Source organism: Fringilla coelebs (genome assembly GCF_963513975.1).
Source record: "Fringilla coelebs genome assembly, chromosome: 7".
Taxonomy (NCBI): domain Eukaryota; kingdom Metazoa; phylum Chordata; class Aves; order Passeriformes; family Fringillidae; genus Fringilla; species Fringilla coelebs.
In genome coordinates, this window is record NC_140035.1 from 33,363,816 (window position 1) to 33,605,271 (window position 241,456).

Genomic DNA, 241,456 nt, shown 5'->3' on the forward strand with positions numbered 1-241,456 from the left:
GCAAAAAAGGGATATTAATTTAGCATGAATGGATGAAAATTGATGCTTTGTAAGGTGCAGAATGAGGGACAAAGTTGAGGTTGTCTGTGCAGTGAAACTGGTAAAAAAATTAGTGCAACGTGGTCAAAGGAGGACTATGTCCTCCAGGTGTGTTTCCCAGTGTGTCATATAAGCTTAAACTTCAAAAAATTCAAGGCTATTTGAAATAATTTTAGAAAAACTGGGTCTTTGGCCATAGCTTCTCTTAATAACAAATTCTTTTCTCCCTCCAGAGAAAGCTTGAGTGAAAGTGGACCAACAAGGATGATAGGTAGCATTGAAACTGGTAAATTAATATGAGGATTTATTTGGGGACCTGATGGGCATTAAATGGGCATTCTCTAACCAAATGGGCATTCTCTAACAAAATTGGCATTCTCTAACCAAATGGGCATTCTCTAACCAAATGGGCATTCTCTAAGGTGTTTGGGATTGCACTACCACAACTCATACCAACACTGTGCTCCAGGGGATGCAGTTTAAGGTGCATCAAGGCTCACATCACTTAGGTGAGTTTCAGGGTCTAAAGGAACTAAATGAATGCCAGGAGCTCTTAGTATAATCATTGGTTAATAACTGCTCTCTTTAATTTTGAAGTAGTACATCCTAGTGATGTGATAAATACAGTGGCAGGACTGTGATAAAATGTGTTGTTGGAAAAAGTAAAGTGGGTAAGGAGCCAAGCAAAAATGGATGATAATGACTATCTTTGGTAAAAATAACAACCTTTAAGATCACACTTATGTCTATAAGGAGTACAAAAAGCCTCTAGGCAGTCTGTAAGGTCTTTAAAATTCAGAGCAGAGTAGGAAATGATGGTATGAGGTAGTTATAAATGCCATGGGTCATATGGGCCTCAATGGTTTCATAGGCCTTGGTCCTTAGAGCTGAGAATCAAATTTTATCTGTTTAATGCAATAACATCCTTTATTTAATGAAAAAGAGGGGATTACAGAAGGTCTTCAGTTTTATCCAAAGCCACCTTGTTAACTTTTCTCAGAACACCAAATGTCTGTGCTACAGAATGGGAACTACAAGGTAAGTTTCACATGAGCCAAGTAAAATGATGTTTTATAATATCCTGTTAGTGTATATTCTTCCTCTCTCTTCTTGATTACAGTTGTCACTTGTTGATTTTCCTTATATTCTTGGAATAGTGGGGTTGAGTTTTCCAGGATGTTTTTTGCAGTACAAGTGTTTTTAATGCTGTGCCCCATTTGTGTTCTGTGGGGTTTTTCTGTGTGTTTTTGTTTGTTGGTTTGTTTTGTTTTAAATAAAGTGGGTCATACTGGGAATATTATGACTCTTAGATATATAGAAAGGACAAGGGTGTCTCCTTTTTTAACTCCCAGAAACATCCATGGATTTCTCCTTCTCAAAATTTGTCAACAGGATGCATAAAAGCAATGCAACTTTTAAACAAATTGAGTAATAGATTGGTTAAGAATGCATTTAAACTGTTAATTCTGTGTTGTATTATCTTCAGTAGGGGAATTATCATATAAAGCAGAAGTACTTCCCATTTTCCAAGGTGTTATGAGATGCTGTTTATCTTACTTCTTTTAGTAAAATTTTGAAAGATTACCTGGGCCTTGATGTAACTTATGTGGGGGCTCTCCCTGGCTCAAAGTGCTTTAGAAGACAAGCTGGTCTTTGTGGTTACAGCATGTCAGGTGGGTGAGAGAGCTCTTGTTAAAGAAAACACATCTACTTTTTGGCATAGAGATTAAAAATATGCCACCTGTACACTCCCAAACAACCTCATGGAAAGATCTGCCCTTTAGATAGGAGGGGAAGGCTGTGGGTGATGCTGCAAATGAAGGCTTGGTTTGGGAGGCAGTTTGTCAGGGAGAATGCCTGCCTCTGTGTTTCCTTTTCCACACCTGAATGGCTGCCTGCTCCTACATGTGTGATTCATTCTCCAGAGGAGATGTCAGAGCTGCATGATTTGACTGACTCAATGGGAGTACAGCCAGGTCATCTTGCTTGAGTCATCCAGATGATTATATTTCACCAGGCCTGCAGACCTCTGGCTTGTGACATGTGGGCTTGAAAGAGGTAGGGAAGGGAGGAAAGGACCCCATGCTGAATGCTCCTCACCCTGATAGCCCTGCTAGGAGCCCATTCCCAGGGGTTTTCCCTGCCCTGCTCTTTGTCATGGGGAAAAAAGGCTGACAAAGGGATTTGTCCCAACACTGAAAGGGGGAATTTTTGTAGTCTTGAAGAAATTTATTGGCTAGCAGAAGTGTTTCCTACCAAGCTCTAGAATTGCTGATATATTACTGATGGGGACAGAGCAAACCACAAAATATTCTTTCTGAAAGGAATTATGAGCTCAGTAGAGTCAATCAGTGTTTCAGAGAAAAAGTCCTTTTTTAACTTGAAATTAATTTTTAATTTATTGTTGTTTTGTTGTCATTAACTTTGTATAAGAAATAGATTAACTTTTAAAATTTCACTTTCTTGGGTTTGATCACAAAAGCAGGAGTTGACTGGAAGCCAAGGACTTTTAAACAGTTCCATCAATTGGGAAATTCCAAACCCCAAAAGCTTCTCATTCTTCATTCCTTTCATTCTTTCAAAAATAATGCAGATAAAGCAGCTTGTAAAGAATGCAAAAGTCTCACTCTTGAGTACCAAAATAGGATGACTTCAGAAATTTACAAACACCTTGCCATGCAAAGCACCTTATTTTTTTTCCAAGTGCTCTACTAGGTTGGCACAGGAATGTACCCAAAATGACAGTTCTGACCTCTTTCATGCTGAGTTATCCTGTTACTTGGTTTAGTAGAAGGGTTAAGGTGATGGTGTCCAGCCAGAAATGCAGGAACTATCCATCTGTGGGCATGAGGAGACCATAACTTCTTCCAGGCTAAGAGTAACATAGAAAAAGTTTTTTTTGAGTTTCTGACATTTTATGCAAGCCTTGAAGCTTCCATCTCCCCCAAAATATAGGAAACACAAAACTGGATTGATCTTCTAAAGCAGGGATGGGGTTCATCACTATGATTTGATGGAAGTGACCACATCCAATGCACTGGGGAGCTGTGAAAGCAGCACACTTCCCTCCTGCTTTATCCCAAAATACAGCCTGAGACAACGTTGTGATGGCTCAAGGGCAGCAGCATTTAATGGAGATTTACTGGAGTTTTCCCCTTAGTGCTGAGGAATGACATGTGGCAGGAGGAATTTGACACTGAGCAGTTGCTGAAGATCTACTGCTTTCCTCATTTATCCAGGGAAGGAAGTAGTAATTTTTAAAAATATGACTTTTGCTTGGAATTTCAGCTATTTAAATGGAGATAGAATGGGTACACTAATACTTTTAAGATAACTTAAGATGAAATTATGCAGACAAATGACAGGAGCTAAGGAGGATGAGGAAAACCAGTACTTCCAGTCTAAGACTTCCCTCCAGCATTTTTCAGATCAATTCTGCATTGAGCTGCTGCAATAGCTTCACCCTCAAAGCATGATACAGATACACAAAAAAAAAACCCAAAAACAAACCAACCAAAAAAAAAACCCAAACAAACAAACAAACCTGAGCACAGCCTGTTTAGAATTTTGCTTGAAATATTTACTTCTAAAACTCTGATGTTACTGTTTGAAATTTCCTTCACTTGCTTGCCTGTTAACTACATCTACAATTCAGAGTGATGGATCTAAATGAAGAGACATAGGTATGAATATGTTACAAATGCAATTAACAACTTTGGAGTAGCTTTCAATGTGAATATTTCCTGAACCTCCACTAACCAGATTCTCTCTCAAGTGCTGTTTTCACTGGTGTGCTGATGCTCCCAATGCTCTTATTTATGGAACTCCTAAATGTGGTAAAACAGGCTCCTGCCTGCTATGAAAGTGGGAGAAGCAGATTTTTACAGCTGTTTTGTCCTCTTCTGAGATGCCTTCTTTGTCTTTGTAGAGTGCTGTGGATCCTTTCCCCTGGTGTTATTCTCACAACCCAGGAGATGTCCTTGCTTTCCTCTGCAAGGTTATGCTTTCCTGTCACCCAAAAAGATGGTTTAGGGAATCCTCCAGCTCCACTGCAGTTTATCTGCAGCAGAAAAATGCTAAAGTCTGTGTGTATAAGTGGTAATTTTCTTGTTTGCTCTAGTGCAACACTGTTTCATTAAATTGAAACATTGAAATATTTGTTCATTGGGGTTTGGTGAAGTTTGCATGGTTGGTTTTCTGTAAATTTCAACAGGACTCCAAAGGGTGGATGTATAGATCTTCTTAATGTCACTCCCTTAGTCTAATTCCTGTCCTGTGAAGGATGTCAGGTGCTGAATCTGAGGAAGATGCAGCTCAGAACTCTGCATCACCCTAGTGTGAGCATTACCCCACTGGGAATGCAGAGCTGCAAGCTCCATCTCCTAGAGTACTTTTTTCCCACCATGTTTTTAAATGTGGCTTTTGTAAAAAGACCTCTCTAAACTCTTTAACACTTCTCAAAGCCTCTTCAGAACAAAACAAAACAAAAAAAACCAACAACAAAACAACAACAAAAAAAAAATAGAAAGAAAAAAAGAAAGTGAGCTTTGGAAAGTGTTCTTTTCCTCCCCAATACAGTTAGCATTTTAACCCACTTTAATCTTCCCAACAGTTTACTGAGTTTTAGGAAATATCAAACTCTTTTTAGAAGACAGAACAACAGATTTTATTTGACCTGAATAAGGAAAGGCAGAACAGCTCAGGAAGCTACCCTGGGTACTTATTAAATTTTCTAATTACTGTTTAGCCCATATAAACCTCACAGCTAGAGTTTAAATATTTTGAGAGTTGAGCTGATGTGGGAGATTAACTGGAACAAGTGTGTTATTAAATGTGGTTTAGACCCTGCATATTTAATAATACAATTAATGTCATAGAAATCATCCCCAATTGAGTCCTACAAGAAAAGCTCTCTAGGAGCTCTCTCACTTCAGTGTTGAAAGCTGTGAAGAGGTGGGGATGGAGGCTGGACATTGACAGAGAGGAGGAAGAGGAGGAGTGTCCAGCTGGCAGGTGGGGCTGTACCAGCTCTCTCTGCATGATGCTGATCCTGAGGAAAAGCTCAGAGGGAAGCTCTTGGCACTGACCAGAATGAAATGTGCATGAATCCAGTGAGAAGAAGGACAGGGAGACACTGACAGGTTGTTTGGCCAGAGCATGGCTCTGACCTTCCAAGGGTTGTCCTGTGAGCACCTGGCATTGCTGCTTTGATTCCTCTGGGGCTTTTTTAGCCTCATAGACTGAGCTTCCACTCTTCAGGCTGTCTCTGTGTGCTACAGTTTCTCTAAATAACCAGTGCAGAGAAGATGTTTGTATTTGTTTAATCCACACATGTGGAGAATGAAGAGAATCTCTCCTGGTCATAGCTTACATTTTACAAAATCCTGTGGCTTGCATTTTAACATTCTTCTCTTGTTGTGCCTTGTTCTCCCTTTCTCCTGAGCAGGCATTCTCACCAGACACTATCTGAGGATTATAGAGGAGTCCTAAATGTGAAGGTAATCCAGCAGGTCAGAGGCTGGTTTCAGGCAACCACTGATGTTACCAGCCCTAACAGGAAAAAATCAAAATTCATGTGATCACATTTGCGCTTTAAGTATCTGGTGTGAGATACTCAGTAGGTGTGAGAGGTGCAGAGAACCTTACAATGAGTCAGTAGGAACTTTTTTCTTGGCCCGGGTTAGTCATGGAATCACAGAAAGTTTTGGGGTGGAAGGGACCTTAAATGTCATCTCATTCCACAGCCTCTGCCATGGGCAGGCACAACTTCCACTAGACCAGGTTGTTCAAAGCCCCATCCAGCCTGGCTTGAGCACTTCCAATTAGGAGTGAAGAAGGCAAAGATAAAAAAAGACAAAGAAAACACTGAACTTCTTTCTGTCACTGTACAAATTTCACATCATTGTGGGTCTCTGCAAACTTCCCATCAGTGCACTTCTCACTGATACACTTTGAATGCCTTTTTCACTCTGTGCCTTTCATTCCGTTTATGTGGTTCTCCCCCTTCTACCTATTCTTTGAGGATGTTATCTCCTCCAGAGGCTGCCTTGCCAGCTGATCATCCCCTGCTAGGACCAGAGCAGTGCTTGGGTCAAGTGGAAATTTACCACTGCTGTCATTACACTTGCACAGTGCTGTACAAATATTTACTATATTTACTAAAGCTGCTTTACTATTAGAAAAATTCTCTGCAGGTGGTGTTCTGGAAATTAACTGACCAGTGTGTTTCCTTCAACCACCTCCTCCTGCTTCCACCCTTCAGCTGTTAGCTAAAGGTGGGAGCAACTTGCAGCTCTAAGGGGGATTTGCCCAGAGAGCTGTATGTCTATACATCCCTTTTCTGTCTTGTGACACCTCAAGAAATTGTCTTCCTGAGCTTTATTTATATTATTTATGATGTGTAAGAAGTAATTCAAATACTGACGTTGCTCGGGCGCACTTCGTGTGTAAGGAAACGTAATCTTAAATACTTAAAGCAGCTATTTAAAAACCAAATTCACATTCATGTAGCGCCATCTGTCACCCAATCTCTGCAGCTGCACAGGACAAGGGCTTTTTTTTTTAAATTGAACTAACATAACTCTTGGCAGCACTTAAAAATAACTTTTTTAGGGGGAAAGAAAAAGAAAAGAAAAGAAAAACGTTTCTTAGCTCTTACTTTACAGAGTGTTTTGTCAGACTGTGTGAACAGTGAGTTTGGTGAAGCTTATCTGTGCATGTACATGGAACACAGACTCAAACTGGGCTCAGCAAAGAAATCTGAGACTTCTTTTGGCTTGCTCAGGATGTGGGAACCCTTCCCTTTGTCTTAGCAATCTCGGGCTGAGATGGATGGAGATGGACAACACATGCCAAGCAGTCTTCATGACCTCAGTACAGTGCCACTGTATTGTCAGTTTATATTCACTACATTGTCCCCAGTATCCCCAAAACAAAACCCCCTTTGGCATGAGTGCAACAAAGGCTTTGCTGCTCCTTCTGCCTTTCTGATGTACATGTTTACCAGCCTCAGGTTTGTTCTTATTTTCCCAAGTTTTTATCCTGTTGACTGTGTGTCTCTTGTAGCTGGGGAGGTGGCCTCACATGGGAGCACAGCCTGATTCGCAGCACAGCTCTTGCCTGCAGGTTTGTGCCTCCTGACTTTCAGATCAATTCCTAGTGACTTTTCAGCCAGGTTTTCCAAGCAACTACATGGGAGTCTTGTTCTCTGCCAGGTGTTCATAATTGCATGCCTACTAAATGATTGGCATGGAGAGCACATGAGTGAGGTATTAACCCTTTGCTGTCAGTAATTTGGTGAATACAACTAGCAGTTCCAAATATTATATCCCCTGATTCTACAGATGAAAAGTTTTCATCAAAGCCACTGCAGCATAAAAATTTAGTTGTGTTTGTTTTTTGTTTTTTTTTTTTCTGAAAATCTTCAGGTAATTTTGCCTGTGTAATCATTATTTACCAGAAGTCATGTGAAGTTGCAGTTGTATTGTCTTGAACTCAAAATTGGAGCACAATTGGCAATTTTTATCTTTTTATCAGTTGGTGCTGCTGGTGGGCTGGAAGAGCTTCTCCAGTTGCTACTCTTGTAAGTAAAGGCAAGAAAAAGCCAAGAGGCAAAGCCTAGAGAGTGACTCTGCCTGAGGGCCTTGACTTCTAAAGAACCAAGGGCACCTCAGCCCAAAAACAAGTGGGATCAGGGATAGGGAAGAGCTTCCACTCCTTTTACTCCTAGATTTTGGGGTCTCTGGGATGAGGGACAATGCCTGGATTATGGGCTCCCTCATTCCTGAATTTTTGGGATTCAATCCCTGGACTTTGGGGATCCAGTCCCTGAATTTTGGAGATCCCCCCATTCTGTTTTCTGGCCTCAGGGTCTTAAATAGGTTGTGATAGGTTTGGGCACAGACAGGTAGGGAATACAATGAATTTTGGGTTCCCCAGGACAATGCACCATTAAATACAATGAGGAATTTCTTAGCTTTGCTGCTGAGGGATAGTCCTGAGGGGTGACTGGTGGCCCTTGCAGTGGTTTGGGCACCCTGGCTTTGGTCCTGTCCTTGAAGTCCTGTCCTTCAGCAGGAGCTTGCAGGATCTCCTCCCACAGCCTCACAACAGGCTGTGATTTTTCTTTTCCCCCTGGAAAAGGGCTTCTGAACATGTGTGCAGAGATTTATTATGCAGACATCCACAGAATAAGAATAAACTAAATTCCCACATCACCAAGCAATGTACTGTTTGGGGTTTAATGAAGATTTTCCCCCCACCACACACCAAATGGATGCTATATAGTTTAAATAATGTATAGGTCCATTACAGAATAATCAGTGCTAAATACATATGCACACACAGAGCACAATAAATTATGTATCTTGCCTTAATATTTCATGAAGAAGAGCCATGGCATGTATTGATTTCATTTAGACCTGAGTTCAAGAGAGCATTTAAACACATTTCTATTTTTAAATCCATGAATCATCACAACAGGACTGTTCAGGTGCTTTCAGTTAGATGTGTACTTAACAACCATGCTGAATTTGAGCCATAATGATAATCAGATTAATATTTTGAACCAGTTCCCAAAGAAGCCAATGGAAGCCATTTAATTAATTTTACTAAGCTCTTGCAGTGAGATTCATTTTTTAATATATTTGTATGCATATATATATAAAATGAAGGAAATGGAAAGTAGACCTTTATTGAGAAATTGAAGTTTGTCTGAGCCTGGAGTCACATTATATAGTCATGAATTTCTGCAGCAGTCTGGGAAATCAAGGCAAGCTATCTCAAAACGCCACTGGCAGCCACTCACTCATTCATGCAATGCCCAGGACATGCCACACTGAAGGCTGAACACTCCCCTGCCCCTGTGAGTGGTGAGCCAGCACCCTTTGGGCAACAGGAACTCATTTCTACCTAATGAAATTATTGGGATTCATTTTCTGTCCTGAAAGATACAGGGGGGGAAAAAAAACTTTTATGGACAAAATGTTCAAAAGCACTTCCATAGCACAAGAACTTAAATCTCCCTGGTAAACTTGGAGCTCTGATTGAATTTGGGGGAGGGGGAGCTAGCCTGGACCACCTAGGGAGCAAGGCCTTCCAGCTGGTTTTCTGCACATAATGTCCATGCTGCTGGTGAATTAGCTTGTTTTGGGCACTTTTCTTATCTTGGTCTTCTCCAAGACAACTGTTGAAATGCATTAAGTGAGAGGTCAGAAAGGATCAATATACCTGATCAAGTAACAGTGGCATTAAATAGAACATTTGATTTTGGTCCTGATGATAACACTCAGGAAACTGTTCTTGAAACTGTACTTGCTAGAATGAATCTGCCATACAAACATGCTCACACGTTATTTTCTTGTTTTTGTAGAAAAAATCAGGTCACAACACCTGTGGCTCTGCTCTGAGCCTTCCATTTCTTCTTCTGGACTTATCCAAAATTTCTCACTGGACAATGTGGCTACAAGTAATACCATCATCTACAGGAAGACACAAAAGAAGCCCAAGCATAACCTAAAAGCCTAGTGAACTCATTTCCTCTAAATTACCTTTTCCTTTCCCACCCTTTTTTCCTCTTTCTCCTCCCAGGACACAGGCAAAGCTGGTGGTTCTGTGTTTAATATTTGTAAACTACAAGGTGACTGAGCTTTCCTCTTTAGGCTTTTGTCAGCAAGCAGAAATAATCTCTAATGTTTCCCTATGAAAGCATCCTATGTGAGCTAGCTCTTGCAAAAGTAAATTAAATAGCCTGTGTTTTATCACTATTGTTATTGCCAGTATTTATTAATAGTACAGTGCTTTTGTTTATTTTTAAAGCACAGGGTTTGTGGTCAAATCTGTATGTTGGCTCACACATTAATATGGATGCAAATACTGAGCCATTCTGTGTAACTAATATCACCTCTCATGGATCTTTAATGCTGCTGTGCTTTGCTTCCACAAGGTGTTCTTGCAGTGAACTGAGAAAATCACTCTGGACTTTACCTGTGGTATAAAACTCTAGGAGTTGATTGTTTTTTCTGGCTGCTGTAAAAACCAGAAAAAACAAGTTGGGGTGGTTTCTTGAGTGTTAGGAAAAGAATAATTTTCAAATCGTGGCCATCAAATTCTAAACCTCAACATTTTGCCTCAAACTGCCCTCATACTGCTCAGCTATAACTTCTGAATCCAGAATCAAACTACCGAGCCTACAATAAATGCAGTGGGTTTTTTCAGTTGGATAGGCCATATGACTGGAATATAAATGATGATATAGCAATGTTTAATCCATTTCCACTTCCACAGTCTTTTTATTTCTGAGGAAAACTCATATAGTGTTATTTATTGTCTCATCTGAAAATGGCAGAAAGCTGAAATGAATTATTTTTCATTTACCTGGAAGGGTTTAAAATTCGTGGAGTTCACAGAGTAGCAAACATTTAGTAGGTTCCCATATCAAGATACAACTGTCTTCAGTTTGCTTCTGTAGATGACAAGATTTTGGTTTAGATTTTAAGGATTTATTTCATATGTCAGTATCTGTTAAATATCCTGTAGAAGAAAATCTGAGAAGACATCCATTTGTAGATACAGTCTTTTTTATCTGTAGCAAAATACAAAGACCTGCAAGCAAGCCAATATTTAATTGCATTATCTAATGGCATCAAAATTTAGTTATGGCTCTCTTTAATAAAATAAATTTGTAGTCTTAGATGATAATTCTAAAATTAGATCACGTCACACCTTATGGCTGTCAGCTCACTTTGTGAGATGAGCCAAGTCTTCCACACTGCCTGCAAAAATGCCCTTTTGTCTCTGCTCAGAGGCTCTGAGTTGAAAAGACTTTTTGAGAAATGGCTAAACTTGATGCATTGTTTAAATTGCAATATTTTTATAGTCTTCTTCCTAACAAAAGAATTACTATGACTGTTTTAGAACAGCAGATGGATAATACAATGGAAAGTACTGAGTGCTTTGGGAAAGAGCTCCTGCTCATGGCACTCCAGGCTCAGAGATGCCAGGGAGTGAGTGATCTGACCTGTGCCTTCAGCAGGTGCCACTGCCCATGAATTTGTCTTTGCCTTCTTTTAGTCCATGTAAGTTTTTCCCCTTCACAGTCTCCTCTGCTAGTGAGTTCTGCAGGTCAGCTGCATCCTTTCCTATAAAGATGCCTCCAGCCTGAGGCTGGTGTCACTGGTGGAGCCTGTGTAAATCCTGCTGAAAGCAGGGAGAGCTGTCCCCTCCTTGATGGTAACACCAGCTCCTAAATGTGGGCTTAAAAATCAAGGTCTAGCTTCTTTCCTATAATGGGAAGATGCTGTGATTTCCACAGCAAGAATTAACAATGAAATTAATGCTGAGAAGGTGAAAGGAACAAAAATCAACTCTAGAAAGTGGTGAAATCTGGTGTCAGATCAGAATCCTCCCGGTTTCTGCCACCAAGTTTCTGATGTCCCCATCTGAAAAGGAGACAGAAATGTTTTTATTGACCAAGAAGTGACAGAGCTCCCTGCAGGTAGGCACAGGCTGCCTGACACACTTTTGTGTCTTTGGCCTCACAGCAGCTTTGGAGGATAAGATGGTGGCTCAGTGCCCCTTGCTTCCAGCCTGGCATCTCAGTGCTGCTTCTGCCTCTCCAGCCAGCCCTCTCCGAGGGCACTAGTGTGGCATTGATTCATAAATGTCTGCAAGTGCTTTTTAAGAGCAGAGTGAAGATGCTTTAGGAGAGAGGCACACTTGCCTGTTGGGCAGCAGCAGCTCGAATACCTCAGTGCTGCAGTTATTTTTGATGGTGCATGTACTTTGCTTCAGGAAAGCTGCCAAATGGCATTTTATTCCTACCTTAGAGCTCTATGCAATTAAAAAAAAAAAAAAAAAGTGAATTTCCATGCTTTTTTTTTGGCCAACAAAGTGCCTGCTGGTCTTTACACAGATTTACCAGGCTGGGATCAAAGCCTGGCTCAGATCAAAAGGCACCACTGGGACTGCTGATGTTTGTGCTTAGAGTCAGGGCTTTGTCAAGTGGTCAGTGCAGGGTGAAGGCAGCCACCATCCAGCCAATTTCCCCAGAACCAAGTGACAGAATTACAGTCTGATTCTCAGTCCAGGACCCCTGGAAAGAGCAGCTTTCTCCTAAACATTAATGTTAATAGAGAGGTTTTATTAATTCTTTGTCATGATTCCTCTTTAGCTTCCAAACCAGGTGTGGCAGTCCTAGGACCAGCTGTGTTAGCTGTGTTTGAGTTGTAAAAAAACTTACCCAGATAGATTTCTTTAACCTTGCTGATGCTCCTCTGCTTTTCTTTCTGCAGCAAATGAAAGGAAATGAATTTCCTGCCACACAGATAATTTTTCTAGGTTTGTTTCTCAGTCACAATGAGTGTAGGCCTGTAGTCCTAACCTCACCTGCAGATTTTGAGCTCTTTTGGCATTGACCTAAAGCACACTGAGGGCCCTAGAGGTCCTCCCAAGCTCCAAAGTATTACTTTCCTTCCGAATTGCCACATTTCTGCAAGATATTTTGCCCTTGCCACATCATTTGGTCTGCCCATCTGTTGCTTAGCTACAGACTAATAATAAGAGCCCAAATGATAGCAGAGTGGGCACTGGAGCATTTCAAATATGACAAGACCCAAAGGATGCTCATCAGTGTATGTGCAGGAATATTACATGCCCTGAATTCTGAGGTTTTAGTGACCATGACTGCTAGCTTTAACTCACATAGTCCTGGCTGCTAACAGCTTGGCTTTTGCTGGAGCTGGCTTATTTGCAAGCTGTGGCCAGAGACATTGATTTTAAGGAAGGTGTGTGCTTGGGGAGAAATTGCTAGACAAAGGTCCTTGGAAGAGGAGAACAGGATAGGAAAGGAGCTCCTTGGGGGTTTCTGAGAGGGAAAACTGATTGTCAGAGTTAGGTCCCAGTTGCTGGAGTCAGGTTATGCAATGCAGTATCAATGAGAACTGCAGAACTAGCCATAGCTGCTAGGTATTATTACTGATCTGTAGCCACAGCAGCAACACCTTTCAGCTTTTCCCCTGACAGTTTGTGTAAGTTTTGATTCCAGTTTGTTTGTTAATTTATAACTTCACAAACTGGAATTGCATTTTTGCAGCCTCGTGTAAATGAGTGGCACCAATTGCCCAGGACACATCTTTGATTCCCACAGCAGCTGTGTGAAAGACACTCTGCAGTGCTTCCAGCAACATCAATTAATAGTCTGGAGGTGAGTGCTCAGCTTAACAGCTGAATCTAGTAACAGTTCACCTGCCTGCAAGAGAAGGTTTCTCTGAACCTTCAGCAGTATCTGCAGGACTCACACTTCAGCTTTGTGGTGACTGTGGCTGGGGCTTGTATGGAGAGGTAGCTTGGGGAATGATTTTCTCGAGGTTCAGCCACCTTCAGTGTGCCATCAACAGGAAAGAGAGATAAGAGCCATCAGCTGGACAGTGCTGGACCATCCCCAGAGCAGGGTCTCAAGGAGAGGCTGGAATGGCTTTGTGATAAAGAGTTTTGTTGGAGTAACTGGTTGTGTTGGTCCACAGCTCAAAAGCAACCAAATTCCTGCCTACACCTCCAGTTTGATGCCAGTCCAAGGGGACCTGTGGGAAGGGCAAAGATTGCAGTTTTGGTTTTCTTTTCAGCTTGTCTCCAAAGATTGCTCTTGGTGTTTACATTGCAGATGTGAGCTTGAGGAGACCACAGCTGACCACAGGAGTCAACTCCTTTTCCCATGTTTTAAGACACAGAAATGACATGAACAAAGCCTTAAGTTAAGAGGAGAGGAATTCACAAAAAAAATATTGTGTGATGGATTTCTGGTTCATATATGGTGACACAGTGATACTGGGAAAACATGCAGCAAAGGTGATTTCACATTACTATTATTTCTTGTTAACAGCTTGAGCATATATGTAAGTAATGAGGAACAAACCCCTCCTATGGAAGTGTTAGTGCTCTTTGACCCCTAAACTCAAAAGCAAGGAAAGCTCTTGGTGAAATACACGGTGATGTGATCCCTTTAGAACAGCAGGGCAAAACCCCAGAACTTGTAATCAAGTGGGACAACGTTGTCTTGTTGCCTGATAAGATACTGCAATAATGTATGGAAATTCAGCTCACAGGGACTGGTGCCATGTATATGTGCAGTTTATAGGGTTCTTCTAACACCAAGAAAAAGAGTCAAAATTTGGAACACTGCCCAGTTTCTTTTACTTAGTTTCCTGTGTATTTGCTTGCCTGTCGCTTCTAAACCTGTTTTGCCTCTCACTTAGCAGTGGAGTTGTGCCCAGATAAAGGCATTACCAGCTAAATATTAGCTTCATAACTCACACCCATTGCTTAGTCCCAGGGTATCACTCAAAGCAAATTATTCTGCTGTGTTACATTGTCTGTTGATCACTCCTTTTTGCCTTTTATCCTTGTTGTTGTTCTTCCTGTCTTGCAGAAAGCCAAGGTGCCAGGCCATTAGGAAACTGAATTATTAAAACCTGATATTGATTTTTCTTGACCATATAGCTGACATTATCATGCAAGGACCTTGCCTTGAGCTATGCAGGAGGGCTTTGGCTCAACACTTCAGCTCCCCTCGCTCCTTTTCTTCATTACCTCCCATCTCTTTCCTACCCCATCATTTCCAAGAGGAGGAGGTTCTGAAAACCATTATGCAGAGTCATTTCATTTCACTGTCAGGCTCCCTTTGCTAGCAGCCACACAAATGATGGGATTTTTCTTTCTCTTCAATCTGGAGGTACACAAACAGATCAGTCTGTTTGCTAAAAGCCTCGGCACACCACGGTATCCATGGCAACACAGCAGCCTGCGCAAGCATCTGCAGACGCCTCAAAAATCAGAAATACCAAGTGATGACAAGGAGTTGCTTCATACAATGGATGTTTATAGGTGTCACAACCATCTGAAATACTTCCTTTCCCACCCATCAGCTCCTTGATTATAATGTGCTTTACGTTTTTCTTGCAGCTCCTTTGTCAGAATACAAGATTCAAGGTGGAAGTAATCCTTCTTTTAATGTTTATTTGCTTTGGGTTTTTTTTTTGCATTTAGATCACTGGCTGCGGTATCTCATAGGAATGAGCACCCCAAGCAACACTCTTAACTTTCCTCTTTGAACTGAGTTGGAGGCTTTTCAAATAATAAAAATCCACAGTTGTAATCAAAAAAGAAGTGGTCTACGTCAATCCAGCTAACAGAAGTAGTTGTGTGAGTGCTCAGCTGCGTGGTAAAATGACCCATCATGTTGCATGAATTACTGGTTACCTACAGTGATGTCAGATTTCACAAGATCAATCACCCATTTTTTGGAAATATTTTGATTTAAGTTTATCCACCTGCAGGCATAGCAGAGATTATGCTAGTGTGTTTACAGGCACTGGTCTTCACTGAACCTGTGGTTTGTTCAGATCTGCCTTCAGGAGATGATAACATTCAGGTGGTTGCAGAACATGTATCAGTTCAGTAGACCAAGCCTGCAGAAACATCTGGAATTCAGAATGGGTAACCCATGTGGGAACTGATAGACACTGTTCAAAGAGTCTCATGCTGGTCATGGCCCTGGCTAAGGAGCAGTTTTATAATATAGGAAACCAACAGGCAGGCTTCAGGCATTCAGGACCACCTTCCTCAGCTCAGGGAAGTCCTGCTGCCCCATGAAGGTGCTCATCCATCAGGCTAGGACCATCCCAAACCCAAACTGGACAGCTGTGTTTGTTGCTCACACAAGGGCTGAGTACAAGCCTGAGTTGAAGTTTGGTAACAGGAAAGAGCCCAAGTACATACATGTTTAACCTCCAGCCACAATCGTGGTGGGAAAACAGCCCCTCGTTCTGTCTGTAATGTTTCCCTTCTCTTAAGAAGTAATATCAATATTTAATTCATAGAAAGGTGGAAAGACATCAAAGCCCAAACCCAAGATGAATTGTGTTCCCCCATATTGTGGTGTTAACTTGACTAGGCTAATCTGTTTTCAACTGGTGATTTAAGCTTTAGGCTTGGAAAATGCAGTAGCATCTACCTGTTTGAATGTAACAAGAGGATCACATTAAAAGGCCTTATCAAAATTCCACCCCAATAAAACAAGCTATCAGTGCATCAGACCACTGATGAGCTTCCATGTGCAAGCATCTCACAGATCCTTTCTAAGGTCTTTAATCCTCAGTAACTGCTGTTGGAACAATTCAGACTTTCCCCTAGAACAGGAAATTAAATCTGAAAAATAGTATATTCCTTGTATTCTTAACAGTTTGACTATTCAGTAACTTACACATCATATTTATTTTGAAAAGCTAATTTTTCATGTAGTTTTGCTAGAGATTCAATGTGCAAAGAGATTTCACTACATAAAACTTAGTGTGTGTTCTGTTCATCTTCTGTTTGGTCCTGTAAGTAGGCAGTGGGTTTTTTAGCTTTTTTTCATTCAAAGACCTGGTAAGGCTGAAGGGTGCATTAGTTTTATTCCCCCAATTCTCAAGATAGATGAAGAAGGCAACAGTTGTAGTAGTAAGAAGCTGGAGATGGAAAAACAAGTAACCCAACTCAAAACTTCCTTGCAATCATTCTTTAGCTAGAAAATTCCAAGAGCAACAAAATTTATTTTCTTAGAGAGTTTGTTTTTTTTTTTCCTTCTTGTTCATATGGAAATTTAAGAGATGAACTATTGTTCTGTGCCCCAGAAAATGGGTTAAAGCAGTGAAAATTGGTTTAGGTTAAGAACTTGTGCAGGGATCAGTACTCCCCTTGCTTCATTTTGAACACATTTAAAAACATTCTGTGAGATGTCACAACAAGTCTGACACCCAGCTTTCTTCTCTTCAGCAGAGGAATCAGACCCATAACCAAAATTTCACAAAGCTGTAAGAGCTGAGAGGAAAAAGTACCTGGATTGGGTAAATGCACACAACCATGAAGCCTGTAAGGGACCAATTCTGTCCATTTTTCACATTGGTTCATTGGGGACTCTTTCCTTTCAATCCCAGCAGTGAGAAATGAAGGTGTCTGCTGCAATGCATTCTCTACTGCAATTCTTATCTCCTTGCAGCCCTGAGTGCTGGTTGCCCAAGTATTTTGTACCCTCTCTCTGCTTTCAAATTATTCTGTTTCTAATGCAGAGACTGGCTTTTGACATCAAAAGCATTTAGCAAATTAGAGTGCAGCTCCCTGAAGCTAATTCTCCCATCATAATTCACATGGGTACTTAGAGTCCCTTGCACAAAAAGACCAAAGATAACTAAATTGACAAAGGCAGCGTTGCTCTTGAACAAGTCCTTCCACTGGGCTAGATCTCACCTTTGCTTAAAGCTTTCCTGTAGCAACCTGAGATATTTACATTTACAAACAGGTAGTATCTCCAAATAATGTTTGAATGGTAAATGTAATCAAATGGGAGACAGGCAGAAAAAGGAAGGCTTTTACATGGAAATGTTACTATATGAGCTGATGAGATACAGCTGAGTTTCTTGTCAGAAAAAGAAAAAAAAAAGAACATAGTTTGTGATGCAAATACAGGGATAAGTCCATTCTGTTTTCAGTGGAAGTTTTTATTTTGCCTAGTCGTTGATCAGCATTTGAAGGAGCTCTTCAGCTCCCTTTCCCCCCCCATTGCCTCTGTTGGGCACTAGAGGGACCCTAGACTTTTCCAACCCCTGAAAACATCCCAGCAATGCCGAGGCAGGAGCTCTGCCTTTCCCGGTCACCTTAACCGAGGCGTTTACGAGGAGAAAGGTGGGGAAAAAACTGCTCAGCGTGCCCACAGACTGCAAATATGCCACCGAGAGTAATGTGCAAGGGGACCGTAGCCATACTCCTTTGTTTCATTAACCTCAGTGGTGCTCGCAGCTCTTCCCATCATCAATAAAATAAAAGCTGACTTTGTCTTGACTGCTCTGATTGCTCAGCTAATGTGGTGACATTGGCGCCAAGGCTTGAGTCATTGTGTTTTTGAGAAATTAAATGTTTCCTTCCCCCGTCTGAAGTGATGCCAAATACCTAGGCTGCCACTACTGCATCCCAATAAACTCTCAGGAGAGCAGTGGGGAATTGTTACTTAACTATATAGTAAGAGACAAAGTACTGACACAAATTCCTTTTCAAACAGCATTCCCCAGACACAGTTTCAAATTAATCTGTTCTAAAGACAACTATAGGCAATTTCATTCCTTTTTCTTTTAGTAGGCAGGCAAAAAATCCTCTGTATTTGACTTACCAGACTTCCTTACAGGGGTCCATCATTCAGCATCTCAAAGCTCATGGTTTATGAGGTGATGCAAGTTTTTTTTTTTTTCCTTTATACAAAAAATTTTTCCCCACAATCACTTAGTGGAATGATGCTTTCTGATCTCTGCATGAATATTTCTAATAAAAGTATGTGCATGCATTTTTATATTTCTAACATGAATTAAAATATTTTTTCTGTCTTAAAACATCTAGTGTCAACACTGCTGCTGAATATTTCATGTGAAGTATAAGGTAATTTGATTAGGTAATTATCTCAGGGAAAATGGTGACTGCCATTATTTTTCATCATCTTTCATGATTGTTTAAAGGAGAGATGCAACTGAATGACTAACTTCTAAGACTCACCTTCTCTTTCTCTCTGTCTCTCTCTGCAGGCTGCTGCTGAGCTGCATCTGAGCTTGAGGCATGGATTCTGTGTCACACATGGAATATTCTGAGCATGTCTCTGGTTAGTTACACCCCACTCTGATCTCTAGGAATGTTTATGGACACTGCACAGTTTATTGTACATGTGTCTTTCCATTAAGACATCTTTTCATCTTTTCCATGATAGCCACTGCAGTGTTTGCGTCCAATGAAAGGCTGTCATTCCTCCCCCCTTTTTTTTTCAATGTTGTAAGCTTTAAATTAATCTAATTTCCATTTGGATGAAGATTAACTTTTTCTTCTTGGTCAAGTCAACTTCTCATTCCCTCTCAGGGCTGCTTCTGATTAGGCTTTATGTTAAACCTGCATTCACATTCTCTAGGTGGTGAGAGGAAGGGAAAAGTTCCTGTGCTTGTGGGGAGAACTCCATCAAGGTCTTTGCATGGACGCCTAGGCCTCCAAGGAGAGGTACAGAAAAAAAAAAACCCAGCAGGAGAAAGGCACTGAGGCTCTTCAGGGTATTGCAGACACTGGTGCACGTGCCCTGAACCAGTGAATTTCCTCCTGGCAGCCTGGGAGAAAGACTGACTGCAGCTAATCCATTTTCTCTGAAAGCATCTCTGGAAGGATGTACATCACTGATGGTGAGTAACAAGCAGGGAGCATGATGCCTTTGTCACCTTGGCAAAATCCTGCTCCCTTTGCATGGCACTGATTTACAGATGAAATGTGAGAAAACAGCAGCGGTGGGAAGTTCTCTCAAAACAGCTTGAGGAGGGCTCAGGAAAAGTACTGGAAGAAATGTTTGTAGTCCTCACTCTTTTTAAATGAAAATTTCCTGATTTGCAAATACATAAAAATACTTAACAAAGTAACCTGGCCTTCCCAAGTCACTTCATTAGCACTGACATACCCTGAACATGAAATAGACATAGAAGTTGCTGAGGGTATTTCTTTGTGAATGAAGAAACAGACGCAAGGGCGGGACCTAGGCTTTCCTGAGCTGCATTTGGACCCCTCAGTCTAAGACACACATGGCCCAAATTACACATGTGAAATCTTCTAGATAACCTGCTAAAGCCCACAAAAATACCCAAGTGCTCAGTACTCCCAAAAAATCACGCTTGAAAGCAAGCTGGCTACCTAAAATTAGTGACATTTGGGAAAAAATGTGGATAACTTGCTCACAGTGATGCAGCAAAACGCAGCCAAACTGAATTTAATGTTTAAAGTTTTACCACTGCAGTATGGGTAACAGTGTGCACTCTAGGTCCCCAAATATATTTATCTTTACTGAATCCAAATATAGCACCTTCAAAACATTATTACAGGCTAACACATACATGGCGTACTCAGAATTTTTGGTACAAGATTCCAACAGGATGACTTTTGCAGTCATGAATTATTAACAAACTAAAATTTGCTTAGGGAAAGAGAGGAGGTAAGAAAGCAGCATTTTCCTCTTTCATCTCCAGCCCAGGTGGGTTGGGATGGCGCGGTTCTGGCTGTAACAGGTGAGATGAGCTGATGCTGTAGCCCTACCACAGTGACACTGTGGGAGGAATGACTTTGGAGTATAGCGACTGTAATGGACACCCTGAGGGGGACAGTTCCGTGCGAGAATGTGGTAAGTGACATAGTAATAGGATATCTTTTATTGCCAGATTCCAGGAAATGGCTGGAAAGCCCGGCCCTACGAAAGCAGCGTGGAAGTGAGCAGCAGCACGGTGTCTGAGGGTGTTGGAAAGGGGTTTTTTCACCGATCTCACTGTTATTTGCTCTCTTTCTCCAGAGGAAAAGGAGGAATTAGACTGAGCTGGACTGAGCCGGACTCGGCAGATCCAAACGAAACCAGGTGAGGGGCTTCCGGGAAGGTTTTCCACCAGCGGCAGGGCAGGGCAGGGCCGGACGCGGCGGCACCGGGCAGGCCCGTGTCTGGGCGCGGGCTGGCTGTCCCGGAGCCCGGCTCGGAGTCTCTGCAATGCAGGGGCCGGGGCGGGGCGGAGGGGCCGCTCCTCCACCTCCACAGGCGCGGGGGCCCTGCGGGAGCGGCGGCGGGGCCGGGGCGGGGCCGGGGGCGGGTCCCGGGGGCTCGCGGCGCGCAGGCGGCCGCGTCCCGGCGACAGCCCCGAGAGCGGCGGGGCGGGTCGGCTGGAGCCGGGTACCCCGCGTCCTCCGTGTGCCCGTGGGTGCCGGCAGCCGCCGTGGCGCTCAGGTAAGGACCGTGCCGAGCCCCGTCGGAGGAGGAGGAGGAGGATGAGGGCCGGGCGGGGCGGGGGCGCGGGGCCGGCGCCGTTGCGGAGTGCAGGGAAAGGGGGGTGGGTGCGTGTGGGGGGGGGGCAGCCGCGCGCGCTTCCCGCCTTGCGGCTGTCGCGAGCCCGTTTGGGGGGCACCCCGCTCCTGAGGGTCCGTCCGTCCGTCCGTCCGTCCCTTCTTTGGGCCCTTCAGTCCCGGAGCCGGACCGGAGTTCTCCGCGGGTCGCCCCCGCCCCACCTCCCGGAGGTAAAAATGGAGCGGGGCGGCCGCCCGGTAACGCCCGCTTTGCCTTCACGGGGGCGGCTGCGCTGAGGGCTCAGAGCATCTCCGGGCTGTAAACCCCTCCGGGGGATGCCAGCCTCTGTCCTCTGCTGCCCCCACCCCTAAGCTCCTCTAAGGGGATCTGGGCGGCTGAACAAAGAACGTTGTGTGAGGCGAGGGCTGTAAGCGCTGTTAATTTGCATCGGAAGGGGGGGGGGGAACCTCACCACCTAAAAAAATGATTCCCTGTGTTGCATGGATCAGGGAGGGAAACAGCCGTGCACGGGAGCCCAGCGGCGAACAATGCCTTTTTATGTAGGAGAAAGTGATGTAAAATGTGCCTGGCTCAGATGGCTGCAGGTAGGAGCCGTAGGCGTGTGCTGCGCTGCGCTGCCGTGCTGCTGCACCCAGCCACAGATAAACCGTGCTCGCCTTCATCTGTCCCGCACCCATTCAAAGGAGACACTCCGACCTGCCCTTTGGATAAGATGTGCTTTATGGAGCACCTTCGGGAAAGAAGGGGGTGTGCCGCATGCCGGGAGAATTGCTCTCCGTATTGAAAGATACCAACCTGGTCAATTTCCCTGGGTTAATCAGGAACTTTCGGTTTTCCTCCCAATAAACATACTCTCTGGTCGTTTTGGTGGGTTTTCGTGTAGGATTCTTCCTGATACAGAGGTGTAGGTTTTCACTTGTAAATGAGCATTAGCATAGAGAATATCATTTTAACATAGCAATTAACAGAATAGCAATTAACATAGCATTAACATGCGGTAGAATGGGATGTATGCACACGTATGTTGCAAGTCGTACTAATTCTAGGTCTCTAGCATCAATTTTCATAATTTGTCATGTCCCTCTGGTCATGCCAATAAATCATACTCCATCCTTCCTCAACAAATCGCTTGCTGTCCAGCATTTGTGCTGCTTATTGTTCAGAAAACCTGTCCCTTTTGTTTTCAGAAGGGTTCTTCCATGTGAGATTGAATCACATATTCTGTCGGTTCTGTTTCTTCCCATTTTCTCCACAAACCTTTGCTTCCTCTCCATGAAAGAACCTGTTTCTTTTCACCTGTGCTGGTTTAGACCGTCAGGGATGTCTGGACTACAGATCTCATAGCCATAAGACTCAAGAAGAGGCTCAGCTACAGAATGTATTTATTTTCAATAGCTTCTTTCCCTTCCCTCCTGACTGGATGGCGTCAGCATTGCCTGGGAAGAGAATGTGCTGAGAGGGCATGGCATAGTGAAGTTGTCCCTGCCTTACGTCATAGATGATGAAAAAGTGATTAATGAACAGTGAAAGACTGGCCACTTCCCCTGGGTGTGCTACAGGCTCCCTTCAGTTAGGGTGAAGGCAGTCCAGTTAAGTTTGTGGATGGTTGTTCATTTCTCCAGCTGATATGCACAAAGGAGCCCAGACTCACCCGTGTAGCAGCTAGGACTGGGAACCACCAACGCCTCACTGTCTGTTTCATTTGCAAGACACTGAGGGTGCACTCAGCAGTGGGCGAGACCTCAGTCTTCATGTGGTGCCAGTGTCCTGGAGCTCAGGCATTTACAGGTGAGCTAAAGTAACACACTGAAAATAACCCCAGCGGCTTATTGAGGCTGTTCTGCATGGTAATGAAACATGCAGGTGAGCCCTGGCACAGGGCTCTGGGAGGAGGGATGATCTCAGCAGTGGAGCATGGTGCCATAAATTCTATCTCTTCTCATCTTTTCTTATCTCATCAAGGGACAGGATTTGGTTTTTGGAACTTTTCAGTTTGTTGCACCCATATTGCACATTTCCTGTGGGTGTTGAGAGAAGCCAAAGAGCTGTCATCCTGAGAATTAGGAGTTGCTGTTCTTCTGTGGAGAGTTTTAGCACACTGGAGGGCAGGTTATTGTGCTTATAATGCAGTTTGTTACGTAAAGCAGCAAATGCAGCCTTGATTTAGAGGACTGATGTAATTATTATGGTAGGTTATATCATACCCACTTAGCTGTGTTCTTTAATATGTGTGGATGATAAAGGAATTGTTGTAATTTAATGACCCCTGAGGTGCTGTGCCTAGGCAGGAGTGATCTGATCACAACAGTCCCTAAATGAATTGCTGCATTCTGTGGGTTAAGAATTCCCCTGTTGCCAGATGTTTTTTCCAGAAGCATACCTTTCCTTTCAGTCTGTCATGCTCCTTTCTGTACACGTTACCCTTTGCTAAACCATATACCTAAATTCACAGAGGAAGCATTTGCTATGTGTGCTGACAGAGTGGGCTCTGGGCCCTCCAGCACTGGCACTGTGCTCACTTAACAACTGTCTGTGGAAGTTGCTAGAAATGTCTAACCACAGAAACAGGGCTGAGGCCCATTGCAGATTCTGCTGGGCTGTTTCAGCTTCACCTCCCAATGTGGCATGTCACACACATGTGTTGGGGACAGGTTTGTTTTCTTAATGGGGTTGGAAGAAGAAAAAGAAGTAAAAAAGAATTGAGGTTGTGAGGACTTTATGGTGGAGGCTTTCTGAAAGTCACCTTTTGATTACTAATGTCTCTAGAAAGACACAAGGTACAACAGAGCTTGTAACATATCTGCAGCAGATGAAGGATCTGAAATCTGATCTGCCATGGTGGGACAAATGATAATCAGCTTAAGAAAGGAAAATAAAAGCTCTACTGGTGCCTAAAGCCTGAGTTTCTTGCAGATCTTTTGCCTACACTGCAGGCAGTGGCTGTGCTGAGAACTGATCTGGTAAAACTTCTGGCACACAGACAAAAAAAAAAAAATCCACCCCTTGGCTTTATTTGGGTTTCAGAAAAGGCATTTCTGGCTGCAGGACACTGGAAGCTGAACTGAAGCCTTAACTAGGAAGGAATTAGGGAGTGTTGCACTTAACATGCGCACAATAAAGAGCAGAAATTCGGAAAGGTGTAATAGGGGTCCTGAGACAAGGTGACTTCCCAAGGTCCTTTCTAAACTGAGTTTCTGAATATCTAAATATTTTGGGTTTTGTGCTATCTTCATGTGTGCACCTGATGAAGAAATAAAGGTATGTATGAGCTGATATGTAGAATTGTTCCTTAAGACTCATGGATAGTTGTTTTGATCCATCTGTATTTATTCAGTTCAAACACATGCTTAATTGTGCTTGAAAGTCAGCTTTAGGCACGTTTAAAAATTAAGCATGTTTTTACAGAAAAGAGAATGTTTTTTATGAAAGGAGAAAGAGGATAAATTCATAGTGTGTGGGCTCTGTGTTGTAAGCCCCCTGATATTTAGAGATACCAAGTACTTCCAGACAAAGCATGGAGATGTGCAGTGTTCTCTAAGATCATGACATGGCTTATCTCTTCCCAAACACACGTGCACATGCTAAGGCAGAGTATGGGTGGGTCTTGACATATTTAGGGTTGATACTTTTTCTTCCATTCTTCTGCATCATGTACAGGTGTGCTCATCGGCAGCACTTCCATACTGCATCTCAGTTAATAAGAAAAAACAGCATGAGACTTATTTCCATGGGTGGAGCTGATTTAGAGGATTGGTGCTGGAAAACAGAGATGGTTTAAGCTGCCTGCCGCAGTAAAGGGAAAAGCTTTTATTTTGTGGAAGGTTTAATAGCAGGTTATGCTACTAAACTATACAAGGGTGTTTCAGAGGGACGTTCAGTGTGACATTTGTAATTGCTTTCTAGGTATCAGAGGAAAGAACTGATGTATCCATGGGGTTAATTTGGATTGTTGTGGCCACATGGGTTACTGTACTAGCTGTTAAGAGGATTTGAGGTCTTGATTGACCCATTTTACTTTAACACTAATTGTTTGCTGTAGCATTAAGGAGAAAAGATGAGCTAATCCTTATGGTTTTACACTCACTGCTGTTTTTCCCTACAGCAGTCTCACAGATGAAACTGATCTTTGTTCTTTTGTCTTGACTGGGGAGGTGGCAGAAAGGGATAGCAGGCATCAGCTTCGGAGCGCTAGTGTTTGTACTCTGTATCCTGCATCTTTGTTAGGGTGCCGGTTTGAAAGGAATTATGGTGAAAAGGTGTGGCTTGGTCAATTCTCTTTGTTTTCTGCAGTCTGTGAGACAGGTTAGTGCTGGTTGATAGGCTTGACCGGTGTTCTGATACGCTGTTTCTCTTCTAGCATTTTTAAAGTTCACGTTTTTCTAACTTTCTGTGATGTAATGAGACTATTTATTACACCACAGAAACAATTTATTTGTTTTTGCACATGATGCTTCCAGATAAAATATATTTGTGTTCCATATAGTATAAGGGAGACAGTGGCCTTATTACAACCAGCAGGGTTAAGTGGTGAAAATCAGAAAATCAGAAACTGTGATGAGTTCATTGAATCTGTACCTGACTTGCACCATCTGGAAAGAGACAATGCCATTTGCAGCTCTGTTTTCTGATTATTGAAAATCTGGGGTACTTTTTGCCATCAGGGAAATAATCAGTTTACACCTAACAATTCTTAAGTGGTGGATTTGTAGGTAGAATTAAGGTCTTCTAGCAAATTTTCCTCCTTCATTTAGACTTGGCACTCATGGGTACAAGGAATTGAGGAATATTTATTGTCTTGTGTCAAGCCCCCAGCAAGAAGTAGGACGATTTCTTTCTTTTAGTACTTCTAATAGCTCTAAGACAGATTGCCGTAGCTTCCAGTGAGTTGAGTCTGTGAAAAGTTACTTTTCTCTCTGTGAAACTTGTCATTTTATTTTCTGAGAGAGTTTTAAACTAAATTTCAATAGCTGTTTGCGAAATTAGCTCTATTTTAAGCAATGCAACCTCTGGATAAACAAGAAAAAAACCTCTGAACAAACCAAACCCAGTAGTCCAATCATGTCAGCTAACTTGGCAGCATTTAATTATAGGACCTATTGATTCAATTAACCCTATGTTTTCACTTTGTTTTCTGGAGAGGATGATAGGGGCTGGTTTCTGGTTTAGAACTAGGAATGGTCAGTTCTATCTTTAGGAACATAGATTATCTCTGAGGGCAGCTGCTTGGCTATGCAAGACTTGCCACTTTTCCTGAGGTTCTGATCTTGGATGAACAAAGCTAGGAGCTGTCTCAAAATGAAAATATATTGTGAAGGTTCTAAACAGAGTTTGGGATGTGTTTTTGAAATCTCCTACCTTGGTCCAAATTTGATCCAGAGACGAACAGTAGAAAGTGCTGTAGACATTCAAAAGTGGCCTGTGTGCTTCCCTGCTGGGCCAGAATCCTGCATCTGCTGGCTGTGAGCAAGGATGGATTGGCCTCCTTCCCTATGTATCTCAACCACAGCTGTTCCTGGAGGAGCCTCAGCTGAGTTTGAGGTAAAGTTTCTCTCCTTTTGTTCTCCTCACTTCGTGTTGAGGATATCTGAACAACTTGTACAGCAAGGGCAATTGCAAGGTGCCAGACATTAAGTGCAAGGACACCCTTTTCCCTGGGAAGGCTCAGAGTCTTGAGAGGGACTGTGAGGAAAGCATTTTTTCTGTGTCTGCTGTGAAATGGGCTGAAAGTGTGTGTTCAAAACCCTTTGACTTTAAGGAGGGTTCAAGTGTGGATTTGAATTCTGGTTAGCTGGAAATCTGGTCAGCTTGTTTTAGCTAACCAGATCTTCTCATGCCGAGTTACTCTGTTTTCCACAGCAGTCCCTCTGTGACTAGGTCTGAGCAGATAGATCTGATCCCCTCATGGGGACTTTGGCCAGACCCAAGGCCATATGCTGTGCCAGAGCCTACTAATGTTAACATGCTTTTACTGTCCCCTGGCTGATTGTTGGACAAAGAGACACCACAGTCTTCTAATGCCCCTGCCCAATTCTTGCAGCTGATGTGTGATGTCTGAGGTGTGCCTAGGCATCCCTTCCTCTTCTGACCACCTGGTATTGCTCAGACAGCAAAGCTTCTCCTTTTGCTTGAAGTGCTGTGACTGTGGCTTGATGACCAGCAGCTGGATGTTCATGTGTAGGTTTCTGCTGACAGAGGACTCCTGCTGACATATCCCTGGCTGCTGGTTCCTGATGTGCTCTCAGGTGCTGGGCTGCTCCTCCTGCAGGCTGTGTTACAGGGTGTGCCAGGCAGGCAGCCTGCCCTGCCTGTTTGCAGCAAGGCTCTAGTCATGCGTGTAGGCATTTGTCTGCTTCCCTTGAGTATGCTGAAACTCATACTGGCTTTTGTTTCTATCAGCAATTAGAAGATTGTTCAAGGAGGCTGAGGAAAAAAAAAAAAAGCCAAGGGCTCAGAAAGGAGGCATGCAGGGGTGGAGCTGGATGATTTGCAAAGGAGGAGGACAGACCTTGCTGAAGGGGTGGTCTGGATGGTTGGTCGTTCATATCCCATCCCTCTTGTCTACCTGTATCTTGGGGTGGGAGGGCATCAGAGATGAAAGCAGCTGTGATGGCCCTAAGCTGCTTGGATCCTATCCTCCTTCAGTGCTCCTCTGCTACCTGTATTACAAAATACATAGTGCAGGGAGGTAGCCACAAGAATAGAAGGGATATTTCTGAAATAAGAATGTCAGCTCCTCCAGATTTGTATCAGAGTTCTCGATTTGCACTGTTAGGGCAGTGTTTGGGCCAAAGGTTCCTCACAGCATGCTCAGAACATACCTGGAGTCAGTGTCTGTGTTGCCAGGAGTCCAGAGCAGACCCAGGTATTTAGGGTTGTGGCTAAGTGTGTCTGGAAGCCAAAATCTCATCCTGTCTTTGCCCTTCCCAAGAGAAAAAAACCCCAGCTAAGAGTAGCCAGCTGCACCCTGTCCCCCGCCTTGGCCACTTCTTTTTGCCTCTTAGGTACCAATCATTATCATCTCTTAGGCAATAAATAGGACAAAAGTCCCTGAGAGAAAGAAAAAAAAAATAGGGAAAATCCTAACCTCCAACAAGAGTAATTAAAAAAAAAAAAAGCAAAGCAAACAAACCCCTGTGTGTGTGTGTGGAATGCTTAATAACCTGATTCATTCCGTAGAGCAAAGGATAGAGTGTGGTAAATAAGCCTTCATTCCATGTTGTTCTGCAAAGTTAAGCTTTTTAGGCTGTAGAGAGCTGGTTGTGCTTCTGAATAAAACACAGCAGAATACTGAATCTAAGTATTTCTTATTTCTTGTGCTGTCTGTTACAGCATATAATAAATTTATGTTTAAAATTTTAATAAAAGGCATTTTCTATTACTGAAAATTAATATATATATATATAAAACTTTATACTCCACGGGTTGCCAAAAATAGCAGAAGTGATTTATAGAGAATACCTATAGTCTTTTAATTTAGATAATTTTTAATGGTGTGCTACTAGTGTTGCTTAAAACATTAGCAGGATTTTGAATGCAGTATTAAAAATTCTTCTAAATTTACCTTTCAATACAAATGGTTGAGAATGTTTTTTGTGGAATGCATTTGGGGAAAAAAATCCAACTGTATGCACTGAGAATGACCTTTAGTACTCTTCTCTGAGCAAAAAATGCTGAGTTCACTTAGGCTTTTTTTTCCCCCTTCACTTCTTTTGGTCCCTTGTATGCTTTGAGCATCACTCTTAGCAATAAATGGAATTAATAATTTGTTGCAAAGTTCCAATTGATAATTACAGGCACTTGGAAATTAGAAACACATTTCCCATTTTACCATATTTATGATATTGATATTTGAGATGCTGGACTGTGTGTTTAATTTAGATGGCAATGCTGCTATCAGGATGCCAGCAGTGACCTGCATCATTACCTGCAATTACCAACAGGCAAAGTCAGGCCTTTCCTGCCAGCCAGTCCTGCAGACCATGGGTCTGTTCAGACACTGACCTTTGGGTGGGTGCTGACTTGTGAAAGTGCTGCCAGTGTTGCTTGATGTGCACTGAGCAGCTGTAATTATGGGAACTTCTGTCCTTTGATTCCTCTGGACTAAGTCTTTGAACGCTGTATTGTGAGGTCAGGCTTTGTGACACTTATAGTAAGTAAGTAAAATCTGCTGAAACAATGCCTTATTCAGTGCTTTGAAAACTTTTCAGGAAGTGATTCTATTTTTTTTTTTTTTTTTTAGCACACAGAGATTTATACACTGCTATTTATGAGAGACTAGTCCTTGACTGTAATTAATTTATTTTATAAAAGATGCTGCCAATGACAATATTTAATTGCTGGAAAGTGTGTACCACTCTGAGCCAGCAGATAAAAATGCTACTGGCTATTTTAAGGCAGATACTCCTTCTTTTGGGTGGTGTCAAGAATTTTCTGTTTTATTCCAGTGATGGGAACAGAGCAACTTGGTGAATGTGCAAGCTGTACTTAAAGTAACTTGTTTACCCTTTAAATTAAGTGTTTTAGGACTGAATTCTTTTACCACCTCTTACAAGCAGGAGGAGGGAAAAAAAATATTGGGCAAAATGAATGTGTTTCATACTTCAGGGCATGAGTCCATGTTTACTGTCAGGGTCAGAAAGACTTCCCTGCAGGTTTGGCATTATGGAGCTTTCCTCTGAAATACCTCTGTGGTTGGCACCAGGTGATTTCCCCTTACTGCTCTGCCAAACTCATCTGAATTTAAGTACAGACGTATCAGTTGCTTGGAAGATTTATTTTTGTTCCTAATTTGTTTTATATGCTGATAGAAGCTGTAATGTTATTTTTTATGAAGAAGATGGAATTTTCTTCTGCATTTTAAGTTATTCCAAGATTGGTCTCAATGACACTGCTTATTCCAGTGTGGAGTGGAATAAGTGAGTTGTCTATATCCTAGGATGGGGAAAGAATGAATATTTTACCTCTACTGTGTGTTTGTGTTTTCTGTAGCAGTGTTTTTGGTGCCTTTTCCTTGCTTGCCTAAGGGAGAGGGAAGGTAAATGAAAAATGAGCTTTCCTCCAGTGAGAAAGTGATCTGTGGGCACATTAAAAAGGCAGGAAAAAGGACATCAGAGAAATGTGCTATATTTTCACTTGAAACACTAGCTATGGAGATTTGCTTCAGCTGTTAGAGGTAGGTTCTGAGCTGACAGGTCAGTAGGAATAGAATTTGCCTATTCCAGCAGCTGTTGAACAACAGATAAAAAAGAAGTGGCTATCTGCTTATATTCACCTTTTTTACTATCCAAGCATGACATAATTTTCTTTAGGATTCTATTCCTTTCATGCCTTTGCAGTTGGAAAATCTGGTGGATTTATCTGCCCTACTGCTCTTACCTGCAGGCAAAGGTTGATCTAGATTGAAGTGTAATCCTCCTAGATTAATGAATAAGCCCTGCCCCCTGTCTGTGTCACTAAGAAGATGAGTAGCTCTTTGAAGAATGTTTTGAAGCTTGTGAAAACAATTTCTAGCAGAAACTTGCATTTTAAAAGATATTGAAATATACAGATAGTAAAATAAACAAGCAAGTAAGTGTGCCTCAAGAATAAAGGTACTATATCTCTAGTCACTTGTTAATATTTCCCTTTCCGTGATGGATTTACTTTGTAGCTGAACTTGAAAATCCTTCACAGCTGCCACTGGTGCTGGGCAATTTCCCCTTCCAGTGTTGGTCTGTCTGTGTTTATCTCTTTCAGTTTGTTACTTTTCAGTTTAATCACTCATTTTGTATTGAGACATAGCTCTGGGCAGAGCTGCACACAGCTACGAAACCTGCTGCATAGATGAAACTGTGGAAAAGGAGCATGAGATATTCTTCTGCTGGATTTTATTTTGAAATGAGATGTTGCTTGTTTTCTGAGGAGCATGGGATCGTGGCAAGACAGCTGTGGGATGAGCAGTGCATATGAACTTGCTGGGGCTCTGGGATAGTGGTGAGAGCTGCTGGTGTGTCCGTCACAGGTGTGCTGTTGCTTTTGGCTTTAGGTTGTCCTGTGTGCTTAGGTCTTGATCTCCTGTTGAACTGGAGAAGCTCTTTTGGGCTTGGACATGATTTGTGTTGCAATTTTCTGGGCAAATTCTAGCTTTGTCTCTGTATCCACCAATAAGTCAATCGGGGCCTGTCATGTCCCCATAGGCAGTGAAGGCCTAGGGTGGCTACAGACTGTGCTGGGGACTGATGGGACAGTGGCTCTTGGGGGTACTTGGGTGCCCTACACCAGCAAAGCAGATTCCTTGCTGCTGGGCAGAGCAGGCATTTTTGCCCTGTGTGTCTCTGAGCAGCAGCTGTTTCCATTTCGTAACCTGCTAATTCCCAAGCACAGATGGAGCATCCTGACTCTGTAGAGTTCCCCAGCACAGACTGCTTTTCCATACACTGGAAGGAGTCACAAGAGCTTCTGTCTTTGCTGTAAGAATGAGTTTTCCTTGTCATGTTTGAGAAATACTGACACAATTTTTCTATGCATGCCACTGACCCTGTTACTTGTACATAGCCAGTCTGAAACATTCCTGAGAACTGACTACTGCAAGTAAACAAATAAATATTTTCTGGATTTGGCCTGAAGAGAGATAAGGTGGAACTGAGATACAGGCTGTGAGATGTGCCTGCTGAATGCTATGGCAGCAGAGAGAAGCTTGTCTCTGCCTGACCTTGGGGGGAGGAGATGGGAATGTGGCAGGTGCTCTGCGAGAGGAACCTGGTGGAAAAGTGCTGTTGAGTTTCTGCAATTAATTGTCACAAATGGCAGCCAAACAGGGACTTAAATAGGCAACTAGTGGCTGCACCAGTGACAACACTCAGCTGGACTTTACAGGAGGCTGAGATGAAGCCCAGGGGTTGAAATGAAGCCCATGGTGCTAATTGACCTTTCTGCAGGATGGAGGGTAAGCAGCTGAGAACATGGGGAGTGATGTATCCCAGGAGCAAAAGGATGTCCCAAAGACAATGCCACTGATTTTGAAAAAGCACGTCAGGAAAACTGAATCTACAGATTTGAACAGACTTGTTACGGGCTAAAGTCTGTGATCTGACTCTAAATAGCAGCAATGTTTTCGACCCTCAGCCATGGGACACTTCAGGGGACGCTTTGTGGTACCAAGTTATTTGGGCCAACAGAACACTGGCAGAGCTTTTGTGTCCGGGGGCAGTGTTAGCATGGCACATTTGGCACCTGGAGACTGGTAAAGGAGGACGCTTGTACCGCCTTGACAGTCACATTGGCCCCTTCTGCACCACCACCGAGTGAGACACAACGTTCTAATCATAAGCTTGATGGGGCTGTGGAAGGAGAACTGGAGAATGGCCCCTTTGCCCCTGATGCTTTTGATCCTGGGGCAGCCTGATCTTTTCCACCCCAATCTGCATGATCGATGGGCAGCAGTGAGAAAACAAGCTGCTGCAGAAGGGGATGTGGATTTATTGAATGCTTTTCTGGTAGTTTACTAGCCCAATCAACCACCTAGATGGAAAGGCTTGCCTTATGGTATCAGAAAAGAGCCTGCACCAGCAAAGGCAGCACTGCATCCCTGCTCCCTGCACATGGCAGGATTTACCTGGGGAATGGAAGAAGCATGACCAAGATGAACTGTATCCTGCTGACTCCCTGCATTGTTCTCATTGCTTCTTGTGATGGATGCTCCTGTAATAATCCTGATTTGAAAGTTGTCCTCTCAAGCTGAAATTACACAAAACCATTAACTCTCTTCTATATTGCTTATTTTCAGTGTCTGTCTGTAGGCAGAAACATTCCTTTGTAATTTTGTTTCCCAAGGTTCTGTCTGTTAAATCACTATCTCCATTCATGGGAAGGATGGTTACCAGTTATTGGGTGTTTTGATCTGTCTGCCTGTTCATGGGGAAAATAAGCTCTTGTGAAGTCATGTTATCTTGTGGAGAGCCTGGGCAAGCTCCAGTGAATGATGTGAAGGAGATAAATTATAAAATGCTAAGGAGTTGAAATGACACATGGTACATTTTACTTCCTCACTGTAGCTTTTGTGTATTGCTGAAAACAGTGCTGTGTAAACGTTACACGTTAAGCTCTAGAGAGGTGGCAAACCGATGTTACATGTTTTCCTCAATTTGGTAGGTTGAAATATATTTATGTTAGGATTGATACCTTTTCCACATGTATTTTTGCTTCCACCCTGTCCTGGTTTCACCATACAGGTGAACATGTGAAAGACATTCAGGCGTTCAGCACAGATTTTTCTCTGCTTTTGTAGACCTTGGAGTACCTGTCTCCGTAAAGACTGATAATGGGCCAGCCTATACATCCAAACAGATGATTTTTTAATTTGTAGGGAAGTGCTGTGTCATGGGTACTCCACATTCCCCTATGGGACAAGCAGTTGTTGAATGAGCCCATAGGACTCTCAAGTCCATGTTGTTAATATAAAGTCCATTTTGAAAATAAAGTTCACAGGATCTAACCACACTGACAGGTTGTGTTGCTCCCTGAAAGAAATCAAATTACCCTGGTCGCTAGTCTTGCTTAGTACATTTTAAATCACCTGTTTTCTGTATAAATGGTACTATTATAAAAACTGGTCTTACTTTGGAATTTTTTTTTTTTTTTTTTTTGTGAAGGACACAAAGCACAGGGTCACAGTGAAAATGTTGCACTTCCTATTAATAGTCAGAAATAGTCCTGGCACTGTCTATTGGTGATAGTCACAGGGACATATGTGTGGTAATAAACAGCCCTTCTAGGCTTTCTGCTGTGGGCTCTGAACTTTGCTGTGCTCCAGCTGACTTGCTTGCAAAGAAGCCCTTGTCTGTGTCTTTAATGAGGGACTTTCCTGAGGTAGAAATTGCCTTCCTTGGAATTAGGGGAGGAGGAGTGATGTGTATTGTGAAGAAAAGCTAAGCCAGGAAACACCTGGTAACCAGATGGCCCCTAGCATGCTGCATTGTACCCACACCTTCATTAAGGATTACTTTGGCTGTCTCTGGGTAATAGATTTAGAGGTTTGGGGTCACAAAGAATTAGAAAATTGTAGCCAGTTGCAATTAAAGTTATTTTTAGAGGACAAAGAACTGAGCTGAAAGCTGAATTAGAGCTACTTGAAATGTTAGGGCTCAATATTAGGGTGGTATTTTCTAGGTGACTGACAAAGTAGCCCGTGCACTCCAGTCAGAGGCACAAAGCCACCCAGGGTGGTGACAGGTGGGCTAGAGATGGCAGAGCTGTGAGCAATGGCAGTAATGTGCAAGTGACAATGTTCTGCTTCCTTAAGGCAGCTGGCGTTAGCTACTGCCCTCTGAATATTCATGTGTGCAACAGATAAATGTTACTTTGACTATTAGTAGAATAGAACTGTGGTTTTATAAGCCTGGCTCAGTATCTAACACTTATGTTCCACCTACATTTAATTTTGTTTTGTTAATTTTGTTTTGTGCTTCCCCATCAAAGTGCCTGCTGTCCAAAAAAAGCAGACTCAAGCTTATAAACTTTTCAGGTGAGTTATAAGAATATTAGTAGGGAAATAGACATCTGGGCAGAACAGAACACACCACCATTTTTTGTGTTGTTGACCACTTGGCAGCATTGGTGGCGTGTGGGGATCAGGAGTTCAGGCTGATGCTGTGTGGTTGCCCAGAAGTGAGCAAGAGAAAGCTGCTCCCCCTCCTACATCCTCAATACTCATGTGCTTACCCCAGCAGGTAAAAAGAGCATGGCAGTACTGAGGTGTGTGGGTGTGTTTTGGCTGTCTCGCAGCTGCTCTGGGAGATGCTGTTTCTTGAGGGAGCTGCTCTGTGAATAAGTGTAGGCACACGGTTTGTGGTGACTGGGAGTAGGGCTGGGCCAGCCTCATCCCCATTGGGTGCAGCTGTGCAGGACAGGTGAATGCTATTGAAGGTAACGAGCCATGGAGTGCCCAGGGGCACTGACCAACCACCCAAGGGAACAGAGGGCACACAGGTGCACTGCATCAACAGGAGGGCATAAAAGGTTGGGCTAAAGAACGAGGAGGGCAGGTGCCTGAAGCCTTCTGAAGTGGTAAGGTGTTGCTCTTTATTGGCTGAAGCTTTCTGAAATTGTGTGGTGATACTCTGTGGCTGTCTCAACTACTGTATGTGCTGTGACAAATAACCAGATCTCCTGGTGCTTGCTGAATATGGGCCTCACTGATACTGCCTTGCAGCTCATCTGCTCATTGCCCTGCCTTAAAACATCTTTAGCTGTCTTGGGAGAATAACACATGCCAAAGAAACTTTGCTAGTCCAAGGGCTGTGGAAATGTAGGCTGCCTTCCTTATAAACGCTTTGGAGCACCTTTAGGAAGTTGGAAGGTTGTTCATTACTTTCATTCTCATTATATTGGTGCAATAATAAGGAAGTTGGAAGGTTGTTCATTACTTTCATTCTCATGATATTGGTGCAATAATAAGAGCATTGCTGGCTTTTATCCTGTTTATTCTTTTGAGCAGCTTCTTTGCAGAGTGTATCTCTGTCAGTTTCATGTTAAAATGTTTGTAAGCACAACTTAAAAACACTTACCAATGGAACACCAATTTGATTACTTGTTAGTGTTGATATCAAAACTTATTGTGCATTTATTGTAGTGAGTTCTGAGCAACCCACTTAAAAACCTTGCTTTATGTATTGCTTCAGTTTTTAAGTCTGCATCCTGTGGGGTTGGTTCCACAGCTGCAATCCTTGTTAAAGACAATCTTAACTTCCATTACACAACTGAAGTGTTTGTATTTTATTAAAATCAAGCCAATGGTACTCTACCAGATGGTATGGGGCAGCTACATAAATATGGAACAACTATCTTGAAAGGGTGGAGCAAGTTATTGGTAAGACTTTTCATTTTCTTGTCTCTCTGGATCTGAAAGGCTAAAGGCAAAAATATTCTTTTGCTGTGTGTAGATGGTGTCTTCAGCCAGTGACAACCCCACAGCAACAGCTTGGAAAAAAAAGCAGGGGGGGTGTGCCTGAAGGATTTACTGTGCTGCTCTTGGTTTTCCCTTGAGAAGTGCCCAGCTGTCTTGAAGTTGAAATTAAAATGTAAATCCTAAATTAGGCATAATTAGGGTACTTCCTTTAGACCATGTCTGATGCAAGCAGCTTTGGTTTTGGGAGTATGCAGGTTTTTACAGTGTTTGGGCAGTGAATGAGGGAAAGGATGATTAGCAATAAGTTGGGACAAAAACCAGAACATGAGTTCTTTTTCCCCAGGAGTCCTGCTGCTAACAGTGTGTAAATCTGATGAAGATCTGTGTTTCTAAATGCACAGAATTACTGCTCCAGTAATGCATTGGTTTTAAAGTGAGCAGAAGGTTGGGGTATGGGTCTTTCTGTATTTTGTGTGCATTTTGCAGAGTTGGAATGGGGAAGTCCTGGGATGGCTTGCCTTGGTAGAGGCTACCATGGGCCTGCCAAAGGGCTAAAGAGCTCTGTGAATTGGGTTGCAAGGTGGCTTGCCTTAGCTAGGAATATTTACTTTGTCTCTGCTGGGCTTGGATTAGTCTTGGAAGAAGCACATTTTGCAGCAACATTTGAAGTGGTAACACGGGCACAATAACCTCATCTTTGTTAAAGAGCTGGAGTTATTTCTACTGTGTGGAACTTGCTGGAGGCAGGAGCATGTATGAAGCAGTAGAGAGAGTTTTGGTTGGAATGGGCTTGGGGAAGCAGGCTGGGACTCATTCCCATCTGGAAGCTGAGTGGCTGTGGTGTTTGTTATTCTTCGGTGTTGGGGTTTTGGCAGCTGCTTTCACACTAAATCAGCTGTTGAGAATCTTGTAAAGGTCTATAAATGCCTCTGTAAAGGTGCTTAGGGCTCTCTGCTTGTGTCTGACAACTTGAGGCTTCTCTTCTCTCTCCCTCTTTCTCCCTGTCTCTCTCTTTCTTTCTTACCTTTTTTCTCCAGAAGACTTGTGGTGTAGTGTAGGGGATGTTAAAGACAAAACAGTTTCAAGACTTCAGACTTATAACCAATTAATAGTAGTAATTATTGTTTACAACATTACTTTTGGTAGGGAATGTCATGAAGTGCTTACTGAGATGTCTCATACAGACATTCATGGTCTAAAGAGGTCGTAAATTGTCTTGAGTTTTATGGCTAAGACCGACACAATTTTTCAGTCTAGAAAAAGACCTCTTTCAGCCTAGCTTTTAAATAGTGTTATGAAGTGGTCTTGTGTGTGATATAATCGTGGTCCTGTACATTGATGTTTACTTTGATGGGTCAGAGACATAAATAATATTATAGCAGTGCTTTAAAATAGTGCTTTTTCACATTGTTTAGCCTAATATATTAACTAGGGAGGCAGAAAGCAAAGCAGATGTTTGTTTTCCCTTTTCCATACTGAAAAAGCTGTTGTTCAATTTTGGTTTTGCCACGTAGATTTTTTTGTTTTGGTGACAGCTGGTGAAATCATGCTGTTAGTCAGATGGAAAAGTGCATTTTTATAAAATGTCATTTGAGATACTGGAAAATGCCTAGCTGGGCTAATGTTGTCACTTATTCTAAGCTAATAGCTTAGCTACTTCCTGCTATATAGTCATATAATGGTCTACTTTAAGTCCTGTATTTGTGAATCTTGAGCTATGACTCAGGGATTTAATTTTTCTTTTCCATTTGGGACAGAGACTAAAATAAAGATGATTTTCTACAAGTGAATCTGACAATTTTGTAGAGAATTACTGTATTTCTGTGAATGTTTTAACCCAGCTCAGTCCTTTACTGGAGAATCATTCCTGCTTCATAATGCCAACTGTTGCTTAGAAAAATTCTTCAGGAAGTCTTTTTTTCCCCCCAAAGTGCTAAGGATATTAAAAATTTCTTACAGAACTGATTTGCATTGCTGTGACGTTCCCCAAGGTATTCCATACTGATCAGCACTGATCCTTTTACTGATTTGCAGTAAACTTTTAATTGTACATCCTTACTCATAAAACTATTTGTGCATGTGCATCTATGTGTGCACATGTATGATTCCACTGAGCTGAATGGAACTTAATATACAAATACCACTGGAATCTAATACTTGGATTGTGTTAAACAGAAACAGTGTCAACAGTAGGGATATGACTGCCAATACCTGGGAGCTGTCACCTGGACAGTTTTCAAGTGAAATATGTTCTACCTGCAATCAACACTACATCATTCAGCTTTGCACTGATGTGCATGAATCACTAAACCCTTCTGCATGCTACATTCACATGCCATGATAACGGCTCCTGAACATACAGAAAAATTCTGAATAGGAAGCTTTTCCTATGGCATCAAGGACTTATGCAGTAAGAATAATATACTGCTGTATCAAGAAATGTAAAGAATGATAGAATAACCTGTTCATGTCTTTTGAAATATAACAATCTTTATGATCAATTGACAAGAAAAGAACTATTAAATAATCTTATTAGATTCCTAAGTTTTACCCCACTTGCCATGCTGAGATGGTTTCTACAGTATAAATTGATAAGTATGTCCTTAGTCCTTTTCCCTCAGTTACTTGGTTGTATGAATCATAACTGTGAGAATCTTAGATGGAATAAATAGGTTTTGTTTCTTGTTCTGTAAAGGGGAATGTTCTGTGTTCTGCTTCCTGATGCAGGAGAGGCTGGTGTCAGCACTGGTTGTGAGGCTCAGGTTCTTGATTGCCAGCTTTACTCTCCTTAAGGAAGGGAGCTGTCATGCAGAACTTTGCCAAGGGCCCTGGATATCAGATTTGGTCTGCTATTTCACTATGGATTCATCTGGAGAGCAGGAAAACAGGAAAGAAAAGTGATGATATGTAATCTAGAGCCTGTTTCATTCATTGAAAAGAAGTATGTATTATTAATTATCATCTCCCATTGAAAGAGCTTCTGAAGGCAGATTAAATATTGTGGGGAGCTGTTGTCTCCTACTGAGACATTCTTTACCTAGAATCCTCAGAAGAATTAAAGTCTGCTTTATATTCAATTGGTAAAAGTAGTACAGCATCCATTTTATAACAAGCCTATTGCTTTCATCTATTCACTACAAAGCTTGTGGGAGGGACAGTAGTAACTTGGATGAGATTGTTAGTGATTTTTCCATAATTTTCTAAACTGTCCTACAAGTGAGCAGCATGGAAACCTTGCTAAAAATTATGGCAATTACTGATGTATTGGGATTTATGAAGGGATTCCTTGCAGAGCAGGGACAACTTGTAACAAAATTAATGGCCTGCCAGCTGTAGATCTTTTTTTAAAGGGAGAAAGTGCAGATGCTTCAGTGTCACTTGTACATTATCACATGTAATTTGTATGGTGACTTTTGGGAAGGATGAGGGATACTTCCTACCTGTTTAGACCATGAACACAAGCTGGCAAACTAATCTAAAAACACAGGTATGTGAATATGCATGCAGGTGAGCATTCATGTGGGTTTTGTTCTGTACTCTTTGAAGCAGCAGAAAGAGGTTAGTTTGTTCTGGGTCTGAAACTGCAGTGTTTTAAAGGTAAATGAAATTTCTGTTCACTCTTTCTTTATATGGTATTCTACAGTTAAGCCTGGATCATAATCTCTGGAAGTGGTTTTTATGAGAGTTATTTTGCAGTAAATCAACATGCTTTATAAATCTTGATAGTGGAAAGTCACCTGCTCTAACACAGTCAATCAGGATTTACTCTCTAGGTGTAAGTGAAATCTGCACCTGAATTACTAATTGATGGACATTAGGTAATTTTTAGTTACTGTATCAAAGTTTCATTTTGGCATTTTCCAGTCAAAGATAAAATCTGGTTTTGGGTGTTTTTTCCCAGTTGTGATTGAGGTCTTTCTCCTTTAGCAAAAACCAGGTATCTTGTGGCATCAATGCCAGCCTGTTCATTAGGGATAACAAGGAGCCTGTGCTTGTAGTCTGTTGCAGGATTAACACCTTTTCCTGCTCTTCAAACAGTGCACACCCAGCTGTGGCACTGTCCTTGGAGCTGTCAAGCCTTTGGGGCAAAACTCATCCTTTGCTCAGAACAACCTGTGTTAGGAGAAGATCTCTGGGTACAAACTTCAAAATTCTATGTGTATTATAAAAACCACAGGTTTCAGTCTTCTCTGAAACTGACTCCTACATATGCAGGCAGAACTATGTTGATGCCAAGGGATCTAGAGAGGAAAGGTATGCTTGAACTAAGCATTTTGCTTGTGTTCTGTGGTCCTGGACTCCTGTGTTACTGTCTGAGGTAGGTGGTTGTGTGTCTCTGTGGGCAGGCAGGGGACTGCTGCCTTTTAGGAGAAACAGCAGTTCATGGTCCCTGCGTCCTCCAAGGATGTCTGGGTGATTTTGTTATTTCCTTCATGGTTCTCATCTCAAGAGTATTGTTGTGGTGCAGGTTCTTAAAGCCCTAACACTCTTCCCAGACGCACTGGTGATAATACCATGCACTGTCCAGGTACCTGTACAGACTTCCTGATTCATAAATGTTCATTAGTTCCTATCACGGACATTGATCACATAAACCAGCTCCAGTCAGCAGCTGGAGCCAGATTTATGGGGGGAACCAAGTCTCTCTTTGAGCACAGGGCACACAGAGGAGAAAAGGGCAGGTCTTAAATCAGTGTGTGATTTAATTGTTTTGGTTTTCTTGAGGCCTTGAAGCAATGCAATGCAGGTTTTTTGAAGCTGACATAACAAAATACTGGGATATGCTGCCAAGTCCATGTGGGTGGAGAAAAAAAGGAGGTGTTACTGATTTTTATAAACACTTGTGTTCTCAAGAAAGAAAGAAAAAAAGGATCAGACTTTCCCAATGGTTCTTTGAGAATGTAAATGCCATGAGTATTTTGGTTAACGGCAGAAATGGCATTTCCTGTGCTGTCTTTATTGCTCAATTGCCTTGTCCTAGTTACATAAGTTGTAGTTTATCAACTGGAGCAGATGCATAGAAAACCAGTTGGAGAACTCTACGAGTCATACATCACTTTCTCACAATTTCCAGCTGATTTACTCATACTCCCAGTTGCTGTGAGAAGAGAGCTCAGATATTCTGCATCAAAGCCTTGAAGTTGCATCCTTTCACTTGTAAACGAAATATTTTTGCCTTGTATTTGATGATATATAGGTGGAAAACTTGAAAATTAGCACAAACATCTATTGTTTTCTACAGAGACAAATCTCAAAAGTTTTTAGCAATTATGCGGCTCTTTTTCATCCTTGATAAAACCTTATTTCTTGCAGCGGTTGCAAGAGACAAATCAATTGTCACACTTATGTTTACACCTTATGTGGTGAGGGATGCTTGTCACCAGCCTACATAAACCATTTGCTTTACAGTGGTATATTGATCGGCCCAATATAATGTTTTATTTATTTAACCAAATCTAAAGAAGTTACTTTTTATCAAGAGATTCTGTGTGTAGATGATTAGTCATGACAGATGTGTAAATGACCAGTGTTCAGGTAATTTTGAGTTCTTTAAAAGAGGGCAGTGACTTTTAAAATATTTGGCAGGGCAGAGTGTGGCCTGGAAGTGGAGACTCTCCAGTGGATGCTTACTTTGATTTGTAGGAGAAGAGACTTAGAACTGTCTAGACTCATAGCTCTGTTTGCTCTCCATTCTAGGCCTCTTGCTAGGCTGATACAAGATGGCCCTCTAAAGATGCTGAAGTTTTTATTAATCTTATTATTGAGTGCACTCTACATTAAGAGTGCTTTGCTGTTCAGAGCTCTGAGATGCTGCAGAGGTGGGGCAATAATACTTGAAATAGTAATGACCAACTCAGTTCCAGGCAATCAAAGGAAGGAGATGTTGGAAGAAAACAAAGTAAAAAATCTAGCCCCAAATGGAGCAGAGGACACTGTGTTTAGAATGGCAGAAATGTGGGAATCTGTGAGGCTCACTCCATATTGTATGTCTATGTTTGTGAGGGCAGGGATTTAAATTGTGTAGTGACTTTAGTGAATTGGGATGTGAATGGAGAAACATGCTTGGTTTTGCCTGTTTTTGTAAGCTTGACCTGTACCTGCTTGCTGGTGGAAGCTGTTAGCTGTGGAGCTGTTGATCTCAGCAGCAAAACCCCAGATTAGACGTTGTACTAATCACTGGACCAGGTAGTGGGACTGCTAGGTCTTGTTTGCTTAAATTGGCTGGGTAGTGCCTTTCAATCAGTGGCACTAGAGTGAATAATAAACTCAAGATGTGTCCTGGTATCTTCATTGTAGGCCATAGGTCTTACAATGTAAGTTATTAAATTACTATAGATGAAACACCAGAGAGATTGGTCCTTGAGTCCCTTGGGGACTGCGGAATTGCAAATGAACTCCTCACAATTTACTTAATCAGAGCATGTATTTATTTTTTTCAGAAAGCCTTCTCTTGTGACAAAAGTTCATGGAGCGGCTAATTGGAACAAAGGTGCAGCTGGGACTCTCAGCTGCCTTCCCAGAGTAGCAAGATCCTTTTGTGCATTTCTGTGCCAGGTCTCTATGATGTACTGATACATATTTATATATGATATACTGTGAGGAATTTACATTGAACCTCTGTCAGGGGCAGATGGGCCCAAAACTCCTCAGCGCTCACTATGGAGGAAAACTACTGTGCTGACACAGTGCCTCATAGATAATGTGGCTTGCTCCCAGTTTCTAACATGCTCTTCTTTGTTCTTCTCAGAACTCTTCTGTTCTTCTTCTATAAATAATATTTTTGTTACTGTTAACTTGTTTTTCAAAACAAAAATTTTTACTCTTTTGTGATACATCCTAAAGTGATATGTCTCCAAGCTCACCGAATCTGTGGTGTCAACTATAGTTTGTATAGTTTAGATTGTAGGACAGTTTTAGAGCATGAGATCTTTCCTGCTAGTCTGAAAAATCTAGATCCTCAAAGAAAATGAGTACAAATATTTGGCTCTTCTGTGAAGTGATCTGTTGCCTTCCATGGGCTTGCAGGTGTGGATGTAGGGGCCAAAACCTATTAGGCTGCTATTTTCAAAAGGATTTGAGTGAAATGTAGTGGGAATTGGGATGCACACAGATCCTGGATTTCTTTGTACATAGTCCCAATAAATCATGTGCAGCCCATGGGGGCTGGCTGCTGCCCATGTAAGGTGTTCCCTCATGTAATCCAAGTGAAATGTTTTCCTTCTGAGCAGCTCAGTGTCTGGGTGGTGACTGCATGGAGCTGTGTGAGATGGACATTCAGGCCCCCCTGGTTCCACCTGGCTGAGGAACTTGTTGTCCTTCTTCCAGTTGTCCCAGAGGACTTTGGCCCTTATGCTGATGCCCTAATTCCCTCCATGCAGTGTAAGTAGGACCAAAGAAGATAAAAGCTCTTAGGTCTTGAGTACAGGGACAGTGTTTGTCCTCAAAATGTATGTTGTTATTTCAGCTTATGAGATAGAATGAGGGAAAAGACTAGTAGTCTTAATGGTAAAGTTTTTGTTCTGAGAAAGAGAACATGAAGTGAACTTGTGACTCAGTTTACTTTTCCTAATGCTCATTAAATTTATCTTCAGTGTATTTGCATTATGTGCAGGTTATCTAATGAGCTTGCAATTACTACTTCTCTTTTTTCATCCCCAATTCTCATCTCTGCTATCGTCACCATGAAAAAAAGCATTCTATAGCAATAGGCTTGCTGCTCTAAATGAAGGGAGTTCTTTTTAACAAAAGTTGATTTAGTGTCTGGAACCAGAAGAGTCATGGTTTGTCTCCTGGGTCAGGTGGCTGTAGTGGTGAAGACCAGCTGATACAGGAGCTTTTTGTTTTGATCTTGGAGACAAGTAGTCTTCTGATAAAGAAGGATATGCAACTGCAGGAAATCAGGAATTATAACTACTTTAACATCTGGTGTCAACTAAAAAAACTGAGTGTGCTCAAATATCAGAATTTTTTTTTCTGTAGTTAAGACTGTGTTTCCATCATAAAGACTTTTCGTATCTCTAGGGATTACAGGATAATAATAACTTGGCAGTAAAAAAAAGAGAAGAAAAATTTGCCAGTTGAAAGTTGGCTTCAGATATATTCTCCTGAGTATATTTTTTTAACCATATCATAACAAAACCAAATTGTTATATTTAGATTATATCAGATAAAAAAAATTCCTAGCAGTCTGTCATCTGGGGTTGGATCTTTGTGGTGAGAACTGCCATCTCAAAAGGAGAGAGTCCATTCTGGTGTTTAAAATGCCTGGTGGTTTTTTTTTTTTTTTAATTTTTTTTTAATATTTTTTGTTTGGGTTTTTTTAATAAAGCATGCTTAGCTATCCTGTAGTTGCAAGCACTCTGTGTGTCTCCAAGCTCTGCTGGAAGTGAGGTTCCTGGGTGGTGTTGTTAAATCCTGGCATGCATCTGTCTGCCCCTCTAGAGACACAGGTGTGTCTAAAGTTGTGTCCTTGCATGCCATGGCTGTTAGTGAGGGCTAGCTTCTTCATCATGCTGTGACAGTGCCATGTGGGTGCATGTTTATGGGTACAGATCCTGATCCTGTGCTCTGGAAAGAGCCATTCTGGTTCCACTTGAGTGCTTTGAAAAAGAGTGGATTGCTCTGGGAGGCTGTGATTCCACTGTGGCTCTGCCTGCTCCATTCCCCCTTCTTCCTTTGCCTTGAGGAGAACCAATGCCTTGCACAAAACCCAGTGATTTTCAGGAAGTTATTCCAGTCTGCTTTGCAATAATTCTATCTTTGAGTGAATTTGTTTGGTAAATTAGCAATAGTGTCTGGCATACTGAGTGCAGACTTTCCTGAAGGGAAAACAATTATGAATTTAATATGAAGAGTTAATTTACATGTTTCTGTTTTGAAAACGAATTTTTTCACTGTTCTGGAAGCTGGATGAATAGTCCTGGAAGCACAGAGAAACAGGAATGGGAAACATACAGCTTGAGTGCAACATGTGAGATACTGCCCTGTGCAGAGGCCGAGCTGGAGACTCCAGCCTAGCACTTTGGGGTGGACCTGCTGAAACAGTCCTCTCTAAATAACAGATGTTAGAGGTTGTTTTGCTTTTTTTGTAGTAAGTCTGTTGTGAATCCTTGTTTGCATTATTCATCAGGCCTCAAAGATGGAGGAATAGCTTTTAATGAATTCATGCACTGATATTTTTCCATCAATAACTGAGTCAATTCCTGGAAGGCAAGCATCTGTTTCCATTTGAGGTGTGTTACCATTCAGACCGTGGCATCTTTGCTGATGCTGCCACTGAAGAGGCCAGCTGCATGGATAATGGATCTTGGGATCTGCCTTTCTGTCTGTCAGCAGCTGGATTGCACCATCATGGAATTTCATGCAGGCTGTGCATAAGGGTTGGGTGAAGCAGCACAGTGAGTGAGGCCTGGGTAAAGGTAGCTCAGATAGGCACTGCTCTGGTACCTCCCAAAATCATAATTTTTTGATTGTCCCCTTTTTGGAGTGCATATGCTTGTGGCAGCCACTGCTTCAGCCGCTGGTGACCATTCCTGGCTGAGACAACTGTGCTGCAGGCTCTCTCCCCCAGTTTGCTGAACTTAGTAACTGTGCTAACTTGGTTCAGCAAATTCCTGTGAGTAGCTGGATTCACAGCTTGTGGGGAGGCTGCCCCAGAAGGAGATGGTGTTTATGGTGACTGGGGAGTAGTAACTGGAGAGCTACCAATGCATTTTCTTTTGTAGGCAGTAGGGGAAGGCCAGATTTGTTTGTTTTTTAGAAACCTTCCTTGCAGTTTTAAAACCAGCTCTCTGTTTAGAGCAAGTGTTTGCATCTGAGCCTTTGGAAGTGCTAGTGGTCAGAGGCACCAGCAGGACCTGCAAGTGGACACCTAGCTAATGCTTGGTCCCTTTTCAGTTTCATGACATCTTGGGAACAGAGATCAAAAGACTTGGGAAGACTGGTGGAGATGAGTGGGTGATAGAATGGGGGAAAAGACTAGTAGTCTTAATGGTAAAGTTTTTATTCTGAGTGAAAGAGAGCATGAGATGAACTTATTTGGTCCAACTTGTAACTGGAGGAAGATGTGTTCCTCTGTTTTGTAGACAGAATACTTTCAGGGCTTTGCCCTTGCTGGCTAGGATTACATGGGCCATGTGACATTCTCTGCTCTTTTAGGCACACAGTTTGTGGTGATTGGGAGTGGAAGGGCTCAACCTAATGAGCTACAGCTGTGAGAAGCAGGTGACTAGTATTGAAGGTAATGAGCCATGGAGTGCCCAGGGGCACTGACCAACCACCAAAGGGAACAGAGGGCACACAGGTGCCCTGCATCAACAGGAGGGGATAAAAGGTTGGGCTGAAGAGCAGTCAAGAGCTGCAGATGCTTGAAGCCTTTTTTGGTGTCAGCTGTGCCTTCACTGTCGACCTGACAGTAGACCAGTGGCAATTTGTAACTGCGTGGGACATTTAATTTCTTACTGGCAGGTTAGGAGTTTTCCTGTAGTTTGTACCCTCTCTTGTTACTAGGCCTTCTCTGCAGATTTAGCCTTGACTTGCCCCTGTGCAGGGATGAGATGCTTGCTGGCAGCTACTGCATAGTTTGTGTGTGCGGGTTTGAGTGGTTGTCCTGAAAAGGCTGACAGAGTCAGATGGAATTCTTAGGTTTCACTGTCTGATCAAAAGATGATGGTGATTTGTTTAAAGATATTCTGACTGCTTAGTTACATACTTTATTTTTAGAGGGTTCCAGTCACTTCAAGTGAGGGATCATAAATAGCTAAAATGTGTTCCTTTTCCAGACTGTTATATAGCTAAATGTATTGCATGACACTGGACCAACCTCTCCAGCCCCCGAGATGCTATTGCTGCACAGAGACTCAAGTTTGTTTTCAGAAGCTAGTAAGGGTTTTGCCTTTCACTCAGGCTCAGTTTTCTGAGTCACTTAGTGAAGTTTTACTATGTTTTCTTCTTGGTAGGGAGTCCCATCACTGAGAGTTCAAATGCTTACTCCTTTTTGTGTGAGAAATATAGTCTGTCACAGCAAGCAGTGTGGGGTGTGGGTAGACCTGAACTCTGCATTACCACTGCATTTCTGGGAAATTCCATAACAGTGGTATAATGCGTCATTGGGAGCTAGTGTGCTATTTCCTAGTAAGATTTAGCTCTTAGCTGGAGTTGTGTCCATAAAATACTCTTATTCAGACATAATACACTGCCTCAGGGTGTTTCTTGCTCTCAAAACAGAAGTAGAGCATTGAATCTCCAAAATGCAAAGTAAGTTAAGAGCAAAGGTTTGACAAAGTAAATCAGAATTTCTGGTAAGCATCTTATATCTGATTTTGGGAGTGCCACTGCAGAATTGTAGTGCTTTCCTGTCTCAGCTGCCCACAGGTGCATTGTTTTTAGCTGAAACATGCTACAATCCACCCTTCAGACAGGTGAGCTCTGGAATCACAGCTAAGTATCACTAGAGCACGTTATGGTCAGTTTGAGGGTCTCCAGTGTAAAACCAACATTGATATGTACTGGAATGAATCCAATGAGTGATTAAGGGGACAGTGAAGTTTGAGGAGAGACACAGAGGGAAATGTTTTTCTTCCACCTGGCAAGAGGGGAGTTTATTCAGGAGTTTTCAGTGCTGCCTTTAGCTACCTTATGCGTAGGGAGGGTGTAGAACAGGTGCTGCCAAACTTATATTGAAGTGAATGATGAAGGAGCCAGGGCAAAGGGTGCAAGTTGAAACAGGGTATATTCCAGGTAGGTCTTAAAAAACCCTTTTGTATTATGAGGGTAGTCAAACACTGGAACAGAGACACTGAGGGGTTGTACACTCTTTAGTCCCAGAAGTATTTTTATGCTCAGCTGGATGAGGTCTGGGTGAACTGCTTGGGATAGGTGCATAGACAAGAGACCTCAGGAGGCCCTTCCAGCCTGTGTCATTCTGTGATTCTAGATCTGTGTGAAGGCTGTAGCCTCTTAAATAGAAACTGATGGGGAGGATCAGATGTGCTTGAGAGTAGTCAGCTCTTGTGTGACTCATGGGTTGAGTTCTGGTATTGACTGAGTGTTACAGGTACAGTAAAGCAGGTGTGCAAGTCCTCCTCCCATACTGGCTCATGCTCTGTTGCCATTCTGGTTTGGAGGGTTTGCTGTAAGCTGTTAACAATAATTTTGTGTAATTAAATACCTATTATTAGTAGATATTTAGAATAGAGAGCCGACAAGGTAAAGGCCTTGTCAAGCCTCTAAAGGGGAAGAAATGATGCCTTAAGTTTTAGCTTTCATATTTTTCAGATTCTGTGCTGCCTAGGGGTGTAGCTCTGAGCTTCATATTAAGTGTTAGTAGATTCTCTTCACAGGTAGGTAGACAACACAATCCTTTTCCAGCTTAAGACCAAGGACAACCATTACAAGCTTCAGGCCAAAAGGTATAAACAACAGGGAACTGAAGAAGATCAAACAAGGAGAATGGGACTTCATTACCTCAAGCTGTAATTGGACAGTTAATTCCAATGTGCAAGTGGACCAAAACTTATGAAAGTGAGAGACCCCCATGATGGGTCATCCATTTTGTGACTGTTTTGGATCTATTTTCAGTGTAGCCCTGGCCAAGCTCTTGTACTGCCCAAGGTGTATCCTTTAATGTCTTTCAATAAATACCTACTTCATTCCTTCGCTCTGTCCAGTCTCTCTTCCAGGTTCAGCCTCTCAAGGCATCAGATGTGGTGGAGTTGTGAAGAACAGCAAAGAAACATCAGCAGATGAACAAAATTAGCAGAATAGCTTTCTGAAGCAGACTAGGCTTTTTCAACTCCTGTATTTGTATACTCTAGCTGCTTATTAAAAGGGACCCCTCTATGTGATGTTCCTGGCCTGGCAGAGAGTCTGTTTTAAGTGCCAGGGAAAGAAAAGAGCTGTACTGCTTTTCCTCAAGAGAGAGGGCACAGCAGCCCAAATGGGTCATCAGAAAATCATTGCAAAGATAGGAAGAGGGTGGTTTTGTTTACAGCACTTAACAATTTGCCTGCTGAACCACCACATGCTCCATGGGCAATTCATGGCCAAAATAGCTGATTCTACCCAGCAGCTATTCTGTCTAACCAGCAGAATGTGTCCAGTGATTGTAGGTTGCTTTTTTCCTCCTTTGGCTAGTCTGTGGGAAACAAGTGTTTCTACCAAGATCAAGCTGCTGGGTGTTTTTATATCTTGTGCCAAGGTTAAATGTCTTCTGCCTGGTTAAGACTGACTTTTATGAGGTAGGATGTGAAAAGTGAATGAACCTGGGAGAAAAACAGGAGCAATACCAGCTTCTGGTTTGTGTCTCAGTACCATCTTGGCAATCTGCTATGGAAATGTTTAGACTAAAAAATATCTTTCTTTAACAATTGGAAACATCTTTCAGAAGCTCTTAAAAAGTGTTTGAGATAAACAGCACCTTTCATTTGTGGCTAATATCAGACTATTATTGAGATTTATTGCTTTCACAATGATCTCTTCATTCCAGCGCATTACTGTGCTTGGGCTCTCTGCCAGGTCTGAGCCCTGCACAGTATGCCATAGCAAATGAATATGGCATGGGAACATATGAACATGGGTTTATGTGACCATCACTCTAGGAGCAGAGTTTCCCTGACCCCTGAAATTTTATCTGGTAGGTTCAGATCACACAAATTAGTCAGTATAATTTCCCTGGTGCTGAAAGCTTCACATGCACTGCAAAATGGAATGTGAGATAATCTACCATAATGTATTTCCTGAACAAATCTCCTTGCTTCTCTGTCTTGGGGAAGTGTCACAGTGATAATTCTCTAGATATATTTTCTTTCCATCTGTCTTGGTGAGTGAGAAAGGGAGATGGAGTAGGAGATGTAAACTTTGTTTTTGAGGTCTCACAGGCACCACTACCTGTAAGGCAGTATGTTGTTTAACAACTCAGGGGCTGTACCACTTCACCTTTCTCAGTAATAATATATTATTTGGGAGTAAAATGTTTGTTTGTTTCTGCTGTCCTGGTGTTATTATTACACAGTAAAGCTTGATGTATCTTTTGCACTTGTATTTAGTAGATGGATTACACATAGACAAGGAAACCAAACCAAAGCCAGCCAAACCAACAAGAAGAGAAGGAAAACATCTGTGTCTGGGTAGAAAGGTTTAATTAGTTCTCCCCTGTGGTCTCTTTCTTATCCTGCTAACATTGCTTTGGTCAGTATGAGAACAACATACCTTGTAGTTTCCTAAATATGTATTCAGGTATTGGCCCAGCCAGCAGCTCTGGTGTGGGATTTGCTTGTGTGGGAGGTCTGGGAGGTGCTTGTGAGCCTGGATCTCAGCCTTCACCTCCCTGCAGGAGCAGCTGGGAGCTGTGCTGCTCCCTTGAGAGAGCAGGGGTGTGTTTGCTGTCATTAAATCAGAAACTCTTCAGAAGTTCTTACAGTATTTCTGATGCACCATGACTCAGATGAGGTCCTGATTTCATCTGGGGCTCCATGTCATGTCTAGTATGAAAAAAAAATAATTTCATACTTGGTGAGTTGTTGCATACCACTAAGCTTTTCTTAACAGGATGTTAAGTTTATTTCCATTGATGCTTATTATGTTAAGGCACAAAAAGAACAGTGTACTGCAGCCAGTAAAATTGGCCTGTGAATGGTAAACAAAACATAATTTTTTAATGTCCTAATACTAAATTAATTGCATCTGTGTGAAATAATCCTTTATTTCCTGTATTGCTGTTTCTGGTTTGCTATCTCCTGCTATTAAATGCAAAGTCAGGTATGGTAGCTTTGTTTCACTGCCTTTGTACTACAGGTGAGGTTTGTGCAGGAAATAATGAGCAATGAGTGCTCTTTTGCTTTAGCATTTGTGTTTGCTTGCACAATTAAATATGTTCCAAAAGACTGAAATACCTAGTATATTACTGCTGCTGCTACAAAGCAACACATGCTGCTTGCTTGTTTAAAAATCATTATTTAGGGCTGACTGAATGACAAATTTCTTCCCCCATACTGGGTAAATTCTGAAAATATTAGAGTGTTTATTACAAAAATACCCTGTAGAGCTACTGATGGGTTAGATTTATGGTCCTTTAGAATGTTACTGATACCTTAAATAAACTGTGTGACTGCACAGCTAAACATATTCTGCTGATAAACATATTTTTAGATGTGATGTTCTTGACTAGGACTGACAGAACTGTGCCAAATATGCGTTCCAAGTCTGTGAGAAGATTTATTGTCCAAGGAGATAGGTAATTTTCTTTGGGCCACTGTTATTCTGATCTTCTTGGAGCCATAATACATGAAGCCAGTTGGGTTTAAGGGTGTAAATATTGCTGTAAATGAGCCAAAAATACAATTCCTGTGAGAAACCTGACGGATTTTTGATGATCATTAATCAGTACTTTTTTCCTTGTTTCTAAACAGATTGGAGAACAAAGCAGAGTGTCCATCAAATGAGTCCAGAAATTGTTGTTAATCCTTCTGAAATGCCTTCTGGTTGTAATGAAAGCTGCACATGCAATTAAAATGAACAAAAATAAGTATTTGTCCAGATAAGAACTCATGAGGAAGAGATAAACAAGGCAGCATTAATGGGGCTGTCAGAATTGTCTGTAAGCCAAAATAGCAGAGAATAAAATCAGTCTAGATTTCAGCAGCTAATTCAGGACACAACATCACTGAGGGCAGCAAGCCCCAAATTTTATCAGTATTTAGGGTATGTTCTGATGTGTCCCAGGGTATGTATTTATTTACTGTTTTTCTTACTGAACTTGAAGATGTTTAGCTCCTAAAGCAGAGCTTTCTCTCTTTAAATTAACCTATGTGGAAATGTTAGTGTGTGCTGAGAGTTGTCAAGTGGAGTCTATGGAGTTGCAGCAAGGCTGAGACATGTTTCAGTGTGATTCTTGAAATTGGGACTAAGTTTTCCTGTTGTTTAAGGGATGCTGGAACTAAGTATCCTTGCTATAAAACTGTTTAGCAGAAACTCTGTGTGTGTGTGTATGCTGCAAGGTGGGCTGCCTGGGCTAGGCAGCATAATTACTTGTGGCAAGAGTTTGTTCTAGACATCAGAGTAGGACAAGGATGGAGGAGAGCTGAACACTGATTCATCCAGAGTTAGAGCTGTGCCCTGCTGTCCCCACACATCAGTAAAGTATCTGCGCTCTATTGTCCCCAGCCTGCACATGTACTTTCCTTTAAGGAGGACATTTGCCTTTCAAGGGCTGCAGAAGGTGGATTCTCCCCTGAGCTGGTCTTGCTGTCAGAAGGGCTGGAAATGCAGAACTTTGGCTAATGGTACTTATTAAGGAGTGGGCTGGAGCAGCTCCAGTGTTAATAGCAGAACTGTGAACTCTGCTCCAAATGACTGAGGACCAGGTGTGAGGTGTTTGTGTTAGCCTTGGTGGGTAATGAAGTATGATGTACCAGCTGCTCACTGCACTGTACCATACCCATTCTCTCAAATTAACCCTTGTGGTGCATCTTTCTACTGAAATAATTCCTTGTCAGAGGACCTGCAGTAGCTGTTTCCCTTCTGCATTGAAATTTTTCACCTTTTCCTCTATGGACTGTTTTGTTTATTTGGCTGGGTTTTTTTGCTATGTCATCTCTCTATTCCAGCCCCTTCCTTCCCACAGTGTTGGTTTTTTGGTCCCATCCTGTTGAATAGTCCTGGCATTCCACAGGCTGAGAAACATATAGCACATGGCTGGATGCTCCTGAAAAGAGAGGTCAAAGAGTAATAAATTATGTACCGTAGCCTAAATCTGCCAGACAGCTGTGGACACTTTATGATGTCCAAAGAGGACATTTATGATGTTACGATGTGTTAACCTATTGCAGGGTCTGATTAAATTTATGTTAGTCTAAAACAGTTGATGCATTTGAAAGGGGAACACTTTCCCCTTCAAGCACTGCATTGAGTTCCTTGTGATCTTTACATCATGGACTTGCCTGAAATTATTGACATCACCAGACACAGTATATGCTGGCAAACAAGGTTGCTTTTTTAAAAAAAATGTGAATCAGGCCAGCTCGATAGTTACATTTTAAGGGTGGCGGGAGAAAGGCAGTGAGACATCTGTGATTTAATCCCCTTATCGTTGTTTTTGTGCCAGTGGGAGCTAGATAAGGAGTCAGGCTTGCAGGGCCAGCTAGTGAAATGTTGTGTGGGTGACTGGGTTGTTGCTGGGCTTTGCTTTGCACTGCCACAGCTAGTTTTACTTGTGCACATACCACGTGGGTGTGTGCTGGCCAAGATCACCTTCTAATCAAAAACCAGCCCAGTTCCAAAGCTGGCATCAGCAGTGACGGACTCCCTTCCTGCACAGTGGAAGCAGAGCTCCACAGTACGCAGCAGATGTTGCCCACTGGACGGCAGATGCATTTGAAATCAATTGTAAAACTGGATTTGGGATTTTGAAAGTTAAATAGAACAAGAACACATGCTATTTGATGGTCTGTGTGCTTTAAGAGAAGGAACTGTATTTCTCATAGACTGGAGTTTTGTGAAAGAACAAAAGTCTTGGAGCTCTGCTCTCTGAAATAGGACACTGAATTGCACCTGGGTGCTGGAAAGACAGGTTTAGTCCTTGTTTTGTAAATAAACTCCACGTGGGTGATTGATTGTATGTACCTACTTTACTCTGTGATGCAAAGATCCCTGATGTTGTCCAAGACCAAGAAGTGGGCGTGTAAATGGAGAGGTGAAGACAATTAGGTTGTGAACAAACATTGTACTGTTGCAGCTGTAGAGCTGCTGGGATGCCAGATGTGTTTCTGGTCCCTGTGATCAGAGTAGCCACCTTTGGGTTCTGTCACACAGGACTCTGTTCTGGGCTGTTCTGCTGCCAGAGTGACTGGGAGGCAGTGAGGTAGCTGGGTGCAGTTGTGGTAAGGTCTCTAAAGCTGGGAAGTTACTTTGTGTTCCATACCCAACTTTTGAGGTCATATAGGTGACAATGTAGAGACTATGTTGCAGTAGCACTGCTCTGGTGTTTTAAAAATTATTTTTATTTTTCATTTTGTTTTGGAGGTGTATGCTGCATGTATGGGGAGAAGGCCAGGCAAGCGTCAATGTCGGTCATTTTTGGGAATTGAGTGTTGAAACAGTCTGTACTGGTACATTTTGTTGTTTCTCTGAAATAACACCTAAACTGAAATCAAACTTCTTAAAGAGTAATGTGCTGGGAAGAGCAGTTTAAGGTGTAAAGAGTGGCTGAAAACCAGGGCATTTGCAGTACACAGTGCACTTCTCACCAAGGCCTTGAGGTGGAATGGTGATGTGGCATTCTGCCACTGCTTCTGTTTATTTTGTCTTTTCAAGCATCTGTTGTTCCTTTGAAATATTTTAATTGTGTTCTTTTGAAGTATCATTTTGATGATTTGGTGATAGGTGGAAATAAGGATGCTGTAACATACTGTGGCTGCCTGAATGGCTGAGTGGCTGTGCTGATGGGAAAATGATGGAAAGATCAAGAAATGATGACTAAGTAGAATATCCCAGCTGTCCCAAGCACTGAGACTGTAGCATATGATAGAGGCAAAACTGCTATGTGTTGCAGAAAAGCACAGAACATAAAAGAAGTTATCACTTAAATGTATAAAATATAAGATAAATACACTTCTAAGAGGTGTCTTATCGTTCCTTATATTGCTCCTCATTTGAGAATGGGAAGGAAAACTGTGATCAAGTTCCCAGCTCTTCAGTGATTGCTTTGAGGAATATCTGGTTCTTTCTGCTGCATTGTGTGGGTGGAGTGCCCTGCTTTGTCCTCATCTATTGCCAACCTGGTAGAGATGCCATGAGAAAGAAGGTTGAGGAGTGATTATGACCATCTCTGCCACCCTACCATTGTACTGCATGGAGATATTTTCCTTTATATTATGCTACTGTATAATATCCTGAAAATTTTCATAGGAAAAAGAAATCCCAACCAAAGTACTGACATCTTTTATAGTTTCAAAACATTCCTTTGGGATAGAGGGCATGACAGTTGTCAAACATCTCTTTATGGTGAATTCAGTGGCCTCAAAACAAAGTGAAAAGAACAGAAGGAGTGAATAAAATGCCTTTCCCCAGAAGGCTGCTATTTGCAGAGGAAACTCTTGTAATGTATTGAACATGGAGATATTAATCTCCTTTTAATACTTTGATGTCTTTAAGAAAAGAAAGGGAGGGATTTCCATTAGGGAAACTTGAGATCTATGGAATAGTTGCCAGGAATGGAATATAAACTAGAAAACAGAGACCTGCATCTGATCTGCACAAAACTGAAATGGTTGGGAATATTTTCAGAGTTTGTCATGTTATCACAGGAGATAATTTAGAAAATAATTGAAAATATTTGTGTCTGATGGACAAATTTTAGAATTAGTATTTTATTATTTATTTTGTAATATAAATTTTTTTTTCTGCAGCAGCAGGTATTAGTGAATGTCTTCATTAAATGTTACTATATAGCATTGTTGCAGACATTAATCTTAATTTTATGTACTATAATGAGGATGGCTTGAATAGTATAAGCAAATATTGAAAATGATGGGAAGCTTTCACTACCAGAATTTAGAAAAAAATATTTTAATTTTTTTTTTCCTTAGTTTCTCCTGGACTACTTGTACACTGTTTGCAAACAGTTTGAAATTCCAAATGTTTCAGTGTCTGGTCAAGGAAATCAAGAGACCCTGAAGGATAAAGGGGACTTGACTCAAAATGGAAAGCTTTTTGCTGTTTTTATCGAATACATTTTTCCAAGACTTTACCTGTTTTAATCTGCAGGCAAGATATAATTGAAAAAGAGTGTGTTCCCATGGTTGTTTCATTAATCATGATAAAATTAGATTTAGCAAAAAATTAATCCTCTTGTATTTGCCTAAAGGTTTTAAATATGTAAATGGGTAGCAAGCCTATTCTGGACAACACAGAAGAGTGATATTTTTATGAAAACTACCAAGGCAGCTCTATTCATTAGCCCTCTCCATTACAGCAGGAAAATACTGAGATACTGATTTTTGGTTTTCCCATGGCATCTACAAAAGGAGTATATTGTGCATTTTGTCCAAAGGATACTTGCAAGCACAGATGTGGTTTTTAAAATAATAATAAACAGAATTATGCCTTTTTTTGCTGGAAAACAACATTGAAGGTTATGTTATGTCAAACAGAACATAATATGAAAATTCTTTACTTCCCCTTGTAACATGCAGTTTGAGTGATCAACTTTAGTTATTCTGATTATTTTTCCTTAGCTATTGTCTAAATGTTTAATGCTGAATATAATTTGTCTTTTGGAAATTGCATATTGAATTTATAGGCTTTTCTTCTTCCCATTGTAAAGCATAATTCATGTGTGTATGCTTTCCTACAAAATTAGGTAGTTTGCAAGTCTGGTTCCTTGGTGTGGAACTTCCACTTTAGTAGAAGGGTAAGGCTCTGGAAACTCACAGTGAGGTATTTGCAATGAGAGAATGAAATCCCATGACATTTTTTGTTGTGCTAAATGCCTTCATAAGATAAATATCACCAGTACACATTTTTTAAATTGGAAGATTGCTGCTTTAAAATTAATGAAAGTATTGCAAAGATAAACCAAAGTCTTTTTCATTGTGGAGAAAAGAACAGAATTATCCAGAAAATGGCAGAAGAAAGGCAAATTCAACTTAAAATTTTTCATAAAAGCTGCATGATTCATACCAGCAATACATACCACCAGAGTGCTGTTAAAAGTTTGTTTAATTACAGGATTATCTAGGCCACAAATACTTTTTCACTTTTATTTTCCTTCAGAGGCTATTGCTCCAAGAGAGAGCTGCCTTCCTGGGTGGTTTGTGCAGGTAAAAGTTGCTGCTGTGTGTTTAGCTGGACAGTTGTGGTCTCTGCTCTTGTAAAATCCACAAGGATTATCCAGGCATCTGGGAAGGCAGGAGCAGAAAGGATATCTAGCTTGTGGTTCTTGAGAAAAGCAGCCAGTAATATGTTTTGAGATATGTCTACTGTCTATAATATTATATATATAATATCTGTATCTATAGTATCTGTCTTTATCTGTGTGTGTGCATGGTAACTCCTCAGTGGCTCATCCAGACTTGGTACACGCAAGGTAAAGATCCTTCACACAATTTAGCAGCACATTTTAGCTTTTTTTCCTTCTTGGTTGCAGAAATTGCTTCTATTTTGCTTGATGAAAGAATATGGTTTACAAGACCCAGTTCTGGGTCATATTTTATGTGTATCTAGTCCTGTTACCCTCTTCAAAAGTCACAGAATATTAGAAAGTGTACTTTTTTTTTTTGGGAGGCGATTAGGAATTTGTATTCTGTGGTCTGTACATGTTTTCTGTACATTCCTCCCTAAAAGCTAAGAAGTCTAAAGAATTGGTGTAACCTCAGCCATTATCTTGGAAAGCAAGTGTAATTTTATCAATTTATTTTCTAATCTGACAGGAACATAAATTCTTTAATGTATTCCCTATATGTCATGCAAAGCAGGTCTTCTCTAAAGAAAACTTGTTGTAGCAGCTTACTGAATAATTCACATGATTTCAGAGATGGGGATAGAGTATGTAGGTGAGTATTTTAAGTGATGGTTAATAACTAGAACTGGTGTCCTGGACAGGTGTGAATGGTGAAAGCAAAGCTTTCAGTTCATGTCATTAGACTTAACACTGTATAAGATGATGTGAATGGTTTTCTTGTAAAGATAAAACATGGAAATTAAGAAAACCCTGAGCAACCTCTGGGTTTTTTTATTTACCCATCTCTTATCCTTCAGGAAAAGGAGAAGTGAAAGCATTCCCTGATGGGGATGATGAGGTGTGTTCTCTTTGCTTGTCTCATTTACTTTGGTTGATATTTTATTTATGGTCTCAAGTGGGAAGTTGTGCTTTGGTTCTGTGCCTTGCCTTAAGGCAAGTACTTTCTGAGCAAATGGGAGTGACAGAAAGCACACAGGTTGTGGCCACACAACCAGCTCAGGTGTGCTGAGCATCTTACTGATTGTTGTGCTTCCCTGCAGCTCCACTCACTTCTGCTGCAGCCATGTTAGACCTGCCATGCTGTTGTGGTGGCATCTTCTTCTGTGCCTTGGCAGAGTAACTCACCTGTGCTTAACAGGATCTATCCTCAGTGCTCAAGAGGCCTGCACAAGGTAATAGTGGGTGCTGAAGCTTTCTCTTACTAGGGCTATTCTGGCTCTTGCTTCAGCCTTTTCCAGATGTTCTCTCCTTAGGGCAGAATTATCCAGTTCTTTGTTTCAGTTACCATTATTGCTGGCATATTTGCCTTCGAGCTAGGGGCATTGCAAAGGAGGCTCTAGCCCTAAAGACATCATCAACTTAATGTACCCTCGTTTGTAACTCTGAGTGCATTTGACTTGAGTGATTTTTGCCAATTGCTGCATGGTCATTTGCTCTGTTGAATGTTCTTTCTTCCCTGGTCAAGTACAGAAGAGTCCTCTCTGAGGTATTTACAGCCATGTAGGGCTTTAGCACAGACATTCTGCCTCTCTGGTGTGCACATCCCATGTATGCCTGAGGACCATGGATGGCAGGACCATCCATGTCTGCCTGAGGACCAGGATGGCAGTCAGCTGACAGGGAAAGGGATTTTTGTTATTGAGCTATGAGTGCTTATACCTTGAGTTTTGTAAGGTGCAAAGTTGAGATGAGACATTGGGGCAGAGAAATCATGGAGTTCTTGTGCCTTATCTTTGGATGGTGGTGGTATTTCCCCTCAACTGTTGCAGCACTTGGCTTACATCTGCCTTGGGATTTCTTGGGAAGCACTAGGAAAAAAGTGCTGACAAGGACAAAAGTAGCTGGCCTTGAACCAGTGCACTGCTAATGTTTAAGTGGTGTAGAGGAAAGGTACTTGAGGGTTGCAAGAAGATAGTGGGAGATCAGAGGAAAATGGGCTGAGCAATCTGCTCAGAAGGGAATGCTGAGGGAGAAGTCTTGGAATAGTGGAGCTTGTCCAGGTGCATGATGACAGGTACTTAGCACTGACTATCTTGGCCAAAGACAGCTGATTTTAGGCACTGACATAAGGTGGAGCAAACACCCATATCAAGGTTAGCTAATACACATGTGCTTCCTGATGTAATCCATGTTTTTATGCAGGGGTCATTAATTCTACAGTATTTCTGAGATCTGTGTGCCTCGGTAAGGTCTCACACTTAACACATGAAGGGAGGAAGTGGGAAAAATCCTGACACTTGGACAGATGTGCCTAAATTTATTTTCTATGTTTAGTTTTCAAACAATTTGTCACTCTGGATGTTCTTGACTGCATGTCCTAGAGGGTGTCTGCCTCAATTAGTCTTTACCCAAAGTGTCCAGTTCCTCAAAAACACTGCATGTCTCACTGGTGTTACTCAAGAAGACTGGTGAAAGGATGATAGCAGGAATTGATTTGTCTGCTGAGAGATTGCAAAAGGCTGCACAGTAAATTGAGAATGGTGAAGGGGAGGGAAAGTGTAAAGCATAAAGCCAGTACAGTGCTTTCAGATAGAAACTGAAAATTGGATGATGTGACTTAGCATAAGAACAGTGAATTCTTTTCTGAAGAACTGCCAGCTCACTGTATATAGCAGAGAAAAACTAGCTTCAAGTGTAGAAGGGGGCAATGAGACTGCAGTCATTAACTCAAGTTTTCTGCAGTTCCCATGATTTCTGTGCTCTATTCAGCAGGGTGAGCTGCTGGAGGCAGGCTGACCAGCAGAGCTGGGCCCTTGGTGCAAGTGTCCAGATAGTCAGCAGGAGAGTTTTCAGCCCTTGTAGTGTGAGGTGTATGTACCTAACTTCAGGGACTAGTATAGCACCTAGGAAGTGATTTCTGCTTGCAGTGTGCTCTTGCAGCTTGTTGGCTTACCACACCTCTGTGAAGCACATGCTGTTAATTCTGCCTGTGGTTTGACATTGATGCTTCTGAGGAAATTGCAGACACTAGGCTTTGTATAGAAGGATTTGGCATCTGAAGGCCTTTTCTTGTTGTGCTGTCCTCTGCATTGCTCTGTTAATGATCTTACTGGTGCTTTTTGAAACCTGTAATTAGAGTGGGCTTTTTGATTGATGGGAACCAGCATTAAAGGATTAATAGAGTAGAACTGAGAATAATTTTGTGGTCCTTGAAGTGTCAACATCAGCATGCATCGGCACATTGCTGATTAGCTTGACTTAGTCGTTGGCAGCCAGCACAAGGCTTTTTCCTGAGATAGTGTGCACTTCAGCCACTGCAGAGGGACTTGCTGTCAGAGTTACTATGCTTCAGGATTAAAAAAAAAGAGAAATCCATGGCTCCTTGCCTTTCCTGTATCAATTGACACAGCAGAAGGCTCAAATCAGTGGTGCTCTTAGTTTAATCTCAGAGTGGAAGGAGTAATTCTCATTCAGTGGCAGTCTTGTGCTTGTAGAAACCAGGGTTCAGAAAATAATTTTAGAACTTACTATTATTGAATAGGATGTTTAATTTTTAATATGTTTGCTCTTTAGATGTTTGTGTCCTGGTTAAATTTCATTTTCTACCCACTTTCCATTCTTATCTTCTTTAAAAAAACTAGTTTACGTAGTTACTCGGAGTGTGTGTGTATATATATATATATAGACAAATACATGCAAACACATCTATCCATGCACACCCAAATACTGAGGACCTGAACTTGTGCAGCTTTTAAACAGACTGTTCTCCTTCATCCTGAATATAATGACTTCAAGTGGTCTTTGCCTGTGTGGTTAGGTTAACATTGCACTTTCCCCATCTTAAACCAACACCTTGTCTAGAATTTTGACGAGTGTATTCTAATTTATTTAATGCTGCACCTGTACTTGCCTGCTCGCAAGTACTTTCCTTGTATCTTTTGAAATAAACAAACCAAAAAAATAGGCTGTCAAAGAGATTATTCCAGAACCAAAAAGTGTTGGTGGAAATGTTGCATGGGATCCCTTCAGGCCTGTGCTTGGTATGTCTTGATTTTGTGTGGTTATGTGATAAGACCCATGGAGGTTAGCAGGGCTGTTTAAGTGGTGGAAGTACTATTTTCATGAATCACAGCTTGCTGTGCCAGAGCCCAGTTTCCTTTTTTTGCTCATAGAATAGTTGCCACAGTGGCCATCTTAGGGCTATTGGAGCAGTTTTCTGAGTATCTGCTTTGGGTGACCAGTCCCTATTAAATCAAACTCCCCATTTTGAAAGCTCCTTGAATGTTTGAAAATCTCAGTTCTGAAAAAAAAGCTCAAGATGAATTATATATGTAGCATTTTGAAATGTACCTAGACAAGCTCTTTGCTCAGCACCTATAATTACAGTGTTCCAATCCTGAATAGAGGGTTTCAAAAGAAGATAACATTCAAAACTACTCATTAATTGTATTACTGAATGTCAACCCTTTTAATAAAAGAAAAAGTGCATTCTTCCTTCACTGTAATACAAATACAATACAGATAATGTCACTTTTGAAAGAAGGGTGGTTTAGAACTAGAGTGGTGCTTGTGTCTACTAATTAAAAGTTAATAAATCCATAAAAAATGGGGTTTATAAGTCAGATTTAAAGGAGTTTGCCATTGTTACTTGTAATGCAGGTCCCTTTGGTAAGGCACACAGAAAGCCCTTCTATGTGTCCTTGCCTTTCCCTATTAACCTTTTGAGTGGGTAGTGTCATTAACATGCTGTTTCTGTAGTGCCACTCTCTTTCATATATGGTCTAGGAGGCCACCAAGAACTTTGTATTTGTACGTTTTATTCAGAATTTAAACACCCCATTTACTTTAAAAGTTTCAAAATGAATTCTAAGTTCTGTACACTTCCACATGTGTTTCTAGCATGGCTGTAGAAATAGACTGAGTGCTGGTCAGCCCTTGCAGCTCAGACAGTGCCTCTTTTGTCATGTTGCTGCACAAAATGTTACACAGATTCTTAATGCACTCGACCTCAGTCACATCAGATGATGTATCACAGACCAAAAAAGGCTGTTAAAGGAACCTTTTAACATGGCTGAGTTAAATGGCTCATTTCAGGAAACGCTGGAAAAAGGGTGTTTGTGCAGTCGTTGTGGCAGCCTTCTGCATACATATTACAAAGCGGTCTTTAATTATGGGATCGCATTATTACTTGTTTCTGCAGCACTCCTGCCTCATTAATCGCATGTTCCTCCATTTGGGAACAGCTCCTCCATCCTTTTGCTTTTCTCCTGTATTATCAGAACACATCTTAAATCTTTCTGTTTTCTGCAAACTGTGTAAGACTGCCCTGAAAATACTGACTTTTCTGTATCAGTCCTTCTTATATTATCTTGTGTTTAGGAATTAATATTTCTGAGCCCTGCAGTGGATGGGTGGGCACTTCCACTGTAGAGGTGGAAAAAATAATTTGAAGTCTGAGTAACTTTACATGTAGGTAACCAGTGGAAGCTGCTTGGGGTCACTGTGGAGTTGTGATTGGTAGGGCTGAGTGTGGTGATGTGGTTGGAAAGCGGTGGTCAGTGGTGAAGCTCCAAATGGCTTTGTGGCCTCAGAACCACATGTGAGAGTAACAGAAGAAATGCTTAAGGATTTTTTTTTGGGAACATGTAGATTCTCAGCAAAAGAAAGCAAAGATACTTCTCAAGCATGTTTTCATCACTATGGAGAAAAGAATAACTCACTTGTGGTTTCCTGACACAACTGTCCAGGATGGATCCTTAACTCCTGTGAACTGGTGGCATTTCCTGGAATTTTGATAGAGCTATGCTGACCTGTCCTAGCTAGGAGTCAGGCCTTTGACTATAAAATCCAGTGGAAGAAGAAAAAATTTTCAGGCAATTCTTTTCCTCACAGAAAGTTTCTCATCATGTTAACTCTTACAGTGTTGATGCCAATGAATCAAAAAATTAAGAGCATTAAAAAAAAAATGCTGTTTAATGTAACTTGAAGCTGGATAAACTGAAGAAACTCCTGGGAATCAGAACTGCTATGAGGAAGACATTGCCTGTGGATGAGAACGGGGAACAATTAAAAATTTGCAGGCTCTTAATAATAGAAGTACCTTGTCATGAGGATAAAGGAATTACTTGAATAGGAGGAATGATAACAACACCGATCTCTCAAAGTCAGGGTGTTTTGTTCCTTACATGCTGTCTTGCACTGTTGGTACCCTTGCAGTGTTTTGAGTTGCACCCTTGAAAATGTGTTCAAACATTAAAAGAATGGATAACAGGATCATCTAGGAAACCAAACTGAAGCTCTGAGGCTCTTTCACTGCAGAAATACAGACAGCGCTTGGTGTACTTTTTATGTGAATTCCTGTCCCTGAAACTGGCAGATTGAAGTTGAAAAGGGTATGTGCTCCTGGAAAACTAGGCTCTTGGCTTCCATTAAAAGTGTTCAATGTGTATCTACTCCCTTTTTGCACAGCAGGGAAGGTGCCCTGCAGATCTGTTTTGTTACTGCTGCTTCAGTTCTGAGCCACAGATCATTGCTTGTATGTAAACAATCTCATATATTTAGAGGGGTTTTAGAACTCATTAAACTTTCCATTTCGCTACAAGTGGTAAGAGAGGCTATCAAAAAGTAACATTGCAGATGAGGAATGGTCTTAGGTCAGTTAAAGTGAGCATTGAAATTTGTCTTTTCAGGAAATGGAAGATTATTCTGTTCTTTCTTCACATAGACTGCAGTGAGCAGGCTGCTGAACCAGTAGGCTTCAAATGTGAACCCCAGTCCAAAATGCCATTTAGCTGAGCGTACCTTCAGGGCCAGGGCCTTCAGAGTGCAGCCACAGACAGCTCCTGCAGCTCAGCTTCATCGCCTGCAGGCAGGTGAACAGCCAGAGTCTTGAGCTGTCCATTATCCTCAGTGAGCAGAGCAAAGAACGGTAAATGTACAAGGCTGGAAGGAATTGTAAGAGATACAATGCAGATCTTGGTGGTGGCAGCAGGTTCCCATCACAGGATATCTCCATCCTGTTTACCTGGTTCTTTTTGACTGTCCAGTGAAGGCAACTGACAGCTTCAGAGGGTTCCTAATTTAGTTGGATTAGCCTAAATCGCCTTTGCAAGTCTTTCAGACATGTTGAACAACTGCTAGCTTTCTACTTTGTAGGATTATCTCCTGGGCTAAGGCATGTCTGTGTGTCAGACAACACTTAACAGTATGAGGTTGATGGCTCTGACAGAAGAGCTCTGGAGAACCTGTTAGGAGCCACCTCCTCAGTGGAAGCTGAATATTCAATTGTTCACCTTGCTATTACTGTGGGGTGTGACTTGCCTCCACCTAAGAGCCAGCGCAGCAGAGAGGAATGTGGGCTTGCACTGGCTGAGCAGTGCTGTGTACCTGGGCTCAGCCTATTGGGTCTCAAATAAGATGGTGGGTGAAGCTGTATGTGGAAACGTTTCCTTTTTGCTACCTCTGCAGCAGCACTTTGGATCAGTGACCTCCATGGCATTGATTTTGGATGATTTTGAATGTGATGAAATACTTGTGAAACTCTCTCAGCTCAGTTTTTTCCGGCTGCTCACACCAAGCATTGCAAGGAAGTGAGCCTCAGGCTCACTAGCCCTAACCCCCTGAGCACACATTCAACCACCTGCCCTCCCAAGAATATAGGATATATGTGCTGCCCTTTTCCAGTAAATGTACCATATATTTTGTAACAGAAAGCTAGGTCAGACCAGTTCTTTACAGAAGAAGATTTGCTGATGTGGACCATCTGTCTTTCAGATATTTATGACTAATTCACAGTTTGTTTTGGGAGCCTGAATTGAGCTGACGGGTCTGCAATTCCCTGTGTGGTTATCATCCTCTGTCCTTTTTATGGTGGTTGGTGGTTCTGTGCTTTCTTTTAGGCAGTGCTTTAGATCTTCCCTCATTTCCTGCGAGTTCATGGTGTCAGTGGTTTAGTCTATTTGTGTGTGGTTGCTTTCAGTCTGTTGGTTGGGGTTTTTTAATAATAAAAAACTTTTAGTAAGATTTCATCTGCTTCAGTTGGCTTTCCTGCATGAACCCCTTCTTTAAACATATTTCTGTGGTCAGCACTGTAATCAGTTATGTCCCACCTTTGTTTTACCTTAAAACAAGTTTTTCCTGCGTTTTTATTCCACCTCTAGCATTTTTCTGCACTTTTTTGGCCTCCTATGAAGCCTTACTGACCTGTGTGGAGTTGCTTAAAATCTGTGGCTTTTTTCTTTGAGATTCACTGCCCTTGATCTGCTCTACTTGTTCCTTCCTTATATTTGACTAGTTGATGCTATCATTTCATCATCACCATTACCCAATCCATCTTTCACCTTCAGATTTCCAAACAGTTTCTCCCTTTTAGCCAAACCAGCTCCATCTTCTGAACTGAACTGTCCCCAGGGTGTTGGAAGATGTATCCAGTTATGCCAATGAATTTTTTGGATAAGCTCAGCTATCATTACAGTGTGTGTCCATCTCTTGGGGCAGGTGTATGCTGGAAGGTGGAAAACACTGGACAGCTTTAATTTCCTGTGGGATCTTAATAGAAAGCATTTAGTGAAAGACTTTGGTAACCAGAGCTGTCAGTGTGACTCCTTGCAGGAACAGCAGCTTCACATGAAAGCTGACAACATTAGCAAAGGCCACTGTAGTTACAGGAAAGGGCTAGATAGTTTTGTTCTGTGTAGACTTTAAAGACAGCTCCTGATTTTATCATCCAGCAAGTATTCAGAAGTCAAAAATGCCAACATGTTGCAGTGCTAATCTTGTTTTCTCTGAGTCAAGCAGTTGGCATGGTATTTTATTAGTAGTCTTTTCCAGAATATGTCCCCTGCTCACCACAGGCTGCATGAGTCAGGGCTGTGATTTGGAAAATCTTGATGTTTTTAAAGTGGAGTTAACTGAGTGTAACTGTAGCAGGAGTGTAGATAGGTGTCTGATTGGTGTTTCATGGCCATTTTAACACCAAGTATGTTTCCCTTTTATTGTGACTGCAGATCGTAGGATGAGTCTGGAGTCTCTAAGGAGTAAATAATTGTGGACCAAACTGTAAAAAAACTGGAAATTCTGCTTGCTGGATGTGCCGGGGTTGGGTGCTTGTCCATCATTTGCTCATCAGAAGCTTGAGAAAAGGGATCCTGCTGGTACCATTCCTCCTTGTCTCTTGGTTTGGATATGAAATGGGGAGCTTCTCAGAGACTGGAGGGTGCTGAATGGGGTTTTGCTCAAGAGGGGAATATTACGTATGAATTGTTACCTGGTTGTGTTTTGCTGACCATCACTAACAGTGTCTGGATGACTAGCATTTTCCTAAAGAATGAGCATTCTTTGGTTCATGGCTCTGCACCTGTGGGTGGTACGTTAGACAAATGTCATTTAGTGAGTCTAACCAGCTTACAGCTGATTTTCTTCTCAGACATATGGAATTAACAAAAGATAATAAGATCCATGCCTGGCCAGTATATTGTAAGAACTGACTTTTCATTTGCTGGTGTTGACAGCAAAGAAATAGTTGAGCTTGACTTCCCTTCTTCTCTTTTCCTGCTTACACCTCCATCTTCATCCTCAGTTACGACAGCAGTGTGCTGTAGAGACTTAAGTCTTTTTGTGCTTTCAGGAAGTTCCCCCGTGCTTAAAAGAAGGAGGGAGGGATGGGGTCCTTGCTTTCTGCTCATGATTCAGCTGCTGCTTCCTGTTAACTTTGGCAAGACATTGAATCTGTCCTTCTCTACCTTTCTGTGAAAGTAAATATTTTTCTTCTCTACCTTTGTTAGTCAGAGATGAGACTCCCACTACTTTCAATGACAACCCCTATGTTTTTGGGTACAGGGGGACATAGCAAAGTTTGCTAGAAGTACAAGGCTTTTATCCCTGCTGACATTTATCTTCTCCCTATGTTTCCCCTGTGAAGCAATGAGTATCTTAAATAGCTTTGTCCAGCTGTGAGTTTTGTAACCCACATGTTGGCAGAAGTTAGTTCTGCAGGTAGAGCTCATGTTGATTGAAGATGATAACCTGGAAAATGATCAATTTGTTGGTTGTTGACATGAAGCTGGGTAGAGAAGTCTGTGCTTCTTCCTTCTCAGGCAATTCAATGAAATTTGTAAATGCCAAGAAATTTGCAGTTTATAGGTGCTTCTCCCTTGCCTAGCCATTCCCAGGATTTGCAAAGCAGTAATTAGTCCTTGTTTATGCCATTTTGATGATGTTAGATCTATTGTTAGATGTTTAGCAACTCAAGCACAAGCCGGTTAAGGAGATGCCCAGGCTCCTGCAGTAAAGCAGCTGTAGCACCAGAGAATTCTCTGAGACTGATCAACAGCAATTCCTTGCTGCAGATTTTCTGTGGTCCATGACACCACATTACCTGATACTGAATTAATAGGTCCCGTGAGTCTGGTCTGCAGCTTGTAAGCACACTGTTTGTTACTGTGCAGTGTAACTGTGGGATTCCTGTCAACAAGGAAGCTTTTGGCAGATTAGGTTGTATTATCTGCATTGTTTGCTTGCTGACTCCTTGTACTTAGGGCTGTTGCTGTTAGCATCTTTTCTAATTTTTGGCAAATCATCCCCAATGAATCTAGATACATGAAAGGTGTTCTGCCTTCAGAGCATCTTCTTTCTGCAAAGAAGGAAGGGATTTAATTGTTTCTATGAAACTCTGATCCTAACAGACACCATAGTGTAGCCTGTGCTTCAGAGGAATCAGCTTTTCCATGGCTATTCACATCATACAAAAACAGGCACTCTGGAGGACTGGGCTCTTTGGTAAGACATGGTCTGATGCAAATCAAGAGATGTGAGCTATAATGGCAAGAGAGGCTCTAACCACTGAAAAAGAGCATTTGGTGTAACTGGTGTAACTTTGTGCATATTACTAAAAGCAGAGAAGGAAGGCATTTTCTTATTAACATGTTGCAATTCGTGAGTCTTTAATTAATATAATAAAAATAAAGCTTTTCCCTTTAACAGCTGCCACTAACTGAGAGCTTTTGTTTTGTTTCAGATTGTGGAAACCTTAAATAAAATATCCTGTGACTGACAAGGTGACAACAACACCGCAAGGTGGGTTTTCTGTTTTTGTTGGTCTCCTATCAGTCATTCCAGGGCTCTGGAAATGCTGCATCTTGACTTTACTGGGATGGATTGCCTAATGAATCTCTGGGGCTTGTTCAAACAAACCCAAATAGTTTGACAGGACTCCTCCTATGCCTGTATGTACATGAATTATGTATGGTAATGGTGTTTTTAACAAAGAAAATATATACATTTCCTGTGCTGCATGGTGAAGGTGTTTATGGCACAGAGGTGGAAACAAGTGAAAATAAAAACATTGAGATTTTTGCCAATTTTTTCCTGTAGACATCTTTTCTGCAGTAAATGTCCTCTTGTCATTGTGAGTTGAGCTGCTGCAGAGCACAAGCGCTTGAAGTTGAATCTGTGACATGGCATTTTTTTCTTTTCACACTTCAAATTTAGAGTTCACACTTAGCAAAAAAAGTTCCCTACAACATGTGCTGATCACTTGTGTGTTAGTCACCACATGCTCACCTTGTCTGAGGATTCATTGCTCTGTTTTGTTGAAATGTTTTATTGAGGTTGTTTATAGGATATGCACGTTTGCAACACAGCCCAGATGCAGAGAGATGCTGATCCTAGGATTTCCCACTTACACCCCTGGTATTATCTGTTCAGAGGGGAGTTTGTGTAATGGCTTCAGACAGCTTTTAGTTATTTGAATGACTCAAGTGAAAAACAGCAGAGAGAGAGCTGGTAAATACCATTTTCACTTTACGCATTGGTTATGGGAAGAAGAATTACTTGGTCATTCTTCTTTCAAGAGAAGTTAAGTTTTCAAGCACCAGGCTTATTTGGTGACACTTCATAGTCATAAAGAAGTTGGATTTTGTTCTTGGGTTTGGTTTTTATCTTTTCTGTAGTTGGTTCTTTTCTGTCTTTTTTACAGTGTGGAGAATGAAGTAAAAACTGGAGCATGTGTTGCCTGTATCTGTGTGCTGGGGGTACTTTCTGGTGACAATATTGCTGCTCTTACTGCAGCCTCACATTTTTCTCTTGGAGGTCATAGTTTTTTCTTTTGTGTGAAGGTGTGAGTCTTTCTGGGGGATGTGTCCACAGCCAGAGAGCGAGCAGCAGTATTTCAGTGCAGAGCAGCAGTCTCTCTGCTGGGTGTTTCAGAGTGTGTTTCTTGTCACCAGCTCTGAAATACTGCATTATAGCTGTGATGGGCTGCAATGCAGATGTACAACTTGTATTTCTCAAGATGTTTTAAAAAATTGTTGCAGTCGTGTCAGCCTCCTCTCTGGCAGTGGGAGAATCAGGGGAGATGTGAGAATTTATCAGCAAGGCTCCTGTTGTCATTGTTCTTGAGTGGAAACTGCCAGGGGCCCTGCTCATGGTATTAATCCTTATCCAGTGAGAAGTGGTCTTAGCTTTTGTTTCAGCGAGTGCATGAGGTTTCTTTTATCTGCTCCTTGTCAGCTTCTGCGTGTCATTGAACTTGAATCATTAGGCAAAAAGTTAAATGCTAAGGAAGAGATGGGTCTTTTAAAGCTGTAGTAAGGCCAAATCCAAAAAGTTAAATAGGAAGGAGTGATTAAGGATCTGAGCTAAAAGTGTAGACAAAGCTGTTTGGAGGGTGCTCTTTGCAAAGAGCAGCAGGGAAGTTGAGGAGAATTCATTCTGCATTTCACTGTGCTGGTCTGTGCTTCAGTAGTCTTTGTGGCAGGGTTTGAATGTGGTGTCTGTTCTTACCAAAGATTTATCACAGTTGATGTGTGTAACCAGGAAAGTCAGAGCAGGCTGGTGAACTTCAGCTGAGGCGCGTAGGCAAACTCCTGTCTGCTTGTAGAATTGAGCAGTAATCCAATTCTTCCAGTGCCTTGATATTGGTACTTTCAGCTGCATTTGAGCTGCTCACAGTTGATCAATAGAAGCTGTGTTCTTGCATAAATGGAGAGCAAAAGACCTTCTTGCAATTAAATAATCAGTTGTCCAAATCTCATTTTATTAAGCTGAACACACAGTACAGAATAGAGGAGTGGTCCTGCACCAAGGCTGTTTAAACAAATCACACTTTTTCAATTTTATTAGGTTTTCTGTCTTCTCCATGTGAATCTAGAGCACGTGCAGATCATGCTCGGTTCTCTTTTTCTGTCTTGCTAGTCTTCCTTATAACCTTCTCTTAGGTGTGTACACAACCCATATAATGGCACAGAGAAGCTCTTCACCTGTTTATTGGTCTCAGTCTGTTGCATCACTTTCTGAACTGCCCCAGAGCACCTTCTTTGCTCAGCAGACAGCAGTGTATCCTGCACAAAGGAATGAAAACAAGACTGTTTGTCTCAGGCTTGTCTCTGCAATCTCAGTATGTGTTGAACATAAATATTACCTAATTTTTCACACTTGAAGGGCAATAAAACCCCAATCCTCAAAAGAAAATATTAAATGTCAGCAGAACTGTTATGTTTTACGGAGAACCTGGGGAAAACAAAGCAACAAAAAGATCGTTTTGTTTCTTATCAGAATATTTCACAGGAAGAACCTAAGTGTACATAATGGTACCAAAGCCTGTACTTGTTCATGGTGAATTTCTCTGTGGTATGAACAAAAAACAGAAGAGAGTTTTATCAGAAGCCTGAAGATCTGCATTGACTAGCCTAACATTAGGCCCTTGTATGTCATTACTGCTTGCAAGCAATGTGCTTACAACTGCTCACCTCCTGCAGAGAGCAGAGACTGTAGATGAGCATCTCAGGAAGCTGGGAAGGCAGTTGTGGTATTTTTGGGGTCCCCCTGGTGGGGAGGAAATGATGAATCTGACTCCATGTTCTTAGAAGGCTAATTTATTATTTTATGATATTATATTAAAGAATGCTATACTAAAACTATACTTAAGAATAGAGAAAGGATCCTTACAGAAGGCCTAGCAGCATACTAATTAAAAACCCTGACTCTCCAGAGTCCTGACACAGCTGGACCGTGATTGGTCATTAGGTAAAAACAATTCACATGCTGGAAAAACAATCTCCAACCACATTCCAAAGCAGCAAAACACAGGAGAAACAATCAGATGATTATTGTTTTCCTTTTTCTCTGAGGCTTCTCAGCTTCCCAGGAGAAGAAATCCCTGGTGAAGGGATTTTTCCAGAAAATATGACAGTGACAGGCAATGTGGGATTGAGCCATTTTCTGAAGAACCTCTCTCTTTCCACTGACTCTAGAAGAAGATTAAAGAATATGTAGAATGAAAAATGAGTGAGCTGGTGTTCCTAGAAGCCCTATAAACAGAGCTAGCTGAACATTTGCCTTTGTGTTGTTTTTAAAATATACAAGAACTGGCATCACCACTTACACTGTGAAGTCTTTAATATGTCTGTCTTTAAATTGTTGCTGTTCTGGGCTGTTTCTCTTGTACAAGTGATCTGCTGTAGCCCAGCAAATAAAAATTTGTAATAAGTCACCTGATCTCTTGGAGAAATCTAAGTTTCATCCTGCTAGGGTATACAGGCTCTCTAGTTCCCAGTGTAAGATCATGCACCTCAAATTGTTTTGCAGAGCTACTCATCTGTACACACCATTACCATTCTCTCCTGCTAGGAACAGAAAGTGTAAAGGGAGAGGTTCCTGAGGAAAGCAATGTCATGTGTGGCACAGAGGAGTGAAAACAGCCCACGTGGTCAAACCAGCAGGATGTTATCCTTGGGCCCTACTTCTTTCTCTGTGACAGGTTTTCTGTATGATATTCTCCTTGTGCTAAAATTAACAAAAAAACAAACCTCCTTGAAGGCATTGATATTACATCCAATATCCTTTGGAGAGAATTTCTTTGAGAGAGAATCATGTGAGGCAGAAGCTATTTAGGCAAAGCCTTCACTATTTACATTGAAGTTCATAAGCAACTTGATTTTGCCCCAAAAATACCTGCCAGCATTCCAATTGATTGGAAGTGCTCCTTGTCTTGATGTTCCAAGTTCTCCTCTTGTAAAAAGGAGCCCTGCAGTGGGGTGTGGGGCAGAGGGAGAGTTTCTCCACCTAGAGTTCTCCTGTGGTGTTTGCCCCCAGCAGCACTTCGCTGTCTTGCACTCTCAGTGGGCAATCCTGTTAGCCCTGGGCAGTAGGAGAGCTGTGACCCAGCCACTAGGCTGCTGAGTTAGAAAAACACATGACCTGGTCTGCATCCAGCTGTTCAGGATGGAGGCCATCAAACTGTGACATCAGCCAGCCCTAGCTGCAGAACTGTGTGATGCTCCCTGTGTTTGTAGGTGGAAAAGCAGGAGAGATGTTGGTGTATGTCTTCTTCTGCAGAAGCTTTGTGGGTAGGATTGGGACCAGGGGAGGAAAAAAGTGGGAGGTGCTGAATGAAGGTGGTGGCTGTAGAATTTCTGCAGACAAAACAGTTGGCACCCGTATGACTCTGAAGCAGGTGTGCTTGTGGTATGAAGTCTAACAGAGCAGATTTCTCATTGGCATGGCTCTACTGGAATCATTATAATATTTTGCACAGCAGCAGAACTGGGTTGTTGGTTTAGTTCTCTTTCAGGTGCATTTGGGTTGCATGTCCAAAGTCCACCTGTTGAAATAATCCAAAACCTGAGATTAGGAATGTACAGAAATAGGTATTCTTTTAAGGACCACTTTTCTTTTCATCTTCTCTGATTACATATGACATATAAAGATGCAGTTTTGCGAGTAATAACAGGTGCCTGGGTTACCATTCTATCAAACACCAGATGTGAAACCCAAAGGCTAGCAAGCTATTTATTGAAGGAGTATCTGAGCAAGCTGTTCTTATTGATGCCAGCAGCTCCTGAGTGCTAGTTAGTTAACCAAGTAAATGTTTGTGGGTTGTCTTTTAATGGCTAATTCCATTGCCAGACGTGTCTTCAGAAAAAAAAAGAAAAATGGAAGGAACAGGTGGTGCACAACTTTGCTTTTAAAAGGAAACAGCATATTGTAGAACTGCAAGCATCTGCTTCTAGTTAATGCTTAGTCTTCAGTCACTCAGAGATGCCATTCATTTATGTGGAATAAATTGCTATACCAGCTAGTAGGCCCTTACAGTACTTTTTAACATTATTTTATTCAGTGGAGTAAAACCACATTCCTTACTACCTCCTGTATATCATACCAGGAGGCTGGAAGGCAATAGGATAAACAGTTTTGATTAGATCCTTCTACAGAGCAGAAAGTAGGAGTTTTACTTTTCACTTCAATGGGAGTAGGAGCCAGATCTTTTTTGTGATGTGCCGCAATGATGTCTTCTGAGACAATCTTGAAGAAATGTTATGCTCTTAAATTCTAACCTGAAAGGTTTAAATTAAGCAAGATAAGTCTATTTGGAGATAGAGAACATCATCTATGAGATTATTTTATACAGCAGGAAAAATAGGTAGGTTTGCAGGTGAATGGTGAAGACCTGGATAAAAGTTTCTATTCCTGAAAGGTTTTTTGGTATGTGTTTTTTTTCCCTGCCCCCACCAGGTGTGGGAGATAATATCTTTATCTACAAGATTTGCTTCACTTACAGCCTTTCAAAAGAGTGGCTGTAATGCCTTTACATCTTCAGTGTCTTATTACTGGTGGGGAGAGAGCATTTCAGTGTGTGTAGCACTCAGAGGCAGAAGCTCTTCTGTTGCTTAGAGCACCAACTCATGTCCTGTTGGTAGATTTTTATCTCCATTTCTTACATCGTCACAGGTTTCTGGACACATTACCATTTAACAATTGATATGTCAAAAATCTTTCTTCCAAAATGTTACTCATAGTGGTTGTTGTTGTTGTTTTGTTTTTTTTTGGTGTTTTTTTTTTTTCTGAGTGGTACCAGTAATAATAGAACCAGGGTTAAAGATATTCAATCTGATAGGGCTGTATAAAGTGTCTCACTGGAGCTCTTCCTAAAGGCAATGTCAGATTTTCTGGTGTGGCCAGGTCTGCAAGATAAAAGGCTTGACATCCTGAGGAAAAAGAGATTACAGTCATAGGAAGAGTCAGTTATTTTTCTTCCAGTTCTTCAGTGCTGCAGGCGTAAACATGCCTCATCATCTAAAGGTAATACAGTTTTTCCTTTTGTGTTGCTTCTCACCATGGAAGCCTATGGCATTAGTGGGAAGCCATTCACCAAATTCTTGATTTTTCAGGCTTTGAAAGGTGGGCTGTAGAATTCACTTCATTTGTCTGAGCAATGTATCAATACAGGAGTTACTGACTTTAAAACTTTCTTGTGAAACCCAACTGGTTTTGCTTGGAACCGATTTTCCTTTTAGCTATTATAGTACAGTGTGTGTATATACATATATGTAAAAATATATATAAATAATATATAATATCCTGTTGCTTTGTGCTATGAATGAAACATGTAGCACTTTTCAGAATATACAAATCATGTGTCCTGTATTACATCTCTGGATATTTTTGTGTAGCTGAAATAACTTTGTCAAGTTTAGGCTGTTAAGACTAGTGTCTAAAATCCTGATAAAATCAAGTCAACTCTACACTTCTAGGGGATGGGATAGTGTTTTGATTCTCATTAAAAAAGAGAAAAATACTTCTTTAGAAGTCCATGTCTCTATTGTCCATATTTACCCACTGCTGACACACAGGGTGCTTATGCTTTGCTATGTTTCTTCATCACCTAGGTTTGTGATCCAAATGCTATAAAACATGGTGCTTTACATTGCCAGGCATTGATATAAATGCACTTTTCTCACACTTTATTGTTGTGTTTGCTTTGAGCTGAGCTTCCTAAGACCCATCATCTGAATATGAGTCAATGGTGTGGCTGAAAATGTGAAAACCTCAATCCTTAGTTTTTAAGTGCATTCCTAGGAGAGATTTAGTTGTGGTATGGAACTGTAGGAAAGAGTTAAAATGATTCATGTGCTTTTGACAGAGCTACCTCACTCAGACTGGTCTTTCTAAATATTTCAATGAGAATCTCAGAGATAAGGGAAAATCAGTGCTTCACAATGGTGCTGCATTTGAAATCCAGAGCTTTATAAGCTTCTGGTAATTATTTTTTTCCTTGAGGTACCTGCTGAACTAAATAATAATCCTTCTATAGAAAAGATGATGGAAATATGTGTGACAGGGTTAGGAGCCAGGTGGGTGGTGAGGCTCTGTGTGGTTGTTTACATCTGAGAAAGGCGTTTAGAAAGGTGTTTAGAAAACACCACTCAGGGAATAGTGCCTGCACAAAAATTCTTGATGTGGAGATAGGGTGGGAGGTAAAGGTGCAGGAGTCACAAATGAGTTTGAGCTCATCCAAGACTGTGGGTAGAGGAAAGCCCCTGTTCTCCAGCAGTGCACAGTATACATCTCTGTGTCTTTGCACCTTGTGATGAGGAGGCCAAGTTTAGAAGCCAGAAAAATGCCATGTTACTCTTTTGTGCAGGTATTTTTTTCCATAGTTGGGGCAGCGAGGAAGGAGCATTCATAGAGATCCAGTCCTTAAGTACAAAGTGTCTCCATTAGGAGACTCTGTTATTTTTTCCAGCTTGCTTCTCAGGAAATGAGGAACATTAGGATATTAATGTTATTAATTAATGCTGGCAATAAGTAGGCAAGTCTGTGACCCAGCTGGGATCAGATTCCAAGGTCCTGAGCCTCATGCAGTGCTTTTTTGTTTCTTCCACTAAAGTGGCTTTTTCTGCTGTACATCTTAATTAGCAGCTTAGCCTGATCTAACAACTGAGAAATAGCTTCATAGTGCAAACAATAACAGTATGGGCAGATATGTGTATAAAATTGTATTTTGTTTCTAATTAGAGCAGGGATGCGTGCCTCTGAGACACTTCACAATGTGCTCAGAAGGAGAACATGTGGCCTCCAACCCATCAAGTAGGGAACTACTGCTTTGGATGAAAAGCTGATCTTTTTTCAGGCAAATTCAAAGGCAAGCTTCATATGTGGGCCATGGAAGCTGAGCTAGAAAGCTTGGGCTTTTAAATACAATTCTGACTGATTCTGCCAGTGTTATGTAGTGGCAATTATGCATTCTCATAATAAGCAGGAGGATTATTATGAAGCTGAAGCTCAGGATTGCTGTACTCAAGCTCTTCATGTATGAATGAAATGGTGCATGTTGTATTTCTGCTAGAAGCCTTGAAGCAACAGGGCCAGATGCTTTTTTATCTCTGAAATTGCTTATGTCCATTGATTTCAATAGACTTACATCCACATGCAGTTATAGCCAGCAAAACCAGCTCCTGAGTCTCAGAAATACACCATGAAGATACTGAACAACATCTGTAGCATAGCAACAGGAAAGCCTTTATGCCTTCCTCATTTACAGCTGGTCTTGGACCCTGGCAGTAATAGTGAGCATGTGGTGAAGGGTTTGCTTTCTTTTTGATAAAGCTGATCAAATTGTTTGGGAGTGCAGTGCTGACTAAGTTTAAACCAGCCAGATATGGTGCAAGGACTCAGCTTTGAGGAACCTCATCTTTGGTTCAGTGCCAGGGTTTGGGAAGGCATCACACACCAGCATGACTCCATGACTTCTGCTTGCTCTCCATGGCATTAATCCATCCCCTGTGTCAAGTTTGGCCTTCCTGATTCCATTGGTATCTATGCCAACAGAGTCTGGGCAGGTTTCCTCCTGGGCAGTGCTGTTGCATGCTGTATGGGCAGCAGAAGGCCCAGGCTGCCATCCCATGGCAGGCCCTTTCTGGGAATGAAAAAAAAAAGTGTCTTTTGTGCACAGCAGAGAAGGAGGTGCTGGAACTGGGGGAATAGTTGGGGGCTGTGAGCAGGCAATTAGGTGTTCCTTGGGACCAGCATCTCTGCTTCTGATAATCAGCATTGAGACCTGAGCTCAGTGTGGCACCTGCTGATGCAGCTGCTTTTTGCCTGCTGTCAGGTGTCTCAGAGTCTTATGCAAATAAACCATTTAAGAAAATCAATTACTTAAGCCATTCTGGAAAGAATGTCAGCAGATTCTGTACCAGCCAGCCTGACACCTGAAAGATGTCCTATGTTTACACAAATGCAGCATTGTGTTTTCCCCACTATCTTTTGTGGATTTTGTGTTATTTGCCTTTAATTTCTTCAAGTAGCATGAGTGTCATAACTATGTCCTGTAGTTATACAACCAAAAGAAGTAGAAAAAGGCCTTTTGTGTGTCTTCTGCATCTTGGGGTTTATTAGGTGTCCATGTACTGACAAAACAAGATTGGAAATTGCTTTCAGTGTTCATCTGTTACCATGTGAGATGGAAGAAGCAAGTCGCACAAAACTACTGTAGTGCAAGAACTTGACTTTTTTGTTTCTGTTCATCATGGGCAGTTCCCTTCCTTTGTTTCAAATAGTTTTTTGGTGTCTCAGTGAATAGACAAAAGTGATTCTGTTTTCATAAGTGCAGTACCAGGGAGAGTACCTTACATGTAAAGGGTTTTTCAGAACAAAATTTAGGGCTGAGTTTGAAGTGTTTGGTCTGTTCCTACAGCAGTGCTAATCATTAGCTAATAGAATAATTTACAGTTCAGAGAAATGTTGTAATCTATTCATGCCTGTGGGAAAATATTGCTTTCACTATGTTCTTTGGGGCAACTGCAGTCATTTGAAGGAAAAGAGGTTAGGAAAGTGTGCTCTGCTGCATGTCAGCTGAAGCAGCTCTTTGTTTTCTTGGCTGCTCCACTGATGTACATTACAAACCCCTCCATTCAGGAAGATGATAAAACGAAATGTGCAAACAGAAGCAGCTTGCCAGTCATCCTACCCAGTTCTGTGCTAGGACCTGATGGATGAACTCAAACTGCCCAAGTGCTTGGGTTACCCCTGGCTGGAAGGGCCAGAGAGCAGTCAAAAGAGAAACAGGAGTTGCCCAGACCCAGCTCCCTGCTGGTGGGAGGACACACTCCAGGAGCCCCAGCGTCAAACTGTTCTGTGTCATGTGGTGGCAGTGAAGCCAGCAGGTGTAAAGGTGGGTGGGCCTTGCAGCCTGTTTGCTCAGGCAAGAGGGTTCATTTTCTGCTGAGCCATGCATGGAGAGGCTTCTGAGTTGGAGGGGACCTGTGGGTTTCATGGACAATGTGCCATTTAGACCCTGCAGGCTACCTGGACAAGCAGTGTGGTTGGTAATTTCTTTTGAAGTAGGGTCAAAGTCTGATATTTTTTAGCTGGAAGTCAGCAGGATGTTAGTTTCCTTTCTGCTGACTTCACCCACCCTTCCTCTGTGAGTCCTCGTGGCTGAGGAAAGGTCTGACTGGCACAAGGGGGCTGCTCTTGTGTATGGACCCATTTCCTGTATTTCTCATTGAGAAGATGAGTTTTGAAGATGCAAGCACTCCTCTTTGGGAGCAGTATTCATAGGATGCTGGCCACTGATGTAATTGAGACAGTCTTTTTGAAATTGCAATCTCTTTAGGCAGCTAAGGAATGAAGCTGAGGCTGAAGGTTACCCAGATCTCCTCAGAATTGGAGTATATTTGCAGAAGAAGCAATCTGCCCCTCATCTTGAGAATTAGTATCAATGCAAAAGAGAGTAACAAGCCTCAAACAAGTTTATTGTGGTTATGAATCATGTGTCTGGGCACAGCAACTGTGATTTGTGGTTTTAGGGCATTTTTAAAGTGCATGACTCTGTGGATAAAACTTGCTCTTGCAAGGGGAGAAAAAAAAGGAGGACATTTAGATTAAGTGGAATGACTGAGACTTGGACCAGAAGTTTTATGAAAAGCAGTGGGGTTTTTTTCTATATTAAACATCAGTTTAGGGTCTTTGAGCAGGAGAGCCCAAGATTAACTTTACAGGTCTGGAAATTTGCTGTCCTATCCCCAGATCCTGTGGTTTCACTCTTGCACAGAGCCCTTTCTAGCCGTAGTAGGGGATGGCATCTTGCAGAACCTTCTATCAGTGGGCAGCATGACCCAGCCCTGCAGCTGGGTCAGTGCAGGCTGAAGCCTTGCTGTGAGGTGAAGGGGGTGGTCAGTGCAGAGTAGATACTGCCCTGCCTCTACTAGGCTGTGTCTGCCTTCATCAGGAAGCACTAATTGCTCCCTAATTAGCTATATACAGCTATATTAGTTGGAATTCAGGTCTAAGTTCAGTCATGGCATGTGTGGAATCAGAAAGACACAGAGAAATGGGGTGAAAGTCTGAGTTTTGCTTTTGCAGGTGCAGACATAATGAAGGGAGATGTAAGCCCACAGAGTGTTTTTCATACCAACTTTCACAAGAGCAGCACATCTCAGAAGGCTGTTATCTACCCTTTGAGTATGAAAATAGGCTCTTTGGAGCAGGGGATAAGCAAAAATGATGCTGTGTTAATGAAAGGGTTTGGGACCTGGTCTGGTCACGTTGCTCTGGGTCTGTTTTCCAGGCAGATTGAACAAAATATTTTAGCTGTGAAATCCTAAGAAACAGCCTGTAAAATGTCAGTGCTTGCATTTCTAGATAGGCTATTTTCTTCAGCTCTGGTTGATTTCCTCAGCAAGTATGCTAAGTTTTGAAAGTTTATGTGAATTTGGTGTGTCTCAATACACATAGAGTAGGCTCTTTGCATGGGAGCTGTCACATTCATCACTTTCACTGAAAGCTATCTTTAATTTTCCTGTTTAAATCTTGCCCTCCTCTGGAGATGTCTTCTGATTTCCCCTTCATGAACAAGTGTTGCTGCAGACCCTTTTCTCCACCAGTGAGCAGTGGACCAGGGTCTATTGGTGAGTTGTTGGGAAGTGGGCACTGCTTTTGCCCCCATACACATCTTGTGTTTCAGAGACACACAGCCTGTGTCTTTTATGGGGCATTGTGGCTCTCCACAGAGCCCCTCTGGTTGTGTGTCTCCTCTTGGTCTTGTGTAATGTGGTTGTGCTAGGTCATGCTTTTAAACCACAGAATTTCTGAGTGCTGATTGCATATTGCAGAGGAAAGACTGCTTGGATTATCTGCAGGAAAACAGTGGAAGACATGACCTTTCTTCTGCTCCTCAGGGTAAAGCAGAGATCCTTGTAGTGTTCTGCTTTGAAACAAATTAGTAAATAGCAGGGATGTTATGATCTATAACAAGTTGGCTGCTGAGGTTTTTGTATGCTTCCTAGGTGCTGAAGGAGATGGAGTGGAAAAGACATTTCATAGGTAATAGAACTTGGAAAGAAAAGTCATGTAGAAATGTAGAAATAGCTTATTCAGGCAGGAGTAACAAAATGTAGGAAAGTTAGGCCAAATGAAGCGGTGCAGATGAAAATGTTGCCTGAGCTCAGAGAACGGGCTGTGACTATTTACCATGATGAGGTTAGATGGGGATGGTGTGAGCTGCAGGGAGTGCAGCAGCTAGGAAATAAAAAGGGCCAAAAGGTCAGTGCTCAGAGCCAGGTAAATGAGCCATGCCATAGGACAGGGCAGGGGCTGTGCCAGAGCTGCCTGGAGATGAGATTTCAGAGGTGGTGTGTTCTGGTGGAGTCCTTGACAAGGACAGCAGGGCTGGCCGTGACTGGCTGCACCTTGTGTGCTGGTTTGAATTCAGAGGAATTGGGTGTGATGTGGTCTGCACAGAAATGATGCCTTGAGAGGCTGCCTAGAACAGAGGCTAGACAGTGTTAAAGGAATTAAGCAGGAATTTATTAAAAGGCCTTCAAAGGATACACCTTGGGCTGTATGAGAGCCTGGCAGAGGCTACACCCAATATGGGTGACAGGTCACACACTTTCACACTTTTATAAGTTTTGGTCCATTTATATGTTGGGGTTAATTGTCCAATTTACAGCTTCAGGTTATGCAGTCCCCTCCTCCCAGACTGCTCTCCTCAATTTGCTGTTATTTGTACTTCTTGGGCCTGAAGCTGCAATGGGTGTCCTTGGTTCTTGGGCTGCAAAAGGCTTGTTTTGTGTAACTAAACTGTGAGGAGAACTTGCTAACATTTTATATGAAGTTCAGGGTTATTTATTAATGCAGTAGGGAATCTAGAAAATATGAAAGCTATAACTTAAGGCATCATAAAGAGTTGGTGAAAAACTTCAGGGTTCTGCCATGACCCATCTCTTTTTACAGTTTTCATACTTTGCAGTACTTTGTAGCCGTGTATGGTACGGGAGACAACTTTTCTCCTCAGATGAGGGGGAGTCTAGCAGACAGAAGCCTTGTGGGGGTCTGGAGGAGCCCCTGACCTGCCTCTTGACAAGCAGGATGTAAAATAAAATTGTTTTAAAGACTCTTCAGTGGAGAGGGACACTTTGTTCAGCCCCACATTGTCTAAGAACGTGTCTTCATGTTGTGTGAACAGCTTTGATTTCAGGTATTAAATGCTACAGGTGAATAAAGGGAGAGACAGTGTCTTAAACATCTTGAACTTAAATTTGTCTTTCAGTAAACAAAACTTCCAGATCCCCTTTTTTGTTTGCTGGCTGTTGGAAGATGGATTTCTGTTGTCAAACATGAGTATGACCTGAGTATTCTTCCTGAGCTTTCAGTATTGATTTCATGAAGGTACTTAGAAAATACACAGTTCTACATGCTATGGGGTACTTCTTTTGAAGTTTTCCTTTTAAAATAACAAGTGGAACAAGACACTTGTTTGAGTGCAAAAAGAGCAGTTGTTGCATGATTGTATTATGAAGGGTCTAAACTAGGCATAAAAATTACTTTAAAGCCTAACTTCTGAATTAGTGTAATTTTTGACTATTAGATAATTCTGAGAGTGAGCACCAGGAGGTAACAACACCTCCATGTACCTCTGCATTCAGATAGGGAGTCTGACCAACTCACCTGCACTTCCTAGACTGGGTGATTTATGTGTTACATGTTTAAATCTGCAGTTTCATATAACTTCTTCCCCAGACCAGTCCTTGCTTTTGGTCTAAATTTTGGCCTTCACACCCATGTCTGCAGCCCAGCAAACTTCTGTGATTTAGCACTGCTGCAGGTCCCTCACTGTTTTGCTGGCTGCAGGAGAGCCAAACTCTGCTGCAGCATGGGATTTGCAGGACAGCAGTGGGAGTGTTGGGGGAAGAAGGTGCTAATTAGTGTGTGTGTGTGTGGGGAGCAGAATATGGTCCTTAACAAGTACAAAAAAAAAAAGGTGCTGGGGATGGGGGAGTTACTGAGTTCCTAGAAAAGCTGGTGAGTGGCCTTTCTAGGAATGATACTTTAGAGCCACGTAATGGAAACAGTAGAACCAGCCTGAAAACTCTGCTCAGTGAGGTCAGAGAAGCTCAGCAAGTGAAAATAAAAAAGTCCTATGTTTTCTTGTTCTGTGTTAGTGTGGTATCAGGATTGATTCTAAGTTTGCTGTGCATGTGTATGTGTGTCTGTGACCATGACTGGCTTTGGACACGGTGATGCAGAGCACAGTGTGGTATCTCTGTGGATCTTGGTCCTGTGGCCAGCAGAAAGGGTGAGTGGGTTTCAGGCAGGCTGTGCTCCAAGCCCAGTTCTGCTATTGATTTCTTGGGTGACCTCAAGCAATGTAACAATACATTTAGCATGCTGCAGAGCCATGCAGCAAGTCTGCTGTCCTTAGATGTGCATTAGTAGTGTTGCTGTTGGGAAAACTGATTTCATAAAATAAAGCTTTCAGAGAAGAGTTGGCGTGATTTGAGAGAAGCCTACAGTTTACTGCCTGCAGAGCAGTGAGGAGTAAGTAGTAAAAACTGCTTGAAGTCCCAGCCAGATGATACAGCCAAATTGTCATTATCATTGCACATCACAAAAGCTGTTTGGGAGGAGATTTAGCTGTTTTCATTCATGGCTTAGACCAACAACAACACCCTGCAATAGCAGCCACATTTGTGCAAACATTTCCTCGTTGAGACGAAAGCACTCGTTGGCAAGTTAGGAAATTTTTGTATTAAAAGGCTTTGCCTGTAGCTGTGGACCTGGTTAAGTAATATGCTATTAAACTCAATTACAGTGATACAGTGAAAACAGATGCAATATTTCTGCAAGGAAAGAGCATGTAAAGACCTGAGTGAATGAGGTGTTATGAATAATGCCCCCTTATATGAGTAGAGCCATTGAAGTCAGGGGCTCTGTACCTCTGTTTCATGGTGTTTCTGTTACTGTTTTGTTTACTGAAATGTTTTAATGTTTTTATTTTAAAACTCAGTAACTGAAACTTGCTAATGCAAATAAATAAAATGGACAAAGCATCTTCTGGAATCCTTCTTGCTTTGCTGGTATGAACTGGAAAGAGACAGCCTCTCTGTTCCCTTTCTTTCCAACCATATAAGATTGCAAGTTAGGTTATCCTGTGATAATGTGCCTTTTGGAGTGAGTCTAAAACTATCCTGTCCTGCATGATGCATGTAGTATGTGGGAAAAAAATTTCTATCTAGTAACTGATGAGGACAATTTCCTGTAAGCCAGTTATTGTGGTCTCTGGTCTCCAGCCAGATCTATTTTTACTGCCTTTTTATTTTTTTTTTCCCCTCCCCCCTAATTTATTATTTCTTGAGAAGAAAAAAAATGTTACTATCATGATTCTTACGTGCAGACAGGCTGCAGTTCCAAAAGGCGCCAGCAAAGCCCTGAAGGTAACATGTCTTCTGATCACCTTGAATTAAAGCTTTTGAGCCACATTATAAAGTCAGCATCAGTTCATGAGAGCAGAAGAGAGTGAGAGAGCGAGCCCGTGCTGGTTATCATTGTTGAGTTAAAGCCAGGTCCAACTAATCTGGTATTACTGTAGCCAAAAGTCTTGTGTTCCTGACACTGCTGGCACTTAGGCTGATGTCACATAAGGATCAAGGAGCACAGAAGTAGTTGCCTGATAATTCACCTGACGAGTAAATAAAGCTGAGGAGACTTAGATTGAGTGCAAGAAGAGTCCAGCACTTTCCAGCCTGGTGTTAGTGAAGGAAATCTGAATATATGGAGAGAGTGAGCAAATTAAATTGGATCCAAATAAAAGCTTGGAGGGTAGAGATGTGAGAGAGGAGCAATTTAGGATACTCATTTTCCACTAATGTGAATGGAAATCCTGGCTTCAGCTATAGAAATGTTGTGCTGCAAGTCATGTGTGTGTTTAAAACCAATCTCAGTCTGTTTGAACTTTTTTCCCAAGTCTTAGGAATCTGTGAATCTTTTAAAAAACAGTTAACATCAAGCAGGAGGGTGAGATCTGAGTCTATGATGACAGAAATTGGGCTTGAAAGGCATTCTGAGAGCCAGGTTCTTAGGAGTGCCAAAGGAAAAAGGCAGGGCAATGCTGTGGCAGTTACTGTTTCACAGGTGGTAGTGTCAGCTTTGGAGTGTTTTTTCCCCCTCAGCTTTGTAAGTCTCATTTATGGACTGGATCAAGAAAGTTCACATTCTGCAAGCAAAAAGGCAGAAATGTGCAGTGTACACAGTGGATAAAAGGTGGGTTTCCTAATAAAGAGCTGAGAATGTGTAATTTGGTGCTTTCAAACAGGTGCCCTGGTTACTACCCACAGTGAGGTGATTGCATATTTAATTAGGAAGATGAGTGCACTTACCTTCCCATAGGTAGTAAAAGCTGACAAAAGACATGGAGAACTTAGCCTCATTTGGAGTCATTTGGAATCTGAAACACAGTTTGTACAAGTCAGATCTAGCAATAGTTGGATTTTCCTCCCATTACATTCGTGTGTTGAATGGTTGTTGGTTATATTTTAAATGTTGACCTGGTTACTCTAGGATGAGTACATCTGGTCTTCTGATCTTGGAAATGGGAAGTATTTGAAAAATTACCTTTAGGTTTTTCCTGTGGTTTCTGGATACTGATCCTCAGAGCCACTGTGACACTTGTTAGTTTTCAGTGGACAAATGATTTAATGTGTTTTTAAGAAATAGATTATATTCAGAAAAACATGAGTTGAAGTGGCCTTTTTGTAAAATAAGATGTTGGCAAATTTGTTGTGCTGCAATGACAGCAAATCATCATTGGCAGATTCAAGAGGAGGTGTGACTTCTGCCCTCTTGACAAGGTGCCACTATTGCTTTGAAACATTGCTGGGGGGTGGGAAGAGTGTTTCTGGTCTTCATTGGACACAGCTTCAACCTTCACAGCAATAGCATTGGACTGACATTTTGTTGCAGGAAATCATCTGGTTATTACATGTTATTCCTGACTTCAACTAAATACTGTTGGGTAAACTGGCAGTGATGTTTGCTGTGAATCACCCTCACAAATGAACCTATTTGATAGACAAACAATAGTTATTAGCAAGGTGGCATTTCTCTTCTGAATCACTATGCCTTTTTAACTTTATTATCTTCCATGCTCTATTTTGCTAATTACCATTGGGCTGAAGTGCCTCCTTCTCTTCCTTCTGGAAACAAGTAGGTTGGCATGATTGGAAAATACCTTTAATGACAGGAGGGGCTCTTTGTTAATTTTGTGCTCCAAAGGTGTTTGCTTCTGTTGTGTTTTTATTCTGTTTTAATTTCACATTTAAATAGTCATGAATGACTGGCAAACCTTGAATCAGTGGTATTGGAGGTCCTGCAGGTAGAGTGTGTGATGGTATTTTTGAAGTGCCAAACTGAGGAACATGGACATTAAGTGATAACGTTGATACAGTTGTCTTGGAATACTTCTATTTCCCATCACTTTAGCAAATTATAGGCTTCTTCCCTCCAGAAAAATAATGAAATGCAGTCTTAATTTTCAAGTATAGATTCTTGAGGACTATATGTATGATTGAAATTATTCTCTTACATAAGAGATTTTTCCTAGGCTGTGGCCTGAAGTCTGAAATACAAATGTTGCTGGTTGTCTGTCTGCTTAAACATCCTTCTTGTCTTGGCTCCTGGTTGTGCAGAATAGATGTTAGTGAACTCGGCTCCTGTCCTAAGAAGATGAGCCTCATGGTCAGTGAAACTGCTGAGTGAATGGAACAAAATCTGCAAAAAAATATTTAAAATGGAGATGATCTATTACATTGTCTGGAGTCCACTATATCTGAGGGTGGGGTACAAGACTGGAGGAAGCATTGGTTATTCCAACATTGTAATGCTTACATCCCAAATATCATCCACATGGTGCATTGAGAGCATAAGGAAATATGTTACTTTTAGAAAGACATCTCTCTGTGTAACCCAGATTGCATCCCTCTAGAGAAAAAGGGTGCTTATACCACAAGAAAAGGGAGTTTACAGCTGCTCAGTAACACGTCAGATAACAGAAACACTTCCTTTCCAGTTGCAGCTGAAACACTTGGAGCTTTGAGTGGAACATGCTTGGGCTGTGTACACGTTCATCTGTGCAACTTTGTTTTTCCTTCAAAATTGAACTTCACATTATTGTCCCCATCTTTGGAAACACACTGATTCCTTGTTTGACTTTGGAATGATTTAGCTGTAGAATTGTGCCCTGCTCCCCACTCTGATTTTAAATATTCTTGATGAGGCAGAGGAACGAGCGCTCTAGGTGAAGCATGGAGGATCAGTCCAGGAGATGCCTATGGATGCAGGTGTGGACCAGGCAGTGAAAGCAGATTCTTTAGAAAATTGGGAATTAGCAGAGGAATTAAAGAGGGTTTGTGCTTCTGTAAGTGAAAACAAATTTGTGCTAGTACTTCCAGGGCTGTCCTAGTGGTGGTTTAACTCATGAGGAAACATCAAAGGCCTTGAGTAATTGCATTCTCCAAAGCTCCTTTCAAAAGCAGAAAACCATAATGGAAGTGATGCCACAAAGGCTCACCCAAATGGGTGGTTTTATCTACACAGTTTCTGGCCTTTAGGCAGCTGTCCTTCCAGTTTAATAATACTGAGTCATACCTTTTGTTTCTACCCTTTGAGTCACCAAGGTATCTCTCTTGTCCTCTTCTCATGCAAAGCAAGGAGACACTTTGCAAACCGGGAGTAGGGAAAGTTTCAGCAGCAAGGGGACCACTCCAGCTGGTGCCCAGTCTCAGAGCAAGGAACTCAGTGATGAGACCTGTGTGATGAGCTGAGTTTCTCAGCAGCAATGTGAGTCACATCCCTGCTTTCCCTGCTTGGTAAAGGGCTTTGCTGGCCACTTATTTGCTGGAGACTTTTCTGCTAAAGCAGAAGAGCTTAACCCTGGATTTCTAAAAATCACAATCCTGTGTCCTTTTTATTTCATTATCTGCTACTTATCTTAGACTTTGTCTTGTATAATTTTCCATTTTTTTCTGTTTTCTTTAATTTTCTTTTTCTCCTGATCCCTTTAATGGAAGGGATATGTATAGTAGTGTAAGTTTTAACAGTACTTCAGGAAGCAGGTAGGTTTGCATTTGTATGGGAGACTTATATGCCTTTTGTGTGGTGTTCTTGTAGGAGGACAGCAAGTATGGTTTAAGAAATAGGACATGAAACACCCATGTTTTGCTCAGCCTTTAATGACATGCAGGGTTTTATACAAGCTATGAAACTTGATACTGCCTCTTTGATTTAGAAGGCTGTGTGTGCTTTCTTTCTTTGATGTAATTCAGTTGACAGCAGTGGGGTTGTTCCTGATTTACACTTAGAGAAATGAATAGGCAGTCAAGAGCAGCACAAGTTCACACCCAGTTATGTGTTGACTCATTTGCTCATTGTCTTCTTTGTAGCAGAAAATGCTTTTAGGGTACCCCTGAGGAATGTATCCACATAGAGCCGAGTTTGAGATGAGGTATGACTTTAGCTGAGGGCTGTGCAAAGCCAGGGATTATCATATGATTTGTAATGAAGGTGAAAATTGATGTTTTCATGTGGGAAAGGACTGACCACTCACTGACCTGACCAATTAACATGCAGGACTGTGGGTTTTTAAATTGCATTTCTAATTAAACTGAACCAAAGGGTTGTTTTAGCTGTCTTCTGAACAAAGAGTTGCTGCTATGAACCCATGCAACCCTGCTTGTGCAGAGCAGTTGAACAAGGGAAATCTCCAGAGGCCCCTGCCAACCTCAACTATTTGGTGGTTCTGTTCTGGGAATGCACAAGGACTTATGCTTTTATTGGAGTAGCTTCTTTTTGCTCTCCCTAATTTTCTGACCATGTGTTTCATTTGGGACATTTCCAGTCTGTGAAGTTACCTCATCTCAAATTCCTCCTTGCCTTCTCCTTCCCTCTGCTGGACCCTGTTCTCAGATGTTGATGTTTCATCACTGTGGTCTAGGAAACTGTGGCCTTTTAATGGTAGTTCTTGCACCTGTCTTAGCTCTGATTGATTTTGCAGTGTGAAATAAGATGCAGGGTCTGGCACATCAGGCCTCACTGGGGCACAGCAGAGCTTGGCTTTACACCTGGATCAAAGCCTCTGAAGCATGCTTAGGTGGAGCCATCTTCTCCAGTCTGCTGGTGGGCTGTCAGTAGCTTGCTTTACCCTTCCCATGTCAAAGCTGTCTAGATCCCATTAATGGTCAGGGCCTGTGGCCAAGATGCTGAACATTACTAATCCCTTTGTCCAGAGAGCTTGGGCTGAAGCATCCTCTCATCCTCAGCCAGGGGCTTACAGTAAGGATGATGGGTAAATCCAGTCTTGACAGTAGGCTCTTAAATGATGGTGTAGCTGTGTGCTCAATGTCTTCTGTTCTCTGGGACTCCCTGCAGACAGCTTGGTCCTGCCTCCATGTCTTTCTGGCTCAGTTTTCTCTTCAGCCAATGCTTTGTTGTGTCCTAGTTAGCTTTTTCTTCTGTGTAGACAAAAACTGAATGGCTCTGAATGAGAAACATCTTGCTCTCCTGTCTACAGCATTTCTGAGTTAATAAACAGAGGTGTTGCCATTGCTCATCTAGGGGAAGAAGTAGCACTAAAACTGGTGAAGTAAGTTTTTGTCTAGGGCTGTAATTAAACTTCCAGACTTAGGCAATTAAAGGTCAATATACCAGAGGTTTGTGACTGGGAATTCAGAGCCTTTTTTTTTTTCTCCTCTTAATTAAGGACTATTTTGTTTTATGATTAGATGAATGGGACCAGAAGTAACTAAATCAGCCAGCAAACCTGCCAGTGACTGGTGGGTTTGTTGTGAAAACTGTCAAATAGTTGACACACAGCTGAGATTGCATACAGTGCTCAGTGCCAAAGTAAATCATATAGTCTATTACCCCTGGGACCTGTAGAGGGTAAAATACAGAGCCTTGCTGGTTGGATCACCTGTAGTAGCTCAACATATGTGTGGAGGAGGCTTCTAAATAAATGCCAAATGTCAGGTTGGCTGAAAGGGAATGTAAAGGAGAGGGGTAAGTATCTTATAACTTTAGATGTGTTGCCATGGTGACATGAGCCAATAAACTAGAGCAAACCCAGGAGTAATCTATAATTGAGAAGTATAGGAGAGGCAAAGTGGCCTTGCTGTTTGCAGAGATTCAGGTGCATGATGCTGAACCTATTGCTACATTTGTTGTGCTCAGTCCTGCCCTCATTCTGAAGAGTACTTACAGTTTACTTGCTGCTGGTTTTCAAAGGCTCCCTGTCCCTTGAAACACACACATTTGTTTCATTTAACAACAAGTTGTTGACCCCTGCCAACAGCTGATCCCAATCAGGGGTTTTTATGTACAGCACAAATAGGAGATACATGCTGCATCTGGTAACCATACTGTAAAAGCAAAGCAAATTTTGGTCTGTAACTTCTGGAGCTGCTGGTCCTGTATTTCAGTTGCACTTTGGAAGTTCTGTAAAGACACAACAGTAAAGCCTGGAGTCAGCAATGCCACCAAGCGCATGATTTAGTCTAAGTGCTTAAGTGCTCTAAGTGAGGATGGATAGCCCGAGTGCTTAGAGTTATACAGATGCTTAAATGCTTTGTGAACTCAGTGTTTAAGGGTTTTATCCCAAAGGATGCTGCAGAAACTTCCACTGAACTAAGTGAGGATGAAGGAGTCCTTGTGCAGTGCCAGCAGCTATAAGAATTGTGTGAAAGAAAGGAAGCATGTTATTGTTATTGTGTTTTTGCATGCTTTACCATGGAAAAAATAATCACCAAAATTACTTCCAGGTTTGGTTTTAGTTTTGGAGTTTTTTGGGGGGGGCTCAGGGGGGTGCATGGCAGAATGGAGATTTATAGTATGATAGGTATTTGGATAATTTAATCAGCATTAAAACTTATTTTCATTATAAAACCAGTATAGGTGGGAAATGGAACAGAATTCTACAGCCAATGCATCCTTTTGAGGTCATGAATAGCCCTTTTAATTTACATAAGGTGTTATAAAAATGTTAAAACAGGAAGCAAGTATTTTCATTCAAAATCGTGTCTATGATCCATCCTTTACAACAATTTTCAAACTGATGTTAAACAGACTGAGGTACTTGCCTTTATCATTACTTACAAATGTTACTGGAATTGAGCACTTTGTTTTACTTGTTATTTAAACATGAGGAATACTTTACAACGAACAAAACATTCCTGGTATAAAATGTTGACTGTCCACCACATCTAGGGTTTTACTCTCTAGCCCAAGTTTAAAAAATAAAAATAAATGTTTAAAATAATAAAATAATCTGCTGCTTTAATCGGAAGTTGCAATATTTAAAGCAGCAGTCTCTGTCTAGAGAAACTGTGCATTTACACCATGTAAAGGAAGAACTTTGTTGTTTTCCTCCCTCTTTGATATTTAATGATGACTGAGATAGCAGACTCGTTGGGACAGAGATCTTCCACTGTCTTTCAGTAGTACTTGCATTCTCAGATATTTTTTTTGCCACACAAGTTCCCACCAAATGAAAATAAGTGTTTATAGCTTCAGGCAAAGCAGCATTTTTACCCCACTACAAAAGAGTCCTGGAGTTGCTAGAAAATCTGTTTGTGATATGTTTTTACTACTCATTTTCCACAAAAACATCAATTCTGTATAACACCTATGTGTCTACGTAAATATTCTTGCTGTGTGTTTGTGCAGTGCCTGGTACAAGGCAGACCCATTCTCAGCAGTATGCTAAACACTGTTGTGATCAAAATAAGCAGTAATGAGGTCTGTTTGAGGTTTTTTAAATAGGTGTAACCTTTCACAAAACAACGTTGGGGAGAAGCCTGGTCCTGGCAAGAATGGGAAAAGTTGTAATTGCACAGGGATTATAAAGAACATATGAACATAAAATTCTAAGATGCAATCACTTCTGCAGAACAACTGAGCACCAATATGAGCTTATTTGTGGTTGTATAGCTGGGTTTTTAGTAGTGCTGGTGAGACATGTGAGCTGTGCCAAGCCTTGATGTGTAGAAGGCAAATCGAGTAATTCCTCATTGAGCAAATCATAACTCCACACTCCCTACAGGAATGTTTTTCACATTGGTCTGACTGGTTCAATGTGAGACATTTCAGGAAAGAAAAATTCTGTGAATGAGCAAAATGTTTCAGCTTCATTGTAGTTTCTCTTTGATTTGGGGGGCAGGGGTAGCAAAACCCAAATAAATAAACAAGGAAAAGAGCTGAAGGTTTGTGGATGTTTTTATTCTTGCACTTTCTTTTCATGTTTTTCCTGTTCTGATACTATATATCCCTTGAACTCAAGTATTTACCCCAGTATTTTCAAGGCTCAAAGTTATATGCAAGTGGAAGGAAAGGGCCCTGCATTTTCTTTCCCTCCTGCCCACCCCTGTGTGCTCTGCTCAATTATTTTCTGTGTTCATACAGATAAAAAAGATAATTGTTTTCCTCCTAACCTTACTGGAAAACAGCCCTCATTAAACTCCTTAGTGGGAAGAGGGTTGGATAGGATGCCAGTGTGTTAAAGGGCTTCTCTGTCTGTCCGGGAAGTGCCTTATGTAAGGAGCTATCACACGGGGACAGACGGCGCCTCGGAACGTGACCCCAGCTGGGATCCCTCATGGAGATCGTGCAGCTACTTTGGTGGCCCTGGGAAAACAAATTGCTGCTTCTTCCCCACCATCCAAAGAGCATCTGTGCTCTCCCAGCTTGGAACTATGTGTTGGTGTGGCCTTTCTGCTGCCTGCTGGGGTGACATTGGCACAGAGCTGCCTACAGCCCTTTTACTGCAGACAGGCAGTGCAAGGGAGACAAGACTTTATCTGATACCATCCCACTCCTTGAAGAAATGGCATATATAGAGTTTTTCTGATGTTCTCCTAGCTGCTCTTTCCCACCAAACAACCCAGCTAGTGCCTAGAAGATGTTCATGGGATTGCTTCTGAATTAAAACTTTGCAGTGTGCATGAAGTGGTGCACATCTTGCAAAGTGGAAGGTTACCCTCCAGCAGACATGCTCTGTGCTGCCCCTGGAAGCAGGATGTTGGCTTGGAGGGAATGTGGCAGGACAAAATGATGGTGTATTAAATTGAAAATCACAGCAATGGAGGGGAGAAGCAGCTCTGTTGGGAGCTGCCAAAGTTGCAAATAAAATGATTTGGCTGGGGGAAGAAGGTGGTTAGCCAGAAGTTAGAGCTTGTTTCCCAGTCCCTTGGCTGTAATTCAGAGATGCAGTGCATAGAGTGGTGCTGCTGCTGCTTAACTTTTGATTCATTGTCCTTACTGATAGAAAGTTCCTTCAGTGCTATTTAGATTTTTAATGCTTTAATGACCTGTTTTTCATGTCCACTGCATGTGTTCTCTGTTGTGCATATTAATCTTGTGAATATTTGCATATGATACTTTAATCTCTGCCATTATCTGAACTGATGTTAATTTAGTCTTTCTGCATAGGTCTTGCTCTATTGAAGTAGGGCTATTTTTATTGCTGCAGCAAACTGGATAGCCAAAGGGAATGAACTCTAGATAATCCTCCCAGAGAAATGGCTCTTGGTCTGTGGTGGTCATGGAAGGGCTGCACTGGCCTTGGCAGCTGTGCTGAGCAGAGCTGCAGCTGTGGGACACAGGTGAGGAGGGGAAGCTGCTGAAGCACCAGTGAAATCAAGATATGTCTAGTAATGTTCTGAAATCCCATCCTCAGTTGTGCTCGGTTCAGTGGTTCAGCAATTGATTGAAAATCCGAGGGATTTTTCTGCCCTGTCGGCTTTATTCTTGGCCACATCAAGTACTCTGAGCAAGTTGCCTCGGAGAATTCAGCCTTTGGGTGCTTCTAATTCAGAAAACGGATTTTCTGGATTGTGAATAACATGTTTGTGTCCTTGTATTTCCCCGTGGTTCTGTCAAACTGAAGTTTTTATTTTTTGGCTTAGAAAGACAGTGAGAGACAGAAGAAGGGAAGAGCTGCATTCAGTTCAGGAAGAAATGTGGTACTTTGCACCATCCCAGAGTGCTGTGAGCAGTGATGATCCTGCTATTTGTCCTGCAGCCTGATGCAGGCTTTGGTGGGCATGGAAATGAAGGAGCACTTGTTTTGACAAGCATTGAGAGGCTTGTCATTCTCTAAGAGGAGTACAGCCCTTCTGCAATGCAGCAAGCCAGCCTTGACTTGGGCATTAGGAGTTTTGCACCAGGCTGCAATCCTTTTGATATTTATGGTTTTTTTATATATAGGCATGCCTCATTCTACAAGAGACGTACAGCATAGTGATTTAACAGGAACTAGCCTGTGTTACATTGTAGCACTACTCAAGCAAACAAACTACTTTGTACTCCATAGAAGTTTACTTTTTGTATGTGAATTTCACACAGAGTTCTCATGGTCCCATTCAGGGCTCTGGGCAGACAGCAGAGGGAATCACAGGGCCACCTCACTATGCTTCTTACAGTGGTGACTTTTAGGGGTTGAAGGCTGCTGGTGCATGTGTGTATGGCTGTGGCTGCATCACTGTGAGCTCGTGACAGTCTGGGCTTTGAGAGCAAACCTCAAAACCTTCTGTAAGTGAAAGGAAGTGTGTGTGTTCTGGGTGAGCAAGCTGTGGGGGGCTGCTGCATGCTGGTGCAGCTGTCACACCTGAGTGTGAAGTGAAAAAGGCTGCTGCAACCAAGTGATTCACATTTATTCAGCAAGTGCTCCTGAGTAATTTGGTGGGCTGACACCAGATTGTGACAATACGCATTGAAGGGTTACTGGTATCATCAATCAACTTCTGCTTGGCTGCTGCTCTGTTGTGGCTTCTCTTGCCCTATTTCTTGAAGAACTTCACAGCTGTAGGAATTTTAAGTTTTATTTTTATCCTAACCACAGGAGATAAATGAGATATGGTTGATACTATGACACGTCAGATTCCCTTGGTCCGGTCCCTTCACTGACTTCTCATTTTGTTAATAATGGCTATAAATCTGTCAGTTCCTGCTTCCACATGCAGCATACACCTGTGTTTTCTGTCATATAAGGAAACAGGTAGGTGAGGCCAGGCTATCAAAAAGCAATTTAAATGGCTGGTTATCAGAGCTGTGTTTCTGTCATGAATTTATGGTGATGTAAAAGTGAATGACTAATTTTGTTTGGTCCATAAAACATTAGAATAGAGCCAATTAGACGTATAGCCTTGCAAAGCACATAATGCCACCTCTGAAAAAACACTGGTTTCTTAAACAAATGTGCATAACATGTGCTTCTGAAGCAGCTATTTTACAGGGTGTAGAAAAAACTGTTTCAGGTACCTTCCTCAACAAGTTTAGTTCATGTTCCTTACTCCTACGTTATAGTGCTCTTATCTGCTAAAGTCTTACTCAAAATTGCCCTTACTTAACTAAGATTAGTTTTGCATTTAAATTATGGGTGTGTTGGTGCTCTTCTTGAAGGAGGCTGTTTTTTTAGTAATCCAGTGAGTTATGAAATACTCTTTTAGGCAGTGGTGTAAACAGCCATTAGCTTTCAGTAGTAGTTGGAAAGAGAGGAAACAGGCAGGGCAGGCACAGATGAGTGAGTTAAATTGAATGTTGGCTTATATGAAATGATGAGTGGATAGTGCTGGTGTCCCATGCAGACTGAGTCAAAGACACACCAGTACTAGCAGCTGTAGAGACTCTCCATCATTTGAGATGACAGAAGTCCTGTGCCTTGAAGCCAAAGACTTGGAGTCCTGATTTTCCACCAGCATGAGAATGAAACATCCACAGTCACTTTATTTATCTGAATATTTGTTATGTTGATTCACAACATTGGCATCAGGCTGTTGGATTAAAAGTTGTTTTACTCTAGACACGCTTTCTACTCTTGAGAGTACAGAGGTGCTGCTTTGTGTGTGATTGTGCAAATGGGACCCTGGTGTGTCTGGGTGAAACATAAGTGTAGAGCTTATTTCTACCAGTCAGGCTTCTGGAAAAAAACCAACAACTTAACCTGCAGAAATGAAAGAATCTGGTCCTGGGGTTCATGCATGAGAAACACCCAAGTGCTCTTCAATAATATGATGGAGATAGAGCGTTTGGCACGACAGTCTGGTGTGAGGAGGCGCTGCCTCAGGGAGTGTGGTAGGTCTCTAAGCAGTGGCACAGGATTCTTCTGTGGCTACAAACTCTGGAGAGAAGGAATAGAGGCCGTCAGAGTCACATGCCAGTGTTCTGAGGGTCCCTTTAGGTAAAGTTTATTTAGCTTTCTAGGAAGCTGCAGTATTTAATCTGACCTGAAGCAGCAAACAGATGGAGGGATGTCAGAGAAGAGAGCTGTATTTTTGGCTTTCACTTCAAGCAAGAGATTTGTAGATGGCTCGCTTAGTGTTCTATGAATTTGATGCTCTATATATTTCTAAACTGAGCCTATCTTTTGTAAGCAACATAATTTTACAACCTCCTTATGCTTAAGCTACTTCTTTGCCCAGGAGTTAAAAACAGGCTCCTTCCAAATTTGATTTCCTGTTAGACCATACGTTCTGCTGCTGCAGGGAGCAAGTCTTTCATGTCAGTCAGTCAACCCTTGGCTTGACTGGGAGTTACTTATATCCTCCAGTAGGAACCATGTATTTTACTTTACAGATGAGCCAGTGTATTCTGGTTTTGTGTTTACATATCTGAAAGGCAGGATTCTTTTAGGGTTCATTTCTTTATAAGGCTTTTAACTGAACAGAGGCTCTCCCCTGTTAAATTGAACTCAACTTCCACAAGTGCACATGTGTGCAAATTTCCCCCTCCTCCCGAGACCATGCCCAGTTAAGAGGAGGAGAAAAGTGAACATTCTTGGCAATGTTTGTTCTTCTCATATAGTAGCCCCTTATAAAATAGAAACAAAATTAAAATGGTTGCAATGCTGCTTACGTGAGTAACAGTCTAGGCTGGGCCTGAAAATAGTTGGTTCTCCCTTTTTTCAGGGTAAGCTATTCAGCATTCCAAACTGACTTGTGCTGGGAGCAGACATCACCAGCAAGGTATTTCCTGTCTCCTTTTGCCAAATGCTAATAATAATAATAACAACAATAATAAAGATTTAAAAAAATATACTCAAATCAGAACTATGCCACACATGACTTCATTTGGCAGCACAGGGCTTGCTCTACATAACTTCTGGCTTTATTTTTTTACTTACATGCTTGCCAAGAGCTTCTGAATTAATTTGCCCTCTTCCCACTCCCTGTCTTCCCCCTGCTGAAGGGAAGGCATAGTGGATCACACTCTGAGCCAGAGGAACATATGGGATGGGGGAGCTTCACCTGACCAGTTCAAGGGCTCTGCTGTCATGTGAGGGCAGTGCCTTGGTCACTGAAGCTGAGCTGTCTCTCCCCCTGAGCTCCATCTCAGGCATGCTGCCTCTCCCCAGCACTACTGCTTCTTGAAGGTTTAATTCCTTACTGGCTTTTTGTGGTGGTTGTGTCTCAACTTGGGCTTCTTTCCCAGTTGAGTTTGGCCACACTGAGCAAAAGAAATAGGTGCCCACTTCTTCTTTCTGATCTCTTCTGAGGAAGGAATTGTAGAAGCCTGTTTTTCTGTAGAGCATAGGGTCTCTATTCCTTTACATGGTTGCCTAATCTATGACAGATTCTAGTTGTGCTCTAAAATGTTTCAGATCCCTTGATCTACGGTTACATCAGGAAAAAATGAAATAAAATCTCTGGTACTGATGAAGAGAAAAGGGAGTTCGCCTGTAAAGAGTAGAAACCTGATATACAAGAAAGCACAGCCTTGCCAGCAAATTTCCCTGTCACAGGGAAAACCATGAGAACATTTCTGAAGTTTCAGTCCTGCAGAGAGTAGCCAGGAAGAAATGAGTGGGAATTTCTTTTTCATTGAGGGCAAAGGAAGTATGTGAAAGTATTTTAAGTGTGAGAGTCTGAGCTGCCTCTGCGTGTGAAATGGTGGTACCCTGAAGAGGCTGGCTTAGATTTGTGGCACATTAAAATGAGGTAACAGTTTCATGGTAGTTGATAGTAGTTTATGACACATCAGTTCCAGTTTCTGCTTTGTTAAACATTTTTAAAGCTGCTTCAGTGCACCCAGCTTTCATTCCTTAACTACTGGGAACTCTGTGAGTCCCTGGCTTGTTTGTCTCCAGCCACAGCTGGAAATGCTGGATAGGTCCCAGCATCCCATTTTGCCTAGGCAGCACCTGTGTTTTCTGAAGTAAAATCTAATATACAAATATGAATATAATTTCTGGAATCAGTTAGAAACTCTGCATCCACATGATCCTTTGTGTATGTGTGAATTGGTGTTTTTTTTCCTTGTTTTTTTTCCTTGTTCAATTCATTATAGAAGAAAAACTTTCCAGTGGAGCCCAGTTCTGATGTGCCTGTACAGGTTAAAAGGAAAGAAGTAGTTACTGTCCAAAATCACTTTATTTTGGCACGTGTTCCCTCTAGTCCTCTGTGATCTCTCCTGAAGGTTTTTATCTGATATTGGTTTTGGATTGAGTCTGCATTGCTGATGGTGCATTTGGCCAGAAAGATGAGGTTTGATTGATTTTCAAGGGTAGGAGAAAATGGTGTTCTTGATAACCATTGCAATTTAGGGTAATGTATGCTGACACTGATGTGTGAGCTGCTCAGAGCAATAATAACTGGTTGACCTGACCTGCCTTGGCTTTAAAGTGCCTAGTAAAACTTGCTGTGGCCTTGTAAAGAGATTCTTCATTTTTGTGTCTGTCTGCTGATGGATCTCTAATGTACATCTCCCTAGCTTTGCATCAGGATTAATAATCAACACGCAAACAAATCAGGTTGCTCCAATTATTTCTCCTGCTAAGACTTTGACCTTGTTTTTTCAGTTCCTTAGGGTGGAGGTGCTTTCAAGAGTGGATGAAAAAGCTGTATACCTTCCCAGTTTGTACCAGAGGACAATAAAAACCCATCCACCCAAAAAAACCTATCCATTTCCTGGGGCAGCACATGATTTGCATGTCTCCATGACATTTCATGAAAGCTCAGCTCTACATGATTGATTAATAAATGCCTTGGTAGCTTTAACAGGGAAAACTGGGCATCTCATGGCTGCTTCAGAAGGGCAGCTGGCAGAAAAAACTGCAGTGTGCTAACTCTCCCTGACCTGCTCTTCCTGCAAAGCTCTCACCAAAGAACTCTCATGGAAACTGAGTTTTATTTCAGAACACCAAAGAAAAATATGGAAGAGTTTGGAGTGCTGGAAGTGGGGCTTGCCAGAAGTAGTAATAGACCAAACTTGTAAGGCAAACAATGCTGCACCACGGACTGCCAATATCCCCCCATAATCTGTATTAAAAATAGATTTTGCAGGCTCCAATTTTAGCATGATCCATTCAGTAATTCATATGGCATTCCCATATGTTAGGGTGAGAGGAAGGTGGAAATAGTGGGAGTCAGGGAAAAAGACACTGAGTGATCCTTATGCCATTTCAGTTCAGTTAATTGCATGTGTTTAAAATGTTGTAACGTGAGCAGATGGGGTGTTTCACAGTTATGTGCTCTGTGTCTGGATATATATACACACACATATATATGAAGTTCTCTAGTACTTGATTCCTGTGCTGAGGCTTTACCAACAACAATGGCTGAGAGGATGGCATCTGTGCTGGGATGGGATGAGTGATCCAATATTGGTATCCCCAAAACCATGTGAGATGTGCACATGTTCAGTGAGCAGTCCCAGAGCTTGTGGCTGTGTTGCATTTGGTGATAAACTCAAAGGTTGTCTTGTGTCTTCTTGTTTGAAGCCACACAGCTCTGAAATCAGTAAAGAAATTTTTTCAGGAATCTGGGCCTCAAATGTACTTAGTACTTTAACATCAGGGTAGTTTTAATCTGTGAATAAGTTCTAGAAAAGGGAGTGTTGTCCCTGGAAGCAGTGGCTGTGTATCCTGCAAAGGTGCAGGAATGTGGGGTCCCTCCTCTTGCTAAGATTGCTGCACACCAGTCAGCACCACCCAGCTTGGGCAGCACTCTGGTTTCAGCTGGGATAATGGGTGTTCTTCTGCCTATGCTGAAATCCCACTTCAGTCCTGGCCCTGCAGCCTCCCTGCTCCCTTCTGCTGAGCCTGTGATGGGTCACCAAGTCACCTGGCTGCTTTCCTCAGCTCTTTTCTGGTCTCATTGCCTCACTTCTGTCCCTTTTGCCTGCCCTGCAGCCTGGCCCCTTCCACACAGGTTGTTTTGGGGAAGAGGCAGCCTCCTCTGCCCACAGAGCAGCCTCCTTTCCTGTGCTCCTCAGCAGGAGGATGGCAAGCAGGCTCTGTTGCTCCTTGCTGCTACAGCCCTCGAAGGATGGAGTAAAGCAGATGGCGCCAGCATGAATGAACAGCCAGCAGCTGAGTGAGCCTGTTTGGCAGCTTGGGCTTTGCTCTGCCTGTGTATCCCATGTTTGCCAAAGCTGGGCTTTTCAATGGGAGCCTCTGCTCCTGCTGGGATCTCATTGGGAAGATGAGGGGCTCCCCCCCTCTCTCCCCAAACTCTGGTCCCTAAGATTAGCCTTGGCTCAGATTGGATCTTCCCTAAGAGCAGCCAGGCTTGCAGCAGGACCTGTGTGTATGGCTGGGCTTCACTTCCTGTAACATAGTCTCTCTGAATCTTCAGGTAAGACAAATCTTCTATTTAAAACCCATCTTTCTTTTCTAATTTTCTTATCTTAGCAGATTCTTTGGGGTAGTCTTTCGCTTTTAAAAGCTTGAAGACACCTGGCTGAACGCAGGAGTTTTGCTTTCTTTCACTCAGACTGGTAGAAACATTCTTGGTTGATTTCAGCATGAGCTATAAATGATTTGGACCCAGTTTCTCTTTGCTTGTAGGGATTTTGTTTTATTGGGGATTTTTGTGTGTGTGAGTTCTAGGACCAGTCCAAACAGCACTTGCTCTCAATTTTCAAGTTGCATCCTTTTTGTTTTCTTTCCTGCTCCCTCTCCACATGGACTGGGAGGTGTGAGGAAGGATCTTGTGGCAGCCAAACCATGTGCTGTTCTCAGAGATTGCTGTGTCATGCAGTACTAGCTGAAAGTGCCTCAGCAGGTCCCCTCTGAGACCTCACCTGCAGCTGGCAGGTGTTGCCTATCTGTATTTACACATGTGACAGTAAGTTGGTACAGGTGAATGCAGGACCTCAAACTCTGGGTCTGATTTGGAGCTGAGTCCCAAGCTGCTGCTGTGTGGATAAAATGGAAACAATACAGTGTAAGAGTGGCCAGGGCAGAGATGCAGGAGCTGGGCTGAGCTGTTGCCTCTGGTTCCACTGAGCTACTTGGTGCCTTACAGCACAGCCCCTTTCCTCCTCCCACCCATTATTTTGTCTCATGCATTAATTTCTTAGCAGGTGCCTTCACTCTGGGAGAGCTTTCAGTACTGAAGAGTCTTTGTGAGCTTCAGAAGGAAAATAAGAATAATTGACTGGGCAGTATAGGCAAGGATCAGCTGTCACTACCCTTGGTATACCCAGGGGAAATAAGGAGATTCAGTCCAGTGCCACTCAAGAATAAAAGATTAGTTCAGGATGAGAGAATCTTTTGGTCTTTTAAAGGGGCAAAACCTTGAGCCACAGAAATTAAATAGCAACGTGTAGAGTGGTAGTTGAATAAAAATAAAACGAAAGCGCACACAAAAAAAAGCCTTAAGCTCTTTAGTTTATCTCACTCTCCAAGTTTTCTATCAGATGGCAAGCTTCTGGATATTGGGGCATGCAGTCAGGAGATTTTTTATCTTGAGCTGATACCTGCCTTTGCGCTCTGCCTTCCATTCATCTGCTGATCACATGTTGCAGGGTAGAAAGCATTTTCTGGTCACAGTAGCTTGTTTTTCAAGTTACTGAAGTGTAAAATCATTTCTATCAAGGCATTACAAAATAAAATAGTTTCCAGTTATTTCTGTCTTGGCTGCATGTTGGAGTCAATCTGAACCAGTGTCTGTGTTTATACTTATTAATAAAATATAGCTTTATATAGAGAATGTTCCCACTCTTAGTTTCTTCCTTGTTCAAGGGAATGAAAAGAGACAAGGAAAAAGGCTTTAAGGTAAGAGATGGATGAAAGCCAAAGTCAGAGAATTTTATAAATTTTAGCAAACAGGTTGAAGAACAAGGGAAAACAAATGGAAAAAAAATGGAGTGTTAGCAATGTGAGTGTGTATTACACATTTATCTAATTTTAAACTTACTTACATTTGCTTTTATATTTATAGCACAGAAACATTTCAGAATTATCCTAAATCTCTGAGAAGACAATGTTTTCTTGCCTGAAAGCATCAGGCGTAACTCCTAGGAAGGGCCCTCTAGAAACAGACATTAGAGGATAAGCTAAGCTCATGCCTTTTTCTTTTTTCTTCCTCAAAAGGTTTTAATGCTTCTAAATATTCACAGTGTTTAACTGTGTTTAATGGTTGATAGATCCTGTTAAACTCTGGAGTAATACAATATTTTGCATTTTGGGAAAGGTGAGTGTTGTGGTTTGACACTGGCCCAACACCAGACACCCATGAAAGTTGCTCAGTCACCCTCCCTGCCACAGCTGGGCAGAGGAGAGGGAAAAAACTAATGAAGTGTTCATGAGTTGAAATAAGGATTGGGAGAAAATGCTCCAAGGGCAAAACAGGCTCACCTTAAAGGTACAAAGTGAATTTATTACTAAAAAGGTCAGACAAGCATAATGAGAAGTAAAATAAGTTCTTAAAAACACCTTTTCTTCCTCCAGCCCTTCCGTCCTTCCCACCTACAGCTCAGGGAACCAGGGCAGGGGGTTTTGGTCAGTTTGTGCCCTGAGGTTTTCTTCTGCTGCTCTGGGAGAGGAGTCCTTCCCCTGTGAGACCCCTGTGGGTGTCTGTGAACAGGGTTCTCTGTGAACTCCTCCAGCCTGGATCCACTCTGAGGAGCAGCAGTCCTGCCCAAACTGCTGCAGTGTGAGTCCCTCCCACGGGCACACAGTCCTCCCCACACTGCTGGGGCGTGGGTCACTCTGCCCAAAATTCAGAGCTTACAAATGTGAGACTTTATGAGGAAAACATCTCAAACAAGATCCCCAGCAGCTAAAAAATAATACAAAACCATCCCAGTTTCCTCATAAACTGGATTCTGTTTATTGGGCTTTTGTGGCTCCATGTGTGTACCTGCAGACAGACTACAGCAAGAAAAGGCCCTGTGGGGTCCATTTTGCCTCACTCACCTGGGCAGAATCCTGCCAATGGCAGTGGGGGTACTCAGGGGATGGCAGAAGATGATTTAAACAAAGCCAGCAGACCAGAAAATGCAATCTTTGTGTGGAGCTGTGAAGAAGTCCCACCAACATGTGAGGGGTTGCAGGAGGACACTGTCCTGTGCATGGCTTCTGTTCAGGTGGAGCTGCAGCAGGCTTGAGCCATGCTCTCTTGCATTTTCTGTCATACCTTCTTGCTAGCTGCTGCTCATTGAGTTAGCTGTGGTGAGTGATGATGTTACAGTGTAAATCTGAAAAGCCCTTTGTGGTTTGCACTGTCACAAGCCCCCCACTGGGACTTGGGAAGGTTTGCAAGGATAGCTTTAGGGGATCAGTAGTTAATTTGGAGTTGGTTACTCTGGTAATGTGAGCTTTTGGTTCACACTAGGATCCTAGTACTTTCTGTAAATGATGTGGTGTTGTGCATTGCTTTTACAGGGTTTCAGTTGCTAGGATTTGTTTTTTTTTTTTTTTTTAATTTTTGTTTCTTTGTTTTTGACTTTTCTTACTCTTAAGAAATTTATCTAGTCTGATCTCTGTGTTTTAAATTGTAGCTTTTTATTCTGTATGAGGAAAACAATGCATTTCATTCTTAGTGAGTTCCATTAACATCTTTCCCCTTGAATACGGCAGCAAGCCAGTGAAATTAATGTGCTGTTTGTTTGTCTCTTAGCACAGTTCATTTGCTCAGAAACTGTCTGGTGCAAAACTCCAGGCCTTGAGCTAGAGGCTGACATGAGTGCGCCTGTCTCCACTGCTGATGGGCCTTTAAAAGGTGTCAGTGGAAATTGCTCTGTACAAGATTCAGCTCCTAAGAAGGGATAACCCCCTGTGTTTTGCTACTGATGTTGGTCCTGACTTGGTCTGCAGGGCCAGCTTCCAAAAGCAGTGAAAGCTCAAGCTCCCATCACCTATGTGCAGAGAATCATCAGTTAAGAAAGGCACAGAAAACTGGCTGCTTGTTAATATTCATCCTTAAATGATTTATGAAGCTAAAAAGAATAAACAAGTGACACTTTATATTTTGTTACAGCAGTCTCCTATCCTTGTTTAGTATTTAGTGGAGAGCTTGTGTCCAGAAGGGTGTTTGGTGACACCATCAGCTGAATAAGGTCTTTCAGATGTGTCTGTCTGCATTAGTAATGAGAATGCTTGCTCTTGTTTTACAAAGGAACCATTTCTTTAAAATATAACCTCCTCCTTCCCAGTCCCTCCGCAAATGATTCCGTCATCAGAATTCTCATTACAGCCGTCTTTCATCCCTTTAACGTTGGATGAAAATCTCTTTGTCTTCAAGTTCCTTCAATTATTAATGATTCAGTTGTATTCTTTTTGCCAATTGGTGCAGAGAGAACCTTGGAGGAAATGTGTATTAGTTATTCCATTTATTCTCTCATCTTCGTTCTTTCTGTGGTCTTTCTTAATAGTGCTCTTCTGCTGGTTCCTCACTCACAGGTTCTGCATCATTGCATGGGTTTTTTTGCTCAAATATAGGAGCCATTGTGCCCCAAAGATTAGCTTTCTTTTTGAAACCTTCTAAAAAGAGGCAGGGAGCCTTCTTGCAAATGCTGGGAACATCTTTATTTTTCAGTCTTTATGGTGTTGTTAATAAGTGGTCAGACACCTTTATCTGAACCAGTTGCACCCTATAGGTCAGGTAGAAGTCTGGGGGATGGCAGGTCACACACCCAGTAAAATTGTTGGCTCCAGATCCTAAAGTACAATCTGAGTGGCATTGTGGAGAGGCAGGGGCCAGCCTTGCTGCCTTCTCTACCTCAGTGAGGTCCTCCAGCAGCAAAGAGGGAAGGAGTAGGATGGGTTCACATGGAAGAGCCACAGGCCTTGTCCTCTGAGAGGCTGAGCTGATGTAGTGGGAGCCCTATAGGAGCTCCTCTTGGCATCCCTTTTCCACCCCCAGTGCCCCTGAAGCTGTAGGCTTTGCAGCTCTCTGGGTCTTAATGGCAGATTGGGGCTGAGATTCCCAGCACTCCAGCTAGGAATTAGAAAGGTGTGGAGGGAGCAGTGCTGTACTCTGCACCAGCAATTATCATTAAGCTTGGGAAGGATGGAGAGAAGGCAATGTAAGTTAGTCCTGTGGCCAACTGAGTTTTGCTGAGCTGCACCAGTTGCCCAGAGAAACTAGATGCCTGCAGGACAACAGCATCCTTATTCTCTTCAAGGAGGATGCCAGCCTGTCTAGGTACTGCTCTTGGTGCTCTTTGTATAAAAATAAATAGTTTAACCTTCCTCAGTAGCAGGGATTCTAGTTACCACAGACACACGAGATTTGCTTTTAATTAGCCCAGTGAATTACTCATTTATTCCCCCTTCCTTGATCCCTCTCACTCATCTCCCCACTGATTTAGAATGTAATTGTTTTCTTCCTTTATCTTCAAAAATTATATTATCTGAAATATTTTTGTTACTGCTTGGTTTTCTTTGCTTCAGAGAAACCTATCTGAAAACATGTGCTTTACAAGTAAAGATTAGAAGAATGTTTTCCCAAACCCTCCCTTTTGCTTATCTGGACTCTCCCCAGTTTGCCAGTATCTATCTTACTGTGCAAACCCCACAGTTTGGCATTTCTCCAGCTGAGACACCATCACCAAAGAAAATGGAATAATTATCCCAGTGTTTTAGGGATAGCATTCCCATTAGGATAAACAAACCATGGTTTGTCTTTTTTTGCCCACAGTAAGCCTTTTCCTGTTAAACAAGTGCCCAGCTACTTACTCCTGATTTGTCTAGTTATGTGTTTGAGGCTTTGTCTCCCAATATGCTGTTCAGTCCTTTTTTTCCTGCTTTTAGATCTGGGAGCTGCTGTCAACCAATGGTCTTGGAAGATATTTTCCTGTGACAAACTCGTCTTAACTTGGGGTGAAACCCAAATTTATAAAAGCAAAATCAGGAGTGGAGAGATGAGTTTGTTGGCATTTGTTACTGACAAACTGATATTGCCAGAGGTATTTTTTAAGTTGTGCTCTTGCGCTGTAGGTATTTAGGTACTTGTAAACTGCTTGGTTTATTTTTTCCAAAATCTTTGCAAAGATGGCACTTAACTGATTGGTTTGTAATTTTCCACAGCTTCAAGAGACCTTTCAAGAGAGAGTGTGGGGTTTGGGAAGATGTTTGTGAAGATAAAGCAGACTCTTGTCTGGTTTGTTCTGAAGCCTGAAATATTCTTCTTGGGTCAGGGAGGATCCACTCAACTTTCTAAGCTGCATCTGCCTTGTTCTGAGTGTTTCTCAAGTTGCTCTTTTCTATTCTAACATGAAGTTCTGTTTCTTTTTAAAATAATCATATGCAGTATTTGCTCACTGTTGATCTTGTGAAAGTTGAGCAATGTTGAGGTGTAGCCTTCTGTGCATCATCTTTGCTCTGCCTCTCTGCTGAACCATGACTTGTCCTGTCTCATTTCAGATCATACAGATTCTTCTTTTGTTGCCTTTTATGTTATGATTATGGCTAATCATAATTTAGTTTGTTCCTTAGATTTTCTGGTTATATTCACATAGTTTTGCTTTCCCTCATTTATATGGGATTTGTCTCTGTTTTCTGCATGATATTTATTTGACTAATCAGGCTCTTAAAAAGCTTAGCATATTCTTCCTGTGTACTTGTAGAATTTGTTAAAGCTGCTAAACTCTCTTAGTTCTGCCTTTCCTTTCTAGTTATGTGTATCTCTAGAGCCTTGCACAGAGCACAAACCCTTATCTTTTGAGCTGTCCATGCTTCTGTTCCCTCCCAAACTTAATGGAAGTTTTCCAAAGAAACTCAGGTATGATGGTAGAGGAGCCAAGACTGGAAGCTCCTCTCTCCATCCTTTCCTCTACCTTTCCCCCTTTTAAATCTAGATCATTTTTTCCTCAGTGCCATGGAATTGCTGTGGGATCACTTTGCTAAACAGTCCCGTCCTTTGAAAACAGTGTAAATCAGTGTCTGGATGGCTTATGATAGCAAGGAGTCCTGTGTCAGTCATTGAAACAGCAGGAGAAGTTTCCTGACTTAATGGCCACACTGCCATTTGGCCCTGTCATCTAAAATCCCATGGATCCAAGTACCACTTTATCTAAAAGAAGGTCACGTCCCTTGAGGTATATGAGATAAATTCTAAGGTCCTTCATTTATCCAAAAATCCCTTTTGTCTAATGACTTTCACATTTTCTACCCTGTTCTGATAAACTAGATTTGACTATAATCACATTACACTCCCCAAAAATCTCCCTGGTGATGGTGATTGGATCTGACACCCTTCACTCTGTACCCTGAGCTCATGGACAGTGTGAGTGCTGTGAAATAGCTACTGTCTTTCAGGCAACTACCTGGTCCAGATGAGAGAAGTAATTTACATGTACAAACAGTTTAAAAATAATTGTGGACAGTGCTGAGACCAGGGTGAATGAAGGCTGCATTTAAGTTACCTAATCCAAATCTCCAGTCATTAAACCCATTTTAGTCTTGATGTGGTAAGTGCTGTGGGGTCAGTGGAGCAGTGGCTGGCTCAAATGTGTGTAGGCAAAGAGGGAATTGGAATCATTGTGTTAACCACAGGAAGTCTGCTTTTATGATGATGAAAACAAGAATCAATCATAAGTAGTTAATGAATTAGCCTCCAGTATCTGCTATGTTCATGTCACAGTAAATGTGATAGAATCCGTTAAGAAACCCTTGCAAGGGGGTCCTGTGCAAAGGCAGAATCTGTAACATGCAGTGCACACTGCCAGCCCTCCTTACCTCTCTCTGAAATGCTACAGGAGTGTGTATTCTGATCCAAGGAGGATCTGAGTCAAGATTCTAGAGTCAAGGAAGGGTTTCTGGTGGTTTTAGCAGGGCTTTGGCTTGGAGGTTGGCGTGGCTGCTGACTGTCGTTGGTTTTACTGGAAATCTGCAGCCTGTGCAGGGCGGGCATTGGACAGGCTCAGCCCGGCTGCCCATGTCAGGAGGGGATAAGCTGTTACATCATTCTGGCAGTGCCATGTCTGAGCCCATGTGGGTCAGGCTGAGGGCCAGCAGTGTGCTCATAAGGCTGCTTTTGTTGTCTGTCCTCTGAGGTGAGCAGAGAGCTGCTTCCCCTCGGCACGGCTCAGCTGCCGGGAGCTCTTCCATGGGTTTCTGCCTGACTGCCTTCCTTACATAAAGTGTTGCTAAGTGAGAAGCTGTTGAAACCAATTGTGCTACATGTTACTACATGTTTCTGCAATTCCCATTGCCTGTCTGGTTGGTTTTGCTGTCGAGGAACAGCAGTTAGCTGAGCTAACCAAATTAAAAAATATTTCTTGAAGGAAAGTATGGACATAAGAGAAAATAATGATGTGGCAGCTTTTAGGAAGGCAGTACTTAGCTGCTAGAGAACCTATTTCTAGAAAATATTGATCTTTAAGTTGACCTAAATCAAGATCAAGTGGATCAATCTAAAGATTGATCTTTAAGCAAATACTTTTTCACTGCAAGAGGTAAGAGATACCGACCTGTTTCAGGCAAACTTCTGTTTTCATTACTGCATTAACTATATACCAATGTCCTATTGACTGAAAAACCATGTTTTCCTAAATATAAATAGTATTTGAATTGAAATACCATCCAAAACCTATGATTAGACAAACAGCTAAATCTGTGTATTTTGCATTGCAGTTACTGCTTTATATGTCTTTAAAACCATGCCAGCTTTGTTTATATTTTAATTGCATGTTTTACAAAATCTGCTTCAACAAATGATTCATTAGTTTAGAATATTTTATTTATAAATTTATTATAGAATAATAGCTAAGGCTTCTGTTAAAAGTTATGACGTGACATTTAATTTAAAAGCATTAGGTTACCTGATTAAGTGAAGTACAAACTGATACATTAATAAATTCTATTACAGTAGCTGTGATATTTTACAGTAAGCAAGTTTTTTTCTTGACTCATCACCCCACTGGTAGGCCAGGAGAGAAAAAAGGTGAGAACAAGTGGTACAGATTTTATCTGCAGTATTTTCTTAGTCATGAACCATGTGATAGGATGGAGAAACAGTTGGTGTTTCTCTTTGATGCACAGATTGTCACGTGGACACCCATCAGGACAAGGGCTGTGTGTTCACTGGTGTATCTTTGAGCCTCCCACTAATGCAGTGCTGCCTGCACAGCCCTGTCTCTCAGCCTTCAGAACCATCCCTGGATGTGTGCAGTGCAGTCATCTGGTTTTGTGGAAAGTCACTCTCAGGTGGCATTGGTTCTGCAGGAGGGTTCGTGCCATCAACTGCTTCTCATATTGGGGGGAAACACAGGGAATCAGCTGAAAATTTAGGTGGCCTTCCAGGAGCAGTGCTGTCCCAAGGCACTTTTGGGCTGTACCAGTTGGGACACATCAGATGTCTTTACAATGTTTCTGTGATTTTCTGAGCTGGAGGTTTGTTTCTGTGTCAAAACTGGGGGTGTGATTGCTCACTCACCTTTTGCTTTTCCTTTGTGGATGGATTTGGAGGTTGGGGTGTTTGATTTTGCCCAGCTATCAGTGACAATAGCACCCCAGAAACATCAGGCTGATCAAACAGTGAGATGAAGCTGTTGCCTATCCCAGGCAGTACCCAGGACAGAGGGGAGGGTTTATTTTGGGTAACTATACAAAAAAAGCTGGTGTTGCTACTATCTCTGTTACTAGTTACTCTGTAACTACTAAAGCTGTTACTAGTATCTCTGCCACATATACATGCAAGGTTGAGGGACTATCAGTCACATATAATGAATTTTGCTTTCTTATTCTTTTGTTCTCACTGGTCTCAAGCTAGAAATGAAGGATTTCCTCAGAAAGACAAAGAATTTGGTGGCTTCAAAGTGTTAAGTGCAGTATTTGGTTGTTCTGAAAAACAGACCTAGAAGTATTTGAATATCCTTCATCTTCCAGCTTGATTTTAGTGACATGCTGGCACAGAGAGAAGTAGAAATTCCTTTTCTAGATATTCCACATATCAATTATTTAGTTTAGGAGAGTCTGCTAGTATTCACAAAAGAGAGATCATGCCTGAAAGTATTTGTTTGACACGTTTAAAACAAATAAGCTGAAGTAGGAGAAAGAGAGGCCATAATATCCCTGGGATTTGAAGATTTTTTTATAGAATCATGCTGCACAGAACCCCATGTTTCATGTATGCCCAGGTATCAGCTGGGTGTCAGTTGGGTGCAAGTGAGCTGGTCGCAATAGGGGGTGACTTTGCATGAATGCTGGGAAAGGGCAATGTCACCAGTACAGGCCTGTTTTCCTGGGAGCCTGGGAGGAAGGACAGATGAGTTGTTGGGATTGGGATCTGCTGTGGATACAAAGGTGGTGGCACCACCGGTGTAAAGGAAATGGTATGATTGAAGGGCCCTGGGCTGGCTGCATGAGGTGGGCAGATCAGCTCCTGCATGCTTTTACACAGAGGAGAAGACTAAAAAGCAAAGCCAGGGTCCCCCTGCATTCTGAAACTTTCTAACCTGCCTTGAAATTCTTTTTACCCACAGGGGCTGCTAACTCAGCCTGTGGCTTTTCATTACTGCTGCACATTCATCCTCTGTTTTGTCAGTAACCACAGAGAGGAAGACAGTGACTCCAGCCTTACAGCCTTCCTCACTACATAACCCTGGTGAAAGAGCTGCTGTGCTAAACTGCATCTGCTTTTCTTGAATTAATTAATGCTCTTCTATTTTGTTTTCCCCCTGCCTTGGGAAGGGGAAAAACCCCAAGTTTTTCCCCTCAAATGGATGGTAAAATAGATAGTGTGATCTTTCTTTATTACTACTGCAGAAGCTCAGACAATATTTAGAGAGTCTGGTGAAGCATTTGTCTCCTCTCCAGAAGGCAGTCATCCCTGTTTCAAGTGCTAAGACAATAGTGAATAAAAAGAAAATTCCCTGTTCCAGGGCTATTTTTACCAGAGTGGTGCAGTTCCTGTTCAGTAGACCTATGCCTCTTAATCTACATCACTGATGATATTGGAAGCTATTTTAGGCATTGCATAAAATGTTCATCCAGTCTTTGCTAAAAAAGAAGCAACCAACCCACAAGTCCTTTGTTAAACACTGGTTGCAAGGCTTCAGCAGTGATTTGGGTAGAAGGATCTTAGGCTGAGGTTGTGGAAGCATCTCGCTTTGTTTGGGAGCAGAGGTTGTGTGTGACCTTGGGAAAGCCCAAACTGATGATTGTTCTTTCCTCTTCACATCCTCTCATTATCCTGAAAATGTGGAGAACACTACTAATATCTATTTAGGGTTTTTGCTCTCCTAATTTGTAATGGCAGCTGTCTTTTGTTTTGCTCAGCATCTTGCACAGAGGGACTCAGTTTGCAGCTGGGCAGTAATGAAATTGAGTTCATTATCTTGTGTGAATGTGATAATGAAATAAAACCCACCTGAACCAGTAGAATCTTTTAGAGTTCAGATCAGGCCTCAGTCACAGTGGTGAGATTTTCTGAGATGGTAAATGTCTTTACTCCTCTTTGAGAAGTACAATGCTAAAAATGTAATTTAATAACTTCCAGGATTTTCACTTGTCAGCTTCCTTACATTTGTGTTGGGAGGCATTGATTTTATGTGATGAGTTTCTTACTTCTGTGAATAAGCCAGGTAAACATGAGGTTAAATCTTGGACAGGGCTGAGTGTTCTCTGTGTTCCAGCATCTATCTGGATTAGGTTTTTCATTCCTGTCTCCTCTTATGCCTTTTGTCTTTTCAGAAGTATTTTTATAGGTGTGAAAACATATCTCAGGGCAGCCAGAACAAACTTGATGATTAAGCTGCTTTTTATTTGCAGTATCTTAAGATGAAATCATTTGCCATGGGCTGTTTCAGCAGCCACCGTGTCTCTGGAAATGCTGGCATGGGCAGCCTGAAGGTGGCTTGGGTAGCTGGTTGAAGGTCCATCCTCAGGCTTCGGGGGATAGGACACAGGCTGGCAATGTGTATCCATCCCTTGTGAGCCATGGGAGTTCTGTTGGGTTACAGGACAGTTTTCAGGACTTCTTATTCCTCCACCATCCCAACTTCACGATCTTTTTGCTCCCTGAGCTTCTGATTGCTTTGGCCAGTGAAGGGGAGCTGGAAAAGTGAGGGAGAGATGGTAGCAAGGCTGTGAACAGGCACCAACTTGTAAATGGTGGAGCTGAGGAGGACGAGGCAGGATTAGGGTTTCCTTGGTTTCTGCAGAGGATGATCTTTGCAGTGGCAGCAGCAAGCACCCCTTCCCATGAGTCACAGGAAGCTTTTTCAGAGGAAAGGTCGAAGAATTGTGTTAGTGCCACTCTGGCTTTTTTCTGCTCCTTCCAAAAGGCCCTTTTGCTGCTCCCTGTCATCCTTGTCCCATGCAGCCTGCCTTCCTCCATTTCCTCATCCTCCTCACTGCTGTGGTGGTTGAGAGAGTGGGGAAAAACTGTCAGCTCAGAAAAGATGCTCTTAAGTTACTAAGATCTGTTTATAGCAGCGAGGGTGGAATTTCTGTTTGATGCAACGGTTGATGGATGTGTGAAGTCATGCTGTGGTTGCGGGGGAAGGCAGAAGGGAATTGATTCCCTTTGTAGCTCTCTACCACCAAAATTTTGGGAGACAACCCCTGGAAATCAATGGGGAATTTGTTACTCCTTCCTGTAAGGCCCTTGGCGCACTCATGGGTAAATGGGGTTTGTTGGACCTCTCCCAAATTTTGTCGTGGGGAGATGTTTCATTTTCCTGTTGATAGCCTTCCCTGTCAAGTGCTCTGCTGTCACAGGGACTGAGAAACAGCAGGTTACTGCTGGGGAGTGAACCCAGGTGACTTGTGTGTCCTGAGTGCAGGGAAATTTAATCTTCAGTCCTTAAGCATGTGCTGGGTTCATTGGTTACACCTGACTGACTGCTCCTTTGCTGTGTGTGCTGTTAGATTACAAACTAAAAATGCTTGAAAACAAACCAGTTCATCTTTTAATTTTTCTCATACTCTTTTAAAAAATTCATTTATCTATCCCTCCCCAGCTGAGCTGTTCAGCACCCCAGCTCCTCATAGAACGCAGGGTGATTTCCAAATTCACAGGTTCCTTTTCCTACTGAGATTAATGTTGACCTGAGGAAAGCCTTGAAATAAGGAGATAAGATCAAAGCAGACACAGCAACTGAATAGTGGCAGTAAAACTGAAGTCCTCACTTCACAAAGAACTTGTTTCTGAGCTGAACTGTGCAGTGAGCCCTGTTATCCTCTTGTATTAGTCCTGAAGGGTTCTTGCTTGCTCCTGCAGTCCTGCAGCACTTCTGCATTTTCCCTGGTTTTATTTCCCCTCGGTGTGAATAAGCAAATGCAAGGCTCAAATAGCAGCACAGTCAAGCTGGTTACAACACGTAAACAGCGCTAGATAGAAAAATAAAAGGGGGAGAGCCAATTGCCTTCTTGATCTGTAAAGCAGAAAATACTAAATCCTTCCAGACCTCCTTTCTGTCGTGTACCGTCCATAAACCCCGTTTGGGGTTTGGATCGGCATCACGGCAGAACCTGGCTGCGCTGCTGCCTGTGTGCAGTGCAGCCTTGTGTGTGTCTGGCAGCAGCACAAAAGGAACCAGCTGATGATATTCACAGCATTAAAGGCCTGATTCCTGGGGACACACTTGGTTGGATGCAATTAAAATGCCTGTCAGGCATTTGATACCAGCAGCCCCTTGACAAACCGCCTCAGCAGCCGCGAGGTGCAGCATCCTATTGTAAGTGGATGATGGCGGAGCTGGCTGCCTTGGCGTCGTTCTCGAAATTTCTGTGGCCAGTGAACTCCCTCTTCCTCTCCCACTCACCCTCTTTTCCTTTTCACCACTGCGGGGACTTCTGCTAATTTGCAGTTTTCCTTTTCCTGACGTGCACATGGTAGAGACAAGCTGGTGGCTTGCAGACTGCGTCTGGCTGGAGACAGGCAGCGAGCCGATGGATAACAACACTCCGGGAGAATGATTATGCAGCAGTTATTTAAGGATAGGCTTTTGGGGTATGGCAGCATATGAGCTGGTAATGATTTTATTTCAAAAATGTCAGCTTTGTTTGTTTGCTTGTTGAGAATTTGAGAGGGTTGTACCTTTATGCTGAAGCTTTTTTTGGATTTTGTCTGCTGTAGATTAAAATCTGTAGCAGTGCACGCTGGATGAATTCAAATGAATAGGTAATAAACTTCTGTGGATTTGTTTATACATTGATGCATGCATAGTGTGTGTTATATGCAGACACACCTTCATATACTGTATGGATATGTTTATGCTTTTCTTGTCTTTGTATGATAGAAGAAAAACTTTTCTCATAGCTAAAAACTGTTTTTCAGCAAAAATCAAGTGTTTTCAGGGTTTTTTTCCCCCTCCCTTTGTTTTGTATTAGCAGATTCTTCAGTGTGTAGTCTTGGACGCAGCGTGCTGATTGGAATCTTCTTGTTCAAAGATCGGAAAGGTAGGATGCCTCCCTTTGAATGTGGGAATGAATGTGGTGCAGGGTGTGGGCTGCTCTTTGTTATTTTGTTTTTCCTTTTTGATTTAAACAATAGTTGGTGGTTTGGGGGTTTTTTTTGTTTGTTTTTGTCAGCTTTGCAGAGATTTTCAAATTGTCGTGCCAGGCACTGTAAAGTTATTTTTGATGTGTAAATATATACTTGAGGTAACTAATTAGCGCTTTTGGCTGCAGCTACTAAAATGTGAGATACAAACCTGAATGCTTGCCTATTGTCGTGTGTTAGTGCAGGTGCAAGCTGTCCCCTGTCACTTGGGGTTGTCTTAATACTGATTTTAGTATCAGCAAGGACAGGGTTAAATTGGCAGGCTTGTTCCAAGCAGGTACAATCTCTCCCAGGAAAGCAGCTCCTGGTTCCAGCAGCCTGTCAGTGCTGGGTGAGCATCTGTCTGATGGCTTTTTCACATACCACTGGCACTTCAGAAATTATGTCTGTGTATCAAAAGGAGGAAAGCAAGCTGGGTTTTTCTGGCAACGTCCTTGCTAATTCCCAGGAGCAGCAGTTTATTGTCCTCCTCCCTTAGTACCATTTGGCTGTGGTTGCTTTAAGCCTTTGCCTCTGTAAAGGAAAGAGGAGGTAAAATGTTGCAGAATAAAATCTCTAAGTTACTTTGTATTGGATTCCAGGTGAGTCAGGTAGCTAAGGAATACAGATTTCATTGATTTGCAGTGAGGACTGTGGTTAAAAAAAAAAAAAAAAAAGAAAATCCAGGCAGGATTGGAAATCTGCTCCCTTCACCCTGATGCAGAGAGGAAAAGGTATATCCATCTTGAATTAACTTCTCAGGTGCCACTTCTCACCCAACACCTACCAAAGCAGACTTTATGATGTTGTTCTCGGTTATGGTGCCCTACAGGTGATCATATTTCTTAGGTCTGCTTTTAGAGCTGGAGGGAATGTGTGCAATTACAATATGCATGTGGCTTTAGTCTGAAGTTTTAGGGGGCCTTTTAAAAACCTGAAAAAACAGCCACAGAATTTTTTCTGAAAAGGTGGGTATGTTTCACTCTTTGAGAAAGTCTGGGCTTCTGAAATGGCCACTGTGGCTCCCCAGACAGGGAGGCATCCCAACCCAGAACCTGGGCACTGGCAAAGGTGTGGGCCACTGCTAAGAGCAAAGCATGCCTCAGAAAGGTGATGAATTATCAATATCATTGAACCACAGGACTGGTTGATAGATGCTGTTTCCTGAGGGAAAGCATTGTGAATTTTTCCAGATATTCTCTCTCCTGTCTTCTTACATACAGTTCTCTTGTTTATTTCCCCTTTCTACATATCTTTCCATTCTCTTGGCCCTTGTAGTTTTTCTATCTTTGGCAGAAGGCTTTTACCTAATAGATTTTCCTGGCTGAATAAAAATTTTTTGAAAAGAATTCTTTACTTGCTAGTTTATCCTAGCTGCTTTTGATACTGTTTCCTACTGGTATCAGTTATCACTAGACTCATTGAAATGGAAAAGCCTGTAGTAAATAGTGTTTAAAATGCTTTAATTTGTGAGAAATGCATTCAATGATTTGATTTTAGCTGAGAGCAAGTCCCTTCTCTTCCCTCTACTTTTAATTTCACTTCCACTGTCCAAGGCAAGAAGCCAAACTGCAGTCTCATTCTGATTTCATTAATGTTTTGCAAACTCTGTCTCAAGGACTAATATTGCTTGCTGGGCTTGATGTCAGAATCCAAGGTTTTGCTGCAGCATTGGAGAAGGGGAAAGGAAGGCTCTCTCACAAATAGAAATGTTAGCAGACAAGTAGAACTGCCTAGTTTTTATATTATTGGTGGATAAAGAGCCTAATTTTTTGGCAATGTGATCCCTTCAGTTCCAAGCAGGTTTTCATCTGCTATGGAAATGTCTCTTATCTCCTGTGCACAGCATCTTATCAGTCCTCTATGGCATCCTAAAAACAAGAAAGGGCATCAGCTGTTTGCTATTAAATCAGAGTTTGTGTAGACTGGATTTTTTTACTACATATAAAAATATGTATACATTTTTTTGTACTTCTGATTTAGCAGTCATTTTGGCCTCCTCCTTTTATCTGCGTTTTTAAGGTTCATGTTACAAATCATTCCTTTGGGCTACAAAGAAGAAAATGAGTGTTATACTGGAAATATAATTTTCGTGACGAAGAGGTAAGGAGTACTTAGGCTGTAAAAAGATATTTAATTCTAGATTGACAGAAGTTAAAAATCCTGTGGCCACAGGGTTTGCTTGGAATATCAAAAAGAGATCAAAAGAAAAAGAATATCAAAGGAAAAACATTTTGTTAGCTGATACAAAAGGCAACAGAAGCCAGAGTGTGCAGCAGCAATGAGGTGTGCTGGATTAGAGTGTGTGGGCTCCAAGGCATTTGCCCAGGGTGACGTGATGGTTGGCACCCATCTTCCATTAAACATATGACATGGTGACCAAATGAGCCAAAGGCATCCAGAAGGGAGCACGTGGTGCCAGTTCACCCCAGGGCTCTCCTGCAGGGAGCAGCTTCAGGGGTGAATTTGGGCCTCTGTGTCTGCCCCTGCCCTGAGATGGTCATCTGGCTTTTAACCCTGCTCCTAATGACCCTGACAGAGGAGGTAAGGAGGCTTTATGGCTGTTTTGGGTCTAAACATCCTTGGTTTGTTTGCCAGGGTTAGATCACCAGGATTGATGTTGTCTTGTCCTGTGGTTATGTGGAGCAAGTAATGGTTTGAGCATTGGAATGAATGGTGCTGACTTTGATTTATGTCTTGTGCTTGATGGGGAGCAATTGTCAGTGTTGATTTTCCTGCTGTTTTACTGATTAGAAAGACTGTCTCCTAGGCAAATAGTTTGGTGGCCAGTAAGGGTCCTCTATTATGGCTTTTCTTTCAGCTGCAATGTCAGCAGGGTCACTTGCAGGATCTGCTTTTTCTACTTGAATGTCAGTTTTCATGGGACTTGTAGGAAGGCAGCTATCTGTAACAAACCAGGCTGAAACTGGTCAAGGGACTCAAAAGTTACTAGCTGCAGAGAGCATCATCTACATCAAACTTTCAGTGACTAAGACTGGAGCTGATACATCCTGGTGAAAGTTCTTCCATATGCATTTGCATCTTGTGTCCTTTTCTCCCGTGCCAGAGCTTCCACTATTCCAGTTTCTGTGTGGCTGTGTGCTGCCAGCTGGGCAGGGCACAGTGTGCTCTAGAGCTGCTCTGGCCATTGTGTGTGTGCTGCCTGTCTGGAAGGTCAGAGGCACTGAGTGGTGAGGTTATGGCAGTGCTTTCTTCATGTAAAGAAGGAATTCAATTAAATTTTTTCTAGGAAGAAAAGTTTCTGTCCTTAATTCTTTGTCAAGCTACATTTGAATATTAAAAGCTAGGGATAGTTAGACAGCAGAAGTTTGGTTTAGTAATGTTAGAAAGGACCTTGTGTAACCTGTCAAGAAAGTAATCATTAAAGCACAAGAGTTCAATGGAGGATGAACTGGACCAGGAGCTGGGCTGACATGGCCTCAACTGGAGGAAGAAGGTGCCCCTGATTAGGTGTAGGCCTTTGGTTCCTGTGAGTGTCTGTAAAACTGCCAGGTTAATTCCTGAAAGTTTGTGTCTTCTTTCTCTTATTTTCTTTGTCTCTAAAACAGGCAAAGAAATGCCAGTGTATTTGTCAGGAGAAATATTCAGCTTTGCAAAATGGTTGAGACCCTTGGTTACAGGAAGCTGTGAAATTTAGGATGGTGGGTTTTGTCTTGGCTGCAGTACCAAAGGTGTTTGTGGTATTACTGCAGTAGCAGTAACAATAAAAAGGTTAAAATACATTTACTAAGATTTGATTTCTCCCAGCTTCACCCATCAACGTGACTTTTTCTTGTTCTTGACTGTATTGAATTACGTGATGATCACAGAGGTCAGTGATGACATTTAAGATGTTAATGAATAAACAGTAATCAATTAGTCTGTCCCATTTCATACAAAAGAATGTCTGTTTCCTGATGGACACTCAGCTGGCATACCATAGCTGTGAAGGGCAGAGTCAGTGTTGCCAGTAGCATGCTAGCAAAAAACCTCTGTAGCAGCAGCAATGCTGCTGACTCATGCTTTACAACCTGGAACATTCTCTGACAGGCTGGAGGTGCAGATTAACTTCCTTTCCCCATCCTGGTCAGGGGACAATTCATTCCATTATTTGACACCAGGTGAAGCCTCTAGATAGTTATGCACTGCTGCTGTTATCCCTGACCTTTTATGGGGTGCATTAGCACGGAGCTTGCGAGAAATCACGGGCAATTTATTTTAATACTTTGGGTGTCAGTCGCTGCTAAATCACAGAAGCTGTTTGCATTTATTTTCTGAGTCATCCCAGTTCTTGTGATAAGGTGATTTTTTCAGTGTATATGGTTAGTAACCTGGATTTATCTCTACTTTTTCTTATTTGGTCTGTGTATTTTGCTTAAAAAATGCAAATGTATACCTTAATTGGCTAAAAGAAAATGAATCACATGTAAGGAGGTGCCTTTCTTTGTTTTTTCATTGTCAAGGGGAAGGGGTTCATGACTGCTGGAGGCAGGAATAGAGAGCAGTGGGGAAAGGATCAGAGGTGTGTATAAAGTGATAGGATAAAAGTCTCTTTATCATCCAGTTGCCTCTGTGGTCCTCAAGTTGTTTCCTTCCACATGCCCAAAGGGACCTGAGCACTGCTGCTCCTCAGCACAGTAGCATTTGATACTGAGAAGCTTGATCTTATGGTAGAATTCATAGCCCTGAATTTGTCTGGGGAGAAGAAGACACATGGGGCAGCTCTGGGGACTTGCACAGCCTCAAACATTTATTTCAGGTGTTTGAAGTACCGATGTGGAACAAGGTCACGACACATCTCTGTGGAAAGTTCCTTCACAAATCACTGCCGACTGCAAGCACAGGGCAGTACAGTCCAAGCATAGGTAGTACAGCAGAAGGGAGATTGTGCTGAACTGGTGTCTCATTTTTGCCCTGGAGAAGGCCCCTGATTCTTCCTGCTCTGTAGTGCCAGGAGCTCTGCTCACCTGTCCATGCATCCCTGTGCTGCTGAGCTGTGGTGTTGGTCAGGGTACTCTCAGGCCCCATGTGAGCTTTTGGCGGCACTGCACAGGCCTCAGGTTTGAACTTTTATATTTTTCAGATTCTGTACTGCTTTAGTGTGTAGTTCTGAGCTTCATATTAGGGGATGATAAACTCTCTTCACAGAGTAGGGAGACAAAACAATTTCTTTCCTAGTTGAGGACCAAGGACAACTGATCCCAATCTCAGTCCCAAGAGCATAAACAACGTGGACTGAAGAGAGAAAAACAAAGAGGATGGGACTGCATGGGCTAAAGCTATAACTGGACAATTAACTCCAGTATGCAAAAGGACCAGAACTATAAAAGTGAGAGACCCTGTGACCAGTTGTCCATTTTGTGACCATTTTGGTTCATCTTGGGTGCAGCCCTGGCTGGGCTCTTGTGCTGCCCAAGGTGGATCCATGGAGGCCTTTTAATAAATCCCTACTTTATTCTTTAACTCTGTCTGGTCTCTGTTCTAGGTCAGCCTTCATGAGGCATCAAGGGACTGCTGCTCTCTTACAACTATTCTACACCTTCTCTGGGCATTGGAAGGGGCTTTATTGGCATTTCTGACCTGATAATTTGCAAATGTCAGTGGAGTTGATTTGGAGTTTCACAGGCTTAGAAGTCTCTCTTGCCAGGGTGGATTTTCTACACCCACACCCCCCTTGCCCCCCCGTTTTTAAAATACTTGAGGCTGAGGTATCAAGGAGAAAGGGGAGCAGAAGTGGACAGCACAGGGCTGTAAATGACATGGAGATTAATCAGGCTCTGCCTTTGGACAGTCTAAAAACCAGCCTGCCATGTTGGGCTTTAGTACTGCAGTCATAGTCTACCTGAAGTTGTCTCTGGCAGGGGCTAGGGAAGGGAGAAATCCACTAACATTTCATGATTTAGGACAGAACTTTCTGCTTTAGGATTTCCATAGTTGCAACAGTTTAACTGAGATCTGTTGAAGGGTGGATTTACTTGCATTGATCCCCTTCTCAGTGCTTTTTAGTGGGATTGTGGTGGCCTGGTGGATGAATTTCATTAGACTTCTCCATGCTGGCAATGGGGTGTAAACCAAGTTTATGATGACTCAAGATGGCTGATACCTGTATTGATAAATTCATATTAAATCTGGGCTTGGTGGTTGCTGCATTTCAGTGTATGCCAGGCAGTCTGTGTTGCCAGGCCTTATCCTGGAGCTACAGCCAGGTGTTATCCTGGCCACCCACAGAGGTGCTCAGCCCCTCTCATGGTCAGCTATCCAGTGGGGACAGATCTCTGACCCAATGACATTCTGCTCCAGTGGCTTCCCCAGGCTTCTGGCAAAGTCCAGTGTAGTCTGACTGTTGATCCTGTGTCTTTTTAAAATTTATAGGGAAATGCACGTATTTGACTTCTCAGTGGAACAATGTGCAGTTGAATGTGCGGTGAGCTCTTTACTCATAATACATACTCTGCTAGAGCCAGTGTGCAGCTCCTACATGTATCTCTGACTCTCTAAATGACAGGACAACATTTGAGTAATCTTTTCTTGGGTTTAGCAAAATGATGATAAACCTGAAGGAACATTAGAAGCCAAAGAATGAGTCAAGATGGCACTGATTTTTTTTTTTTATTACACATAATAGAAATTAAAGCTACAAATTGAGAACCTCAGTAATGTGCTGAATGCCCTTAGAAAAGATAGGAAGCTAAGATTTAAATTCTGTGATCCCATAGTCCTATGCATGTATGAAAAGGGTCAGCCCCTATTCCAGAACCTACTGGGCTCTACAGAGACTTGTGCTCAGCACCTGTTCCTGTGGCTCAGTGTACTCAGAGCTGCTCTTGATGTCCCCCTGAGCAGAAGTTTGGTTTCTTCTTGGGTGTATGTGCAGTGCCTGGGAGAACTGAGTCCTCTTCTTGGAAAGTTGCCACGAAGTATGGCTGCAGTGCAGCTAAGCATATTAACAATCACTGAAGTCAGAATTGGTGCCATTATTTGTAGTGGTGGTATTACGTAATAAGAACAGCAGTACTTGTAAGGTCAGAGTGAGGCATGGGCAGAACTGCTCACTGCACCAACCTTCCCTGAAAGAAATGCCCTTGGGGGTCTAAATGAATGAGCTCACTCTCAGGTTCCTGGTATTTAGTGTCCATTAGTAAACATGTCTTTCAGCAAACACTTGTGGAAGTCATTATGGAAAGGTAAATTCAAGGCTAATGTATACAACTGCTAAAAGGAGTTTTACATTTTTATGCTAGTCAGTGTGTGTAAAAACTTTAAATACCAATGTGTGTGTAACAAGGGGGAAACTTGAGCACTTAAGTGATTAATTATAGAACAAAAGAGATGGAAACCATGCTCCATGACACAGTAAGGCATCCATGCAGCTCGTAGTTTGCAAACCATAAATAACTCCCTGAAAGAACTCACTAAAGAATAAAAATCCTCAAAGAAACAAAATCAAAAGAGAAGAAAACAAACAAAACAAAGGCAGAGTTGTCTGTGGTTGCCTGGCACTATCATCTGAACTGATGCACATTTCTTGGTTCCCATTAACTCTGCTGTGTCCCCTAAGTGTTGTGGTTTGCAGCTCTTGGAGTGGATGCGTAGGTGTAAGAGCAGAGTAGTCAGCGATTTTGATCTTCAAAAACCAGTTAGTTCAATGTGGTGGGGTGGCCCTTAGTTCATGGAACTGGCTAGGTTGGATTCTTGGGAGTGTCTGAGTGGGCATGTTGTTATTGTGGTAGAGTCCTGTTATTTTCAGTGTTGTTGTCCTGTAACTTTTACCTCAGAATGATATTTACAGATTAAGCAAAGCCTAGAGCCTGCCTTTTTTTCTGGGGTGTCATGTCTCATTTTGTGTGTCTGTAGGAAATGCAACGTTTGATCTTACTTATGCATATTGAATGGAGGGAACCAGAGCAGAAGGGAGTGTTAAATCTAACAGTTCCTGCTCCTGGACATTTGTGCTTGGCAGCCCAGGTGCGGGTCAGAAGGCTCTGCACAGCTGTACTGCTGTGGTTTGCCTGCACAAGTTGGACGTGGATGTCTTCAGGCAGGAGGGTCTGCACATGACCAGAGAAATGCCTCTGATTCTGCTGTGCCTGTGCTGGTGGTGGTGGTGTTCTCCACCACATGTGGAAGTCACATCTGTGTCTTTTGCTGAAGGTCATGTTAATTTTTTCTTCTCTCAGTTGTAGAGAGATCTGTGCAGGAAAATTCCTCTAACTTCTGCTGCTGTGTTTGAAAAAGGTTGCACAGAAGCTTAGGGCTGTTGTGATATTCTTTATGGGCAACTTGGCAGATAATTGTTGCTCTGCTTCGGAGATGTCTCCAGCACCAGAGCCACCTCAGTTACATTTTGGATTGTGATTTGCAACTGTGCTACAAAATACTTCTTGTCTGTGCAACCCAAAACTTTTTTGTTGTTATTGTTCTTCATATATTAAAGGTTAATCCGAGCCCAGCAGGCCAAACATAAATATTCAGCCATGGTGAATGGCTTTGAAAAATGTTTGTGATTTCCCCCCTAAAATACCAATCTCTCATTAACAGTGGAGAAAAGTAGTGAGATGTACAAAAGGGGACACAGTGAAATCATTGAGTCTGTGTCCACATGTTCACCTACATTTTTTTAGTGCTTGTGTTTGCAGTTTCTGGAGCTCTCTTTATTACAGATAGCCCTTGTAATAACACTGTTGTGACCCCCAAAATTCCTTTCTGCAGTATCCAAATGGGCATGAGAAATACCAAAACAAACTCTTCTATCTAATATCAATGAAGGAGTGCTGGACTTAGAAATATTTTTATGAGATCTGTTGCAGTAAAATACCATGGACAGACTAATTCTTGGAACAAATAAGCTTCTTCCTGTTACCAAATGTGTGTGTATATATGTGCATAACCAAATATAATATAGAAATTTTTATAAAATCATGGTGTCAGGAGGGGAAGAAAATAGTGTATCTTCTTTCACTCACCCAGAATTTCACTCAGTTTATAAAACCCCAGTGTTTGGGGTGTTTTAGGGTGGAGTTTTTTAAAACTTTCTATATCTGTCTGAGGGGAGATGATTGTTTCTGTCTTGTCAGGCAGGTTATTTGGGTGTTCTGAAATATTGTTACTGAGCTAAATTTAAAAAAATACTCTAGTTGGGCCTAGAGTAGCAACTATGGAATTGGCTGTTGACTTGAAAAACCTTAGACAAGGCTTGCAGTGAAGGATAATCTCAGATGTGAGCATCTCCTTTCCACGTGTTTCTGTTTGAGTAGTTTACTAAATGTAATGAAAGGCCCAAATTGTTCCTGCATTCTGTCAAAAATATGCTGCCAACTGCTATGAACAGGTTTAAACACAGAAGAGCAAAGAAAGCTAAGTCTATGTGTAAAAAATGGAAAGAACTTTGAAGGTTCAAAATACTCCCAAAATCGAGATTAAAACCAAACAAGATTAAATGTTGATGCCAAAAAATTGATGTATTTTTATTTAATAGTAAGAGAGGTAAAGAGAAAATGAGAGAAAAGTTAGAAAAAAGTCAAGGTTACTTTAAAAAGCATTGGATAGGTCATCACCACACTGTGCTTTGTACCAGTTTTGCCTTCCTTTTGATGGGCCTCAAGGTGGGCTACTCACAATCCAGTCCTGCGTGTAGTTTTCAGGCATTAAAGAGTGATTGTGATAAGCAGACATAATGACAAAACACTTTCTGAAGCCTTTCAGGTGTTAAGCAGTCATAATGACAAAGCACTTTTTGGAGCCTGTGTCTTATTATTAGGCTCTTACACCAGCTTTGGATTCTTGTTATGATGCTAATATGCTTTCTTGCAGTTTAGCTCCTTTCTCCTTAAATCAATAGAAAGAAATAGCTGTATAATAAACTCTGCTGTGAGAAAGTCATATATTATGACAAAGCTTAAAAAGGGTTTTGAGGATTTCCAGCCATGAGTGTTTATGAGAATTGAACTCATTTTGATTTCCCAGCAATCCTATTTGCAGAGATCATCAGGTATCTATAAAGGTGAAGTGGTGCAAGGTGTCAGAAGGGGGGAAGCAGGGACCCTCAGCTCCTGCAGGAAGCTGCTGGCCATGTCTGAAATGCTGACTGGAAGGGCTGTGGCCGATGGGCTGCCTGCCAGCACAAAGACAGTGGCACTGTCTCTGCAGGTTTGCTGTAGGAAGGTTAAGCCTATGGATTGAAGTAATCCTTACAATATTAAAAGCCCCAGTCTTGCAGTGTCTGTAGGGGAAGGGCCTGTCAGACAGCACAGAAACTGGCTGAGATATCTCTGATTGAATTTCTCTCACCAGCCCCTCCAGTGTGTCCCTTGCAGTTTTTTGGTTGTCTCCGGCTGTTGGTTTGTCATCAGCAGCTTTTGCTTTTGGTAAAATGCTCCCCCACAGCAGAAATTTGCCTTGGATCTGAGCTCCTTGGCTGCTTAATGGAATTAAATCTTTCACTGATCCATGCCATTCAATATTCACTGCAGCCCACTGGCTCTGCCTAGCCCAGCTGACTCTGGTTTCCTGGTCTTTTTGCCCTGCATCTGCCACTGATTCTGGATGTGCAGAAAGTTTGCATCTCTGAAGTGAAATGGGCTTTTTTTTGTGGGTTTTTTTGGGGGGGAGGGGCAGGGGTTGGTGGGGTTTTTTTTTGTCACTCTGTTGTCCATGGCAGCTTGTCTCAGAACCCCAATGAAAAACTGAGCTTGCCTGCCCCATTTCCAACACAATGTGGCCCTGCCTTCCCCAGAGCTGGGCTGTTTTGTCCCTGGGTTTGAAGCATGTGTTTGCAAGGCACAGAGGCATAGCTTATCACTGCTGGGCAGGAGCATCTGTCCCAGGCTCTGCTCGTGGAGAGAATGGGTGAATTGCTAAATGAAAGCATGGAAGGAAACCCCATGACCTCTGCACCTGTTTTAGGTTAGAGGGCTGCATGGGACAAGAGCCAGCCTTTGAATCAGCTTGTCTAGAGCTGGGCTGGGCATAGGAAAACTACTTATCTGTTTAAATAGACTTGATGGCTATTGTGTGGCTGCCATCTGTCCTATTTCACACACAGTAACTTTGTTTTATTGTCATCCTTAACCATGTCTTACTAGGTCTCTAAACTGCTGGTCAGTCTGCATTCATTATTGAATAAAGAGACTGGCACTTTTTTTACCAGAAAATAATCTTACTACAATAGTGGTAAATGGCCTTTCCCCCCTGTTTTGGTGTGTGTGCCTTTCTGCACAAGAAATGTGATTGATAGCAGGCACCTCACTGCAGCATTTATAATCCTGATTAATCACAGCACTTAATAGGGTGCTTTGCTTTAAACAGAGGGCAGTGGCCATCTAAACAATAGCATTGAAAGCCAAAATACATGTTATGACTTTTTTTTTTAATATTAGGAGGGGGGAAAAAGAAGCAGGATTTCAAGAAGAACAAGTGTTGGGTGTGGAGGATGCTTCAGGGAACGCTGTAAAAAGTTTGCTAGCAGGAGTTAAGAGGTTTGAAGGAGTTTTCAGGTGGGCTAACAGTAATAAAAATGTAATGGCAAATGTATAATGCACTGTAAACATATGGTTTGTTGTGCCAGTTCAAATCATCTAATCTTGCCATAAACTTCTGTGTGTGTTTGGGTGCAGTCAGCTCTTAAAGGCTTGTCTGCATGCAACACCTGTACCATTCCACCCATAGGTGTATTAAGGGGCTGTGGATAATTAAACAAGTGTGCACTTTCTTTGTTGTATGCCCAAAAAAGACTGTAGTTTTCTTCACTCTGGGACCACATCCCTTCTCAGTCAGTCTGGCCCTTAGGTCTGTAGAGATTTTGGTGTTATGTGACACCTGTGTGTTATCACTTGGGTACGATGGTTTATGTGGTTTCAGGTTTGACACATGAGTTCCCTTTTGGGAGAGAACTCGCTCCCTGGCAAAGAGGTAGGGATTGGAGGTGGTGTTCAAATACTCAGCTGCAGCTGCCTCTTCATGACAGCATCCAGGGTGGAAGCAGGTGCTTTCTGTGAGGATATATCCCACGTTGCCATTGTGTCTCTTCAGTTGGTAGCTGTCATTGCACTGTGGCCAGCTGTAAACCAGCCTGGGATGGGCTTCTGAAACCACCTTTGGGGTCCTAAACAATCCTGATGTAACAGAATGATCCTTCTGACCACCCTTTTCTGAAACCACCTCTGGGGTCCTAAACACTCCTGATGTAACAGAATGATCCTTCTGACCACCCTTTTCTTAAGGGTAGGGGAACCCAGGATTACATAAAGCAGATTCTCCCCCTTTTCTCTCTGTTACTTGTGAGGAGTGTGTGATACTGCCAAGAGAACATGGTTCAAAGCCTGCTGACACTCAGGTGAAAACTTTCATCAGCTTTAAAGGGTTTTGGATTGGTCCCCTAAGGACCTGCTTTGATCAGTAAAGAGAATGCACGGGGCAAATTTAGGTACTGGCATGAGAAGGGCTGCTCTTGCAGTGGGGCTGTTTTCTGCTGAGGTTTGCAGGTGAAGACAATGGCCCTTAGGGGTCCCTCCCCTGCTGAGGGAAGGAGAAAGGAGAGGCAGGCTGTCTGCAGGGCACAAGGCAGCTGGGGAGGAAGGCATGTCAGATGCCAGCTCAAACAACATGCAGAGTGACTTGTACAAAGTGGAGCTTAGATGGCGTGACCTGCTTGACTTAGAACGCCACTTCACCTCAGCTACAGTCAGTCTTCTTCAGGGAGAAGATGGAGTAAACATGCATTTTTTAACAGGTGACAGGTGAGATAAAGATGAGCAAAGTTAATTGGAATTGTCACTGCAGAGCCTTTTGCCAGAGGCTGGCATTATGCTGAAAAGTGACATTAATAATGTTGGCAGGATGGGACAATATATTGTTTAATATTAACGACTAAAATTCACCTTCTAATTATTCACTTAAATTGAGGTGGGAGAGCTTTGGCTTGCTTTAGTTTCCAAACTGCCATTTCCTCTAAAGTGCTCATGGGTGCCAGAGATATTACTTTAATACAAGCCTTACGTGTGAAAAACTCTCAGCATTTTGCTGGGGATGTCTGTTCCTTGGTTGATCATCTTCAGTGGAGTAAATTAGTATAATGATCCATACATCATTAATCAGCTAAGGTATAGCTAAGGTGCAGCTGTGTGTGAATATATTGGTGTTTGAGTGTGTGCTCTATGTATAGAAATTAAGGTGCTTTAAGTCACATATTTACATTATTATAACAAATACTGAGTAATTGTGATGAACCTGGCTGAATGTTAAAGGTAAGAATGGTGGGGGAAAATACCAAAAAGGCCCCTTAAAATAAATTGTTACTTACAAGTGGTTTAATAGCAAGACGTGGCTGTATGGCTTAATCTAAAACTTAAATTTATACTGAAATAGTTTCATTGTTCTATGCAAACAAATTTGTATGGTTTTATTGACTGGTTGCAAATGGTACATTTAAAGCATATGCAGTCAGAGTGGTGTAGACTTTGGGGATGGCTTTTAGCTCCCTTGTGTGTGTTTCAGTATTTCCTGACATGTTAGAAATTATTTGCCATTTGCACACCTTTTCAACTGCTGGGGGGGGCTGAAAATTTGGGGCAAGTTTTGAGCTCATGGCATTTGTAGGGCAGGCCACAGTGAATATTTTCCCTCTCACTTCTTTGTGAGCTTCTTTAGCTGCTGCCACTTGAGGCTGGTTTCCTGTTAAATTGTCTGTGTCACTTTTGGAGATGATTTTCTCTGAGTTGGTGCTTTTAATGATCCATAGGAAAGAGTAATGTTATGGAAAAAATTTCTAGTAGGGATGCACATCTTATTTTCAGAGTTGAAGCCATAGTTGGCTTTTAAAGGCAGTTACTGTGTGCACTGTGTGCATGTGTGCTGCAGTAGGAAATAGGCTTTTTGTGCCCTGGTGGCTCTTTATCACCTCTGCATGCCAAAACACATGCTAGCCCTCGCCATGCAAGATTTTGCCTCTTGTGTCGTGTAGTTCAGTTTTTAGTTCCAGTAATAAAGTATCTTTTGCAAGTTTTTTTTTAATGTAACTGGCAAGATTAGGGTGGATTGTTTGTTTATTTTAACTAGCTACCTTATTTTTCCTAGGAATAACAATTGGAACAAGTAGTTCATAGCATGGAGTTTATCCAAAAGAATAGGTCTCCTCTTCCAAACCCTTAAGGCATCTGAGCACCCATTAGTCTCTTAGCATTAAATAGCCCTGTGGAGCAGTGTTAGCAAGACTGCTTCTTCATAGGCTGTTAACAACTGAAAAGAACTGAAGCAAATTTATTACAAGTGTGTTACACTTGTATGTATTACATATAAATACAATAAACTGTTTTGCAATATTATTTAACTTTTTTTTTTACATTTTTTACTTTTTTTATTTTTACATTTTTTATCGTTATATTACAGTGTATTTATTACACAAAAAAACAGTAGATTGTTTTGTAGTATTCTTTTCTTGCTTTAAACAGTTGCCTTCTTACCAAGAACGTGGTCAATCTTTATTTTGGCACTTCTTAATTTCATTTTTTTTGAGGTTTGGGCTAATTGGTTAAATCCTCTTGATCTTTCCAAGCTGTTACTGGTGATGAGTAAAATATACCATCTCATATATCCATCTGAATTGAAAATACCCTGGCTACCTTTACAGAGCAGGCCATGGAGATACTGGAATATGGCAAAATTTTATGCACTAGTTACTGATACATAAGGGGTTGTTTTCACCCAACTGTGCAGTTGCCAAGTAGAGGTTGTGTGACAGCAGGAGGATGTAGCCTAATTGAGGCAAATTGATTATTTATTTTGTGACACTGAGCACATATACTGGGTTACAGGGGATTAATTCTGTCCTTGGTTTCACAGACTTCATGGCCCCACTGTCACACGTGTTCAGGATGAGTTGTGTCCATATTTACTTCTGGTGGAGCCTGTTGCTGGGACACCATATGTCCCTACAGCATTTAGACACTCATTACACATTTTAGGTATTGTTATATTGGTGGCAGCAATGTTATATTGGTGGTGCATTCTTTTTTTCCCTGAGTGAAGAGAACCATGTTGTAGTTCTGCCTTCGTAGGTCAGACTACACTTGGTATGAAGCCTTTGAATTTCTCTATCTAAGCCTTGATTCTTGTTTCCCAATATTCCCATCATTAAATTGGGATGTGCCACAGCTTGGAGAACATGCCTGCGGGCTCTTTGGCCAAAAGAGGAAGACTATAGGCTCCCTCAAGCAATTTTGGGTTAATACCACCATGGTTGAGGTCTTGCATAAAAGACCATGACAGTCAATAGGGAGAGCAAAATACAGCTTTAAAAAAAATATGCTCAACCAAGAGGCAATTAGTTTCAAAACTGTTTTAATTAGTTTGTAGGGGTGAGCTATTTCACATGGCATATGTTTTCTGGGAAATGGTCCAGCTCAATATTAAGAGGCTACAAGAAAATTGGCACTAAACATATGTGGATGCAAGGGGCTTGAAGGAATGAAACCTTAATAAAGGCCAATACTGTCTGATTTACCTCAAGGAGGCTCAGTTCAGGTGCCTTTTAGTTTCCAGGAGTACTGACAGTTCTGTTGCCTTAAACAAGTATTGTATTGGTGATGAAATTTTGAGTTCTGCCTAAACTAGCTTATGCTTTAAGCTACAACTCTACACTGTCATCTGATAGAGTGTTGAGTTGTGCCATTTAGGTCACTGTGTCTGTTTTGAGCTGAGCCAGGTCTGGTAACAATATACCTCTTTAGGATAGAGTGCTGGCCAGGTGAGCATAGACAAGTGCAAGTGATAGGTGTAGTTGTGTTAATGGGTACAGTTCTATTCTTCTATATCCAGTGATGTCATCATTGCATAGGCAACCACCCTTTCTTTGGAAGCTCAAACCCAGTCTTAGAGCATCTTCCTCAAAACCCACTTAGAGCTGAGGAAACCGTCTCCCAGAGGAGGGAAGGAGTATGTGTGCAGGGTGTATGTCATCTGACGTTCTCCCTCCTTACCCAGCTGGGTCTCATCCAGCAGGAAAGAGAAACCATGCCATGCCCAGTCCCATGAGGCAGTAGGTGTGCTTTCTCTTTGGTGGAGAAGGTGCTGTTCAGTGAAATGCCCTGGTGTGTGCCCAGAAGGAAGGGTGGAATAAGGAGCAGCTCTCCATTTGTAATAGCTAACTGAGCAAGGTTTTCATTCCTTCCACACCTCTAGTTTGGCTGTTGCCTCCTTTAATCTCCAGTCAGTGTTTTCTGATCAAAATGGAGCTGAAGAGTGTCCTTCACTCTTCAAGAGATGTGGAAGGAGGAGGTGAACAAAGCTTCCTGCCACTCCATTGCTCAATTCAATTTCCCCAATTTCTACAAAACCCAGAGAAATCTGTTTCTTAATGCCTTAGAATAAGAAACAGCAAGCACTGGGATTTCTTAGTTTGCATCCAAAATACCATGTCTTCTAATCATCTCAGAGCAGCAGACATGAAAGCTCCTTCCAGAGAGATGTCACAAAGGTCACACATTTTCCTTTGAATAATGAGCAGTGCTTTTAAAGGAGCTTAAGATAAACTTCAGGCCTATGGCCCATATGATCTGTTTACTGCATATAAAGACTGCAGCCCTTAGCCAAGCAGGAGCAATGATTCTGTCACTGGAGCTCGGTTTGAAACTCCAAAAATCTTGCACGTGCTTTCCTGATGTACCATAGAGCCTGTGTGTGCTTTCAGGCAAGGCCTTTTATCTTACTTATCCTCATTGCATAATCTTTTAAAAAATGGACACAATAGCGCAGTGCAACACGGTTCTTAACTATTTTTGAAAATGATTCCACATAAAATCCTCAAAATTCAGAGGCAGGGAGCAGGCAATATTGGAACAGCTGGGGAATGGAAGTCAGGTTATGGAAGAACAAACACAGATAACTCTCCTCTTGTGTAACTTGCATCTGAACATATTCTACACTGATGCTGAAGGACAAGTTGTTTGATTATTACAGAGAGACTCTGCATCATAAATACAGGTACACAGGAACAACTGGGGTCTCTTTGTCTCTCTTTTGTTTGTCTATATTTGGATATAAACTGTTCTCAGCATGGGTACTGCCTACTTTTAAGGGGTGCCACTGTCAGCCACAGCCTACGTGTGTTAAGGATGTACTTGGCATTTGGGTATAAACTAGAAATCAGTAGAATCAGATCCTCCAATGTTGTTGGTGTGTGTTCTGCTGATTAGAACAATAGAATCACAGACTATTTGGGTTGTAAGGGACCTTAAAAAGAAGTGAGGAAGTTCCAGCCCCCTCTGCCATGGGCAGGGACATCTGCTAGACCAGGTTGCTCCAAGTCCTGTCTAACCTGGCCTTGAACTCTTACAGGGATGGGGCATCAACAGCTTTCAGGGACTTGCTCCAACATTTTAGAGCTGATAGAGCTGTGGGATACAGAACTCAGAGGCAATCTGCTGAACAAATGAAGTCTTTGAGGCCCTGTGGTTGAAAGGAAAACCTTTTTCTCAGAGTTTGGGTGCCTCAGTCCTGGTGCTGAGGTACAGAAAACCAGCTAGAAACAGGTGGTCGGTTTGGGTCCATAAGGTGCATCACAGGACTGATCCCATGAGTGGGATGGGGCTCAGTCTGCACAGGGCTGTGTGAATTGACTCCAGCAGTGGTTCTCCAGCACTGTAGGTCTCTGTGCTTTCAACCAAGGGAATCTGTGGCTATAGTATCTGGCAGCCCACTGCCTGCATAATTTGTTGCTGGGATCTGGTGGTACCTTTTGTGTGAACAGGAAAAGCTGCCTCCTTCAGCTCTGGGAGTGTATGGAGTTTTCTGTCTTTGCACAGCAGCCATGGAAGTTTGCTGTTCCTCTTGGCTGAGAAGGTTTTGATGCATCACACACCTTGCTTATGTTTCTCTAGCACAGAAATTTGCCCTCAGCAGAGCTCATTGCCTGACAGGTGCTCACCCAGGATCAGTTTCTGAACTTCGGACTGAGAACTGCAAGTGTTGTCACATCTTCCTGCATGTGATGTAAAGGGCTGGACAGTTCTGGAGCTGAAAGTAAAACCTTTATTTCTGGCATCACGTTAAGCAGGGTTATCATCCTCTTCTTTTAAGGAGATCAATGATGTCTTTACATTTATGGAAATAATTTTTGAGCTATATAGGGTGGGATTATAAAATGTCAATAGCCTCAAAATCGAAAGCATGGATTTTGATAGCAAATGCATCAGTGCAGAAATTGATATTCTCCTTGCCATGTTTATCGTTGCTGTCCACAAATGTTTTTAAACAGCTTTTTACTATAAACAGCAATGTAATGTTGTCTCCAGATCTTGGAAACCATTTTCAAATGTGTGAATTGAAAGTGTGGATTTGGAATGTAAAAAAAAATATCTCCCAGGAGGGCAGAATTGCTGGTCTCTGTATAACTGAGTTTTCTTTTAAGTCTTCCCACTACATGTGACTCATCACTGTGCTAAAGTATCCCAGATCCTTTGTTACAGAAGGCTGCAGCTCTTGTGCTCAAATGGGTCAGTAATCTTTGATTTCAGGCACTTTGCTTAATCTTTACTAAAGTATTTCTTAACAGTGCATAGTGTTTTAAGAAAGCTCTTATGTGCTTTTGAGTAATGGCCTTCTGCTTTCAGAAAGACCCACAAGTTTTACATGCTAGCTCTAAAAAAGAGGCAAGTTTGCTATGTGAATTAGGGAATAGAATGCTTATTTTGAAAATTGTTCCAACAGGTGTTAATGGCTTTGCTGTGATTCATAAAGTCCGTAATCTTAAGGTCAAAACACTATTTTTGACTTGCTCAGTCTTCATAAAAGTGTTGCAATCAGTGTTGGCTTTTGTTGGAGAAAGCATGGCACTGTGAGGTACTGATGCAGCCTGGTGCTGGTAATCTCCAGCAAGTGAAGTACAGCTTTTCATCATGTAAATAATTTCCCCCGGATTGGTCCACTTAGGGTAAAGCATTGTTATTTTAATGCATTTTGATGCATGTAGTGCTGAGAGAGAATAGTAATTTTCTTTATGGGGATTTAATTTCAAAAAGTTAGGAATCTGTATTTGTCCAGCTTTTCTTGTTGGCTTCCACTTGCTAAGTGTTTTCAGTTGCACCATACAGTTCTTTTGGGGGAGCAAATAAGGCATCTTAATTTTTTCTATTGTGTTACCCCATGTTTTCTCATCTCCTTAGCATTGCCTGTTTGCTTAATCAAAACCAAATTAAAGTGCAGTAATGGAACACCCTTTAGAACTGCTAATAAATGAAGGGAATTATCAGAGAAAGGCTGATAGAAAATTCAGAGGAGGAGCATTTTGGTTGGCAATATAATCTGTGCCTCCTGCAGTGCTGGCTGTCAGTGTTCCTGGTGAGTTTGTCTGATTTTGAGCCCTCAAGCTGCTCAGGAAGCTCCACACAGCTTCTGCCTAATAACAAAAGTGGTTATGAATTTGTGTTATTTTTTAAGCATGTGGGGGGGAAAAAAAGCACAACAGTTCCTCCTGAACTCACAGTTTTCCACTTCTGGCAGCTTCTAGTTATTTTAAACTTTGTGAAAGATGTGGGGTATTTTATTAAAGTAAACAAAGTTACGTGAAATGAGTGCTCCAAAAGAAAAACACTTATATTTTTCCAAAACCCTGAACTTCAGTAAGGACACAGAAGTGAGTATCCTTTATGGGCACTTAGTTTGACTTCAGCTAGCCCAATTTCTTAGTAACATGCATCCTGCTGAACTGGGTTTTTATGACTTATAGCTTGAGATATTATATATAGAACATTTGGTTTCTCAGGAATTACATGATTTTCAAATAAACAAGTGTTTTGAATATATGCATTACTGGGCAGAGTCCTTACAGCCAACTCATCTCCCAGGCAAAAGCTGGTCAGTTTATTCTGTCTTGTCTCTGGAGAAAGTAAGAAAGGCCTTGTTTCCCAGAATTAAGTTTGGAGCTGATACTGAAGTAGGAAGTTGAGCTTAATGGAGTCTATCTACTCAGGTTTTTTTAACAGTGAAAAAAAAAAAAAGTGTAAAATGCTGACTTTTTTTGGGGAAAGAATTAGTTTCAAAAACTTCCTATTCCTGAAAATTCCTTCCCCTTTTTCTGATTTTAAAATGTGTTTTTTAGACATTTTGAAAATGGAAGAAAAAATTCATTCTGTTTGGAATAGCTCAAATTTCTGAAGGAAAACTCAAAGAAAAAAAACCAAGCAAAATTTAGGTGAAACATCTTATTTGGCCTAGTCTGAAATACTTAGGGTTTTTTGATATCTTGAGCTTGGGTTGACAAAACATTTCAGAAACTGTAAAGGACCTGGCAAGGCAATCTCTGCCAGCTGTGGGTGTTGATGATCTACCCAGGGGATTCCTTCTTGGTCTAGTGCAGTAAGGAGACACCAGCTTGTGTTTCAAAAGGAGCATGGCTGAAATCCTTGATGTTTCAGCAAGGCTCACAGTGTGGGATATGGAATGGGATTCTGCTGGAGCTGAGAGGGAAGGGACCACTCCAACAGCCACCCATGCACCCACCACGTGGACAAGGCCAGTCCTTGTTTGTTTTTAGAAGTAAAAGCATAATGTAATTAATAAAAAATGTGATAGGAGAAAAAAAAAGTTAACAGTCAAGTGGTTACAGGAAGATTTGTGTCTTTAGCTGTATTTATGGGCATGTTGTTTTGTTCCAGCTCTGCTGCCTGCATTCTATGTAAAAAGAGCCTGAAAATAAAGTAGGATTTCTTGTAAGAGCAGCCAGGTGTTGGGAAATCCCAGCTCTACAGAGATGGGGCAACTGAGAGGCGTTTTAAAAATGTTATTCCATTATCCGTCTCGTAGAAGGGTGAGACATAAGAGATGTAAAACTCAACACCATTGTATCAGAAGCCACCCTATTTCCTGGTTACAGTACCTTCTAAATGTTTTTCAGCCTATTAGCTTTTCCCACAAAATGCTGCTAATACTTCTAACACCAATCACTTATTATTTTACCCCATGTGGTCTTGCTACAATGCATCTTTCACTGTTCTGATTCTCCAAAATATCTGGTATTTTTGCAAGGCGTCTTTTGAAACTTGTTTCTAGTTCAGTCTCTCTCTCAACAATGTCATCTCTAGTCCATGGCCTTTCTAAGTCAAGCACACCTTACCTCAGAGTTTGCATACAGATGTACAAGACAGTATGAGCTTTCAGTCAGGTTTGGAGAATCCTTTACAAATCCATTTCTCACATCAGGCAGAATGGATTGATGACAAGATGCACTTGCAAGTGGCCACGAGCCCCAAACCCAGCTGAGAAATGTGGTGGCTGCTCCAAGCCATGAGGCTGGCCCTGTGTTCTCAGACTACTTGTGGATTACATAAATGGAGAGTGACATACTTGCTGAGTATAATGGTGTAAACTTTGTGACTATAAATTGTTTACAGATCTGTTTTGGAGAGAAGATTTGAGCATGGCCTTTACAGCCTCTTAGGGAGCACCCACTGTCTGTTTTAGACCCTTTACCCCAGATTGAAATTCTCTTTTACGGCACCCCTCTGCCCAATCCAAACATTCTATTTACAGATTTATTACCTGCAGGTAGTAAGATATCTGTGCCTGAGTACTTATCAGCAGAACCCACCTTTACTGCAAATAGACAAGGACTTCCATGAATCTGGGACAGCAGGAAAAGAAGCTTTGCCACTATTTTCTTCATTTCTTTGTCAGATACAAAGGTCAGAGCTTGGGGATTTTTTTTTTAGGGAATCCAGGGATTGAGGCTCTTAAGGATGGAGAGCTATCATACTGTAGTCTATTTGGACAATTTTCCTGCTGTCACACCTCTGCGGCTGACATGACTGTGGCACTTGTGGGACCCGTGTCCCAAAAGCATCAATCATCTTTAAATGAAATGAAATTTGGTATTTCTTACCAAATGCCTGATGATAGGCAAATGTCACTTGAGTTTGCTGCTCTTAAGAGCTGAGCAAGGACAAGAGAGAAGGCATGAGGAATGAAGGGAAAATACTTAAGGAGGTAAAGCTGGATGTGGATGTGCTGGTGCCAGCCATCCTGTATTCTGGGGCTGATAAAGTGACTGCTGGCGAGTCCTGTTTCACAGTGGAAACATCTCTTCCTTGCTGACTCTGGTATCACATTGTCTGTGGCATGGAGCACTGCTTATTTGCATAAGTCATCAGCAGGTTACTACTTTTTCCACAAAGCAGGATGCATGCTAAGAGGAATTTTAGGGCAGGTGTAGTTGCTTCAGCTTCTCTCTGGGAGAGACACTGCTCCTGTGAGCATTGGCTTTGGTTGAGCAGAAAATCACGTGATGCTGTTTCAGATGTAGCTTGGATTTGCTGTGAGTGGTGGTGGGCATTTCTAGGGACTCTCAAGGTGCAGACCTTCAGGCAGGCCCGGAGGAAATGATGGCAGGAGATGTCTGGAAAATCCCCAGCAAAGCAAGCAAAAAGCTTTCAGTTTCTTATTTTGTATTTCAATCACATTTCTGATATGGCAAGTTGACTCTTGGATTATAGGATGTGTTGAGGAAATTTTCTATTTGCCTGGACAGGAAAATTTTCAGGAAAAACAGAACTGGTGTGTCAAAAAAGAATACTCAAACAAGAGGATGGACCCAAACCAGTGAAGCAGTACTTACTTTCTAACCCTGACTCATATGCTCATGTCCTTAATTTCTTACTGGCACAAGACTTGCCCCATCCCTGTCAGTAAGGCAAAATGCTCCTGTGCTGTCCTTTGGAAGATGGTTGTTTCATCTGCCTTGTCTGTGCACCTCTGCCCTGTGCATGGGCTGTAGCTGTGTTACAGTCCTGGATGCTGTAGGGGAAGGAATCACACCTTTAATTTGGCACAAGAGAGCCTGGAAGCCAAAGCAACAATGAGCTTAGCACGGAGCAGCATTTGCTGCTCTCCTTCTGTAGTGGTGTCCTCGAGCTCTGGGAGGAGGGGCTCAACAACAGCAGCTGAGAAAATGCCCTCACTGAGGGCTGCTGAGCTGAAGTGTGTCCCTGGAGTGGGGCAGCACAGACCTGAGGCCAGTCTGTAGTGTGTGCTCCTGCCAGTCTTGTCCAGATGTGCAGGATCCTGAAATCCATGCTTAGCAAAGCTGAAGTGGCTCTGGCCAGCTGTCAGTCTCATTGTGATGCTTTGTCCTGATACTTCGTCCCAGCTCCTTAGGTCCTCTTCTTGTGTCCTCTCCTCCCTGCCTTTTTCCTCCCTCTGAATTACTGTGATGACTGAGGGAAAGACTCTTATAACTTGGTGGTTTGCACCAGCCTGGCTGTCAAGGTGTTTGCAAGGAAATGAAAGGCAGTGGCTGATTTTCTCTGTTGATTGTGTCTGTCACTCATGAGTGAAAGCCCTTTGCAATCTTGGCACGTCCTGGCTTTATTTGTTGCATGAGCTCTGCCTGGGAACAGTCTGATTTCAACACACACTCCTGGATTTGCATCCATGAGCTAACTCAGGACTAGGGGTTTTTCAGAAAGTGCTGTTAGTCCAAAGGCACATTAAAAGCAGAGTTTAATATGATGCATATAATACAATACCTGTATTTTGAAGTAGCTATTCTTTTTTATTTGCTGTTTACTGAAAAAAAAATGAAAGAAATTGTAATAACTTCTTAAAACTTCTTAGTAGTGTTTTTCATTATCTTGGCTCTGAGAGGTAGGGGGAATGTAAAGGCCCAAATTTAAAAGTCTCCAGCTTTCAATGGGAACTCCTTTATGTGGTGCTGGACCAAAGTATGAAAACATATCAAACATATCTTCTGTGTGTGTGATATTGAGGTGAGGATGGTGTGTCCCTAATAGGTGGAGGATTTCTCCTGGATCTTAAATAAATATTTTCTCTTGGATACCAACTTGTAGGGTTGCTGGTTTCTGTTTCACTAAATGACTATTAGAGAGTCCCTGTACAGAATCTCTAGTGAGCTTTTCCTCTCCAGCATGTGAAGATATAGCTTGTGCCCATACAACCATTTCATGGTGTCTGAAATAGCTGTGGCCTCCTGAAGTAGGTGCAAAGACTGTAGTACATTGCTGTCCAGTACCTTCATTAGCAGTGAGAGTCTTAGGACAGCCTTTCTTCTGGAGGTAAGATCCTTCACTGGAGGGATATGGCTGATCTGTGGCCAAGGTGGGTGACAAGAGGAACTCAGGGACTCTCTCTGCTTTGCTGATAAACTGAGAAAAAAAACAGGCCAGCAATACATCTTGCAAGTCTCTTAAGCTATCATTAGGATTTATAGGAACTCATTATACAATAAATTATAGATATAAAATAGCAGGTGGTACATCTTTCGAGCAGTATGTATTAAAATTCAACTTGACAAGACCAGGAAAACAGCCCCCAGACCTATCTTCAATAACTACAGGGGGAGTAAGCTGTGGTTAAGAGAAGTGGAGTGTTAATGACAGCTCTGTGCCAGTAAACACAACAAAATGCCTCAGTGGTAATTGTTATCAGAACGATTTCCTTCCCTGCTAGTTACAAAATCAGATAAACTATTAGAAACACCATTTGTAAAACCCAGACAGCATATATTTCCATCAAATGTAGCAGTTTTTTCTGTCTCTGAGATTCCTGAAAAAAACCCCTTGGGTTCTAGCTGGGCTGCTGAATACAAGCTGTGAAAATATTGGCATGCTCATTTTATCCTTTGCTATCCTTGTCCTTCTCTGCTTCCATTCTTTAATCCTTACTTAGTGGCAGCCACTAATGCAGCCAAGTTACTTCTGCGTCAAGAGGATCAGGAAAATGTTTCCTCTCAGGCCAAATGTGCTGACACTGCTAACCTTGATTTCTATAAATGATTGAACAGTGTCTCCTGTCTGCTGTGTATTTCTGGCCCCACTTAGCCAAGATTCTTGGATGCTGAGACAGCTTTTCATCTTCCCTGTCTCCTTCTCAGAGTCATAACCAAGCCAGGCTTTGTCTCCTCTACCTTCATGACTGAGAGCTGCTTAGACTGGCAGTAGGTTTTTCCCTTTGAATAGACCTTTCTCAATTTGCAGGGTTTTAAAATTTTCTTTTAACTATTGAAAGATTTGATGTGGATGTTTTAGTGAAAATGAGTCACCAGGCAAGCAATGGGAATTAAGTGTTGGGAGTAATCCATTTCAACGCAGATGCAGTGCAGTAGTTTTTGGAATAAATAAATTTGTGATGGTACTATCAGCATTGCTTGTTCTTGAATCATTTAAAGCTTTTATAAATCAGCTTGGTCAAAAGGGAACATGCTAAACTGGCTTTTAGAGTCAGCATGTTACAGCAGTGAGGGAGGTACTGAGTTATGTGCTGCCCAAAGCCAACTCAAACTGGTGATGAAAGCCTTGGTACAGGTTTTTCCTCAGTCAGTGTGGCTGTGGAGTCGTGATTCTCAAGTTGAGGCAACACCTACTGCAGTCCTTCCTGTGTTTCAGGCCACATCTACAGCCATGGTAAGCTGCTGGCTTCTGCTGATGGTCAGTAATTTACAACACCACAACCTGGCCTCTGCTTTGCCTCCTTTAGCTGAAGTGGTTTAAAGGTATTTGCTCTCTGCATCAGCCTTAGCTGAGGTTCAGATATATTGGACCTTCATTTCGTAGCACTTTGGGAACTGAATAATAATAAATGCATCGTGAATTCTGCCCTGCAGATAACCAGAATATGTTTTTTTGCATCCCTTTGAAGAATGTCTGTTATTTTAAGCCTCTGCTGCCAAGGGGAAAGCATAGGGTACATGCAAAGTAGGAAGGAGTAGGAGAGTGTGGAGTGTAAAAGGAAGAAGCTGTGGGGAAAGGTTTGGTACTAATAGATTAGATCCATTTGCAGCATTGTTGGGCAAAGCACTAAATGCTGAAAAGTAATTTGTGGCAATTTAGGCTTTTATCATAGCATGTATGTTGCTCTCGAGGTATATATAGCAAAAGGCAAGCTTCCAGACTGCAGAGTTAATAACCTTAAATGTGCATTTCTGCAGGCAGATTGTTGAAGCTAATAGATATCTCTCTAGATATCTCTGCAAGGCAGAGTCAGGGCCCCAGGTGGATGGGCTGACCCTTCAGGATAACAGCACAGCTCCTTTCTCAGCAGAACAAGTGGAATGGCTTAGGAAAGGAATGTTCTTAATCCTTACAATTTTCATTACAAGTGACTCTGCAGAACAGCTGTGTTGTTGGGTAGGTCACACAGAAGTATTTGAACAACACAAATCCTCAAATGAGAAAGGAAAGCATATCCTGAAAAAGACAGATATATTTTTAAAAATTAGTACAATATATGAATTTATCAATCCTCTTGGTTTTATGAGTTCTATAAGAGGAGAAATAGGAGTAACTTTAATGAAGAATAGTTACAAATACCTTGTGCATAAAATAGAATCTGAGTCCTCTATTGTGCATGTGTATGCACACTGGATTTTTTTTCTATCAGTTTTTGTAGGTAGAAGTCAAAGTGTTTACCAGAAAGAAGAAAAGGCAATCCCTACTGGATACAGCAGAGGAAGTAGCATGCTTGATCCACAGACAAATGGCAGAGCCAGAATGAGCAGGTTTCATTGACTGTTTGATGCTTGGTCGCAGTTCATCCAGCCTAGAGCTGTCAGCCCTTTGTTAGATTCATCAACAGAGAATCTGTCTGATGTACTTCAGTGGAAGAAAATGTGCTGAACGCACTTACCAGGCTGTATTTGTGGATAAGATTTCAAGTTTTCTTCATTGTGATGAGCTTGCATGTCCTGACATAGGTTTCCATATCCAGGATAGAAGATATTAGTCACAGCTTCTCATTAGGAGTGAAAAAACCAGCTCATCTGTTTTGTGCCCTGTCCCTTGTGGAAAGTGTCACATGGAGCAGCCAAAGTGCCATCCCCTGCCATCCTGGCTTTAGGGCACCAACAAACCAGCATGTTGGGGCACAGAGCTTTTCTAAAGACACTGCCAGTTTCAAGTAATTCCTTTTTGGGACAAGTTATTCTGGATTTTTGCCTCCAGCAACAGGGTTTGGGAGAAATGCGAACAAAAAGAAACCCTTCCTCATACATTCTGCACTGTGATTATTAGAGAATGCTTATAGGAAGTGAAAAACCCCATTGATGTATCTGGTGCCATTCTGACCAGGCACTTAAATGTTAACTTCTTGCTTTTTGTTTAAGTGCCCTGAATGTGGAATTGTGGGCATCTCTGTGTGGGTGGGTGTCTCTTCTGTTCTCTAGCAGAAGAACTTTTGAATCATCTCATCTTCTTCCCTTGCCTCTTCCTCAGCAAGAGGTGGAAATGGTGATAACAGCCTGAATCCAGCAAATTTGTGGGCCAGCAAAAATGCTGCCCACTTCTGGCATCTGTATTTTGATTGTCTGGTATTTTTGGTATTCTGCTGGTGGCTAAAATCACATTTATTGCAGTGGACTTTCAGCAGACTACTGGGACACGTGTTTAATGGTGGTAGAATAGATAATGAAAGTGCAAAGCCGAATTTGGTTTTGGTAAAAATGCCATCTGACCATCTGGCATGCAAGTAGCAGGTGTCTCCATCCTTCTGTTAATGTCCCTGTTGAGTGCCTCTGTCTCCTTGCCCCTCTCAAGAGGGGTGTTCCACCTCCTCTGGTTCTGGCTGTGAGGCCTTATGTGGCAGTGGTGGTACATCAGAGGGCTGTTGGGATGCCACGTGCTGAACCCTCAGCTGCCAAGAGCATTGATCTTTCTGCTGAGCCAGGGAAAATTTAATTAGCTTATTTTAACATTCATCTTTGTCCTGTGGCTTGGTGGAGTTGATGCTGGCTGGAGCCTCAGTTCCACACAGCTCATTTACTGTAACTAATTATTGCTCATAAGTGAATGGTGCACTCAGCTGGCAGCCTCTGCAGTAAGGTGGAATTTATTTAGTTTCAAATGTTTCATTTATTTGCTGTCAGAACCATATGAAACCTTCCCCCTTCAGGGCAGCAAAATCTTTCTGCTCTTGTTGGGTGTTAACTGGGCAAACTGATGGAAAGCTGTAGTTAGCACAACCCCATGCCAGTGATGTGGTACAGACAAGATGATTAATTCAGTGACAAAGGATGACAGCCCAGGAAATAAAAAGAACCTGCACTGCTCTCTAGCTTAAGGTTAGTTGTCTTTGTGAGTATGCATTATGATTCTCTCTGATTTCGCACTTACATCTTACTTTTCGTCATTACCTTCTATCCTTCTTTTTAATTTGGTTTAGTTATATGTTTCTTACTATTCTAGCTCCTGGCAATGCTTGCCCTATTCTTGCTGAAGCTTTAAAACAGTGAACTCTCAAACAAAAGCATTAACTTGAGTCAGATACTCTATACAGGGAATTAATTTCTGAACAAGTAAAGTAAAAAAATTTACAAGTGTCTTGACCATGAGAAGCTGCAGCCTTAAATATAGTTGATAGTACTGGCTGGCTTCATAGTCCTTGGGGATGCTCAAGGACATGTGGTTAGGAGACCCCTTTCACCCTGATGGGAGACACTTGGGTTTCTGTCTGCTGCTTGCACCTGGAGTGTTTTCCCCAGTGCCCTCTGGTCAAAGACTCAGAGAAAGGAGAGAGGATGGATGGTGGGGCATGCAGAGGCTGTTTCAGCAAGCTGCCATGTGCTGCCCAGGCATTTCTGTCTGATTAAAGAGGGTCACAAAAAGGGCACTAACATCTGTGGGAACCTTTCTTATCCCAGCTAAACTTAAGACCCTCTGCTACAACTTTGGCAAGAAAAACAGTTTAAAGAAGAAATTGTAGTAGCTCCCTGCCTTGGGTATCTTCAGCTGCTTTGAAGTGTCATACTGGGAGGTCAGTGAGGGACTCTTGCTCTTCTATTACTTTCTGTGCATCTCAGCAACCATTTTCCTCTACTTTCCTCATTCCTGCTTGGCATTGCCCTGCAGCAGAGTCTCTGCATAGAGCAGCTCTGACAGTTCTCCCAGTCTGGAGGGAGTCTGGCTGGAATTGTGCTGTGCTCCATTTCCCTTCCCTGATGGACAGGTTTTTGGAGTCAGTGCCAGCTTTTTTTAGTGCTGGCCTAGGGAGTAAGCAGCTCCTTGGTGGTCCCAAAGCAGGCTGGACATAACAGGGAATCTGAATTAATGAGTCTTGGGAAATAAAGCTGAGAGAAAAAGGCTCAGACAGAAATGTACACATGAGATGTAAGGACATTTTATAGTCCCTTACAATGTTGAGTTTATGCTAAATTTGCTGCATAAAGACTAGTGAGCATATTTTTCTATTTCTTTGTAGGAACAGAGGGTTTCCCTTGTTTAACAGGCAGACTCAGCATCCCATCATCTGCTTACCCAGGTATGACCTTGTTGGCATAGTTTAACAAGCAGGCTCCTACAACAAAATAAGGCTTGAGAAAACTTCTCTAGTTCCTGGAATACTTAATTTTTCTGGGGCTACTTCCTGTTTTTGCAATACTCCTACTTTTTAAAAATAGGAGTATTTTCAGTAGGTTTTTTTTTTTTAAGCCTCCTGCATCTGATGGGAGCCACAGTATCCATTGTCAAAGCAGCTTTCTCACTTTTGGCTTAGCAAGAACCTGCTTACAGCCCTGGGTGGAAAGGGCCTAAGATGGTGATGGTACAAAGGCAGTACCATCTGAGAGAGGTGGCAGTGCTCCTGCTCTGGTTTGTCATATCCTGCTGCTGCACTGAGTTGTACCACAGAAGAGATGAGAATGATCTGGCAGAGTAATCACAAGCACAATGATTCCAGATCTCCAGAATCAAAAATGATTGGGTTGGATCAAAGAAATGCATTTTTTCTGCTTTTTGAAAAGAGAAAACAGTCAGGAGATTCCTGTCCAGAAGAATAAAAACAGGCATTAGAGAAAACTTGTGTCATGTAGATGAGTAGACACTTGTTTTGTCAGTATTTCTGTAAGCACATGTATTCATTCCAGTTTGCTTTTCAAGTGAACATGGTTGCTGTATTCACAGGCATGAATTTTAAATGCTAAAGACAAAATACTGAACTCCAGCAAATGGAACAGAGTTTGATTGGAAAACAACATCTGTAGCGTAGGTAGAAATGCAGGTGAGCAGGGTAGCAAAGTGCTGGAGCTTCTGCTACTGTAACTTCATTTGGGCAGGGCAGGGGGAAGTACTGCCATTATTCTGGGGGGAAGGGGTGTGTTTGCTCTGGCCTTGCAACACAAGCAAAAGGAGGGTTTCAGTGAGCACAGATGCCTGTAGAAACTCATGTAACCTCTCAGCCCAACAAGCCAGAGGAGGTTCAGACTCTGCATCCCTTGAAGAGTAGCATGAACACATGAGCATGAAGGTTTTATTCAGATGGTAAAAGTACCTACTCTGCCTTGTCACTAATCAAAAGGAAGGTGTTGGATTATGGCAGTTCAGGACACATTATTGTGAGATCATGCTTGAACAGTGAGCAAAATCAATCTCCTGTATTCTCCTTGAGTGGTCAGTGCCGTGCTTCTGAGGCTGCCAGGATACTTAAAGATGAAAAAAATGAAGGATCAAGGACAGGTTTAAAGGAAAGCAAGCTGGTACTACAGGATGAAAAAAGGTAATAGTGTGTAGTGTAGGATCTGTGTGGACATGCTCATGTGTACTTACTTCTGTGTGTATGTATTGGGTACAAGGCTGCTTTTGGGCTTGAGCTATTATAAGCCTGTAAATCTATCCATGTCCCAACCAGCCCCTACTTTACTTTTGCATGCAGTCTCTCCTGGATTTATGAATTTGAAGGAAATTGAAATAGAGAATCAAATTTGGCTCTCTGCATTTGTAGGCTGTAAAAAGCAGACACATAAGTTGATTTTCCACATGTGAACTTTTCTCTCTCACAAGCCATGGCACCACAGGCCTGACATGGGCTGTGGGGACACATAAAATGTGTTTGTGCCAGTCTCTTTTTGAGACATATGATGTGCCTGTGGGTTAAGATGCTTCTTGTTTGCTACTTCTCCTCCTGGAAAGCACAGCACAGGCAGCCCCAGCCGTTTTGGAAGGAGACATTTGCCTTCTGGGCCTCAAACTGTGGGAGGGCAGGAGCCACCCCAGCCTTGGCATTTGCTCCCATCAGGCTCCTTTTGCTCCTGGGGGCTGTCGGCACATCCAGCACCCTGCAGGCTCCTGCCAGCCTCTGCCAGGCAGGAGGGGCACCATAAGCAGTGATCCTGCATGCTTCAGGAATTTTCCCATGGCCTCAGAATACCCTTGCAGCAGTGCAAGTACTAAATGAAGGATTAAATTAGCCTGTGAGACTTAAAGTAACAGGCAGTTTTTATTGTAGTTGCCATTTTGCTGTTGATAATGTTCCAGCAGTGATAAAGTAAGTTCTCAGTTGTCTGGTGTGCACAGCCTAAACTGTCTCTGCAGATCCCACCCTTAACTGATAGACCTAAATGATTGCTCTTGGAATAAAGAGCATATCCATGGAGTGCTCCATAGCCTCTTGATGCTGCTCAGAGGCCACAGAGAGTTTAAGAAGTTGGCAAGTCTGAAATGAAAAGAGACAGAAACAGTCATAGATCAGAAATAGCATTTTCTTCACAGGGTTGCTGCATCAGTGATTAGAAAATAAAATACAGGTGTGAGATCGTGTGAGCATTGCTGTCTCTCCTCTGGCTCTGTGTGACTAAAAGTAACAGTGAGAATTTGCAGTGGAAATAATGTATCACAGATGGAGGACAGGGACAGCTGTGACAAAGGAGGTGGACGTCAGCAGAAGGAGATGTGTTTGTCCCCTCCCTCTGTAAGAGCATCCCCGAAGACTGGGCTGCTGGATGGGGAGCAGGAATAACAGGCACAGAGGGCATCAGGAATGAGTGATAAAGCTCTCTGGGCTGGGATGTCAGTACAGGCTGTTTGCAGCATTTGGAGCTGAGGACTCAGCTTTGGGAGAGTCATAGCATGCTCTGATACTGTGGTTTTTGCTTCTGGGGCTGCTGCAGTGACCCTTCATGCTGGTCACTGGGCCCTGTGGTTCCCTGTGCATTGTGAACAAACTGGGCATCTCCTCCTGACATGAGCTTTTCTGTGTGTGAGCTGTCTCTCTGAAGGGACCCCAAAACATGAAGGTGCCAAGACCATTTCCTCATCTGGGGCTGTTTCTAAGCAGGAGAGGGGAACTTTTAACACCCTTGTAAGGCTCTGTCACATTGAGATTACAGGTAATTTTGAGTAACCTTTTGAGTGTAAGCGTTGTTTGAATTTCTTTTTCTGCTGTGAACCTCCTAATGCTCAGAAGGGGAGGCATGGGGATGGGGATGGAGCTTGGCAGCTGCCATCTGGAACAGAGCCTTGAGGGCAGCAGGAGGTCAAGCTGAGCATGCAATGCACTCGGGGAGACCATTTGTGTATTGATACTCTGTTCAATTAGGCTGGAACCTCTTCGGATACAGGCTCATCTTAGATGAATTTTGTACAGAGCATACGTACACCATAGCTTGTGTTTTAGGGTTAGAAATTTCCCTCATCAATGATTGAATGTTAACATTATACAGAAGGATGTCAGTGAGGAATGATTAGAACAGTTTTTAGAAAAGAGATATGAATTGATACTCACTAGAAGGGTTTCTTGTAGTAGCTGCAGAAGATATGGTTTGGTTTCTGAGGAGTAAAAAATTCTAGTGGTTTTGTTTTTTTATTTTGCTAACTTCAGGGAGGTTTTTCTTGTTGTTGTTGGTTTTTTTGTTTGTTTGTTTTTTGTTTGTTTGTTTTTTTCCCCAGTGATTAATGTAGCACTAGGGAAAGTTGACAAGTTGGCAGAGTGCAAGGTGGAGCTTAGTGGCATTATTGGTGTTGTTTTCTCTTTTCTTTTCCCGTGCAGTTGGCTTGAGCATCTCCTGCTTGGCATTTGGAGGTCTGCAAGGAGGCATCCCCACTGGTGGTTCTGACATGGGGCTGAAGGAGGCTCTTGGCACACTTACTGTCACAGTCAGTGTGGCATCCATTCCTCCTTCATCAGCCTTCCTCTTAAAAATAGTCTCCTGCCAACCAGTAGGCTGTTCTGCAGTCTTACTTGCAAGAAACTTTCAGCTTCCAGGTCAAACTTAGAAAAGGTCCTTGTACCAAACTAGCCTTTGGGATTTCCTCCTTTGTGTTTATCACTTAGCATCATTCCACCTCTTTCCTCCTTTGAAAGGAGGGCTGTCATCAGTTTTGTAATCAACTTCTCTTCCCTCCTTTCTTCTGATTGTCTTAATAGCCATTATCTGCACATTCGGTCCTTTGCAAACACCTGTTTTGAACACAACCTGTTTTGGATATTCTGTTACTTGTATCTGTGAACTAGCAAAGGTAGAATTTGCTATATTTTGAAAGGCTTGAGACGTGATCATTAAGCAGTGGGAAGGACACAGAATGTCCTTTGTTACTGTCAGATCATGATGATGACGGTGCTGGTGTTAGTAATACTGCTGTGTAGCAGACTGAGTCACTAGTAGATGCTTAAAACCTGTTTACAGCCAAGAAGCAAAGCAATTCAGGCAGAAATTGACAGACAGGTTACTTGACTTGCTGCAGCTTTTCAGTAAGCTTCTTCCCAAGTCTTAGGATGCAAGAGGTGGGCCAGAGATACCAGGAGGGGAGAGGAAGAGGGAAATGTCATCCTTCCTTTCCCCTCTGTTGGGATGAGCCACAGAGTTTAATTTCAAGGAAGGGAAATCATGTCCTGTGTGTTGCAGCTTATGCTTGATTCCTTTGTGAGGATCAGCAGCCAACCCCAATACAGAACTTTTCCATTTCTGTGCAGTGACTTTAAGTGACTTTATAGAGGGGCAGAATTAAGGAAGTGATGGTGAGTTGCTGAGCTGCATTTTGGTTTTGTGAACCCTTACTGCAGTTGTTTCTGCATCTCCAGCAGTCAAGTCAACATAATCCCTCCTGAAGCTCAGGAACCAGTTCAGTGTGCTAATGCTGAATTCTCATAATTGTGAGTTTTGTCCCCTGGATGACATGGAGGGAAAAAAAACACCATGGAATAAAAGCTCATCTCTTCTAAAGGCGGTTGAATTTTTGCTGTGTACATCCTTTTTGAAAACTAATCATCTTGCTAAGGATTATAGCTTTACAACTATATGAAAAAGAAATTGCTCACACTTGTAAAAATTACAGTTTTAGTTATCGAAAGTCTTTGCTGAGTGGTGCATATCAGCCCTTTTTTTACAGGTGTGACTGCTCTGGGGGCCAGCTCACAAAGGCCTTGTATCACCTGTCTCCTCCAGTGGTCTGACATGTCCCTTGTTCATCTTCACAGCAAAGCCTGCTGCTGTCTGAAAACACCTTAGTCCTCCTATTACATTCTCTTGAACTTTCCTGTGGAGCATCTGGTTCTGGCTGGTGTCAGGACAAGGATGCAGCACCCAGGGATGTGCTCGTGTCTCTACTGAGGGGGGAGCTGGAAGTCAGTGCTGCCTGCAAAGCAGCTGGGGGGAAAATGATCCTGTTCACACTTAATACCTGTAAATAGCTTTGCAATGCAAGTCACGAGTTCCTAAGCAATGCTGTCTGTAAGTTCAGTGTTAGGGAACCTGACACTCAGAGTTAAGCCTTCTTTAAGTGTAGTTAAGCAGTTGTGATAGCAAATATGCTTTTTAAAGAGATAGTGGGAATAATGGAAATGCTGTGAGCATTGTCCATGAGAGAAGTTTGAGAGGCACAGATTTACCACTTGGGAGAAGAACAAATGTTTGAATCCTCATATATTTTTCCAACATAGTTGATATAACCTTTCATAATCATGACCAAAAAATACTGTTGTTGTCATCCTTAAGATGAGTCATTTTTTTTTTCTCTTATTGTTAATCCCTCTGAGACTTTGGGCCCTTCTGAAGCTGGAAGTTATAATCCAGTCCAGTCTCTAGCCATGTCATTTTGGACAGCTGGAATAATTATACAGGGAGGAGGGTATAATACACCATGCAATTAATGTTCAAGTGAGGTCTTGATGTGAGAAGTGAGATCCTCTCACGGCTTGTCTCTTTGTTGTTTTTCAAATCATCCTTGAATTTTCCATCAGAAGACTTCAGGACATTACTGTAAGATTGCTGGTTGTTCTGCCTTTTGCCATGTCTGTGTGGGAAATCTGGGGTAAATTGCAAGGCACTTAGATCAGGAATCCTGCTTCAATGACTAATTCCTAATGTTGCACATACCTGCATCTCTGTGGGTTTCCTGCAGCATACTCTTAATAACAGCTCCCTGGTATTCTTATTTTCAATTGTAACTTCTTTGGGACAACAAAAAAATGTTTGCTTTTTTTTACAGTTACTCTTGCATCAGTTTGTCTGCTAATAATCATAAGAACATCTACTCTGTGCTGAAAACAGAATTAGACAACAGGATTTTGAGTCTAAGGTTAATAATGGTGGCATGCCTGGGAACTAGATACTGTGTACAACAGCTTTTGCTGTGATTCTTCTTAATGCTACATGATTCATTGCTGTAGCTATCATAATATTAGTGACTAGGTGTCCAAGTCTGGATTAGATCACTGGTGTGTTAGATGCTGTGTGCTCAAACAGCAGAGCTGCTCCAGACCCCAAGGAGCTTACAGTCAATCTCCACTGAGGCATGGAGCTATAGGCAGCCAGAAAGGACATACTGGAGGGACAGTATTTGCCAGTGTAATTAGTACCTTAGAGACTCCATAATTCATGCTGGGAAATTGTAACCTCATAGGATATACAGCTTACAAGGGATCAAATCCTATTTTACTTGGGGGGTGGTGTTGTAATTTAAAATCCAGTGTATAGTGAGTTGTAAAAAAAAGGAGGTCAGCTTCACCTCTTGTTTCTCTGCTGTTTTAATATGTTTTCCATTGGGAATGTTGTTTTCCCTAATACAGCAAAAGTCTAGTTAATAATGCAGCTCTATTTCTGCATATTGTTCACTGTAGCAAGTAACAGAAATGGACAAAACAGTTCAGCTCCATTTAAAACTAATGTAAATGTTGGCCTTAGAACAGAATTGGACAACCCTGCTGTCCCTTTTTTCCCCTAGATTTTGAATGTTCAGATAACTGGCTTCCAGCTATCAGTAAAACCATCAAATAAAGATGAGAAGACCTATTTCTTTCTGGCCTGAGTGAGGAAGATTTGATAAAGTCATGAAAGTGCCTTCTCTTGCAGTCTGAAATGTATCTAGACCTTCCAAGTAAATCTGTACTTTGAAATGCCTGAAGTCGGGACTTTCTCTTAGTTTGAGTTCAGCTCAGTGCTGGAAGTGGTGTTGCTAATTAAACTGTTTTTAAATAAAAAGAATGGGTATTATTTGTCAGTGTGGGGTGGCATCCAGTGTTGGCTCTCTGCTTAGAGCTTGTGGTGTTTATCACTACTCTACAAACAATTTCTACCCTGCCTCTCCAGGCCCTGTATTCCCTTCCTGTGGTACCATGTACCCCTGGTTTTCTCATCTTCTTGCCTCCCTGTGGAGGATTCCCACACTCTACTGTGATCTCTCGATTCCCAGCATCTGATTATCCCTTTCATACCCACTTTGCCTTACCTGTGTTGTTTTCTCTCGTTCTTCACTGAATTATCTCCATTTACTCTTTGGACCTTTGGGATTTCTTGACTTTTCCTTGCATTTTCTCAGCAAATTTCTATGTCCTCGATGCAGTGACTTCTCTGTCTGTAGGTTAGCCAGCTCCTCTTTCATCCTTAACCTATCTGTGCTTAGACAGTTAGTTTGGCCAGCAAGAGTATGTACTGTGGCTGCACATGAGCTTTACATCTACTGAGCAGACTACCAGGACACTGCCAGACAGGAGAAGTACAGCCTGAGCTCTTCTCCTTGTTTCATTTCCTTTGTAGAGGCATTTATCCTCTCTCTTTTTTAACCATCTGTGGATTTCCTGTAGTGGTTGATAGGAGCTTAGAATCTTCTGTCAAACACGGTAGAAATTGGCCAGTGTGACTGACAATTATGAGTGTGGATAGACACAGCAGACAGGCAGAGACACGAAACAGGAGCACAAGTAGTGTAAGAGAGGTAAGGAATTTGTGTGTTCAGCTGTATCTTCAGCTAAGGTGAGCAGCAGAGCCAACCAGGCAGTTTACAATACTGGTTTGACATCAGGAAAAAAATCTGAAGGATCTGTTTTGTATATATGGAGGCAGATTGGTATCAGGGACTTGATGCATACCTTGTGCCTTATGTTTTCTTAAATGAATTCTGGAACTATATTGTGTCACATTTTCAGTTCCTACCAAAGACAGTTCTTTGTACAAATATTTTTAGAAATGAGCATCCATCAGAAGAAGAAATGCAGGAAGCTTTATATAGATTCCTGGAGGAAAGATGTGGGAAGTGCTGTGGAGTATCTGTGAAAGAAGTCATTTAGAGACAAGCCAGTTGGTCAGGCCAGCAGCCCTATGGAGTTGAAATAAGAATCTACAGTTTTGTTTGTTTTTATGATAATACCAACAGCAGGGGACTCCTTAATGTAGTTTGTAGTCTGCAACCTTCATCAGAGACTTCACATCCAAATTTTGACCTGTGGCTATTCTGTCAGTCCTGGCTGATGATGGAGAGTTTTAAGGGATCAAGTTCCCTTTCAGCAGCACCAGAGGTCTGAGCTGAGCTTTGAGGCACCCAGGGACTGGAGCAGTTTGGCAGCCAGATTTCAGGGATAGTTCTGTCCCCAGAGCTGTCAAGCAGGCACACAGTGCCCCAGATCCCTCTGTTTCCCCAGTGTGCTCTGGTGTCAGTGGCCAGTGTTGCAGTCCTTCCTTTTGAGTCTCCTTTTGGCAGCTTCAGATTTGTTGTGCTGCCTTCCAACAGATGCTGTGTCTGATAAATGTCCTTCCTTGAGCAAAACTTTCTGAAACCTGGATCCAAAGGCTTTGGTTGGGAGCCACAGCATCCTTGCACATGTGGAAGAGAGAGCCCTTGCCCTGAAGGGTTTGCAGCATAAATAGGCAAGTTACACACCATGGGAATATTGTAGTATGTGCTTTATAGATGGGAGTACTGAGGCATGGGCTTGTTTATTCATAAGTTCAAGGTAATAGTGCCAGGTGAGCAGCAGAATCCTGGACTAATTCTGATCTTGGATCTCAGTGCCTTAACCACAAAATTGCTCTGCCTTTCTAAAAATCCTTGTGATTGAAGGAATATCTGTATTACACCACAATTGTATGAGGAGGAAGATCTCTTTTTGAGTGAAATCACCTTGAAGGCACTTCCATTGGTGCATGAAATTCTTCGTCCCTTGATCAACTTTAGCAAATTCTATGCAGGTAACGCCTAATAGAAGAAGACAAATTACCAGAAAAAAATAAATTAACAATAATCCATAGAAGACACGAGACAATCATGGTCTTAGCAGCCTATAGATAAAAAGAGGGAAATCTCTTCATTTAAAATTCCTAATGTTACTAATCTCCTGGTAAATCCATGCCTATGAAGGATAAGTCAAGCTTTTTCTTAAATACAGTTCTTTTGTCATTGTGAGGTTTGGATGATCATAAGCATTATTCTTCTCCTATTTGCAACTCTGTGGGGGCATGATCCCCAGAGTCACTGGGATCATGAAAAAGAAGAGGAAAGAGAGAAGGAGAGGAGGAAAAGCAATAGAAAATTATACCATTGAGCTAAGGGGCTGTGTGAGCTGGTCCTGCTGGCTTAAGTGGCACAGACACTGTGTTGTGGGTCATCAGTGTGAAAGTGAGGTGCATAGAGATCAGCCATGGCTATTGTCAGTCTGATTGTTGTTATCAGCTCAGCCCTCTTTGTGCACCACATCTCACCCTCCTGTACGAAATGCCCATGGTTTTCTGAGTATGCAGGGTCAAGCTTTGCTCATGTTTTGCCTGTGTGGTGTACAAGCCATGGAAGTTGGTGGGAGTCAGTTCTGTTCATGTGCAGGAGCAGGAAGGAGTTGACATGGAAGCTCCAGTCAATCAGTGGGTACAAATTTGGAGGTGGGGTAAGTCAAGGTAGTTCTCTTGACCTCAGTGAAATTACCTGTGATATATGCTCCTTAGAATTCTTCCCCAAAAGATGGCTGACAGCAATCTAAGAAGTCTCTTTTAGGGTCTTGCCTGGTGGGGGTTATGACACTCTCCACATCTGAGGTCCGAAGTTCAAGCAAATACACTTGTATCTTTTTGCATGGCTGAGAGCCTCTGGTGTCACTGGAAGATGTTTGTGCCTCCCCCAGCCCAGGTGGTGCAATCCTCCCATGGAGCCTGTGTCATTCAGATAGGCCATCTCTGTCTTTAGGGTATCCCTGCTGCTGGTGCGTGCATTTGTTCCCTCCTCTGCTGGAACCCTCTCTCATCTGTGATGCTTAACTCATGGCAGGTGAAAGTACAGCTGAAAGGGCACACATTACACATAACATTCAAAATGGAGAGAGCAACTATTGATGTTGTGTAAAGATGCAAATAAAGGACTGGGAGACCTGCCTGCTCTATTGAAGCTATATCAAAGGTCTATTTTATCCCCCTTGTTTCAATTGAGTTTACATTTTCCTTTTGAGAAAGTGGTATCCAGGGTTTCTGGCATAGTTCATGTTCATGCCATCACTCTCTCTCTCTCTCTGGATGATAGATTTTTCCTCATGGAGCTGCTGCTTTTGAAGCCTAAAGGATGCCTAGTGCTCCAACATGGATGATGTTGTGGAGAGGGTGATTGATCTTTCACAAGGAAATTCATTCTGTTCTCACCTTCGATGAGATACAGTTTAGGTGGTCTCTAAATTACAATAGCAATCATTTCCCTCCTGTGGAGGAGTAGATATGTCTTTTAAGAGAGAGCTCTGTGACTCCTTCTAGTAAGTGCCTAGTGAGTTGTCCTGATTAGAGGTGGGAAACTCTGCCCCTTTCTTGCCCACCACTGCCTGCAGGCTGTTCCTACAGTCTGCATCAGTTGTGGCATTTCACACATCCACTGCTGACCAAGATGCTTGGTGTGGTTTGTTGCTGGTTTTTGTTTCAGCCACAGTCTAATTATCTGATTTGTCATGTCTGAAGGCTTGGGGTGCAAACTCTGGCTCCTAGTCAGACTGCAGGAATGCAGCCTCCATGTCCATTAATCCAAATGTAAGGCTGTAAATTAAAAAGAGAAAAAGAAACAAGCAAGAAACCTAGAAGATACAGTGCTACCAATTGAGTTTCTAGAAGTAGATATTTATAAAAATCAGCATACATGTATAACGCTAACAAATTGGTAGGATGAAGGGGGAAGTAGAGGGTTTCATAGCTTTGATTTATCCCAGATATCAACAAAAAACCTTTTTGTCCTGGGTGGCTGTTGGAGTTGCCCTCACATTTAACATACATGTGATTGTCTGGATTTCAAATCAAACCTTGTATCATGGTGCAGAACATGTACGTGTACTTTATCTTCCTCGAATGGAGTATTGTATAAAAGTACTGGACAACAACCGAACCGTCAGCTAAATTTTTTCCTGAATAAAGTATTCAGCAAAATAAATCTCTCTGGGTGTCTCTGCTGCCTCTTACTGCAGAAGGCTGGGGAGCTTGTGAGAATGCTGCAATGCAGCAAGTGTACTACCACTGATTAAAAGTAGATTTTTTTTCATTTTGTTTTGTTTTGTTGTTGTTTTTACCCCCTTTCTGCAAGCTTGTGGGTGGCATTTGAATCGAGTTCTCATGGTAACAAACATAATTTAAAAGCACCAAAGCCTACAAAATTAGGCTTTTTTCTGTATGTGATTGAGGTGGGTGTTCAAGTCATTACAACTGCAGTGATGCTGGTTATTTCAGGGTTTCTGGTGCAGAGATGACAAGGGAAGTAAAATGGAAGCAGGTGGTGCTAAATGCAGAAAACATTCATCATCTTTTTACCAGGTTCCATTGTTGTGCTCTCTGTAAAGAGGGTGCAATTAAAGTAGTGTGTAATGTACTCCTTACGTTGCTATTTCATTCTTTCAGATGTATTCTGGCATCACAGTTGTGCCATATTTGTATTTCCTGAGGGAGGAAGTTTTAGTGACTGATGTTTTGATTCACCATTGCACACATGAAAATGCTCGAGAAACTATGGAATTCTGTGTGGAGTCATCATGTATTTCTCATGTAGGAAAAGATGCAGAGAAAAAGCAGCAAGAAGGGGTTAAAATGAAGCCATGAAGGATCTGATTTGAATGCCTAACCTTCTGTTAATGAATTGATCTTGAAAACACTACATGACTAAAACATGCTAAGTCATGGAAGCCAGTTGGTCAGTCTAGCCTTTGCCATGTGTGGTGTGAATGTGTTGTGTTTGATGCTGTATTGCACCCAGTAGTTTTATAGTGCCCTGTATTTGCAGTCCTGCAAGTAGGCAGTGACCAAGGTAGTGCAGCTCAGTAATCCTGTGGGCGTGTTAGAAAATTTAAGATACAGCTCACTCTAAGCTGCTGTGGAAGAAAAAACTTGATTTACAATGAGAAAATGTACTGGGTATTTCCAGCTCTTAAATACATGAAGTTCCTTTTTCTTTTTGTGATGTGGTTTTGTGTTTCTTTTGTTTTGTTTTGTTATTACAGCCTGCTTACAGGACCTGAGCAGTGAAGGATTGAAGGATTTAACGGTGTAACACCCCAAATATGCTTGCCTAGTTTACTTGCAGAAGAATTATATCCTTGTCCCAGGAGCAGTATGTCAGGGATTGTTGATGCATATTGGTGATTTCCCAGCAGACATGCCTGGCTCTGTTGGTAGGACCAAGCCCACACCTTCAGAAAAGTGTTGAAAGTAGAATTTTCAGAAGCACGAGGATTGCCAGGAAGACAGAATGCTGCACTTAAGGGTTGGGTAAGGATAGAGACATCTTGATATGGAGAAAAAAGCTCTCCTTGTCTCCCTTCCACACAGGTATTATTGATCTGTTTTGCTGCAAGGCGGGACTGGCTTGGCTCTTCCTCCTGCTCAAGAACATGTTGAGTGCTTGGACTTCTTCCTGCCAAGAGACTGGCTATTCATTTTATTGTATAAAATCCAGTTCTGCCCTTTTGTGCCTAATTTGGCTTTGCATTGACACTGCACAATGATTTGCAGGGCTGGGGATGTCCAGGGGCCCTAATGTATATTCTAAACCATGGCTGCAGCACTGGGCTTTGCTGCTGCCCCTGTTCTTATCATCATCTCTCTTGCTTGGCAGTTGCTGAAATGGAAAAACAAATGTTGGGAGTTAAATTGCAATGATTTTGTAAAATCTAGATTTTAAGAAGAGGTGGAGTGAGAAGTTTTCTTGTACCATGTCTTTAGGGTATTTTCCCTGACTGTTTGTTATACCAGTCTGGGAATTTGAGCAGAAGACTATAAATGCTGCACTGGTTGTCCCTAATGTGAGCTCTTTCTGTACCTTTCTGGCTGCAGAAGATTGTTCTGGCATGATAAGGAGAGCTTTGGACAGTGTTCATGAATCTTCCTGTTGTCTTGGGGAATCTTTCACATTAAAGCCTCCTGGGGTTTTAAACAGGTAAATCAGTAGAGAAAAGAGTAAAAGGTCAAGAGCCAAAGAAAATAGAGCCATGTTGGGTTTCATGCTAGGGAACAAAGAGAGCAATGAAATATTAACTATATGGAGAGAACTGATTATACAGTAACTTTCTGTCACCTTTGTGTTCATTTAGTATTGATAGAAACCTTCTATTTAAAAAGCATACCTTGGTAGTTCTTTGCTGTGGCTAAAGGAAGAACAGCACCTGCATTTCAGAAGCTGCAGGTGGATATGAGCAGTGCTGCTTGGAAATGGTACAACAAAGTGAAGTGCACTGCATTCTTCAAAGCAGCCTGTCATTTGAATGTTTCACGTCTGAAACATCAGCTGTATTTTTTAAATGGTAATTTTTTTTCATTGATCATGGTCTTTATGTCAAATATAATGAAGTGGATGTTGTAGCCTTTATTAGCCTGATGTTAACAGTATGCATGTCACAAGTAAAGCCCTCTAAACTGGTCAGAAATTTGAAGAAAACTGAAATGTCTTGAGGACTGCAAAAATTTCCTTCAAGAAAAATCTTCTGACGTTTTTTAATATTCACAGAGGAACACTGACAAAGCACCAGAGTAAATCCTCTCTGAAAATCTTTGCCAATTGGCATGCACGCAGTAGGGTTTGATCTTAGCAGTGCTTTAGGGAAAAGGAGCTTTTAGGATTTCATTATTCTAGTTTGTGCTGCAGCCCCACTCATGTAAAGTGTTTCAAACTGGTAACAGCTAAAAGGACAGCAGCAAAGGCATTTATAATATGGTAAGTATATGGACAGTAAGTATTCTGTCAAAAAAAAAAAAAAAAGTGGTTTTCATAATGACTTGGTCTTTGACAGTGCATATGTAGGGTACCCAGTGATGCTGGAAAATACTTCAGTCCTCTACCCTGGAAAAATGCCTCCAAATGCCACATCAGCCTAATAAAGTGCAGACATCAGCTGTGGGGTAGAAGGGAACTATGACAATCTGTGAATTGATCAGAAAGTCTCTGTCCCTGAACCTGTGTCTTCATCTGCATTTTCATGGCTGTAGGGGTTTGAGAGATGGGTGTAGGGCTGGACCTGGGCTGTGTGCTGAGGCACATTTCCTGTGCCCAGAGAGGGGCTAAGAGGAGTGAGGCTGAAGAGGGACACACTGGCACAGGTGCAGTTAGTTTGTGTCTTACTGAATTTACTGCCTGTTCATTCATGGGTGCATGCTCACAGTTTTGAAGGGGTAGCCAAAGTTTGATGGGAGGGGGTCTTCTGTTTCACATGGTGCAAGTCTAGGTGCAGAGAAAGCAGTGGTGGTTTATTGCTTGTGAAAATTTTTGGGGTGTGTGTGGGGTTCTGTGGACTTCAGAAAAAGGTGTCCTGATGTTCTGCATGGGGTCTGTTGCACAGTCTGTTAGGAGTGTGAGCATGACTTTTTGTGCTACAGACTGGGCACTGCTCAGGACAAACCTTGTCTCAGGGCTCAGGCTGAGTAAATCCAGGTAATTTTATACCTTTGAGACTGGATCTGGAACAACTGCCTTTCTGCTTGTTACTCTGCACTGGCTCCCTGAGACATGAGGGAGGGGCCTTGGAATATTGTGTCCCTTTCGATGGCCAGGACCTGCCTGGGGGAGAAGCAGCGTGCTTCAATGAGTCCCTGAAAAATGTCAGTAAAGTCAGTATTTGGTCTTGTCCCATCTGGTATCTGTAAAAGTGCTGGTTTTGCTGCATCTTTTACATCTTCTAACACAGCTCGGGGGAGGTCTATTGCCTGGTCTTCTGGTTTAGTGAAATCTCCCTCCCTGGCTAAATGGTCTAATGTTAAGTGTGCCTGTCCATCTTCTTGGGCATAGATGTTGATGCACCTCTAGACAAAGTCTGATTTGTGACAGTTACTTGTTTTGCTCCTTATTGGCAAATAATGCAAATTATTTTTAGTATGCTCTATCAAGAGAAGCAGAACAAAACTTGCTATTCCTAAACAAATGAAGTTAAGCACTACCCAGATGTGTATATTCAAGTGGCTGCCATAGCTGGATTTTGTTGCTGCCTGATAGATAGTGATTTGTTCTGTAAGTTTTGTGCCCTGAGCTTTCAGAAATACACTACTTTTCATCATGAAGCCCTGCAGAAGTCTAGCAGTAATAATTAGCAAGCCATAAAAATCGACCTGATTTGTGGGAAGCACTGAAGAATGCAAGGAGACATTTCTGTTCAAGGAGCTAGGAACAAAAGCTCGTGGTTACTGACCCAGTCATGTCAGACCTAAATTTTGAGGGAATCCCAAGTGATAAGTGTTCTGCAGTCTGAATACTGCCTATTCATTCAGCCCTTCTGGCAGAGTGAATGAATCATCTTTTCAAGCAGAGACAGCCCCTCTGGGTCAGAGTCGAGGTCATTGGTGGGACATGTGTTCCAGACTGCTTGCCCTACATGAAAAATAAAATATACAAGACTTTGCTTGCACTGTTGGAGCTTTGAGCCTCTCAGCTATAAAACATTTACATACACTATCTCAGCAGCCCTCTTACAAGTAGTGCCTCTGGATACATAACCACGTCCTTCCTGAAGGGCCATTTGTCTTCTTTGCTGCCCATGTGCTGTTTCTTTTCAGCAGCACCCCTAATGCCCAGCATTTTTCTCAGGTGATCTTCCTGGTGATGTCCCCCACCTGATAATTACCTCTGTGTCACTGTAGTCACTTCAGAGCTGCCTCTGGATTTTTAACATGAGGTGGCTGAGTTGATTCCACAGAATGAGTTGAAAATGGGCACCCCCTTTCTTCATGTAGTGATCCAGCTCCGTGCAGGTAGCAAGGCATGGACTGTGGAGCCTCTTTTGCTGCATCAGCAGGGGGATATCTGGGATTAATGTTGTGTTTCAATTAGAAACTTATCAGACCAACAAAGCTGTTCATTTGCTAGAGCCTGCCTGATCAATAGGTGCTTTTCATTTGCAGAGCAATAGTCTATGTCATACAGTGGTTTTTCATTCGAAGTTAAGCATTGTGATGCTTAGAGAAGGGAATGTGATACTTCATCAGACTTAATGACCTTAAAAAATGAATGACAAGAAAGCACACAATTAATTAAAGTCAATATTAAAATAGCAAACAAAGCTGCTAATCCACATTAGAGCTACATTTTATTTATGTGGTAGAAACATTGCTTTCCCCAGAAAGGCTCTCAGATTGAGAAACCATGGGAAAAACAATGAAAGGAAAATGTAACAGTTTGCTTTTGAACCCATGTAAAATTCCATCATGCACCCCCTGCTATACATTCCATACAGTGGGAAAAATCTCAGGTTTTTGTTGGTTTTTTTTTTGCAGGGAGCCTGTCACTGGTGAGTTCTGTTTGATTCACTGTAGCTCTTGGTGAAGAGAGGATTGTTTGTTTTTTCTTCTCTGCTTATCTGCTCCCTGCACACTTGTGTGCATTTTTGTAAACATTTATCGCATTCCCTTCTTTCCCGGGATGAAGAGTTAGCATGTCTAGTCACTCCTTTCACAGAAGATTCTCTAGGTCTTTTATCATCCCTGTTGAGCTCTCTGTACCTTTTCCAGGTCTACTTTATTTGATTTCTGATTAATAATTAATGTTTTCAGGCATCCTAAACAAGCACCAGCATTAGTGCTGCTGACAGACTTTGCAAAAGGAAATGTACAGAGAAATTCAAGATAAATCCAAGATCCAGGTTGGATCCTGGGTACCTTTCAAAAAAGAGAGCAGAAGCCCTCCAGTGCATGTGTGAATATTCTGTGTCCATCAGTGCTCTGCATGACCTATTGTTCCTGTTGTGCTTTTAGTGGAAATCTCTGGCTGCAGTCCATGGAAGGACACAGATAGGATACTTTTCCTTGTCCAGAAAGTCACCTTGGGGCTACCTTCTGTGTGTAGGGCTAAGTATTAGAAAGAGCATGATGATGTGGATCCTTGCAGACATGAAGGCACCTGGCTCTGATGGAAATCACCAGAACTGTGTTGCTTGCATTGGGAAAATGCAGATGTTTGGCCTAAGCTCTGTGGAGCTCCTTTCTTCTTCTTCATCTGGAGCAGCTCATGCTGGCCAGTGCTAATGGCAGGAGTCTAGACTGGATGGTTTGATTAGAGATCAGTCTAGCTTTCCTCCTTCCCACCGTTTGTCTCTCTGTATTAAAAAAAACACACACTGCCCCATGGCTTGGGGTTTTTCCTGAACTTTTCTTACCAGTCTTGACAGGCTGTTCCTTCATGCAGTACAAATTTCTTACCTTTCCCTACTCCCTGGGCCTGGGCTTGTTCAGTACCTCACACAGACTCATTCACTCTCCATCTTATCCCAGGAGCTGACTTAACATTCATGAGCTCCTTGGCACTGGGGGGCAAGAAAAGAGGTGGCAGCAGAACAAGGTTAAACTCAACCTGTAGCAAGGATCAGGTAGCTGCACACACCTGCAGGAGCTTAAGGAGGAAACAAGTCTCTGGAACAGGACTTTGCTGTGACAAAAAATCCTGCAGTTAAGATTCCAAAAAGGTTGAGAGACTCAGTAACTCAGTAACCTGTTCATGCTTTAGATACCTGAATTTTCTAAGTTCAAAACCATAAGGAATTAAAAATTAAACTTTTAAAATACCACTGTAGTTCAAGTACAGGCTGAGGCATATATACTCCTTTTTCAGTGCACTGACCAAGACCTTAATTGAAAGTTTTGAAGGAAAAACTTTCTCTGAAAGCAAGAGCTGAAAAATTAGCTCCTGTGGCTCAAAGTTCCTTCAATACTGTCTGTCTTTCCTGCCCTCTTGTCTTCTTGCCTGAACAGGCTAGAGAATGACTACCTGCTTTATTTTCTTTTGTAGGTTGGCCGAGTAAAGATTTGGCAGGGTAAACCTATGATAAAACTATACCCCAAATATTGTGATTTTACTATCTAGAGCATTTAGAGCACAGAAGATTTTGGATATTCTCATTTTGAGATAGGGAGAGATTATTTTATTTGCCAGGGTATACAGTTATTGGTCATAGAAGTGGGTGGCTGAGTGTGGGTGGACAGCATATTTTTAAGTCATACAAGTATAAGGGTATATTTAATTTAAAAGAAGTTCTTTATTTGTAACATCACTAGTTAGAAAATAGTATGAAGGGATGAAATAATCTTACCACTTCTCATCAAGGTTTTTGCAGTATAACAAACACTACTCAGGCATTCCCTAGGAAAGAAATTTCTAGCACTAACTAATCAATGCCAAATTTGTTGTAAATATAGAAACAAGCTGAATTTGTGGATATCCTCTTTCCCAATCAGTTTTCCAAAGCTTTTTCTCCTTATTTCTATTTATTTACAGTTAGAAGCTTTGTGCCACAGCCAAAAGCTTTGACTCCTGTTGGCTGTAATGGATTCCTGGGCCCTCTAAGTTTTCCTGACCATGAAACTGAGAATCAAAGCTGCTTAAGTGAGTCTGGCTGGAGGGGCCTGGGCACCAGCTTTCTTTTGCCTGATGCTCTTTTTCTGCATGAATGAACAATGTCTCTGGTAGACAGTGCAATGCTTTTACTTTACTGTGTGCCTGGCGTGATTGCCTGGTGTGTCTGAATGTTAGGAAGGGAAGCTCAAAGCACTCTCAGCAAAAGAATAATCTGCTGTCTTGACTTGGGGAGGAAACTTCTTTCACACCAGCAGGAATTTTTACCCAACAAGCTGGAGCAGCTTGAAGATCCTTTCCTGTTATCCCCTTCATACTTCATTTTGACATCATCATCGTTGTGGTGCTTGTTCACTTACAGAAAATTGACCATATTCCTTTAATTCAGCATATGGAAGGACTGAATTAAGTTAGGATGGCAGCTGGATCAGGAGCTCCATCTCTGGATCTGCTTTTGGGTTCATGACCTTGGAGAGGGTGCAGAGAGCTGTGTTGCAGAATTCTACTGTAGGCTGGTTCCCCTGCATGTATTTAGAGGGAAGAATCTGCCAGAAATTAACCCAGGACATATGTTATGCCATTTGTAGTAGCTGACATGATGATGTTCCCAAAGATAGCATCTGGGTTTTTTCAAAGATTGTGTTGTAGCAGGAGTAGAATTAGTTTTCATAGGTACGTAAGACCTTTGAAAAATGAAAATGTGCAGACACATTTATAGAGGCAGCATTTTTTTTTAAATGTAATTAAAAGCTCACTGAATAAAGACAAGATCATGTGTAAATGTGTCATGCTTGATGAGATCTTGGTGAAACCAGAAGAAACCAGAAGTTGTGTCAATAAGTTATGTGTGCAGAGAAGGCAAAGATGTACCAGTGTAGTTCAAGTGCTTTATTCTGGGTAAATGAGGTTTTGTTGTGTGTGTTTTTGCTTAGCAGACAGGTTTGTATCACCTCTGCTGAATGGTCCAGTTTGCCTCACCTGCAGTTGGCAGGTGGAGAATATACAAGTAATGTATTAGCATATTTAATTAATTTTCACTGCCTAATGTGAGCTGTCATCCATCCTGAATCTCTTGAGAGAAGAGATGCAACATCAAATCAATGTGTCTTAGTAAGGTCAATATGGGGAAAACAAACCCTTAAGATTTTCACTCCAGTCTTTTTGTGGGTTACCTTTACCAGCCCCTGTCCAAGTACAAGTGCTGATCAATTGTAACCTGAGAGCAAAGGAAGCACGTAGCTATGCAGCCCGTTTGTAGGGTTTGTGGCAAGTACCCAATTTGGCTGACACTTCTTCAAAAAACAGGTTTGAAAATGTGAGGGTGAGAATGAGATGATTGTGCTGTGTAGTGTTTGCTGTAGTCTCTTTCTGTACCTGTGAAATAAATAAGATGATGATGCCTTTGTCTCAGCTGTTTATAAGCACTGAAAGTTATAATGGAAATGGCAGTGGGGAGGGGAACCAAGCATTCAGTATTCCTCTCTGTTAACCAGCCAAGGTTTTAGCTGGCCAAACTTGTGGAATGCTGGCAGCATTGGCAGTGCTTTTAGTGTGATATCTCTGTGAGTATTTCTTGTAGTTTTACCTTGTTTTCTCTAGCCTGCCAAGGACTATATCACATTGTATACTTCTTCCCTGACCAATGAAGGATTTTCCTCCTTAAATAGTATTTTGAGTACTCTAGCCCATCCTCCAGCTCAGCCATGGTGGTGTCATGGATCTTCAACTGTCTTCTTACTGAGGTTTGAAGTGACTGTGGTAAGAGGGAAATAAGAAAAAAAAATTCTTCTTTTGGAGTCAGATTTCCTGGGTGAAATCTGAATCATCTTTTGCCTTCAAAATCACCTCCATGAACTAAAGGTTTCCTCTGTTCTTCTTAGCTTTTTGAAGATTTATTTGTAATAAACGGAGCAAATCTTTTATAGTTATTTTGGTAGGAAAAAACAGACTCTAAAAGTACAAATAAGGACTGAATTGTTGAGTGTTTGTTTCATTTAGCCTTCAATATAGACCTGAAAATCTCTGAAGCATACCATGAAGAAAAGTTTATTTTCCATTTAGATTATTGCAGTGTTTTAAAGAACAAGGGGGTTAAAAGAGGAAAGCTGTGCAGAAGGTGACAAAGTATTTGAACTAGGAAAAGACCCACTGCTTGGTGTGCCTATGCTGGCAATCCTGTGTATGGACCCAGCGAGCTGAATTCCCTGTGAAAAGCCCTAAGAGGGCCATGTCTTAGAATGGTTCACTGTCTGATCACACCCCAAACGACTTCATCTGCCACAGCCCTTGGAGCTAGTGCTGTTTGTTTGTGGTGGGCTTTAATGTGCCTTCTGCACTGAGGGTGAAAAAGCTGATGTAGCCACAAATGTTGGTGAGTCTTTTTCTCTGCCAGAACTGAAGTCAGAGCCTTGGCACAGGTTGTTTAGATGGCTGCTGGCTGAGGGCTGCGGAGCCTCCTGTTCCAGACGAGCCTGCCAACTGCAATGCCTTGTCTGAAGTGCGTGGTGCCCATTTGAAATTGTGCTTGGTGGAAAAGTCAATGCAGTGTGTCTGACTCAGAGATGCTCCCCTGAGGGGAACCCTGTTCTTGTTCAGGCCTTGTTTCAGTGACTCTCGTGGGAACAAAAAGCTCCACTGAGAAATTTGGGAGCTGCCAGGAAACTTCCGTGCTTCCCAGAAGCGCTCCTTCCATCCTTTAGTCCCTCCTGCTCCCTTAAGACAAGAGATCTGAGGCAGGATTGAGCAGACACTGCCTTCTCTGTTTCCTGATCAGGAGACAGGGCTGTCATGGTGCCACATCTTAAGATGAGGAGTTAAGATAAGGATGTATGCAGTTCAATCCAGGGACACTTGTGTTTCTTTGTGTTGACACCTGAACTAATTGCTATGGCTGCTTTGGTGCTTTTCCCATCCTTATTGTGGACCAAATTTATCAGTAATAAGTTCTTGCTGTATTTCATGTTTCAGATATCACTTGTAGTTGTCATGGTGCTGTTGTTATGGTTACCATCTCCTTCACCAGCTCAAATACCTTCCCTGTATCCTGCAGGAAGCAATTATGATAGGTAGGAGTTCAAGGGTTTGTTGAAAGGGGTTGGTGTTGAAGCAAGAAGGGGTGTACAGGGATTCTTTTTATCTAAAAGGGAGCTCTAGTAGGTTTTTTATTGGGATATTTTTCAGTCACAAGCTGCTAATACCTGATGTCACCATTTCAAGAGAGAAGGGCACTCAGTTTTACATTTCTGGAGTTTGAGTAAGTTGATTTATGGTCCCTGAGCATGGGAGTGAGGGCAGCCCTCCAAGCTGGGCAAAAATGTCTCAGAGGAGTCAGCTGAGGTGCTTTGCAGCAGCCCAGAGAAATGAACCCCTTCCCAAGGGAGGAGGGAGTTACAGCTGAATGGCTCGTTCACCTGTGCCTGTGTTCTGCCTTGGGACAGAGCTGCTTCCTACCAGTGAAAATGCAGCATGCTGCATCTCATCCCTTCTGTACAGCACCTGGCCAAGCAGGGTCTGCAGCTCAGCACAGAGCAGGGCTTGGTCAGATAAACATTTCTCTAAGTGAAAGCATTTCCCTTTCTTTAGGAGCTGGCAGTTTCTGCAGCAGGATGACCCACCCTTCCCACTTGCTCTGCTGGTGTCCAGCTCACCTGCTGGGAGCTCTGAGAAGGGTTTAAGTCTCTGCTGTCACAGGCCTGGACACTGTGCAGGAAGGATCAGAGGACTTGTCTCTGCTGTGCCAGTGCTGCAGATCTGATCCACTGCTTTTGAGGCTGCAGCCATCCCTCATTCTCAGCTCTGCCAGGCATGCAGATTGCGGAAAAACAATTTGATGTTTTCTTCATCTTCCCCCAGTAAGCTTCCTTTGTTCAGCCTCTGGTGCAGGCATCATCTGTTATTTTCATCTGTTTTGTAATCCAAGGTACAATCAAAAGACTTGTCTACAGAGAACATGTGGCTATTGACTGTTTGCAGTGTGGAAATGGAGAAGCCTTTAAAACCCACCAAATGCTAGTACAAGTGCAAGGAGATGAACACTGCCTGCATTTTTAAGGGATGCAAGTTGGTGTTTAAGGGGATAGTCTTGCTCCTGTTGTTGAGAAAGAGGGATCTAGCTGAAAGCTAATAATTTAAGCATTGGACAAGGAAGAAATAAATCATATTTGTTCTAAAATATCAGAGAAATTTGTTCATTGTTTATTCAGCTAGAGAGGTAAAGTGGAGAGAATGTATAATTCTCTCTAATAATATTCCATATTACTGCAATTATAGCACTTTGGCATTAAGCATCAAGTGTAGCTTTGGTTAATTGTTTTGTGGCTCACATCTGAAAATAATCACATTAATTTGAGAGATGTATGTTAGCTGAAATGCAGGAGTGAAATGGCATCCAAAATTGGCCTTCTTATTTTGTGGATGTGTGGAAAGTACATGAAGACAGCAGTGTTGGTAAGGTTTGTGTACTATATACTACAGCCTGAGCTTTTGGTGGTGGCAGGAGGTTACTGGAACTTGTCCATCTAAATTTCCCACCTTCTGCCTCTTGTCTCTATTCCAGTCTCCTCATGCTTCCCTGCTTTCCTTGGCTCTTCTAGATATAAGTTGTTAGTAAGTTAAATTTACTGGAAAATTCCATTGGGACCTTTTAAATCACTAGTATTTAATATTAGTGCCTAGTATTTAATATTTAGATCCGTCATCCCTGTTGGACAGTTGGTGTGTGGTCATGAAATTTCTTTTATTGTATTATTTACTAGTGTAAGTTCAATTGCACCCTATTTGTGTATGGCGTAACTCATTTTGAAGATATCTTAATTTCTTTTTTAATTCTTGGTGCTCTTCTTTCTGCAGAAAAATTATGAGTATGTCACTTCATTAATTTATTTTCTCTGAAAGAAATTCTCTGAATTTCTTAAATTTCTTTAAAAAAATCACTTGTAGACAGTCTAGTTGAGGAGTTTCGGAAGCCTGGGATACCTGAGGTCTTTAGCCATATCTGTGCACTCCAGATTGTGGAGAAATCCCCTCCCTCTTCTGGCTCTGCACTTGGAAGCAGCTGCAACTCAGGGCAACTGACTCAGTGCTCTGGTGCATCTGAGCTAAATTGCCCTCTGAGGACCAGGATTTGGTCCTGGAGCCATACACTGGGCACATCCCCTCTTCTTCCCACTGTGCTCAGGATCTGGCCATACACCCTGCCAGGGTTTGGTTTTCTGGTTTTTAAAGAGTGTATTGTCTCTCCTTTCAGGAACCTCCAGAGCTAAATTTTGCCTGAAGTAGAATTGTTGCTCTTATTCCATGTATTCAGGTAGCTGTTTGTTTTAGTTGTTGAATTAGCCTCCCTGAAATTAAATATCCTCATTTCACTCTGAATGAGCTCATAAATACAAAAGCAGGTAAAAACATGGCTTGAAACAGGAAGGCAGTCTATTTGCAAAAGTCTTCAGTATTGGCCTAATTCTGTTGTCTTAACAAGTAAGAAATTTACAGAAAATTCATCAGTTTATATGGAAAGGCAGTGTTAATGTAACACTAAGATGATTCTGGACAGCTAGCACGACAGGAAATTTAAATCAGCATTATCTTGGGTTTTGCATATCATGGCCTCATGCTGTATTACTGTGGGTGATTTTCTATGCATAGAGTTCAAAGCATTCAGGCTTGGTTCAACCCAGCCATGGCAGCAGGAGCTGGTGTCACATGAAAGAGCATATGGATTCATAGATATGTGTAGAGTGCCTGCAAAAGGAGGAGGTAACTGCAGGGTCAGACCACATATCCCCCATGAGATTTGTCCCTCTGTGTTTCAGTATTTTCTGTCTCTGTACAGTTCCCACGTGGCTGAAAAAGCTGGAGGTTCATTTTTATCATAGTTTCTCCTCCAGGTTATTAGTTCAGAAGATAGGATGTCCAGGTCAGATCCATAATGCTGTCCCCTCAGTGCACTGTCTGAGTTACAACCACACGAAGTTAAGGTCTGTGAAGGATCTCTTCACTGCTGCTGCCAGTGGAGCACAATCTCTCCAGACAAGCAATGGCTTCAGTAGTGTCCTCCATGTCACTGTGGACAAGGAAAGCCTTTTTGAGAGGGCTGTGCCATGGCCCATGGGCGTGGGTCAGTACCACTGATGTGATCTGTGGTGCTCAGCAGCACCTACTTGATCCCTCTGGAAGGAGGGGCCACTTCCCACCCCAGTCCTACACTGTGATTTGCATGGGTGGCCTTGATCAGACTTGAAGGTGAGGAACATCCTGAGGGAGGAGTGTTACCTGTGCTGTGTGGCTACCACAGCCTGCCCTGTGGCTTGTGGGCATGGTGTGGGCCAGAATGGCTTTGGAGTAAGGGGCTGTGCTGCTCAGTTGGTGCAGCCAAGGCTGGTGCTGTCTGTGAGCTCCACTGCCCTTTCTGCTGGGGTCAAGCATCTCCTCAGCCACCCCCCTCACTACCACTAACCTTCACAAAGAGTGAGAACTTGCTGTAAGACTGCTGCTATGTCTTCCCTGATAAAGCAGGTCTGTTGTAATGGTTAGCAAAGACAGGCTCATAAAGATCCAAATTAATTTTAACTAAAGCAGCATAACATTTTGGAGGACTGGCTGTGCCTTCTTATCTATGTCTTTTTGAAAGCCTTCATTGCAGCTTATGCAAGTAATAAGAAACTCATGGTAAAAAGGAGGACTGTTTGCTTCCCTAAAGTACAGTGTTTCCCTAGGTTGTACAATTATTCCAGGTTTTTTCTTGTTACATAGCTATCACTATTTAAAGCCTGCTGTATTGTCTGGCTACTTCAGTATTTCTGTCAATATTTACATTACCTGATTAATTTAATTCCATTGTATGCTAATGAATTGAAAGAAAAACAGCTCACTTGATGGTGCAAAAGCACACCTGTGTATTCTGGATTTTAACCCAAGCTGTTGATGAATCACAGCACACAGCAGATAGTCATTGCTAAATTGCTGAGTACAAAGATGCATTGTGTGACTCACTCCCTGTTTCTCTCCTACCATTATAAACCCTGAGAGCACTTGATGAATAAGAGAGAGGCAAGAATGAATTCATCCATGCTTTACTCTGTAACCATCTTTTATAAATACTGAGCCAAATTCTGCCTCCAGATACACGCAGCTCGCATTGAAGTCTGCCCACTGTATTTATTTTTAAAGATAAAAGCACTTTTGTTATTTTCACTGGGGACTTCTGTGACACAGTCCATTGTGAGGATGTGAATATCCTTCCTCAAGAGCTTCAAGTGAGGCAGGGAGTGTGTGCCTGGAACCAGGAAGGATATTTCATGGATAATAACTACCAAACTGTGGTGCTGGAATAGAACCATTACATTTGTCCCAGTGATTTTCAGAGCCAGATTCCCTACACTTGGCTCTTTCATAGCTCTCCCTGTCCTGCTGTGGCTCTGTCACCTCTCATGGGTGACCAGGGGCTGAACTGGTGAAGCTGGTGGGCAGGTTTATCCTGCTCCTGCGTCTTGCTCTCAGCTTCAAAGCACACTGGGTTGGTGAGGGAGCCTTGAGTCAGGGCTTGGGCTTTTTCTTTGGTTGTTTTTTATTGGGTTTTTGTAGTTTTTTCCTGAGCTTCCCCAAGGGACATAAATGAGAATTGCCTCCTTTTTTTCCCCCAGAACAAGATTTGTTCTGCCCTCATATCTCAAATGTTGATGTCTTTGAATGTGTGCTGCTCATTGCTGTAAAAAAGGGAGACATTTGTCCCACAGCCTCATGTTTTGGAAAGGCTCTGGTGAGAAAATGTTCTCTAGAATCATGCAGTAAACAGATCTAGAGGCAGAGGTATATATTTTTTTGTTTGTAGGAGGGGGCTTTTGCCCATCTTGGGCTGGTATGATGTGAGATGGCTGCTTTAAAGCTCTGTCTGTACAGGCAGAATGTCTCCTTGTTGAGTCTCCCGTTAGGGTAACAGAGGTGGGGAAAGCAAAGGGATGTGGGGTGTGATTACTCTTTTCTTACCTCTGGTTTACTGAGGCTTGGCTCCTCTCTTTGTGATACTGCTCATCCCATCATTTTCAGTACGGCTCAAAGGAAAACCTGGGCTGCAAAACTTGCTCACTGCAAGTTTCACCAGCTCCTTCAGTCTGTATGCAGTTAGTTGCCTCCAGGGAATGATGCTGGGTGAGGGTGAGAGCAGGCAGAGCACTTTGTGAAACAACATAATTTCACCGTGAGGAGGAAGAGTTATTAGTCCTTTTTGGTATGGAACTCCAGTTTGAGTCACATCTTGTGAATGAAATCTAATTTTGTGGTTCACCATGGCTTTTAAAAAAATCTGCAGCAGCTCTGAAAGCTGTTATTAATAAATTATTATGTCTGATCAGAAAGAGGTCGAATTATCAATTATGAATGATTATCTGGCAAATAGCCTTTTCTCATGTTTAGAGGTTTTCTTCAAACTGACCTGACATTATGGAAACTAGTTTCTTTTTCTGGTTTGTTTTTGTTAAATATCTGCAGAACACATGCGCTATCTAGTTTGGGCTTCCTTTTCTAGCCTGCTCAGCCTCTGTGATATGTGGCTGGTTGACTGCATTCAGCTCACTGCTTTTATGTTATTTTCTCCCAGGGAAAAAAGGAGGTGGCAAGTGCTTTTGGAAAAGGCCTGCTGGTTTCCACTTTGAAGTAGCTAACTCAGGGCAGGTGGCCTTCTCCTCTCCAGAGGCTACTGTATCATCAAAACATGATTATGATTTCTTGCCTTCCTAGGTTTACATATTGAGGAGCTCCTGCTGCATTTATCTGTGAGGAATAGCCAAGTGCTATGGCTTATGCAGTGGCTTCTCCTTGGCTTGGACAAATGAGATCTAACTATGTGTGTGAGTGAAATATGTGTGAAATAGCAAATCATTATTAGTTTTATTTCTGTACAAATACTGATAGCCAGAAGAGAATGCAAATGCTTTTGTGAGAAACAAACTGTTCCCCATGGACTGTTTTGGACAAAAGGTTCACATGACAGCAAGTAAGAGGGGATTTAACTGGGGTTAAACATGGATGTTTAAATGGGGTTAAACATGGATGTTCAGGAACCCAGTGCACATTCCCAGACTTGGCTTCTGTCATGACAAGTAGCAGATTGCATGTGCTGGAGAGCCACGTCACCTTGTGCTGCTGTGCCTGACAAGCACCCCCTCGGTGTGCTGCAGCAGCAGCTTCACTTGTACCACTTGTGGCATTCTTCCTTCTTTGCCCTGGAAATGGGTCGTGGCACTGAGATGACAGATTCACTTCTTGTTAATTGGGTTGATATTTTAACTGTAATTAATGCGTTAAAATCAGATTAATGAATGGGCAGCCATCAAGACAATGGTGCTAATAATTGCAAGGCATGTGAGAGTCAGGGAGGACTTGACCTATAATTTTTACTGCTGGTGGTTTCTTTTGGCTTTAAATCAGTTCACTCACGGCTAGGACAAACACACAGAGATAATGCTGGACTTGAATTTACCAGCAGCACTGCTGCTGACAGTCAGGGACGCAGTCACCCGCCTGGAGCTGATCTCTCCTGCTCATGTCGTTACAGGCCACGCGCTGAAGGCAAGGAGCCATGGCTGAGGATAGGAAAGACGAAGCCAAGGCACCACACTGGACTTCAGGTCAGCTAACAGAGGCTTCTTCACACCCACATTCACCTGAAATGAAGGATCAGGGTGGCGCGAGCGCTGGACTGGTCAGAAGTGCCAATGGATTTCCGTACCGAGAGGATGAGGAGCTGAGGCTGGGCAGCCATGAGCAGCCAGGGACGTATGCTCAGACCAAAGAGAATGGCATCAACGGAGAGTTATCATCAGGGAGCAGGGAGACTGCAGGTAATGCACCTCGATGCCCTGCTGCAGAGCACAGGGTCTGCAGACCCTGGGGCTTTCTCCAAGAGATGTTCGGTGTAGTCAAGCATGCCGTGGGGGAGCTGACATGAGGAGGGTGGATGTGGTTTGGAAGGGCACTAGCTCTTCACTGCAAGGACTGCCTGTTTGCCCAGATACATATTCAGGATTCTGGGCTGGGCTCTGAGAAGGCTTCGGGAAAGGCCTTCTTTGTAAATGAGACAGGGTCACCCATCAAGGGATGTGGCAACAGACTGGTGCAGAGCAGCTGCTCAGGTCCTCTGGGCTACCAGGGAGCAGGAAACTGCCCAGCTGTTGTGCATGGATGGCTCATGCATTTGTGTGTGCAGGAAGGATGGATTCTCCTGTTATTGCTCACAAGTAGCAAGACCTTCTTGAAACCATGTACTGTTTGCAAAATAATGCATTGCTCATTCTGGCTGGGAAAACCACAATTCAGTATCAGCATTTATTCATCCTTGCCCAGCCATATTTCACTGGATGCTCACTGGGACTTAGTCTATTTGTAAACTATGTAAGGTTTTTAGAATTCAGCTTGTTATTTGCAGAAAAAAAAAAAAAAAGAAGAGTGTGACTGTGTCAAAATGAAATATGCAAAGCAAGTTTCCTGTTTTAGAAGTAAATGCTAATTATCTTTGTGCAGAGTTCCCACTCCAAACCCCAAAAGCACAGTGCAAGAAGAATTTCTCTTGTATAGACACAACTGCCCTTGATGCATCCATTCATGCATGCTAAAGAGATCTTTCTAGCAATGTTTTTTTGGCTGTTGACAGCATTCGGAGATGCTATCCATAATTTCTCAGAGGCTGGAGAATTTTAAGGCTCCTGGACCATACAGTCATTTCATAAGCAATTGTGCTGGAAATGGAGATATCTGCTAAAAGTAAATGTGTTTTTATTTTAAGTCACTTCTTGCAGATTTGCTTTCAAATGCTGGCCAAGCTAAAAGAAATCAGGTGTGAGCATTCAGGTGAACACAGTGTTGATGACTGGGGAGATGATAATGAGGTCTTGTCTCTTTGCTCTAACCCAGCTTTATTCTGTGTTTAGGCAGCAAATAGAGACTGAGTGCCTGTCTCATCTTTGCCACAGATTTGTCATCCCATGTTGGACAAGCCCCTCCATACATTTGCAAAAGTGGGGGTTACAGGATGAAGAGGAATTTCCTATCCTTAGAAAGGGAGGAGAGAAATGCTTTTCTCAGGCTCTCAAGCTCAGGTTCTGAGTGCTGGTCACAAGAGATCCAAACATTTAATTGAGTTTGCAGCTAATGGGTGACAGGAGAAAGAAAACCACTGCTGGCCATCAGCAGGCATTATAGTAATGCCTTTTCATGTTGCTTTTTGAGGCAAGTGGTTGAAAGCAGAACGAGACAAAATGAGGAAGCATGTTCTAGGGCATCCAGTAGTGCTAGGGACACACATTTGCTAAGGGAACACGATTACTCTTCATCCAGGTGAAGTTTGCTTCAGTCACCACTTTGTGGCCTCATTTCCTCCTTCCCTGCAGTTTTCTCACTGTCTGCTCAGGCTCTAAGATCTCTGGTGTGGAGACTTACTGACAATATGTACAGCTTTTGTTTGGGAGTCCTAATATAGCTTATCTCATGACATCTTTGTCCTTGAGCACTGGAAAAGTCCCTAGAGCTGCTTGCCTTCATGCCTGAATTCCTGGCTCTCTGGAAACTTGTGCACTGCACACCCAGGCACTGGCTAAGCCCACATTTAATCAGGGCAATGTAAACCTCTGTAGGATACTTAAGATACATTTCTTTCAAGATTTTTATTATCTTTTTGATGGAGAAACCAGTTAGCAACTTACTGTAGTGGTAGAAAGGGACCAGAGTGTGTTTTGCCCCTTCAAACTAGTATTTATTAGCTGGATGTGCTAAATGCAGTGTGGGACAGGATTTGTAGATTTTTGATGTTCAATTCAGAATTTGATCTTGAAATTAGGATTGTTATTCACAACAAAATTTAGTCATCTTTGCTGTGTTTGTCTGTTTGCAAATTGTAACTTCAGCGGGGTATTGCATCAGGTAGAGTTTTTAAATGCCACTCTGATACACATAATTATCAATAATGTGAATCATTTAATCATTTGTAGTAGCTTACTGACTCCAAACATCTGAGGAGAAAGAGCACAGGAAGCCACAGTTGATGGAGATAATTAACCAAGCTGTGGGTTTGAGTAGATTTACAGGGATTTTATTTTTTATGGTACAAGTCCAGCACTGTAACCTAGGAAACTCTTTGGCTTCTCAACCTTCATGTTGGAGTCTGTAAATCCCAGCAACTGTCACAACCTTCTGCACAGCAGAGCACTAGTTCAAACAGGGATTTCCCAGGCAGCTGTCCATCACCCCAGTCCCTGGTGCATTTTGAGGTGCTTCTCCTAAGGAAAGGCTGCTGCATCTGGCTAACCCAGGAGCTGGGATTTAGCCACAAAATGACCCTCTCCTCGGGAGAGGTGTTCTGTAGCAGGGCAATTGATCCATCAAGGCCTAGCAAAGCAGCAGGACACCCATTCACAGGGCTTGTGCTGTAAAATCAGAGGGCTGTGTGTTAAGGGAAAAGTTAGGATAAGGCCACCAGGACAAAGACACCTTATGCACACAGTGATGCAGAGGCAAGGGATGGTAGTGGGGGAGGAAGTGACAGTTCTTCCTGAAACACATCCAATCCATCACTACAAGTGACATTTTTAGATTTGCACAGTTAAAATTTGCCTTTGTGTATATATGTCTCTCTCATAAGAGTTACTGAGTCTGACCTCAGTGTTTGGAATCCTCTGGATCTGGCTGTTGTATTGCCTTTGATTGATCTGTCTCAGCATCGTGCTGGTAATGGCTGCATGATGGAGACACATCAATGCCCTCCTTTCAAAGGGACCGATAGGAACGTGGCAGAGTGCACAGAGCTGTGGGCAGGGCAGCCTCAGGGGGGGATCCAGCAGGCACCCAAGTCAAAGGCAGATGTGTATGTACTTGGGTTGATGCCTTGTGAAGGCTGACCTAGGACAGAGGCTAGATGGAGTTAAAGAATAAAGCAGGGATTTATTAGGAGGTCTCCATGGATCCACCTTGGGCAGCACAAGAGCCCAGCCAGGGCTGCACCCAAGATGAACCAAAATGGGCACAAAATGCACAACCAGTCACAGGGTCTCTCACTTTTATAGTTCTGGTCCATTTGCATATTGGAGTTAATTGTCCAATTATAGCTTTAGATGATGAAGTCCCATCCTTCTTGTTTTTCTCTCTTCAGCCCACGGTGTTTGTGCTCTTGGGCCTGAGATTTGGATCATTTGTCCTTGGTCCCCAGCTAGAGAAAGGAACTGTTTTGTCTCCCTACTCTGTGAAGAGAGCTCACCATCCCTAATATGAAGCTCAGAATCACACACTAAAGCAGCACAAAATCTGAAAACTATAAAAGCTAAAACCTGAGGAATCATTTCTCCCCTTTAGAGGCTTGACAAAGCCTTTACCTTGTTGAATCTCTATTCTAAATATTTACTAATAATAGGTGTTTAATTACAGATAAGTATCTAAGATAAGTATCTGTCTACCTCTGGCAGACCAGCTGAGCCCTGTACTTCTGGCAGACACAAATCCCATGCTGTTCTGGAGGTGCTCCTGAACACACCTTGCCTTTGGTGCAGTCTGTGGTGCAGCACCCCACAGCCTGAGACCACCAAGTTTTGATTTGTTCTCCCTGCTTCATGCCTGTCCATGTCCCTTCTCACTTGCACACACAGAGCATCTTTGGTGAAGACCATGGAATTATTAAGGGTGGAGAATGAGACCTGTAGGTTTTGTCAAGCCAAACATTTTCATCTTGTGTGAAATGTGGGATGCAAAGGGACACGATGGTGTAATCTGCAGAAACTCACTCTGAAGTGGGCTGACAAGGAAAGCTTTGGACTGGACCCAGTGGTACAGCACAGGATGTGCCTGACTTGCAGTGAAACATGGGAGTGGCAGCCTTTTCTTTGCCTGCTGGAAAGTTGTGGTCAGCTCACTGGGAGGAAGCTGTGAGGAGGACTACAGATATGCTGCAGCATTCTCTGGGAACCAGCAATTTGATATAATCCATTTTATTTGAATTGCAAGAACGTCAAGCTATAAAGGTTTGGCATTTTGCACTTAAAATGCATCTTTTTTCAGTAATGCAGTCAAATTTAACCAGTCAAATTTATATAATTGGGATAATAGTGGTGAACATTGTGAAGCATCTTCTACAGTATGTCTTTATATACAGTGACTCAACTGATTAAGTGCTTTCTTCATTATATGCCAAATTCAGATTTGTAATTGAGGGGGTTTGGATTACCCACACTGTTATTTGATGAATTATTTTTTTGACAGATGAAGGGAAAGCATTTCCTGAAATCCTATTATCAGAGCCTCAGGACAGTGTCTGTGTCCTGGTGGCAGACAGTGTTAAGGACAGTAACATGTCATACCAGAGTGACAAAATGCAGCCCTTCATTAACTGGCAGTGAACCCAAACCATGTGGGATGCAAAGGGACTGTGGTAAGCTGTGACAAATTCCCTGACATGGCACAGCAATCCCACTGCAGGCTGGGCAGTTTTGACTCTGGGGTCACGAGGAAGGTGGGTGAGAGGCAGCTCATGGCAGATCCATGAGACACCTGTGAGGAGGAATGAAGCAATGATAGTATTGGTCTGAGGGAGAAGTAAAGGGCTGAGCAATGTGGGGAAGCAGACTCAGCAGCAGGAGAGCTGGAGGCTATGAGGGAGCAAAGCAGGGGGGAAGTGGTAGGGAAAAAATGAAAATTCTAAGATAAGATAAGGACAATAGAAACAGGTCCAGTTTTATCTGCTGATCCAGAGACAAACCAGCTTTTGTGTGATGGCAGATACTACCCCGGAAAGGAGGGGATTCAGACAGCAGGAAACAACTGAAGAGAAAACTGGGAAGGGACAAACCACATTACAACTTGGAATGTAATTTATCCTAATTCAGCCCTTTGTTTCAGGCTTTGTAAAGCTGGACTAAATGGATATGTGGAACAGATTTATTCCTCTGGCCATCTACTCTTTTAAACAAGCCTGTTTCTATAAGGTGCAGGGAATGTGAGTCTGAAAGACTGCCCTGTCACAGCACGTAGTGCCTGAGCAAAGTCCCTTTAGGTTTGCTATGCGAAAAAAAAACCCAGAAACTTGTTGAAGGCAGGAATTGTGCTTGTTTCACCCTCCTGCTGTGTGTCAGGGAAACAGTCTGCATCCCATTCTCTTCCATAACTTTGCTTTCTAGTAGCCAGTCTCCAGGTGAAGAGGAACTTGTTTACAGCCCACATCAGCACAGCACAGTTAGAAAATCACCATGGTGGTTAAAAAATCCCCATGGTGTTTCGTTGTGCAGGCTGAGGGCCCTCAGTCCCTCTGGAGTAGCCCTGCAGCAAAATGGCAGCTCCATGTTTGGGGTTGCTAAATGCAAGAGCCTTTCCAGGCTGAAATGCACTGAGAGCCATGGCCTGGCCCCCATGGTGTGCTAGTGGTTTGTTCCCTCCTCTAGTGACATCTCATTTAATCTCCTTTTCCTTCCTCTCTCTCATGCCATACAAGTGGTAATATTCTGATGGCACTGGCAGTAGACACACAAACAGGCCTCCTTTGTATGGAGGCATTTTTGTTCTTTCCAACAGGACTGCTTTTGTCAGAGCTTTGCTTTTCATTTGGCTGTTTGCACTGGCTGTCCTGCTGCTGCCCAAGTCCTTGTGGAATTATAAGCTCCCTGAATGCCTGTTTTCCAAAGGAGCCTCGCAGCCTTGTTGTCAGATGTGCATTTTCAGCAGGCAGCCCATCTTGAGCAATGCAGACAAAATGCACAGAAGGATGCAAAATCAATGACATTCAGAGCTGAATGTGACTGCTGGGTTTGTCCCATTTCTGTTATTTATTTTACTGAGCTGGAAGAAGGTATCTTACTATGTCATTGATGGCTCCCATGGGAAAGAAGCTGTTAATTAGGCATTTTGATCTCCCTCCCCTTGCCCGGGAAATGTGACAGTAATTACTGTACACCGTCATCTCTGCCAGTTTAGATACAGGCAAACACACCAGGCATCTGAAACTTTTCTTCTCTGTGTTAAGTGTAGTACAAGTGTCATTTTCTGGGACACGTTACTGGAATATTATAGACATATTCAAAGTGTGTTGCTGAAGACTGTGTGGGTAGGGGCAACAGAACCCCTCTGGGGAACTTGTAGAAAATGCTGGGGGTTTTACTATTTTCTGTTAACCTTGCTATAAAGGAATAAAGGCACAGAAATTCCATCTTTTCACATTCCCTACGCATAGCTATCTTCTCCCTGACTCTAAAATATTCAAGAACTACTATATAGACCAGTCTTTGTGGGTTTTTCTGTGGCTGGCCCTATCAGTCAGTCCAGTAAGACATCTTTTCTTGTCCAGTCATAACCTCTCTAGGGGCTGGCTCTGCCCTCCCACCTCCTCTTTGGGCTTCAAAAATCAGTCAGTGATTGACACGTCTTGATAGGAGCTGGAGGGTTGGGCACAGTTGTGGGCAGAATGCAAAAATTTCTGTCTGAAAAGGAGCAGGGTGAGATAACCTGGTGTGCAGGTGCTGTTGGCTCCCATGGCTGGGAGTCAGCCACGTAGGGAACATCAGCCATCAGGCTTTCTTAACCCTAAGCTCCTCTGGGAGTGTGTGGTTCAGATCTGCTTTTGAAAACTCTATCTCAAACCATCAGAGCCAGCTGCTGCATTGCACCACATCAATGCTGGATTTGGCCAAGGGAAGGCATCCACCAGCCATTTCCTTTGGGCTCCCTGTTGGTGTTTCAGTTCACTTTGGTGTTTCCTTGTTACAATACAAGCATTGCAAAAGCAGCTGTGCTTCCTTAAGAAGTGAGAGCAGAGTGCCTGTGAGCATGTTGGCTTGGCAACCAGCACGCACTCGATGCTGTCAGTGCTCCCAGAAAACATAATCTATAACCTCAGAGATGTAACAAGGAACAACAAGGCTGGGAAATGGAAGAAGCATCTTTCATAACATGCTTCAGCCACACCTTAGTTTAGACTGTATGCCATGAGCTCTGTCAAAGTTGCCTTTTGGGAACATCTGCAGCCCTTCTTGGGTGACTGCTGTGACCAGGAGAGTTATTGCTGCTGAAAATGTCAAATACTGAAGGCATTCTGGGAGTTTCATTTTTGCCTTGTCTCTGCTTTTTGTTTGCCTCTGCCCTCCCTCCCCACCATCCATGTTTAAGTACCTGTTCTAGTGAGGACTGTAAATGCAGATTTCCCTGTCTCTGTTGGTCAGATCTCAACCATCCAGCAGTGGCATTAGCTGAGTGACTGGTGGGGCAGCTGTGCCCAGAAAACATTCTAATTTGTGGCCTGTTCTGTGGCCTGTCCTTTCAGTGTGTGGTAGGAAACAGCTTGTGCATTTATGAATTACATAAAGTAGACAGGGCTTTAAAAGCCAGGAGGAAAGGCACAAGGGTGGAGAGCGCTACCCCATGTGAGCCAGGAGGACTGTGCAGGACTGTGTGCCACCTCCCCACGGGCTTCTGCCCTCTGGGCTGGGCTCAGCTCTGCCCCTTGAGAGGGGCAGAGATGGGGTGCTTCAAAGGCTCATTACTGTTGTGTTTAAAGGGTCTGTCATGGTCTCCATCCCCATGATAGCATCATAAAGGACATTCAGAAATACTGGGCAATATTTGGCACCGAGCAGCTCAGGCTGGTGTTGCTGGGGTCTGTGCCAGCATATAATCTTTCATTCCAGTTTTGGTCTGAGGGCAGAAGGATTTGGAAGAAGGTTCATTACTAAACAACAGAGCCTTGTTTTGCAGGCACACAGCTACTCTTGTTTCAGGCAGAGTTGAAATGGCATCTTCTTCTCCAAGTCACCTTGGAAGGGAAGTAGCAGGTTCTTAGGTGACAGCAGGGGATGTGCCAGTGAGCACTGCTGGCCCCATTTCCAGCTCCCTTGCCCTGTGTCCTGAGGGCAGTGATTAACCCACTCAGCCCCACACTTCACAAATCCTTCTCTCCTGTTTTTCCACTGTGGAAGCTCAGGTGTTGGGTTGGTGCACTTTCCAGCCTAGGATAAGGCGTCCCTAGGTCCTGCCAGCACACAGGGTGGACATCAGCCCTTCCTCACCCACTGGGCATGGGTTGAACCCTTGGTGGAGAGGAGGTAGGTACCATCACATCTCTCACAAAAATGAGTGTCACACAAAGTCTCCTCCAGGCTTGCTGATTCCTTTTTCCCCCCGTTGCCATGCCAACATGGCCCTGCTCAAAGTGAGATCTCTTTCTAAGCTCCACTGAGAGAAAGTATGTAGCCTAGGAGATTATTTAGCATTCAGGAGTGCACAGGCTCCCTGTGACGTCTGTGAGCCACAGTCAGGCTGGCTGACAAAGGAAAGGAGGATTTAGTCTTTCTCCTCCTTTCCTCTGGCATTTGCTTCTCAAGGTTAAGGCAGATAAGGAAGAGACTGCAAGCACTTTGTGATTGGGACCCCACTCTGTAGTCCTCACTGAGGCACCACTTTCATGGAAATGAAAACAAAATATTACTTTGGAGTATATTTTCTGTACAAAGTACAAGTACGAGAGAGATATGTATGCAAATTCCTTAATTTGACTGACCATGATTAGCTACTCTGTATTAAAATTGGAAAGCAAAGGCAATCTAGGTTTTGAGTGAGAAACTCAAAGGAAATAGTAGAAGGAAGCAAGAGACAACCCCCTGTCTTTGTCTTTCATGCTGTTTTAATCTGTGAGGTTACAGTGTAGAGAAGAAACCCTCTCTTCTCTTGCTGTGTTCATATCCTGGGTAAGGACAGCAAAACTCAGTGTGTTACTAGTGTTTTGGTTAGGGTTTTTTGTTCTGTGGAATTGCAACTGGTAGATTAACTGCTCACTTGAGATTCAATCCTTATAATGATAATTCAGATTTGCTTGCCTTTGCCAGCCGAAGAGAGATGGAAATCAGCACAAAACAGCTGGCATTGGCTAGCAGCTGAGCACTGATGATCCAGTGCCTGTCCCTACCAATGGCTGATCTGGAAATTCAAAGACACTCCAAGTGAGATGTCTGTGTGATGGTGTTTACGCTGTTATTTGTTCTCTGGGAGATTCTGAGCAAAACATTTACATGTTCGCTGCTGTTTCACAGACTGACTACAGAGCACAGTAAGTGGTGCTTGGAAAACCTCTTCTGAAGTGATGATTTAAAAGGCAGTTTTGGTCGTTTCGTGGCGTTTTGTTATATTGAGGCATTCCTCATGACATGCAGAAAGTGCAGGAAACTCAAGGCACCCCAGCTGTGTACATTAGATCATGGAAGTGAGCCCTTCTCCTGTGTGTGGAAAGTAACTGTCCAAAACTTTAGTTTTAGTTGTATGCAGTTTTATTTTATGGGAAATAACTGAAAGATATCATTAGCTCCAGGGCAGGAAAACCTCTTAGCTGCTTCTCAGAGTCATTTCACTCGGGACTGAGTAGATTGAATAGTTCATGGAAATCAAATTCACTGGGAAGCACTGTGTATTTTGGGAGGGGAAAATAAACCCCAGGTACTTTGCTTTTTGTTTCTATTTCCTTCCTTGAGACTAATTCATAATGACACATGATCAGTTTGGTAGAGCTTCCAGCAACCCCTATAACCTCTGGCAGTTAGGATAAAACTGATTTACAGTCTGGTTCTCTGCCCATGCATCTGTCCAGACAGATAATTCTGCCCCTCTTTATGAATGTACCAGCTGCCAGTGCTGTGTAGATGTGGCAGTCTTGCTGATGTACTGAAACTGTTTTCATCCACAGCCTTGCACCACATATCAGGAGAGGGAATAGGATTCAGTGGTGACTGTTCCTTTTTTACCCCAAATTCAGAGTATGTGCTGCATCTGGGGTAACACAGCCTGCAGAGGTTGTTGGTGAGCTGAAACTAATCCCTAGCTGTTCCTGTGTATGAGTTGCTTTCTTTTTCCTTTCCCTGTCATCCTTTCTCTCTATTTAAGAATATGTCATCCTTCTCAACAACTGCTCTGTCAGCTCTTCCTTCTCTTTCTCCTTTCTCACTTATGTTGTCTCTTTTTTAGTCTTGTTCTCTGTATGGGCTCCCAGCTTTATCCCAGCCATCCAGTGTAGCTCCTCTGCAACCTGGAATTTCCACAGCTGCTCCTCATTTTCAGTACACTAAGGAGCTCAGCCTCTGGATGCAGCTCTTTTGGAGGTTGTAGTGCCCCCAGCCCTGGTCTCAGCTCTCCCCTCAGCAGCTGGACATCTCTAGCACTATGGCTGCAGAAGCTTGCAGCTATTTAGGTGTCCAGAGAAGAAGAGAAGACAGCTTTGGCAAAAGTGGAAGAGATAGTTCAGAAGGTCACTGCACCATAGAATATTTTGAGTGGGAAGAGGCCTTAAAGCTCATCTCATTCCATCCCAGGTTTCTCCAAGCCCTGTCCAACCTGACCTTGGACACTTCCAGGGATGAGGCAGCCACAGCTTCTCTGGGCAACCTGTGCCAGGGCACTGAAGATACACTGAGGGCCTTGATGTGCATCTCTCACATTTTCCTTCTTCAAGAGTAGGTGCACATTTCTCTTTCCTAATCACATTGCACACACAGAGCTGTGAGCTGGCAGTCCCTAAGAGTGGGCAGGCAGTGGATGGGAGCAGGATTCAGGGATGAGTCCTGATCAGAGGCAAGGCTCTCTTCAGCTGGGGCAGGGCCAGAAAAGAAGGGGAGAGATGAGAAAACTGCTGACCTTGGCTGAGAGCTGCTCTGGAGGTTAATCTGTACATGACACAGGCCCCTGCCTGTCTGTGGGGACACTTGCACATGTTCCTTTTGAAGAATGTAGCACCATTCCTCTGTTGGCAGGATAAACACACCTGCCTTGGTACAGGCAGGCTGGACTGGGAAGCAGGGCTTAGAAAGAGATCAGCCATGCAGCTGCTGCTGCAGTGCAGAGCTGGGCTGCACCAACAGTGTGAGCACTGAGGTGAGCAGGGCATGGCATTGCTGCATTTTGTGTGTTAAATATCCCCTAATGGGTTAAACCAGCATTCTGTTGGCATTGACAGGTTGATCTTCAGTCGTCCTGACCAGGCATGACTAAGTCCCACACAATATGTGCACAGGTTAATGTTAATTCTAAGCTTAAATCTAGCAAAGTTTCTATAGCATACTGTGAATCCTTTCTAAAAACATCAGAGAAAGCACTGCAAAAAGTGTTTAAAATCATCCCTAAAGGAGCTATAAATGAACTTTAAGGGATGCATCACCTCCTTCTGTAGGTGGCTGATGCTTCATTGACTTTTGTAGAGGTTCTTAAAAGTCGGTTTGTTTAAAATGTTAACTTGTACTGAAGCCCAACACTAATATTGATTTAAAAGTGACTTACCCATTATGTGCATTTACTCACACTGAAAGGATTAAATATCTGGTTCTTTGTTTTGAAGCCAAAGTGGTTTCTTCTGTGTGAGTCCTAGGGAATTAATAGTTCTGGGCAAAGATAGATATAGCTGCTTTGTACGTGCAGGTGTTGTTCTGAGCTGATGCCAAATCTCAGGAAAGGCAGTGGGACATCACTGCATTGCCCTGGCTGAGGGTTTGGTGTTGTCATCTTCAATATTGCTCTAAATTGTGTTGCCCATGCATCAGACAAAACAGAACTGATAGCTTTTCCCACTTCTGATTTGGCTGGGAAATGCTGACAGTAAATATTTTGTTCCAGGCAATAGACTTAACAAGATGGACACAGGGGATGCACAGGAAACAAGTATTGCAGTAATGAGGGCTCATTTTTAAAGTGTTGCATTATTGTACTGACATTGGTATGACTCCTTTTTAACAGACTTACATATTCCAGGGGGGGACTGAGGAGGGGACTGGTCCCTTGGTGTTTTGTTCTACAACTGCTTGATAGTGTGGCAGAGGCCTCTGCCTAATAAATGTGCTAGGGAGCCAAAGGAGGGGGCTCACTGGAGCTTTCAGAATGGCTCCTGGCTCCTATCATGAATCATTTCAGGTTTTGCACTGTGTGCCTTGGAGAATTGGACTATGTGTCCAAGTCTCCCACTGAAGAAAGTGATCAGGGAAATTCAGAGCAGGGGAACTGAAACACACACAGAACACGTGGGAAGCAGTCTAGGGACAGGCAGCCTGAGCTTCCCTGCTGCTTCCTTGAGTGCTGCAGAGCAGCTGAGGGTGCCCAGGAAAGCCACCCTGTGATTGTAGCAGAGCACAGCCAGGCCAGCACTGCTCAGCTGCAGGCAGGACTCCAGCTGTGCACCAGATTTACTCTGATATAAAGCAGATAGCACAAGAATCATAGAATCACCCAGGCTGGAAAAGACCTCCAAGATCATCACGTTCAAAAGTGTTAAGGAGCTGGGTGGTGCTAGTTCAGATTTACAATCTAGTTTGAGGACAATAGAGGAGGTGCTGTTGAATACCCAAAACCACAGAGGTGTAATGCATTTGCAGTGGGGCTCACCAGGGTATGAAGCTGCTGTGCCAGGTACTCAGCTGTAGCTCACCTGTTCCTGCCCTTCTCTCACAGTGACTGCAATACATCTTTCCTCCACATTAATCTGAATGTTTGTACCTTGGGAATCCAGTGCATTAAACTGTCAAAGCTCTTTCTTTCCCAAAACACAGACCTTTTCTGGCCTGTTCTGCTGGTTAGCTGGTGAATCCTGGTGATTAAATTAATCTGTTGCTATCCTCATGGATGCTGCAGTAGCTTAAAGTCAACGAGTTTATTAGGGAAATGATACTTGTCTGTTGTGTTGTGGCTGCATTTAATTTAAAAGCTGATGTTCATGTTATTTGCCTTCATAACTCCTGCCAATTATTGTTAATATTGCCAGCATCCACATCAAGGACCTACTTAGAGCAAAATATTTACACTCACAAAAGCTGTTTGAAAGCCAGTATTTGAATTCTGTAAAGCTATGGCTTTTTTCTTCAATCTCAAGCACTAATCTGTTGGCACTTTTTGGGTTTTATATAACTTATTTATAATACTTTGATTGCTGCTGTGCATTTGTCTTTTAATCTGCATGCAAAAAAGGCAGTATTTAGAGCTGTCGTCATTGCAGAGATCAAGTCCAAGGTGTATCTTTGGTTTTTCCAACCCAAATGCCACTGGGTGATGCCTGCATCTTATTTTTTTTTTTTTTTTCCTCCAACATTTCAGTAGTCTTGACTGAAACAAGTCATCCACCAGCTTCCAGGAGAGCTGTGCATGGATTCAGGACCTGTCCTTAGGGGACTGGCTAATGCCTCTAAACAAATCGAATTGCTATTTGCTTTACAGCCCGGCTGCACTCAGAACTGCAGTACCCAGGGGGGAAAAATCCATAGGTCCTGTTTTGCTTTTCAAATCATCAAAGACAGCAAATAGCCATTTTGTGTCTTCTCTTTCTGCAGGAATATGTGGGGTGTTTTGCCTCACAAGGCGGTGCAGGTTGCTTTGTGCTTTTGTTGTTGACTCGATTGCACTGTGCCAACAATTAGTGCTGGTTACCTTGGAAACTGCTCTGAATCCCACTGAGGATTTTGACAGGCACATCTTGACTGAAATTGCTTTGTTTTCACAATTCTGCAAGTATACATGTAGCTAATCCTTTTGTTGTGCTCTGCCTGTGTTCTTTCCCTAAAATGTAGCAAAATTAATGAAACATATTATTTATCCTTTCCATCTCATTGCAGCTTTCTTTAATCCCTTCTTCTGCCTCAGTGCTCCAGGAACATTAATTACCCTTTACTTTAACTGAGCTCACTGTTTTTTCTTGGTAGGTGTTTGATGGGTGACCCTATGAATGTGTGTGAAGTTTTGACACAATTTGCAGTCTCCTTCTTTCTGTTCCTCCTTCCTGTCATCCCTTTTCTTTGGTTTTCTCCTGGAGCAGATGGGGCTAGAATGCTTAGGAGATAAATGAAAACAAATAAGAGCAGGGATTCTGCACACTAGTCATCAGGCAGTTGGTTATTTGTGTCTTCTACTGAGCTGCAATCTTTTATTTGGAGAATTGGATTTGAAAGTGTTCACCTTACCTCTTCCTAGAACAGGAATCCTTCCCTCTGCTTTCTAAAAGAACAGTTTTATTCCCTCAAGAAGGATTCTTTCAGTCTGGTGCATAATGCATCAGTTCAAAATATTCAGCCCAGAAATGAGAATGGCCATGCAGTTCAAACAGGTAAACTTCATTTATGCCTTAAACAAGTTATGCTTTACAGAGCCCAGGTGGCATCTTCTGTGGCCACAGGACACTCAAGGTCTTGCTGCCACCCTAGTGGCATTGGGTAGAGCTGTTGCCAGAAAGAGGAAGGCATGATGCTGCTGTGGTCTGGGAAGACTGTCCTGATGAAATTGTGGGGATGTGATATGCATTTCATCTTAGGAGGCATTGTCCCTGTTGCTGTGAAATGGGTTCTCAAGGTGGGAAGGAGCAATAGGTAAGTGGGCCCTGTGATCTTGCCGAATGGCAGTCATGAAACACAGGTGACTGCAGGCAGGAAAGGAGAAGAGCTGAGGAGAAAAGCTCTGGTCTGACTGGAGCAACTCTGGCCTGAGAAATCACTGACACTGTTCCTTGAGGTGACTAGCAGGCTGTTCTCAGGGCAGGCTGTACCAGCTCCCAGTTCACTGGCAGCAGGATCCTTACATCAGTGCCAGTCACACACCTGTGAGGCAGGGAGAGGCTGTGAGCCCTGCCCATCCTGTCAAAACCAGTCCTCAGAGTAATCATACAGCATTGCACAGAGGGGTAGGGGAGACAAGATAAAAGGCCCTGCTGGATGAGAGCTGTCAGAAATAAAGAGCTGAACAGCTTCACCTAAGAAGTGGTGTTCATAGCAAACTCAGCTTCTCCATGGGTTGAATCAGGTTGTGGTAGGTTGGAAGAGGAAAAAGTGCTAGAGGCTGAAGGACTGCCATTAAAAGGGCATGTAAAGAACGGACATCACACATCACTGTGAGATCTCTCACAGGTCTGGTTTTTGCCCTTGCCTTTATAGTTGCAGATTAAAAAAGAAACCTATTTTCTAAAACTATTTTGTGGAAATGCTTATGTCAGGACCTGAAAGCTCAGACATCTATTTTAAAAGACTCTTGCCACCGTCTGTATGTCTGTCTCTGGGGCTGGTAAACATGTCTGTTATGAAAGTTAATGGAATGGAAAGCTGTCATGGGAAATAGAAGTATTGTAGGTAATGTGCCAGTGGAGACATCTGCAGTCCAATGACAAATGCAGCAGGATCAATAAGGAACCAAGGAGAGCTTTGAAATTACGTCTTGGCCTTGTACAGGATCTGATCCCAGATACTGCATTGTGCTGTAGCCAGTCTTTGGCATGAGACCTCGTTTACCAGCCCCTGTCTGGGAAAGGGGCTCAGCTAGCGGGAGGGAGTGCAGGAATGATGCCTGCTGTGGTGTAATTCTCAGTGCTGGAGTGGCTGGGCTGGGGATTGGGCAGCTCCTGTGCCCGTGGCTGTACTTGTGAGGAGGGCAGCAGCCTTTGGAGGCAGCAGGCCTTCTAAACACAGCCAAGAGGGAAGGCTGTGGCTCCCCATTACAGCTGGTTCAGCATCCTCTGTGCATCTTAGTACTCTCAAAGGGTTTGTGTCCCTGAGTCATCTCTGGGACGCAGAGATTCCTGATCTCCTGATTTGGTATGCTGGGCTATGGAGAAGAATTGGGCTGACTTCCAAAACCAGGAACACAGAGTACTTAATTTGTTTGAGTTTTAACTTTGGTTTAAATTAGTGTAGTGCTCCAGACAGGGCTCTGTCCTCAGAGCAGGGCAGAGTCCTCTGTTCCTGCCACAGAAGAGCCATGGCACTGGCAGCAGCTGGGCAGAGCTGACCTGGCAGCCCTGTTGGAGTGTGGTCTGAAGTGTGACCTTTGGGGGAGCAGCAGAGCTACCATCCTGGTATGTCAGCTCCTGGCCTTTCAGCTCAGCCTGCTCCCTGTCAGGGCTTTGGGGAGCTCATGCTGAGGGTTTTCACTCTGTTTTCTCCCTGTTATGGACATCCCATCCAAGGGCTGCCTATACCTTAGGGTACTGTATTCCCTAAAATCCAGCTGTGAAGCTCCATCTGTGTCCTGTACCATGAACAACTGACATCTTGGTAAAAGGAGCAACATTTTACTCTCTACAAAATGCAAAGAAAAGGCATGTTGCTGTTCTTTGTTCTGCTGGAGTCTAAGGTAAAGCCATGCTCCTTGTTGCTTTTAAGAAATAAATCTATTTGATATAACTTGTTTTGTATGTTAATGCCGTTTCTGTGGCATGAAGTAGAGTCAGAGAGAGTCTGCCTTTTTAAAGAGAGGGAAAATAAATGTCTACAAGAAAAACCATGTCTAGTGAATACATAGCACAGCATTCAAGCTGCCTAATTTTCCCTTTTTTTTTGGTCTTGTTTTGGTTTTTTGTTTGTTTGTTTGTTCTTTATCATTAGGCTGCCTTGAACTTTAACTGAACCATAAGAAAACTATGAAAAGTCTCAATAGCAGCCCTGTGAGGATTTGACTTACCCACTGGATCTTCTATTTATAGTGTCCATTAGTACAGAGAAGTCTGTCCTTTTGCAGCAGTCATGTATGGCAAAAGCACTGTTCTGATGAACTGCCCATGCCCCCTGTGTCACCCAAAATATCCATCAGCAGAGTGTTTAGAAATAAGCCTTTCTTGATTAAAGAACACTGCCAAACAAAACAAAAGGAACAAAACATACAAGCCCAGAGGCCATTTGTATTTTTATTTACTTATTTTGTGTAGCCTGAAATAGAAATTTCTATTTAACAGGAGACAACCTTTCATCCTCCCTCATACATAGCTCCCTGTGGAGCATTATCTTTGTCCCAAGCAAATTAAATCAGGAAGAGAGCTGAGAGGGTGAGAATTGCCTTCCCAGCTTGTAGAGCCCATTTGTATTAGAGAAACAGGCTGGATGGGAACAAGCATAAATTCTATTAAAAGGGAGGTAGTTTTTGATGATTTTTCTTAACCCTGCTGAGAGGAGGGTTGCTTGGCTGATGGAAAGCAGTGGACCAAGGGGATTTCCTTTGGATATGCTCCAGGTACTGGATATAGGTTTGCATATTCTATAGCAGAAATCAATTAGAGCCTTCCATTAAAATTTTCATGCGAACATAAGCTTCAAAAACGGATTCTTTTAACAGTCTTCCTCATTGAGTCTTAGTTTGTTCATCTGAGCCAATAGTATAGTCTTGATGATGTTGCTTTGATCTGTGGTGTTGTGATTAGTAGCTTGGTGGGCATTCTGACAGGAGGGCCATGTGTCACACCCTTCAGGTGGCAGGAATTGGTGCGGGGTCTTTTGTCTGTGGCACTCAGTGAAGCTCTGTGCTGTCCTCCACGGCCATCAGAGCTATCAGGGCGCAGAATATGACCAGGGACACACCAGCCCTCCAAGGATGCTTTGTGGAAGAGCAGTTTGTCTCTCCCCAGCCCAGGGGTGGTGCTGCAGCTCGCAGTGGTGCGGGGAGGGCCCCGTGTGGCTGCAGGAGCTGGATGGGCCACGCCGCACGTTCGCTCTGCCAGGCTTTCCCAGCTCGTGCTTTGCAGGCTGCCTGTGCCTCACAACACAGGGAGCTGTCAGGGTCTGTAAGGATTCCACATTTCTGTCCAGTCCACTGGTCTGCAGCAGCACCATGTGAGAGTCTGGGAGGTCTGGGAAGTGTCTGCTTTGTGTTTCTCACGTGAGGCAGGAACCAAGAGGTGGCAAGAAACACCCCCAGCATCCAGCAGATGTGGAAGCAGCCCAAAATGAGGTGCAAAGCCCCAAAATGAGGTGCAGGCCCCTGAAAGGCAGCTGGGAAGATTACTGAGCTTTAAATCAATATCCCTGTTCTTTGATCTCTAGGGCTGGCCACATGCATGACTTGATTGGTGGGGTTATGGTGCTCCATTTGATCTACTTAACCACAGAAGGGACTTTCATCTCATACTAGGGATGTGCTGTTAAACAGAAGAGCAGAACTGGAGCTGCTATGCGTATTCTCCTCCTCCTACAGGCACCTTTATCATACGTAGCCTCATCTCAAAAAACAGTGGATTTGTTTCCTCCAGTGTGGAAGGCTGCCAGAACTTTTCACCCTGACAGTAGGAAAGCAGCATCTTTAGATTTCTAATCTGAATTTATCCTCAAGTTTATATGCATGTATTTCAAATACTTTTTCAAATTAATGTTTTTCAAATCCTCTTGGTTTTTTTGTAGTTGTTCTGGTGTATTCCTCCATCTACTTTTGCTGTTGGCAGCAGCCAATGGAACTGTTGCAGTCACTGCCCTCCAGGTGACCAGCCAGGAGTGCAGTGAATTGTAGGGTATAAACACCAACAATTAGGAATGTTCTTTGCCAGTGGGTGGGGATTTTTAATATCTCGTTAAATCATTTGTGTAAAATTAAGATTAACCTAGCACTTTGGTTGTAGACAAACATGGCTGTGGTAATTCACATCTGTGTTTTTTTGGGAAAAACAATTAGCTTTTCTAAAGGACAAATGAAGAGGAATAGCTTCACATTAAAAGTACAAGGGAATTCTGTAAGAGTAACTGTGAAAATAAATCATTATAAATCTAATGGACAGTCCCTTGTCAGAGTGGTTGCTGTGAAGTTACATGTAGGGCATTGATTTAAACATACTTGCCCTTCCCAGCCAGTTCTTGCCTGAAGGATGTGGTAATGAGTGAGCAGAGCTTTTATTCCTGCCCTCAGGATGGTGACTAATGGGGGCTCTGGCAGGAGCAGGCTATATTGACATCTGCCATTACAGACCTCTATCTTCACACAAGGGCTGGAGAACCACTAAAGTTTTGCTCTGTTCCCAGGTGTGCCCAGCTGTGCAGCTGGTGGGTTGTGACTGTGCAGCTTGTGGCCTTCCCTGGGGGTCAGCTCCATCTGTGTGGGAGACAGCTGTCAGGCAGCACTTGGATATAGCTGGAGAGGGAAGGGGTTTATTTCCATTGGGTTTGTCTGAGAGAGAGAAATATATTGATTAATGACTAAGGGAGAGCAGACTCACATGCAGATAAGAACCACAAGCCCTTTGCTCTCTGAATGCTGCTGGACCAGCCCTTAACATCTTGGTTTGTTACATCAAAGGTACCTGAACTTCCAGAGGGGAGGAAACTTCTCTGGTTGCTTCCACATGCAGCTGTGTGCCTGATGAGGTTTCACTGCACCTTTGAGTGGGTCTGGAGTCAAGCTGAGGCAGTTTCTCAGTTTGGAAGAATTGACTCCTTGAGTGGTCCTACTACTACATTCTGCTCACCAGAGCAGCCATTTCTCAGCCTTTCTATGGTGTGCTACAGCTTGTGGGCAGTGGGGAAGAAGCAAAGTGTGGGTTCTGTGGCACCCAGCTCTGCCAAGCATGCAGTGCCTGAGTCAGCTCCATGCACAGAGCAGGTTGGGGGCCAGCAGCAAGGAGCCCCTTCCACGAAAAAAATGTCATCCTCTGCCATCCCTCTGCATGGTACCCACACCTACTGTTTAAATAAAGCTTTGTGTGGCAGTCTTCAAAGGGGTGAGGAAGATGAAGTATTGATTTTAACCATGCAGGAATGTTATTTGGCCCTTCAAGTCCCTCAGCAGCATAGATGGCTGTCTGGGAAGTGCCTTTAATGCATCCTGTGTGCTGCTGAGGAGGAATTAGAGTCCAAAGGGCATGTTGGAATGCAGCTGACTTTGTATATTAAATGTCAAAAAATTACATTACTCAGCTGCCCATTCTATCCCCGTTTGCAAAACAATACCTACAGACATTTTTCTAGACATTTAATAGATGATTGTCTTAAAATATTGCAGTTGCTGCACATTGTCCCTAATAGAAAGACATTTAATAATGATGCTTTGTGCATCCTGATTAGAGCAAGCTCCTGATTTTTATATATACTTGGCATTTTCCACTGAAACCTTTGGAATAGCTGGTCCTTCTCTTTTATTTTTAATGATTTCCTTGTATTGCAAGAAAAAAGATTACCTTTTAAAAATGGATTAAGTCAGCCTCTGGTTTTTTATTGTTTAAGCTAATCTTTCTGATTGCAAAACACCATTCTGATTAGCATGCTTTTCTTTCTTTTTTTCTGACTTTGCTACTGCCACAGAAGAAGTGTCTGCGAGGATAGTACAAGTAGTAACAGCTGAAGCTGTAGCAGTCCTGAAAGGTGAACAGGAAAAAGAAGCCCAGCACAAAGATCAGCCTGGATCACTACCTTTAGGTAAAATGAGACAAAGAATGCTCCAGGTATCCTTGTGTCTGCAAATGTCTGTATGTATATTACAAAATGCAGTTCCAGCTGTGTATTCACATTGCTTATGGTTGTGGTTGTAAACCATAGCCACCACTGGATAAATGCTGGGACCACAGGATTATGGCAGGATCCTTGTTCTTCATGGCCCTGTGACTGTCTCATTCCCTGTTTGCTTTAACAGCACTTCTCCACCTTGGTTTTGACTCATGCTTGAGTAGCTCAGCCATGAGTGTGTTTGCTGGTAGGGTTTGTCATCATGTTGGTTGGGATTGTTTGTGTTCAGCCATGTGAAGGATTAATATCTGAAGAGGCAAAGATGGAGTGATAAATAAAAAGTGAGGCTTTGCTGCTTGGGTGGTAGCTGCTCAAATAGATGGAGGGGGAGCACCTCCACAGGAACCAGAAAGGAATGAGGCACACCAGGTTGAGAGCACCAGGCAGAGTGAGGGCAGACTGTGGAAGGAGGAGTCATGTGGTAAAAACAAATTCCAGCAGTCCGTACTGGAAGGGGTAAGAATGCCGCTGGTCCATGCTGTCTCTCCATCTTCCTCTTGTCTCCTCTGTTTAATATCTCTGAAATATATGTGTGTGTATCTATCTATATAAAAGAAGGTAGGTATACAGCCATTTGTACCTAAAGTGCTTGCTCCTTGCCAGAAAACTTCTGCAGTAGCTCAAAACATGTCCACCAAAGGCCAGAGAAAGGACAAACTTCATCTTGAGGTAAGGAAGTCATGCAAGCCTGTCCCGGGATAGATTCTGCTGAGTGCATGTTCATTGTGATTAAATCAAAACAGTGCCCTGCAGTGTTTTCCCCACAGGTAATCTGCTTGTTTTGGTGCAGTGTTTGGCCCTTGCCTAGGAATGAATTAAAGTCAATGAGTAATTTAGAATATTTGTTGGAAATTTGGTTCCCACGGTTTTTTGCTTCATTGAACTAACTTAGAACTGCAGCAGGGAGATGTGTTGCTTGGTAATTCCCTTCTTTGCAGAGACTCAGTTTTACATGGAAGACCCCAAATCTCCAAATCACTTCACTCAGGCCTGGGAGAGGCAAAATGGATATTCAGTTCCATCTAGTCAGATAAGTAATTTAAAAGACATTGTGAGAAATATGTCTTCAGTTAACAACTGTTGGTGTTACAGTTCCTGTGGTCAGATGCATTGTGATGAGTTTATACAAACTCTGTCCCTGCACAGCACATCTTAAGGACAAGTCACATATGGCCTTTTCCAAATCACACTGAAATCAATAGGAGGAAGCCTGGAAAATTCTGTTGGGGCTTTTGAAAAATTCTGCCTGTGCTTGGAAGGAAGCCCTGAACAGTAAACTGAGATCTGCCTGTTGAAAGGTGCTGTTGATAAGACAGAACTGTTAAAACAGATTTGTTTGGTTGTTTGTTTTTTTTTTAAACATTGGTTATGTCCCAGGAGTGGATCTGTTTTTAGAGGAAAAAATTCTCAAAGTGATTGGTATGAGATCAGTTGCAAAGGTCATGCTGAGTTCATTTAAGAAGCTTGTTTAGAATTTCAACATACTTGAATTGAAGTAATTGAAAAAAAAAAATTATTTTCAGCATCTGGTCTCATGATTGGGAATAAATGTAAATCCCAGTCCAAGTGTATTTAAGTTTTCACTGTGCCTTGCTCAGCTGAATCACTGTTATGTCACAGCAGATATAAGTTCCCTGTGCTGATATCTTTTGCATTAAGACAAGCAATATTTGCATGTGTTCTGCAATTAACCTTGAATGCAGCAGAAGAACAAAAGTATGCAGAGTGGAGTTTTTTCATGTACTCAAGGTGGATTAAAGAGATTGGGTGCCAGTTTCTGATAGTTGGTGTGAATTTATAATACCTCTGTGCTCAGATGCTTTTTTTTTTGTTGCCTTGGGTGACTGAATACTTTTTCAGAGGCAATACTGATTTAAGAGTATCTCATATTTGATTTTTATATTGTGCTCTATAACCAGAATTTTGTGAGTAATTCATACCATTAGAAGACAACAACAGAAGAATACATCCTTTCATTTTAATTTCAAAAGTCCATGTATTCTGCAAGGGTCTGTCTAAAAATCTGGCAGGCATGAATCCCCATCAGATAATTCCTCAGCTGAGCAGAACAGGCTGACTGCAGCTTACATCATGTATTGGTCTTCCTGGAATTAATGACTCTATCTCATTTTCACTGTTTGATTTCTAGCAGTTGAAGAGTCAGCCAACCTGCCTCCTTCCCCACCTCCATCACCAGCTTCTGAGCAGACTGGAGTTCTGGAGGAAGGTAAGGGTCTCCTGGACATTGCAGTGCAGAGCTGTCAGCAGAGGGGTGAGACATGAATCTAAAAGATGGGGAAATCAGAAAAGGGAGATACTTCTTGTGTGGAGAAATAAGGCATTCTCAGCAATAACTCCCCATCTGCAAACCAACTGCAATGCATGGATGAGGTAGATGCATGCACTGAGGTAGCTGATAGATGTGCTAAGTGCATCCATGCTAAAGGAAAAGAGATAGTGTTGCTCACTTTTTTGTCTGTTGTATGCAATATGAGCCACTGCTGTTCCAGTGTGGTCACCAAAACTATCATTAAGTATAGGTCATTGTTTGTTTCTTGAGATGTGTTTGGCTGCATTTCTAATATTACCATTGCCTTTTGGTTTGGAATCTTAAATGCATGAAAGCAAGGAGATTCAGAGCTGGATCATTTCTTTGGCCCTTGACCTGTAATTCACGCTCCAGTGCCTGCATGTATTGGAAGTTCTGCCCACAAAGTGCAGCAATCACATTGTAGTCTTACAAAGCAAGTTTCTATTCTGTTGTGCACGAGTGTTCAGTTTCAGCAGCCCGTGATCACTGCATTTTCCTGCTGCTGAAACCTCCTCCAGCAAAGAACTGAAGTGTTGCCTTGATGTTGAGCAGAGGCCTGAATCCCAGGAAGCTGCCGCAGTGTAGGCGTGTGCGTGAGTGCTTTGTTCAGCAGAAGACAACTGCTGCATCAAGGCCAGCAGCTAGAGACAGTAGTGTAGTCAAACTGAGCTGTATCAAGGGGATAAGGAGGATTTGGGTTGAGAATCTCCAGGGGACGGTCAGTTGAACTCATGTCAGTCACATTTTTATGTCTCCATTTACTTCCTTCTTGGATTTTCTTTCAGCATTTTATCTTTCTTTTTGTTACATAAGTGCATGAAAATAATTTCCTATCATCTGCTGAACAAACTTTGTTGGTATTTTAACCCAGAGCCTCTATGAATTTTGCAAGTGGATGGTTGCTATTTCACATGCTAGCATTCTCTGACTCAGTTAATGAGGACACTACAATTAGGCATGTTCCATCACGCAGTCATTTTTGACACAATGAAATTACAGGCTGTGTTAACAACAACATTTGTCAGTCCACTCTACTGGAAGGGTCTACTGGGTGTGGTTAGTAGCAGTTATAAAGACCTTGAGCAATTGATGTTGTTTTAAAAAAAAAATAAATCTGCCTGTTGTCTGTTTAAAAAACAATACAACAGTTCCTAGACTCATCACTCAGAGGTAATGGCAGTCAAAACTTTTAACTGAAAAGAGAACTGGTAAGGCATTAGCAAAGATTTTTAGAATTGCTACCAGGGCTTTATAATTTTTTTTTAATACATAGTGGCTAGTCCTGTGTATGCTTTTTGATTTTTCATATCATGGTAAAGGACTTGTTCTTCTGCTTCAGGCCAATATTGAAGTTCTTCTATTAGCCTCATGTTTAGGTTTGGCTTTGTGTGCTTCTTGTATCAGCTGTATATTTGCATGTATTTTAGGATTTTAGAAAGTCCTTATATTGTTTAATTGACAGGAGGTTGTAGATTGGCCCTACAGCAAATGGAAAGCATTTTGCTAGTTGTACTAACACAGGAAGGTGGAAAACACTCTACAACTTGAGGTTATTATTTACTGCCAGACTGCAGCTCCCAGCTGTACAAATGACTCAGCAAGTCACTGAACGTTGTAGCTTTTCTCTTTCCTAGCATGTAGAATTGAATAATATAATAGCACTTACCCTGCAGAGGTGGTTACAAGGGCTGAAAGGACAGTGTCTGGGAGATGTTTCAATGATTTACACAATGTCATGGTTTTTAATAACTTTTGAATAATTTTCTTTAGCATTAGTCAAAAGAGACTTTTCCACAACATGGAAGATTTTGATTCAGTACTTCATTTTTAAGAGCAGATGGCAGTTTTGTAAGGGAAGTATGGATAGAAGTGATGTCCTGAGTCTTTAATGAACTGTGCTGGAAGCTTCTTGTTTATGTCTGGCTCTCAAACAGGAACTCACAGTAGAGTTGTTTGAAGCAACAGAAAAAACTTAGAAATAATTTCACTATGAATGTATTATGTTGGTTTTTATGAAAATATCCATGTTGTCAGTTCAGTGTAGTAAAAATGGTAGTAAAATTCTTGTGCTCTGCTCTGTATTAGGATATACAGTCTTTATTTTCTTTTGGTAAGTTCAGTTTTTGCTGACCTGAGTGAGCCAGACCTGTCAGTTTTATTCAGGCAAAGTTCCCATTCAGAAGAGTTTGCCTCACTAGGGTTTGACCCAGTTTTCCTGTACTTGTTTAAACCTCCTGTTCCCTATACCATCTGGCAATCCATCCTCATGCATCTTTACATTGTCCATCTTTCTGCTTAGTAAAATACAGTTTATTAATTAATTGAACAAAAAAGGTGAGCATTTGGTGTGTCTGCCTCAGACCTTTTTTTTACCCTCCTCCTAGGAGCTCTTCCTAATGCACTTGTCAGTGTGTGTCGCATTGCTTTGAATCCAAGAGACTTCTTCAGTCAATGTAGGAAGGAAATCACTGTTGTAGACTGACAAAGGTGGATGTGGCCAGCCATGCAGCAAACACAAATTAAAAGAAAAAAAAAAAAGGTAGGAAAGACAGAGAGGTTTGTGGGTCAGGTTTATTTCATGAGAGAAAGGAGTCGTTTGGATGTAGGTTTCTTAGATTTGGCTGCAGGAAAATATTCAAATGAACCTGTCCCTTTTTACTGCTGCAGAAGGTAAGAGAACTGATTTGCCTTATTGAAATTATAATATTTATTTCAACTATAATAACATAATTTTGTTCAGGAAATTAAATTCTTCTTAGCACCCTCTAATCCTTTTATCAGTTGTATCTGCCTTGCAGGACTGACGTAATATTCTAATTTCTTGGCATTTCTTTTGTGCTCTTTGCCTTTTGATCATGGTCCACAATGTTTTCATGTAAAAAAATTTTAAACATTAAGGAAAAGAAGGGTGCCTCTGATGGACTGTCTTCCACTTTGAAATAGGCAGATCAGCCTTTATATACCAAATAAGAATGTTTTGCAAACTGAAAAGAATCAAGTGTTGTATGAAAATGGATCTGTTGACAGTGGAAATTACTTCTTGAAAGGCATTCTCAAAATATACAAGGAAAGTAAAGCAGAATTAGCCTTTGTGAGAAGCGATTTTAATCTTGGACTTTAAAATGCATTAGGGATTTTCCCATGTATTGAGACGGAAAAGATTAGAAGGGACTATAATAAAAAAGGATTTTTCTTGTTGCTGAAATAAAAGCAGAGCCTCCTTAAAAGACATCATTATCCTGTTAATGAAATTATGTGCATTAATTCTGAAAATATCTTTCTTCAAACTGATAAAAATACCAATGTAAGTCTGTAAAATAGCCAGAGATGTCACAGCCCCAAACAGCAGCAGGCTTTGCACTCCTGGTTATTTTGGACCATCACAATAGCAAGTATTAACCATTTTTACTGCTGTCGGTTCCTGCAGTTCTAAGGAGCAGAGGCAAGGCCTCTGTTATCTCTCCTACAGTCTGTTCAGAGCCTATAAAGAAGGGATTCTCAGCCTTGTTTGCAAAAGTACAGACAAGTGCTGGGATTTCACCTTCACTCTTGTTGATGCATTTTGCTTTGGAAGGGCCCCTGGGTAAATAAACCCACAGCTGGAAGGAGAACTTCCCCTTCTGCACATCTTCCTTCTCTGTGTTCAGCTTTTTGACCATATCAACCTTGCCTTCTTATCTTCATGTCCCAGTTCCAGCTGAATAGGTGGCAAGTGCTTCTGTTCATTCAGCTCTTGTCTTCAGTAATTCATGGGCTGGTGTGAGGGCACCCTGCAGAGAAGGGGGAGTTAAAGTTTTGAACCTTCTTGGATTTAGGAAGAAGTTGATTCCTGGTCTCTCATGCCCTGATCTGTGGGCTCACACCCTGTAATTTGCCTTTTGCAAACTCTGAACCCCCTTCAAATCTGTTACAGAATTTTGTAGATGTTTCTGTGGAGAAGAAATCCACAGGTTCTGCACTGCAAGTAGATTGAGATGATTCCCTGAAACCTTGTTTTTGGCTCTTAAGTAGTAGGGGGAAATGGGAAGCTTGGGCACAGTGCTGTGCTTAGCATTTCCTACTGCCATGCTCTGCAGAGCTTCCTGCTTGGCAGAAGTGGGTTGTCAGGTTATCTTTCCACACCTGCCTCTTTTAATATTGCATAAACCCCTGACTGTGGGGGCTGGATTCCCCTACAGAAGAGAAGAGCCAAATTATCAGTGTTTTGTGCACTCTTTTGAAACAATCTGTGAATACAGTTCTGAGTTCCATGTGGGTTCTTTGTGCACACATCATGCCTTTGGTCCCAGCCAGCCTCAGCACTGGCACCAGTCTTAAATATGGACACATGGAATTGGTTTCTCCTACAGCAATCCTTTCCAGGCAGAAGAAATCCATGTCATGCCATTACAGGACACTTGCTGCCAGTTACTTGAGAAAGCAGAAGAGCTTTTTGTAAAGACACAGATGTTGTTTTGTCATGATGTACTGTAGAAAAAAACTTAAGACTTACTGTTGTTTCACAGGAAGAACCTTGAAGCTCTTATAAATGGAATTGTTTTGGATCAAAATGGTTTCCAAGGCTTGGGTAATTGCAGTTAGGGTAGTATTCCTGAGCTGTCTTGTTTTGGTGTCCCACAAAGAGATCTGTTTACACTGCCTGTGTTAAAGCCTTGCTTTCTGACAGTGTTTTGGATCTAAGAGTGACAGTTTTGGGGGCTCTGGGGGAAATCCTGTAAGTTATAATTGCCTTTAGGAAGACCAGGGGCACAAAGTATGGACTCCTACTTGAAGCTGGTAGGAAATCCAGTGGAACAGCTGCAGCTGTTTAAGGCACCCTGTGAATCAGTGTTCATCAAACTACCAGGTGTCATACACTGAGAATGGACTTAAACATCTTTCCTCTAGCACTAGATGTTTAGTTTTTCATAGCTTTATTCCTGATGAGAGGATTCCTCAGCCTACAAGAGGTCCAAAGTCTCCCTACTAGGCATGTATGGCTGAGGTGATAGGCCAGTCATTTTCATTGGGAAGTGTTATTTTTCTTTGTCTTGCAAAAACTGCCCCTCCCTGTACTTGTCAGTAACTGGTGTAGTCCCACTAATGTGATTTTCTGCAAGGCTACAGTGATGAGAATAAGCCTGTCATTCCAAAGCATTAGCAAACACTGAGGTGGGAGCAAGTTCACCCATGGAAACATGACACAACAGCATAAAATACAGGACTAACAAAGACTGCTGTGGGCAGCACTTTGTGGCCTTTATCAGGAGAAAAAAGGTAGCTAGCTATTTGGGGAAGGGTTTTTTGTTGTTGTTGTTGTTTAAATGCTGCTTATTTATAGGAAAAAGAAAAGGGGAATTTTGAAACAGGTACAATCAAAAGTAAAGTCATCACTGGCCAAAATGTAAGCTGGTTTTCTTTTTAATGAAAGAATTTTTAAAATTTAACACTTTTAAGTACTAAATCTGATGACTATGAGGAATACAACTATGTCAGGACAGTTCAGAGGTTTTTAGTACAGTCAGTCAAGTGTGTAATATATATGAGTATAGTGTGAGTTGTGAGATGTGGTTTGTGCACAGCATGTGTTCCTCTAAGTCATTAGTATGTAGTTTTGAAATTCACTTACTCCCAGGACTGGTTTCTGATGTTGGTAAACCCAGCAGAAAGGGCCACGTACATGCTGCCTGTGTTAAAATGCACAACTGCCTCATTCCTCCATCCTGCATTAACCAATAGCCTGGCTGGTGTCATCCACTCCAGCATGACAGTGGCTGGTACTGCTAGAGCATGTGTCCATCCTGTTTTATTTTTCCTCTGTCTGTCTGTCTATCTGTCTGTCCTGCAGCCTTTGTCTGTCTGTGTGTGTTTGTAAATGCAGGGGCGGAGGATAAGGTGGGGCTGCTCCAGCACTGCCCTGGCTGTGGGGGAGTCACTCCAGGAGCCAGCAGGGAGTGGCACCTGGCCCCCTCCATTTCAGTGTCTGTGCCCAAGGAGGAGCCCTGCAGTTCAGATGAGGAGTACTATGAACACCCTTTGTTCAGCTCGGAGTGGGCTGGCTCTAGTACACAGCCCAGTGCCACAGTGAAGAGCACAGAGGTCTTGTTGGGCCATGATGAAGGTGAACTGAGCATGGTCCCATTTGGTTCCTCTTCCCCTCTACTCACCTGCCATCCATTCCATTCTTTGTGTGGCTGGCATTGCTGCCTTCTGGGGAGGGAAACCTGGTTGTGTTTTTCCCCAGGTGGAAGTGATGCCTCTCCAAGAGTCTCTCCATGTCTCTGCAGCATGAGCAGCTTTGGGGTCAGTGCAACTGTGGTTCCCACTTAAATCAGGGCTCTTGTTCTTCAGGCCTGGCTTAGGGCAGAAGCAAAAGGAGCAGCTAGGTAAAAGAACTGGAAGATAATTTGTTCTTTGTGCTAGAGAAATACTGCCAAGAACAGTACACAGAGTGGGCCACAATATTGTTACTGAAAGTAAGTTAATTGTTTACACAATGGGGGAAAAATATGTCTTACCAAAGATAGCCCTGGAAGGACTTTGATTCTCCAATAGGTGAAGTAAGTGAGTTTTACCCCAGTGTACACAGGTAATTTCAGGCCATACTGGGTCATGTTCGACTTCCAGTTGTTTTGTGGACATGCTCCATTTCCATTGTGCCAGCTGACTGCAAACACAGAGGGGAAAAAAGCCTCTCTGTACCTCCTGCTTCTATGACCTGAGCACATCAGTAAGTAGTGTTTCATCAGTAGAGGGGTTATGTAAAAGTAAAATCAAGGGAGAATCGTCTTCACTGACTAACAGAACAGCTGACTTCTCAAAGGTGAAATAGTTGAAGTTTCATTTCACATCACACAGTCTTGGCAGCTGAAGTCAAAAGCAGTACTGGATCCTCTAAAGGTTTGTGTCTCAGGAGGATGGAGCTCTCTCCCTGAAACTGGTCACTGGCTCATTTTAAGAAAACCAGAGTTGTTTAGAATTAACAGGGTAATTGCAAAATTAACAGCCTAATACTCTAACAGCATCAGTAAGAGATCAGCATTAATAATTGAAGATTGTCAGCATATCTATATCTATCTTGGTTAGATATGTCAGCATATCTAACCAAGGGTAGAAAGATAGAAAAATCACAGGGGTAGCCTTACTTTAGCTGTGTGCCTACAGCTGTACATAATAGCCTGATTAGTTCATGGACAGTCATGCCTCTGCTGAGAGTGTAAGACCTAATAAGAACTTCTATATGGAGGAGAAAAAAGGCAGATAAGCTGGATCATGAGTGTAAAGATAGGCAGTATGAGACCCTGAAGTCCTCTCAGCTGGTGAGAGCACAGTGCTAAAATGCCAAGATTCAATCCCTGTATGGGTTGGTCACTTGAGAATTGGACTTGATGATCCTTCTGTGTGAAGGAACCTTCCTGCCCTTCCAACTGAGACTGTTGTGTGAAACAGCTGTCCTTGCTGGCAGCAGTCTGCTTGGCATAAGAGCCTGCTGCACAAGGAGAGGCTATATGATTCTTTTGTTAATTCAAGGAAAACTTTCTAGTTTGAGTAATTATTTTTATTCGTGTGCCTTTGTGAAAAGTGTTCCAGGAAATGAAGGAGTGTTGCTCAGAGTAAAATAAAAGGCTTTCCTTAGCATTTTTTAATTGAGAGGGATGCACATACAAAAGTACTTAAAATCAGAAAAAGACAAGTAAAGCCAGTTATTCAAGTCAGGGTCTCTTATAGCTGGAGACCTGTTGTCCTGCAAGGCTGCTTTTACAGTCTGCCCTCATGCAAATATTTCTGCAATGCTCAGGCATTGGTCAGGGTCTGATTCTGACTCTTCTGGCTTCTGTTCATTTAAGATACAGTATCTAACCTTAATTATTTTATGTTATTAATAATGTGTTGTTCTTTACATAGTGATATTTTCTCAGCCTTAGTGTTTATGTTCCTTAAATCATTCTTTTAAGGCTGTAGCTGAAAGGGATGATTGATTGTCTGGTTTTCACTGGGACAGTCTCAGGAGAAAAACAAAGCCCTTGGAATTCCAAGAGGATGGATACAGCCACTTCCAGATTTGAAAATGCTTTGTTCTAGGTCTGATTCAGCAAAGTACTCCATAATGAGACACATTTTAAACTCAGGGATGGCATGAGGTTGCCCACAGCATGGCTGCTGGTCAGCTCCTTGAGTACATTGCTGAGTCACAGGATTCACACTTAATCCTTACTTATTACCAGAGGGAATACTAATAGTGCACAGTAATTTTTGTCTGAGTAGCAGTGGCAGGAGTACAAGCCTGGAATGGAGATTTTTCTAATAATTCTTCTGCCATGGCACAAGCAAAGACTGTTCCTGATTCTGCTATACTGATCCTAAGAGGCTGAGTGGTATGTTTTAGAAATTTGGATGAACAAATAATTATATTGCATCAGTTTGTTTGACTTAATTGATGGTGAGGAATCTGGGGATAAGTGGGAAACAGCAAAGAAAATAGAGTGCTTATGTTAAAATAGGGATTTTCACGTACAGATTTCAGATGTCAGACAGTGTAAGGGAGAAATTGTTTATAAACCCATTCAGTGTAGGAAACTTGGAAGAAATCTTGCAAAAAAACCATTAATCATTAGCCATGCATAAGGCCTCTTATGACTATGAAAGTTGTCAGTATTTTGCCAAATCCAGGATTCATACAGTAGATTGACTTGCTGGCATTCAGCAGTCTGTATTACCAAGGTCAGCAGAAAGAAACCAATGCCTCATACCTTCCTCCACCTCTGCTGAATGTCTTGTACTGGACTAAACAGCACATTTATTAGAAAAATATCCGTGTACTTTGAGCTCATTGATGCATTAGTGTTGTCAGAGCCATCCATCATTCCATTCCATCTCCATTTCCAATGACTCTTTGACCCACTGTCATCCTTGGGAGAGGTATGCCTGTAAAACACTTTGAGCTCTTATCTTGTGGCATAAACATGCTTGTCTGGGGGGAGGCAGGCTTTTGGTTTGGTTTTTTCCCTAAGTAAAATTCAGTTCCATGGTGGCTAAAATGAACTGGGTACTGGCAGTCCTTTATAGAAAATATTGATCTGAAAGGGTTATGTAAATGCAGTCCTGAAAGGGTTATGTAAAAGCAAACCTGTTCAGCTGTGTGCTTGGTGTTTACTGTTGGTGGGAATGTCCCCTGTTTTCTCCATCTCCAAGAAGAAGAACCAGTTAAGAGTCTGATGGCTGTGGAAGTGAAACCTGCTGCTCTTCCTGGGAAACAAGTGGGGAAAGAGCACAGGCCCCTTAAGCCTTTGGACCAGGCAGAGGCCCTCTGTGAGGGTCAGTCAGATTCTGGTTCAGTGTGTCATGAAGAAAAAGTGCCAAATGTGGCATCCAGCAGGGAGAGTGTTACCTTAGTGGTGGGAGCACTCCTGAAAGACACACCCTCTTCCTTGGCCGAGGAGGGTGTGTCCTCCTTAGGTTTGCATGTGTTTGCTGCCAGCTTTCTCCAGTGCTTTCCAAGCCTGCTTCATTTTCTGTTTTTCCCATTTATTAGTATGACTGCTCTTGTTATTATGCTTGAAGGTTGTGTAGTGGATAATTTGATTGTGTAGGTGCTGTATGACAACATGGTTTCCCACCGCTGCGGCTGATTCCTGAGTTTTTTACTTTGCCATGATAAAGTATTGCTTTGCAGCTAAGCTTATTCCTCTGTGTAAGCCTTTTTCCCCCATCTCAGATGTGTTTGCCAGTCACATTGCTAATCTATGTATTTTTTTTTCTTTTTGGTGCAGAGGTTCATCTGCATTTCTTTCAAACAACAGATTTGCCGCCTTTGACTATGACATAAAGATGCTTAAACTGTAGAAATGTTTTCATTTGCAGTCTGCAGGATTTTTGTTTGATTGGTTTGGTTTTTTTGTGTGTGCTTCAGTGCATTCTGGTTTAGCTTCCTTAAAGCTATTGCTTCTTATATCATACCCTTGTCATCCATTGCAATCCACCCCTCCTCTCCTCAGTCATTGCCAGAACTCTTATTTTTTGCGTGTGCCACTTTATTACAAATGTTTAACCTTGCTGGAGTGCCCTTCTTAGGCAAAATCTCCATCACTTCCACTGGGACATTTGACTTCAAAGTGAAGGTTAGGATTGGGTGAAGTTTAGACTTAGTCTCTGAACCAAATGTTTACTGCAGTCATCTTTCAGTACATAAAAACTAGGCTTCAGTGTTTTTCTTTTAATGGTATTTCTCTTCAGCCAGTGGAACAAGGTGCAAAGACACCTTGTGTGGAGTAGTGATGTACCCACTCCCTACCTGGCTAAGGAATGCTGCATTTAGGAGGCTTGTGTTCTGAATGGCCCAGCTGAAGAACACTGAATTCCTCTGGCAGTCAGAATATGCTTTGATGCCATTGGTATTGTTTGCTGGCACTACAGGAAGAGAGACAGTAGGATACATAGAGAAAAGCAGTATCTAGCTATTTAATTTCTGTGAAACAACAATGACATCAGCCCAGTGGCCATGCTTTATACTTCATGGGGATTGCAAGTTAGTCACCACACGTAAAAACATAAAGAAGCAAAATTACTGTAGGTGTAGATTTCTAGTTTGGTTACCTGTAGATTTTAGAATGGCAGTTGCTTTTCTGACTCAGTATTAACATATGTAAATACTTAAATAATGAGCAATACTTCGATACTAATTGTTCTAAAAACAGATTCATCAGAGCAAAAAGATGCCTCCATGGACTTCAGATCTGAAGAAATTCAGAGTTGGGCCAATGCTAGTTGTAACAAGATTCAGAAAAAACTCAAAAAAAACTATTTTACAGATTAGTGCAGAAAGATATGCCACATTGTGCAGTCTTTCTCTTCATATTTTCCATTATAGGAAGATTTCAAGGAGATAGGAATCATTATCTTCGACAGGACATTAAAAAAAGATCAAGCTATTAATGATTAAAAGAGTGGGTATAAAAACCCCTAGGTATTAGCCTATGAAAATAAAGTGGCAGAGTATAAGGTTAGCCTTTTTAGTTTCAAATTAACTTAATTAATGCCTGATCCAGAGTCACAGAAACATGCCAAGTGTTCTTTGACTTCAGCTACTTCACCTACACTATTGTAGGTGACTGGCCATTTTGAAGACCAGACCTTCAAGATCTGGGAGTATTAATAGGTCTGTTGCTGATTTCCACATGCTGGCTTGGTGACAGCAGTGAGATTTTGGTCATTTGACAAAGAGCAAGTGTTATAAGCTACTACAGGTAAAAAAACAGCCTCTGCTGAAACTTGCAAAACACTTTGCAGGCATTACCTCAGTTTAGGCTGCATGTGGAAGAAATATGTATAAAAATACATAGACATGTATAATTATATATGTTTTAAATATCAGGAACACACAAAGGTACCACTGATTCCTTTGAAGTTGCAGACTTCACTAACACAAAACTAACATAAGCTACAGAGTTCAGCACAGTTTCTAATGAAGTGAGGTTATTTGTGATTTTGCTGTTCTATACAAATCATGAAAAGAAAGAATTTACATGAAATCATCTCATATCAGTGCTCACATTTATGCGTGTACAACTCACAGTTTTCTTAGCCTTATCTATTGAAAGGAAAGTAGTATTTAACACTTTATAGCAGATTTCTAGTTGGATGCCTTGCTGCATGCTCACATCTTTCTCCCTTTCCATTCCATCATTCATATAAAAATGTCGTAGGCTATGTGACTGCCTGCCTGTAAGTGCTTTAAATAATTTTGCTATAAAACCCAAACAAATTACTTCAGATTTACTTGCAGCCACGAAGATGGAATTCCGTGTCCAGGAGGGCACATGCCCTTTTGCAGCAGAACCATTAGACACAAAGCAACGTGAATCTGGGAAGGACAGTAAGACTGTTGAGCAACCTAAACATGATGCCTTAGTTCCACAGTCAGCAAAAACAGAGGCTGCAGATAAAAAGGATTCAGAGAGCAAAGACCAAGAAAAAATGCTTTCACCGCCATCAGAATGGATCTTGAAAACTGATTCACAGAAGAAAGGGGAAGCCAGTTTTGCAGAACCTGCTGCTAAGCCTCCTGCTCCTCAAGAACAAGAGCACTTGTCATCTCAGCTGCCTGAAGTGAGCAGGGTGGAAGAAAGGACTGCAGGTGTGCCCTCATCAACCAACCAAGTTATGGCTATCAAATTTCAAGACAACCTCAAAGATAGCCAAGGTGGTGCCATCAGCCAAGGTGACAGTTCTCTGTTGCTACCAGAACCCAAGGCAGAAGCAGCCAAAAGTGAACTTCCTTCAGGCCCATCTCCTGCTCTCCCCCTGGAGCTTTCACTCAAAGACAGTTTCAAAACACATCAGGAACCTACTGACCAACTGTTTGCCAAAGATCTCAGTAAAGATGAGCAGATCCACAGAGACAGGACATTATCTCTCCAAGAAGTCTCAGCAGTAACTGTAGATGGATTGAAAACTCCAAGTACCCCAAAAATCCCTCCATGGGGAGAGGAAAAAGACATGACTAAGGATGAGAGTGATGAGGAAGAAAGGTACGATTTCTTTGATAAAGGGGAGGCTCAAATATTAGATGATGGTAAAATGACCGCAAAATCAGATGTTAAGACACTTTCCCCAGACAAAATAGACACACAAAAGCATGGTGAAGCTAAAAAGTCACCTGATACTCTCAAAGCAGAAAAAGAAACGGACCCAAGTGTGCTCTCAGCAGCAGCAGATGTGAAAAAGGAGGCGCAGCAAAGCACACAGGTACCCCCAGCTAAGTTAAGCCATGAACTGACCCTTGAGAAAACAGCAGAGCACCCTGATACTGCTCAGTTATCCAAAGTAACAGAGAAAGCCCCCGAGGCACCAGGTTTAACCACTAAGACTCCTACTCCGGAAGCTTCTCAAGAGAAAGATGTCAAAAAAGATACTGAGGAGGATAAGACAAGTGTTGCAGCTCCTCATCAAATGAAGGAAGAGGAGGATCAGTCAGGAATGTCAAAGTATTTTGAAACCTCTGCTCTGAAAGAGGAAGCCTTCAAAGCAGATGGTCTGAAACAAAGCAGTGATTACTATGAGCTAAGTGACACTAAAGAGAGTAAATATGAGCCTTATCAGAGAGGTCCTCTAATACCTGAAGATGAAGAGGAGGAGGAAGAGGAAGAATTACAGACAGAATTGAATCAGCAGCAGAATGTGCATGCTCGTGAAATAGGGTACAGTACCCTGGCTCAGAGCTATACACCAGACACATCTGAAGAACCCAGTTCTCCAACAGAAAGAATGTTCACTATTGACCCCAAAGTCTATGGGGATAAGAGAGAACTTCACAGTAAAAATAAAGATGACCTAACTCTGAGCAGGAGCTTGGGACTTGGGGGGAGATCTGCAATTGAACAGAGAAGCATGTCTATTAACTTGCCCATGTCCTGTCTGGATTCAATAGCCCTAGGATTTAGTTTTGGTCGTGCACATGATCTTTCTCCCCTCGCTTCAGATATTCTAACTAACACTAGTGGAAGTATGGATGAAGGTGATGACTACTTGCCAGCAACCACACCAGCATTGGAGAAGGCCCCCTGCTTCCCCATTGAAAGTAGAGAGGAAGATGAGCGCACAGAAGAAGAAAAAGTGATGGTAGAAGAAAAAGTCCAGCCTGAAACCCTGGCTGAACCATCTTTCCAGGCCAAAGATTACTACAAAAATGGGGCTGTCCTGGCTCCTGACCTGCCTGAAATGTTAGACTTGGCAGGGACAAGATCTAGATTAGCCTCTGTGAGTGCAGATGCTGAAGTGGCACAGAAGAAGCCAGTTCCTTCTGACGCTGTTGTGGAAGACAGCAGCACAGCCCTGCCACCTGTGACAAATGAAAACCATGTAATTCTGAAAGCTGAAAGCCAGCTGGAAGACTTGGGCTACTGTGTTTTCAATAAGTACACAGTACCACTCCCCTCTCCAGTTCAGGACAGTGAGAATTTAACAAGTGAGACCTGTCCCTTCTACGAAGGCACAGATGAAAAACTGAGACGTGGCCTCGCTCCTGACTTGTCTTTAATAGAAGTGAAGCTGGCAGCTGCTGAAAAATCAAAAGAAGACTTCCTCAGTGAAAGAGATTTAGGTCAGCATGGTGAGTCCACTCTGGTGAGGGACTTTGAGGAGGAGAAAAAAGAGAAACTGGATACAGTGCTAGAAAAAAGTGAAGATCAAGTTGACTCTAAAGAGGTCTATCCCATTAAAGGAGCAGAACCAGAGAAGACAAGCGCTGAGGCAATGTTAGAAAGGAAAGAGGAAAGTGTGGCTAGTAAAGTTAATTTACCTGCTGATACGATGTATGACAGAATTTCTGCTTCAGAGATAGCAATAGAAAAGGATTCTATTTGTTTGTTGTTGGAGAAGGAGAAGACTCTTAGTGTTGTTCCTGAAATAGCTGAGATAGCTGAGATAGCTGAGATAGAAGCTCCAATTAAACCAGATTACAATGCTATTAAGCATGATATGGAGGTAGCTGCAAGGAGAGCTGACCAAGAATATCAGAGTAAGTTAGACGCTAAGATCAGTGAGGTCTCTCTTAAAAAAGTGGAGCCTGAACCCAAAGGCACTCAGCAGAAAGAGGAGACCATCTTCTCCAGAGAAGCAAAGGATGCAGATGTACTTTCCAAGACCGAGCCTAGTTATGCAAAGGACAGCACCAAACTGTCAGAAATAGAAATTAAGGAAAAAGTAACTAAGCCAGATCTGGTACATCAAGAGGCAGTTGATAAGGAGGAATCTTACGAATCTAGTGGAGAGCATGATCAAGCCCAAGAAAGTTTGAATGGAGAATCTGTGAAACTAGAGGATATCAAAGCAGAACATCCAAAACCTCCTGTGTCTGGGGAAGAGATGCCTACACAGTTACCAGCTAAGGGGACTTCTGTGGAGCCCCTCTTTCCAAAAGCTGAGCCTCTCCAGGAGGAGCCTGCTGAGATTCAGATGGAGAGCATACCACAACTTGTAGAAGGAGCTGAAGAGACTGTTGATAGAGCTGTGAAACCTACGGAAACCCAAAAGCTGCTGCCATGTGAACTGGCAGCTGGGGCCCCGAAAGAGGAAGAATATGAGGAAGAAGAGGTAGAAGCAGGGCAAGAAGCAAAAGAAGAGGATAAACAGCATCTTGTATCAGAAATGGCCCCAGACTTTGGTGAGCCTGCTGCAGAAGAAATGGGAGCCAAGGGTAGCCCAGAAGCCCTGCCTGAGCTGAAAGGCATTATAGAATCAGTGGTGACAGTGGAGGATGACTTCATCACAGTGGTGCAGACAACAGTTGATGAGGGTGAATCTGCTTCTCACAGCGTGCGCTTTGCTGCCACTCAGCAGGAAGACATTGAAACAGGAGACTCCCAGGCTGAGGAGGAGCTAGATGTTGAAGAAGTGGAAGTTGAGCCCAAGGAAGGCTCCCGAGAGGCTCCTGCTTCACCCCAGAGAGAAGAAATCCTGCTCACTAACTACAAAACAGAGACGTGTGATGATTACAAAGATGAAACAACAATTGATGACTCCATCATGGACACAGACAGTCTCTGGGCAGACACTCAAGGTGTGCATTATCCTTTCTGTTTTGTCTGTTGAATATTTTTGCTTCCAAATCATAATGATTGAAAAGCAAAATTATTACAGTTATAATAGTAATCTCAGCATGTTTCAGAAAAATGGTAAAAATAGTTTGCTTTTTTAAAATTAATCGTCTGCTCTGTCCTCAACTATTTTTTCCCTGCTCCTCTGAAGTTTTGTTAACATTTGTTACTAATCTTTTGTTTGTTGTAATTTGCTCTGATCCTACAGATGATGATAGGAGCATCATGACTGAACAGTTAGAGACTGTTCCTAAAGAGGAGAAAGCAGAGAGAGAATTGCGAAGACCATCTCTTGATAAGCATAAAAAAGAGAAACCTTTTAAAACTGGGAGAGGCAGGATTTCTACTCCTGAAAGGAAAATAGCTAAAAAGGAACCTAGCACACTCTCCAGAGATGAAGTGAGAAGGAAAAAAGGTTCATTTCACACTCCTATTACAATTTTTTTTTTCTTACTGTTTTACAGTACTGTCTGGTTGCTCTGCTGTAGATTATGTGCACTGTGACATTATTAACGGTAGTGTTTTTAATGAGATATTGTACAACTATGTGAGAAGCCATGTCCAAGGCTCACTGCTTCACTGGTCCTGTTTCATTGTGGACATCCCCACTGATTACTGGGCAATGCACCTGAGCCAATGCACCAGTGCTCCCCCTCTTCCAGCATAGGATTTGTTCCCCTTGGAAGAAGCACCGCGTTGGGTTGGAGTTGTGGGGCAGTGGGCCTGACGCTTGACATATTAATCATGTGAAATGGTTTGCTGGGTTTTTTTCTGATTCTATGTTTTTGTGTTCTTTTTGTCCATAGCAGTGTATAAGAAAGCTGAACTTGCTAAAAAAACTGAAGTTCAGGGCCACTCTCCCTCCAGGAAAATAATTTTAAAACCTGCTATCAAATATACTAGACCAACTCATCTCTCCTGTGTTAAACGGAAGCAGACAGGTGACTGCGTTCTGTTCAGTTATGCAATGTGGCTGGCAAACATAGACATTTTCTTTTGTGAATCTCATAGCTCTAGCAGCTTCTCTTATTTTTTTTTCTTCCAAGAGTGTCAATCTTCACAAATAGTATTGCTTTTTTAGTGTTTTGTACCATTTTTCTTTTTTTCTTTCTTTCTTTCTTTCCTGGTATTTGTTTGTTTGTTTGATGGAGGCCATGATCATGTATGCTTGTCATTGCTTGGGCCTCCAAGTGCTGTGGTTGTAACTTGGCATCGTGCTTAGAGTGTGGTGTTCTAGGAATCTCTTCTCATCTTTAATTTGTGGATGATTTTTTTGTTTCTTTTTAATTTTTTTTTAAATTATGCTTTATTTTTTTTTCTGGTGGGAAAATGTTGGCAACTTAAACCATGGTATGCATTTCCATTATTCTGCTTTTTTACTCTCATGCATAATAAGAAGTGTTTCAGACTTATATTTTGTTTATTGATGTTATCTGCAATGACAATTCCCAATCTGTCACTGATGTTTATGCTATACAGTCAAAATCCACAGGGAGAATCCAGCCACATGCAGCATGGAGCTGAGAGAGAAGAAATCTGGGGTCACACTGCGAAATGCATTGCAAGCAAAAAATCTTAATATTTGGTAGAGGAAGATGAAAGGAAGAAAGAAATGATTCCTGTTACGACTTCATAGGTGTATCATTATTTAGCGGACCAAAATAACTCTTCCAGCATTTTCACGTATTATTCATGGTTCTTGTGGGTTGAAAGTGGAAGGATGAACTTCTTGACTTTCATTGTGATCTTAAAAAAAAAAATTGCTGAAAGAGGCCAGGTTTTCTGTCGTGTAACATGGCCACATGCTCTAGTGTCTGTCCTAATTTGCACTCTGAACCAGAACTACCCAAAAGGGAGGAATTTTAAAACAGAGTTAAAACATTTCTCCTTGCTCTCTCTTGCTGCTTGCTGAAGCACAGCTTCTCAGAATTTACAACCCATAATTCACATGTCTTTCAAAAGCCCCAGGGGATTCAATAAGCTGTGGACATGGATGGGAGAAAGGCATTGACTTTGTAGTGTTCTCAACTTCATCTGCACTTCTAGAGCTGTGTGGTCAGAGCTGTCATGCCCCCAGGTACTCTACCGCTACCTTCTCTGAACTGTTCTGACCCTTAGGAGCCCAAAAAGAACTGAGTCATAGCAGTGGACTTGGATAAAATCTGCCCTGTGCCTGAAACTTGTGCTGCCTTGGCCAATCTCAGAGGTTTTTCTCTCTCACTGCAATGCACAGGAAAGCAGATGTATTAGTCAAAGTGAGAAATACAATACAAAAACTATCTCCCTTACCAAAGTCCTCCCTTATTTAAGTCCTGAGGCAGAGAACAACCAGAATGATAGACCAAGACTGATCATAAAACTTTCAGAAATGTGTCTTGAACTTTAAGCTCTAAAGCAGAGGAGCTGAAACCATGCCAGAAAGTGATCAAAAATATTTCATAGAATGTTTCAGCACACTCATTGTTGCTGTAAAAATTACAGTATGTCTTATTTTCTTCTACCTCCCATCCCTTCCTGATGGGACTTGGGGGGAGACCATGAGAAAGACTGCAATGCTGTGTGATATTCTAAGAGTGCAGGTGTTCATATTGTTATCTTACAAATCCCTGAGCTTGATTGTGTCATGCAAGTCTCTCCAGGATCTGGAATCTAGAGGGACATTGTCTCTCTGCCATTTTCTTTTTATGTGAAATATAGCACCAATTCTTGAAGCTGTGACTGTCAGTGCATTCTGTTTGGAGTGGTCTTGTCAGCTTTAGTGATGCTTGGGTAATGAAGCCCCCAAAAGTTCTTGGCAGTGTAGTCTACAGAGCTTCGAGTGCATTGCAGTCAGTTAAAATCTCCACACTGCATTTACCATGACTTCAAAATTAAACATGTCCGGTCATAAGATACAAATACCTCCCAAAAGAAGTTAATACCTCCTTTCATGTTTTGCTCAATGGCCCAGAAAAGTACATTTTTCCCTTAATGATGCCCCTCAATACCTGAAAAAAATTCCCACATCACTGGTAAGCACTGGGAAGTACCAGTAACTTACAGCACCATATCCATGAGGCAGGGACTGGTTTTTGAGAGATTAGTCCTTGCCATTTGAAAAAGAAATTGCAAGGCCAACTATGATGAGAGAGTTGGGAAGTCTTTGCCTTAGCTGGTATAGCTCCATGAGTGAAACCCCCAGCCTGGCCTGGGGTTTGTTGGTGGCTGTGAGATGCCACTGCAGGTGTGTTATCAGAGGAGTGTTTTTGGAGGCAAGGCCAGAACAATGACCTGGCTTTGATATGCTTCTGTTTCTTGTTTTTAATTCTGGGGTCACCCCCTGTGCTGAAACATGTTTGTAGGGCCTGTAGAAATCTTGTATTCAGATGGAGAAGTTGTGGTTGTTACCAGGCACATTGGCACAAGTGACACAGCTTTTTTGCCAGCTCACAGTGGTGACTGGTTAGGGCTGAATGCCAAGGGAAGGAGGAAAGAAGCTGTTTGTGGTTATCTAGAAGAGATGGAAACCAGACCCAAACCAGCAGTAACAGCAGTGGTGAAGTGTGACATGGGAAGGCTCTGCTCTACTCACCTCTCTTAAAAATTCAGAAGAACTGAAGTAGGCAGTTGCATATTATTTTCTTCCTCACAAATTCTCTCTCCTACACCTTGGACTAGAGTGGGTAGTGAGACAGAAAACCAGGGATACCTCACCATGCCTGGGAACTGCATAAGAGAAGGGAAAAATTAACCTGACCTTTGCTGTATGAAGAATTAGGGTTGGTTTAAAGTTGGAAAACAGTTTGGTTTATAGCAGAAGGTTGCCATTTGTGATTGTTGTCCTACATCTGCTTTTACCAAGGGCATCCTGGCACAGGTGCCAGAAGATTTCATGTTAGTTGTTAAGTGGCACATCACTTCCTAAGTAGAAGCCTTGGGGTGAAGTTAATAACCTGCTTTCCAAAAAGCTGCCCAATTCAAAAACCAGTGTGGATGAATTCAAAGTCCAAGAGAAAGATCTTACCTCAAACCATGTATCAAATAAATGAAATACTGTGTTAGCATTCTTGATAAACCTTGATAAAACTTGATATTTCTAAGATAAACCTTGAGTTTCTAAATTCTTGAGAGCTTAGTTGACCATGACACACTGACCTTGTTGACACAAGTAGGATGAAAATTCAACAGTGAATCTCTCTCTATCCATTATGAATGTTGGCTAATATTTTTAAAGTGGTTACTATAGAGGCCTCTCTTAACATTTTAATTTGTGGATGATTTAAAGGAGCTTGATTTTTAGAGGACAGTCCTGAAAATCAGGATGCTAAGTTTTCTGAGGATTGACCAGAAACTCGTATATTTGTCAGCTATTTATGGAACTTTTTTCTTTTCATTTATAGACTTATAGGAACATGAATACAAAATGAAATTTTGTTCAAAACACATAGAATACCATTTTACCTCAAGTAAGATGAATGCAGAAAATTTTTAAGGCAAGTTAATGTCTGCATACAGTTCAGGGTATTTCACAAAGTGCTTGCTTTGCACAATAGTTTCAAGGCATTTAATTGGTCTAACAAGTGTACTGAATGGAAATGCTTATTATTACTGTCTTTAACTATCAAGTCTTTCTTTGGATTTCTCAGCAGCAGGTGGTGAAACAAACCAGGCTCCTGCTGTATTTAAACAAGCAAAGGAAAAACTCTCAGTGAGTAAAATAATCTTATTGTTTATCTTTATAATCTCCTTTTGCCCTTATTTCACATCTTTTTGTCTTAATTCAGTAAGTAATTGTGTGTTCCATTTAAAATGTGTTTGCCGTATTCATTATTCATTTAAAAGGATAATTAAAACCACCTTTCCTAAATAACCTTACAAGTCTAGTCTCAAGTGGTAGATGGTGACAGTTTGCAGACCCACAGAGGGCACACAGACTCCAAACTGCAGGACTTGAAGTCTGGGCAGCATTTTGAGCAGACTATTCTGTGGGATAAGCTGCATATCTTGGCCCTTCCTGCAGCACCCAGCTTGCATTGTCACCTTGCTGGATTGCTGTGTGTTACGAAACCACAGAAGGCAGAAGCCCTCCCCCAGGACTGCTGGGTGTCTCCTGGTGTGCCATTCCACAGCCCAGTGTTCTGCAGGGGCCATGCCTGTGTGAGAGTTACTGGCCAGTAGCATTTACATTTACTGCTTTCACTATGGCCACTTCCTGGGCCACTGTCTGTGCTGTAATCTGCCAGATCACCACCTTGCCTTGCCTTGCCTTCCGCTGCTCTACAGCCTTTTCTGCTTCCTGTGTCTGGCTCTCTTAAGGAAAGACTCCCTTGCTCCTTGCTGACCCTGCACTGTTTCTGTCCCATCCCTCCAAAATCCCCAAGAAACCAACCTCCATTTTCTCCTTCCCCTATGCAATTATTTTAGCCATGACAGTGACACATGCTAATTCACACCTGCAGCACAACACTTTGTCATTGTTATCACAGAATCATACAATATGTTGAGTTGGAAGGGACCCATCAGGAAGGGACCCATCAGGAAGGGACCCATCAGGATCATTGAGTCCAACTCCTGGCCCTGAGGAGGATCATCCCCCAGCATTACCAATTAACAATTTCTTTAGAATTTGTCTGAATTTCCTAATATATTTGCTAGTATATTCCATGGGTGATTTCTTTCATTTGTTAAGCCAGGCTTTCAGTTCTTTAGGGAGCAAAAAGCTGTGTCACATGAAGTGCTGCAAACTGTTCATGAATTGTAAGAAACTTGTAGTGCTGAGGGCACTTTTGGAGGCTTTGCAGCAACCATGGTTTTTCAGGTCTGACCCATTCCAGCTCAGAACTGGGAAGCTATTAGAGCTTCTTTACAAGTGACTAAGATCTGGGCAGGTTTATGGGCTGAGTCTGAGCATGTTTTATTAGTGTCTTTTCTTGACAACCATCATCACTTGGACAAGAGAAGCCAATACTTGCCCATTTTCAGTGTTTATGGAGTGCTTTACTACAAGCACTACAAAATCATTCTGTGAAATTATCTTTTTATATACCTTTTCTATTCCTGCCCCTTATGTTATAACACACATTAGAAAGCTGTCCCTTGCTTACTTTCTCTCTCATTTGCCTTGCCTCTCTGGTTGCCACACTCACACAACTCTTGGATATTTTCTCTTCTGTGCCTTGCCTTTGCTTTTATAAAGACCTCTCTCTATTTTTGTTGTTTTGTTTCTTTGTGGTTTTCAGCTTTTATGTCCTTCAAGTGCAGCCTTTTCCTCTCTACTGGTAATGTTAGATCATTCAGCCTGGTCAGTTTTGTTATTCATGTTCAGACTGCAGTTTACACAGGACAAGTTCAGGAAAAGCTTAACAGTTCCATCTGCTGGAAGCAGCTGTGTACCTGCAGTTCACAGTGAGGTGATGAAAACCCGTGCCATGCATTAGGAACACCTTGAAATGAAATGAGGGTTCTGCATCCCCACTTCAGCAATCCCTGAGAGTCACATAGATCTTTGTACTCTGGGCAGCTGACCCTTCCAGCAGCATGAATTAAAACAGAGGTCAGAGGCAAAGTATTGCTAACAGAGACTGAGTTTTCCTGCAGGGATTGAGACACGGTTTCTCAGCTTGCTCTGGGCAGATTCTGCTGCTATTCCTGGTGCTAAAAGGTGCCTTGTTATCTAAGTAACATGGAGGGACTCTAGACTGGGATAACCAGAGCTGTGCAGTTGCTCACTGCCATGCCTTTTCCCATCTGTTCCATTGACAGAGCTCAGTGTTGTCCATCTTTAGCAGCCACATTAGATACATGTATTCAGAGGACACTGAGCCATATGAGTGAAAAGTCTTTGCACTGTGACTAGAACCTTAATCTACAAGAGTTTTCCAGTCTCATTATAGGGGTAATTCCCTGCATGCAAGTTGAAAATGGTGAAAACCACAGAATGAAGATTTGGGCCTCGAGCAATGTGTACTAAATTCTACCTTTAGTTCAGAAAGGCAGGTGGAAGGTACTTGCAGAATGTCTGCTTCTTGGGGCCACCCAGCATAGACACTCTGCTTCCATAGAGTTTCAACATCAATAAACACCTTCAAGGATTTCTAAACATCATTCAAAGTTTCACAAATGGATGAGACCCATAAACTGAATTATAACAAACCAGTCAAAGTCTGGAAGATCCTTTGATTGGACAGAAACACATATTCTGTAGTTTCTGTGTAAAATAATTATTCACTGGTTTTCTTCTGTTTGTTCTCAGATGGTAAAATAAGTATTAAAAAAGAAAGAGGCATAAATAATGCTGAAAAACTAATTATGGAAATATGTTCTTGCTAGTAAAGCACTTCCATCCTAATTTCTTGTCTTGCTGCTTGGTCTGGAGGAGGAAATCCAAGAGAACTCCTCTCAGCTGTTCTGTGGGACTGGAATTGCTTGATACACAGTTCTGCAACTCTTAATCACATGGGTGATGTCACAGATGACATTCAGCACACCAGCCTCAGTTTTCCATAGGTTGAGCATATAGCCTAAGCCAGAGGCCTGCCAGAGCTGGACAGCTCATTCTTTTCTAATTTTCTAACAAGACAACTTTAAAACAGCTCATGTACCTTTTCTGAACATTGGGAAAGTCCAGAGAATTGAGATCAAATGCCAAGTTCAGTGCTGAAGTTCAGTGCAAATCCCAGCAGGGCAGGCCCACTGGGATTGTTCCTGTGAGTAATTTCATGCCAGTATGACTACAGAGGGGATCAGGACTACCAAGGTAACACATTTACAACTGCTCTTTGTAATATCAATTACACCCATGGAAGAAAAAAGGTGTTTCTTAAGCAAGTAGCCCTATTCCGTTTCAAGGGGATTCCTTTTTGGAAAGCAGTAAGATGCTCTTAAGTACTAACAAAGATTTTCTGTCCTGTTGGTGTTTAATTGTTCTTTCAATGGGATATTGTCATTATTTGGTATCAAACAAGTATTTGTTCACAATAACACATATATGCTTTCCTCATCCCAGGGCTCCATACTGCCAATATAAATTTCTATGGAGTGATGCCAAATGCACAGAGCAGTATCTGGGGTGTGTTAGAGATTTTGTCTATACACAGTGACGAAAGAAGGAATGACTGTTGTTCTCCTGCTGTTGTGGGAATACTGGTGTAACTTTGCTTCTAAGATTCCCACTGCTTTATTCTTGATTTTAGCCTGGAGGGATATATTTCAGCTTTAAAGGGCTGGGATCTCTTGGTGTTCCTGTGGCTTTGCCCTTGTTTCTAATGAAGCAGTTGTACCAGTTAAATGCCACACCTGGCACCAGTTTTTTTCTTAATAACACAAGACCCAAATAGCATCTGCAGAAAAAGGCAGATTCCTAGAATTGGTAACTCTGTCCAGACCAAGGTGGTTTCAGTCAAACAACACAAAACTGAAACTTCCATGATTGTCAGATCTGCATAGACCATTACCAGACACAGGAAAAGTATTATTCATAGCTTGGCCTTTTTTTTTTGTTTGTTTGTTTTGGTCCATGTTGCATGTGTTTTCATTTTGTCCAGCTTCATGTTGTGTTTTGTTTGTTTTCTCATGACTAGACTGCCTCTTTGTCAAAGATTCCTGCCTCAAAGTCTAGAGCAAAGTCATTGCTTCCTCCAAGACCCAGCTCAGCTTGCTCATTAACCACTAAAAGGGCCACATGTCTGGATACAGACAGTTTTTTTGTTCGGCCCTCCTCTGCAGGCCCAAGAGATGCAAAATCAGACGTTAAGGTAAGGTAGCAGAGTTGGTGGAGAGAGTCAGAGATGCACAGGTGAACTCCATGAAACACATTATCTACCCACTGAATTTGAGTAATTCTCTGTGAAGCTCCTGTGGGATTACTTACATCCAGTGGCAGGAAAACTGATTAGCAGGCTACAAGATGGATAAAAATGGAGCTACTCCACAGGAAATGTAAGTGAAGTTATAACTAGAAAGACATATCTTCTTTCTGTTGATTATATGGATGTTACTTCATTAACTGCCAAGAAGTTACAGCCATTTGCAAGTGGGTAGGTGGTAAAGAGCAGCAGGACTAATTTGCCGTCCAAATGTTTAAAAACGTAATTTTTGACCTGTTAATATTCTTTAAAATCAAATTCAGCATCCAGCATAGGAGGTACAATTCTAATTACCAGCAGTAGGGGATAGAATAGGGCAGAATCCAAGTGCTCAAGGACCAAATTTAGTCAATGCATAGGACTTTGTGAAGAAGCTGCAGTATAAATTTAAAAAGATGATGGGCAATCTGTTCCAGCTTCTCCATGTTTACATTTAATTTGTGTTTCAAATCTACATTATGGTGACTTAACTATCCCCATTTAAAAATTGTTTTTGCCATTGACTTAAATTTTTTGTTTAATGCCATACTTGGTGTGTCTTTTACTGGTTGGGACCATCATCATTTGTCTTTAGGAAGAATGTCTGCTTATATTGGTCTGTCTTTGGCTGCACATCCCATAAGCTCAAAAATATTCTAACATACATGTCCGTTGCCTTAATGGTAAAGAGGGGTTTACTTTACTCTGATAAAGAGAAGGTGTGTACTGATTTCAAAAAGTAAACATTTTATTATAGAAGGAATTAAAACAACAGGATTTATAATTCCACACTCAGGGAGAAAAAACAAAACAAAAAAACCTGAAGCTAAAAATTTATCTCCATAAGAAATTTACAAGTTAGTGTTGGAATATGCAAAAATCACACAACACCTACCAATCTAGTGTCTGGAGACCAGTAGTGCAGTTACTTTGCAGGTAAATTCACATAGGAATTTCACACTTGAGCTCTAGAGAGTTCTTTTACTTTCATTTTGCACTTAAAAACCCCACTTTTTTTCCTTAGTAAGAGCCAACTGTGGGATCCACCCATATTTAGATCCAAGAGTATCCCTAGATGTCTCGGGATAGTCATCAGAAGATGTTTGGATGCATTAAAAGCACCAGGGAGCTAAAGCAGAGCATGGAGGGTGACTGATCCCCGCAGGTTCCGTGTGAGGAGCAAACTGGGTCCACAGGAGTAGGTTTCCCCCTCTGTGTGTAGATACAGGAAATCATAGCCCAGAGAGTGAGTTTTGAAAACTAAACCTTCCTTTGTTGTTGTGCTGCTGTTAGGATGGAGTAAGCAAGAGCCCCGAGAAGCGTTCATCTCTGCCAAGGCCTTCCTCTATCCTTCCTCCTCGGCGAGGTGTTTCAGGAGACAGAGACAGAGAGGAGAACTCCCTCTCCCTCACATCTTCTCTCTCCTCTTCGGTACGACGGACTACCCGTAAGTCGTCTCTTTATTTTGCATGTTAACCTTCTCTTGCGGGGATTGTCTCCATCCTCGTTAGATTTGTCACATGGCACAGCCTTTGACACAGAGGAGTGGTCTGGGGTGTGCTGTTGGAAATGAGAGGCCACAGACTGGTTTTGTTCACATGCCAGGTGCCTGAAACCAGGGACAGGATGCACCTGCAGTGCCCAGAGCGAGGTCTGCTGCCCAGGCTAATTACTGATATTAGAAAATGCCTTTGCAGGGAGCTCAGAGCTGGGTGAGGTATTTAACACAGAGCATTTACAAATAGCAGCAAGAAATAATGAGTCAAAACTGAAGCAGACAACCTGAAATATTCTGATGGGTCTTGGAAAAGTGAACCTGATAGTTACAGTCATTTATTTGCTGCTTCCCAGTAATTATCTCCCTATGCTCTACTCCTAGGGTAAAATTTCTGCTGAGAATTAAGATGTTAAGTAGCAGAGTGACTCACTGGGGGCAATGAACCAGCTAGGTTACTTTTATGAGGACCAAAGTTATCAAATCACAAGTCAAAATAAATTACAGGACAAAGAGAATTTACTAAATAACCCCAGAACTTTTAGCCAGGCCTTAGAACCTACATGTGTCTTCCTGCTTTCCAGTAGGAGTTCCTCTGTCTTCTCTCTTTAGAAACCAATTTCAGTCCTTTTTCAAACAGCTTAAGGGAAGTAGATGATTAATTTCTGCAAAAAAAATTCCTTTGAAATTCATAAGTGATCCTCCAAAGGTAAAACAGAAACCCTTTGAAAGCAGAGTGACCTCCAGCTGCCAGAGCAGCCAGCCCATTCTCCTGACCAGGAGTGAGAGGCCATTAAGCATTTGGCAGGTGGTGAAGGGCTGAGGAATGAAAAGTAAATATGCCAGACCTGCAAGAGGTGGGGGAAAAAAAAATTCACTTTCTGTCTCAGATGGTATAGTGAGAAGCTTTAGGGTTGGTTTGGAAAGAAAGAAACCTGTTCAGGGATATGGGAGGTGAGTGGGGTATGTTCAGTCTGCCTAATGAATCATGTAGAGCAAAGAGTGTCTCCTGAGCCCCAGGGACAGGAGTGCATTGGGTTTGGGCCACCATCATTGCATTAACAGAATGATAATACTTAAATGAAGAACGTGTTTAATCCCACTGGATGCTTTTGAGAGGCCCATTGGATTTATAATTTCTGAATATCTGAAGAGTGGAAACATACATGCACCCATTTGGCATTGGGGTTCCCAGGTTTTTTGAGAGTTATCTTGATCTTTCTCTCCATAAGTATTCTCAGCAAAATTTTACTTTGGAGATATCTCAGCTTCTGTTGATTTATGTTTGAGAGTTGGGAGCAGAGCTGGCTGCAGAAAGCGCGGCTAGACTGATCCTTGTGCCCAGTGAAAAGGACTGGCAATGCTATAAACACTGGAGCTGCTACAAAATTACAGAGTTGGGGTTTTTTTACTTGCCTGCAAATGTAAGTTGAATGTGACTTTTTATCAAGGTTGCCTCTGGTAATGGCTTTCTTTCACAGCACTAATGAAAAATAGCAATTGAATGTGAGGACATCTACCCATCTACACAACAGAGCTATAGCTTGTGCACCAGTTGAATGCTCACCTGGGGTTCATCTGCACTTTACCAGCAGTGGTATGAGAAACAGCTCCAGCAAGGCACTCACAGCTTTTTATTTCAGGAATATCATCAAAATTTTTACTGCTTTCTAGTTTATTGCCCAGATCCACTGAAATTGGTTGGATCAAGTCCCAGAGGTTGGATTCCAAGGATGCTTCTCGTCCTTTGCCCAAAACGGAAATAGATGTGATGATGTGCCTTGTTTAGGCAGCTTTGCAGGAAGCAGAGGTATTGTGGGAAGCACTCCTGTGGTACAGAATGGGGAGCTCAGTCACTCTGGGGGCATTAGCTCAGCCTTCCTGGCAGGTTGATTAGCCAAGTAAGACACAGAGAGACCCGTTCCAGCTGCTGTTCCAGCAGCAGCACTGCCATCTGAAGAGCTGTGTCTTGCTTGGCACGCAGGGATGCGGTTTGGGGAGTACAAAGGGAAGAAGAGCTGTACTTTTGTGGCTCTAAAGCTGTTTGTTTTGTTTTTTTCTTGCATGTAGGATCAGAACCAATTCGTAGCAGAACGGGAAAAAGTGGAACTTCTACCCCCACTACTCCTGGCTCCACTGCCATCACTCCAGGGACACCACCAAGCTATGCCTCCCGCACCCCAGGCACTCCAGGGACACCCAGTTACTCCAGAACTCCCCACACTCCTGGGACCCCCAAATCTGCAATACTGGTACCTACTGAGAAAAAAGTTGCCATAATTCGCACTCCTCCTAAATCTCCAGCCACTCCAAAGCAGCTACGAGTTATTAATCAGCCTCTACCTGACCTCAAGAATGTCAGGTCCAAAATTGGGTCAACAGATAATATCAAATACCAGCCTAAAGGAGGGCAGGTAAGGATTCCACTCTTAACGTTCCCTCATATGTTATTTACTCTTTTGTGTGCACCTTTGTGATAGGAGACATTTTGAGTTGCCTTATAAAGCTACTTGTGTTCTCCAAATCCCTTGTTTGTTTAAGTGATGTTAAATGGCAAAGAAGAGGACAATCCTCAGAACTTAACTGTACCTGCTGTAGACCTTCCAGAGAAAAAGAACAGGCTCGCATTTTAAACAGTGAGATATCTAAGGTGTTGATCCTATTATCATGGTAAATTATCACATGCAGTACTTTCCAGGATTTGCACAGTAGCCAGTTACTCCTAGAGTCAAGGAGATAATGCCTCAGCAAAGGTACTTCTGCCTTTATTTTGACAGGTGGGATTATTTTGCATGGGAGCTCCACTCCATTTGCCATACCACATAGCAGATGTGGGTGTGCAGGGGCTCCAGCAACACAAATTCAGACTGTGCTCCTGGATTAGCATTCCTCCTACAGGCCCAGCTGTTGGACTTAGGGCCCAAAAGCAGCACCAGGGTACCCTGCCCTCCTCCTCTCTGTCACTCTCTCTGCACTGTAACAATTATACAAGAACCAGGAGGCCACAGCAAATTGTTTCTTTGTAGACGCCATGCCTAGACAGCTGAATTTCCTTATCAACTCTAAAGAACTGCTCAGAGTCTTTGAGTAGTGAAGGATGGCACAGGATGGCATTTTACTGCTGTGGACATTACAGGGGAAGTCTGCACATCACTGAAGCAAAGCATTTTTTAGTTCCAGTGGTATGTAGCCACTGAGCTGTGGGTTGGGGAAAGAGAAGCTCACTAAATTTTTCCTTTATGTCTTCTTTATGCCATAGTTGCTGAGTCTAGACAAGAGGCTTTAGAATAATTCTTTTCCAGTTTCTGCAGTTGAATTTTAGAGGGTCTGTGAGAGCAACACATGAAAGCTAATTTCATTTCCTTGTGTCTGCTCAGTTCTTTAATGTCTGGTAGCAATATTACCCTGGCTGAAATGAGCTGTTATCTGCTATATGCTTTTAGTGATGATACATGAAACAAACAGAAAGCTTCTTATTAACCTGAACTGGAAATGCTGATAGCAACAGGAAAAACAAGCAGAGAAAAACCCAGCATATATTTGGGCAAGTTAAGTACATAAACATAACATGCAAATCACTAAAGGAGTCCAGCTAGGCAGCCCAAAAGTGTCATTTCGAGACAGACTATCCTTTTTCCAGTGGTATATTTGAGCCTGGCACAAGGACTTCTCTTAACTTTGGGCTGTTGTAGAGAAAGCTGCATTCTGAAACTGCCAGAGGCTGGCTTGCAAAACTGGAGAAGCTCTTGGGGATGTTTCAATGCTAAATAAATCAAGAGGTACAGTGCTTCAGCCTGGAATTTTATCAAAAGCTCATCAGACAGCAGACTGATTTTCCTTCAGCTCTGACTTGCCAGGCACAGAAACAAAGAAAAGGGGAGAAATTCCACCTGATGGGTTTGTGTGAGTGTGCTGTGTGAAGAGGGTGCTTTTAGGGGAAGAGACAAGCTAACCTTGTCACTGCATTAAGCTCCTGCTAGGAATAGATGGCTTGAAACATTTTAGTGTTTTAATTGGTATTCTGCAGTGGGGAGAAATGAGGCCGCCTCTGCTCTGTGTTGCAGCCAGGAGATGCTTGTCTGGTTTTCTCTTTATGGTACAGTATAGTGAAATGGATCATTACTGGCAAAGCTCAGAGGAGACTTGCTCATGGGTATGTCTGCTGGGCTTCAGATGGATTTTCACACTGCATCAGCTGGGGAGGAAATGCTGTGCTTTCAAAAGTAACCCATTTGCATCTGTTATTTCTCAGACAGCCCAAGGGAAGCATGGGGAGCTGGGAGAGGGTGTTGGAAATCTGTTTCAGATGTCAAGACTGATTTTTTTATTTTGTTTTTTTTGGTTCAGATTTTTGGTTTTCCTTTGGAAATTCTGTCCATGGATGTGGTTGACAACATATCAGAGTTCAGAACTGCACTAATTGAGTCTTTTCATTCCTGGCAAGGCAGAGTATTTATAATGCTTCATGGACCAGCAACCAAGGATAAAACTAACCTAGATTTCTCTTAATTTTATCTTAAAATGTATACCTAAAATCTCAGCCATGGGCAAGAACTTCAGTGGATGTGAACCAGCAGAGCTTCATCAAAGTGAAAGGAGCTGCACAGACTAGAATTACATGCACAAACTTTAAAATACCACTAATTATAGTGACAGCCAGGCACCTTGTAAGAAGTAAGATGACACATAGAAATAATAAAATCTCTAAGCCATGCTGAAGAATTAAATGTTCCTTGAAGGTTTTTTGGAAGATTAGGGAAGAACTTCACCATCTTCCCTAAATTGTAGAAAACAAAGTGCAATTAGTAATGAGTCAGAAAGTTTGAACAAATTGATGACAACACTATTCAGTAGATGCTTTCCAAAAACCACAGAAATGCTTGCAAGGAGAATGGGTTTGTGTATTAGGTGATAGAATAGACTGGCACTGGTAAGACATCTCAGAGGTGGGCAGATGAGGAAGCTTGAATGGGTATCTTTTGTTAGCTTCAAAATCAGTTTGGATTGATGGTGAATTGATTTTTTTTTTTTTTTTTTTTTTTTTTTTTTTTTTTTTTTTGCCTTGTCCTCTTTTTTATATACTCTGTGTTCTTTACACATAAATTTTGTCTTGGTTTGAAAAGACAGGTGAAGGAAGGCAGGAGCCTCTCTTTAAATGGAAAATGTAAACCCCCTCCCTCTGAATTAGTATAATTTTGAAATTAAGAGGCTCTTGGGCAAAGATATGGGAGTAGGAATAACAGTTCTTTATAAGGAAAAATAAAAATGCAGTAATACAAAAAAAACCACTAAGAGTGAACAGGCCCTGACCCCCTGTGGGTCAGGGTGGTGGCACAGTCCCACCCCATGGTGACTCAGCCCTCCTGCAGTGCCAGCTGTGGTTCTGCTGGAGCAGGATCCTGCACAAGGGGGGAGTTTTCCTCTGAAGGTCCAGGGCTGCTGAAGATAGGCCTGGTCTTCCTCTGGGAATGCAGTGGGTAAAGGCTGCTGTGCTGTTCCCAGGTCAGATTGTATCCAGGTAGGAATGCTTGGCTCCTCCCCTGGGTGGAGCATCTCCCAATGGGATGATGGAATTTTATCAGCCATACAGAGACCATGAACAGAAGAGATCTCCTGGAGGGAGGCTGGGTTGTGGAAGAGATAAAGAAAACTGCCCCACCTGGTTTTAACAGGTGGTCCAATTAACAGAAAATGACTGCCCCACCTGGTTCTAACAGATGGCAATAGAATACACACCCCCAGGCACATCTTGCATTTCCAGCCTAAGACAATTTGTAGCTCTGTATCCTATTATTGTATTTGTAGCCTATCTCCAGTACTTTCCTGACCCTACCTGATAAGCAGAAAGCACTCATGACTGCCTAAAATTTGCAAGTCTTTAAGTTATGTACTGTTGGTGCAATGGCTGCTGAAGAGTTTCTAGAAAGATGGTGGAGAGCAAGGCTTCACAAAAAGTGCAGTCTGAGCTGTTGTGGGAACCCACTCTCCTTCCAGCACACCATGTGCTTTTTCTCCAGTCCATTGTAACAACATAGGTGAATCAAAACCACTTAGGCCCAAGTTGAGAGGATGTTCTTGCACAGGTCAGTGATGAACATAAATGAGCTTATAAGGGCCAAACTTGGTGCCTTCCCCTGCCAGAGGCACCTGCTGTACAGGGAGGTGTGGATTGACAGGGAGCATGGCTGCTGTTACATGATGTAGCTGAGAGACTGGGAGGCAATTGTTTCCACATTGTCGGCTTCAGTCATTGGAATAAGTTTGTGCATTTGTCAACTCAACAATGCAAAACTGTAAAATATATTAATCTCTGTCAGTCTGCTCTTGCTTTCTTTGTACATTCCCAGGTCAGGGGATTTGCAAGACATTTGAAGGGATTTGTTCTGCACTGAAAATTAGAAATGAATTCACCATTTGTTAATTGCAGATCTACAAACATGAAGAGAGATTAGGAGTTTCAGGTACACCTTCAAAACTCTGTCAGAGCTCAAACCTGTAATTTTTGAGTTTATGAAATTTAGAATTTTGGCTAAAAATTGCAGATTGGACAGAAATAACATCTTGCAGCTCCAGTGTTCAGACTGCACTTGTTTAAAGGAAGGCTTGCCTGAGTACAGTCTGTACAGTTAAGTCTTGAATTATTCTGGATAAAAAGCTAGATGTTCTTCCTGACTCATATTTTAGAAAAATTAAGCAATCACTGCCAGCCTCTAGCAAGTTTCAGAAGGGCTTTTTTGAGGAAAGGTGTTTGGTTGCTAGAAATGAGCAGGGAATTAGGACAGAGTAACATCACTGCAGTACCTAACCCATCTGTAAAATGTGCACCCTGCCTGTGAGGCAAACTGAACCACAATCAGGAGGCTCACAAGCAGTCTCATGGGCTTTGGCCACTAAGAGAACTTCTACCTGCTGCAGTAGCCATATGTCTGTCGGTTTTTTGTAGGCAGTGAGCAGCAGTGCCCTGATTTCTGCCACTCACATGCTCAGTCTGGGGCTGAAGGTGCCACTTTCTGGAGGATTCAATATCTTTCCACCAGCTACAGCTGGCAGCTTAAACAACCAGTTCCAACTCTTAGCTGGCTAATGTTATAAGAGTCAAATCCCAGCTGTGATGGTACCATGTGGTGGTGTTCTCTCATTAAGATCTGGGGAGAAGCTGTATTTTTTTTTCCCAGAGTAGGTTGAAATTACCAGGATGTAAATTCCTGTGAAAGTCTGAGTTATCCCAGCAGCAAGCTCAGTAAAGGAGGTGTTTCCAGCTGAGCTCTAAGTAGGCTAAATTTTGAGAAATTAAATGAGAAAGGTGGTTGTTTTGGGAATAATGGTCAGGGAACACATAATCTGGAAAGCTGTTTCGTCATATAATAGTGTTCCATTTTGCATGGAAAGGTTAGAAAAAGTTTGTTTTGCTAGACAGGAAGGGCAAGAAAGAAAAGAATAGACGGTTTTATATTGGAAATTTGGATTTGAACAATAAAGAAATGCTAAGGGGCATATCTGCTGAATGTTGGGAAAGCCCGCTTGCATGAAGAAATGACTGCGAGATATTTTTGAACTTGAACTGAACAACCTAATGCTGAAGTAAAGAAATTCCAGATGTAGTGGCTCAAAACTCAACTCATCTCAAAGATACAGAAACTGATTTGAAAACTGATAACTGATGCTGAGCACTTGATATTTGAAGCTAATAGTACTCTTTCTATGAGTAGGAAGAGTTGTGTCAAAATTAAAGTATTGGACTCTGAATTTTAGCAAAATCTGTTAGTCTGGTTGTTATTGGGTTTTTGTTGTTGTTAAAGGGAGTACTAAACCAAGAATTTTGTGTTTTAGGTGAATTAATTGCACTCCCAGGATTTTTTTAATTTGGTGTGAATCTTCAATACATTTTTACAATTCTTTTGATCAGTTTCCCAGCTTTAGTGAGAAGTGTGATTGCAGAACATGCTACAGATCTGATAGGGATCTTGCACTTCCTTGAATTCTCTGTTAAATTCACTGTTGACTATTGACTGTAAACTCTTTGGCATCAAAATGGTAATTTAATTTTGTACTTCTAGCATAATTATGCAGACTCTCTAAGTATTTGTCCACTGGCCTTTCCTCCCCTGATTGGTAGGGACATGCCTTGTTCAGCAGGGCCATCTTGTTAATTACTTTAGCACAGTGACGTGGGGGTAGGTATAAAGAAGCTTGTCAATCAGCCAGTCTTGTCCTATGCAAGGATTCAAGACTTGGCTGATCACAATATTATCTGCTCAGTGTCTGCCTATCAGTATGTTTTTAAAAGTCAGAAATGACTGTGCCTTGCTCACCCTTTACTAAGAGCAGGGTGAGAATGGGACATTATTTTGCCTATGTCCAGCACTGCCTTTTATTTTGAATATCACTAGATTCTGGATTGGCAGCCTTGCTGGTGTGTGTATCCTCTTATTCCAGGAGTGCAAAGGCTGAACATCATCACAAGCCCTGTCTGTAGGCATGGAAAATCTGAGGCACAGTCTTGCTCTTCAAGGACTTTACTAGCCAAATCAATACCCTCTGTCTCCCTTTTCTCTCCCTGTAGCCTCTGGCAGGAACATGAAGACTGGTATCATCTGTCCTTGGCAGCAGATAAATTTGAAAGCACTTTGAACTGTCTCTTGATTCTAGTCAGTTTTTAACCTTAACATTGCTTCCTGTGCAAGACCAGTTCTTGTCTCACTTAAATACCTGTGTTAACCTGGAGATCAAACACTGGAATGTCTAGTTCCTGGGATATAGCTTAGTCAAATTGCTGTGGTAAATAGAAGGAACCTTTCCTTTTTGATAAGCTGTTAGGAGTCTGGAAGCTTTTCCCAGTGACACAGCTCCACAGCATGTTCAAACATCCAAGTAGAGCCAAGCTAGAGTATTTTTAAATGCTTTAGGCAGTATTTGTGGCAGAACTTCTCAGAGGCACTAATTGCAAGGCAGGGAGAACATAAGCCATCATTTCCTTGGAAAAATATTCAGAGTCTGTAATATCATCAGCATTACAATTTTTGTTCTTCAAATATCTGTTTCAATGTATACCAGTGTAGTATGCCATAGAAGGGAAGCCATTTCTGGACTCTGCCCAGATGTTAGTAAGTTAGGGGCTTTTCCTCTTCTTGTGAAAGGCAGCTGAACTGAATTATTCTAGGCAGCAATGGAATATAATTCTTTCTCTTGCAAAAGCAGCTTTTGGATATTGGTGTTGTCTTTATCAATGAACTGAACTGCTAAATACAACTGAACTAAATTCTCTGAGGCATTTTTCTGCCTTTCTCTCAGTGTTTCTACAAATTTCTGTTCATCATGAGCACAGTTGTGTAGTACTGGCAGAGGAGGACCTGCAAACTGTTGTACAGGGAGTCTTTGAAATCCAGCTCATATTCTGCTTAACATGAGGCGTATATCTGGAAGACAAATATGGTGTCTCATAGCCTGTCTTCTTCTTGTGCCAGCAAGCTTAACCCAAAACTATTCCCTGTGCTCTAGTGTAGATGTTTCCCTTAGACCACAACCCCCAGCTGTTCTGATTGCCAGTCAGGCCACTGAAGGAGTAGGAAGGGAACCAGTTAACTGGGCTGAGTGCAGAGCAATCTAGGCCTCATTTAAATGAACTCTGAGAAAAATACCTTCTACACTTGTTTTCCTTGCAGACTGTGCAGAAATGCCCCACATTGCCCAGAGCTCTCACGGGCAGCATTCCAACTGCATGGATGGGTGTTGGAGTGCACTCTTCCAGTCCTGCTGGGGACCACTGGAAGCAGTGGGAGTCACTGGGGCCATGCTGTGTGCATGCTGGCACACAGTCTGCCTTGGGCTTCAGTTCTGGACCATTGCTGAGGAGTCAGCAGAAGACAGTGAGGGGAAGGCCTGTCAGACTTCCAGGGCTTCAGACAGAAGCCAGTTTTCTCTTGGGCAATAAGGTTTTGTAGAGTAAACATTGCGTTGTCTGTAAGGCTTTGATTTTCCACTGTGGTTTAATTACACATAATTATGACAAGTGCTGAGGAACCTCAGCTTCATCTTAATCCAAATGCTGACTTCCAGGCCCTTTCCAGCATACCTGGGCAAGCCAGTTTCACATCAGAAGAGAGGGTACCCACTTCATACTGGCAGGTCAGAACATGGGTTACAAGGAACTCTGTCACAACGTTATCTTGTTGGGATTTCTAGAGAGTGCGGATAGAAAGGAGTCCTGTTTTTGCCACAGACTTTCATTTTGCATACACAAAATGTTCCCTTTCCTGAATGAGAGCATGAGCGGGCTTGATCTTTCATTTAACTTTCAGCACAACTGAAGTGCATATATGTGCATCCCTACCACACCTCCACCCACACACAAGATGTACATACACATTTGGAACACAGAGAACCTTCCTGGTGAGTCATTGTGTTTGTGCTGCCTCTGTTGCAGGCAGCTGCATCATCTAATTCCTTTCATCAAGTGCCATCATGAAAGTTTACCATTTTCTTGTAGCTGTGCTCCCTCACGTGGCAATTCCTTGCTCTGATAGTTAAAGTTTCCCTCCAGATGCCAGCTTCAAATGATTCATAGTCAGTTTACCTTCTTTGTTTGCAAGCTAAAGTTTTTCTCTAGCCTGAATGGTTCCTGTCCCTTTCTGGTAAGCTCCCTCTCCTGATTACAATGATTCCTCAAACAAAACTGCTCCTGCAGTCACACTGGCTGGCTGGCAGTCTCAGCCTTTCTCAGCTCATTTGGAACTTGTTGGACAATTTCAGCCAGTGCTGGCAAGGGAGCAGTGGTGAGAAATACAGGTGGTCCCTCCACACAGAGTGATGGCTGTTGACAGAGTATGGAATAGGAAGTCAACACTGGGGTAAAGGCAGTGAACTCAGCCCTTCTCCACAATCAGGAACAGCAAACACTTGAGTGGTTGTGTATTATCCTGTTGGCCCAGTCTAGCAGACTTGGAAGAAAACTTGAGACAAAATGCTGGCTGGAAGGGATAGGGCTTGCTGGAATATGCAGGATGGCTGAATTAAGCAGTTTAAGCCCTAATCTATAGGAAACAAAGCCCTGTTCGTTTGTGGAACACTTAGAGAGGGTGGCTGTGATTTAAATATGTGCAGGGATACTGATATATCCCAGGAAAGGGAGAAACAGGTCATCAGGGAAAACCTGAATCAGTGCAGTTCCTCTCTGTGCCAGATGAGCAGCAGAATGCATGCATGTCCCTCAGCTCTCTCCAGCCCTCAGCACAGGACACAAATGATGCATAAGTCTCCTGCTGCACAGGGGCACATTTCACCCAGTGAGATGGCGAGATAATTGAGATGATTGGTTCTTTATATATCTGCTAGCTGGGTCCATGGGCCATGAGACTCATGAACTGTCAGACTTCTGAGTGCAAGTCAGCCTTTAGGCACTTGATCAAAGGCACTCTCTCAACTTTTCACCTTGCTTTGGCTCCATTTTAAGCTAGAGGCCCCCAGTGCAGAGGTCTTGCCTTGACCCATAAGTCAGCATTTTCAGAGCAGATGAATCCCTGTGGCCATAGCTAAGAAGTGCTGCTGATCCATCACTCAGAGATGTACTCAGAAAGTGCCAGGAAGGCTTTCCTTCTGTTTTGCCCAGTTTTGTCTGGCCAGAAGCTGTCTGAGAGCCAGATCTGAATACACATCTGATGTGTGGTTCTGTAACTGATGTGACATGTGTCTCATATAATACTGGGATACATTTTTAAAAAACATCATATTGAGAGAAAGCACAAGCATGAAATTCTGAAGGCATTTGCTTTCATGTTTCAGTATATGTTGGTTTACTTGGACAGATCAGCAGATGGGAGGGGGAAAGGCAGAAATCAGTTTGACTATTGAAGATGCCCTTCTGAAGGTGACCTGCCAGTTGTGTGGGGTTGGCTGATGCTGTCATCATTGGTGTTGCTGAGCATGCCATCACACCAGATCTTTATCAGTTAAAGCAAGGTTTTTGCTTTAAACTAAAAAGTTTAAAATAATCTTAACATTCTTGATTTCGTTGTTATATGTAATAAGAAGGATCCATAGAACAGTTTGCTATGAAGAACTTCTTCATATTAGCTGCAAAGAGTGAACCTCTGAGAGTTTACTGGATTTAAGTGTACACCAGTACCAGAGGATTCAACTCACTAAAGGTGCTGTTATCCCCTCTGCAGCAGCCAAAAGCTGCAAAAGAGTTTTTCCTAGTCTGGAGAGGTGAGACACAGAGGGAGTGATTTTTCTCGTATTTAGCAGGGAACCTGGGGCAGTTTGGGGACCTGAAGCCAGGAAGCAGAACCTTCACAGGGTTCTGCTCCTTCCCACTGACTGCTTCAGCTGTTTTGGTGCTGCTTTGTGCTCCCAAAGTGGTGAGAAGCTGCAGTAAGGAACCTCAGTGTGCATTTCCCTCTGTCTTAACTTGATATTGGCTACTCACTGTAGGTTTACCTACAAGAGCAGCCAAGAGGGCTGTGCTAAGTCATCTGCCAGTGAAGGCTCTATAATTGCCATTTAGCAAAATACATAGTAACCCAAATTCTCTGGCTTTCTTACAGGAAAGAGTGTAAAGTCCTATATTAATACATAAAAATAAAATCCAATATAGATTTCATGCAATCCAATAAAGATTTAATATTTAACCCAGCGAAAGAATATACTGCATGGGTGCACTCTGATACAAAGAAGGCAGGTGCAGCCTTGGACACCTTCTCACCCACCTGAAAACTCTATTACTGATGAGCACAACCCCCTGCTCCTGGTCAGAAATAAACCTGAAACTAGTGTTAGTCAGGTGCACACCTAGTTGTCCCTGCCCACTAGCCATCACCATGCAGCTGCACATCCTTCCCTGGGAGTACAATTATTGGTGGCACCTGAGTTCTGCTGTAGAGGAGCTGCTTTGCCATGGGGATCAAGCATGGGACAGCATGACTTGCCCTTGACAGAGTTTGCCTCCAGGCACTGTCCAGTGCCTGCAGTGGCTAAGGTAACATTTAAAAAATGTGGACTCCTGGCATGTGTAAGGGAGGCTGCATCATCAAGGGAACAGCAAAAACCTTACCTTGTTGTGTGAAGAGACGAAGAGCACAGGGGAGAAGCATGGTGCTGCTAGCACTAGAAGGTAATTGTGCCAAATCTGGCACACCAGATCTCTGGCTGGCACCAGAAATGAAAAAGCAGTGAGTGCAGCTCTAGGTTTGCAGATGCTGTTGTTTTCTGCCTTGCCCTGTAGTAGATGACAGTAAAGAGAGAGAGCAGTAGAGAGCCCTGACTAGTTCAAGTAATTTTGTTGCTCCCCTTTCGTGTCACTCTGAGGTCTCTTTTATGTATGTAGCTGCTGTTACAGCTGTGTGGCAGAAGGTGGGTTGAAATACCTCAGGATTTCAGCCTGTGCCTGTGCTGGATCTGGGATTTCTGCATCAAAGGCTGGAGTGCTAAGCTGCGGGAAGGTGGGTTCCCATCTTCTTGTGGCCAGTTCAGCAGAAATACTGAACATCACTCAATAGACCCTAGGGCAGGCTGTCCAAAGACTAGGCCCAGTCCAGGCAAGCATGGAGTTCTTGAATTTTTTCAGGGAAAAGCCACCTCTCATACCTTCCAGTATAAAACTTTCCCCTTTGTGTGTCACCACCACTTTGTGAGGTAGAAAGAGCAGATGCTGTGTGAACATACTAAGAGATTGACAGGGTTTATTTTCTCACATTTCAATAGAAGTGTCAGAAGAAGGAGTTACTGTAGGAGGCAAATTACCCTGGTTTCCTTGTCCTGCACACCCCCCCCCCCCAACTAAGTGTGTGTATGGTATATAGTAAGTTAACTCCAATTCCTTTTAGGTTAGGATTTTAAACAAGAAGATCGATTTTAGCGATATTCAGTCCCGGTGTGGTTCCAGAGATAACATCAAACATTCTGCAGGGGGAGGAAATGTAAGTAGTATGGACACCCTGTGAACAGGCACTTCCACTGTGGTGAAGCATCTCACATAGGCAGAACCTTCTGTCTCCTTTCCTCTGAGCACTGCTTTCCTTCTTGCTGCTGTTTCACATGTGAGTTTGGTCTGGTAGTCGAGTGAGCCCTGTATGCAGTGGTGGCCTCCTGATCTTTCCCCGCAGATCACAACACATTTTCACAACTTGGACAGGGAAAGGAAATTATAAAAGAAGGGTTATCTCTAAATGATAAAAGAAGGGTTATCTCTAAGTGATAAAAGAAGAAGGGTTATCTCTAAATGATAAAAGAAAAGTTATCTCTAAATGCCCAAGTGAAAGTGCAGTCTGAGCCAAAATGGTTCAGTGCCTTTCTTTCATGGGAGGAGCCCAAGAAAGTAATTTCCAGAAAGAAACTGCAGCTCACAGTGAGACTCCAGCCTCCCCGTTGGGCATTTTCTATGCACCAGTCCTTCCTCAGCTAACCTTTCAGTTATGTGCATTCAGCAGAGAGGAAGAAGAAAAATAAAACAGGACAAAGAAAGCTCAGAAAAGAGGGTGTGATCAGCCAGCATGCTGAGTGCTGATGTCACAGCATTATTCCAGTCTAAGAAACTGAGGTGGCCCAGGGTTTGACCAGACACCTGCTGGTTTTATTGGGCACACTGGAATAGCTTAAGGTGGCTATGACTGTCCTGATGGAAATGATCACCCCTCAGATGGAAGAGCTGATGGTGTGGGCACATCTGATCCAGGCAGGGTCAATGCAGCAGCCAGTGCTGGCCTAAGCCACTGGTGCTGTGGTGAGCAAGCCAGAGGCATTGCAGTTACCCTGGAGCTCCTGGCTGGCTGTGACTTCTTGGGGCCTACCAGCTCAGTGCCTGTGGGCCACATCTTGGAGTTATTGGGGACTGTCACTCTGTGGCTGTTGCCAAGCTGGGCTGAGCACAGCCATGGTAAGGTGGCAGCAGGAGGAGGGAGGGTGCCTGACCTGCTGCTCTGCAGTGAGCACTGTGCCAGCTGGCTGAACCTCTGCCTGCTCAGGTACAGCTGCAGGAGGCACGTGTGTAGATTACTCAGACTCTGCATAGTGGATTGACAGGAAATGCATACCATATTTAGTTGCAGGAAAATACAAAACAGATGGTAGATAAAAAGCAATCACCAAAATATCCTAGTTGCCAGGATGCATAATTGAGACAGAAGCAAATGGGTTGGGTCCTGCTGTGTGCAGTGCTTTGGAGCACCCACTCTGAAAGGAGGAGGCTCAGAAACATTTTAGAAAGAACCCACAAGCTGATCTCCTTTATCCTCCTCTTCATTTTGCTAATAGTAAAGCTTAACCCAGCTTTGTCATCTTCCTAGGTGGGAGGTTTCCTCTTTTGTGGCATGGTCTGTTTTCTACTAACCATTTCTCCTTTTCCAGTGGTTTATAGAAGCCTGTCACTCTTTCTCTGCAGGGCTTGGTTTTTTATTTATTTCTTTATTTTATTCTTTTCATTCCTGTAATTTTTGTATGTGTGCACTTTTGACAGGTACAAATTGTAACCAAGAAGATTGACTTGAGTCATGTGACTTCCAAGTGTGGCTCACTCAAGAATATCCACCACAAACCAGGTACTGTAGGAATTTATGGGTTGTGGGACAAAGCAAGGACCTAATACTGTTATTTGAGCTCAAAATCATGGATGATACTGTTCTCTTTTACAGTCAAAGAGAAAAGAAACACTCTTTAGTAATAAAAATACATTAAATTACTTCACTAAATATATAAAGACATAAAGGTATGAGACCACCTAGTCTAGAGAGGTGATAAAAAAATACTGCCAAAGGATGGTGCTCTGGCATAAGATTGAAATATAGGCTGAAGTCAATGAAATAGTTAAGCATGTGCTTAAATCCCATGAAAACCAGTAGGACTGCAGCACCTGCTTACAGTTTAAATATATGTTGAAGATTTTATATTTTACTGAACGTGCAGAGCATTATTCTATGCTTCTCCAAAACTATTAGATCTCAACTAAAAGGGAGATAGTGTGAGTGCACTCATGCTTCAGGTCACACTTTCTCCTCTACCATTTCAATTTCCTAATCTGTGTTTCCTTTTCCTCTGTAGGAGGTGGGCGTGTGAAAATTGAGAGTGTGAAACTGGATTTCAAAGAAAAAGCTCAGGCTAAAGTTGGTTCACTGGAAAATGCCCACCATGTACCTGGCGGTGGTAACGTCAAGGTAAAGGAACAGCTGTCAGAAAAGGCTCCTACTGTGCCCCTGGCCCACTGAAATCACTAGAGCTGTAAATTCAGCAATGGCTCTGAATTGAGTAGGAAACATCTGTCTGTCCTCTTTCAAGCACACTCATATACCAATTTGTTCCCTTTGAAATTTGGAATGACCCATCTTGCATCTGCATATAAGCTGAGAGTGAAATGTCATGTAGTTTGTGCACTGTTTTTTCCCCCTAAAGATAAACCTTGTTTGGGACTGAGAGACAGCACAGGTATGAGGTATGATCTGAGAGGAGGACTCCATTGTGAAACAGGAGGAAAACATCCTAAAAGTAAAATCCCTCCCACAAACATTTGAAAATACAGATTTTGAAAACAAATCACAGTGCCCATATGATGCTTATGAAATTTGTACAGCTAGGAACTTCTCTTTAAAGCATCCATCCGACAGAAATGGTAAGAGAATGTAACATAGTATACCAGTTTAGCTATTAAACAAGGTGAAAAATTCAATTTTCTAAGGAGCAAAGAAGCTTTGATCTTTCTAATAGTTTTTAAAAGTAAGCAAAATGATGCTCAAATGGTGACCTATAAGGAGATAATTTAGTGAACATATAATGTGTGTAATTCTTTATTTTCCTGGAGCAGATTGACAGCCAGAAGCTGAACTTCAGAGAGCACGCCAAGGCCCGTGTTGACCACGGGGCTGAGATCATCACACAGTCACCAGGCAGGTCTAGCATGGCCTCGCCACGCAGACTCAGCAACGTCTCATCCTCTGGAAGCATCAACCTGCTTGAATCACCCCAGCTTGCTACCCTTGCTGAAGATGTCACAGCAGCCCTTGCCAAGCAGGGGTTATGAATTTGCTCATTTTGCGTTGTATGAAGTAATAATATTTAGGCATGAGCTCTTGGCAGGAATGGGCTCAGAGCAGGTGTCATGTTCATTCTTTACCATGTCTAAAACTAAATTACATCCCAAGACTTGTAGTTACCATACAGTTTAAAAGAAAAAAACAGAAAAAAAATAAATTCCATAGATGCAGAAATTGGCCTGACCTCCATTTACAACAGGAAGACACTGGCTTTATATGGGTATACAGCGGTATGTTACATTGGACAATTATTGTTGCTCTGCTCTGTCTTGCATGGAGTACTGTAGTATGATAAAAATGCATTTTTACCTTTCATGTGCCTGAAGGCCATCCACCTCTTTCTGAAGAGCCTTGTTAATATCCCAAGTTGCTCATTTCACAGTTCTTTTGATAGATGGGGAAATAAAAAAGAAAAGTTGCCCATTGTAAGTTATTACAGGTTAAATTAACAGTCTGCTTACCAGAAGGAAGGGCATATAGGGAAATTCAACTTTAATTTAAAAAAAAAAGTTACTTTGTATAAATGAGTAGAACAAAAGTTGAAATAAGTTATTAACATTTTTGGAACCTGGTTAATTATGTCAGTGTATAGCTGAAAAGCCAATAAATTATTTAAATAATAACTAAAAATACTAGCTGAAAACATTTGAATCGTGCTTTGGGAAGTGACATAAAAAAGCTGCTGAAAGCGAGCACTCATACCCCAACAGACTTGTGTCTGATAGAAAAGTTGGTTAAGCAGCTAGATTTGTGTGCATACCACCAGTTCCACATTCTTTCCATCTGTTTGATACAGTATTATAGATATATATATTTCTCTGTGGCCATTTGTGATATGCCCTCCTCATATACTTGAATATTCTACTTCTTTATTCACAGTATCTGTGTCTCTTGCACCCTTTGGTGTTGCAATTTTAGGTATGTAAAAGTAGATGTTAGCAGGGGGTTTTTTCCCTATTCATAAGAATACATTTAAAAAAGATGAAAATTGTAGCATGAAGTTGCTTTCTGTAACAACTAAAAGCCGTGACCCTGTTTTAGTGACAGATGCAAGTCTATTCTGTGATGCTAGAAAAAGGATTCCTTCCTTCTTCCCTTTCCTCCCTATCTTCACAAAGAAATGATTTTTGTGGGGTCCAGATGTTTGTAAAAGAGTCTCCAAAGAAGGCTGAGTTTGGACTATGGATTTTTTAAAAATCCGCAATAGTTTGGTTCTTTCTTTTGTTCTTTCCTTTCTCTCTCTCTCTCTCTCTCTTTCTCTCTTTCTTTCTCCCTTTCTTTCCTTTCTCTTTCCCTCCCTTCCTTCCTTCCTCATCTTTTTCTTCATTCCCATAGTAACAATGAATGTTTGATTTATTGTTTTTCTTTTGCTAAAGTTGAAACACAGAAAAAATATTAAGATGTTGTTTCCACTCCTTTAGTGATGTCTCCCATGTACACTCAGGCACTCAGATAACAGTGATAATCATAGCAGAGATGCCTGTAAATTGCAATACATGAATAAATAAAAATCAGCTCCCTAGATTGGTTGTCATAGTGATTCATCACATAAATAGGGCATCTTAAAATCTGAGCAAAGTGGGATTATGTTGACTATAAAAAGTATAAGAAAAAGTGTGCATGAAAGATAAAAGGCAGATAACCAACAGATCTAGTGGAGTTACCTGAGAGAACACTGGTGACGGAGATGATCCTCAGCAGCAGATCATCACCTGCTGGTGCCCTATGTACATGAGACATTAAGGAATGACCAGTTTACATTCTTGCAGATTGTTTTATCTTTTCCTTTTGAAGCCTCGTAACTGAACTTTGCACTGTCAGTTGAGCTATACTTGATATATGTATTAGGTTAATGACGTGTTTTGGAAACTTTCAATCTGTTCTTTTTCCTTCTTAATTTTTACGTGTGTGTGTGTGTTGGGGTTTGGTCTGGAAAGACTCACAGAGATTTTTATGTCTGTGGAGATTCTAAAAATTAATGGCACAGGATTCCCCATCATTATGTTCAGGTAGTAATGCAGTTACTGGTCAGTAAATATTCAGTGGACCAAAGTGGGGTTTTGGCTAAGCTGCTACAGCAGTACAAACACAAAACAGAGTGGTTAAATCTCTCAAACTTTTGCTGAATAAGAACTTCTGACAGCCCCACACATGACATTTCAGCTCTGCAAAAAGCTTTTTCACACAATAAAGTACCTAACACTGTTTGTAAGTCAGTTGTTTCATACAAAGGACAGTGAGTTTAGAACCGTCCCAAGTGCAATTGGAGGATTCTGATTTCTGCCTTGTATTTGTTTCACTTCTGCTTAAAGTAATCCTAAGAATTCATATGGAAACAATTCAAGTGAGGTGCAATAAAATCTTCTTCCCATTTTTTCAGAAAAACAACAGACAGAAAGGAAAACTGACAGTATTTTTATCATTTTGCTCTGATTATGCTATCAATTAATATAAATTAGCCTTGCAGTGGTTTTTCTTTCTATGCCTTTTGCCAGTGTAGGAGAAAAACTATGGTACTACTGAACCTCTGCTTTCTGAACCCGAGCAGCATCTCATGGGAACAGTGTTAACCTGAGATCCAAGTGTTTTTATTCTGCTTTTAAAATTGGCATACTCTAGAAAATAAGGCTTAGTTAATCCACCTATGAGTCCAAAGTTAGAGTGTGTAACACACCAAGTCATTTATTTCATGCATTAAAATGAGCTTTCTTGTTTTGACTGAAGCAAAGACCTTTGTAATCATTATCATCCTTCCATAGAAAGAATCCTAGAATGCTGTGGAGTTAGATGAAAAGAAATTAAGAGTTTTGTGCTTTTGAATAATAATTAAAAAAACCAAGTTATGTTACATGACTCTAGATGTTCACTGAAAAGCTCATATTAATCTTAACTTTCTCAAGAAGAGTGTTCGTTTTAAAAACAACAGTTGTAAATATGTAACGCCCACTAAAGAAGATAGAGCCAGCTTCCTGGAAACTGCATCTGTTGTGTTTCTTTTCCATAGGCATGTTGAGCCAGCAGGTTTGTTGGGTGCCTGAGACCCAATTGTGTAACAAAGCAGAGGTAATCCAGACAAAAAGAATGGTGAAACCTTGTTTGGGTACCGAGGGGAGCACCCCAAATCTAATAATCCATCGGGTTGTAGAGATGAAAGAATGCTTCTGCCTCATCTGCAGAGTTCTCTTTCTATGTAACCACAAGCTGAAACAAATCAAAGTTGAGCAAACCTCTGTCCAGCAAGAGTAAAGGAAAAACTAAACCTGATGAGGAAAATTATGAGCCCATAAGGGCAATATATATTTTCACTGTACAGCAGTAAATGGAATTAATTATTCAGTCCTCTGCTATGGTACAGTAGTAACCTCATCATGACTGCTCACACATCTAAGTTTGCCTAAATACATGACTCAAAGGGAGTCAAAAGGCAGCCTGTGTTGACTACCACATGAGCAAAAGTTTTTTCCATGCTGGACTAAATACTGTTTGAAACCCAAGTATATGTCCCTTCAAAGGCAAATGCCTTGAAGAGTAATCACATTAGCTGTGAAAATCAGTGCTGGTAGATTTCTAGCCTAGGTGTCTGTGAGTTCACTCACTAGTCAGATTGCTAAAGCAACTCCCTCTGCAACTCCAGCAATTCCCACTGCAGGAAGGTAAATTAGTTTCACACTGGGAAAAGTCAAGCGTATAAAAGCCACTTCAACTTTAGCAAAGAGAAAAAGCCAACAAGTAAACATGCTGTATGCTGGGATATCAAGGAATACAGTCTGCTGTTACAAACCTGTGTTTTTTCTGATAATTCTAGAGCCTGTTACCATAAAAGAGGCATTTCTTGAATGGCTGGTGGTAGGTAGTTCATGTTTTTCAATCCAATTTGCAATTGTATTTGTTGCTGTATAGTGATTGTTTTGCAAAATAAACTCGCTTGTCATCTAATTGCACGTGTTAGCTTCCTGTGTTTGTCATCCAGCTCCTCCTGAATCCAAGCCCTGCACATTCAGCACCTTCTGGTACTGCCCTCAGTCTATCCAGGAACAGTCACAGCAAGTCCAGTCGTATTGTTCAGGCAATCCCTCTCACTTTTATACAAAGGGATCGGTTTTTATGGCTTGCATCCTCTTCTGCAGGTCAGTATCTCCCTACTGGGTGCAAATTTCTTCTCTGAGAGGGTGATTAGACATTGGAACTGGCTGCCAGGGAAATGGTGGAGTCGCTGTCCCTGAAGGCGTTTAAGGACAGCCTGGATGTGGCGCTTGGTGCCACGGCCTGGTTGACAAGGCGGTGTTTGTTCATAGCGTTGGTTGGACTTGATAATCTCAGGGGTCTTGAGATGATCTCCCAACCAAACCAGCCTTGTGATTCTGTGGTCAGGACATGTGATCGAAGTCCCTGGATCAGGGATCCCTGAGGGCCTTGTACACCAGGGAAATGGCGGCTCCGGGCTGCGGATGAGGCACAGCTGCACACCAGCCCTCAGGTCCCTTGTACACCAGGGAAATGGCGGCTCCAGGCTGTTAATGTGGCACAGCCACACACCGGCCCTCAGGGCCCTTGTACACCAGGGAAATGGCGACTCCAGGCTGCCAATGTGGCACAGCCACACACCGGCCCTCAGGGCCCTTGTACGCCAGGGAAATGGTGACTCCAGGCTGTTAATGTGGCACAGCCTCACACGGGCCCTCAGGGCCCTTGTACACCAGGGAAATGGCGGCCCTGACTGCCAGTGTGGCACAGCCGCACACCGGCCCTCAGGGCCCTTGTACGCCAGGGAAATGGCGGCCCTGACTGCCAATGTGGCACAGCGTCACACTGGCCCTCAGGGCCCTTGT

At 42.3% G+C, this 241,456-nt stretch overlaps 1 protein-coding gene across 7 annotated transcripts; it reads left to right on the forward strand.

Moving 5' to 3' along the window:
* The first annotated feature begins 20,750 nt into the window (after positions 1-20,750).
* MAP2 (microtubule associated protein 2) lies at positions 20,751-240,546 on the forward strand. Of its 7 annotated transcripts, XM_084209753.1 has the most exons (19): positions 20,751-20,845; positions 67,718-67,776; positions 113,312-113,377; positions 142,650-142,709; positions 170,754-171,039; positions 191,212-191,325; positions 193,562-193,639; positions 199,584-199,823; positions 202,895-203,143; positions 205,473-209,258; positions 209,504-209,710; positions 210,102-210,236; positions 213,921-213,982; positions 219,411-219,564; positions 221,683-222,026; positions 233,433-233,525; positions 235,061-235,142; positions 235,642-235,754; positions 236,399-240,546. In XM_084209753.1, the coding sequence occupies exons 5-19, from the start codon at positions 170,778-170,780 to the stop codon at positions 236,612-236,614; spliced, it is 6,135 nt and encodes a 2,044-aa protein (XP_084065879.1). In that variant the 5' UTR covers positions 20,751-20,845; positions 67,718-67,776; positions 113,312-113,377; positions 142,650-142,709; positions 170,754-170,777; the 3' UTR covers positions 236,615-240,546. The 7 variants fall into 7 exon arrangements, with proteins under 7 accessions (XP_084065879.1, XP_084065882.1, XP_084065883.1 ...); XM_084209756.1 differs by lacking the exons at positions 142,650-142,709; positions 199,584-199,823; positions 202,895-203,143; ... (1 more) ...; positions 209,504-209,710; positions 210,102-210,236; XM_084209757.1 differs by lacking the exons at positions 142,650-142,709; positions 199,584-199,823; positions 202,895-203,143; ... (1 more) ...; positions 209,504-209,710; positions 210,102-210,236 and having other exon boundaries at positions 213,924-213,982.
* Positions 240,547-241,456: the final 910 nt, after the last annotated feature.

Coding starts and splice junctions, on each gene's coding strand:
- MAP2 (XM_084209753.1), top strand. CDS start 170,778: ATGGCTGAGGATAGGAAAGACGAAGCCAAGGCACCACACTGGACTTCA. Junction 191,326..193,561: donor GCCTGGATCACTACCTTTAG/GTAAAATGAGAC, acceptor TTTGATTTCTAG/CAGTTGAAGAGTCAGCCAAC. Junction 213,983..219,410: donor AAGCAAAGGAAAAACTCTCA/GTGAGTAAAATA, acceptor TGCTGCTGTTAG/GATGGAGTAAGCAAGAGCCC.